Raw genomic sequence first — 280,352 nt, forward strand, 5'->3', positions numbered from 1 at the left:
TGTTGTTGTTGGATGATAAAGGTGTTGGTGCGGCCATGTTGATGCCTGCATGTTGTTTGTGTGTGTGTGTGTCTTCACCAGGCAGCACGGTGAAATGGCTGAAGAGGCCTTCCGTCATCTGGAGGGCCCCGGGCCCCTGTTAGCACATGACAGTGCCCTCATCCCCCCATCCCCCCCAGAAACCATGACTACACCAGAGGCTGCAGGAGAGTTAATTGGCAACACTTTTGATAAGTGATTAATTAGGACATTTAAAGGTTACAAAGCTACAGACTAGAATTGAAATGCAGACAATATTATGAACATTGCCACTGCTACTAGGCCTACTATTAATATCTCAATTCAATCAATTGATTAAGATAGCTAATAATTACAAAACATGTACTTTTCTCTATGGTATAATTCTATGTTTTTATTACTTGAAGCAGCAAACAATGAAGCTATTTGATTAAGACAACTTGAAAAGCTCAGTATAAACCAATATAGTTCAAAACAGGAAATGAAAAATATATAACTCCTGATTAAACATGTAAACCCAAAAGATAAGAACCAACAAGGGCCTAAGGCTCCTACACAGTTTCCAACCATTTTCTTTTCTGTGATAGTAAACTAAAGTTTAGCCAATAGGCTATAGTCAGTAGAGTCATTTTTCATCAAGTTGATCCATTGGATTTCATTGTAAATGTAACAAACATGTATTACTTCTTGCTATAAACCTGTTGGAATAACTGGGTGATACAGCAAAAATGATGCACAGGAAAATTCCATCAACAGGGATTTATAACCTGCTCACAGTTTCCTAACGCACCCCATTTTTAATTCTATGAACAAATTCACAAACTACGCACCCATCTCCCTCGCCTAGCCTATACAAAAAATGAGGAAATCTAAACCCCATTTAATTTACAGTGATAATAATACACCTCCTCCAACACACCATGCTCCTGTCCCATATGGAATTGCCCCCGAAACTACAGTAGCCTATAAGAAAAGGCCACCGTCCCCTGGGGAAGCCTTTGCCTGTACACCCTGAAGAAGACAGAGACCGGTGAGTATTTTATACACTGACTTTTGCATTAACTTTGCTCAATGCACAAACAAACACTTATGCCACAACATAGTACACATCGTTTCATATTTAGTTGCTTAACCCAGTGTTCCATCAATTCAAACCACATGGTTGCTCATCTAATCTAAAGTCCCTCTCTTCCAGGTGGAGCTGAGTGGCCACCACAGCACCTACCAGAAGACAACACAACTATGGTATAAAAAGCACAATAGATATGGATAAAATATTCAATAAATAAGTTAAATAATCCATACAAAATATTCAAAAATGCAATGTGCAAAAAATCTTGTGCAAATCAGATAAAGTGCCATAACTTCAACTAAAGTGCAGGTGCCATTAAGTGCACTAATTAAAAGTGTATAAAACCCTTGTTGCCATATTTACCGGACCAATTCCTAATGGAGAAGCCTACTCATTTTTACAAATCATACAAACCGCAAATCAAAAAGACTTCCTCTGCTCTCTGAAGCTTGAATCTTGTTTGATGCTGAGTAATACTTCTCCTTTTGTCCCACATGCATGTTGAGGCTTTGTCCACACGAGGGCAGACATTCTCTGTTCCACAGCCTGTTCAAAATGAAACCAGTTCCACCACCTCTTATTTACTGTAAATGTTTGAAAAGTGAGTTTTTTTTTACTGCATTGACAACAGACAGCTGACAGAACAGATGTGTAGCCAGCTGAAATGAAACTGACTGATACTCGTTTTATTTTGTTTTCATCATCATTGTATCAGACTCATTGACCCGGGTGGCTTTCCTTGAGCGTTTTAAAGTCCTTGTGCTCTATTCAAATGTAGGCAAATGCAGCTTTTTCGGAGATGTGCTGTAGTTTTGTTTTTCAGTGCCGGTCTGTCATTTGAATTGCAGGTGCTCTCCCATGTCTGTTTGTTTAGGGAAATCACTGCAGCTCCCCCACCTGTCCTCACATCCTCCAGCATCCAACGAACTTCAACCGACAAATTCCAGGTGAGAGTGTATGTCTGGGTCCTTTGCTGTGCCACCACTGATGGTTTTACAGTCTGGGAACAAATGTGTGTTGTGGATCTCAGCTCCATTCACGCATTTTTCTGGGATTATCCACTTGTTATGATTTTTTTTTTTTTTTTTTTAAGAGATTTTTGAATCTTGCCTCGAGCAACTCTTGTGACTTTTTTGCCGCTGCGATGCTTCTGGTGTGGAAAACAGTGGTGTGAAAGGAGCAGGCTGAGAGGAGATACACTTATAGAGTCACAAGGCGGGACAATGGACAACTGTGTGTAGGACTGCTTGAGGCGTAACAGTTTGCTGAATGACACTCTTCATTTACTTTGAACTTTTTCCTGCCAGACCACCATGGCTACTTACTTAATTTCTCCTCCAAGTATAAACTAAATTTCTGCTGCTGTTTGTTGTTGTCAGGTCATTTTTCATGGTTCTGAATTCTCATTGAAGATAAATGTTTTTCCAAATAAATGCGTAGAGTGCTTTTCCATGGCACATGCTCAGTGGAGTTTAAGCCCCCAGCCATATTTTGGTTTGTGTGACCCCCTTGTTTTGCTCTCTCTCACCCCTGAATGGAGAGCATTGTGACTTCTTCTCTTCCTGGATGCTCCAGTGGCAACAAAACCTCTCTGACAGCATTCTTTAAGAAAAGAGGAACTTTTTTTTTTTTACTGTGTTGTCCTGTCATCGTGGCTGCCTTCAGCTCTACACTTACTTTACAGTTACTAAGTTAGGAGAACATTTGGAGAATTAGAGTTGAAAGTATTTGGAAAAGCAAAAAGAGGAAAGGAGGTAAGTTTTTAGCATTTTGCAATAAAAACGATGAAATGCATTGGTATTTTATTTATTTATTTTCCACTTTGATGATTTTGAATGATGATGTATTTTACAGTGAAATGTAATTTGAATTGCCAAAAACATGACTTTGTTGTAAACAATAAAACAAAGTCATTTTCCTTTTCAGGCACATGGTGATGTACAGTCAAGTTCTTCATCACAAGGTCACCAGGTCATCGACAGCTATTCTCACATGTTCGGACTGTGACCAGGCCATGAAGGATTGTGAATTCTCAGAGAAAGGTAAGACTCTTGTGACAATGTGTGTGTGTGTGTGTGTGTGTGTTACTCCTCCTTCTTGTGACTTTCAGACTTTTATTAATCGCTGTTCTGTGGAACTATAAGTCTACGTACATGGATTATTCCCACATGTCATCTAGCACGTGGGGATATGTTGTTGTTTTCCCCTGTTTGTTGTCATGGGTAGCTAATAAGGTTTATTATAGTGACAGAAGACTGTCAGTTAAATCATCTTATTGGTCAGAAAAAAGACCAATTATGAAACTGAAAGAAAGAGCACAGATAAAATTCACTTCTTGATTTTTAAATTTTTTTTTACAGCGAGGCTGTGTTTGTATCTAGCAGACATGCTGTAGACATATTGGACCAGAATCATAGTTAAAAAAGGTGACTCACGGTGGGTCAGGATATTGCAATTCCCGAACAAAGAAAAGATATAAGTCATGCATTTGGTCATAGAAGTCTGCTGACGTAGCAACAGAGCATGGTGACCTGCTGTACTTGCAAACTAGCTGCTCATCATGTTTGCAGGATTGTACAAAATTAAATTCAACATGAGCTAATGAGGGTGGAAAAAACAAACTCTTGCAAACAGTAAGTTCACACTGTGACTTATTATTTTCTCATATCTGCCTTTCAACCTTGCTTTCATGTGAAGTAGTTGATACTTGATAGAGAGAGGGATTGTATAAAAGTGGATGGAGCAGCTAATAGGCTACAGTAGTGTCCTCCATTTGGGCTCTACAACACTTGATTATCTTTTAAGGTAGGCTACTGGCAATGGCAGTTTGCACTTACAAAGACATCATTTTTTATTGCCAGATGTCTTATGGATATCTGTAGAAAAGACCAACTGTCTCTTCAGCATAGCAGCTAACTGTTAGCATACTGACAGGTTCTGTCAGGAAAAGCCACCAAACAACCTAAACAACAACACATTGATTGGCTGGCACACATACAGACCAGTCAGTGTTGGATTCAAATGAGCCGTGAGACAATTTGGTTGTGATGAAAAGACCCTGGCCAAGGCGTCTGGTTATAGCCTATACTGTCAGATGATAGCCGGTGTTGGTTGTCTCATGTCATAAAGTTGAACTTGATTTGATCAATAATCAACTCAATACAGATTGTTCACAGCTTTGGATGTTGGTGTAACCACAAGATTTAAAAAAAATAAATCACAGCTGCATTTTCATATTGACGCATGCTACATGATCCCGGCATTGCTGCAAGCTCACACATGGCTGATGACCTTCTGAGTGTGTAGCAGCTGACCCCAGATCATATTGAGGTTAGCGACATTTTACACCCCGGTGCCTGCTTATGGCACATTAATCCTCTGATAGGATTTCGTAACGTGGTGTTTAAATCTGTGACGGGGAAGGCTGACCTACCCTCTCCTTGTGTTAGTGTTAGTCATGAAAAAACTAAAAAAGCAACATAGGTGCTCGGTCTTTGAGACGATTCTTTGATAACTTGGATTTTTTTTTTTAATGCTCCACGCTGCCAACGTGAAACCATATTTTAAGTAACTGTTTGCTAATTTATTTGAAACTCAAAAGCTGAAATCTCTCATTAAGCCTCACAGAGTATGTTGTAGTCGTCCCACCGGTTACAGTGTCTCCGTTAGAGGATCTGAACTGTCATCTTCAGGTCTCACATGTTCTGTTGGGTTTAAAACACGCCGTCAGTTGAAAGGTGAACCATCACGCCAGTCTTGGGTCTTGTGCACGCTGGATGAGATTTTCTTTATTTGGCTGCATTCATCTTTCCCTCCGTTCAGACCAGTCTCCATGCCCAACCCCCATCCCCACAGCATGATGCTGCCACCACTATGATTCTCTGTAGAGATGCTATTATCCAGGTGATGAGCAGTGACTGTTGTTCATCACATACAGTATTTGGAGCTCTGGCCAAAGGGGTTGAACTTTTATCTCATCAGACCAGAGCATCTTTCCCCTCATGCTGTCAGAGTCCTTTAAATACTGTTTGACAAACTCCAGCCGGCTGTTGTATTGTCTTGTACACAAAGAGGCTTGCATCCAGCCTGACTAACGGACGTCATCCTTCCGTCATCTCTGCCGAGGAGTCCTGAAGCTCTAGCGAGGCTGTGTAATGGTTTAATGGTTTAATACCTTGTTCTGATCACCACAAAATCATCACAAAGGTCCACAGAGAGTTCACTTGGCTTTGTAGTTTATCTTCCAACATGCAGCAGGAATAGTGAGTCCTTATATATACACAGGTGTGTGACTTTTCAGTTCTTGCCACAGGTGAAGTCTACTTAGATTTAGATACAAGCACAATTAAAGCAAACATGAAGGGGCTGACAACAGTTTGGAGTTTGGTTTAGTTTTTGATTTGATCTCTTTTTTTGTTTGTAAAACAATGTTTCACCTTATCTTATTAATACCACAATAAAAGGTAAAATGGTCGGAATACTTTTTGAACCCACTGTGTTAAATTATTCACGAATATTTAGCATTTCATGCTATGGGTGAATATTATCAGTGGATTCTACTTTAGCTTCTTGGTTTGACTTAATGACAGAGATATTGCCATAAGGTACATTATGACATTATATTTTCTAACATCTCTATGACATTGTGATATTTTCAGTGATATTGATGAGCTCTGGCTGTGATAAAGTGGAGAGGTTGCTGACTTAGCAGTGGCAGGACAAGTCAAGGTTGTGTATGAAAGCAACGAAACAAGAGTTCATATCTGAATTCTGCTGATTGCAAATGATTTGCATGAATCCTGTGTGTTTTGTGTTTTGTGTGCTATGTGTGCTGCACTGAGAGTGAGAAGAAGAAGACAAAGATGAAGAAAAAGAGGATACTGCAGTGTGAATGTTGTGTTGTGCACTTATCGTAAAACTACTCATAGACGAAGTGTGGCAGTGTTTACTGCTGCTGTGCTTTTAGCAAATATCCTTTACCTCTGTCATTATCACCCTACTTATTATAGATCCACACACCACACACACACACACACACAGACACAGGAAACCGTCCCCCACTCATTCCAATTGACACACTCGGTTTAGCTTTGTGAGCGATTGTGTGTTTGTATGTGTGAATGTGAGTGTGTGGATGTGCCTCTGTGTGTGTTAATGAGTGCAACTATGTGTGTGTGTGTGTGTGCCCAGTAGACTGAGTTATGAGCGTGAATGGAGTGAATGGTATTTGACCATGTGCATTGTGTTTTATGAGATGAGCAGGCTTTAATGACTCTGTCACCAGTAAATGGGCTCTGATTTGTAGCACAGCTGTCGCTCCACACTCTGATCAACTCAGGCCTTCTGGAGACACACACACACGCACACACACTCTCTCACACACACACACACAAACACACACACATGGGTGGAGAATTAGCAAATACTCAGTGCGCACCCCCTCACCTAAACATCCGTATTAAACCGTACATGCTCACAGCCCAGTCCATGTAGATTGGGATTCTGGCACAAACAGTCTCATTAACGTGTGTTGTCGATACAGAAAGTAATTGCAATCTGAAGTCTAATCAGAGAGAAATTACAGCTGTTCAGATGCAGGCAGCAGTCAGACATTAGATCTCATATCCAATCAATGCACCTATTCCTCAGAGATACCACTGATCCATTAACGGGGTATTGGTTTTGTGGCTTTGATCCCATTTTTTGTAGATACAATGCAGATGGAGTTATGTTATGTATTAACACACTGCGCAGATGTAGCAGGGAGGCTGTGGCCGGGGCAAACATCCTGCTGCTCTTATCCCCGCTGAGTTATCCTCCAAAGAGTCTGCTCTGTAGTTGAACACGTGCTCTCTTCCTGTTTGATAATTTGACTATAGGGATCAATAACATGCAATGTATCACTGCAGTGAAGTAAAGAGTGAGTGCAGGTCTGGTTTCTGAAACAGGAAGTGTTTGAAGAACATATTTGTAAATGCGGAAAGGTAAATTAGAGCTGTTATGATGATACGCTAAGTTCTGCTGTATTCTATGAAGTTCAAGTACAGGTGCAGTACCTACATCTCTTGTCTGTAGTTGCTTGTTAGATAATGGTGTGTTTGCAGCCAACCAACTTTGTGGTGGATTTAGAAAACTTTAAAACACACACAATTAAAAGTAGAGTGTTAGCTTTCCATTTTAAACTTTCTTGCCTTGCTCTTATCCTTCCGGTATATAGCCTACCTTCACACTTTATAATTTCTACACTTCAGCTACACGTGTTAGTGTTTTGTGCTCCAGTAAAGGTCAAAATGGAAACAACAGATGCCATAATGCTGCATTAAAATACCCACTGAGTTGCAATGAATTTCTGTGTCAAGCTAAATCTGCTATTTTGATCTCCAATTTTTTCCGCTTCACTGTAACTGATTTGTAGAAACACACTGTCACTGAGTAGTGTTCCTGAACTAACCTCCATGTGTAAATCTGGTGAAGTGGCCCTTCATGTTAGTTCATTATGTTTTTGAAAACCCACTAATTTTCACAGTTTTCATTTAGGTTAAAATAGCTCCACAGGTCCAGTTGATAATTAAGTGCTTCAGAAGGGGAATAGGAAATTTAAAAGGTTAAATCACTGAAGTATCATAAGTTAAGAAGCCCTTTCACAGGTGATCGGTTAACATGCAGAGTCTAGGCATCAGTGGAAGTTAATGGAAGTGAAACCTTGAGAGTTAATGTTATATCAATCATATCAAGTCTAAATCAAAACCTAAATCAAACCTTTTGTCCAGTTTTGTGTTAGTCTGTTCATTGTGGTCCCTGCTGGAGGCTGTGAGAGTCTTGTCATTGTAACTTCTTACCAGCAGATGTCGCTGTTGCAGAGTATTTCCTGAGCGTCTGGTTTGGAGTCCAGTCTCTTCACTTCTCTGAGCTGAGTTACAGCAGTTGGTCTTCTCTTCTCTTCTCTCCTCTTCACTTCACTGCCTCAACTTAGAGACATTTAAACGGCTGCATTGATCTGCCCGTCCGTCTTGTTTACGCTGCAGACTGAGTGTACTGACAGAGTAACAGGTGTGCCCTTTTGATTTCAGGGAAATGTCAACGCAATCTTATGCTGGTGTGTATGAAAAGTGTGTGTGTGTGTTTGCGTGCGTGTGTGTGTGGGGCCCTGTACATTATCAAGTTTGAAATGATTTCCCGTGTCTTGCCCTCTCTCAGCATCACGTCCTCTGTGTCTCTTACCTCTCTCTGTTCATTTAGTGCTGCAATTCCACTCATGTATGCTGCACCTTGTTGACTTTAGCCTCATTAGAAGGCCAAATGAATATGACGAGTTGTGACATTAGGCTACAGCTGGAACAAATGTGCCAGCCGCTCACTCTCTCCAGCCTGGCCAATATTTCTCTCTCTCTCTCCCTCTCTCTCTCTCTCTCTACAAACATGTGCGCACTTATTTTCGGGGAAGGGCTTGGTCGGGTTGATGGGTTTGCAACAATATTGGAAATGTAGATGGGCCCTGTGTTTTGAATTGGATTGCACGCTTTGATGCAGAGACAGATTGTAAACTGTGATTTTATTAAATCCTTCATTAGGATTCATCAGTGAGATTGGATCAGAAAAAGGTCACTGTGCAGATGCGCCCCCCACCTCTCTCCTCTTTGCTCCATCCCCCTTATATATACCCTCCTCCCCTTTCTCTCCTGTTTACCCCCTCATTCTCCCTCTCCCTCTCTCTCTCTCTCTCTGCCTCCACTTTACAAAGCATAGGGGACTCGCTCTCACCCACCACCTCTCCCTCATGCTCTCTTACTCCCTCTCTTCCCTTGCCTGAAACAAATTTGCGATGAAAATGGGGAAAAATGATCATCATGGGCCTGCTAGAGAAACACAAGGTGAAAGTGACATTATCCCCCCCACCCTGGACCCCCGCCCCCCCGCCCCCTCCCACATCTCCGCCTCCCCCCCCTTCCTCCTCTCCGCACAGCCATCTAGGCTGGCGCCAGTGGGACGCCTGTGCCACAAATCATTTGTATACTCTCATTTCTGCGAGCGGCCCGCGATGTTGCTTACTGCTTAGCGAGCAGATGACTTTCAGAAAGAAGAGTGAATTGGGAGGGAGGGATGAAGAGATGGGGAGATGAGGAAAGAGGAGCAGAGGGAGAGGGGAGGGGGAGGAGGAGGAGGAGGGGGGGTGTGGCAATTTGCCGACGTGCGAGGACGTCTGTGGGAGTTGGATCTGAAATTGAGAGGGAAATTGTGTGTGCCATATGTCAAGTTCTGCAAAGGAGGTTTTCATTGTGCACCTATGCTGTGTGTGTGTATGTGTGTGTACATGAATATGCCTGTGTGTTTTCTGTTTCAAAATGAAGCATCTGGGTTGTTTATTGAATCACCTTCGCCATTGTCTATATTCCCTGCTGTTATCACCAAAAGAGCTGCTGCCCCACTTAACAACAAGGAAATGGGAAATGTGCTGCACATATTGTCTGTAGCTAGTGTTTGGTCATCTTTGTCTCTATCACACACACACACACACACACACACACCCTTCCCCCACCCCTGCCCAGGGTGAGACATCATGATTCTTCTGGTACACTGAATAAATTCTCCATGCAGTCTAAGCATTGGTCCATGCAGGCAAACATATGACATTACCAGAAAAAGAGTATTATTTCATCTCCAGCACACACACACACACACACACACACACACACACACACACACACACACACACACACACACACACACACACACACACACACACACACACACACACACACACACACACACACACACACACACACACACACACGCATGCGCGCACACACACAAGTGAATCCCCAGGTTCATGAAACAACCACAAACACACCCATTAGGTCATGGATGCACTGATACACATTCACCTTCATGTGCACACACAAACACTCTGTATGCATGTGTGTGCCTCCATCCCCCCCAACACACACACACACACACATACATAAACACACACTCTCAGATTCTCACATTAACACATAAATATGCGCATTCACACACTCATGCACACAAACATCACCTTCCTGCATACAAACATAAGCGCTCTTTCACAATCTCTCTCATTCTGGTCCACCCAAACAAACTCTCTCTCTCTCCCACACACATACACACACACATACACACACACATACACACACACAGACGCTGTATGCACTCACAGTCGGGTTCATGTGGAGTAAATCTAGAGCGGAGACACTGTGGCACAGTGACCTGCAGAGGAACCCGTACACTTTTCCTGCTACTTCCACAGGACCCTGTGCTTCAGGAAAGCCATGCAGTATTCATGGCTCAGTCACGGGGATGGGAGAAACAGCAAACACTGTAGAAGTGCGCTGCAAGCAGCTGAACGGGGCGCCGCTGCTGTTACACAATATACACTATACACTCCGCTGTGAGTGTATGTGTGTTTTTTTTTTTTGTGTTTGATGCGCGATCTGTGAAGTGGAACTGCTTCTTTTCCCAAAGTGTGAACTGTTTTGATATTTGAGAATTAATTCTTTCTTTTTTTTTGTGTGTGTGTGTGTATGTGTGTGTGCCCTCTATACCGTGCACACATGAGCATCTGTGTGCGTTTGTAGGGGGCTGCCTGCTTCATGCACGTGCCGTGGTCGGGTGTGTGCATGTTTCATGTGTTTGTATGTGCCCTCTTTACGCTCCACTGCTCTGCTTTGAGAAATGGGTCCATTCCTCATTATTACCCCAAAGGCTGTCTGGGTGTGGACTGTCTCAAAAACACACACACGCACAGACACAGACGCAGACACACAGACTTACACTCACATGTGCGCACATACAGAGGGAGCTCCCTGTGACCCACATTCATCAGATCCAACGCCGTGGGGCCTCCGGGGAGCTGCGGGGAAGTCATGCCCCCAGCAGGGTGCACCGTGGCAGGGCCTTGACTCAGAGATATGAAGCCCCTGAACCAGGGACCCTCCATCCTGTCCAGGGGGACCAGCAGTTATCAATGCTGCCTGTTGCCACTGTCACAGATCCACCTTTGAGCGAGTTTTGCCATTGAGACGATGAGATTAGAGAAGTGGCGCGGCCGGTTGATTCATGCAGGCCTTCATCAGAGCCACAGTGATATGAATGGATACACCTTGTTGCTGTTTTCTGTTTATGAGAACAGGTGCACAATCAATACAGAAATACAGAAAGAAAAGCTTTAGATAAACTTCCACAGCCTCTTACTGAATTTATTCTGCTTGTGTTGGTTTTATTGATTAAATATTTTCCCTGATACTTGCGTCCATGAAGTCTCTCCTTTAAAGAATACTACCTTGTATTCAGTTAAATGCCTCCATCTTCTTCAACTAACATTAGTCTGTGTTAGCACAAAGTGAAGCCGGCAATATAACAACATGAGTGAACACACTGACCTTCAGTCTAGTATAAAATAATATCAGAGCCAAACAGTCCACATTAACACCCTTTGGCTTTAACTCACATTTACTCCTGGTCCCCACAAAAAGAGACATCTGGACCCGCTTTGGAAACTTTTGAAGACTCTGGGGTTGTATTGTTGTTGTGTGGTGGTCTGGACAGGTAAATGGTGACCATGATCAGGTCTTCACTGCAAAAACTCAAAATCTTTCCAAGAATATTTGTCATATTTCTTGTCAAAATGTCTCATTTCTAGTCAAAACCAATCTCTTTCTTTTAAAATAAGACTCATCACCTAACCTTCAGTCTAAAGTATAAAATAATATCAGAGCCAAACAGTCCACATTAACACCCTTTGCCTTTAACTAACATTTACTCCTGGTGCCCACTCCACTCAAAAAGAGACATGTGGACCCGCTTTGGAAACTTTTGAAGACTCTGGGGTTGTATTGTTGTTGTGTGGTGGTCTGGACAGGTAAATGGTGACCATGATCAGGTCTTATCAGTCCTGCACTGCAAAAACTCAAAATCTTTCCAAGAATATTTGTCATATTTCTTGTCAAAATGTCTCATTTCTAGTCAAAACTAATCTTTTTCTTTTAAAATAAGACTCATCACCTAAAAATTTACTTGTTTTTAGATAATTTCACTTGTTTCAAACACATTTTTTTACTTGAAATAAGTAGAAAAATCTGCCAGTGAAAGCAAGTTTTTTGTGCTTGTAATAAGAAAGAAAAACATTCAGATTTTTCTACTCATTTCAAGTAAAAATATGTTTGAAAGAAACTACTTTTTATGTGATTTTACATATAATGAGATTTTTTTTTTAGACTAGAAATGACATTTTGACTAGAAATAAGACAAATATTCTTGGTAAGATTTTGAGTTTTTGCAGTGTGACCACATGCAAGCTTTGAATGCAACATGGATAGTGATGTGAAAAGTAACACCAACAGTTTGTTTAATCACTCTTAGTTTAGTGTGTTTGCATGTTAAAGGTGGTTTCGCTGGTGACAAGTTTACATATTAAGTCAATGCAAATGGACAATTGAGCGAATATTTGCTCAGGCGAAAAATCGCTGCCACTCCGAGCAATAGAGTGAAAATTCGCTCCTCGCTCGAGATGAGAAATCCCATGTCGACATCATTTTGCTGGTCGTCAGTTGCTTGCCACTCAATGCTGATTGGCTGCCGTAATCCCAGTGGTGCCGTGTATACAGAGAGACATGGCAGTGAAGTTCTTGTGTCGTCCGAGTCTTTTGAATTGTGCCAAACTGACGAGCGATTGCAGCTGAGTGATATAGCATTAACAAAGGGGCGATACGAGCAACAGCGAAAAAAAAATAAAAGGCCCGGTGTGAACGCACTTTAATACTGGGTTAGCATGTGGAAAGTACAGCTGAGGATAATGGGAATGTTTTCAGTGCTGTTTGTGAATTGACACTTTCAACTGGGACCTGTTAATGGTGTTAAATGTGAAGTCATGGAATCACCAAAGTCAGTACAGTTCATCCTGAGGGAGAGGCGAATGTGTTGAGACAATTTCACAACAACCCACCTGCTTGTTCTGAAGACATGGGGGAGTTTGAAATCACATCTGACATGGTGTGTGAATGGTATATAATATTAAAAAAAAGTGAACTTATCCTTTAATAACGCTCAGTTTGCCTTGAAAGAATGAATGAATGTGTGCTGTGGTTCCTTCGGCCTCATCGGACCGTGACCCTCAGTGAGCAGTGGGGCGGTCTGCAGCTGAGCGTGAAGCTGTTGGAACAAGGGTCAGCACCTCCGAGTCTGAATCTGTGGTTCTCTGCCAGAAAAAAACGATGGATTTGCTCTCTTTGGGATTGGGATAGAGTTTCTGCCACGAACGCAGGAGTGCAAGCATCTCAGAGTGTTGTTCAGGGTAGGGCAGAGTGTGAGACTGACAGGCCTCAGAGCCTCAGAGATATGGGTGAGGAGCTGGGACATCCGTAGGGAGCTCAGACCAGGAGAGTAGCTGCTCTTTTGCGTCGAAAGCAGCCAGGTGAGGCGGTTCGTGCCTCACAATTAGGATGCCTCCTGGGCACCTTACATTGGAAGTATTCCAGTAGGAGGCCCGGGGGGTAGACCCAGTATGCTCTGAAGAGATTATATATCTCATCTGCCTAGGGAACACCTAAGGATCCCCCCGAAGGAGCTGGAAGATGCTGCTACAAAGAGCAATGTGGGGAAGACTTAGTGAGACCTTTTGCCACTGAAACCTAAACACGGATAACCAGCAGAAAATGGATGGACGGATATTTTTGGGGTGAAGCTTCTACTTTCATCAAACAGCTTACAGTTAAGTGTGTTAAGGGGATTTGAAATGAGTTTTCTTAACATTAACTTGCTGTGAAATAAAAAGAACAAAACAACAAAACTAATTTTCCTATGGTGTCAGCAACGAGGAGCCTGCCCCTACTGACTCCGCTGAGGCCTGTAGCTTTTTAAGGCCCAGTCAGCAAAACAAATAAACCACTGCAGCATAATGAGGGCAATAACAAGGCATCTAAACGCACTTTTACAATAAGGGAGTCACAGCTGTCTTTTAAAGATGAGTGATAATCGGTGCTTTTCATCGAAAGCACAGTCTGGTCTTTCAGAAACGCTGTTTCTGGGGAAAAGTATCGTTTCCGTTTCCTTTTTGCAAAGTCTCGCTGAGTCGAAAGTGACTTGAGACAAAGTTTGTTTATCTCCTCATTATGGATGTGGAACGTATCTCCCACCAGCACCAGTGCGCTTTAACAGCCGCTTTGTTCGCGCTCAGGTGTCACACAAAGTTGTCTCGTCTCGCAACAGAGCGCCACTTGTGACAAACTGCAAACTTTTCAAGCAAGTTAGAGAATAGGCACTTTGATACTTGAGCCTTTAGTTTGGCGCCTTCCTTTCTCAGACCAGGTGGGCGCCATTGAGAGGGAAATCTCTTCTTGGAGGGAGTAAGTTTGGGGTTGTAACTCATGAACGGGGCCGCTTTGAAAACACACAGGCTGCTGAGCGAGTGAGTTTTTCAGACACTGAGCTCTTTGCTGTTGCGTTCTTCAGCCCTCATGAATAATTCGGCAGCGCCGCTTGTCACTGTCGTTGTTGTTGTTGTTGTTGTCGGCTGTGGTGTCACTCCTGTCTGAGAGAGACGGAGGAGACAGAGGACTCTTTACACTTCAGTCTCCTCTGCACTTCCTCTTTCATTCACAGGCAGAGGAAGCGGCGGGGCTGTGTGCTGCGTGTTTGTATTGGAGGGAGAGACAGATAGAGAAGAAATCATGTCTGCCTGTCTGGAATAATGGCCTGTTTGTACCAGAGTGCTGGAGGAGAGGAGACAGGGAGGGAGCAGCAGAGGTCCAAAGTCAAGAATAACCTCTCACCTACCTGTCTTTGGATCTGCGTCTGTTCATTTTTTCAACTATTTAAATGCAGTGATTTGACATGCTGGGAAATAGACTTATCAGCACGCTGTGTCATAAAGAATTAGATGAGACGAGTTAGAGACTGTTCTCCTGTAGGAAATTACACATAGGTTGTTTGATTCCCATGTGAAACTCATGTCAAACTCAATGTTGCATCTCAGCAAGAAGGTCCTGGGTTAAATCACAAGGCCTGGGTTCAGTCTGGGTGGAGTTAACATGAACTCTCTGTGCCTGTGTGTGTTCTCACCAGGTTGTCCTGCTTCCATCCGAGTCTGAAGACATGCATACCGTACCTGAGATTGTCCTGTGAGTGGGTGTGCGGTTGTTTGTTTCTGTGTGATAGACTGGTAACCTGTCTGGTTGTCCCCCACCCCTCACCCTCTGTTTGCTGGGATTGGCTAGCCAATTGATGGATGGACCTAACCAAGCCATGACTGGTCTTACAGTAGCCTATAGTCACCACGGCAACTATCGGTACCCTGCTGTTGGTACAGTGGCATGTTTATTTTGGTAACCAGAGGTGCACAATTTCATGAGACACTCCTCTGGTTGAGAAACCTGTGTGGTTGTTAAAGGGATACTTCACCCAAAATCGATAATTCACCCATTTTCTACTCACCGTCATGCCAAGGAAGGGTTTGGAGAACTTTCAGAGTTATCAAAATGCTTTTGGAGTTCCAGGGGGGGTCCGGCTGGCATCGGATTTTCATACAATGGCGAGATGTTCGTTTGTCGTTGTGGATGTACGATGTAAACACGGAAGAACATCTTGCAGCAAATCTCACGCTTGCGCACAAACATAAACAGAGCCACTAATACACTTTTTCATGTGTTGGCTTCAGGACACTCGGGTCAGTACGGACGTTTCATAGTGTGTGTTTTGGACGATTCAAAAGTCAGCTCTATCCGCCACCGTTATATGAAAATCTGTTGCCAGCTGGACCCCCCCCCCCGGAACTCCAGAAGCGTTTTGATGACTCTGAAAGTTCTCCAAACCCTTCCATGACAATTGGTGAATTATCGATTTTGGGTGAAGTATCCCTTTAAGTTTGAGGGACAGACTTCTTGTCTGTTCTAGCTAGCTTAAACACTGAAAACTTATTCAGTAACAACCTCCACCTTCCTACCACATAGTCCACTACAGTGTAATTCTGTCATTTTGTAGTCGTCCGTAGTACTTTCAATTTCAGACTATAGAGAGAAGACTAGGCAGTGGCACATCAAAATGTAACCTAGCGTCCTAGCCTATAGAAACTGTACACATCGCTATTTGACTGACAGTGGCAAAGGGGTCAAACAGCGTTCATTAGCAGGTAGATTCAACTCATCTTACTCCTCATGAGGAAACAAGTGTGCTTCTCAAAATTCACATTGCCGTCTATTTGCCTTGTCTATGCTGATTCTCCTTTGGTTAGTAGCCTAATTGTTAAGATGAAACAATCGATCATAAATTAAACCACATGAATACTGATAATCAATCAGCTGAAGCTGTTTAAAAAAAATCAATCAAGCAAACAATAGGTTACTTTTGGCCAAGATTCAGGTCCTGTAAATTCTGATGGCACTAAATGTTTAATTGAAAAAACAAAAACAAAAATAACCCATTAATCAATAATTAGGAATCATGAATAAATAATATACAATACTAAAAATAGCTTTTTTTTTCATTTAAAAAACAACAACTTTTAAAGCACTTATCATACTGGAGTTGTGGCTCAGAGTGCTTGACACTAATTGTTGTAGCTCTGCTCATTTGTATTATGTGTAACAACTAAAAATATGTAGGACACTGCAGGCAAATATCTTTGCCTGGAAAACTAGATTTGCATCTGATTATTTTTTAGCAACTCAACAACAAATTCTTGGCCACGTTTTTACATCTTGTTTCCACACTATGACCTGCTGAAGTTTTCTAGTTGCATTGCAAATCTTCCGTCCAGTTCAAATCAAAATGCATTATTTGGCCTTCAAGGGCAATTGAAGGATATTGAGTTTACCAACACAAACATACACTAACAAGTGATTAGCATCAGCATTAGCATTAGCTTAGAGTGGTCACAGAGGGTATGTGGGTTCACTGATGCTATCCTGTGGGTCTGAGGACCTGCTCAGTACAACTCTTTCAAAAGTTTTGCCACTTATAAGCAAATTATACATTTAGTTAATTCTTGAAGTGAACAATGCCTGCAGCAATCAGACACTGACCTGATCATCTCTTCAAATGTTAGGCTACTACTGTACTCATGAAACTAAAACAACTAAACAGTGATTGTGGCCCATGCAGAAGAAAAGTTGGACATTTTAACATGGCAGCCTATGGGATTGACTCACTTTTAGAGCTAACCTCTTGTGGCAGTTTTAGGCATTACTGTATTGAGTTCACTTTTCAGGCCCAGAGGTAATGGCTTGGTTTACATCTGTGCCAAAATGTGGCCTCTGAGAGCCACATAATTACTCCTTGAGGGTCCCAAATTTTCCCGTCTTGACGATGTTCCTCTGCCCCAATCTTTGCCAACTGTTCAGGAGGTAGGGGTGGAGATATACTGAGTGAAGAAACTGATAATTTATCTGTTGAATTTAATGGAAACAAGAAACAAGCTTTTCTATAGCAACCACACTGCGTTTGCTACAGTGATGGAGGCCCGGTGAGAAATGAGCCCCTCTTTATGACACTGTAACAAGTTAGACTCTTCATCGTTATCGCTGAATACAAGCTGAGAGAAGCCATAAGTAACTTGAGTGCAGAGGATGTTAGGGGATAGATGCCAGAGGAGGATTTACACACACACACACACACACTTTCCTGCTGCGGCCGAGAGGGTGTGTTATGAGGCTGAGACTGGAGACTATTCTATAGAAGTTAACACCTGTGTGTGAATCATTGATGATTTCCACAAATGCAGCTTTCTGCCTTAGTCTTTTCTTAAATAAAAACTTTATTATTTTACTAAAGCCTTACTAAAATATATACTATATAATATGATGAACTAGTACGCGTCGCCTCCTGTTTAACATCCATGACTTGTGCATTAACAGTCAATAAATGACTGAGAAACGTACTTAATAATTGTGTGTTATCTCATTTGCAGCTTTTTGCTTCATCTCATGGTCTTCATCAGAAAATACAGTCCACTTAATAATGAAGAGAGGAAATGCAATTGTAAATATAATATTCGTATAGAATATGAAACAATCTGGTGACATATAATATATTCAGTCATTAATTAAGTTACAGATGCTTCAGTAGAGGGATAATAGTTATGGAGTTGTTAATAAACACACTAATGAATACTCCTCTCTTGCATGCAGCTGCATTAGGATGAGTATTCAACATAAACAGCTGAACCTTCTGACTCATTTATCTGTCTCTGGACTTCCTGTATCGTCTTTCATGCCTCACTGTTTCATGGTGCATGAAAATACCCAAGGACGTCAGCTTGCTCTGTTTGTCTGCATTTATGCTATAAAGCAAATCTACTAAACAATTTCAAGGATTTGAATCACAAACATTTAGCTGTTTATTCATCACTCTGTTGGCTGTTTCTATGACCTCACATTCACAGCCTATATTGTTATGTTGCTGCTGTTTTTGTCTGCGGCTGCTTGTTTATTGATAACGCATCACGCTGTCTGTACGATGGTATGTTGAACCACATATGAAAAAACCTTTATAAAGTACAAAATACAAGGTCTGAATATTCCTGCTTTTCTTTTTGATAATTTTGGGATTCTGAACCCGTTATTGGCTCGCCATAAAAATAAGTTTAATACATTTAAAACTAAACCCTTAACACATCACAAGTGTGCAGAGAGTGCAGGGGTCTGAATACTTTCTGAAACTACTCAGTATAATAACACACACATTACCATTTGTTGTGTGTATGTGTCTGTGTACTGTGCATGTGCAGTATAATGTGTGGCTGCAGTCAGAGGGAACCCCTTAATACTCTCTCCACAACACACACACACACACACACACACACACACACACACACACACACACACACACACACACACACACACACACACACACACACACACACACACACACACACACACACACACACTCCAGTAAGTACACCTCTGAAATAAAGTGAACACAATGCAGGACAAAATGAATAAGAGAGGAGAGAGGGCTGATAGAAGGTGTGTGTGTGTGTGTGTGTGTGTGTGTGTGTGTGTGTGTGTGTGTGTGCGTGTGTGCGCGTGTGCGTGCATGGGATAGAGGGGGGTGAGACTCTATTTGCATGTAAATAGCTAAACGCACCAGTCCTCCGCTGCGGGGATGACAAAGAGCATTCTGGGATTGCCTGGGCTTGTTTGTCATCCATCAGTGGAGAAGAGGAGAGGACGGCGGTCAGCGTGGTCAACAGACACACACAGGAGAGAGAGAGGGAGAGAGCAGACAGAAGAGAGAAGGAGAGAGAGACAGAGAAAGAGAGGGAGAGAGAACAGACAGAAGAGAGAAGGAGAGAGAGACAGAGTATAGAGAGAGAGAGCCAACAGAGGAGAGAAGGAGAGAGACTTGGCAAATGGATTCACCATAGTCAACAACAAAACACAAATCAAGGACACTTCCTGTTTACTAACCTCTCTCTCTCTCTCTCTCTCTCTCTCTCTCTCTCTCTCTCTCTCTCTCTCTCTCTCTCTCTCTTCCTCACATCTTAATTCAAATTTGAATTCTTCCCTTGACCCCTTGCCCTTCTTGACTCTCGCTGTTATTGCCCAATCTCACTCACTCACTCACTCACTCACTCACTCACTCACTCACTCACTCACTCACTCACTCACTCACTCACTCACTCACACTCATGCGTTCAATCATTCACCCCCCCACCGCTCTTGTCTTCCCACCATCCTACCGTCTCTATCTTTCCCATCTCTCTGTGTGCATACTTTGCCTTCCATCCTCTGCTATTTCCCATAACTCCCTTCTCCGTCCCCATCTCTCCATACCCCCGCCCCACCCTCCCCACCCTCCCTACCCCCACCTTTTCTCTTTCTGTCTCTTCTTCGATTTCCCTGGTGGACTCTTACAGTAAACTGCCTGCGTAATTTAAATGCAGTGCCTTCCTTTTCAAATGGATGGCGTGCAGGACAGGAACAGGAGAAAAAAAAATAGAGGGGACCACGGCGGTGGGGTGGTGGTGGTGGTGGTGGTGGGGGGCTAGCAATGAATCCCATTATTGCGTATATGGAAAAGGCTTAGAGCGGGAGCACTGTGCATGAGGCCTCAATAAACCAAATAAACCAACTCGGATCAGACTGTCAAACCTACAAAAGCATTTAAACAGGTCTGACTTGTTGTAAAGAGTTTCTTTTGTGCTGCAAACATTTGTTTACATGACAAGACGTCTCTGTGTGTGTGTCAGTGTGTGTGTGCATCCAGACCGGCTTTTTTTTTTTTTCAAAATTGGATGCCATGTCCTCTCACATACAAACCCAATCACACACATGAGCTCTAGTGAGTAGAAGTTCAGGACATGGATGAGTTTTCAAACTGAACTGAAGTGCTGTTGACCTCGAGGCTCCTCTCACTGGTGACTGAGAGCTGCTTTACCAACATGTCCCTGTTCAGAGGCTGCATGAAGACTGATGGTGTCACTGGCTATGGGATGAGGGGAAAATAGATACAGCATAGTATTGCAACATTTAGTTTTAATATTGTATTGATACATGGAGGCTAAGTATTGATTTTTTGTGATGTAAATTGCAAATATGAATGTAGGATTTTAGTACTAGAATACTGGAGTACTTTTTTTTTGACTGTGCTTGACAATCCCATTTTGTATGAATCAAAATGATTAAAGAGATAGTTCAACATTTTGGCAAATTGGCCCATTGTCATAGTCCATAGTCATAGCAGTTGGTTTATCACCTTTAATTGTCGGTGCAAGCTATTTTTACAACAGCGGAGCAGAGCTGTGAGCTGCTCAGAGCTACGCTACGGAGGCTCATGGGATTTCTTGGTTTCCCTTATCAAACTCATCAAATACACAATCCAACAACTCCAAGACACTCTCGTGGACAAGTTGTGACCTGCACATTCACCACGCTATGAGATAATAACGGAACATTAAGAAACAGAGTTGTTTTCGAGGTAAATGCAGAGACTGCTTGCCGTAAAAACCGCCCCCGACAGGAACGCGCATCAGTGGTTTTGCATGAATTTTCTTCAAAAACAACTCTGTCTCGTAACGTTCTGTTGTTATCTCATAGTGTGGTGAATGTGCAGGTCACAACTTGTCCACGAGAGCGTTTTGGAGTTGTTGGATTGTGTATTTGATGAGGGAAACCAAGAAATCCCATGAGCCTCCGTAGCTCTGAGCAACTCACGGCTCTGCTCCACTGTTCTAAAAATAGCTTGCACCAACAATTAAAGGTAACGAACCTACTGTACTCCTAAAACTATAGGGATTATGGCAATGCGCCAATTTGTCAAAATGTTGAACAATCCCTTTAACAAAGTTTTCCTCACAGAATGTAAGTTGCAGGTGGTAATAAATTGCTACAGTATGTATTGCAATACCAATACTCATGATGTCACAAAATGTTTAAAATAGCAATAATATCATATTGTGACTTGTATTCCCACCCCTAACAAGGCTGTCCCATTAGATGTTTCCTTGTCCTTCATAGTCCAATTTATCCTTAGATTCATTGTGGACTGATAGTACTGTGTGTTCAACTAATGGTACAATTGCTAAAATAACAGGAGACTATTTTGTTTCAGTACCATGAACATCACACATGTTTTAACAAATTGGTCCTAAAATGGGCCTAGTAGTGTACTCAACTCATCAGACTTAATTAATAACACGTGCTACAAACACAACCAGCTACAGAAGCATACTGCAGGTACCACAACTCACAGGGCTGCTGAACTGCACCTGACAGCTTCAACCAGCACCACACGCAACATCCTACTGAACTTCAAACAGTATGAACGGTGATGCATTCACTTATTGTTGTGTGCACTGAACTGCAGTTTGGAAGTGATGCATTCACTTACACTAGAGTGTAGTAGCATGCATTAAATTTGTATAGGCTTGTGTGACAGTCTTCACTTACGTGCCAGCATGAGCTGTCACCAGCATGATTTAGTATTCCTCTTCCCTGACATTATTTATGTGTGTATGTGTGTGTGTGTGTGCGTTGCATTCAGTGACCCCTCTCCCATTATTGATCTGGATTCTCTATCTTGTCTCTCTGCATCTGTTTTTCTTTTCCCGTCAATAACACACATCTAGCAAATGAAGTGGACTTTGCCATTTACTGTAAACGACTGGATTCCTTTGTTTTCCCACTACACTGCATTAGTTACTGTTGTGTCGGTCTGTAGCTGTTCAGTCATGTCGCTATACATTTTTTTTAATTGTATTCCTTCCTTGCATGGTTTGTGCATTCATGTGTTATTCTACTGCTCACCTGTTCCCCATCCCCTCATTAGCTCCTGCTATATAACATACAGTATAAATATATACCAGTCAGTTTCCACTTGCTGTCTGTCAGGTCGTCTTTATACCTTATTTCCAGTCTGCCTATGTTTTGGACCTTGTCTTATTTTGTTTGTTTTTCGAGTGAATTTTTTTCAGCTCGACCTCTTTGTACTTTGTTTGCCCACTTGGATTTTTGTATCCTTGTTTTTTTTTTCTCTAAGTAAAGACTCTTTACTTTTACATCTGCCTCCTGAGTCGTGCTCTTGGGTCCCCTCTCTGAGAACCATGACAGCATTGTATTAGTGCAGGATCATTCATTTTCTTCTCAAAATGTGTTTTTCTCCCTTAAGGACTAATTAGCCTCGTTGCAACTGCAGGGCTGAGCAGGCATAGCCAGGGTTTACTCATTATTTATGCCACTAACTTTTCCTGCAAAACAATGTTTCTGCCTTGCCATATCTTTTTGCCAAAGGAGATGATTAATCAGTTGGACTGTGGTTTCAAAATGAGCAAACTCTCGTTCTGTGCCGGTGCAGGTGTAAACACAGTCAGCAGCCGCTTGAGTGATTCGACCCTCTCTCTTTTCAGACACAGAATATGTAACGTTGCTCGGTTCACTCATCTGTCACAGTTCTGGCTTTTTGTCATTCAGACATGTCAAGACTGAAGGAGACGCAGTGCTCGTGTGACGTTCTGCACCTGGAGCAAAAAGTAATGACATGAAGGAAGAAGTGTGTTTCCTTCTCTCTCTCTCTCTCTCTCTGCATCAGTGATGGATTTGTGATGGATTTCTAAAACTTATTTTGGGGGTTGAAGGCTTAATTAATTTTCTAATTAATGCCCAACAGTTCACAAGCATGATGCCAAGATGTTTAAGGTACTCTGTGCAGCACAGAGGGTCTCCTATTTGTTTGCATTGTGTGCAGGTGCAAAGATGTAGCCTACATGCTGGTTTCATGTTGTTCTGCTGATCAACAAACAAAGGATTCTGTTGACTTTATGTGGATAAATGTTTTTCGCAGAGGTTTTATGAGGAAAGAAATGAATTTGGTTGATGTGTTAGATGAACACGTGTTTTGTGAGACATACAGAATGTAAACACAAATTCTACTTATGAGAGAATCCACATAACTCTTTTAAAGGTGGACACCCACTGAATGATTTCAGCCTGTTTCTGAATCAAATTGCTGCTTTATTGTTTCCTTTCCTATGCAGTGATCAGCTGCTCCTGTTTGGATGAATTTCTGACATGTCTAAAATTTAGATCAACCATCACCATCATCTAGTATAGTTGAAGCAAAGCTTTTTCTCTCTCTCTCTCTATCTCGCTTTTTTTTTTTTTTTTTTACCGCAAAGAGGCAGACTAACATCGAATTGATAGGAGGACATGGCAACAGCAATATGGACAGAAAATTTGGAGGCCAGGTTTAACTGCGACAACAGCAGACCTACCTGTTAACCCCCCAAGCCCCTCACTAGAGAGACAGGAGGTAGCCACCAAACCTGAGCTGGCCTTGGTAAAAAAAAAAAAAAGTATGATTCAGTTTGTTGGCTCTGATGATGATGAGTATGAGAGAGATAATATGAGTTTTATACTTGACCAGAGCAGTTTTCTGCCAGGACCAACAGGCCTGTTTCATATGTTCAGAGTTAGCAAACAGAAGACAGAGTCTGGGCTGTTTTCTAAAATCAGTGAATAAAAAATAGCTGATTTGAGGCAAACTCTCAGAGACACACAGTCATGTTGGATGATGGTCTCTTCTGATTGGCTAACTGTTTTCTGAATGATCAAATGAAAATGTAGTACATTTCAGGTAAACACTCAAAGAAACCAAATGTTACAAGGTTGGATGGTGGGATTGTGTGGGTGGCTCTTGGAGCATGGCTGAGAGTGGCAACTGTTTGATGTGACGTCACAAAGTTACAGAAGTGATGGTTGGTTTTAAGGCCCAGGGTCTGAATACAGGCTGTGTGCATTTCTCTGTGTGGACTTGATACTTTCATTGTATTAATATAGAAGCTTTATTATCAAAAAGACATGCAAAATTCTGCCTTTTAGTGCTATTTGTGTTTTCTATTATTCAAGACACTCATTTGAGATGTATTTCTGAAGCGCTGTGATAAATTGAAAGCGTGGATGCAGCCTTATAACAGAGCTTGTTGATATTTAACGTACTGAAAAGACTCATGTCTGATGTTTGATTAACATAAACTCTAATTTAAAAGTATGTCAGGTTAAAATGCTTCCTGGTGGCATCAATGCTTGGACATATTGGACTGATGGCATGAGATAAATCACAGCCCCTCATGTGGTTTAAGTAAGCCAAAGATCCTGTATGTGTGTGTGTATGTGTGCATGTGTGTGTGTGTGTGTCTTTAACTTCACCCCACAGTGCTATGGGTATAAGCCACAGTTGCCCCAACAAGCCATATGGCCTGGTCCTAATCTGAGCCTCATCCTGCTGATAGCACTGAGGTTGACTTCTGTAATTAGATCTGATCTCGGGCTACTGCTCACATCGACTGAGAGCAAATTGGGCTGGAGGTGCATTAAAAACACATCTCAGTCAAAGGAGCATTTTAAGATAATTGGCAAAAGCAAAAAAAAAAGAAAAGAAAGAAAAAGTAAAAAAAAAAAAAGACAAGAAAAGAAAACGCTAGTGCGATTGAATGAAGCAACAATTTTCAATTAAGCGCGTTGCAGTTTTGAGTGAAATTTGAAGACACTGTCAAATTGGTCCTTTTGTTTCAGCAGCGTCTCTCAAAGCTTCACTAGTGAGCGAGTATTGATGGATGAGGCCCATTGTTGAGCCTCAACAGCTCACAACCAGATCCAATATTCTAATGCCTAACTGCTCCGCAGCAGTAAACCTTTCCTCTCGCATGTCATGACCGCAGAGTGATCCCTCCCTGCCCTCCGGACATCTTTTCATTCCCTCCCCACCTTGATTGTCCCTCCATCTTTACAACCTCTGCAGAGAATAGATAGGGTTATAGCTGCATAGCTTGTTGGGGTGGGGGGGGGTCGCCTCTTCTCCCTCTCTCTGTTTCAGATTCATTCTTCCTTCGACTATCTTGCAGCTCAACTCTGCTGCCACTCTTTGTCGCTCCTTTTTACATCTGCCTCCCCCCTCCCCTCCTCTCCCCCCCTCCGTCCTGTACTCTCTGCTCACCCCTCACCCTCCTCCTTTTCTTCCCAGTATTTCTTCCAGAAGGGAAGTGCCTTCCTAATTACTCTGAACCTATTGTTGTAAACTTTAGCCGCAGCCTCTCTGAGGGGGGTCTGTTGTCCCTGGATGGAGTGGCTTTCAGGGGCCATAATGGCTTTTACCTCTGTGTGTATGTGTGTGTGTGTGTGTGTGCGTCACAGATTGATCAGACAACACACTACTTGGCAGAGGCTCTCTACACAGGGGCAGACATACAGGGAAGTGGAGGGGTGGGTGGGTGGGTGGGTGCAGAATTGAATGAAGAGGAGAAAGATGGTGGATGGTGGGGCGGGGGGTAAAGGCAGGGGTGTCAGTGCTTATCTCCCCTGCCTGCCTCTTTCTCTGTCCCCCAGGGGTGGGTGAGGAGGGTGAGAGTGACGCTTGAGCTTTATGTGTGTTTGGGGAGGGGGGGTCGGTATGATATGTTGCTGTCCATGTCAAAAGTCACACCTCACCCCTGGGGGGCTTCCTCCCAGCGATCCCCTGTGTCCTTCTGGAAGTTTTTTTTGCGCGTGCGGCGGTGCGTGCGCATGTGCATTGTTTGAAGTCGACTCTCGGCTTCTCCCTGTGTTTCTGAGATAACGACCCACGGGCCATAAAACCACAGCTAGAGAAGAAAAAAAAAGAAAACACACAGAGAGACACAAAAAAAGTACCCACACAACATAAAAAAAAACTTTGCTTCTCGTTTTTCAGGGCTAGCCCTAACAAGAGCAGACCCACAGAGAGTTGTGGGCCCTGCCACTTGTCTTTATTGTGTTTTAGGGCTCTGTGAGTGTCCCACTCTCAATCTCTGGGGTTTTGTCCAGAAAGACATCACTGATTCTCTAATACAATCAGCAGGACCACAGCTGCACCACCATGATGGCTAATTGCATCATGGAGTCAGTGATAAAGTCTGGAGTGGCCTGCTGTTTCTTTCTGGGAAGATGAGGCACTTTTTTGTGGCTTTTTTTTTTTTTTTTTTTTTACATCTTAAACTTTGGCAGGAAACCCAGTGATGGGTTTACAGTCAGTGTGCAGTGTGTTCAGTAAGTATTCAGACCCCTGCCATTTATCATAATTTTGTTTTTTCAAGCAGCCTTGTGGTGAAACTGTTTAAATAATTTCCTCCCTGACCAATCTATAATCAACATCCCATAATGACAGTGAAAACAAGACCATTTGAATGTTTTGACAATTGAATTAAAACGGTAAAACTGAAAAATCACATTGATTAAAGGGATAGTAGCATTTTTTGAAAGTGGGGTTGTATGATCTACAAATAGCCCCAAAGTACTTTAATTGCAGTAGAAGACTCTCTGCACTCCTCCCGTTAGCAACGCCAGCCCATAGCCCTGCAGAGATTTACAACATACAGTATTGTGAACAGACCCAAAGAAACGGCCTATTTTCGCGGCAAAAAATTGGAAAAAATTATATTACAGCGAACAATGGAACTGTGTTTTTTTTTTCAGATAAAACATCTTTTAGGCCGCGAAAATAGGCCGTTTCTTTGGGTCTGTTCACAACATATTGTAAATCTCTGGGCAGGGCTATGATATATTTATCAAAAATGGACACATTAACAAGTGTGGGTAATGCAGATTCATCCACATTAATATGAGACTCTTTTATAACCAAAAGTAAACTACTCGGGGTCTCTTTAAATTTAGCTTAGGTTCCTCCAGTTTCCACACCTTGACTGAGGTCCACCTGAGGTAAATCCAGCTGATTGGACGTGATATAAAACGTCATACAGTAACATTTCACAGCTAACGATGAATATCAGAGCAAAAAGCATGAGGAGGAAGAAGCTGCCTGCAGAGCTCAGAGGCAGGATTGTGTCAGAGTTCACATCTGTTGATACAAAAACATTCCTGCTGTATTCAAGGTTCCCTGAGCGCAGTGACCTCCATCATTCTCAAAACCAGGACATTTCCCAGAGCAAACCGCTGACAAACCGAGTAATCAGAGGAGAAGGGTCTTGGTCAGTGGGGTGACCGAGAACCTGACGGTCACTCCGGCTGAGCTGCAGCTCCTGTGTGGAGATGTGTCTCATCAGTTTGCAGAAAGAGACTGTGAGAAACAAGTTGTAAATGTCATATTTGGAGGAAAACCTGACATGAGATTGAACTGCTCGTCCCTCTGGAAGTTTCTCCATCTCCAAATAAGATTTTTTTTTAAATTTCATTTCAACCCGAGGCTTCACAATAACAAAATATAACAAGATTGATACACTTGTGCTGTAGGTTTAAGGTCTCACTTGCAGATATCTACTTGTACATGGATGTATTCTGTTTTGAGCTGTAGAGGTGAAAGCAGCCTCTTCTTCAACCTCAGTATCCATGTTTTCTAGTTTGTGTACAGTGAGCACAGTGAAGTGGAACAAATTGGCGGCCATGTCACTGTCCTCACCAGAGCCTCATTTACACTTTATGATGACAAAATTCACAACATGTGTGGAGGCAGAAATTCAGTCCCGTATCCTCTCCTGTGTGATTTAAAGTCATTTTGAAGCTAAAGGTTGTTTTTTTCTGTGTAACACATAATATTAAAGTGAATATCTTTGGGTTTTGGACAAAAAAATGACATCACTGTGGAGTCTAATTTAGTCTAGTAATTCACAATACAGGAAATAATCATTAGTTGTGGCTTCATTCGATTGATCGTAATCATGACCTTTACCTTAATCATCGCCCACGTTAACATAGTCAAACGTCCAAAGAAAACTGTCAGGATGAAAGAAGAGTCTGAATCCTGTTTCTGTATTTTATTTGTCTCTTGAGATTGAAGTCAAACATCCCCCACTTCAAAACTCTCGCCTCAGAAACGTATGTTTCAACAGAGAGTCGACACTGACAGGTTTCATGCTGTACACTGAATACCAATGTCCCGCTGCAACAGTTTAATGTTAGTTAGGGACTGTAGTAAAAAGTACTGACTGTTTATGATGTATTTTTCATCTTATAGTTTTCCACACAACACACAGATCTTTTTGCCATGATGCAACCATGGCCAACATGTGTCGTCTTCACAGGCAGCGAGTCGACTGTGCTGCATTATTACTGATGCACTGATGTGTAGGCAGCATGGTGCTGCTGTAGATGGTGGAGGTGGGGCTAATTATAACCACTCTATATACTGTTGGTTAGTAGAATTTATAACTATACTATGTATCGCATAAGATCATGATGTGTTTTGTATGCAAAACCTTTAGGGACACATATTATGCGAAGTGAGATTTTTTTTGTAAATCACGTCTGGGCTTTTTTGTAAATACAATGAAAGCATCCAAGCCTCAGTCCACAGAGAAATGCACACAGACTATATTCAGAAACTGAGCCTTAAAATGAGCTGTCGGGGCTTCTGTAACTTTGTCACTGCTCCTGTACTCCAAGCCCCGCCCACCTGCACCACCATCCAACCTTAAGGATTTGCTTTCTCTGGGTGTTTAACATGAAATCTGCTGTATTTTCATTTGATCGCATTAGGGGCCATGCCCATGAATATGGGTTAAGGAATATCTGCAAGAGTTTTTGGCGTTTCGCCCACATGGATACAGCGTTTTGGGAGCCCTGTAGCTGTATTTTTTGGAAACAGACAGTGTCCCAGAGTGGGTAAATCTCAAAATGCCGCCCCAGCGTTTTCGCGTGGACCATGCGTCCATTAAATCGGCATTGATGGACATGTTTGGACTGGCACGACTCCAGGTCAAAATTCTTGTGTTTAGTCGACCTATCGAGTTTGTTTCTTCTTCTTCTTCTTCTTCTTCTTCTTCTTCTTCTTCTTCTTCTTCTTCTTCTTCTTCTTCTTCTTCTTCTTCTTCTTCTCTTCTATTGGTCGATTTGTGTAGCAGAGTTACAGCGCCACATGCGTATATGCCTGGAAGTGGATTTGTGTGTTTGTGGAAACGATGCTGTGTTTACAAAAAACTTTTTGAGAACGTAGCGTGTGGACAAGGCCTTACAAATCAGTCAGCCAATCAGAGCCTCGTCTCTTCTGTTTGACTCACTAAACTGTTGTTAGGAGAGAGCTCAAGGGAGAAGCCTGAGAAAGAACATGTAAAGATATACTGAGATGGTTTTTGGTTTTTAAAACAACAATGAATCAACACTTAAACTAAAACACAGGGAAAATAAGGGACTTTTAATTTGAAAAGCAACTAATTGCTGCAGATCACATGAGTGGATTTTGGATTTCTTACTTAGATTAGGGAAAATTAATTAACTAATTAACATACGAATGTGGCTTAGGATCGCACTTTTATGAAACCAATAACAACATGATAACAATCTATTTTAGTACAGGATATCATGTAGAAATAGAGATATAGTGTATTATAAAAATGGTGATGAATACTTGATGTAAAACATCCTCTATCGTCTGAATATGAAATTGTAATTGTCGGTGGAGGGGGGCAGGGGGTGGGGGGGCTTTTCAGCGAACCTTACAAATGAACAGTGAAGATGAGTGGCATTGGAGTTGGTGATATTCCATCCTGAGCTGACTTTCCTCTGAGCAACTGGAGGCTAAAAGGCAGGATCAGATCAGGAGATGTATTGATTTGGTCAGGAGGGACAGGATCTGGTCTCCTTCTAATCATTGAGAAAGGAGAGCTCTTTGGGCTATAGCATTTCTAATAGGGAGAAGGGCCAATCGAACGGAGCGCAGCCTCATATGAAATTCATCTTTAATCTTTATGAATTATGAATCGAATTCTGTGGTCGAGGAAAAAAAATGCATTTACATAACCCCTCTGACCAGTATTTCATGTTTTATGTGTGCTTTTTTTTCTAAATCTGTCTTCACCACATTTTACAACAGAAATCATTTTTCGAGTGTTCATTTAAATTTCTCTCCTTATGCATACAGAATCAATACAATGCATACAAGTGTGCACGATTAGTGTTATATACATATATATATTCAGATATACGGTACAGTAAATACACAAACTTGCCTGTATGATTGATTTATTCATTTATATATATGGACTGTGAATGGAATTCCCTCTATATAATTTATGTGAGTTGTTATGTACTGAGTGTGCACACATCCACTATGCATGCACGTATGTCTTACATTATAGTTGCTCATCCCTGTTGAATCATGCAAGGCAGCGGGGGGAACTGAAGCCTTCTACCTCTGGGCAGTATTTATGGCAGCGCGTGTAAAGGTATTTTCAGACACAAAAAAGGTGCTTTAAATTTCAAATGGGATTCAAGAGTGGGGTTGAAAAGGAGAAGAAGCAAATCTGTGGAGGGCTTCACTCCACTCTCCACCCCCTCCTCCTCCTCCTCTCTTCTTCATCTCTTCCACCCCCCCTCCCCTCTCTCTTGTCAACCTTTTCAAAAAGCATCTATATTCTCACACTAGGCTGTAGGGGCATGTTGTCATGTTGCTATGCTACCTGAATGTCAAACAGAATGTCAGAGTGATGGCAGAGTGTGAATGTACAATAAAGATGGAGCTTCTTCTGACCACAGAGCGCGCTGGAGGAAGCACACAGTAATTAGGATTCTTATAAGCACTACAGGCCTAACTATCACTGTCCACCTAATTATAAAAATTAGATACTACTGAATCTATCCCGATAGTCCGTAATGAACAGTATAAGGCTTTCTTAAAGGCCCTCTCTGATGAAATTCAAGTTGTTAGCCTTGTTCATAATTTGATTCTTTGATATGAATCATGAGTGAAATAATCAGTCATGACTGAGTATTTCTGCTCTGAATCAGTGGCAGTTTCGTCTAAAGTTTTGTCAATGAGTGAGAGTTTGCATTAGTAACTTCTCTAGTGTCAGCCACAAGCTAACAAATAACTGGCCTAACTTCCTCCTCTGATACATCTTTTAGTTGCAGGTTTTGGTCACAACAAACTCCTCACATTTCTCAACAACCATGAGTCTGGTGCTCAAACATGTTGCTGGTCTTCTCTGATGTTTCCTCCTCTAACCATCTTGATATGCTCTAATTTCACCTGTCAAACAAGCACAAGCAGAACTGGTGGGCAGGGCACAAGGTCTGATCCAGAACGTCTTGATCAGGGAGTAAGCTGGATTTGCCTCCAGCTCCAATTTATTTATTTTATTTGTAGAAAATGATTTTAAAGAATGCATTAATTGTGGTATTTAGTTATTTATTTATATAGTTTAAAACATCACAAACCCAGGCTCCTGAAGACTGAGCCCAGTCCAGACACAAGCTCTGTGCAGCCTGTCGGACAGAAGGTCAGAAAAGAGAGAGATAGGGATTGTAAACACTTTGTGGATTCCCTCCCCTTCTGTTTCATGCAAATCTACAATAGAATCCTGGCTGGTGTGTTTGTGGGAGAGTCAGGAGAAACGCATAAGCAAACGCAGCATGAAAACATTTCTAGATCTTCACTTTGCAGACTTTGACTTTGGTTTATGATATGTTCACTGTCTGCTTTATATTGCAGGTGTTGAGATTTTGTTCTATGTATGTGCTATGTTATTTTTCTTACTCATCCATCTCTCAGGATCTTATCTTAAAAGTAGTTTTCTTGCGTTTATGGCTGATTTTTTTTTATGATTGTTTATTCATGTAGCTTACTCATATAGGTAAGATTTTTTGTTTATTGTTAGGTGTTTCTGTGATGTCATCTCGGGGTGTGTTCTGATTGGCCCATGTGGCCCTACAGTAAATCTATTTAAGATGCTCCTCCAGATGAAGGTCTTCTCCACTTAAACGTTGTAACCCCAGTAAACCTGATGCAAGACACTGTGCAAGAGTTTTCTCTGGAGAACAGAAATGCAAAATACAGACAATACATGGGGGACACTGACAATGAGGCCAGTACAAAATCATGTTCATGGCCTCAGTAATCAACATATTGTAAAAAATAATAACACAATTGAACATTATTAACTTCTAGGGAGACCACTGAATGTATTTCATGGCAATGAGTTCAATTAAATCATTAAAATCTGAACTGTAAGACAGTTGTTTTGGTTCAATTATGAGAAATGATTATAATTTATTTCTGGCATTTCTCTGCTTCCATAACAGTAGAGGTGAGAACTGGAGCTTCGGCAGCTCTGCTCAGTTACACTTCACTCTAAAAAGACAACAGTGGTCGACTGAAAGAAAGGTATGTGGCTCCTGGGATAATGGTTAAATATGTTAAAATTACATTTCAGCTTTCCATCAAAATACCCAGTGACTGGAGATAATTTGACGGCAGCGAGGATGATACCGATTACGCTGAAATTAAAGCTGATGATTATCACCATTACTGTTATTTATATCTGATTTATCTATCTGATTCATTCTCCTTTACAAGTCCAGTGAGCTCCTCGCTGTAGAAGGCCCATAGCTCCTGTGACGGTACCCACCGCATTTCATTCGGATTAATTGAAAAATTACCATAACCCACAGCCATTTACACTTATTACAGTTTGGTGAAATGGCACCCTGAGAGATTTGGGGATTTTGCACCATTCCTCCCATCTCGACCATGCAGCTTCTGTAACTGCCCAGCCTGACCACAGCAGAGCAAGAGCAGAGGAGGGAGTGGGTGGGGGTGGGGTGGGGTTCACATGGAGATGTAGAAATGTGGTACATGAACGGCTACATGACAAGATGGCTCGAAAGGTTCACTGATGGAGATACAGACTGATGGAGATAGAGATAGAGAGAGGTGGGTTGATGGAGAGAAGGATTGACAGTTAAAATGATAGAGTGAGAGATAGAGGAGATATTGGAGGGTGGGGGTGGGGGGGGGGTGGATGGGTGGAAGGGGGATTGTCCGTGGAGTCAGTGATGGAGTGGTGAGATGAGATGGCGGTTGTTGATTTCCGCGGACGTCTGGAGCGCCCACCGCTCGTCCACGTCCACGGCAAAGAAGAAGGAGAGGAGGAATAGGTTCTATCAGAGCACACGTCACGTGACAAGCGTGGACGACACAACATTTACAGAGAGACAGATTTATAGAGACTCTTGACACCGGTTGTGGATCTAAGATGGCCTCCTTTGTCACAGGAAGCTGCATGAATTGTATCGTAATAATGCATGGCGCCGTGGAGCCGGGCCCTAAATCCCCAAAGCAAAGTGTAGAAACCTGCAAAATGGATTCATGACACCATTTTTCACACCCGTGTATCCTGGAGTTACATAAGCCCATACAGTAGCGCTTGGCACTATAGGCCCTGGCAGCTGCGTTAAATTGGACGGGTGGAGGAATGGATTGAAAACCGATTGTGCTCCGTGCGTCTGTAACATCTCCTCTTTCACTTCATGGACAAAATTAGAAATTTGTTTTTCAATCTTGTCTCGGCGATCGCAGCTTTGTTTTTCCTTTTATTTTTTTGTGGGGAGGGGAATGTGAAGGGGGGGCAGGGATGTGTTTTTCTGTAGCATCAAGGATCTCAATCTCATTTTCTGCTCTGAATTACTGTCTAATGAATGTAAGGTTTTGGATTTGGAGACAGGCAGACTAGCTAATGGGTTTGTTAGTTTGTTGAGTAGCATGCCACACTCATTATTGCTTTCAATGCTGTGATTAACTTGATTTGCAGGGCAAATGCATCGGAGAGAAGATGATGTGCTCACATATATAAATGCACGCATGCCCGTAATGTAATTATCCGATTTAATAAGTTATTAATATAGTTTGAGTCTCAGTTGGAAATAGAAAAGTGGACAGCTGAAAACACTAAGGCAACCGATGATCATGTTGTGATTGATTTAATTTCATTTAGTAAGGGAACATGATGTTACAACAGTGACTAACAGGATAAGAAAGTCACTCAGGGGCACCTCTGGTAAAAAATGAGTTATATTATTGCCTTGCTCTTTCCTTTTTTAAAAAGGCTCCATACGATTTCTCATTTTCTTCTTTTTTTTTAAAGATTATTTTTTACGGCATTGCTGTTTTACAAGACTGCCTATAAAAGAGGAAGGTAGGAATGATGAAGGGAGGTTTTTTTTTTTTTTTGCATAGGATTTCAGCTCACACAGTCGGAGGAGCCTCAAGGACATTGCATGCTGTATCATTATTCTAGGACACAATTGTGCTTTTTAGAGTTTTGAAAGTGAGAATGCCACATAACAACAGCTCTTGAGAGACTCATGCAGCACGCATCCACAATAAGTCTATTCTGGGATGATGCTTTGTGGGTGAAGGGAAACATCTGAAGTGAGTAAAGATATGAGTAAAGGAGACGATGAAGTCACTCAAGAGTGAGAAAAGGCGATGGCTCACAATGACAATCACAAGTGTTAGTCAGGGTTGTGTTTGGGAAAGACAGTGATGCTACTGTTACCAGCGCAGTTGTCAGTGGCCGCGGAGAAGGCGGCTCAGCGATGACAGTTAGCTGCAGAGATGAAACGATGGTGTGGGTTTTCACTCATCTCTTTCATCTCCAGATATGTACGTCTGAGGGAGGTCCCTAAACGTCGCCTTAATGGTGTCACCGTGGCGATTATCAAGCATCTCCGCGTCTTCTTCAAGCTCCGGGCTGTCACCAGAAATGTCAGGCGTGTCCTGCGTTACTAGTCATCAAGAGAGTTACGGTGCAGAGCCAGCTGTGGAGGACTGTCTTTAAGGTTGGCCATCTGGACAGAGACAGAGTTGCTGTCACTGCTCCTGCATCAGCGCCAGTGTCAGATGACGACTCGCCATCATCAACCAGATGAGATCAACCAACTCGGCTGACATTGGGGGGGCACCACTCAGATATCAGCTACTGTATAAACTTCTAAAACCATCAAAGTCCTGTTCACTCCTAGACATTTTTACTTGTTAGGCCAAACCCCCCAAAAAAGCAAAAGAAAAGAAAAGATCCCTTACCTTTCTCCCTGGGTTCATTAACATGAGTGTCTGAGGCCTCTTACCTCGTCCCAGTCTGCCAGAAATGTGTTGCGACTCATTTTAGGGACAAGAAAGGTAAAATACTACACCAGACTTTCTTTGGGATGGCTTTGAAAAATCTCAGTTTTTCCTCTTTAATGGGTGGGTAGTGTCAGACAACTGGATGAACTGGAGAAAGTGATATCTTTAATGTTATCTTCCAAAATCATCTTCGCACTCACTGGGTTCCCATGCGGTTCATCAAGCTTCTACTGCTTCTATACTTACAGTAATAGTATGTAGTTACGTCTACTAACTAGACTCTATTAAACATTATTTACCTAAAGGGGAACTATGCAAGATTGTTACGTTAACTTGTAAATTTTTACCTTAATGAAAACTTTTCATGATTAGTGCGGCCGCCCCAGCTCTCGTTTTGGCGGCACCATGACACAAGCACGCCTCGTAACCCGTAATCTCTTGTTTATCACAGATAAAACTACACAAATATACACATTGTAACACGTATATGATAAATAATGTAATTCACTGCTCTATGGATTACTTTCTCTCCGGCTTTGTTGAAAACAAATGCACATGGCCAGGAGGAGGGTTAGCAAAACAGTGGAAAAGCGTCTGGACTTTATAGTTCCCCTTTAATTCTTCATTGATGAAGCATTCTTCCCGCATTTATATAAAGGCTTTTTCGCCTTTAAAGGGATATTCCAGCGTAAATTTAACCCATGGTCCACTGAATTAGACCCCCCCTCAAGAGATGAAGTCTGCTAACCGCTAGCTTCTCTAGTTGTAGCAACTTTAGCAAAGACCGCACCATAACAAGCAGCGCAGTCTATTTCTCCACGCGCAAACCGCGATCAAAAAGCCACTCATAGCCACAAATAATGCTCACAACAGCACCAAACGTCATCAACAGTACAAACGGTCCCAGCACATAATACGAGGCATCAAACATCTGTTAGCTTTGCCTAGTTTCTATTGAAAAGAGACCGAAACACAACTCACCCCACTCTCCTCCAGTTATACGTTATGCAGCAATTTTCTGCGTCCAGGCACTGACAAAACACGTCTGAGTCCGACTGGCAGCACAAACATTAAGTTTCAGTGGCCAGCAGTGACCTCACATGACCACTCGGACCCCCCAGGCCCAGCACATAGACTCCACCGGCAGATCTCCCTCTTTCACTTTTCTCTTTACCGAGTGAAGTAGAGTCCCGCAGCTCAAGGATGAAAATGTGTGATTATTACTCCATGCAATGCAGTCAAAGTTCCCATGTATCTTGCCTATCAGTTTATAGAAGTTATTATCGACTGCTCACAGGGAAATTAACGGAATTGGGCATTTCTAACTTTAGATATTTGAAGAGACTGTCTCTAACACAGTGAAGCAGACATAACAGAAGTAACAACACGGCTGAGTTGATGCAGTTTGAGAACAACGACTGCTGGTTTCATTTCGATGAATTTCGCCATCAGTTTGAGACCGAGTTTACCGAAGACGAGCTGAAGGAAATGGAGGAGAAAAGTGAAAGAGGGAGATCTGCCGGTGGAGTCTATGTTGGGGGTTAGAGTGGTCAATCATGTGTGTCTGGTGTCTGGTGAAACTGAATGTTTGTGCTGCCAGTCGGACAGTCCGACGTGTGTTGTCAGTGCCTGGACGCTATACCGGATGCGGAAAGTAGCTGCATAGAGTGGGTGAGTTGTTTTCGTCTCTTTTCAATAGAAACCAGGCAAAGCTAACAGATGTTTGATGCCTCGTATTATGTGCTGGGACCCTGTTTGTACTGTTGGTGACGTTTGGTGCTGTTCTGAGCATTATTTGTGGCTATGAGTGGCTTTTTGATCATGGTTTGCGCGTGGAGAAATAGACTGCGCTGCTTGTTATGGTGCGGTCTTTGCTAAAGTTGCTACAACTAGAGAAGCTAGCGGTTAGCAGACTTCATCTCTCGAGGGGGGATTCGAACCGGGGCCACCTGCGGTGAGGACTTCTATAGCCTCAACAGTTAGAAATATTTAACTGTTGTAAAACATTTATTAACACACTCACTAACCATTACTAACCAGTACATGTCTTAATTACTAATCGAGAGTTGATTGATATACTGTAAAACTTGATTGAGAAATGCTGAATCCACCATTTATGTATCAAAATACATAATGATCTCTATGAATGCAAGGATCGTCTATGTGTCTGTCTTCACACTTGGCCTGTGTCTTGTTTTTAGTATCTTTTGATTTCGTATTGACAGTGAACCTTGTTAGACACCTTGAAGAGGCTGGTAGGGGCCTTAGATGTCTTCTTAGGCATCTTGTAATGTGACATTACTAGTAGGACCTACCTTGGCTCTCCCGCTGGAGGCTCCCTCTTATCTGACTTAAAAACATGGACAAACGTCTCAGCCGGCACCTCAGCTTGTTGATTGAGTCAAAAACAAACATGTACAAGGGAAGTGTGACCTGCTAATGTCAGGCCAGTTTGTTTATGGTGGTCAGCCTGTCAGCTGTCAGTCAAACCAGGACGACCACACGCCTGCAGGGATAGAAAGTCCAAAAACAAACATTTGTGATGGTTCGCCACAGATCATTATTCCTTCTATTTAATAATGTAAGACTATTAGACACAGTTAGACTTGATTGTATGACTAATCACAACACATGGCGTATACTACCACTAACAGTCTGTACTGGAAACATAGCAAGAGCTGCAACAGTGTGTGTGCTCAGTCACCTGCAGTGAACAGAGTCATTCATCATGCCTGGACATGCTGATAAATAACGCAGCACCATCTCCTGTTGGCCACTCAACTCAGCCCCTACAGCCTTAACACCTGCCTGCCAGGAAGTACATGAAGGTCACAGGGAGGGCATTTTGTGTGTGTGTGTGTATGTGTGTGTCCATATAGTATCTCTTATGTTTGTATTTGGTTATGATTCAGGAACAGATGTGGGCACACACAGAAACACACAAACACTCCCCAAAAATTTAAGTTTAATGGGTAAAGTCTGTAGTGTCTCTTCTCACCTGTCACCTCTCATTAGACTGCGGCATGGCGACTGACCTTGTTCGTCTTTCCTGAGGCCGCGGAGCGGTGTGTGTATGAGTGTGTGTTCATTCAGGGACTGGGGCCGCCTCACCCTAATGATGTGGCTGTGAAATCAGGCCGGAGCCCAGCGCCGTCTCTCATTACGCCCCTCCAAATTCATTTGCTACGTCGGTTCTGCCTGCTCATGCATGCACCGCACGCCACTCAGCCCATGTGGCTTTACTTGTACCTGCTGTTAGTCAACATCTAATGCATGAGCCAAAACGGTTAGTTTGACACAGATAATACACATTAAATCACACTTATTAGACTCTGTAATGATGAACCTTATTTAAATGAAAAACCCCAACAACCAAACACATCTGTTTGGCCTGTATGACCAGCTCATATGTGTTACCTGCACATAAACTTTTGTTTGTCTGCTTTGTGGTACCCCAGGTTTTGTGTACAGGCAGTTACACCATTGTTGGTGTCCCATTATAAAGGCTTAACTCAGAGCTGATTCCCAGTGAAAAATACCTACATTGTGTACCTGTTACCTACTATTTCTACTAACAGAGACTCCAGGAAGTTACTAGTACTGACGATTAAGCTTTTGAACTGTTTCCAGTCTCAATGCTAAGCTAAATTAGCAGGCTGCTGGTAGCTTCATACTATATAAGGTGTGCTGACATAAGAGAGGTACAAATCTCTCTTGGCAAGAAAACAAATTTAGTTTAAAAGGAAAATAATTTAAAAAAATCGAATAATAATTAACAGTTGATGGAGGGATCGATTAAATCAAGGATCAAATCAAGTATAAAACTTATTTTTTGCCTAAAACATTTTGGTAACACTTTACTTGAATACATGTTCATAAGACTAACATAACACTGTCATAACTATAACATGACACCTGTCATAAACATAAATTAATACTTCTGACAGCTCGTTAAGTGTCATTCGGTAAATTATGTCACTTTTAATCCAAGTTGACATTGTTTGAGATGTCCTTGTTATGACAACTTGACATCATTTTTAAAGTTTGGCAATTAGGTCTGCTATGACAGGTTATGTTGTCTTTATGTCAAGTTGTCATAACAAGGACATCTGGCGCAGTGGTTAAAGCGGCCGCCCCATGTAGAGGCTACAGTCCTCAACGCAGGCGTCCCCGGTTCAAATCCCGCGTCGGGCAGACCTTTCCTGCATGTCATTCCCCCTCTCTCTGCCTCCCCCTTTCCTGTCTATCTCACTATGTACTATCAAGTAAAGGCAAAAAAGCCCAAAAAATATACTGAAAAAAAAGGAAAAAAAAGAAGAGGGATTCAGAGCCTCCTCTCTTCTGATTGGCTCACTGACCCTTTGTTACTAGAGAGAGAGAGAGATAGAGACCCTGAGATGTAAAACTTACAAAAATAATATCTTATTAATATCAACACTTCAAATAAAATGTCATTATTTGTATTGAAGTAAAAGATCTATATCTTTACCCACCTCTGTATGAGTAATACTAAGATGTAAAGAAAGTGTTTTATGTGTCATGACATAGAGAGACAGCACAAAGGCCGCCACTACAGCCTTGTGTGTAACCATGTTGTGTTGTAAACTGAGCAGAGGCCACGTCCTCCACTCTTCACCGACAGGTTTTAGTTTTCATTCTCCTCTGTCGTATATTGGATCAAGCCCAAGCTGGCCTCAACAATAAATGATAAAGGTGTAAAAATTGTAGTGGTGGGGGGAGGCAGTGTCCTTGTCTGGATGGGGGATGGGATTGACAGACATCCGCATCAAGCATCTCCCCTTGTGACCTTGACAGGCGTGGTATTATGGTATGGTAGTTACAGCGTGTAGTCAAAGGAAGCTGCTCTGTCCTCTGACTGCACAGACAGAGACAGCGGGAGTCTGGACTCATCCTCCACTTGGATCTGAGATACAAAGCTGCCTGTAGTGTGTCAACAGTCACCTTTCCACCGTTACCATAAGCCCACATTAAACATGCAGCAGGAATCAAGACGCGTGTACGGCGAATATACGGTGCACTGTGCAAATGTCATAGGTTCTCTCTCCCTCTACGTGTTATCTGATCCGCGGCGATCTCGTGCACGTGTGTGAGTGTGCGTGTGCGTGCAAACGTGTGTGTGGACGTTGCATCTGCCATTGCAGCAAACAGATGGTATCATAATGACATCATTGCACACTGGGGTTATGTTCTCGGAGGCTCGGAGCAGGAGGAAGAAATTAGGAGGAGGCATCAGATGAGTGTTTGTCAATTAATCTGAAAAGAGACACAAAAAGCAAAAGCAAAAAGAGCAAAAAAAAAAAAAAACCTGGAGAGATTTTCAAAACATTTAGCTCCAGTTTGCCCTACTGAACGCCAACCTGCTTTTCACCTCGCCTGCTCGGCTGTTACAAATGTCAGCGCTCCCAGTTAACTGGACTTGAAATGATCTGCTGCCCCCCCCCCCCCCCCCCCCCCCTCATCTTCTTCTTCCTCTTCTTCTCTGCCTCTCTCTGTCATGTTCTCCTTCATTTGTTAAGGGTGCCCTGAGCACCCGAGTTTCTTTTTAAGAGCATCTTTTTTCTCCTCCTTTTTTCTTCCTCCTCTGTTCTCGAGCTCTCTCATCTCACAGAGCAGGGAGAAACCTGTCACCACAGCATTAGTATGCTCTTTTCATATCTGTACCCCCCCCCCCCCACACACACACACACACACACCCTTTCCCCTCTTTTTCCTCTCCTTTTTCCTCCCCCTCTTTCTTTTCTCCCCCTGCAAACATAAAAATAGTTTATGCCTCTGACAAGAAAATGCCTCTAATCCTGAGGTTTGTTGGAGAGCAAACAGACGCAATTGGCCACTTATTATTCTGTGTAGAATTTTCTATGTGGGGTGTTTGTGGTATCCATGGCAACAAAGTAGGGTGCACATATCCCCCCTGTCACCGAGCAGAATGGGAGGGGAGAGGATGAAAAGAGGCGATAAAATAACACTCTTACTGAGATGCACGGGGCAAGCTATAACCTAGTTTAGTAACTGGTGTGTGTGTGTGTGTGTGTGTGTGTGTGTGTGTGTGTGTGTGTGTGTGTGTGTGTGTGTGTGTATGTGGTGAGTGTGTGCTCCAGCGCGAGTCACCGTTTGTCAAGTATATGATGGTATTTGCGCACCTGCATATGGCTGTTAGCATTCACACAATCAGATTTGCATTTCCCTGATTGCATACTTGTTTGAGTGCGTGTGTGTATGTATGTATGTGTGTGTGTGTGTGTTGGTGGGCGGAGCTTGTGAGAAGTGGAATTAGTGCAGAGACACACAGGTGTACATTTACGTCTTAATGCCTGTGCATCCACACAACATGGATTCAGGTGCCATTATAAGCGGAGATGCTCTCCATCTGCGGTTGGCCGGTGTGTGTCTGCGTGTCACGGGGAGATAATCTTTGCCATAACGAGTCTTTCACATGCGCACCTTCTTCTCATTGGCCCACACAGGCCCTGCTGCTCCATCTCACACACCATGGAAATCAATGAGAGCCAGTTGGAGTGGTGTGAAGATTGAGCCGCAGTCAAAATAGTTTACAATGCAAAAAAAAAAAGTGAGAGGAAAGGGGAGGGGAGGAGAGAGGAGAGAGAGAGAGAGGGCATGGGGGACAGGACATTGTTGTGTTGCTGGGGAGGATCTGCATCACGGTTTTCATGTGAGTATGATGTGTCCAGATGCAACATACAACTTCTCTTCTCTTCTCTTCTCTTCTCTTCTCTTCTCTTCTCTTCTCTTCTCTTCTCTTTATCCTAAAGGGAGTGACAGAAAACATCAGACACACAAAACAGAATAATTTGTATTTGTATTTGTATTTTGTATTAGCACATGAAAGATATATAAAACAGCATATTAAAAAGTGGAACAACAACAAAAAAAACATACAAAGTATACAGTAGATATAGCAAATGTGCAGGAGAAACCAAAAAAGAAAAACCGGGGGCTTGTCAAGTGGTCCTCCTAAAGATAAACATTCAACATAAACTTAAATTACAGTAATGTGAAGAACAACATAAAACAATTAGAAAAGAGAGAGAGAGAGAGAAAAGCAATATTGTGTGGTGATGTAAAGAAAATATGTGGATTATGCATTGGGCCAATAGAAAGTGAATTTCTTGTTTCTTACTGTAAATTAATTTATGCTTGTGCAGTTTCTAAGGTGGATTGGTAATGAATTCCAAAAGTGCGGACCTCTAAATCTAATTGAGAACTGAGAGAAAGAAAGTGGGATGAAGATTATTTGCCTAGTGTTGAAATTATGAATCTGGGAATTGAACTGAAATACAGTTTGGAAACAGATTTGAAGTAACTTGTGAATAGATTGATAAACAAAAATACATATTTGAAAAGTATTTACAGCAAAAATAGGAAGAATACTTTAAACTGAAACAGCCATAGCCTTCCCAACATCTCAAACATCTATTCTGCTCTGATCGATTCTTTTCCATTCTCCTCCTATACTCTGACTTTTCACTACATGCTTGATCAATAATCTGGTGACTGTTGAAAGGTTGGACTCGGGGGGAGAGCACAGGGTTCAGAGGTCATGAGGTGTGTGTGTGTGTGTGAGCGCTGAGTGTCCAGGCCGTGACCTCACCCTGCTGTGACGCCGACCTACCTTTATTTAAGGCCTCCACACAGACAGTATCATTAAAGTCATCACAGTGTGTGTGGGGGGTGGGTGGGTGGGTGGTTGTGGGGAGTGGGGGGGGGGGGGGGGGGGGGGGGGTCACTTAATCTGAGATCATGTTACTAAGTAGGAGGAAATCTCATTTGTTCCCAGTCTAGACAAATTGTGTTTTGGCAGTTATGCTTCTTTGTGTGTAGAATCTCATTTGCCGTTCTTTTTTTTTATTGAAGTTCTTGAAGTTATAACATATCCATCGATGCTCCTTTTTACTACAGTAAAAAACTTTATTCACCTCTTGACGAACATTTGTTTTCCTGCAGAATATCTAGAACCAGTCGGCCTGTGTGTTGAATATTTAAACGGCGTGTTAGACAAATTGCATCAAATTCTAGATTTTTTACTTTCACATTAAGGGAAAAATATTTGTGTTTATTTTCCAAACACCTCTTTCCAAGTGGGAATAGACTGAAATCAGTGAAGAGAAGCCGGGGAGGTTGTGTGAGCAGGGAGTGTGTTTTTCTTCTTTTGATGAATGTGGATTTAATTTCACTGGTCTTAATAACCATACCCAATACCCCAACCTGTTCATTTCCAAGCATAATTATACAGCCAGAAACCTGTAGGTAAAGTTGGATCAAATATGAAAAAAAAAAAAAAAATAGAGATCTAGGTTTTGGCTCTTCTCTGATCTCCGCGCTGCGATTAGAGAGCACATCACATAGCCTTTGAATGTGGAGTGTGACATGGTGAAAAATCATACGGCAGTGTCGTGTTGATGTTCCCAGGTGATTTCCCCAGCTGTGCCTCTCATCCAGTAGCTGCACAGCATGTTCCTCTCTGTTTCCTGCTCTTCTTTTTCTCTGTCATCCTCTCAGCATTGTAATTGAAGATTAATAGAACCACGAGTCCTGCACAGAGTGAATAGTAAATAGCTTAGATTATTCAGCACTGACTTGTAATCTCTGACACTGGTCTCAGTCTACTATCCACATCAGTGGACTGTAACCTGGGCCTGAGGTGAATACATTTAGTGATATGTTTTTATTTTTATCATTAGTGATGTATCTTATCCCTCTGTGCCATAGAACGCCATTGTTGTCCAAACACTATTAAAACACATGAGTGAGCCTTGCTATTGAACACTGACATGTTCCTTCATTACCATGAACACACACACACGCACACACACAGTAGTTTATTTTGATTCAGTCCCTCAAACACCATCCTGCTGCTGTAATTAGTCACTGGTGTGTATAAATCTGTGGTTGAAAACAGTCCCCTGCTAATGCACTATTTCCTCCTGTTTAAATTAGCCATTTGTAAGTTTTGCTATCATTATATAGCCAACGTTAGCATTGACTGCTGTTTCTTTAGTTTTTCCAAAAGCTTCAGCCACTATTTACAGCACATGATGAGGTTATAATACTCTTTCTGAGCAGCGCTACTTCTTCATGGCAGCCTGGATGCTAGTGACTCGGTATCGGAAAATGACGAGGCAGGCCATGCTAAAAACAAAGTAGCCTAAGCGAAACAAAGGTTACCATTGGAGTATCATTTGGTGCTGAATTCACAACATTTTTCCTAATTTAGTAACTGTGGTAAACAATAATCCTTATGTTGGCTACATGGAAATAGCAAAACTTTACAAATAGTTTGGTTAAGCCATGTTTATTTGACACTAGCTAACTTGCTTTACAACATTGCATCCATTCTACCACAACCTTTGTTTATTCTTTTCTTTGTGTTAAATGCCAGTGCAAGCTATTACTGAAAAAGAAAAACATTAAAAAAATGTTTTCTCTTTTGTCACAAATAATCGCCAACTCTTGACATAGCGATCCATTTCAGTCTTAGAAGCACTGTGGTATGAAACACAAAAAGTGAGTACTTAAAGCACAGGGCTCAGAGAAAGCAATGCAAACGCGTTTTGACCCACCTGCGAACACTGCATCTGGTGGCCCCATACCCTATTTTTCACCCCATCCTCAGCCCCAAACAACCCACTGATTAAAGCTGTGAAGTATCCTGCAACACAGGACAGAAATCAATAAGTGAATTAGACTCTACTTTCAGCTTCCTCTCCAGCCAGCCGGCCCCAAAACCAGCTGCCTGGGATAATGGGCCTGGACATGGGGGAGTGTGGGTGTGAGTAGAAGAGGCTAAGGGGGGGGAGGACGACAAAGAAGCTTTAAGGTAGTAGATATACTGCTGTGATGCATTATCAACACACACCAGTGTATATCCAACAGTATGTGACAGTGGCAGGGACGAGTGAGTCTGAAAGCTCATACACGTTTCACATTTCCTTTAAAATAAAGGAGGCCACCACAGATACACGCTCCCCATCAGACTCCCAGCAGGGTGCTGCTTACTCACCATGTAAGAGGATCACTTTGTCCTGATGTGGTCATTACTTTTATTTGTTTTTGTATTTTTCTTCTTCTTCTTCTTTTTTTTTTTTTTTTTTTTACTGTGGTGACATCTTTGCCGCGAAGCACTTAATACCGCAGATCTTCCCAGAAATCATTTGTCAAGCTGCGTCATAACCAATATGATGTCACTGTGCTACTCTGTTCTCTGTCCCATCACCACTGGAGCTGATGATGCCACTCTTTTTCTTCTGTCTGATCCAAAATGTCTGGAAAAACAATTACAGATTACTTACCGAATGCTGTAGAACGCCTTCCAGAAAATGTTCAAATATAATTAAAAAAAAAAAAAAGAAAAAAAGTTTGCATGATGGTTAACATCCAAAACTTGAAAGGAGGGTCAGTGATTCTATTGTCTCCCTGATGTTTCAACTAAACTTTGTCTTTATCAAGGCAAGTTTAACCCAACAACAGGCAGTGACAAATTTATATACAGTAGACCTACCTGAAATTATTGTAACATTGTTAACAGAGGGCTACTTAACATTTTAAAAACAAATTACCAACCTACCCAAGGAATATAGCAAATAGAAGAAGATAGAGACCACAAGTACAAATAAAATGTATTATTATTATTAAGTGAACTGTAGCCTCTGCATATGGGGCGCCTGCTTTACCCACTGAGCTAAACAGCATTCTGAAATGATAAAATGATCTCTGCCCAGGAAGTATTTTAGTTGAATTGTAAGCAAATAAAAAATTGATTAGTAGCTCAAATTTGATTAGAAGCTCAAAATACTACAAAAGCACAGTTGTCGCATTGCAGAATTAAGCTAAACAACAGCTACTAGCAAAAAAAACAAGGCCAATAACAACTGTGATTCATTATTCATGTTGCTAATGCCTCTGATAAGACCCAGTCAGCAGGCGACCATGAGTGTTTACATCACAGTTTCCAAATATCTCCATCCAGGCTATCTACAACACAACCCTGGGTTTTCAGAATAAAACTTCACTGGTATGGCAGCTTTTCCAAAAGTCTCAGTTTTCTGTGTTTGGGACAGGAGGAGACATTTAAAAACACAGAGATAGGCTAGTATGGTCTTACTGTAGATTGTCGGCTTATAAGCCTAGACATTTTTTCCGCAGCACAAGCACCTGGAAACACATTTTGTAGTGCAAAATCAGTGGAGTTCCCCTTTAATGTTTTCAGCCTGTATATTCAGTCTAATTTCCTGTGAAGTAGCAGAATATCTAAATCACTATGTCTTTAAGTAATTCTTCCACTAATTCTGAAATAGAGACAACTAGGAAAATTAAAATGATTAAAATCAAGTTGATGTTTTGGACTTATTAATTAGAGATAGTGTCTGGCTCTTCCCTGCAACTTAATTTATCTTTCTACTTAATCTCACAGTTTTGCCCACATTTAAATATCAGGAAATTAAATATTTGTTGAGACAATGACTCGTCTCGACACAGAGACCCTGAATCCTGAGATCTGTTCTCGACCCGCTCTCGTGACGCCAGGGACACTCATTACTCATTACTTTGTGTTTGTGTTCGTGCAATGTTTCTCCCTCTGTTTGGCAGCGGACCGGTTGTGTTTGTGCCATGCTCTTAGCGGGGGTGTGATGTCATATCACAGTGCCATGTTCTGCTGCCACGATGATGCATCTGCTGTTGATCTTGGTTTAACTAAGGAGCGCCTTGCCAAGTCAGGCCTGAGTTAACGGCATCATCACCGGCAACCATTGTGTGGATGGCACATTTTGCACAGCACTGTTGTCAGGTACTTTCAGCCTTGTTTGGAGCTTGACCACAGCACATATCGAAAGCTTTTCATCAACTGTGAGAGGATGTAATTTATTTGATGTTTTTAGTCTGAGCGTATGAGATGCATCAACCCAAATCTATACATCCCATTCAATCGCTGGGTTGTACGCTTTCGAGTTTCGGTGAACTCATAGCACCCTCGCACCTCCGTTGTCTTTCATCCTGTCACTCACTTTATTCAGTCAATTCTTTTCGTTCAATTCTGACTTCACAGTGATTAGATATAAAAGCTTCAGCTGGGCTGACATTTTGCAACACGCAAAAACCGCTGATGATATTCTTGTGATCTCTCCAGCAACAAATGCAAAACATGGAGATGAGGCTGTGAATGAAAGTGGATCAGCCTGCAGCTAGCGAACAGGTTACTCTGCAGTGTGCTGGTTAGTGTCGAGCGTTTCTTGACTGCTCAAAGCCTGATGTTTTTGAATGCATGAATTATATATGAAGTGAGATTTTTAAAGGCAAACACTCGGTGGAAAATGATCTGACATCTCTCCCCTATCACACCTGTCAGACTTCACTTCGACTACAACTTCAGCTTCCTTTGGTTTTATTTTTCTACAAACAAGAATACAGCAGGAGTGTCACTCATTAAACAATCATACTGTACTTCAGTAAACCTTAGAGTGAGAATATGTTTCAATCACTGCACTGTATTTTTATTTTTTGGGGAATTTGACACATAGGTTTCTGATTAGACTCTGCTGCAGGTTATATAGGAACAATATGACTATCTCACACAACTCCATGTTAAGAAAAACCCTGAACTAATGGATCAGAGTGGACACATACACCTCTCTCATGTTGCAGTTATGCAGAGATTTGGCCTTTTGTCTGTTTGTTTCTGTGCCTGCTCCAGCAGAAATAGATCTGATGTCATATTAACATCATAGTAGAAACATTAAATGACATTGAAGCCTCACTATGGTTATCTAGGTCTAGGCTGACTCTGAATAGACATGGAAATACTGGCTGTCAATGGATGAAATGATTGTAGCGAACGTGTCCTATAGTTTAGCGTGATTAATCATAAATGAATCACACATTTCGTATTCAAATGTACTTCAAAGGGATATATGGATAAGTGTTGGCTGAATGAAACTCATTTAAGTGCAAATAACCTTGGTTTGTCAACAGACCTGTTTGGTAACTGTTAGCACAGATCTTCAACTTTTCACTGAGAGATGATTTATTTGCGCCAAGTGATTTAATTCAATTTCCTTTATTTGATTAAGAGGGACAATGCACATCAACAACACTCCAAGTGTGTATGTACTCAACTCTAGCTACACGGCTAATTTCCATTGATAGTCCCCCTATACTGAAATAAAAGCAACAAATTAAAGGAGACACAATATACCATTAAGTACAATTTTTAAAACCATGGGGCATGTACCCTTTTTTTAAAATAAAAACAAAAGAAAACAAAGAAAGTAATACAACATAATACAATTGTGGTTTTCAGTAGACACCATGAAGTTGGGTAGTAAAGTGCTGGAGTAGGTAATTAAAGTGCTGGAGTTGATAAGTGCTAGATTTGGAGGACGACGGAGGCTCCTCAAACTATTTTGAGGAGATTTAAAGCAGAAGTGAGTGATATATTTGTGTTAATATAAGTCTTAAATAGTTATATCTTCCAACAGCAATCACTTACATAGAGTGTTTGGACTGAAACACGGGTCTCTCAGTCCCTCTGCTCTGCTCTGAGCCGAAGAGAAAACATTTATCGTATCCTACAGTTTTTATCCAATGAGGAGAGAGAACGGCATGCAGGGCTGTGTGTGCAGCCAAGGGACGCCGTGAATGTGGTGACGTAGCGACGAGGACTGTTATGGTGCGTTCAAGGAAACTCGTATTTTTCCGACCGTGAAGTGGTACCAGTTCGATCTGGTACGAGTTCACCGGTCGGAAGTTACGAGTGGCTGTTATAGTGACTTTCACCGGTAAAACAGGTCGGAAAAACACGAGTGGGTTGCCTGGAACGCTACAAAGTCGTAAGTTGTGACTTGAAGCTGTAATTTACGATTTCAAAAGCCTGCCTGGAACGCAGCATTAGCGAAAACGACCGGATCACTCACTTCTGCTTTAACTAATAGGTCTGACCAAAGGACAGTATAACAGAACATGTGTCAAAAATAGTTGTGTTAGGAATTTGCATTAATGCATTATTATTAACTTTAACATTTTTAACCATTGTAACAGCTGCATGTGGAGACAGCAAGATGTTACTAGTTTCCTGTAAAAAATAAATAAGAAATTCCAGTATTCCGGTGGCCTGCTGGGTCTGTCACCTTTTTGTGTCCCCAGAAACACTTTTGTTGGGAGTTTTTGCAGCATGGCTCTATTTGTATTTTGAATTTGAATTTGAATGAGACAATGCACATTAATAAACATTTCTGTAAACATGCCGGTTTAGCCAAGTTGGCTAATTTTCAACCGTAGTCTCTGGGGCAGGTGACTTGAGCACTACAATAATTAAAAATGCATAAAAAAATAAACAAACACAAACAGTACTATGCCTACTTATAAAGTACAGTATACAATACAATATATGACAGTGCATACAATAAAATACCTTCATTACAGTGTCAGAACAGATGGTCACATACTTGACCGTCTCTCAACCATAGTTTTACATTTCTTTTAAAAGAAAGATAAGTGTCATACTCCCTGAGCTGCACTGGAAGAGTATTCCAGGTGTGAATGTCCACCTTATGGCCTTACGTCATATCACTCCACCAATCTCCACCATCACTAATTATACAGGCAAGGAGAATAATGTAGTTCCAAATTACATCAGCGATCAGAATGTATTATATAAACATTGTCTCTATACTGCATTCACAATACTTCAGTTTTCCCAATGATCTTAAATCTGTGGAAAGTAATGTAAGGGGAAAAAAACAACAGCTAACTAACTAAAACTAAAATGTTCTTCTGTCAAACATGTGTATAAAATATATCTCATCTTACACTAGAATTGAAAATATAGAATATTTACCATTATGAAGATTGTGCATACAGTATGTATTGTATTTTTCTACTGTATAACAGCAGAAGGATGATAGAGGAAGACACTTCCTGCTCACAGAACAGGTGTGTGTTCCTGCACCACTTCAAGTTGTGTGTGAAACTGAAACATGTTGCTATACGGTGAAAAAAACAAAACACATCCATCCTTACCTGGATGATGGAGGCCACAGACTGATTCATACAGCCATTTAGAGTGTGTAATGTGTGTAATGCCTACACACAAACACACCTAATTTTCCCTTTAAACTTATTTTTTCTCACAAGGCTATTTTCCTTTCCTTTCCTCCGTCCTCTGTTGTGCCCTGTGTGGTTGTATAAATATTGGCATGCATCATATGTTTGATCTGCACGTGTTTGCTTTGGATGCGTGCACACACAAGATTGTGAAAACATGTCAATCTCTTGTGTTGTTATAGGATGCAGTTTCTCAATAAGTCTCTCACATATCTGTGTTTGTGTGCATCAGTGCTGCATGTAGCCTACCGTGTTGTTTTGTGTGTGAAAGCCACAAGTGCGCTGTGATATTGTTTTGTTTTTTTTGCCTCTCCCTGGGGTGTATGTTTGTGTTTATATATATGCTTTGTGTGTGTTTGTGTGCACATTATGTATAAGTGACTCTCCGCAGCTGCAATTTGTATGTGTCCATGAAATTTAAATCCGTGTGCGTGTTTTTCATCTTCACCCTCCGTGTGTGTTCTTGATTTATTTGTGATTGCGGCATCGCTGATGTGTGTTTTGCATCGACGTGCACACGCTATATACATGTGTGTATGTGCGTCATACATATACATGCACTAAAACTCTTTGTGCACATGCATGTTGTAAGTGTTGTGGGCATTTGTGCGTTTGCCTTGATCCATATCTGCATTCTGTGAGGTTGTTTATCTTGCGAGTGGTGTAGATAGTTCAGGAGGAGGATCCAGTGCTGCTGGCTGTTTCTCTGTCAGTTCTTTCCACATGCAGCCGCCACCCCTATTAACACTTCCATTAATACTAGATCACAGATGGAAATCATCCTCTCACCCCGCAGATGCTTTTAGATTTTGATGAGCGTTTTTATTCAACTCCTAGGGAGAGAGAAGCTGCACAACTGGTTTTTTATTGACGGCTGAGAAAAATCTGCTTTCTACTTTTTCTCTCCATTGTTGCCCCCCCCCTTCTTACTTTTTTTTCTTCAGCGCACATGTTCAGTTTTGCAGCGAGGTTCCAGTTTGGAAACCTGCTCGGGAGGAAAATAGGGTTGAAGGGAAAGAAAGAGGGCAGAAGGAAAAAAAGAAAAGATGATGGTTGGGTTGACAATGAAGGGAGAAACTGTGGGGGGTTTAGGAGGAGAAAACAAGTATATTTGTCTCATTTGCATTCAGGCCTTTCAGCTCCTCAAACTTTCAATCTCTCCAGTTGCGATCCCCGCGCGCGTACTTGACAGACAAGAGACGAGCCGCGCGGAATACCAAGTGGCTCTGCATGTTCATATTAGCACGCAACGTATAGCCATGTATACACTTGCACAAACACACGAGTGCGCACGCACAAATCACCCACAAGCACACAAGCACTTAGACGCAATCACACACTTACGCGCACATACATCCTGATTCCATTACCCAACTGCTTGTCACTCACAAACGCACGTATTAACATTCATGCTCACACATACCTCCCCTCTCAGATAATCACTGGAATGCACAAACATACATGCGTTCGCACATAAACAGATGCAAATTCCCCTTCAATCTCACAAAGGCACACAGATATCACAAACATAAACTATTCAAACATGAGGCAAAGAAGCCATTCTCACAGACACACACAAATGCACATATTTAAAGGCTGTGCTGTGCAATAGGGGACACACACGGTGTTACTGTACCGGATGGTTCAAACACATTTTACACAAACAGAAACACACATTGTGCTAAATGATTTGTTTCCTCCTCCTCTTTCTCGGTGCTTATGAATAATACAAGATTCTCAGGGGAACTTTTTGCTTCACATAAATAAGAATTTAGATAGAAAATTGCATTATTAATCGGTGGCTTCTGGCCCGGCTTCTTCTGTAAAGAATTCATACACAAGTCGCAAGTTTGCAGCCCCCGCAGAAATGGAGGCCTTAAAGGGCCAAAGAGTTACGAGGCGGTGCAGGTTTTCAGTGCGGGGGGCTGGATCTAGAGGGGGATTATCAGCTGACTGGTTTTGTGGGGGGGGGGGACCGCTGGCCCCAGATACAGGAAGTTTTGTGGTATTGGATTCTTGATCTGACTCGAGCTGAGAGGGTTACACTGCATGTGGACTGTGACTAAAATGCATCACAATATGCAAATGAAAGTATACATTATTGCTATGATAATATATATTCTATTATACACACACATACACATACACACACTCACATAGACAAATTTACATCTATATAAGAGGATTATTGCAGACTTTTATAACTATTATCTCAAGATAAACTAATAATCACTAATAATCTATATATTTACTGTATTTTTTTCATCATATTCAAAATTACAGATAGCTGTAAGGTGAGACAGGTGAGGCTGTTGTTTTATCATGTGTGTTTAAAACTGCTGAGCCTTTAAAAAACTACTGTGCTGGAACGCGTCTTGTGTCACCATGACAACCACCAGCCAGAAGTTGTGACATCATTAGCTGAACCACAACTGCAAATTAAACAAAGTTTATATCTCCTGATTACTAGTATATTTTTTGGCTTTTGTGCCTTTGAAGTAGAGAGAGACAGGAAATGGAGAGGCAGAGGGAGGGGGGATGGCATCCAGGAGAGGGCCGCCAGATGCGAGATTCGAACAGGGGCTGCCTGCAGTGAGGACTGTAGCCTCTACACATGTGACGCCTGCTCAACCTACTGTGCCACTTAATCCCCTGAGTGATTTTATGATATGTTTGAAAAGACAACATAAAACAAAGTTGATGTATATTTCCATTCAGTTAAATGCAGTGAAAGTAAATTGAGACTCAATAAACAACAGGATCTGCTTTGGATGATAATATGTTTTTAAAAGAATCTCTTCCTGAACATAAAATGTTCATGTCCAAAGTCCCATGTTGTATAAATTGTGATGTCCATGTCTTTTTTTTTCCATTGCAAAACATCAATCCTGTGAAAGTATCAAAGCCTCAGTCCAGAGAGAAATACACACAACCTTTATTCAGAAAATGAACCTTATAAAGGTGTCATCAGGACTTCTGTAACTCTGTGATGTCACAGAGCTCTAAGCCCCGCCCACCTTGTCCCACTACCCAACTGTGCAGTATTTATTTTCTCTGTGTGTTTACCTGAAATCTAATATATAGGTCTATATATGTATATATAGTATATGTCTTTTTTTTTTTTAATTGCTGCACTGCTGCCACATGATTGGCTGTTTGACTAATGAGGTGCACAGGTGTTGTTAATAAAGCGCTCACTGACTGTTCACCCACTCTCCTCCTCTGTTCTGTTGCTTCTGAGCAAAATTTCTCATTCTTTTGGCTCCTTTGTTTGTTTGGACCTTTGTGTGTAAGATCAGATGTAGAGAGACCTTCCTCCTCTGCAGGTTTGCGTGGCCTTGGCCCTCAGGGGCCTCTATAAAGAACATGTCAGAGAAGGAAACCATCTCCATTTATATGTCTCACGTGTGTGCTGCCACACTTTTACGACTGACTGTCACATTCAGCCATAAAACTATACAGCCTTCATATGTGTGGAAACACACACATACACACTTGTGTAGCCAGTGTGTCTCTTTTTGTTGTCTGCTGCTGCATCTAAAAAACAATAAACGTAATGAAGCTCACAACACCATGAAGAAGGAAAAGCTTTTTTTCTTCATCTCCATTTTCCCTGCATCTTTTTAACGCTTGATGCACTGAACAGTTTTTCCGTCATTGTTTACATGCATAAGTGACACGAACGTCGAAACCGTTTATATTTGCAAAACAGCTAATATGTGTGTTCAAATCCCACCACACACACACACACACACATGTCACTGGTGTCTTAAGTTTACAGTGCGTTGAGCTCTCAGGGCCACCGTTCTTTACGTATCCCCTCTTCTCTGTTCCGTTGGAGAAGTGTGAAATCCACTCTGCAGTGCTCTGAAGTTAACATGAAAGTCAAAGAAAAGTGAGCAGTGATCCTCCAAACTTTCATCCGTCTTGTGTAAACTTGTGTCTTTGTGTCACTGTGACTCCAGCTGTAGCTGTTGGCCCCTGAAAGTTTTCTCCTGCGCTCATATCTCCTCCCTGTGCCCAGTGTCTATTTCAATAGTGCGCTGTATAAGTGTTGAACATGTGTGTGTGTGTGTTTACATATCTGCAGATCCACACAGTGTGCTGCTGGAAGGAGTGGAGGGAGTGTGTATGTATGTGTGTGTGCGGGGGGGTGCGTTCACAGACAGTAGTGTGCCTTGTTAAGAGACACAAAGCCCCCGGCAGGTGCTCCCTCCCTGGCTTTGTCTCTCCTGCTCTCTGCTGTTTATTTGTTCAACTCGTAGAGAAGTCCCCACTCTCTCTCTCTCTCTCTCTCTCTCTTTTCCCCCTCGGGGGAAAACAAAGAGCAGACGCACAAAGACCGTCCTGCCTCTGCATCCTGGCAGCAACAAAGCCACGCTACACATGTCAGGGACGGCCTGGCATGGAATGGCAGGTGTTCCATGGACGGGAAAAGTGGAAGCCAACTTTTTTTTCCTTCTTTTTCTTCTTCTCCTGAAGTCAAAGGACAGAGGGCGTCAGTGCAGAGGTGTAACCATTAACTCACACTGACAAGATAAGGCAAAGAATGTGCAAGCATGTCACTGTGCATATTTGGGCACCTGTCGGGTTGAGAGGTCCGACTTTTTCTTTAATAAACTGTAACCTGGAGCCACATTTGACTTTCCCCCTTGTTCAAGATTCAAGATTTATTGTCATACAGACTGTACGGCAAAAGACGCACTACAAAAACAGGACACACAGAAACTATAAGGAACCGTGAGAGTATATATATAAATTCAAATGCATTGGATAAATAATATAACTATTAGACAAGATCATTGAGTATTGCACATAGAATTGCTCAAATTTCTGTGGGTGCGTACTGCGTAGTGGCGATTTTAATCTGCTGAGGTCAGACGATTTACAAAAAGACTTAACTACAGGAGACATTTTGAGTCCAGTCGTCAATCCGCTGAAAAAGAAAAAATATTTCTGGATTCTTCACTGTGGGAGAAAGTCTAAATGTGATTTTAAGACTTCTAGGCTGTGTCCCAGTTCAGGGGCTGCATCTTTCAGGCTGCATTTGTCAACCAGTTGTATGATAGCACAGTGACTAGGTTGTCCCATTTCCAAGGCTCCTTCTTGAGTTGGATCCTTTGTTGCCCAGAAAAAAATAGGTTGAAGAACCTATCCCAATATGACAGCAAAACACCGACACAGCTTCAAGTGTAAAAACACAAAACATACAGCTGTTTAAACCATTGTGCGACTACGCTGTCTCATTTCAAAAGCTCCTTCAAATGCAGCTGAAAAATTTCCCGAGCAACAAAGGAAGGGGTTGATCCTTCATGGTCCGACATATCCCAAAATTCATTGCGTGCTGGTAGTAAAAGCAAACAGAGCCACGTTGAAATTCAAGTATTATGATTCAGGTCAATTCAACAGCCAAAGGTACACCTGTTAAAAGCGAGAGCCTTGAAACCTAGTCGTTGCGTGAATAAATATTGTTGTTGTGTCATCAAGGTTGCTAGGTGATGGGAGCCGCACTTTGTGACGCAATTGTAACAAAGGAGACAACCGGTGACGCACAGCAAAAATACAATTTCAGTTCTACCTTCATGGTTAATGGGCCCATCTCCTGAGTTGGGAAACATCTCTACAGATAATCCTCGTCACTCATCCCCACTTATATACAGTCATAATAAATAGATGCATTGCAGTTGATTTCACACAAGTGGTGTGTTGTGTATGATAAGTTAAGGTATAGTTCAACATTTTGGCAAATTGGTTCATTGCCATAATCCCTATAGTTATAGGAGTGGGTTTGTTACCTTTAATTGTCAGTGCAAGCTATTTTTAGAACGGCGGAGCAGAGCTGCGAGCTGCTCAGAGCTACGCTAGTTGTTTTCGAGGTAAATGTAGAGACTGCTTGCCAAAAAACTGCCCACGACAGGAACGCGCATCAGTGGTTTTGCATGAATTTACCTCTAAAACAACTCCGTCTGGTAACGTTCCGTTATTATCTCATAGCGTGGTGAATGTGCAGGTCACAACTTGTCCACGAGAGCGTTTTGGAGTTGTTGGATTGTGTATTTGATGAGTTTGATGAGGGAAACAAAGAAATCCCATTAACCTCCGTAGCGTAGCTCTGAGCAGCTGGCGGCTCTGCTCCGCCGATCTAAAACTAGCTTGCACGGACAATTAAAGATAATGAACCTACTCCTAAAACTATAGGGATTATGGCAATGGGCCAATTTGCCAAAATTTAGCTATCCCTTTAAAATATGTTTGCACGTGCATGTACATTTGTTTTTAAGAGACTGAACAATGGGGCAGGTGCTGGGTCAATCCCTGCCTCTGATTGGCTGCTCCTGCTGTGAGCGAACACCTGCTTAATGATATGATCACTTCAGAGTTTGCTCTACATGTGGGGGAGTTGCGTGATGAATGTGTTTTTAGCTTCACTTGGAGCAACATGAGTCCTTCTAACCAGACTCGACCGGTCTAAAGTTTGTGGTTTGATTTGAACCGTGGAATTTGCTTTGTTACTAATAAACCTCGGTTAATTAGAGAGTTTGACCCCTTGTGATTTAACACATGGACCAGAATGATATTCCTGGCATTAGTACCTTGTCAATATGGACCAATACACCCAGGATCAATACTTTGTCAATATTTGTTTTTCTGGCTTTGCATTTGTGTGTGTGTGTGTGTGTGCGTCTGTTAATGTGTGTGCGTGGAGAGAGAGAGGGCTGCTTGCCAGCTGTGCAATCTGTTCAGTAATCTCAGGTCTGGTCTGAACACACACTCCACAATCTGCTCTGGTACAACTGGCCCTACCCACACCCACGCCCACGCACACACACACACACACACACACACACACATACTCCTATTCTACTCCTATTCTCCAACTTTATAATATAGAAGTTCAAACCCCAAATTGAACTTTGAAAAATAAATTAAGATTTAACCAAACGAAAAGTCAAAATGTGTGTTTAGACTCTTTAGGTTGGAGGTGAGGGAGAGCACGTGAACGCCCGTGTTTCATGTTTCAGGTTCTGATTCGGTGCGTCGGTGCAGCCTGAGAGCCACTGTCTCCTCGGCCTCACTCGGTTGTGAGTGCTGTCTCTCTCAAAGTATTCCTCAAGAATATTAAAATCACTGCTCGCCACGCACTGCTACTTCCCAGCAGCTAACCCACTCTCTTCCTGATTCACAATAACCCTTATCAGCCCAATTTCCCTTCTCTCTTCCCCTCGCCCATTTTAACACGACGCCCTGTTTGTTGTTTAAATGGAAGGGAGAGAAAATTGGCCACTTTTGCCGTTCAGAAACTCCCGCAGCTGTCGGTAATCGCTACGTGTGTGTGAGTGTGTCTGTGTGTGAGTGTGTGTGTGCCCTGGTAATGTGCAGTTGCCACAGTAGGGGTGCGTGGGGCGGGGGCGTGGAGAGAGGGGTCATGGCGTGCGGCGGAGAAAGCACTATTAGGAGAAAATGATAGGCCTGTCCCTGAAACTCCATTACACACCAAACACTTAAAAGACTGGACCAGCTTCATTACAGGGCAACATGAATCATGCAGCACTCACACAAGCAACTGGCCTCTCTCCCTCTCTCTCTCTCTCTCTCTCTCTCTCTCTCTCTCCCTCCCTCTCTCCGAATCCCACTCTCTCCCCCAGCACAGCCTTCTGTTTAAACTGGAGGATTGCCAGGATGGAGGGATGGAGAGAGGGAGGGAGGGAGCAGCATAAAGAGGAGCAGAGGAGGCTTCAGAGTTGCCTAGGGCCAGGCCTGTTTGCCTCAGGTCTGACAAATGAGAGGAGAGAAGGAGACAGGAGGGGAGGAAGTGGGAGGAAAGGGAGAGGTAAAATGGAGAGGGAGGGAGAGGAAACAAGGGGAGAGAAGTGACTTGCTGGGGCATGCTGTAGTCTGTGATTGAAAAAAGGATGGAAGTGTGACTTCAAGTGATCCGTGTGTGTGTGTGTGTGTTCTTGTACTTAATACGTTGTGAGGACCTGGAAAGAGTTTTTAACCAACAGAGTGAGGACATTTTTGGGAAGTGAGGACATTTTGACCGGTCCTCACTTTTTCCAAGGGCTGTTTGAGGGTTAAGACTGTAGGTTATAATTAGGTTTAAATTAGGTTAAGAGTAATGGTTAAGGTTAGGCATTTGTTTTGGATGGTTAAGGTTAGGGTAAGGGGCTAGGGAATACATGTCAATGAGTGTCCTCACAAAGATAGCATTACAAGTGTGTGTGTGTGTGTGTGTGTGTGTGTGTGTGTGTGTGTGTGTGTGTGTGTGTGTGTGTGTGTGTGTGCGCCCGTGCTTCTGTCTTTGTGTGCCTGTGTGACTGTACACACTTGTGAGAGGACAGCTTGTTAGCATTTGTGTATGTTGGTAATGGGCGTTTGTGAAGTGGGAGTGTGTGTCTGTGAAGTGTGCATGTGTCGCTGTGTGCGTGGGCGTAGTGAGCATGTGTTTTTATTTGTGTGAGTGTGTGTGTGTGTGTGTGTGTGTGAAGCAACCATTTGTCTTTTTGTTCTCTGTGTGTGTGAGTGTGTGTTGCAGCATGCTGCCAGAGGGCCGGGGCAGCGAGCCAGACCCAGGGCACAGCATGACGCTGCGTCCCGATCTGTGTTGTGACTGCCTCAATTACCCATCAGCCCCGACAGAGGGACGGGGACGGAGCGGATCCGCGCATGCTCCTGGTTTTTGTGTCTTTTATCTCCCGCAAACCGATGTCGTCCGACTCTGCTCATCTTCCTGAGTGTGTGCTTATGTTCTCATTTCACAGGCACTTAAATCCAGGAGTGTGTGTGTCAACATGGCATCATTAAACCTTCTATATCCAGCGCTCTTCTTTTCATATTATCCTTCGCTGTAAAGTGGCACGACACAGATTCATTTAATTCATTAAAGCTTTTATACCCGTAAGGTGTGTGATGATACAGTGCTGACGGCAACAACAAAACTTTATTGGAACGGGCAGGAGAAAAAGTTACACAAGTTACACACTTTCTCTCCAAACCTTTGACTGGTTTGACCTTTGACCTTGATATAAAGCAATGATTTAATGAGACTCAATCAATCAATCAATCAATCAATCAATCAATCAATCAATCAATCAATCAATCAATCAATCAATCAATCAATCAATCAATCAATCAATCAATCAATCAATCAATCAATCAATCAATCAAACAAACAAACTTAATTTGTAAAGCACTTTTCATACGGGTTAGTGCCTCTCATAGGCCCAAAAAGCTCACATCAAATGAGAGAATTGACATTGAGATAAAATAAAATAAAAATAAAATTCAATACAAAAGCTAAAGACATTAACATTTACCGTCATAAATCAAAAGTAAGTTTTAAGTTTTGAGTTGATATTTAAAGATTTCAACACTTCCTCCAAACATTTTACAATAAGAGTGAAATACACTGCACAAAATAAGAAGCATAAGACTATGAAATGAAAAAAAAAAAAGAAATTATAAAACACTATACTCTATAAAAGGGGGATTTATGTGGAGCAGTGTAGTGTAATATGAACATTTTCAGCTCAGTGCACATAACGTCTGACAGCAGCATGAATCATCATGAATCAACCAATAAGCAAATAAATGTGTAGCCACATAATTAAATTTACATGTAGGAAATAAATGCACATATAAAAAATTAAAGTCAAACATACATGAAACCTATCAAAACTGAAAACCATTTGGTATTTTGCCATATATGTTTGACCTGTACAAATATGCTTATACAGTATATATAATAGATACATGTTATGTAAATTTACAGTATATCCATCCCAAAGCCTGTCCATGGTGATAATATATACAGTAGGGTTGAAAAGTCTGAGGCCTCTATACCAGAATGTAAAAATGGATGAGAAATTAATAAGAACATACAAAAAACATATGATTTTTTTTAAAGTAATGTTTCCATTTATTACAGCTGCAGGGAGAGAGAGAGTGACAGGAATCGAACCCACGCCACTGCAAAGAGAGCTGCAGCCTTCATGGTATGAATATGGTAACAAATATTTCTAGCCTTTGTAAATATAAAGATTTAACTATAGACATTACGTTTTTGTTACACACACCATATCACTCTTGACAGAAGAACATACACATCATATCTCTTAGGAAAGTCGAGCAGGTGTAAGATGACGTACTGTCATATAAACCGGTAGAATAATTTTAAAATGAACACTGAACAGGGAACCAGTGTAAAGACCGAACCTGACCTACTGAACAACTCAAGAGCAGAAAGGCTCTTATTCTGAATATTAGATATATGCAAATGTCTTTGAGCAGAAACATCCAACAGTAGGTGTGTGTAGAGGTGAAGCTTAACTCTTGAGAAAGTGTGTCAATACAGGATTTAATAGGTGTTATTTATCAGCTGCAGGGGATCATGAAAACACCTGCCTGTGATTCTTTTCCTTCACAATATTACGAGCGTAACAATGCAATTACTTTTCCATCTAAAGTCATCAGTCTGCACCTCTATCAGCCGTCAGCGAGTCACGCACTGAAACACATCAGCTCGACTCATCAGTAAAACACTGATCACGGAGCCTGACAAAACTTTGCACTTTTCATTAAACGCCCGTAAACAATAGGAGTGTGAGCTCGGTGTTTAACCTTAGAACAGGTGTTAGTTTTATCGCCATTCATTTCTTTGTCTGAGTCTGAACAGCGCCTTATTAAAATCCGGGCCTCTGACCAGATCATTGGATGTTAGCGGCTAATTCTGCACTCTGATGGTAGATGTCCTTCTCCAGATATTCAACATTTTCTAACAATTACCTTTGTGACTCGTGCAGCTCATTGCACAAACATAACTCATTACGTTGATCTTGTTGCAAACTCTCCGTGTCCATAGCAGTAAAAGAGGAAAAGGAGACTCTCTAAGCATGAACTTTAATCTGAAACAACCTTTTGGCTTTATACCAACGTGATTTGATTCCTTTTTGTGAGAGCAGTGCTTCCCCCCTCTGTTCCCATGTGCAGTTGTGATGTTGAGATTAGACGGTGGCAGGAGATCCATCCTCTCAGCGTGATGCATTGAAATTAATCCTTTTATCAACACGAGATAAAACGGCTAAGAGTGACTTGGTTGAGTGTAAACTGCCAGTGCAGTTCTCCCACTTCCATGTTTGCTGTCTAATGATGTCTGTATGAAGTAACTGTGTCAGTGCAGTGATGCTTGTTAGCTGACTTGGACTCCAAACAACTCCTCCAACCTGAAACATCACATGTTTTTTTTTTCTTTCCCCCCCAACCCTTTAATACGACCTTAGGAGTGGTAACTGAAATACTGACCCTGTGGCGGCAGGCGTACTGGACCGCAGTTGTGATGGTAACAATAATAAAAACATGGACTGAGAGTGGCTCACCTATACCTTTGTCACCATGGTTACTATGAAAACAGTAATGGCTTTCAGAAAAGATCATGATTGATGTTAAAAGAAAAAGCTTCCTTAAAGGGATATGTCACCCAAAATCGATAATTCACCAATTAGGGTTTGGAGAACTTTCGGAGTTATCAAAACGCTTTTGGAGTACCGGGGGGGGGGAGAGACAGGAAATGGGGAGGCAGAGAGAGGAGGAATAACATGCAGGAATGGGCCGTCCGATGCGGGATTCGAACCGGGGACCAAGGACTATAGCCTCAACACATGGGGCGCCTTAACCTACTGCGCCACTCGGTGCCCCTTGACCTCTGTTTTTAGCCTTATTGTAGCAGTAGCTCCCAGTGGCTCTGTTAATGTTTGTGTGCATGCGCGAGATTTGCTGCAAGATGTTCTCCTGTGTTTGCATCATACATCCAATGGTTTACAACGACGAACATGTGACGAACATCTCGCAGCAAATCTTGTGCATGTGCACAAACGGGACACTTGGGTCAGTACGGACGAGCAGTATAAAGGTATTTGGATGTTTCATAGTGTGTGTTTTGGATGATTCAAAAGTGAACTCTATCCGCCGCCTTTATATGAAAATCCGTTGCCAACTGGACCTCCCCTGGAACTCCAAAAGCGTTTTGATAACTATGAAAGTTCTCCAAACCCTTCCTTAGCATGACGGTGAGTAGAATATTGGTGAATTATCGATTTTGAGTGAAGTATCCCTTTAAATTGAGATGATCTTATCTTTTTTGTTATGGTTACAGCAGCAACAACGTGGTTAACTTTGTCAAATGTTCTAAGATTATTGAAACCATATACATTGCTACTTTCAGTTGGGAATCGAACATTGCTCTCCTATAGCTTCCTCTAGACGTGGACCTTGTTGCTCTTTATTCTACATCACTACACTTTTTTCTTTACTTCGGTCATAAGAACAAAGGCCGCGAGATGTCAGATGACAACAAAACGTAACTATGGGTCATAATAACCTCTCTCGTGTTGAGATAATTGATTTGGGATATTATGCGGGTCCCAAATTTTAATAGCACAACCCAATCCATCCCAATTTAATATTTTCATGCATAAGAGTAAATAATAGTATGATAATATATCATATGAAACACAATTTAATGATTTTTCTTATACCCACAAGGGAATAACCAGCAGACAGTGACGGACTGGCACCAAAAAGAGGCCACACATTACACAACCACATAAACTCATTGCATTGATGACAAAAACATTCTATACTGGAAATGAACTCGGGGCTTCTGCAAAATGGGTACCTGCTTTACCATGGGAGCTTTATAACACCACCTATTACATATTATTGAGTTTTTGCCTGTTTTCAGAGCCGTTAACCATCATTAAACGGCCGTCGTGGCGTTTGCCCCTATTGCCCTATGGCCAGTCCGTAACTGCTGGCAGATCAATCAGTTAGGAAAATAATGACGAGTTGCAGTCCTAGTTTTAATGGTCTTCTCCGAGTGCCTGTCATTCATTCATGTTCCAGGACATTCAGCTGCCTGTCACATGACCCCCAACCCCAGTTGAAGGCTCTTTGTTTGTTCAGTTTTAAGGTTGTACACCAAATCAGTTTCTGTTTTCTCAGTCTCTTCTTGTCTCCAAAGTGTCTCTGCATGTGCAACTCCTGGTCATCATCAATCCTCCTCCTCCTCCTCCTCCTCCTCCTCCTCCTCCTCCTCCTCCTCCTCCTCCTCCTCCTCCTCCTTATCATCAATCTCAGCTTCACCTCGTTTTGCAGAAATCCCTGATTTCAGTCGTCTTCCAGTACTTCCTCTTGTTAGTGTGGCTCTTTTCAAATCCAAGACATGAGGCTTGGAGACTGTGGCATATCAAGTGTTAGCCTAATTCTGCCTTACATGATCCATTACAAGTCCTCAAACTCTTATCCAAAAACACTCCCAAGCTTCTCTCAGTCAAATCAACAGAAACAGTTGTCTATTTTCTGTTCCATTTTTTCACATTGAGATAAAGTTTTATTTTTTACATCATAGGCAAATGATTTACTTTAAATGAATTCTGAAGCTGTATTACTATAATTATTTCACAAAGATTCAAATATAAAACACAAATTTGACCTTTTTTTGACTTTGTAATTTTCACGTTCACAGTAAAATGCAACAGAAGAGGAAGCTGTTAAACTGTTTTGTAAAAATGTTTTACAGGTGTGTGTGTCAAGTGTATGTGCAATGCTGAAAAAGAATATAGTGTGTTGTTTGGTTTGTCATCAGTGTGTCTTTAGAGTCATGACGGCTCAGGAGCATTTTCGCTTTTTCCTCCCTCTCCATCACTTCTCATTCCATCTCGCCTCTTTCCCTCTCATCACCATGGACATTTGAGGCGGTGCCATTAGGACGAGATGGTTTGACACTGAAGTGCTCGCTACATACCACACAGTCACTCAGAAAAATAAGAAAACTGAGGAGATGGCCACACATGCAGTCAGTCATTCAGATGAACTACATTTTTGAGATACTTGAGAGGCGGTAGATGCAGCTCGCTGCGCAACATGTGAGATTATTAACATTTTTTTATCTTGCCATGGAGCTGCACTATCTCAATGAGGGATTTGATGTTTTATTAATCTGTCTGAAACATGGCCACGCGTGTGTGTTTTCTGTGCTGCATTATCAATGTGAGGAGATGAGCTATGTGAGCGGGTGAAATAAGTGTGCGCTGCATGCGCGAGGCTGGAGAACCAGATAAAAGATGACAGCATCAGGGAGCCATCTTGAGTTGGGTTAGTTGGTTACTATGGATACCATACATATGTGCTCCAGCTCTTGACACACACACTCCTTCAGAGCCCGACCTTTTTCAGTCCCTCCTTCACTGTCATAACATCACTCACGCCCGGCCCATTCTGAGCCACCTTCCCACCAACATAATGACATTTGCATACAGATGTCTCACTTGCGCTGATAATGCATGCGACGTGTGTGTGTGTGTTTGTGTGTGTGTGTGTGCGACTGTAATCAACTGACATCGGAGTGCAGGTTAGGGCTTGAAGGCAGAGCAGCATGTGCAACCTTGTGAAAGAAAAAAACCTCATTACAGTCATTATCGCCACCATTATCACAAGTACGACAACTTCTTTGGCCTGGAAAAAATAAGTCACACACATGCTGTAGAGTAGGCTAAGCACTCTGAAAAGCAAGCGGTTGGGGGAGGGAATGAAAAAAAAAAGAGAAAAAAAAAGATGGAGTGATGGATGAATTGAGAAAAAAAAAAAAAACTTCTGCCAGTTTGCTGGAACAACTGTGCCTGGCAGACAGAAGTAAAAAGGGGATTGAGTTGAACTCGTCAGGGCCCCGTTCCAAATCTGCGGCCCTGCCCCCACCCTCCCTCTTTTCACTTCTTCTTCTCCTTCTTGTAGCGTTTTCTTCTCTTGCCTCATGAAACAAGCCACCTACACTTTAGGACATCTGCTAAGCTGATTTTCTGGAGCTTAGCAGCACCACAGTGGTATCAAAGAGATTAGGTGAAACAACATCCAACTCTGGCTTTGTGCTGTGTTTCAATAATGCAGCGCCGTGCGACCGTGTGCATGTGTTTGTGCCTGTTCAGCCTCCAGTGCTCCAGCTTTGCTCTGTGTGTGTGCGCGCAAGCTCTTTTTTTTTTTTTGCCGTGCGTGAGCGTGGGTGTGTGTATTATGCTCAGTGTTACAGTGCCATAAGTCACAGAGCTGGTGTAATACAGTTGGATCTGGAGTGTGAGCGCTTGCTTTGCGTACAAGGATTGAGGAAGCGTAACCGGAGAGCTGCTTCAGAGGATCTCTTAGTCTTTGTTTTCGAGCCAAGCCCATTATCACTGGAGAAAAATCATTTCCAGAAAATAAACTGTCGCTTGGCACTGCTGGAAATCCACTAAATGTTGTTGGAGTTATTTTTTGCCATGCGATGCCTTACAATCATATATTTGCACTTAATGTGTGTTTATTCTTCTCCCTTACTGTGCCTGCTTTTTTTTTTTTTTTCCTCCACAGAGCACATGTGTTAATTTGTTTTTTTTCTGCCATACATTTGGTAATGAAAGGGTGCTTTATGAAGCGAAGTGACTATATCTTACTGCATTATGCATGCATGATGGCTAACGCTTAGTAACTATCCACACACGTAATTAAGTAGTGAAATGTAATAATGTCATTTATCCCTCTGGGTTTAGGGTTTGAATAATTGCTGCAGAGTCAGCCTACTGTGCATTATATTTGTGTGTGTGTGTGTGTGTGTGTGACCACGGGTGCACGCTTGCTTTTTTCTCCTTGTGTGTGTGTGTGTGTGAGAATGAGAGATCAAGAGAGGGAGTTCGCATTCAGTTTCTTTCTTTCTCTCCAACAGCTTTCACTTTTTTGTGCTCACTAACTAGGGAAAAAAAGAGTGGAGAGAGTAGAGGGGAGAGGAGAGGAGAGGAGAGGGAGGCTGGATGGGGGGGACAGGGGGTGGGTGGGTGTAGGGGTGAGGTTTTGGGATGGGGGGGGGTTGAAAGAAGAAAAGAGAGCAAGCCAAAGAGCGTCGGGTGCTGTGTCAGTCTGATATTTTCCATAGTGACAGCTGGGCCCAGAAGCTCAGACCCTTTTCTTCTGGCACACAAAGCCCATTAAGTATGCCACTCGCTCAATGGCCCCCGCAGCCTCCAAATTGCTCCAAGCTCCTCCCTAAAGTGTGGCAGCCTTTGTCATTGTAATCAGGCCTTGTTTGTGAAGTGCTGCCTGTATTTACCGCTGCTCAGGGCACATATTTGCCCAGCCTGCTGCTGCCGGGTGAGCGCAGGAGGGAGAAAGAGAGGAGAAGAGAGAGATAGAGAGAGAGGGGGCTAAGAGAGAGAGAGAGAGAGGTGGAGAGTGGAGAGAAAAAAGAAAAGAGGGAAGACAGGAGATGGGAATAGTGTGCAGGGAAAAGATTGGGACTGTCAAGTGTGGAGAGAAGAAGCAGGGGAGTGAAGAAATCAGCGAAAGGAAACGCCTCGAAGAATTTGACTCAGTGACTTTGGAGGGTGACAGGGGGTCAGGCGGTCGACCCCAGCGGGGGGGGCGAGGGGTGGGGGCACACTGTGGGACACAGGAGGAGGAGGAGTGGGTGAGCATCGCAAGGCTCGTCTGGACTGTAGGGCGTGTAGTGATGGAGAAGGCTTATTTACAACGTGGCTGGCGGCGTGTGCGTTACGAGAGTGGCGCTCTGTGAAAAGTTATAAGAGAGGATGAAGAGTGGGGGGGGGGGGGGGGGGGGGGGGGTCCACTCCACTCCACTCCAGACTCACCCCACTGACGGGCAGAGTGACGGAGAGGTACAGCAGACAGACACAGCAGCAGGCGGTGCAGAGGAGTGGAGCGATGTGATGCCTTTTGGCAGAGCTGACCCCATTCCACGTGTCCCCCCCCCACACACACACACACACACACACACTCTCCCTCCCCACTTCCTGCCCATGGGGAGGCCCAAGCTGTGGATCGGGTTGGTAAGCAGCAGCAGAGTGGGTGGGTGTGTGGGTAGTGGGTGGGTGGGGGGGGGGTCGGTCCCTGGAGATGACGGTCATCCAAAGTGGCACCCAGACCAAACTTTGTCTGTCTCTTGGCCTTTTCCTTTTCCTTGCACACGCCTGTTAAAAATTCATAACTCCCACAAAGGAGAAGAGGGGAAGGAGAAGTGTAATAAGACAGTCATGGAGGGCCAGAGGCCGCCTGTGTCTTCATCATGTCGAGAGGCAGACTCACAGCTGATTATGTTAAAGGGGAAGTTCACAAGTTTTCTAATCCGTCTCTAAACAATGGTCAGTTGCTTCGTTTGCTTTCCTTCCATGTAATCACTCTTTCAGTACGTACTCATTTATTATTGTTAGGACCAATACATGTTATGTTTTACTTTATGTATCATTTTGAGCAGCTATACGCATAATGGATTGCTGTCAAACTCAGTTTCATTGTATTCTAATGACAACAAAGAATCAGTTTGTTTGTCTACTGCACATGAAGACAGTTCAGTGCAAACACAGTTGAAGTTGACAAGTCCCCAAACTGCAGTCTTTTCCACCCAAACAAGGAAAATAAGATGAAACACCGCTGGGGAAATATAAATTGTTAACTTTATAGAAAACACAGAGAGTTTGGAGACAGCACTGAAACAAAGCTTTGTTTAAATGGGCCGTTTGTATAACTTTTGCTGTGGCTGATGTCAGCATGAACCCAGTGTAGAAAAATCCAGTATCTAGAATACCAAGAACTGACAGCAATGGTGGATAACAACTGTCTTGCTTTGCCTTTATTTCTATCACGTTTCCTCTACTGGTGTTAGCATGCTAACCAGCTACATGTAGCCATGGCTTGTCTTTTCCCACTGTTGTCCAATCAGAAGATGTAGCGCTGCTGAGAGGTTGTGTTATAACTTTTTTACAAATTCCAAAGAAAACTTTGAGGTATCTTTTCTTTTTTTTTTGGGGGGGGGGGGGGGGGGGGGGGGTGAATGTAAGCAGACAAACATTTGCAGAGATCATCTTGAGCAGTTTCTTTTGGCAAATAATTGTTGACTAGATATTAACAGACTGATGAGTCATGAAAAGAAAAAGAAACTATAGCCCAGTTTCTCTTTCTTTGTTTCTCACCATTCATAAGATTTTGTTAATGTATCCTTAATATTACTGCTAGCCTAAGACCGTTATTTTATTCTCCTAATTATCGTATCTGTATTTTTATTCTATTCTATTGGAGCTGCTGTGACACAATAATTTCCTGTAAAGGATTAATAAAGTTTTATTCTTCTATTCTATTCTATTCTATTCTATTCTATTCTATTCTATTCTATTCTATTCTATTCTATAACTTGGCTGAAGTTTCAAGTTAACTTCACTTATACTTTGTGCTTTCAACAAAGAGGTGACCAGTCCCTCTTCACTTCCACTAGATTGATCAGATCGTTGAATGGGCTGATCACAGCATTGGTCCATATGGACGTATGGGTGTTGCTTCACCAGCTTGAACCAGTGTGAATTGATCCTTTTAACAAACATGTTGGATTGGGGATTGATGTTTGAATGAACTATGAGGAGATATTTGGAAAAAGAAATCCCATCCCTGTGTCCTGGTGGTGGCACTGCTCTGCTGTGTCTAATGGAAGCTGACAGATATGAGTATGATCATGGTGCATGGATGTTAGAGAGAAAGAGAGAGCGAGGTTGGGGGTGTGAAAGTGAGTGAGAGGGAGGGGGGATGTAGGGGAGGTGGGGGGGAGTGGAGAGGGGCAGGGCAATAAAGCCATAGCATTATGAACCTGATTGTTATCATGAGACCGGGAGCAGGACTCTGATGTCCATCTGTGCAGGAACCCAGGGTGTGTGTGTGTGTGTGTGTGTGTGTGTGTGTGTGTGTGTGTGTGTGTGTGTGTGTGTGTGTGTGTGTGTGTGTGTGTGTGTGTGCATGCGAGAGTGTGTCCATACTGAGCTAAGTTACAATAAAGGAGGAAAAAAAAACTGTGCTCCTCTCTCACCCTCTCGCACTACTGTGTACACTACTTCCACTTTCTCTGTTACTTCAAACACGAATGTGAAAAATGTATTAGAGGCAGAAACGTTTCCCTTCCAGCGGAGTGGTGACCCTTTCTGTTTCTGCACCAGCTCAGTCCAAAGTTGTTGCTGTCTGAGATGCTGAATAATGATAATGAAAGCGTAGGAGGGAACATTTAAAAGTACTTTTGAATAATGATGATGATGAAGATGGAGTGAAATTTCCATTAATTAGCTCACACGGGTCATTTTCTGAACAAGGTCCTGTTTCCTGCTCTTCACTAGTGTGTATGTGTGTGTATGAGTGTGTGTGTTTGTTTAAACTTTATTGTCACCACCATCTCCAGGACAGCTGGAGGCTATGTCAGAGTTCAGCTGCTTGTTATACAGAGCAGAGAATAAGAGGAGAGGGGGGGTGGTGTGTGTGTGTGTGTGTGTGTGTGTGTGTGTGCGTGCGTGCGTGCGTGCGTGCGTGCATGTGTGTGTGCGTGCATTCATTTCTGTGTGTTTGCATATGCTTGTGAAAGTGCAGTACGTATGTGTGTGGGTGTGAATGTGTTAGTGTGTTTTTGGGCCTATCTGGATAGGCGAACAGAAGGGTGGGGGGTGCACAGTGAAGTTAATAGGCTAATGAGTGCACCGTGCTCAAGAAGAATACAAGAGGCTGTCTGGCATCCTCAGATAAAAAAAAGGGGAAAAAAAACTTGCCATGGCATCAGTGGAGACCCAGCACTTTTCCTCAACAGCGACACCTTCTTTGTCCACACTCCTAAAGCCAGTTTGATAATCAGTGAATTCATCACATATGTGCGTTTCCCTTTCACATGTCTGTGCCATAGAAGCAGCGACGAGGCAGTCGCCAAGAAAGAGATGTGACATGTGCACACTGGCATCTGGTAGCGTAAACTAATGCAGGCTAGTTTAGTTTAGTTTAATCTAGTTTAGTTTAGTTTAGTTTAGTTTAGTCCAAAGTCTAGTTTATGTAGTTTAGTTTAGTATAGTTTGGTTTGGTTTATTTTAGTTTAGTTTAGTTTAGTATAAAGTCTAGTTTATGTAGTTTGGTTTGATTTAGTTTAGTTTAGTTTGGTTTAGTTTAGTTTAGTTTAGTTTAGTTTAGTTTGGTTTAGTTTAGTTTAGTCTGAGTTAATTAAGTTAAGTCAGTTGGAAAAGACATTTAGTTCTAATTTAGTTAAGTCAATGGCATCAATATGGGCAAAATAAAGTTTTGTTTGATTTGCATGTGATAGTTCAGATTTAGGTGAGTGGATTTTGACTTCTGTCCTCCAGTTCTATTCATTGACAAGACTTGTCAACAGCAGCCAAGTGAATTTTGGTCTGATTCATTTTGTTCTTCTTATATTTTAGTTTTTGTTTAAGAGTAGTGAAACAATGATGTCAGTGTATATAATGAGGAATGACTGATCTTAGGTTTAGTTTAATTGGACACAGTAATCCAGGTTTTCAAATACTTTGAGTTGAGTTGAGTTTAATTTGTACTGTGATGTTTAGTAGCTGATAGTTGTTCAACCTTTAAACGAAGAGTCATTTTAGTTAAGTTCACTTTATTCATACAAAGGGTCAAGGAATTAGAGTTTAGTTGTGTGTCACAGTTTGAAGTTGTGTGCAACGTTTCAGGATTATAAAAGTGAGTTAAGCCTTGTTTTAGTCACATATTAAGCTTATAATGGATCAGTGAAGTTGAGTTTAGCTGCTTTTTTTAGTAACAATAGCTCACGCTTGTAGTGGGTCAGTGGGTCAACTGTAACTCAGTCTTACAGGATAAAAGTGTGCATGAGTAATAAGCCAGTTTAGTTTAGACTTGAGTATTTTTCCAGTTTAAATTTTGATTATTTTATTTAGTTTAATTTTACGGCCTGTAACTGGTCAGGTGTTTGTTAAATTAAACTTAAATGGGCATCAATAGGCTACACCTTGCTGGGAACAGGGAAAATTGTCTGGTAATGTGTCTGTTGAACAGACAATATGAAAAACAATCATGTCATTAAACGTGTGTGAAATAAAATGAAATGAAGAAGAAAAGCAGTAGAATGTGTTGGGGTTGCTTTACCCCCCATTACATCTTGGAGAGATGGGGATGGGGGTAATGGGAGCAAGCAATTGGAGAGCTCATTATCTGGCAGACCATCTGCTATTGGGAGGGAGGAACTGTCTGTCTGCTCCAGACACAGACTCTCTGAATAGGCCCGGAGTTCCAGTGAAAATGTTCCTCTAACTTATCTAAATTAGCCGTACATCTGGTATATCTGCAGTCACATGATGGAGGAGGGGGGCTCAGACCTACACCACGCACCTGATGAGATGCTCTTAACTTTAGCAGAAGTTTGGAAAACTGAAAAGAGTAATATTGGTTTAAGAGAATAAAAGCCATAAAAACTTTCTTTTATATAAATAAGATAACATTAAATTGTTTCTGGAAAGATTTAATTCTTATTATGGTGCTTTCTTTCTTTCAAACTCTTATTTTATATATATTATGTTTATATTTTGGTTATTTGGTTATGAGTTTTATTTATGACATGAATATTGATGTAAGTGACTAAAAGCTCTTAAAACATATAATGTTCTCATTTGGTCTTAAAACTGAGTGTTTCATATGGATAATTTTTGTATTATTTTTCTTCAGTTTTTAAAAAAATTCTAGTTTCAAAAACCTGTTTGTATTTGTATTGTACATTTTTGATTCCTTGTGGAGTTTGATATAGCCTATTGGGTTAAGAGAATAAAAGCTCTTAAAACATGGCCTATAATATGCTAATGTGGTCTTAAGTCATTTTTATAGTATTATTGTGCCTCCTCTCTTTGAAACTCCAGTTTAGATATTCATATTTTGGATTTTTGTCTTATACTCATGCAACATTTTATGTTTTTTTTTTTCAGAGTTTGCTGAGGTTGAGGTAAAGTGTCCCTGCTCTAAAAATAGAGCATGAATGAAGCAGTCAGATGAGACGGAGTGAAGTGTTTGTATGGTTTAAATCAGATTGCCGGGGGAGCTTAGTGAGTGTGAGAAGTTGCCGGGCGCAGCAGATGCTCTTTGTTGCTGTTCAGTCTATTGTTGTTGAAAGCTGAGACTGGGTTGGGGTGGGGGGACTTGGGAGGGAGGGAGGGGGGCTGGGATTGGGTCCAGCTCCCGGCAGCAGGGAAGGGGGCTGACCAACCCTCCCTCCTATTGGTTCCCTGGGTGTGTCAGTCAGCTGCTTGCCCCCGCCCCCTCCCCTCCTCTGCCCGGGGCCGCAGAAGTTGAACTAAAGTTTGAGCAACTTTGTCTCGGCACAAGTAAAGTTGGCTGCGGCACTCGGCGGCGGTCGCTACGGGACAGAAGAGAGACTGAGAGAGACAGGAGGAGGACCGCAAACATGAAGCTGTGCCGCACTTTCCTAGGTTCGTATCACTGGCTTTGTTTATGACTAAAACTACGGCAACTTTTAAACCTAACTTTGTGTTTCGGCATGTGCGTCAGTGTGTAAACCGACACAGAGAGTAACGTAGAGCGAGTATCTGCGCCACTAAGTATTTAGACGCTTTACAGATGAATATAAGACCTTTTTTTTTTTTTTTTTTTTTTTTAATTTTACGTTTTTTAAAGTTGTGTTTAGAGCAGTTCTACTTCTGTTCAAAATAAAAGCCCTGCTACAGACACTGTATCCGTCGCTGCGCAGGATTATCTGAGGCTTATAGACACACCAGCTGTAACTTTAAAACTTCACCACAACAACAAGCTGCAAACTCATCACACACAAACACTTTAGAGTAGGCTAATACTCTTATAAAATAAACTTCTCCTCAGCTAACAACTAAAACTTAACTTAGACTTAAGTGTTAAAAGAAATCTAACAAAACACAAAAAACTATCCAGACAAAGGACAGTTGGTCCCCTAGGGGACCGTGTGGCCCCGGTACCGTGGGGACAATGCCAAGCTGCGGGCTTATTAAAAACTTTTTTTCTTGTGTTAGTCTGTCGGCTTGTTCCATCTGTCGAGGGACTATAGGGGCCTCCCCCGGTCCCAACCTAAGCGCTCAGTCAGCTGCTGCCCCATGTAATATTTATACTGGCTGCCTCCACAATATAGCCACCATACAACCGCTATAGTCTGGAGTGACGTGAGCATTAAGGAGCAGCAGGCCCCTGTACCATCTGCATCTGCACTCACTTTGTAACAGCAGTGGAGAAAAGTTTTCCCACATGAGCCACAGCTGCTGGCCTTCAAAAGGAAATGTCTCACTTTATTCCACTATTAATACTCCACTTGTTCACAGGAGTAAGTTGTGTTTGGTTTTAGTTCAGTGCCACACAATACACACTTTATTATCTTTTATTATCTTTTATCTCTTTATATAACAGAAGACAAACTTTTTTCTTCTTCCATCCTACTAGTAACTAGAGCTTTATCTTTCAAAATAAAAGAAAAACTTACTCAAGTGAAACGACCTGAAATAATGAGGCAGGCTCATTCAGATACTTAAGTTCAACTTAGTTTTTTCTTTCTTTCTTTTTTTCTTATATAATCATAAAAGATCAATGAGCTTACAATAACTTCAGTTTAGTTTTGGTTATTTTACTTTACTTTAGTTTCAAACAATCTCATCTTTCACAGTAAGAGTGAAAATACTTGAAGTAAAGTTGTTTTTCACATAAATAAGGATATAAACAAATATTTACATTAAATCAAACTAGTTTTGTTTAATACCAATAAATGCAGTCCGAAGTGACACTTAATGAGGTAGAGAGTCAGAGCAGCGCGCAGACAAAAGCTTTTGTTGCTTCAACAATGAGCTTATGTAAGTTATTGTAGGGGCCTGAGAGGCAGCAGGCCGGAGCTGTCCACGGTCCTGAACTCACCCATCAGCACACTCCCGCTGCACTTTGGAGCTGAGCTGTCCGTAGTCCTGACTTCAAACTGCTGGAAAAGTTCAAAACGACTACTACTGCTTGGCTGAATTAGAAAAGAATGCACTTTTTTATTTTATTTTAATCCGTCCACCGTGCTGCCACTGTTGGCTTCTCAGCTCACACCTGACTTGCAGGCCTTTAACTACACACACGCTCCCCTCTGCTGGATCAGGGCCCGGGATATGTAAATATATAATATATATATTTATATTAATATTTTCCCTCTTTTGTTTATTCGATTGTCGGTGCTGTTGTTGTGTGAGTCTCCTCTCTTTCCGCGCCCACGGTCTGAAATCATACTGATGCGGCGTGCACGGCCGGTGATTGATTTCAGCTCCAATGCATAACAATGGGATTGCACAAAAAGAGCCTGCTGCAAAGAGATAAGAATTTAATAGAATTTCTGAAAGCTGAAGGTTGGGCTTTTTGAATATTCCCTGCGTACGCGGCGTGGAGACAGCAGATAAAGGATGGCATTTGTGGGGACTATTCTCAAATGGCTTGTAATGAATGGTTGTCATTTCCACTAATGGTTTCAAAACAGCAAAGCAAAAACCACGGTGTGAGCAACATTTGGGAGTGACTCCAAGTTGCACTATTAAGACTGGCTGTTTGTTGTTTCAGAGCCGCACTGACAGCCTCAATGATCCTTTAAAACTATCAGCAGATCTGTAACTGACAGCGATCACTCTTCTTAAAAACTCCTGCGAACCTCAACCTCATGTTTGTTCAACACATTTTCTCTGTTACTGTCCCCCCCCCCCCCCCCCCCCCCTTTTTTTTTTTTTTTACTTTACTCCAGCGATAATTCAAATTGATATCCATCCCCTGCCCTCCCCAGAGCATAAATAATTTTTAGTTAAGCTCCCTCAGAGACTCGCCTCTCTGCCTATATGTCGTTAAAACCCCCTCTTCCCTATACGGAGGAATTATCAGATGCTGTCAGAGCAGCGTGCATATACTAACTCTGCATACAACTACTACATCAATTCCCAATCCGAGGGAGAGAGAAGGAAAAAAAATGTCCCCTGAATGAATTATTGGACGGTACCACTTTCCAGGATGTGTGGGGTGGTGGTGGTGGTGGTGGTGGTGGGTGGGTGTGTGTGTGTGTGTGGGGGGGGGGTGAAGGATTACAGCAGCTATAACCTCCATAATGCATTTGCGGAACATCAAGAACTTGTCAGCGCGGTGAAATGTATAAAATATGAGCTCATTCTGGTGCGTAATATTGTGTTGGCTGCGGAGCCCAGAGGCGCAGGGATGCAGCAGTCTCCTCCAGACTGTGCGTAAAGACTGTAACCCCCATGTTTTTGAGAAAAGGAGAGAAAACAGCAGCGGGAACTTATTTCTTTTTTTTTTTTCTTCTAATATTTGGATTAAGGTTTGTGCTGCTGCTGCTGCTGCTGCCTGTGGAGAGGCTGCTGAAATCTAGTTTGTAGTTTAAAGTTGTCAGTTTTCTCGGCTCAGATGATGTATGTGTTTGAAAGCGAGAGAGGGGAGGAGGGATGGAGAGAGAGAGAGAAAGTCAGAGAGGGAGTGTATGTGTATATATGCCCATTGAGTTAGTGTGTAGTAGAAGGAGGAGGAGGTGGAGGAAGAGGAGGAGGAGGGGAGGGGAGGGGGGGCTCAAGCCCTGCCCATCTGATGCTGGAGGTTTTACTACAGCTTCCGTGATGTCATGGCAAAGGGCGGAGGGAGGAGATCGGGGGGTGTGTGTGTGTATGTGGGGGAGATGGGGAGGGGGGGGCGCGTGGAGAGGAGGAGGAGGGGGGGATACAATGGCTCATGAGGGAAAGGTAAGTCAATATTACGTTTTTTCTCGCTGACAAAGGCAAATGAAGCCATGTTTTTTTGCTTACAAACAAGTAACATCTTAACGCCGCGACACGGAGCCGTGCGCCGCCGCGCTGTGTAGGACGGGCCGCTGGACACCTTCCCCTCCGCGCTTCTATTTATCACATCTGGACGTTTGTAAACAGGATAGAAGATCGTTTTTTAAAAAACCTTTTACTCGGGATATATATTTTGTTTTTGAAGCAAACTACTTGACAGCGACCTGCAACTCTTTTTTTTTTTTTTTTTTTTACAACCTGGCGAGGACGAAGCTCAGAGGAAATATTTGTTGAATCCAGGTAAAGAGAAACCATCGCTGGTTATGTTTTGAATGTGAACCGCACATATTATTATTTATCTCCGTATTCGAGGCTATTTTGGTGCCTAACTTTGGTGCGTCTCCGCATCCTCAGCATCACACAGCGCGATGTTTGACCGAGATTAGAGCAGTTTTTCCATCTTTTCATAATTTCCTATTCCTCCCCGATTATAATTTAAAACTTAAACTCACCCGCGAGCTCTCAACACTTTGACCTTTTTCTTTTTTTTCTCCCCTATTTATTTACATTTTCAACACCCATCCTCGGTGATGGAAACCTCTGTGACACTAGTTTTAGAGCGGATGCTGCTTTTGCTTTCAGATGTTCATATTTACACCGATGCCTTTATAATAAGTGGGAATAAACCAACTATGGCGCTCTCTCACGAGCTCAGTGATGCGCGTTTACCCACTTCCCTGTCACTCTGCCTGTGTTGGGCAGTTTATCAGCGTGTGTGTGTGTTTGCAGAGGGTGCTGAGAAAATACACACTCGCTCTGTATTTCTATTCCTCTGAATGCTCTTTCCGACCTGAGTCATAGCTGAAGTGTATATTCTCCACGCTGTCCTCTAGTTTCACCTTCTCTACGAGCGCGTTCACTGTATACGCTCACACGAGTCGTTCCTGTTTCTGGATTTGTGACAGTAAAGTGTGTGTGCGAGTGTGTGCAAGTGTGTGTGTGTGTGTGTCTTAGAGTTCAGTACCGAATTGTGTTATTACGATGTTACACTGGGCGTTGAGCAGGGCTCCCGTGGATGCACGGACAGATGGATGGATGGATGGATGGATGGACGGATGGAGTGAGTGTGTGTTTGAGGGAGAGAGGGAGGGAGAGGGAGGGGTTGGCCATTTGATCCTCTGCAGCAAAAAAAAAAAAAAAAAAAAAATACAGAGATGCTCTCTTCAAATGTCAGCCGCCTTTAGTGGTGCGAAGAAAAAAAAAAAAAAAAAAAAAAAAAAAAAGTCCTCAGAAGCGGCGCTGGAAATAAACAGCGGCCGCCGGGGAGGCAGGGGGCTCGGGCTGCACATTTCACCGGATTTTGAAGTGTTCATCTGGTCGGATTCACCCCGACACCGTGGTGCGGTGCAGAATGTGAGCCTGTGCGTTGTGTATTTTTCCCCCCCTGTACCCCCACCCCCTCTTTCTTGTTTTTGCTTAGATGGCCACGTAATGTGCTCTGTGTGTGTGTGTATGTGTGCGTGCGTGTGCGCCTCACGGTCTGTCAAAGCACCTGCGTCCTAAGATGGAGGAAAAGAGATGAGGGATGATGATACACAGTGTTATGTCACCCGCTCTTTAAGTTGCTCTCCATCCTGCAGCTGTGGAACACACCGCTCCTCTCTGCTGCTGCTCTTTAGGAGAAACTTCAGCTGCTGGTTCACATGTTAGAGGCTATGGATCCATCCGAACTTACTTTACTCCCCACCGGTGTCTGTGTTTGAAAAGCTTCCATCCTTTACAGGCAGCATGATGATGATGATGAGGATGATAGTGTGTGTCTCCTTTCAAGGGGCGACGTGTTTTGATGGCAGTGATATTGTTCATGCTGTATATGAGAATGTTTCTCTGACCTAGTTTTAAAAGGTAAAGATCAGACATCTGTTTATACCACTCAGAAATACACAGGACTAACCTTTACTGAGAAAGCAAAGCTTTACGTGTGTTGTATAGTTTCATTCTGACTAAATACAGTGCTCCATTGAATTCATCACAGGCAGAAATGATAAAACACCTATTGTTTTTCTTCTGTATACTTTTCCTGTGAAATGTAGCCCAGTTTCAGGGGATTACAGAATTAGGTTATCGGTGCCTTATGCTGTTAGTAGAGGCTATAACAGCAGAGTATAGAGCTTCATGTAGCACAGGCTACATCTGAAGTTGCTTTTGTGTGTCTTTTTTTTCTTTCTGTGGTCTTAGTTACAGTGATAGGGAGGAAACCTCCCTATTTATGAAGGGCTGAATAGCCCATGGTGAGGACAGCAGGTGCCGGAGGAGGGAGCGCAATAAACATGTTGGAGGAGCAGCTGGGGCCAAATTGCACCCTCGTCATTCAAAGCCTATCAGAAATCTAAGCAATACAAGCAAAGGTCAGGGTTGGCCAGGCTTTCAATGGAGAGGAGGCATTTAAAATGAAAGCCTGGAAATAATGAATTTCATGCCCTGCATTAGAGAGGAAGTACATTACAAAATAAAAAAAGAAGAAAAAATTAATTAAAAAGTAAGCAAATGTGCAGAGGGACAGAGAAGGAGAGTATAAGATGCAGAAAGTGTTTTGAAAATAACAAACTGCAGCTGCAGACTGAGTTGGCTCTCAGGTGCAAACATCCCTGCAGTTTTACTGATGTGGCACATGTGTGTGTGTGTGTGTGTGTGTGTTGGTCCTCAGATGCTGAGGTCAGGGAGGCTCCTCCAAAATGCTGGTTACACTTTGAGTTGGCGCTGCCTTCCCCTTCCCCTCAACACCCCCATCCCATCAGCGACAGCAGCCAGCACCTGCCTCACACTCACTTAATGACTCTTCTGCTCGCCTCTCTTGTCTCCCAGTGCTCTGTTGTGTTTGACCTTGAAGGGGCGACGTGAAAACTCTAAACCTCAAATGAAGGTTTTTGACAGAATATTTTTTTTTTTTTTTCACTAATCTAATTCTCACATCTGGATACTCCGTTTTTTTAAAAATATTTATTTGTGTGCAGCGAAACAAAGAAGGAAACCATTGAGTGATATAAGACTGTCCAGCTCCACAACTTTTGATTTCTCTGTCTCTTCAGGGCCGGCTCGCTGTAATCACACTAAGTTGTCTCTAAATCCTGCTTAACAGGACCAGGGGTGTACAGCTGGCCGCGGCCCTGTACGTACACTAATACTGTTACAGACAGTTCACCCTGGTATTTAATCTAACTATGGATTTAGGCCTCTTTGCTCCATTGTCCCAGTACAGTAAGCTGCAGGCCTGTAATGGTATTACTTCAGCCTAAACTTTGTTTCCTGGTGGGATGAGTTTTTTTTCTTTTTCTTTGCAGGATAAATGTGTTGATTTGTTTTTCATTGAAGGAAAAAAAAAAAACTTAACTTTGCCACTCAAAGATTCACACTTTGATAAAAAAAAGAAAGAAAAAACATAATCCTGGCAGTAAAATACTATTTTTTAAATCCCCTCTCCTCCCTCCCACTCCCTCTACTCCATCCCCTCGCTTCTGATTAGCCAAACCTCCCCGGTGAACGGCTAATTGTCTCGTACTCCTCCAATTTTCGCTGCAAAATAACGAGCTGCGAGTCTTTTAGGTGGGAATGAGCAGCATCTGATCAAAGAATAAGAGAGTAGCTACATATCCACAGCAGGCGAGGCTCAACGAGTTTTGTTTTTCATCAGTGGAAGGATGCAGATGTTCATTTCTTTCTCTTTTTTTTGTTGTGAGAATGAAACAAACAGATGAAAGTACACAAAGGTCAATTATTCCACCTTTTCTCTGATTAATTACCTGATTTTTTTTATTTTTATTAACCCCCGGTTATCAAACACGTCAGGCAGGTTCAAACTGTCCAGATGTGTTTTCTCTGTATCTGCAGCAGGAACAGCAGCTCAGGACTAAACAAAGTGAGCAGGGACGCTGACACATGGCCCGAGGCAACGTGTCCTAATAGAGCGCTGTTATATATTTGGCATTTAGGAAGGGCTCTCAGCTCCTTGGCTCCCAAACTGACAATACAGGATGGATGCTCACTTCGCCTCACTTTAAAAGAAGGAAGAAAAGTCGCAGGAACATACTGTATATAGAGACTGGGGGGGAAAAAAAGAGACATGAGTGAGTTTTGCGTGCTTGTGCGCACAGGGACCGAGAAAGCTGAGACAGAGAGACGGAGATAGAGATGCAGACGAACAGTATTGCTGCTGTAATCACTTTTTTGCTGAGGTGGGGGGTGGGGGGGGTGAAAGTTGATAAACAAGCATTTTGCAAAGAGTGCTTGCTGGGCTTTGGCAAGGTTTGCATGTAATGGGCAAAGTAGGGATGGGCGTGGAGGAGGAGGAGGAGGAGGAGGAGGAGGAGGAGGAGGGAGTGGGGGTTTGATGGAGGAGGGGGCGTTGGGAGGGATGGATGGATGGAAGGGGTAGGGGCTGGTCTGCTTCGGGACCCCTCGCATACGGACACGCCAGCCTTTTGTTGTCTCTCCTCCGACTGTTTGCTTTCAGGTTGGCGTTGCTTTTAGCGTGCACTCTGCTCCGCTCTGTGGGTTCACGCACAGGACAGGAGTGTACGTGCACGGAGAGAACCACTCACTGACAAGGTAGAGATAATAGACGGGAGGGAAAGAAGATGGACAGATGCATCTTGCACTCTTCAAAGGCCAGGGATTTAAAATGAAAAACAGCTTTATGTTGTTGCAGGATGTTTGAAAGCGGCTATATCTCGGCGGCCACTTTAAATTTGGAGCTTTCATTTAGTTTTTATGTCAAAATTCAAATAATTACAGCGTTTTGCCTTGAATATCCTCGGTTTTGAATTGTGGATTGTGAAAGATTACTCTTCCACATTATTGCGGCTTGATATTTCATTTTCAATAGCGAGGATTCAGAGTGAGCTGACCCAAACCTTGGTCCGTTGGATAGATGGATAGTAGCCCCGCACGGAGGAGGAGTCACTATAAACTCAAGGGCACTTCCTCTTTCACAGCGTTCTGCTGCCTCGCACAATCCATAGAAAGGTGAAAGCTAAAGGTTATAGGTGCGTATATATATCCGAAAAAAGAATCACATTTCACTGTACCAGCTTGGTGGTGCAAAAAAAACAAAAAAAAAACAACAACAACAGAAAAAAAAAAAAAACGCACATAGCAAAATGAGAGCAAGAGAGGGAGCAGCTGAAGTGTCTTAAAGCTACACTAGTTGAAAAGTTCAGCCTTGGGCGTTCATAGAAATATACTCCGCACTCTCCCTGAACTTGAAACTGACGGGGAGCGAGAAAAGAAAAAAAAAACGACCACCACACGAGTCTGTTTTGTGTTTAACAACTCCACCAACAGCATCTCAGAAAGTAGGAAGAGAGTGGAAGAAAAAGGATTTGTAACAGATTTGAATCTGTTTCTTGTTCTTCTTTTTTTTCTGGGTAACTGGGAAGATGAAGCGAGGCGCTATTACCTTGATGGAAAAGAAAGGGGGAGGAAAAAAAAGGGGGTTTGATTTATGTATGATTCATTATTTACTGACCGTTCTTCACCCCGTCTCCCTTTGCATCACCCATCCCCCCCTTGTGCTTATATATGCAACCTGAAAAGCTCAATAAAAATGTGCAAATTTGATTGATTCTAATAGCAGACTGACAGGGACCCCAGCTGGGGCACTTAACCATGCCTCTATGTGTGTGTGTGTGTGTGTGTGTGTGTGTGTATGTGTGTGTGTGAGGCATACACACTGTTAGTTAATAAAGGAGCGTCTGCAGTATGCTCGAGTGCCCCGACCTTCCTTCAAAGTAGCCCCCCCCTCCCCAGCCCCCCCTCCCCTTCGTTCCTTTATCCAAACCACTGCCCCGTCCATTGGTGCTGATGCTGATGATTTCATATGACAACAGTTTTTTTCGCTCCTCTTTTTTTTTTTTTTTTTTTTTTTATTCCCCCCCCCCAAAAAACCCTCACTCTCACCCCCTCCTCCCCCCTTTCTCTTTGACTCACCTCCTTGTTTCTCCTCTCTCTGGTTGCTAGAAAATGAGTTTCGGGGCGAGCTGGTGAACCAGCGGTGGACACGAGGCGAGAGGACCAGCAGCCGCTGTCAGGCCTCCCAGAGACTGCAGAGCCGTCGACCAATCATGGTGAGTGACAAGGCCCTCCCCTCCCCTCCCCTCCCCTCCCCTCCCCTCCATCCTCCCCCACCACCTCTCTTCACCACTCACCACACCCCTACACCCCTTCCAACCTGATTCTGCTTCCTGGGCATTTCCCCAATCCCTAACTCAGCGGGGAAAGTAGAAAAAAAAAAAAAAAAGGGTGGAGGCAGAGGAAGGGGGAGGATGGAGAAAAGAGGCAAGCTGTGTGTGTGTGTGTGTGTGTTGGGGGGAGAAAGGGGAGGGGGGGAGGGGTTGGGGGTTTGATGGCCAAGCTGGACAGAAAAACATGAATCAAACAGCACATCAAATCTCCCGCTTGGCCCTGCCCATCCTTTGCTTCAGCCGCGCTCAGCTTAGTTCAGTTTAGTTAAGCTCAGCATGGCACAGCTCAGCGTTTTCCCACTGCTGAGTTCACTCCACTTCACAGGACTTTTTTTTTTTCCTATTGAAACACAATAAAAAAAAGAAACTCAAAAAGGATGTCCTTGAGCTGCTCATACTTTTTTTTGTCCATGATATTCCTCCTTATCAGCGCAGCAGAAATTCACTCCTCTCCTCTCCTCTTCTCTCTTTTAACCCTCTCTGCCTCTCCAAACCCCGGCTCCCCTCTTTTATTTCCTGTACTTGATCCTAAAAACTTCTGACCAACACTGTCACCTTTTCAAGGATATTTCTCCATTCTGCACACATCTGCTGCTTTTTTTTTTTTTTTTTTTTTTCATTTTGGAGATTGTGACACTCAACAAAGAGATGGAGGGATTGAGGGGAGATTGAAAGAGAGACGAAGGGAGTGGAGTGGGGGTGGGGGTGGGGGTAGGTTGAGGTAGTGGAGGAGGGAGGGGGGGGCTGTTTTTCCCCTGGGCCCAGTAAAAGTAGTTTTGCTTCCCCCTGATGGCTCGGGTTCATCTGAAGAGATGACTTTTATTGATTTGGTTTGATTTCTGCCGCTGAAGGAGCTGAGGAGAGAGAGGGCGCTGGTTTCAAACACTACATCATGTGAAGCGGCTCCAGTCTGTTGGGCCCTGACACTTTACCATACCTGCCACACAACCTCCTCATTATCCTGTTAGACTCGTGGGCCAACTGAGATGAATGAGACGACGGCCTGAGAGGGAGAAGAGCTGGAATCCATGTTTACTTTTTGTTTTAAGAACCCGCAAAAATCACGTCAGGGTCGACGCGGAGTCTCTTTGCATATGAAGTGAGAGCCACCTCTCCTCCTCCTCCTCCTCCTCCTCCTCCTCGCTGCTCCGCTTTGCCTCGTGTGAATTATTAAAGTGAAACTGAGGGGCTCGCTGTGTGGTGATCCAACATGGAGGCTGCGCAGCGTGGTCGGCCTGTCGAGGTTGGAACTGTGCGGCGTGCCTCTAATTGGCAGCTGCTGTCCGCAGGTAATATTTAGAGATGTCAGTCTTCGGTCGGCACCCCCCCCACCCCAAACCCTCCCAGTGTCTCCACCCCACCTTAACCCCCTCCTTTCTTCATCTGCTCTTGTAAACCTGAAAATGAATAAAAGAGTCATTTATGTGCACCAAGGGACGAAGGGTGACCTTCTCTCTGAAGTCATTGCCCCCAGCCAGCCATTTACATAGAACTGTCAGAATGCAGAGCAGAGCCGAGGCCCTCCTGCTCCGACCGCTGCACACAAAGAAGGACATAATTGATAATGTACAACACAGCCTGTAGGGATGAGCCGCGTCTTCCTCCTCCTCTTCCTCCTCCTCCTTCTTCTTCTCTTTCTTTTTTTCCGTCTGCTACTGCTCCACATCACATTTCACACTAGTTAAACCCCAGGACACACACACACTCACACACTCACACACACACACACTGTACCTTCTTTTCTCATTTTCCTCTCTCTCCCGCTTTCTTTCACTGCTTTTCTCTGTTCTGCATGAGACTGTAATGTGTAGGCCCACCTACCTGCACCGTTCAAGGAGTTTAATTAAAAGACAACAAGGTAAAGGACAAGTTTTTGAGCATACATTAAAAAGAAAAGGGGGGAGCCGTTTGAAAGAGATAATGGAAATCAGGTGAATGCCTGCCTGGCTGCATCTGGATTCACTGGCTGTGACTTTGTGTTCATAAAAATTTAATGAGCTGGAATTGAGAAAAAGGACAGGAAAAAGAGAACTCAGATGTGCTTACCTATTTAAATGTGCGTAACTATGGTTACACAAACATGAAAGCAATAGGGGCCCCTTTCAGTCCAGGTTTCGATTCATCTGATGACTATCAATGTAAGGAAGGAAGGCGAAAAGGAAGGAGGACCAGAAAGTAACAGAGCAGTAACAGATTAGTATGGGATGTTTTTCATGAAGGGGGGGAACATGTGCAATCTTCACATGCACGTGCACATTTCTCTCACACACATGTATTCATAAACACACACACCCTTCCTCCTCAGTCACAGTGAAAATGGGGCTTTTACAGAAAGGGGGATGCAGATGAAAAGACCCCATCCACTCGTGTTGTGGCCACTTAAATCCCCTCTTAACTCTTTTCTAACACCGTCACGCTGCGGGGCCATACTGTTACAATAGCCTAAAATAGCTTTAAAAAGTAATGCAAAAACAGCTCTCCATTGAAAACATATTATTACTTCAAGCTTCAACATTTTATAAAATGTTTTTCAGCTAGCCTCGCCACCTGTTTAGTTGTTTGCTTCAGCTATCCATTGCATTTTAGTGAGTTTTCTCTAACCATCGCATTTGACAGCTATTTATCTGTTAATGTTAGCTAATCATTGCACTTATTTATCCACTAATTTGATCTTACTCTTGCACTTCTTTTTACCCATTACCAAACTGTTTTATCCATCCATGCAATCTTTTGCACCATAAGTTATTGAACTGTAAATAAGATTAGTTGTTAACCGTCAGTGTTAGTTAACTGAGTGCCTTCATACATTCTCAATATGCACCATTCAAATGGAACAGCTGACTCAACATGGGAATAATTCTTCAGCGTACTCAAGAAGACCTACTTATTGTGCAGAGAAACTCTGGATGATTATTATGATTAAATTTCTGAGCAGCATTTTAATGGGAATGGAGCTATTTTAACTGCTTTCGTATGTTGAGCAGTTTAATTTTTTATATATGCATAGTATCTCTTAAAGTAGAGATAGGCTTTGTTATCCAATAAATGTAGTGAGGTGGGAAAAAAAAGTACAATATTTCCCTCTGAAAGGTAATGGAGTTGTATGAAATAAGTACAAAGTATGGCATAAAACACTCAAGTAGAGCACAGGCAGCTCAAAATTGTACTTAATTACAGCACTTACTCCACCGCTGTTCCTTTTACACATGCATAGAAACAAGTGCACACTCCCAAGTGTAAGGAAATGGACTTTGAACTAAATGCACCCGTGTAAAACGGAGTGCGCTCACACATGCACACACACACACACGCACACAGAGACAGAAAACTTCTCAGTGCGCACTCATCCGCTCCTCTTCCCACACAGTGCTGTGAGTGGAGCACAGAAGGAGTCAACTGCTCCCTTCAGGCAGGGCACAAAGCTGCTACTTGTTGCTCGACTTCTACATTAGCAGCTCCCGATCAAAAGAGTCGGAGGCCCAGAGTGGTGGGAGACAGAGAGGACGGGGGCCAAGACGGTGGAGACCCACACAGGAAGGGAGGGGCCCGCGCCTTGCACCTGTACCTCCGGCCCAACACTAGACTCTAATGAATGAAGCGTACCCTCCTTAGGGGCGAGGAGGGGAGGGGAAGGGAAAAAAAGGAAAAAAGAAAAAGAAAAGCTCTTAACAACAACAACAACAGCGTGCTTCATCTTCCTCTCATCCCTCTTTCCCTCCTTCTTTTCATAAGTAGTCTATTAGCAGGAAAGGGGCATTGCCAAATAGAGAGGGAGAGAGGGGAAAAAAGGAGAAGAGAAACAGAGACCCCATGTTTGAATCCCACTGTGGCGGTGCCAACTTGACTATAGAGAAGCAACAAAAGCAGCTAAGTGCCAGTGCATGGAGAGAGTGTGTGTGTGTGGGGGGGTGACGGCAACTATGGGGATAAAGGGTGTAGTTTTTGGGGCAGTGAGGGAAGTGGAGGGGTGGTACATGAGGGAGGAAGTGTGAGACAGAAAGAGAGACAGAGGGGAGACCTGGAATACAAAAAAAAAACCAACAACCCAGAGTCCAGTAATCAAAGCTAATGGCTCCATTGTGTCTAAAAAGCATCTGATAGTTTTAGAGTGCACCGAGAGCAGCACTGAGCACGGAGAGGTAGTGCTGAAGAGGTGTGGCCGAGGGTCAATATGCGCGTGTGTGTGTGTACATGTGTGTATGTGTGTGTGTGAGGCAGCAGGGTTAACACCTGCTCCTTTGTGGCTTAAAAGCCGAGCCAGGAGTAAGCAGCGGGCATGACAACACACGCACACGCGTGTGTGCTCTTCTTTAAAAGGGTTATTATAGCGGCTTTTTAGCGGACTGTGTATTTTTTTTTTTTTTTTTTTTGCTTTATTATTATTTTCAGCATAGTTATGATTGTCGGCCCCCTCTGCTTACAGGGGCCGTGGCCCCTGCGCGGCTACTGCCTTTTGCCTGTTCGCAGCGTACAATCATGTGTACCACTCAGGTGCAGGAAATTACAGGGAGAGTGATAGGAGGTGTGCGCGGGGTGAGAGTGGGGAGGGCGTTTGAAAGAAGCTCAAACAACAGGGTTTGTTTTCCCCCTCTCTGCTTCCACATTCGCCTTTTATTCCTGTCTTTATTCTGATGAAGTTAGCAGGGCGGAAGCAGCCGGGTGTTTTTATTCTGTGGTGACAGACAAACGGTGGGCGAGGGGGGGGCGAGGGATGATGGGGGGGGCTGTCTTTTTTAGGGGGGGCGGGGAATTACAGATATGATCATCTCTTTGTGTCAGTGTTGCCTTTTCTTGTGTTTCAATGGGAACAGTCAGATGAGGGTTATTTCAGCTGAGGAGGTCAAGGACGATTAACTGTAGAGAAATCACCACTGATGGTCTCTCTCTCTCTCTCTCCTCACGAACATCCTCCTTTTCTCTCCCACTCTGTCTTTTCTGTTTCTCTCTCCTCCTCCTCCTCCTCCTCCTCCTGTGCTTTCCATTTTTCCCTCCTCTCTCCATCCCAGATGAGTATAGAAGGTGATGATAAGCGGACTCGCACTCGGTCCAAGGGAATCAGAGGTGAGTGTCATGTCTTGCACACGCACACACATGAAGTTTAATCCACAGTCACACTCGCAGGAGTTTGTGTCTCCATAATGTGTGTATGAGCGATCCTGCATGTTTGTGTGCGTTTGTGCAGGTCCTATGTGTGTGTATGTATGGAGGGGACGCGTCACATGCGAGCGTGAGCATGTAGGGGAGGTAAACAAACACAGGATGTCACACTGAATGATAATAGAAACAGACGCTCCTTCAGACTTTTTTTTTTTTCACTAATTAAAGTCATTGTTTTCTGTGTATCTGTGAGCGCTTGCACCAGTTACTCACATGGAGCTGCAGATAGTTTTCAGCTCAACACTCGCAGACTTTCTGCAAAGTTCATCCTGAATAACATTTCATCAGTTTGCATCAGATTTGTTGTGCTCTTGTGTTATTTTGACCTCATGCTCTTATTTTGAAGGCTGCCAGTTAGGGACCGTCTCGAAGGTGCACGAGGGCTTTTTAAAGATCGTTGTCAATACATCCAGACCTCCTCCTCCTCCCCGTTTCATTCAATTATGCAGCACAGCACAATGAGTTCTCTCTTTTGTCAATAGTTTTACAACATTTCTTTTCCACCAGTCGACACTTCACATCCAGCTTTTTATGCATAACCTCCAGTTTCCGAAGAGAAATTATGCAACATTGAGACATTTGGTTTTTTCTTCAACCTTCACTTCAGTTTTCGCCAGGACCATTAGTAATTTTATAGTTTTAATGTAGACTTTTTTCGAAGATGACATTCCAATACAGTTACTGATTGATTTTAGTTACAATACATGTTTTAAATATTTATTAGCAGCCAAACCTGTACGTATACGTACACATCCGGAGAAAAAGGCAGCGGGTCTTGATGATCTCACACTGGTTGAATCCCAGCACAGATATTTTTGATACATGTTTGTCCGTGTGTTTTTATGTGTACAAGTGTGTGTGTGTGTGTGTGTGTGTGTGTGTTTGATGTTTGGAAGCAAGACAGCAGAGCTACAGTTCACAGGGCGTTCAGGAAGGCGTCCAGTCATTCCAACTGCATGATGAAAGACTGAGAAACTGAGATGCAGCACACACACACACACACACACACATACACATCAACTGTGTGTGTGTGTGTATTAGTGTGTAATTCATGTGCTCTTAGTGTATCTTGATACCCGGGGTCTTTCTGACATGTGATTAATGCATGTGATATCGGAGCCCAAACTGAATTCTCCAGGATCGTATTGTTTTCTCGTTTGCTCCAAATGAAAATAGGATATTTCTCCAAACTCATTCTATCGCTCAACTCCCAATCGATGCCTATAGCCAGCCGAGAGCATTGTGTGTGTGTGTGTGTGTGTGTGCGCGCGTTGTTTGTGAGTGGAGCTTGATTTATGTTTTGAAGGCAATTACTATAAGTTGTCCCTGAAAGAAGTGCTGTTTTCTACTGATGAAGGCAGTTTTCCTTTTAATTTCATTTTCCCAATTATGATAACTAAAGTGCAACAATTAATCATGTTTTATTGCTGGAGTCTGCATATAATTGTCAGTTTTTCTGAACAGCACTATGCAATTTGGCTGATTTAGGTTTTCTCCTCTGTGCATATGGTCTCTCCATTGTGTATATGTGTGTTATTCCTGCCGCCGCATGTTTGCGGAGGCCAGCGCTCGCACTCGCACTGTTTGTTTTGCGCTCTGCCTCCGCGAACATGTGTTTGTATGTGCGCAATGTTTGCATGTAGATGCGTGTGTGTGTGTGTTTGTGTGCGAACCCTGGAGTGTGTAGGTGTTTTTTTCCCCCTCTCCTGATCATGCAATCTGCGGTGCGTAAGCTGCTATGAGGAAGCCTCATGGGATTCATATGCATTTGTGATTTATTGATCTGAGTTTCTTTTAGCAGCACAGCTTTCTGAGCAGTCGTTCACCTTTGTTCTCTCCCTGCCTGTGTCTTTCTTCTCCTCCCCCCTCTTTCTCTCCCCTGTTTCTCTCAGTTCCTATTGAGCTCGTAGGACAAGAGCTGAGGTAAGGAAACACCTTCATCTTTGTGCAAACCCCTTTCATAAAGTTCTTTTATGTGCACCGCTGAACACCCCACCGCCCCCCCACCCCGAGCACTCGTACACTCACTATCAGTGCTCCTTTAGATGATGCCGTATATTTTTATTTTTTATTTCTTATCATCAGCACTTCTCAACTCGTGGTCAGTGCCTCCAACAGGCTGCTATTGATTCCTCGCAGCCTTTTGCTATTTCCTGCCATGAACACATACAGTAGATGCAATCAAAGGGGGGGGGGTGTATGATCTTTTTGCAGTCCGATCGAAGGATACAGAGTGAGGAGAGAGGATGGTGAAAGGTGATTATTTAGTTTTTCTCCCCCCCTCCTCCCCAGGTCTCCTCTTCCTCTTCCTTCTCCCCTTTTCTTTCCCAGTCGGACGAGCGCATTCAGGGCCCCTCCGGCCGTGAACCCCATTGTCCTCTCTCCTCTGCCTCCTTGGAAATTATTTTTTTCATCCTCTCTCATTTTGTCACACTTCACCTTTCAGCATTGATCTGAGCTCAGCACTCAAAAAAGAAAGAAAAAAAATCTTTCGCTTTCTGGATTAAGGAGGAGAGAGAGAGGGAGAGAGAAAAAAAAACAGTAGGGAGGCCAGAGAGCATCTCATTTAAAATGCAAATGCAGCATTTTTTAATAAGCGAAATTAATAATTAGGATAATTGGAGTAATAAAGGGCAATTGCTGGGGGAAGTTAATGAGAATTGAAATGAGCCGTCCTGAGGGGTCATAGCAACCTGAATCAGAGGGGGAGAGAGAGGGAGAGGAGAGAAAGAGGGAGCCAGCGAGACCTGATGATGATGACTGGTGAGGAGAGCAGAGAAGGGGAAATTACAGCAGGTCTCGGCTGATCCTTATCGCTCATAGTAACAGGATATAGGCCAGGGTTGATGAACGACACACAATATTATGTTCTCCCCGGCTTGATGCCACCTGCATTCATGCGTTATGTGTGTCTGCCCAAAAGATGCGTGGTGGTGGTGGCGGCGGCGAGGGGGGGGTTACATATCTTTGTGCATGTGCATTTTGTGTGACATGTGTGCTCAGTTTGCATGTCTTTGCTTTGCTTTATTTTGTTGTTGATCTTAATTTACCCCCCCCTTTTTTTATTGCCTGTGGTTATCATTGCCTCTGCATAGGGACTAAAATGCACCGTGTCTTAAACATATCTCTAACCTCCATCCATCTCATCCAGCTGCCCCACCCCTGGATGCAATGGCTCCGGCCATATCAGTGGGAGATACTCACGACACAGAAGGTAGGGCAGATTAAAAACCCACCCTCTGTCTGTCCTTCCTCTCTGTCTGTCTGTCCTCTTCTCACACCATCTGCTTGGTGGAAAACACCATGTTTCACTACAGTCTTTTAAGAGTATAGTAGCTCTATACCCATTTATTTACATCAGTTACATGAGATTAATACCGCTCTCATGGCTGTACACACTAAATTATGAAGCAACACCCGACTGCCTGTTTAGCATGTGAGTCTTCGGTTCTGTCCATAAGTAACAACATCCACCGACCAGCATCTCTAAACTTCACATCATAATTTAAACTAATTTGTTTAATAAAGTGCTGAAATGTAGCCTTATGGGGGATTTTGTACTGGATTTCCTCATAAATACTTATAACCCTGTGTACCGCCAGTCTTTCTGCTAAGCAAACCGCTGGTATGATTGCTATTAAGGATGTAGCACATAACAGATTATTTGAATTTGAGTCAAGACTCGTTGCAGAGTCGAGTAGAGCACTATTCATGAAAAAGGTTAAAGATCCTTCAGAACGTCAAAATAGATGAATAACAAATGGGTGCACCAGCGAAGTGGTTTATCAACTTATTGGCTTTTGGCTCCTAAAAAGACAAGAATCTCCACTTCTAAGTTGAGTTAACAGTTGGAATCTGCTCAACAGGACTCCGTTCTATTGTTTTAATAGACTAAAATTCCCAAATAAGAGAAATAGACATATATCGATTTAGATATAACTTTCTGCTGACCTTGCAAACCCTCCAGTAGATCTTACTCTTTATAGGAGTCTTTTAGGTTATTGAAATAAACAGGACATTAGATAAAGAAATACTGCTCAATATGAATCCTTATCCATAATGTAAATATCCTGTGAATATAGTTTCAAGGACACAGACCGACCCTAAAGGCTAATCATTTCGAATGCTGGTCAGAGAAGGTGTTTTTGCGATTACACTTAACTCTAAACCTGAACCTTAGAAATAAAGTTTTCAGTGGACAACAGTGAAATGTGATTTCTCCAGGTTGTTATTCCAGCTTCATTCCCTCTCCCTCCCTCGCGCCCTCCCTCCCTTCATTCCTCGTCTGTGTCGCTTGCCCTCAGAGACCCTGTGGGACTCGGGGCAGCTCACTGGTTTGTGACTCCGCTTTTATTGAGGGGCAGATATTAGCTATCTGTTTACATGTGTATTCGTTCAGCAGGCAATTTCAGATGCACTTTGTTTATAGATCGTCCCTCAATCTCCCTCGGCATCTCCCAGGTGAGAGTAAGAGGGAGTTTATTGGATTTCACCCTCCACTGCCTTGCCTGCCCGCCTCTCCATACAAGTTGTTCATTAAACGTTCCAGTCAATTGGCTGAAATTGGTTGTGATGTCTGAGCGAGCGAGCATTGCGCCACCCTCAGGCCACACGCGTTGCTGAAAGAGCAGTGGCATTCTTCGCCACGTCTAAACACAAACACACGCTCTCCGTCATGCTGCTTAAACTCGCTCATGGATGTGATCTGGTGCATGAGGTTTCATTGGACGTGTTTGTGTGTTTGTGATTTCTGATCACAGCTCTGATTGGTATTCATTAATCTGCTCCTTCTTATTTACTTCTCCCCATCAGCGTTCTGGGTTGTCCCGTAGCCAGAAAGCGCCGTCTAGAGGAAGCAGAGGCCGAGCAGGACCAAGAGCAGGAATCGGAGCGGCCCGCCTCCAAGAGGAAGTCCCACCCCCTGAAACTGGCCATGGACGAGGGCTTCAGCGGCGCAGAAAGCGACGCCAGCAGTGAGGCTGAGGGCGAGGCAGAAAAGGATGGAGAAAAAGCAGGAGACACCAAGGAGGAGGAGGAGGAGGAGAAGGAGAGCGAGGCAGCTGTAGAGGAGGAGAAGGAGGAGATGACAGAAGAACTGACGCAGGACGGACTGACAAATGGACAGGAGGTGGAAACGCAGAGTCAACAGAAGGAAGAGGAGGAGAAGACGGAAGAGGAAGACACATATCAGAACGAGGAGAACAAGTTTGCAGCCGATGAAGGTGATTAATAGTCTGACTTACACCACCAGTTAATTCCCAACTTTTAAAATAAAAGATGCAAACTTGTTTAAATTAAAGGGATAGTTCAACATTTTGGCAAATTGGCCCATTGCCAAGGTTTGTTATCTTTAATTGTCAGTGCAAGCTATTTTTAGAATGTCGGAGCAGAGCCGTGAGCTGCTCAGGGCTACGCTACGGAGGCTAATGGGATTTCTTGGTTTCCCTCTCATTCACCACACTATGAGATAATATTGGAATGTTACGAGACAGAGTTGTTTCCGAGGCAAATGCAGAGACTGCTTGCCAAAAAACTGCCCCCAACGGGAACGCGCATCAGCGGTTTTGCATGAATTTACTTCGAAAACAACTCTGTCTTGTATTGTTCTGTTATTATCTCATAGTGTGGTGAATGTGCAGGTCACAACTTGTCCACCAGAGCGTTTTGGAGTTGTTGGATTGTGTATTTGATGAGTTTCATGAGGGAAACCAAGAAATCCCACTAGCCTCCGTAGTGTAGCTCTGAGCAGCTCACGGCTCTGCTCCTCCGTTCTAAAAATAGCTTGCACTGACAATTAAAGGTAACGAACCTACTGCTATGACTATAGGGATTATGGCAATGGGCCAATTTGCCAAAATGTTGAACTATCCCTTTAATCTTAATTTAACCCTTTTCACTGCTTGAAAAGGCTTCACCTAGTGCACAAAAAAAATCCCTCAATCACACCATTTAATATACAGCTAACAGTTGAGGAGTGTGCAGTACTATAGGCAGTGATTGGCAATGTGAAGTCCACAGAGTTAGAGTGATATTGCAGGAAGTGAGTAACCACGCCTCCTAATGGCCACTAAGAGCATTTGGCCTCGTCCTGCACGTACAAGCTGCTTTTCCGGGCGACCCTGTCACAACAGGTGTTTTTATGTCATTATGAGTTCACTGTGAATGAGTTGGCGGGTTGAAAGTCAGTGATGATAAAGATATTGCTGACAACAGCTTTAGCTCACTGCATGACTCACTCTTGTTTCTGTGTCATCGCTCTGACCTCTTCATCTTCGTCTCCACAGAGGAGGAGTGTGTGATCATCGAGCCCGAGCTCCGAGCAGCGCCACCTGCTCCCGAGGAGTGCCGGTCTCCCTCTCGGTGCGCCGAGGAGGCGGGCGACTCTCTCCTCCACCTGGGCCGAGTTTCCGACAACAATGATGTGACGGTGGCCATTCAGCAGCCTGTTGCTATGGAGACTGAGGAGGGTGTCAGCGTGGCAGCCGAATGGGGTGAAGAAGTAAAGGACAAGCAGGAGGGGGACGTGAATGAGGGGGGAGAGGAAGAGGAGAAGGCGGCACACAGAGTTCAAGTATCAGAAGAGTCATCTGCTCTGCAGAAGGAGGCAGCTGAAGTGGAGGAAGTGGAGTTGGAGGATGAGCAACAGGAGTGCGAAGACAGGAGCAACTACGTGAGCCAGGAGACCCACCAGTACCTGACCACGGACGTCCACCGCGAACAAATCAAAGATGAAGGGGAGGAGGAAGCGATGGCAGTGCCAGCACAGCAGAGGCAGGACACTTCAGCAGCGCTAGAGGAGGACGAGGAGGACGAGGAGGGAGATGAAGAGGACCACAGGGACCACGTTCTGCCCATTTCTGATGTGCCAACTGCCATCCGCACTATCACCAGCACCGCAGCAGCTCAGGGAACACACATCAAGACTGAAGACCACAGGGCCGCGGCTCTGGAGGACTACAGCTCACACAGGGCAAGTCCCCTTGACAAATGTGACTCTCATAAACCTAGCCCACTTCAGAACTACAAGGCCAGCCCGCCTTTAAGCTACAGCTCCCACAGGGCCAGTCCGCTGGAGGACTACTTCCCCATCCCCAGAGGCGAGAACTATAAAATCCACAAAGCCTCATCCTCGGCCTCTCCCGACATCATCGAGGTTCGATCGGACAGGTCGGAGGACAAAGACTTCGACGATGTGGACGGGGACGACGAGCGCGACGACGAAGACAGCCTGTCGCAGCGCTCCACGGTGACGGACGAGTCGGAGATGTTCGACATGACCCGAGGGAATCTGGGCCTGCTGGAGCAAGCCATCGCCCTGAAGGCAGAGCAGGTGAAGCCGGCCGGGCCCAGAGAGCTGCTCCGCGCCCCAGATATCCACCACCAGCGATACTTCACCATGGACGACAGGCCCAAGCACCTGGACATCATCCGCAAGAGCTACTTCAGCAAAGGTAAGACAGAATGAGGAAGCAGAGAGCAGAAGGCTGAGCCAACACCTACTCAGATGTGGACGTTGCTCGAAGTAGGCAACATTAATCTACTTTATTTTTAAAGCCACGTTACTATCACATGGGTAGAGCTGCTAAAGTCTGAGTTGTCACCTTGGTGGTCAGTTCAAGGACACTCCAACAACCTCTCATAGTGGAATTATTTCACTTTGTGTTGTGGAAATACCAGAAGACAACAGTTATAAACACAACAGTTATGTTGTCATAAGGATGGGTTGGGGAATTGGCTTGCCTGGCCTTGTACAGAGGTATTTAGTCATTTTCACTCTTTTCAAGAGATACTGTGACAGATACTGTTAATTTGTTAGCTTTAAAAGTATGGAGTAAATGAAATTAGCAGTTTTTTCTTCTTTATAAATTAAGCTAACTGTCTTCTGTATTTAAAGTCACATTTAGCATGAAGATTAAAGGATCATTCCCCTTTTTAGCGAAGGCTAAGATGTGAGGAGAGATACCTGTCTTATATCTATAAATCAATTATCTTAGCTTAGTGTCAAGATTCAGCATTTATTTGTCATTGTACAAAGTGCAACGAGAATTACAATAACCCTCCATAAAAGTGCATTTCAATCAATCAAGACACTAGGAAATAATAAAACAATAATAATGCACAAAAATAAAAATATTGCATTAAATTGACTGACAGAGGCGGGGACTATTGCATGTTTGTGTTTAGTTTAGCTTAGCCTAACTTAGCCTAGCTTGGCATTAGGACTGGATAGGTTGCCTGGCTCTGTCCAAATATATCAAGTCATTTTTAATCTTTGAAAAAAAAAGCATAATATATATGTTGATTTGTTAGCTTTAAAAGTGCTCATCAAGCTAGGTGTTTCTCTGTGGCTCCTAAATGAAGCTGGTTACTATAAAGGGTGTTTTTGTCTTATGAGCAAACTTCTGGTGAGAAAGCCAATATAAAAAATGTTGAATTCTTTATTCAGAAATTTCACTGGCAAAGTGAACTCACTAACACAGATTGTTCAAAGCCACAACATGTCAATACTTTGTTAAAGGTCCAAAATGGCCCCAAACATGCAAAACCACCCGTATTGTATGAAATGATTGGACTGCAAATGTGGTCACGTGTAGGTGGACGTACAGAAAATGTATTATCAAACCAGCACAAAGTGTCATGTGCTTAACTTAATGCCGGAGTGTGCAAATAAACACGGCGTACCAAATAAACAGCAATGAGTCACAGAGCTCCGCGTCGTAGATCCTCCCTCCTCCATTGTAGGGGATGAAGTGGTTCCAGCTGAATAGACTTCCATGAAGAGCAGAGAGGAAGTGCTTGAAGGGAGAGCGAGGAGGGACAACAGGGAGAGAGGGAACACAAGAGAGATGACAACAAGTTGGAGTGACAGGAAAAAAAAAAAACAGAGAGAGGGAGGGAGGGAGAGCAGAGGAGTGCAGGTTGTTCCACCGTCAGCCGTGGAGTGTTTGTTTACCTGCTGCATGTGTTGGGCCTTGTATTTCACAGCTGGCACACTGCCCACTTGTCATGCTCCTCACAGTATAGCAGTAGTGTGATTACATGCCTGGTAGTGCTGCCCTCTCCTTGGCCTCAACTCCCTCCTGTGGTGACGTTCCTGTTCTGCTCAACACTAATTAGGAGATGCATGTCTCGTTAACATTCAATTTGAAGGCCAATAGAGCATCACACCATCCTCTTGCTCCTTTTCCCTCTCTCCAGTGCCACTGATACTGGCTGGCCTACCTCCAATAAGCAGTAGGGAGCAGTAGGTACCTTTAATTATGTGTAAATTATAGTGGTGCGATCTCTTCCTTCCTGATGCGTTTGCAGGTGTTGTTTTGTCCGAGATCTGAATGAGATCCCTAAAAATATCAGACAAGTGTAGCGCTGGGGTGGAAATGATGAAACCATGTGGGATAAGTAGGTCGTTTTTTTTTTTTTTTTTTTGTCTGGGTTAACTTCGGAAAAAGCTGTAACATTTCGTACATTTGATAGTATTTCATCCTTGAAAGCATTTACAGAAACACACAAATCGCATTTAGAGTGATGCATAAAACACCTTGTGCATTTACAGAGATACATAAGACATGAGGAGCAGATACAGATGGTGTTGCCTTTGTACAGTTGTCTGAAATATGTCTGGATTTCATGCTCAGCCAAGCAGACTGTCTGATGGCATTAACCACTTGCTTTTGTCCTCCTTTTCCATCCCACATTCCCCTCTCCTCTGATCTCTCCTTCCTTCTCTCTGTCCCTCATCACTTTGTACCTCCTCTCCTCTCCTCTCCTCTCCTCTCCTCTCCTCTCCTCTCCTCTCCTCTCCTCTCCTCTCCTCTCCTCTCCTCTCCTCTCCTCTCATCCTCTCCTCATCCTCATCCTCATCCTCATCCTCCTCTCCTGCTACTGTCCTCTCCTCCTTCATCCAGAGAGCAGCAGGCCAGAGAAGAGGGAGATCAAGTGTCCCACTCCAGGGTGTGATGGGACAGGTCACGTGACCGGCCTTTACCCCCACCACCGCAGCCTGTCAGGCTGTCCGCACAAGGACAGGATTCCCCCGGAGAGTGAGTTTCTTTTTTCTTTTTCTTTTTTTCCAGCTGCTTAGAAGATGAAAATAAGAAAAATGACAACAAAGGGCACTCTGAAATTGACAGAAGCCCACCACCTCTCCTGGCTGCAGAGCCTCACATCATTTAAGTGCCGTAATGCCAGTTTAGTCAGGGTTTCTTAAGGGTTATCCGGTCTTACCGAGTCAAGGTCACTTTGGCCTCTTATGCATCAGATGCTCCGATCAGCCATGCACTAACAGCTCTGACTCTAGCTTCTCTGCTGAAAGCGGATGCATTCAAACATTTACAGGTCAGAAAAGTCAAAATGACTGGGTTCGGTCCCCGGTTGTGTTAAAAATATGCGGAGAGGAATCTGCGGTGGTCGTATGTTTTTCCTGCTTGACCCCGTAGCTCCATGTGATTGTACAGATGCTTGCTACATATATATCAGAGACCATCTTTCTGTAGCCATGACTACAGGTCCATTAGATGTAGTCCAGTTCCCTGCTATTCTCTCATTAAGATTCACTTCATAGTCCTGCTGGTATTTATACTTAGAGTCTGTCCTAAAACTATTAGGAGGAGCAGGGGAGGTCAGAAATGATTGTATTTTTTCTTTTCGCTAATGGCAGGGTAGACTAATTTCATGTGAGTAGGGGATGCTCTTTATATTTGCTCTCGTCTATGCTCATTTAAATTTATTGCAAACAAAAAACAAAGAGAAGCGTATCAACAACATAAGTGTATCCGGCATACTCCTCTGTTTCTGTTTCCTCTGGACTTTAACCCTTTACCATAGCTGTGTTTTTAACATTTCACACTGTGTTGTTGTTTGACATGGCTGTGTGGAGGAAACAGTCTCTGTCTGCTTAGGCAGTAATAACCGTTTATTTAGCAGCTCTTTGTTCAAAAATAGAAATGAGCTGAAATATTCAACATTTTATTATGCTGTCATACAGTCAAGAGGAGGGAAGGGTCCAAAGAAAATATGTATAATTTTGGAGATGAGCTAGCTTTTTCTTTTTTTTTTTAAATAAAAAGAAATATAAGATTCAGCACCACATCCACAGCCGTTGTGTTTATACATTATATATGTATGAAACAAGAATGTTGAGTTGTTGAATTTAGTGTATTTTCTCTGATTGTTGTTTCCTGTGTGTGTATTTTGTCTCCTTCTCAGTTCTGGCCATGCATGAGAATGTGCTGAAGTGTCCAACTCCTGGCTGCACCGGTCAGGGCCACGTTAACAGCAACCGCAACACACACCGCAGGTATTCACACATGACTGTATATAGAACCTGTGTGGATCTGTATTTGGGTTTGAGTGTGTGTATTTCTTGCACTTGAGTGTCATACAGGGTGTACATTTCCCTTTGTGCGTCTGCCAGCTCAGATATTCATGTATGCAAGACAGTGAAGATGTCAGTCGAGATCAGCGTGATGCAGATCTACGTGGTCAGCAACATGCTCTCCGTTTAATATTTATCTTTTCTCTCCTCCTCTGCTCCCCCAGTCTTTCTGGGTGCCCCATCGCTGCCGCAGAGAAGCTGTCCAAGGGCCACGATAGGCCGCAACTCTCTCAGCCAGGCGTAGAGCACCTGAAAGGAAGTCCCAACGACAGAGTGTTAAGGTGGGTGACGAATAAGCGTCATGTTCTTACAGGAAGCTCAAACCCAAACTCTCACTTTTCCACCTGGTGACATTAGACATGTACAGTATTACAATTCTGTTAAAAGTCAATACAAATTCATATAAGTCAAAAATGTAAATATAAGAGTGAGTTGTAATAGAAATAAAGTTTTATAATCAATCCCTTTTCCCTTAAAATAAAATCCCCACTATGCTAAATAGCTGTTAACAACCACTACTTTATTGACCGTGTTCCCTTATGTGTTAGTCCCATAACAACCCAGCTTAATGCTGCATGAACAGATGAGGACTCAAATTTTTATATGATATTTTATATTATATTTAATGCCTCCTTGCTCATAATGACAAATGATTTAAAAATATCTCATTTGCATTAAGCTATCTTGGTTAACGTAATATTTTACGGCTGAAAAACTTTGTACATTACAATGTAGAGCAGTACATTAGACTATATATGGATGATTAACATCAACAACAAGTGATAATGTACCTAAATGCTAAGTTAACTCAGTTGTAGCCTACTTGAGCTTGCTAACCACCCTGTCATTGTTTCGCCCAAAACACAAACAAGCTGAAGATTGTAAATATTTGATGAAAATAGGGAATAAAATGAATAAATAAAAACACTTAATTTTAATTATGTAAATGGTAGTATAAATAAATGATATATTATAGTTATGTTTTTGACTTGTGATTCCTGGTTAGTGCTTTTTGTCAGCCGTGGCACTCCATAGATCAAAATGGTGAATGACAACAACTAATAGGCACAGGTGAACCTTTCACCTATATAAAAGCTGTGTCCTCCGGTCCAAGCCACACACAGCTGAGTCCTCCTCAAGGTTAGCTACTTTACCACTGAGCCACATAGAAACGGCACAGACAATCCTGACCTTGGTTACAGCGGCCCCCTCGCGAAGGCACCGTGCCGACCCCCGTGAATGGCTCAATATAACGCCAAAGTCTTGAAGCATTCAGTCTGGCAGTCTAATCATTACTGTCACCTCAAACACTGAGATCTCTCCATCTCTCCATTCATCTCCCCAACAGCCCAGGCATCGTGATCACAGCCAAAAGAATGATAATTAACAAAAACCAGACGCTGGTATTATGCTAAGTCTGTGCTCTTCGACATTGGTATTTTAATTAGTAATGCAGCCGATAAGCTAATTATGCAAGTTATAGGGGCAATGCGGGGGATAGAAAAAAATAATTGCTTTCCTTGAGGAAAACCTCATCAGTGGTCAGACAAAGCATCGTGGATTAAAACACAATAAGGCCTGCTTTGTTTTCCCTCTCACATTGTTATTAAAATTAACTTGGTTGTCTGTTATGTATGGGAGAGAAGAATTCCTCATGCGGTCCGCGGTCTCATGGATTCCACGTTGAATTAATAAAAAATCTGCTGTGATCAGTGGTAGAAAGTTTTTTTTTCTTTCTTTTTTTCTACTGTTGTGGAAAAAAAGATCCTCCTCTACAAGCGGCTCTGTTGTGAACATGTATTATTAGTGTGCCAGTGTGTGAAGGCCGCCCCACAGCACAGTGGCTACAGGCCGGGTCATGTAGCTTATTAATGAGCGTATGGTTTGGATACCAGAGACTGTGATATGAGCTCCACTGGTACCGGATGCAAAGGAGGTTGAGGTGGGGGTGGTGGTGGGAGGGGGTGCTTGGCCAAAGGGGGCGGAGGGCTCGGAGATAAGGAGTGGCGGTGGCGGTGGTGGGTGAGGAAGGTGACTCCCCACCCCAATCCCTCCTCCCTTCCTATCTCTTTCACCACTCCCTTCTCTGTCTTTCCTCCACTCTTCTCTCCGCCTCCTGCCCCCCCCCCCCCCCCCCCCTCTTTCTATTTCTCTCTTGTCCCCCCACCTTTCCGCCTCTCCCCGGTCTATCAGTGGATTTACGCCAACAGGTCTGACAAAAGCCCAGGCTCTCCAGGAAAACGAGAGGGCTTAAAGCTCATAAATTCCATGCTGTACATCATGCAAATGTGCCCTCTGCTGATAAGAGAGCTTTTAATCCTGCCGCACTCCTGCTAAGTACACCGTTGCCCCTATCTTTACTCTTTCTGTGTCACTCTACCTCTCTCTCTCTCTCTCTTATCCTCCTTTTCTCCTCTCTGTTTTTCCCTTTTCGATTGTGTGACTCTTTATTGCATCAATCCTTTTATTTCCCCGTCTCTCCTTGTCTGTTCTGTTTCATTCTCCTCTTTTCTTCCTCCTTTTGTCCTTAACCTCCGGCCTCGCTGTGACACCCTGTCGCCCCTTTCTCTCTCCCACCCCGCAGGCCCATGTGCTTCGTGAAGCAGCTGGAGGTGCCCCAGTACGGCAGCTACAGGCCCAACATGGGACCTGCCACTCCCCGCGCCAACCTGGCCAAGGAGCTGGAGAAGTACTCCAAGGTGTCCTTTGATTACGCAAGCTTCGACGCTCAAGTGTTTGGGAATCGCATGCTTGCTCCAAAGATGCTCACCAGTGAAACCTCACCCAAAGCCTTCAAAAGTAAGAGAGGTTTCTGGTTCATCCGTTTTATATCAGGAATATTTTTTTATTTTATTCTTACAGCATACTCTATTGATGGTGTTTTAATGAAGAATAGCCTTTGGGAACACTTTGGTGTATTCCTGTTTAGCTTGGAGTCATATGAGAAGATTAGCCAGTTAGCTTAGCTTAGCACAAAGACTGGAGACAGAGGGAATCGATAACAAAAAAGATAACAAAACTCACCAACCAGCACCTCTAAAACTCCCATGTTAACATCTCAGTTATTTTATCTGTTTGAACAACAAGTTGTGGGTTTGTAGCGGGTCATACACTGGATTATTTCTTACCTGGTTGCAGTTCTCCCAGAATAAATGAAGCAAGATGCGACTTGTTAATTACTGACCTTTAGAGGTGCTGGTGCCGGATTTTGTTATCTCTGTTCAGAGTCGGGCCAGTTGTTTTCCCTCGTTTCCAGTCTTTATGCTGAGCTAAATTAATCAGTTGCCGGCTGTAGTTTCATATTTACCGTATAGCCATGAGCGTGTTGTCTACGCTCCTCTCATCTAACTCCAAGCAAGAAAGCAAATAAGTATATTATCCAAAATGTCAAATGATTCCTTCAGAGTTCAGCGAAGCTCTTTTACACCAAATATCACCTCCACCTCTTTGCCTCAGTATTTTCTAGACCTTTTCTTTTAAATCTTAGTATTAACTATTGAACATAGCAAACAGATGTAGGAAACATGCATTAATTCATCCTGTTTCTCCACTCTGTATCCTCTCTGTCCTCCTGCAGCAAAGCCCTCGTTCCCCAAGTCACCATCGCCCAGCCTCAGTCTCCACGGTTACGGAAAGAGCTCCACCTTGGCCTATGACTACTCCCACGACGCCGAGGCTGCTCACATGGCCGCCACTGCCATCCTCAACCTGTCCACACGTTGCTGGGAGAAACCAGAGAACCTCAGCACCAAACCCCCGACCAAGGTAAAAACAGCCACACAAATCCACATATATATGTATATGTTTGTCATATTAATACGGCTTTATGAAGGATTGTAATTAAAGATTAACAGTGCAGGGAATAAATCCATCACCACCCAAAAAATCTGCTTGCGGATGATATGAATCAGTCATATGTATCTGCAATTTTATTAAGGTAAAGTGATGCTCTGCTCTTCTCTCCGTAGCACTCAGAGAAAGAGATTATTAGCTGATTGTAGTGCAGATTGAAACATTGCAGGCCACAGCTGGTGAGATGAGAGGGGAAAAGCAGTGGGTGTGCCTCTCCTCCTTTCTCCTCTCTTCTCCTCTCCCCTCTTGTCTTTGCTCTTCTCTCTCTCTCTCTCTCTCCCTCTCCCCATCAACTCTGCATGAATATATCATCAGGAGGCATTGGCTTACAGCAACAGGATGGTGTTGAGATGCAGTTGCATCACCTCTCCCTTCCTCCTTTCATCCTTTCATCCCTCCATCCCACACACTTTTCATGTTGTTATTGAATTTGGCTAGCTGCCAGTTCCCTGGATTACTTTTCCACCAGGTAGCCCTTTTTCATTATCTGCCGGACGGATCTCTCACTCTCTTCCTCCGCCCCCACCACTCTTTCTTTCATTTTCTTTTCACATCTCTCCTTATTTTCTTTTATCTTCCACTCTTCCTCCCCATGCAAGTGTCGCTGTGTCTCTCTGCTTCTCTGTCTATACCTCTCTATCTCTCACTCACTCCCTCTTTTCCCTCTCTGTGCACAGGAGGTGTAATTGGAGCACCACTTTCCCCCATATTGTGATTTTTAAAAGCCTTTTTGCCTCACAGAGGAGAGAAAGTGACTGCTTCATCATTTTTCGATTTCCTGACATGGTTTTAGGGAGATAAAAAGTGAAGATTAATGTCTCTGGCAGCACAGCAGAGCAAGGTGTTGTTCAGCAAGGCACCGATCCAAGAGCAGGCCTTAGCAGCACAGTATTACAGTGCAGCGCAACTGGGGACTGATCTGGAATCAGAATCAGAGCCAGTTGAAATCCAATATTGAAACATTGGAACACTGAGCTCATCAACCAGGGACATTTCTGGGAACTGTTCCCGTCTCCTCTCCTCCTCTTCTAACCCTTTGATTTTTCTGGCCCTTGACCAGCCCATACGAGTGCCATTTTAAATGAATGCTGAAAACATGGCTCATCTCACCCCTCTGTTTCTGTTCATCTGCCAGCACTATCACAGAACGCGGAGAGATCAACCGTGGCGCTGGTGCCGCTGGCAAAGTTTTACCGGAGTACATTAGATATCATTACTAACATGCTTAAGCTGTGAAGGTGGTGCTGAACTCAAACATGGTAGCACACCGGAAACAGTGCCTCACACTGCTCTGTAGCTCTTGGTTCAGAACAAGCTTGAGGGCAGGTGAAGGTATGCGAGTCGAAACAGGAGGAAATCCGCCATTTCATCGAACGAAACTTTAGTTTAATCTGAATCTAAATCCATCTCTGAGTACAGCAGTGAAGTTATTATTCAGAAGAAAAGTGTAGCTATGTTAATACATGTATAGCACTGCAACAGAAGCTCAAGAGCTTCTGTTGCAGTGTGATTAAATTAATCACACTCATCATCATCACCATCGTCAACATCATCAGTGATGATATAGGCTACAGCGTACAGAGTTCTTCAGAAGTGTACCAGAGGAATCTGCATTAGTTATTTATATGTGAGAATAGTTGATTACATGCACATGCATTTATTAGTTGTATGTCTGTGTACCATCTTCCTCCTTTTTTTGCCTATATGTTTGGAGACCTACAGTAATGTAAAAATAAATAGTCTACATTTACAATTATAATTGTGTATCCTACAGTAAAAACATAAAAACAAAAAATAAAAATAAGTTATTATATTAAATATGGTAAGTTTTAGTTTGGATTGGCACAAGTCTAAATTCTTCAACCTCTCAGCCAACCCTCACCTGACTCTCGTAGCATAATGCTAACAAGTTTAGCAAGCAGACTTGTTTAGCTGGCTACCCAGCGTTAGCAGCAAGCTGGTTCATTTAGAGTGATACTTCAGATCTTCTTTAGAAAGTGACACAAATCTAAAAAGAAAATAAGACTCTCATGATCTTTGACTTCCTGTCCTTAGCTGCATGAGCTGGTTAATTAGCAATAGCCTGTCAGCCTATCAGGACTCGGGTGAGGACCTTATTATGAAGAAAAATCTGATATCCTAATATAAACCTTTATAATAGATTTTATATACATTTTTTGTTTTTCATTAATTTCATAATGCCTTTCTTAACATAGAGCACTCTCTTTCAGCCCAAGGAGATTAGTTGTATGAGAAGTTGTGGTGTTGTTGCTTCAGTCACAAACTCCCTGCGTTTTCTCTCCAGGAAATGGACATCGAAGTGGATGAGAACGGCACCCTGGACCTGAGCATGAAGAAGCCTTGTAAACGGGAGGGCAGTCTCTCCGCCACCAGTCCCGGAGTCCGCTCCCCAGACCCTTCCTCCTCCTCCTCTTCCTCGCTGCATCACGGCGGAAGTAGCGGGATGACGTCACCCAACCTGCCAGGCTACAAGCAGGAGGACCTGGAGGGACCCCTGGACTACACCAAACCCAACCGCCAAAGGGAGGAGGACATGGACATGGACGAGGTCAGTACAACCATACTGAGCAAAAGTAGCAGCTCCAAGAAGGCAGTGTCTCCTGTGATACGAGCCAGAGAGGAAGTATTGCAACATAAATAACAACACACTTAATTCCCCTTGAGCTTTTTGAATAAAAAAAAACTCTTAATTGTTTACCTCACTTTGTCTTTGTCTAATACCCTTGCCTTATTTCCTGTCCCCCTTTCCTCTTTCTATTATTCATTTATTTCACCGAAATGTGAGAGTTACTGTACAGTTAAAACATTGCACTGTGTAACAGAGGTGGTGTGTCAGGTGCATTGCACCATCCGGGCTTTGGCATATGCTAATTTTGTACTCCTTTGAACTTTTTCAAAAGAAATATAAAGGGCCTTGAATGTAAATTTTTTATGAGGACATTCTGCATTTGGAAACATCACTTGTCTACAAAAGAAGAAAAGGGGATCAGATCAGAGACTCGTGTGCACATTGTGGTTTTATAAAGTTTCCATGCTTGTAAACAAATTTGCAAACTGTTGCGAGAGAGCCATCACCCGAAAGAAAAAAAAAAGTAAATACAACCCAGACAACAACACAGCGACACATGACACATGAACAGTATTTAGATAAGAAAACTGGTGGATTCATGTTTTTGGACATGTATTTCTCTGCGTTGTCCAGATGGAGCACACCGGCCAGTCGTTTGTCTCGTCCGACATGGAGGACTGTGACATGATGCAGGATATGGAGGACAGGAAGTACCCGGGAGAGGTCACAACCCCGAGCTTCAAGGTCAAGTTCCAACCCAAGGACGCCAAGAAAGAGCTGCTCGCGTAAGTAACAAGACCACAGAGCCACAACAACTGCTGAAGTTAATCAGGTTTAATGTTAACTTAACAGTAGCTAATTAGTGGCTTAATAGATTTTGCTGGGAATTTGGGCAATTATGTCTTAACACCCTCTGACCTTTCTAACTCAAACTCTGTGTCTCTCTCTCACCACCTCCAGATGCCCGACACCTGGCTGCGACGGCAGCGGCCACATCACCGGAAACTACGCCTCCCATCGCAGGTATACACCGCTGCCCACTTATTCAGGGTGATGCACTCTCTCTGTATAAACTCTAATATGAAATGTTAGCTCTGCCCGAGACTCCCGGGTCCACCTGCGTCCCACCACGACTAATTCAAATATTTTTTTTTGATCCTGACATGCCAGAGGCAATAACGTAGCGTGAGCCCGGGAAGCAAAGACGGTCATTGACTTTGATATGCATCAGTAATTTACTTCTTGCCGTCTGTCCTCTTCTTCCTAAATGACCTTGGTATGCCTTGCATTCTTGATTTCCCTTCACTCATGTCCTTTTTTTCCCTCTCTCCTTTTCAATCTGCTCACACTGGCTTTCCTCGGCCCCCCTCCCCGATTTTCATCCTTCTCTCTCTCTCTCGGCCCGTTCTCCTCCGCTCCTCCTCTTCTTCTTCTTCTTCTTCTTCTTCTTCCTCTCTTTCTCTCAGTCTGTCTGGGTGTCCTCTCGCTGATAAGAGCCTTCGGTCCCTCATGGCGGCCCACACCCCTGAACTCAAGTATGTCTGCTCTTACACCTTCACTGCCTTTTCACTGCCACTTCACTGCACTGCTACTGACACCGTCCAACGCCACAATGCTCCATTCTGCTGACGTTAACTTATCTTTTGTCGCTTGCTGCTGCCTCTGCTGCTGCCGCTGCATCTGTCATGGTGTGTTTTCCTGCAGCTGGCTCGGACTATGCTCGCTCTCACTTCAATCAGTTCATGTAAATGTGAAATGGAACCGTAATTCCATAGTAGATATAGCTCTTTATACCAGAAACGAGGCCCTTTTTTCACGGCTCACTGTAGACAGTTACAATAAACTGCAGAAGAGCCTTTAAAAAGATTGGAAACAAACTTGCAGGAGAGTGAATGAAAAATAAGCCGAATAAAGAAGCGGGCCATTGCTCTCATCTGCATATCGCCATGTCAACAAGACACTCCGCCATGAAATATCTGATTATTTTTCCTATTAAATGCTTAACGTGCACTGTTCTCTTTCCCCAGATGCCCCACTCCGGGATGTGACGGCTCAGGTCACATCACAGGAAACTACGCCTCCCACAGAAGGTAACAAGCAGAAAACACACATGCACAGTGCACACGCACCAGAAACACACACGCACACACAGACAAACATGCACACATGTCAGTCAGAGAGGCCTAGTGACAGTTCATGGTAGATTTAGACAGGGACTCACACATTTCCACACACATTTCCATGATCCTACTTTCGGCCATACTAGGCGTTTTTGAGTTGATTTGGTTTGTAATTTGGTGAAATTATTCTTCCTTTTATAATGTTCTCTCCCTTTATCAAGCAATCACTTCACCAGACCTTTTTTCAGCCCTATGTTATCAACTCCATACTTTCTGTTTTCAGTCTCTCTGGGTGCCCGCGTGCCAAGAAAAGTGGAATTAAAACTCCTACCAAGGACAACCAGGAGGACTCCGAGCTTTTAAAGTTCGTACCGCTCAGAAAGCCATAATGTCTGCTTTTAGTGAGACTGACGGTAAAACGTAAAATGCAATAAAAAAAAAAGGAAAAAGAGAGAGAGAGAAGAAAGTCACTATGAATCATATGCACAGGTAGTGACCTGCCCCCATAACTGAATCAAACAATCAGGCCCTTACTGATGGGAAAATACACTTATTGCAGATACTGACTCTAAATGTAGTTCATGGTAGAGTATCGTAGAAGACATGAACAATACATGAGAAATACAGTACATGGGCTTCATTTTGCATTTGCACACAAAACAGTTAATTGTTGTTAACACTATGTGCTAAATCTGAATAGCTTTTGCATTAGTAATATTATTTTTTTGCATAAATAATATGTCAAACGTAGATGTGAGAAAATGAATTTGGCCCAGTAGAGAAAGTGTATAACTTTTATCTTTACTATAATATTCTGAACTTTCTCTACAGTTTACATTTTTGGATTCTCCTTCGTCTAACCCTCGTGCCTTCTCGCTCTCTTTCTTTCCTCACTGCCTGGCTTCAACACTTCCTCTCTCCTTCTTCCGCTGCACGACTCTCCTCCCTCTCGTCTTTTTCCTCTGTTTCCCTCCTTTCCTCTGCTCCCTGCAGATGCCCCGTGCCCGGCTGCGACAGCCTGGGCCACATCAGTGGGAAGTACGCCACGCACCGCAGCGCCTACGGCTGTCCGCTGGCGGCCCGCAGACAGAAAGAGGGTCTCCTGAACGGCACGCCCTTCAACTGGAAGGCCTTCAAGACAGAGGGGCCGACCTGCCCCACCCCCGGCTGCGACGGCTCCGGACACGCCAACGGGAGCTTCCTCACACACCGCAGGTAAGTCACCGACTGAGTCAGGATGAGTCAGAAAATGGGCGGAGTCAGACACTGCTAGAGTGACAAAGGTGGAGCAGCCCACTCCGAACTTTAAAACCACTCTTCAGAAAATATGATATAAATATGATGCAAAACATGAAATTATTTTTGTTTCATGTACATGTTCTTTTTATTGAGAACAACATACGGAAAGACAGTAATATAAAAAGACAATACAAATTTTTCACCGAACATATATACAAATACACCCCAACCATATCCATCCCCCCACCCTACAACATCAGTGCATACCAATCTAAGGAGATTAAATGAGTAAATAAATAAAGGTCATGATCTTAATAGGTAAAGGTATCATTCAACAGGCATGAAGAATTAAACAAAAAGAAAAAAGAGAAAAAATAAAATAAAATTAAGATAAAAAAGTGGAAGTGTTTTATGTACATTTTTACAAGATATATTTCATATCATGTTAAAATCTTATTGCCATCTTATCCACCATTCTCATCTGCCTTCAGTCAAACATAATTTAATGTTATAAACTAGTGTTGGCCTGGTGGCCTGTGGCTCCAACGAGCTGATCAGTGTCTCAAATAACTTGCTTGCTAGCATGTAGCATGCTACTGCACTTTTGCATTAGATTTGCTTTAGATATTGTCAGGAAGTACTGAAAAGAGGTCCCTTACCAGAAGCTAATGCTATACAGGGGGCCTTGCCATTGAAAAGTTTAGTACCCCCTTGTATAAACATAGAAAGCATCTTCAGTCCGACTGTGCCTGAACGCCTCCTGAGTTGACAAACATGGAGCATCAGAGCTGCAGCTGCTCACACTGATCCTACATGTAATCAGATGTAATGTCAAAGGCCTCAGCGTAATCAATGCAGTGACACCCCCTCCCCCTCAATGTCTGCAGCCTTTCAGGATGCCCCAGAGCCTTGTTTGCCAAGAAGAAGGCCAAGTTCCCCTCAGAGGACTACCTGAGCACCAAGTTCAGAGCCAGTGATGGTGAGATGAACAAGTCAATATGTATAAGAATCACAACCAGACCAGATGCTGTTGTTTTGTTTTGTTTTCTTATTTTAACTGTTACGACTTCTCCTTTAGTTTTGGACAATGACGAGGACATCAAGCAACTCAACAAAGAGATTAACGACCTCAACGAGTCCAACAATGAAATGGAAGCTGACATGGTCAACCTGCAGACTCAGGTGAGTGTCTCCACTTGTGTAGTAAAAGCCGATGTAAAATGAGACTTTAAGTCACTGTGAAGGGAGGTTCATATACGGTATTATGAAGACAAAGCTTTAAAACATTCTGAATTTAAAGATACAAAAGGCAAAATAACTTTGAAATGGCAAGTTTCTCATAAGGATAAGTATCAGTAATGCTTGTAATTTATGTGTGTATGTGTTCACCATTGGTAGTTATCACTGATAAGACCCAATCAGGGACTGGACAGGGATGTCCAAGTCTTACCCTACATGTTTTCAAATTAAAGCAGGACCTGCAGCATCTCCAAAAATCTCAACCACAGCAAAAGAAACGTGTTTAAAACATGTAGCAGTGTGTCTGTAGGAACAAGTTGTCAACTTCACTTTACATGAAGGAAACATTTGTAGAAAACATTCATAATTGATTCTTTTCTTTTCATGGAAGCTGAACCAGAACTGTCTTCAAACTTTAATTTGTAGTTAGAGATGAAATCTTTATGCCTAAAGTTGTAGCGCTGGTAGAAACCATGTGGCTGTGTGTTGTAGATCTCCTCCATGGAGAAGAACCTGAAGAGCATCGAGCACGAGAACAAGATGATCGAGGAGCAGAACGAGGCTCTCTTCATGGAGCTGTCTGGTCTCAGCCGCGCCTTGATCCGCAGCCTGGCCAACATCCGCCTACCACACATGGTGAGTTGCTCTAACACACACACACACACACACACAACACAGACAGACACCGGACCCGCTTTGACACACACACGCACAGCTTCTTTAATGTATTTGTTTTTGAGGTGAATCTCGCGTGTAGGCGTTTGTTTCCCTGCTCTTCTCAGTTGCGATTGGTTGTCGTTTGCACCACAGCAGGAGCCAATCACCGAGCAGAACTTCGACAGCTACGTGAGCACCCTGACCGACATGTACACCAACAAGGACTGCTTCCAGAGCCCCGAGAACAAGGCTCTGCTGGAGAGCATCAACAAAGCTGTGAAGGGCATCAAAGTCTGAGGCTCCACGCGCACGTACACACATATACGTACACGCACACACACATACATACACACACACACACACACACACACATACACACGGAGAAAACGAAACCTGTCCTGAAGCGCAGGAGTGTGAAGGAGGTGAAGTCAGAGGGACGGAGTGATGAAAGAGATGTTGAAATACTCTACAATATATTGAAATATGATTCAAAAACAAAAAGGGAATTCAGGTTATTTAAATAAACGGCAACTTAAAAAAAAAAAAATCAACCCAGGGAGCACTCTGTGAGAAGAAAAGTGACGCGGACCAAAATCCACACCATGCTGCTGCTGGGACGAGGAGGAGGAAACGGATCCTTCAGTCAGGATGGATGGAAAAGAAGAATAAATGTTTCCAGAAACTGTATCTGGAGTTGGGGGGGGGGAGGGGTTAATATGCTGTATGTTTACCTGTTGTCTCTTTTGTGTCCTTAACTGGTTTTGGAGGTGTTTCGCTGTTGCGCGGTTTGATCGTTTTTTTATTTTATTTTTTATTTTTTTCCAACACTTTCGACTAAAAACGTGCTCGCTCACAGGAGCTTTGGCGACTTGGAAGAGAAGGACACGGACGAGCCAAACACGAAGACTCTCAGTTCTTGTCCCACGTTAAGCCCTCACTGTGGCGAGTGTGTGTGTGTGCGTGCGTTTGCCCGCTCCCCACCCCACCCCGTCCTATTACACACACACACACACACACCCCAGCAATATGAAGCATGCACTAAACTGAATCTGTGTTTGCTTTATGGCAAAGACGTCAACGACGCAAGGTTGACTCTGTTTAGCGGGAAAATACTTTTTCTTCAAGTTAAGGTCATGAGACAGATCCAGGAAGCGGATATCATGTTTTAAAAAGCAGCAGATGAATCCTTTTTCTTTATTGTTCTGTTTTTTGGTTTTTTTTGTAAACTGAAATAATAGTAATAGTGTGCACACATTTCAAATTCAGTTAGTCATATCAATAGTATTTATCAACATAGGAATTGCACTTCATTTGAATTAATAGTTTTGTGGTACAATAATTATTGTTATATATGAATTATTTAAATTTGAACATTTAAATTGTAACTTATTGCCATTTATGTTATTGAGGTTTATTTATTTGAAGCAATCTATTTATTATTAACTTGGTTTTGTAACACAAAAAAAATGCATCTTTACTGATTATCATGGTCAAAGCGATTTGCAGATGTCTTACGTCAATATTTTAAGAATCTATATAGATGAGTGACAAGGCATATTTTGTTTTGAGTACTTTTTAAAAAAACCTTTTTAAGTGCAGATGTTTTATAACTGATACAATTTTTTGATAATTTTACAAAAGCAAAAGTTATTTTTTTGGGTTGTTCTTGTTTTTTCTCCCTTTTTGTTTCGTTTATGTTCCTTCTGTTACTGCTACGTTCTGAAACTCACTGCTGAGAAAAAAATGAAAGTATGTATTTATTATTTATTTAAAATGAAAGAAATTGACTGATATGGCTGTATATTTATTTTGTTATTTATGTGCGTGATGATGTGACGGTTGAGTCCGAGTAGTCTTAAAGATCCACTGCTAATATTTAAATAAAGAAGCAAACTCAATACAAATACTGTTTGATTACTTAGGCTTATACCTAGACATACCAGCAGCTGATTGTAAAGACAAAAAATACCCCAACAAAAGCAATCACTGTTCTGTCGCTATCTGGTCTCTGTGTGTTTGCTTTTGTCAGGTGAATGAAAACCAAGAAATGTTAAAAAAAAACGACAAAAAGAACAAAATCGAAAACAACAAAAAAAAAACATAGAGTTCAGAAATGTTACCTCTCCCAAGCGCTTTGTAGCGGCCACCACTGGCTCACCCAAAACCTCTGTGATGTACCAGAGATGCTTAAGTAATGCTTTGTTTTATTATTTATTATTTTCATCAGAACAATGGTACATATATAGAGCTCTCTTCCAGCAGTGTTTTAGGCTGGATGTATGAGTCTAAAACACACACACACACATACACACACACACAGAGCAACATATCCAACCCTAGAGGATACTTTAGGATGGCCTCCTTTGACAAACTTCTATCAGATAAACATACACACCCTTGTAGCCTTACTCTAGATTTTAATTTTTTGATGCACAAAGTGCCACTGAGACAAAAAGAAAAAAAAAAAAAGAAGAGAACTCACTTTCTTTCCTGATTCTTCGCATTTCTGCAATGTAACAATGTCTGGTCCCGGGAAGACCACGGCATCAAGAGAGTGGTGATTGTTTCAGATGCCTTTATTTCTCTGCCAAGATGGCCATAAGTACACTATATATACATTCTGTATAAATAGATTTTAAAGATGCTATATATATGAATATAAACATACATATATTTTTCCAGTGTAATTGTTGACTTGCTCTTCTTCTCTCTTTACCTTATCGGAGGATCACTAGCTGTCTAGAAGAGATGCGAGGGGCGTTATCAATGGGAGGCAGTTACACCTTATTTAATATCACTAAGACCTGCTCAACTGTGGCTTTAAACATAACCATTCAGTCAAGCTGAAGGCAAAGTAGGCGTTGTTGATGAAACAGTACAATACTTTGGAAGTGTTTTCATAGGTTTCCTTTGTTTTTCCTTTCCTATATTCGTCTGTCCTTGATCCAGAAGTGTCAGAAACATCTACTGTATGTTGTACTACTGAATCTGAGAAATGACTGTCAAATTTGAAACTTTAGATGGTTGGCTCTTTGTTCCTAAGTGTCATGTGAGTTCATGTATATTAAAAAAAAAAAGATGACGATGCCTCTGAATAATGTTCTGCACATAGTGTTTGACCACATTGTGCAGTTATTGTATTGTTAATGGTTAAGGCCTGCTCGCCATGAGCCCATTCTCTCTGATGTTAAAACAAGCAAGTAGGAGACTGTAGAGTAACCTGCCTTTGAGTGACCCGTCGCAGCTACTGTGGTGTACAGTATGATACCCTTGTGTAACGCTGATGTCAAAGGCATGTTGTAAATGTGCTTTTAGCCAATGTAGAATGAAAAACTCCTTTTGTGCACTTTCTAACTGTTGAAAATGCCAGCATTTGAGTCTTGACTTTGGGAGAACCCCAGTAGATCACAGGCAATAGCAAGTACTCACCCCCCCACCAGCCGGAGGGGGCGCATTACAAAGCATTGTCACACCTGTTTGTTGCTGTTCATATAGAGAAACAACCTGTATGTTATGTCAGATAGAGACATGTCTTTGATGATTCAGGGGGTTCAAAAAAAATGTATTTAAAAAAAGAAAAAAGGAAGTGGTACTTTCTTTTCTTTTTTTCCAAACAAAAACCAAAAGAGACTGACAGGAAGCAGAGTTTGGTTCTCAGGTGACCGGGGGAGAGCTGCTAAAGCAGAACAGAACAATGCCATAGGTCAGCCAGTCAGCTGAGGCTAGAGGCGATAGCAGCGGCTGGATCAAGGCCACGTGTGAAATGAGATGAGTGTGTGGGAGTGGGAAATTGATTTGCCAGGCTACACAATCTCCCCCCCCCCTCCTCCTCTTCCCCCCTCCCTTGTTTTTCGGGAGGAGGTTGTTTGTTGCATAAATATGTGTCTATCACTCAAAAAGAATGTCAAAGCTTTTTAGGACTTTTAAACCTTCCATCCAACCCCGACCCCCCCCCCCCCCCCCACCCCCCCATCCCAACACCCCCCTTCTTCATGTCTTGTGTAACCTTTCCTCAGGAAAGATAGTTTTGACGCATTTGGTTAACAAAGTAGCGTATCCTTCCTCTCTTGAAATGCACGAGAATCCTACCAGAGAGTGTTAAGACTGAATATTCTCCTAAGTTATTTGATATGGCATGACCCCTTTTAAACTGCTTGATGAAATTGTCTACTGAGGTATGTAAATGAATAACACTGAGGCCATGAAAGCATAGCGTTTTCACAAAAAAAAGAGAAAAAAAATGTCAGCTGAGAAAGCAAATGCAGCCTACGGTTGGTTCTGCGCCCACACACTGTATGTTTTCTTATTTACATAAAAGTACCGAGTGATGGATTGAGGAGCTTTATTATTCTAAATAGCAAAGAAAATTAAAAAAAAAAAAAAAAAGAGAGAGAGAGAGAGAGGGAGAGAGACAGAAAGAAAGAAGCAGGGCCCAGTTTCCCTGAAGCACCTGGAATGAAAAAAAAAAAAAAGAATTTAACATGATGACACTTTTCAGGGAAACAAGTCCAGACCAAAATCCAGCTGTGCATTTAAAGAGGGGCAGGGGGAGGCACACCTCTGCATCTATGGCTTTCACTTTAGGTTCAGATGTGAGGAGCAGAAAGCGGGGCGCGCGTCAAACTCGCCAGAAAGAAATGTCAAGTTGAGTGGCACTTTTCATCAAGCTGAACAAAACCAAAAGCCCCCCTCCCCTCCCACAACCCCCACCCCCCCACCACCACCACCACCATCTCTCCTCCTTCTTCTCCCTGCTGTAGTTATGAGCTGTGTGGTCTTATCATGTGTGCCTTTCTCACTCCACTCATTTCAAGATACGGTATGTTTACACTTGGCAAACCTGGTTCAAATACTGCTGAAAACATTTGGTCTGGATCTAGATCTCTTAGCCAATCCTTTTTTTTTTTTTTTGTGGGAACGGGGGGGTTATTATGTATAGGGGAGGGGTATTATTATGTATAGGGAAATGAAATAAATGTGTCTTTTACATGCAGGTAGAGGCCATTTCTTTTTGACAGAGATACAAAAACAACAAGCTTCTGTTAGGCTACAGAAAAAACTGTGATCTCGCTCTGTCGATTCAGGTGCCAAACTGCATGGACTGTTTCTGTGAAGGAATCTGAAGAACACCATCACCATCACCCCTAGATAATGCATCAGTGTGCAGGGCATTATTTTGAAACAAGTGGAAGTCTCTGTACATATTTGTATTAAGAAGAAACAGTGTTATTGTTGTTGTATTGAAGACAAGTTAAAAATGGTTTTAAAATAAAAAAGAAGAAAAAAAAAAGAATAGTTTGTGACAAAGAAAAAAAAAATCCACAGCCAAGGGTTGTCCTGCTAGCACATTTTTACAGAGATGAGCTATTTTTACTGGTGATTTTCTAGGCATTGATATTGATATCCTTTTAAGAAAGTACAAAACTTCCAAAATTACAAGCACTTCCACAAGGATAGATTGTAAGGTAATTTTTGTTACTTTTGTAGATGTGGCTGTTCCTTTGCTACTGCACCATTTTGTAAAGTGGGACAGGCCTTGGCTGTGTGTCCTCGGGGTCTCATGTTTTTGTTTTGTTTTTTTGTTTTGTTATGGGTTTGTTTTTTTTATCACAATTATAATTTTTTTTTGTTGGGAAAGTAAAACACTGTAGATGGGCTGAATTTGTGACTGTGTGTTTGTGTACTTGTGTACATGTTCCCCTGTTCCTGTGTCAGTGTTATAAACCAGAGAAGTGATGTCAGTTATTGTGGGGGTATGAACCATTTTAAATGTTCTCTATGAAAAACACAAATAAAGAATCCTAGACAAGATCGACTCTCATGTATCTGCCTGTGTATGTGTGTGTGTGTGTTTGTGTATTAACAATTATGCCCATTTTTGTAAAGTGGGGATATTTTTTTTTATAGTCCCCACTTTGCCTATTTATAGGTTTTAGCGTAGGGGTAAGATTAGGTTTACATTGGGGTTAGAATTAATCGTGATGGGTAAGGTTAAGGCAAGAGACTAGGGAATGCATTATTTTATACAATGTCCCCACAAGTACAGCCAGACAAACGTGTGTGTGAAAGAGGGAGAAATTATTAATGAGCACTGGTGTAACACCAGGGCCTGTGAATAAGTGAGGTATAGGTTATATGATATGCACTGACACACCGTATGCATGGCTGGGCAGTCTGATCACACACACACTGCTCTCATGACTGCTGAACAAAATGGGGGACTCCACTGTTTTGTTAATACATAGTTACATGTAGTTGTTAGGCTGAGCTGCACTGACATCTGGTGGACCATGTGGTGAACATACATGTTTGTGTGGTTGTGACCCCTGTGACCCAGCAGGCAGGTGTCCTTTGGGATTTACATGCTGTTTTTCATTTGTTCCTATTTTTGCATGAGTTCACTGTGTCATTTTTACTCCCCCTTCATTTCTGAATAGTCTGCAGCCGTAATCAGTGATATTTGTTGTGACTTTTGACTTTTCTCAGTTTTCTGTAATAGCGGGTTCAATGAGAAATAACATTTAGTCCTCTGTCAAACTGTCAAACTGACACAGTTATACATCTGACTGTCCCAACAAGGGAAGACTTTGCAGGATAAATGACGAGTTGATGAGAACAAACTGAGTTTTATAACATTCTTACAAATACAATGTACTACCATTGTTTCCATGCTTTTAATGAGAGGTGTGTTTACTCCTTGCCTCAAAAGAGACACTGTCATCTTCACCCTGAGGCCACATGTCAAAATATACTTTTCTACCTTTTTTTTTTTAGACCTTTGATTTAATTTTGCTCTTTAATGTAACATATCCCTATATCCATGTGTTTTGGTGAGTGAAGTGCACAGTAAACCAATGCCAGGTGTTCACAAGGAAGCTCAGCCCTGCCCCCACATGGTGTCTCTGCAGGTAAATCCAGCCCTGCTAAGCAGGGCCATATCTCTTGTGACCCCTTTGTCACCAGTCACATACAGTATGTCTACGAATCGTGACCAGTTCAGATAAAGGCCCCAAACCATAGACTGTATATAAAAAAGCCCCAAACACTAAAACTTAAAGCAGAAGTAAGCGATCCGGTCGTTTTGGCTATCTTCTTGTCCGCCGATGGAGTTAGCAGCCCCCGCCCTCGTCATGGATCTATTGGTCCTCGTCCCTACGTCACCACATTCACGCGCATCCCTTGGCTGCACACACAGCCCTTCATGCCGTTCTCTCTCCTCATTGGATAAAGCTTGTAGGATACAAGGAAGTATACAAGAAGTTTTCTCCTCAGCTTACAGTAGAGCAGAGTGACTGACAGACCCGTGTTTCGGACCAAACACTCTATATAAGTGATTGCCGTCGGAAGATAGAACTATTTAGGACTTATTTTAACACAAATATTCCGCTTACTTCTGCTTTAATTACCTGACAAAATATTCAAATCTGATTATTTATTATAGTTAATAATTCATATAACTTCCACTCATTAATTAACATTATATAAAGTTAAATAAACATACAAACTGATCAGTGTACTGTGACATCTTTGTCTACTTGGCAGGTAAGTTCTAAACATCTTGGAGAACCTAACACTGTTCTTCTTTAGTGTCTTTTGTCTCTTCATGTGACCCCAGATCCACAGGGCTCTGTGAGAACAAGACCATCTGCTGTGGGACTGTTCTTCTTGTCTCTGAGGACAGTTCTTTATGAGCCTGGCTGTGTGTCTGGGCTCCTGCGCCTGCTTTAGAGTAAAAACTGGACCAATCAGATGCCTCTCTGGTGTTTAATGTGTGATTTATTCATTGAGAGTCCCACAATGGGCTTTATGCACAGCTCCACTACTTCCTGAAATAAGACAGCTCCTTTATTTCCTGTCTTACATTATTGGACCAACTGATTAACCCAGGTGTGTCTGACCTCACAACAATGGACAGGCACACCTGGATTAATCAGTTGGTCCAATAATGTAAGACAGGAAATAAAGGAGCTGGCTTATTTCAGGAAGTAGTGGAGCTGTGCATAAAACCCATTAAATTAAACATTATAGTTACAAGTGAAAAACAATAATATAAATTCAAAATCCATAGCAAACAAGAAAACAACAGAAACCAACAACAGTAAAAATAAAAATAAAATAAAAACTATAACAACAATAACAGATACTCAGTGGTCCAACAGCAACTTCAAAAACACTAAGACACAAACTCCATCAATTTGACAAAGCACTGCAAAAACTCACAACACAAGTGTTCACAGGGAGGGACACAAAAAATTGACAGATGGTGGGGCACATTGCTTCAGACTATCTACCTGCTGCTGGTGGTGCTTGAAAATGAATTTAGTTAGTTTGGCCTAATTATAGGGTTAACTAGGCCTATTAGGTCTTTGGCTAGGTCAGTCAGTTTTTTGTCATGTTTTTTCAAATCGTCATTACCTGCTATTATTTTTTGTTGGGAAAGTAAAATACTGTAGATGGGCTGAATTTGTGACTGTGTGTTTGTGTTCCCCTGTTTCCTGTGTCAGTGTTATAAACCAGAGGGGAAAAACACAACTTCTGTTGTGTTGTGAGTTGCAGTGTTCACCGTCTCAATTGATCAAGTTGTTGCAGCGTTTTAGGTTTTTATGTGCACTGCGCTCCGGAGCCAACTGTCTAAAGACCCACCGGTGCAACACACACAAGCTTATTCAATTACATTATTACATAAAGACCGTTTAAAGGTCCAGTTAGTTTCTTAAGCTACTTAGAGCAGAGGCTGAGCTGACTCGGTGAGGTCACGTGGCCCAGATAACTCCATAACCTGACTCCAGACGTCAGTAACGTGGTGTTGTTGGTGAAGCTTCAGTCAAACACTGAGCACGTCGCTCTCTCCCTACGTGTTCGTTCAGGGCCACATGTGGACCGACCCCGCTCCACAGCTGCCGAATGTAGGCCATCCTCCTCCGGCCGTTATTTTGCGTGCATTACGTCTGACGTCAGCGCGTCAGCTGGCCGAATGTTTACATCCAGCAGTTGTGTCTCTTGACTGGAGCCCCGTAACAACAAACGGCGGAGCGCGAGGGAAAAGCCCCGATAAAACGGAGAGAAACCCCGTCGTCGTCTACAGCAGGTACAGCAATGGCGGCTCCGCCCGGGCTCGGTGCGCAGCTGCTAAGGCTTTTTGGTTTGTTGTTATTGTTGTTGTATCAATTCTTCTCCTCCCCCAGGCGAAGACGACCAATGCGGGTTTTATTTCTGCTCGTGTTGACCTTGCCGCCGCGGGACAGCGTATTAACGGTGTAATGTATTTGTCTCTCGTGTTTACGTGAAGCGTCGGTCGGTTTCACGAGTGTCGGTTGCGGTGTTTGTGTGTTCACTCGGGAGAAAAGTGGAGCACCTGAGTGGCGCAAACAACGACCGCAGCCAGCCAGCCAGCCAGCCAGCACGCAGGCTGCGGTGAACCGAGTTAACGAGTTAGAGTCACTGGTGCTTAGGAAACCGTGTGGATAAAAAACAAAAAAACAGGAGCACCCTTGTGGGTTTACTCCGTGAATCAGCAGATGAACCTTGAAGCTGAAACGGTGCTGTGTTTTTGCAGGAAGTGTGTACCCTACTAGCCTACTAAACCACTTAGTGTGCGACAGAGTGGCTCACAGCGCCATCCCCAGGTCACTGATCTTCCTCCCCACTTGGAGGGTGAAACTAGGGGAATCATTTGATCCCACTACCTACCTGTCAAATTCCTCTTCAGCTCACGTAGGTGCCATCACAAGCAGGAGGTCCAGCGGGTATTGACATGCAATGCAACACACCTCTTTGTTCTTTAATGGCCCCCATGGCTCCCGGACAGCATTTGGCAGGGCAGTGCTTCCCTGTGATCTCTGTCCTCTGGCTTTTGTGTCCCCTGGTGTTGTTTTCGGCACGGCTCTGAAGCTCAGCCACGGCAGAGTTCACACCTACAGCTGCACTCTGCTGCCAAAAACCTTCACTCAGTTTGTTTTCATGTGTGTAGCTACACAACAACATCGCTGGGTATATTTTGAATCAGCAAACCACTGACCGGTGCTGTCAGATTCACAGGCTCGGACTGTCCAGGTTCATCTGAGGTGTTCACAAAGGAAGTTATTACTATAGTTCAGCAGGAATTTGACAGTTGAAGGAGTTACATATAATATAATAGAGATGTTGGTTGATCACTTTTTCAAAGAACTGATTCACTGCTTTTGTCTTGACGTAAAAAATACAATTACAATTTCTCTGCCCAAGGCGACATTGAATGCTTTGTAGAGTCAAAAAATGAATGTTTTCTAGAGGAACTAAAGCCTTGAAACTTGAGACAGCACAACCAATGTCTAGTTAATTAAATGGATGATTGAACAAAAATATAACATGGCAACATTTTTTGTTTGTATGATAGGATACTCTGACAACAGTGAAAACTGTCTACATAACAGCAGCATCTGCTTTTCAGAGGATGTTTTTTTTTTGACTTACTGGTAAATTGATGAATTGTTTCAAATCTTTTTCTTGGCAGTTGCAATACTGACATGAGGATTCAACTTTTTTCAGACCTTCATTCTTAAGTCTTGTACCTCTTAACCCTGAAATCTAGCAGCATTAATTAAAATGTGTGAGATTCTCTTCCATCTCACAAAGGCACAGAAATACACAAACATACGTTTAACCTGTGGATGGTTTGTGTCTGCTTCAGTCAGGATGGGTGGAGCTGTGAGTGCCGGTGAGGACAATGATGACCTGATTGACAACCTGAAGGAGGCTTACTACATCCGCTCTGACCTAGTGGAGCGAGCTTTTCGAGCCATCGACCGGGCTGATTATTACCTGGATGAATACCGGGATAACGCCTACAAGGTGAGCAGCATACAACTGGGTCCAGACTGGTAAAACACTGGTTAGTGACAAGTAAGGGTAGGCAAGATGAGCACTTTCGAAATATCTTTAAAAATTGTTGTAAAGCATGAATCAGATTTGTTAAAATGTACATTTTGTATTCATGTTGGTTTTATGCCATTTGAAACGACATTTACTGCCCTGGAAAATGTCAAATGGTGAAACCACAAAAGAATGATAAGTATTAAATATTTTATCCACCTACAGTAGATTTTACTGTTCTTATAAAGAATATACTTTCTTCTGAAAACAGATTTTTTTTTTTTGCTGTATTTCTTTACTTAAATTTTAATGCATTTTGACAACAATGAGCAGGACATACCCTAAAATGACCTCTTTTTTCTAAATAATGTGACAAATTAAAGCAGATATCAGCTTCACGGCCGTTTCGGCTAATGCTGCGTTCAAGGCAGGCTTTTGAAACCGTAAGTTACAGCTTCAAGTCACAACTACGACTTGGTAGCGTTCCAGGTAACCCGTAGCTCGTGTTTTTACCATCCTGTTGTCTGTGAAAGTTCCCTATAACGGCCACTCGTAACTTCCGACCCGTGAACTCGTACCAGATCGAACTGGTATGACTTCACAGGAAGGAAAAACACAAAGTACGAGTTTCTTTGAACGCACCATGAGTTAGCAGCCCCCGCCCTTGTCAGGCATCAATTGGTCCTCGTGCTACGTCACCACATTCACGCGCATCCTTGGCTGCACACACAGCCCTTCATGCCGTTCTCTCTCCTCATTGGATAACACTTGTATCCCACAAGGAAAATTTTCTCCTCGGGTTACAGCAGAGCAGAGTGACGGAGAGACTCGTGTTTAGGCTGAAATACTTCATGTAAGTGATTGCTGACGGAAAATAGGACTATTTAGGACTTATATTAACAAAAACATTCCACTGATATCTGCTTTAAGTAAAATGTGTCAAGAAAAACAGTGTTGCATTGCAAAAGTGAATAACATTTATTCCACATTTGAGTCCAGCTTTATTTTCCTGTATATAGTCCAATTCTTATGATAAAAAAACCTAAACAATCACACCACTTGACACTGGTTTGCTTCACGTCATTGACCCATCAGTTCATGTACTCGGTTTTAAGGAACAAAGCCGTAGCAAGTTTAAATTGAAAGATGCTTAAATACTATCTGTCTTGTTAGGACTTGGCTTGGCGGCATGGAAACATCCACCTGTCTGCGCCGTGCATCTACTCAGAGGTGATGGAGGCTCTGGACCTCCACCCCGGCCTCTCCTTCCTCAACCTCGGCAGTGGGACTGGCTACCTCAGCACCATGGTCGGCCTTATACTGGGTACGTTGGCTGAATACACGCCCCATGGTTATTTACTGAGATAAGTGCATCCATACTGGTCGGTATGCTCAGCTAATCAACATTTTAAATTCAATCTTAAATCACTAGTCGGTGTGAGTCCATCTTGCTTCAGTCCAGGTTCGTTACTGCACGTGAATAAATAATCACTGTAATTCACACTTGTGATGTTTTCCCCTCTTATGACAACCTGAAGGGTAGCTCCGCCTCATCCCTCGTCACATTCGTAAACACTGACACCCACTTTGACATGAGGGGGAGGAAGGGTCCTTGCATCATTTGCAGAGCTCTACCTAAATTCCGTAAGCATACAGGCTCGCCAAGCTTTGAAAGAAAATTATGGCCTCAAGTTTGTATAGCCCATTTTTACAAACAGTTTGTCTCAAAGGGCTTTACACAGCATCATAACAACATCCTCTGACCTCTGACCATCACATCGACTGATGAAAAACTCCTAAGAAAACCCTTAACAGGGAAAAAAGCGGAAAGAAACCTCAGGGTTAGGATGGGCAGACGACATGTAATAGATGTTGTCGGACAAGAAAACAGATTACAACATGGAATATGGAAAAACATGGGAATGGGATTGGTCAGTTAACAAGATCTGATGAAGGCGGCTTCTGGTGGGCAGGCTGGGCCGTATACAGGAACAGCAGGGCAGGGGGAACAGGCCATCTTAAAGGGAGTACTGGATGGCAGACTGGTTTGTCAGAAGGGAGTGCAGGCCAATTTTAACAGCGGGAGAAAGGAGGCGATGTTGGTGCAGACTGCAGAGGGATGGAGCTCTGGAGAGATCTGTGGAAACACAGAGAGAGTGTGAGACACCAAGGCCAAACTACAAGAGAGGAATTTATAACCTGGGGGGAGAATGATTGCGATGGATCAGACAATTTAGAGCATTCAGAGCTATTGATAGCCTTGGTTATGCTTGTCAGTAATACATAGTGCTAAATAAGATAAATGAAAGGAAAAAACTTACCAAGTCATGTTTCCTTTGAGCATTAAGTTAACTGACAGGGATGCAGAGCTGTTCCCAGAGCTGGGCCCTTAAACGCAGTAACTCTTTTTCTTAACTCTGCTTTCTGTGCCTACCCTTTCACATCTGTTGAGAGACGAAGAGCATAATGATGCTCTGATCTCACTCTATGTCCATGTCACTGTGCGTCATGTTGTGTGGAACAGGACCATTCGGGGTGAATCACGGCATAGAGCTGCATGCCGACGTGATCGAGTACGCCTACCAGAAGCTCGACTCCTTCATCAAAACCAGCGACAGCTTCGACAAGTAGGTCTCCAGACGTCTCATGTTTTTCTGTTGCTTCCTTGTGGGCACGGCGTGTCAACCCCTGTGTTTCCTGCTCAGGTTTGAGTTCTGTGAGCCGTCCTTCGTTGTGGGCAACTGCCTGGAGATTCCTCCAGAGAGCCGCCAGTACGACAGGGTTTACTGTGGGGCCGGGGTGCAGAAGGAGCATGAGGATTACATGAAGAACCTGCTCAAGGTGGGGGGCATCTTGGTGATGCCTCTCGAGGAAAAGGTTGGTGTTTTCAATATATATTTATCACAGTTTGCCTGTTGTCCTCGTACCTGTAACCTGCGTGGGTCTGAGATTCAGAGTCTTCTCTCTTCTGATTGGCTCACAGACCTTTTGTTTCCAGGGCTCAGTAAAATCACATACATCTTATGAATTCACACCTTCATATAAGACACCAGTAGTGATGTCACAATTACAGATTTTCTTGGTACGATTACTGTCAGAAATAATCACGGTATTACGATTATTATGCAATTAATTTCCCAACACTATGAATGTGTAAGATCAAATACATTCAAAATATATAAATATGAAATATCCAAGTCATAATTTGTCATGCACAACAAATGTTTAAGTTTATTTTAATCGTTTTTTTTTTAAATTACAAATGACACGCTAACATTCAAATTCCTACCAATTGAGTGTTACGTTTATGGACCAGTATCTGTGCATTTACCTTTACTTGGGTGCACATCTGTCGATATGGTTCTGACATAATCTTTTTTGGAAAGTGACGGTATTTAGGAATCTTTACGATAAATTAATTGTGGTGTTTAACACCGCGATTGTGAAAACAAGTAATCGTGACATCCCTAGACCGGAAAACTTTCATATATGGGACAGTAAAGGTGTGTGTAAGATCTACTCCTCTTGTAGCTGTGTTTTTATTGGCTTTGTGGTTGTTTGTAGCTCATCAGCTCATTATTATTAGCTTTCATAGTCCATGTTAAATAAGTATTGTATTTTGTGGAAAAATCAGCAACTTTATGGGAAGCTGACTTGCTTCCCATGATTTCGGATATTTCTGAAGCAAAGCTCAAGGCTGGACAAGAACGGAAAGACCATGCAAGAGTTATGATTTAAAATATTTTAATTGTACATAACTGAAACAGAAATTAATCTAAAGACAAACACAACAAAACTGTCTGACAGCAGATGAGCTGCAACTCTCTGACAGCCGAACTCCACCCATCAGGCTCCTGCTTAGAGAGACATCCTCTTGTCATGGTCAGAAAAAGCTTTTCTACTGCTGAATATCTCAAAGCAGCTCCTGTGCTATTAATTGACATAACACTGGGCACTGTACACACGCTGATAATATAAATTACGCATTTTCTTTAGTTGACCAAGATCACCCGCACGGGGATGAACAGCTGGGAGACCAAGAAGATCATCTCTGTGTCTTTTGCTCCTCTGGTGCTGCCCAAACACAGCACCAACGGAAAACCCAAGACTGTTCCACTACGTGAGTCTGATGTCAAGCTCAATTCAGATTCAAACCTCCATCTGAACATGAATATTAAAGGAATAGTTCAACATTTTGGCAAATTCGCCTATTGCTGTAATCCCTATAGTCATAGGAGTAGGTTCATTACCTTTAATTATCGGTGCATGTTGTTTTGAAATCAGCGGGGCAGAGACGCTAGCTGCTCAGCGCAACACAATGGAGGTTAACGGTACAGGTCCCCTGTCCCTCATCAAACTCATCTAATACACAATCCAACAACTCTGAAACGCTCTCATGGACAAGTTGTGACCTGCACATTCACCACGCTATGAAATAATTGTTATGTTGTAGTCCCAGCTATGCATTTGCCTCGAAAATAATTCTGTCTCATAATGTAACATTATTATTCTATAGTGTGGTGAATGTGCAGGTCACAACTTGTCCATGCGTGCGTTTTGGAGTTGTTGGATTGTGTATTTGATGAGTTTGAGGGACAGGAGATCTGTACCATTCACCTCCATTGTGTTCACCTACCCTTATGACTATAGGGATTATGGCAAAATGTTGAACTATCCCTTTAATATGTGTTGTTTTTAATGTCTATGTATTTACAACTCTGTTTTTGTGTGTGTGTGTGTGTTTTTTTTCAATTTTGCAGCCAAGTATGAGGTCCGGACGTTACAGGAACTGGCTCGTATCTGCATCCGCCACACCCTCAGAGTGACCACAGACGGAGGAGACAGCCAGTCGCGCGGCCGAGGGTCTTCCTTCAGCGTGGGCCGAGGTCTGGCGGTGGCCGGGCTCCACAAGTACGGCCCCCGCTTCAAACGCCGGCGCGTCCACCGCCGCCACTGCAACGCCCTGGTCCTGGCCACCCACCAGGTGGTGGCCAGCAGCGGCATCGGCTCGGCCTCTCTGGACAGCAACAACAACCAGGGAGGCAGAGTGGTGGACGAGGAGGAAGGGGCCGGGGACCGGGAGGTGAGGCGGCAGATGAGGGGGAGCAGGCGGTCGGTGAGAGGAGGAGGAGGAGGAGGAGGCGGAGTGGTGGAGGAGGAGGAGACCGTCGAGGAAGAGGACGAAGAGGAGGAGCAGGAGGAGGAGGAGGAGAAGGAGACCGGGGAGCTGCTGCGACCCCAGCCGGCCGTCAACATCCTCAGAGAGAGGATACTGGGCCTGCCGCTGCCCGAGCCCCTCAAGATGTACCTGCTGTTCTACAGGGAGAAATGAGCCTGACGGAGCAGGAGCTGAAGCCTCCGCTACAACCCCCACCTCCACCTGCACAAGGCAGGACTACATGCCCCTGACTCCCAACCCCCCACCCCCATCCCCCACCCAGCTCCACCATTGGTCTCTTTCTCTCTCTCTCTCACCTCTCTCCATCTTCCTCTCTGTTTCCTTCTCCCTGCCTCTGCTCTGCCTCCACATCGTTCTTTACTTGATTTGTTTCTGACACTGTGAAGTCAGCTCAGTTCAGAGGAAGGAGGGAGTGAGGGAGGAGGAGTAGGAGGAGGAGGAGGGGGGCAGTTCACACCAATGTTTCAAAACAACCAAACAGCCACTGATGTAAACTCTGTGTCTCCTTCGAGGTGCAGAGAAGTAGAAATCGATAAAAAAAAAAACCTAACTGGTTATTAATGTGCTCCGCGGATCTAACTTACTAATCGAACATTTGCCTAACGAGCAGCTTAAATGGCCCTGCGGTGTCCATATTTAGCGGACCAGACATCAACCACATAGTTCAAACACTGTAGCAACAAATAGAGACCAGGAGAAACGGGGCTCCACCAGCTCCGTCCTCTGTTTACAGCGGGGGGGGGGGGGGGGGGGCCACAGGTTAGAGAGCATGTGTTCCACCGTGAGGAGATGCTTTGTCCGCGCGAGGTGAAGGCAGCTGATATCACCCAGACGAAGGGAGCGGAAGACGCAGAGTCGGCTCAGAGTGTGTGAATTCAAACGTTCAGTGACGTGAGGAGGAGTTTTTGTTTTCCTATGTGATGATTTCATGATATCGTAGCTGCAGGTAGTGAGCGAGGTGGCGCGGCGGTCGTGATTCTTTCCACTGATTTTCCAAATGAAAAGGAGGAGCTCTGCCCCGAGCCCTCAGTCTATTAGATAATTATACACTTTAATTATCTGCTTTCCCGAGGCCGTTGTTTCGCAGAAGGTTGAGTTTTTCCCTTTTTCTATGCATACGTTTCATTTGTAAAAGTCGACGTCTCGGAGGTGAAGCTGCTTCACTGTTTCTCTCTACATCCCATCGTGTTCTCTGCTCCAACAGAGAGCGACCGTAAACTATTTCATACTTACTAATATTCCAACTTACATAAATAAACCAGCATGATTAAGACACAATAACTGTTTTTTTTGATGATTTGATAGTGTGGAGGTTTTCTCTCACCTTTTTTTCTTGTAATATCTTGACTTTATTTTGAATTTTCTGAGACTTGAAGTGGTGTGTACATATGAAAAGTGTTGTATGTTTTGTTCTGTGAATCACAAAAAACATGAAGATACTTTGATAAGTAAGTGGAGTATCTCGGAATAGATTTTTCTCTTGTAGTTTCCGGTTTGATGGGGCGTTCTTCTTCATCCTCGTCTTCTTTTTCTATTTTTTTGCTTTTGTACCAAACTCCCTCCTGCTCCCCTCTGTGCCAAACTTAAGTTGCATGGACTAAATTCTCGAGGAAGCAGCAGATCGACAGACAATTCAGAAGCCTACAGATTTGCTTTATTGTTTCTAAAACAGCTCCACTACCACTGAAATGACGCTTGTGGTTGTTTATGTATCAGTTTTCATCATGTAAAGCCTTAGATTTCTCCCTTTTGAAAGTTTGTATCAGGAGAATGTGTGTGATCTTTGCACAAGGCGATGCAGAAGCACGCTGAATCAGTGAACACGGTTGATTAGATAAATCGTGACTACGCAGATATTGGCAGCATATCGGTTATATATCCAACACCGAATGGGAGGACCGAGTCCAAAAAGCAGGACCTGATCAGACCAGCAGCCTCAGGTCCGTCTCCGATTTCCTGCAGTGTAACGTCTGGCTTCACTACTGTTCTACTATTTCCACTGCTGCTGGATCTGCCTTCGAGTCCTGTGTAGGTCATTCCTTTATTCAACATGGGTACCATTCACGTTTGGTTGTTGTGCAGTTGTGATTCTTTGCTGAATGTAAATGATCATGGGTTTTTTTTTCATCTTTTTTTGCACTTAACATGAAGTTTTGGTGAGAATGACTTGTTTTTAAACTTGAGCTGTATTATTGATGCTGTTAATAAAGTCCATTATATAAAAGAAATGTCAGGTAGTAATGAAATCATTTCAGGAGAATACTTTTAACCCTTAAGGCCTCTGCGGATTTAAAGGCCCCAAACTGTATCAAGTGATGTCACCTGATGTGACCTGATAAACCTGAGCGGTATGGCTGATGAATGACAATCAACATTTAAGATGCTTTTTAAAGGTCCCACAATGTAATAAGTAAGACTTGCGTCTTTTTTCAATGCAAAGCAGGTCTAGGTTCTATATTAATACTGTGGCCTCAGTCAATTACAAAACTGAGCCTTACAACAAGCCATTACCACTTCTGTAACTTTGTGATGTCACAACAAAGCAGTCACCACTCTTCGCCATGTCCCAAGCCTGGCTCACCTGAACCATCATCCATTCTTGAAGGGTTTCGTTTCTCTGTTAACCTGAAATTAACTATATTTTTATAGTACACTCAGATAACTCTCGACCAATCAGATGAAAGATTCAGTACACCAAGTTCCTAAAACCACGACTAATATCTTTCAGTCAACACTTCGGATGAAACACCAGCAGTAGAATAAGACATGGGACCTTTAAAGCTCTTCTTGCATCTTCCAGTCCAGTTAACTCTCTCACTGGGATATCATATGAAGCGTAATCAATGAGCACTCAAAACTAATAAGCCCTCTCCTCTGGGGGATGGGTATGGAGAGGATATCTTCCTCGGGACGTAGCTGCTTGAGCCTGAGCACGAATTGGCCATCACCCATTACCCAGAGGCCTCGGGGAACATCCTGAGCTCCTATAGCTTGAGACCAAGAGTCAAAGGCACTGACCCTGGGAGTTTTCTGCCTAAAACTAAGGGTTAAATGTGCCACATCATTCTTACATACCAGGAAAGAGACGGGACTTGCCAGCATCTTTGTTATCGTTCATATCATGAATTGTCTTTAATAATCAAAAGAAACTAAAAAGACTCAGCCAGCCACAGACAGAAGTGCACCAGCATAATCGTCATTTGGCTATCAAAACAATACCAGCACATAGAAGTTGGTCACAAAGTCTTAAGATAAGGAGTTTGGATCCAGTGATGTAGCTGTGGGATGCAGATGCAAAGCTATTCAATTAAATTAAGACATTCACATTTTGCTTACCAAAGTCCTATGACTGATGAATACTCACAAACGTGTTTACTTGAGCGTGCTAAGATCATGCGGCAGGTATACAGCATTGCAGTGTTAAGATACAACAATCAGGCCTTACTCTAAACGATTAATGTTCTGTGTTTATGTAGATAACTCAACAGCTAATGTGTAAAATACTCAACAGTGATGTGAACCAACAGGCGACTCATCTGTGACATCGACTGACCGACAGAGAGAGAGAGAAAAAAGCCTGTACCTTGCTGAATACAAAAAGGACACAAAGTACGTGTAGCACGCAAAAAAAATAAAATCTCAACGTTAAATTACAAAGCTCAAAAAATAAAACAAGAATCTATTTTAAAGAAAAAACTGAATAAAAAATTATATCTACATCTGTATAAAAAAAATGAAAGATTATAAGTTAGATTTTTTTCAATATGGAAACCCATGTTGTAATTATCTTTTTTTTTTTTTTTTTACACAAAAAGTGACTGAAGATTGCCTATCAACAAGTCTATATTCACCGTTACATATCTAACTACATCATATTACAGGCCCGGGCCAAACAGCAACAGAGCGCCTTTAGGTGTAAGCACTTATAACGACTGACGATGACGACATATCAAGTATCAAGTGAGGATTTAAATTTGCCCTTTGACCCGGGCCCGTGGAAAAGTCACAGTGGGCTGTAAAAACCCTACACAGTAGCAGCGAGTTGACAGCACCCCCACCCCACCCTCCCCTCACAGTTAGAGCGTGGGGAACAGAGAGCAGCAGAGAGGCCGGCTGAACCATGGAGGTTAAAAACTGCATATTATTCATCCGCAGGCGTTCACATGGAATGGTTTAGTTTGTTCAAGATCCGTCGGGGTCCGTAGTGTATCGACCGAGGTCTGTGAGGAGCTCCACACTCCCTGGGGTTAAAGTGTCCTGTTAAACCGATCAGTTGTTTTCCGCTCAGAACGAAAAGTAGATGAGGTAAAGAATAAGAAATAGACAGGGGTAAAAAAAACAAAAAACAAAAAAAACAGAATCTAACATGTTGCCTTTCCTTCCTGTGGCCTCACCATTCAATTCAATGAGTGCACCCTGCTTTGACAGGAACGGCAGGAGCATGCTAGAAATGATTCCCTGATGCTGGGATGAATGTGTAGTAGACGATGCTTTAGAAGCATCCCAGAGCAGTGTGACGTGAGCACACTTCCAAATGAGGGCGCAGAGATTAAGGGCACAGGTTAAGGCACCTTGGAACCCTGATGAATCTGAGGCACAGAATCAGAGGACAGTAACTTTGAAGTGACCCAGGGTGTGCAAAGTAATTGATCTCCTGCCAGGAGGACGTCTGGTGGCCGCCTGCTGTGCCGTTCGGCCTGGAGCGTTTCCATGGCAGGTGTTCCATAGCGCGTCAATGTGTTGAGCTCTCTCTCGTCGTTCCCCACCTCCGCCTCATGTGCCCCAGGAAGAACAGCATCTACTGATTACAGCAACGTGTAGGCCAGTCTGTCGTGTGCTTTACCATCTGGCCTGTACATTTACAATCATACACAGTTAAAGGAATACTTTGACATTTTGGGAAATACCCTTTTTTTTGTGTTTCCTTACTGTGTCAGCAGGTGATTGGCTTAGCTTAGCATAAAGGCTTCGTGGAGGAGCCTAACCGGCACAATGACGTCACCAGGAAACCAGTATCACCTCTAGCTTCATGTTTAGTGTAAAGATGAGTGGTACTGATGTCAGCTACCTCTCTGAAACTAAGTATATTTCCCAAAATGCACCTTTAAGACACAAACAACCATGCACAGGAGGTTACAGCTTCGCGCCAACGTTATCAAAAGTCCAACCGTGAAAGAAGACAGCGCAGTTTGACATTAACTGAAAAATTCAACATACGTTAATAGACAATAAGACACATAAACAGATATGTGTCCAGACATACAACACACTGACACACAGTCTGTTAGCGAGAAGTACAGCGGGTCTACCCAACCATACCCCCACTACACCCACAGTTATATAGTAAGAGAGAGGACGACAACACCCAACAGACAACACACATCTGGAAGATATGAAGAATTAGTGCATTGAAGATGCTGTGGTCCATTAAGGTGGGGGCTCTGAGCCCACCTTTCTTGTTTTACCCCCTGTACATTAAGAACATTGTGATGTGAATATAAGACATTGACTGGCATTCTGCCAAATACAGGGTCAGAGAATAGCAGAGCAGAGTGACGTGAGGCTTCATGCGTGGCTGCTGCGCCTGGTGTCAGGATGAGGGGGCCTTAAATCTCCGAATGAAAAGCTCGTGACAACAGTTATTAGTGGTGTGGTTACAGTTAAAACCTACAAAGCAGCATTAGTATAAAAGTTTCTCTATCATTTCTGTAGTTTGGACAAAAAAAACAAAACAACTTTGACAAAAGCAAACCCATTCTCTCAAAGTTGGGTCCCAAAGTGGAAAAGGTGCACAAGAGAGGTTGGTGGTGGTGGGACTGGAGGCTGGGGCTGTCACTTCGGCACCAGGCCGCGGGATTGTGGATAAAGAGGAGATCCTGGACTGGAGGGGCTGAACGGAGACGTTGGAGTGCTCGATTTCTTTCCTGTTCTTGGTCGACTGAGGGACAGATAGAAATGACAGAGGGTTAAACACACATTTCACAGGTCATAAATGTACACTTTCTGAGCTCAATTAAAGGGATAGTTCAACATTATGGCAAATTCGCCTATTGGCATAATTCCTATAGTAGGTTCATTACCTTCAATTATCAGTGCATGTTGTTTTTAGATCCGCGGGGCAGAGACACGAGCTGCTCAGCTAACACAATGGAGGTGAACGGTACAGGTCCCCTGTCCCTCATCAAACTCATCAAATACACAATCCAACAACTTCAAAATGCTCTCGTGGACAAAGTGTGACCTGCACATTCACCACGCTATGAGATAATCATGTATAATCATGTAACATTACGACACATGAAACAAATACTCGGAACTACTTGCGCTTTTGAAATCAGTCCACCAGCAGGCATGTCTGGAATGTAGTCCCGGCTCCATTTGCCTCGAAAACAACTCTGTCTTGTAATGTTACATTATTATTTCATAGCGTGGTGAATGTGCAGGTCACAACTTGTCCACCAGAGCGTTTTGGAGTGTGCTGTATCACTCCGCCTATCAGCTGTTTGGATCAGCAGCGCGTGGAAGAGGTGGAGTGATAAGCGGCTTTTTTCCGACCAGTTGATGAACTGAAAATAATGTGTAGAGGAACTAAGCAGGATTTTTCCCGTGGCTATGCTACGTTTTTAATTTTTTTTTTTATTAATTAAAAAGCTCCAGAGTAATTGTGATAGTTAACTACATGACTTGTGATTTGTTACGAGTGAGAACCAAGGCTCTCTGCCTTCCACCGGGCGTCTCATGGCTGAAAGCCAACCTTGCAACATCAGTGTAGTAGTGTAGTGTTTGTCTCTGTGCACTGCGACACAAATGCGCTGCGTAACACGCAATCTTTTGTTTATGACAGTTACGTCATCCACTGCTCCATGTATTGATTTTTCGCCGGCTTCGTTGTAAACAAATGCACATGGCCAGGTGGAGGGTTAGCAACACAGAGGAAAAGCCACCAGACTTACATACAGTAGTTCCTCTCTAAACAGGTGTATTATTTTCTGATGGTACTTCTTGAGTCAAGTAACACTGAGTAACGGCGCATCTTATTGTCAGTAACGGTAACAGCGTTGTAACGGGGGAAACACTTTTTTAATTACCCATCACTGCCGATAATTAAAGGTAATGAACCTACTCCATGACTATAGGGATTATGTGTAGTATATGTGTGTCAAACTATTGAACTATCCCTTTAACATTATGTGGTTTGTTTGCCTAAATGCAGGATTAGCCATTTCAAAATGATCTACAGGTGACAGGGGGCTTTACCCAGACTTTGGTTTCTTGAGACTGCCACTGGCGCTGGTTGGTGGGGTCGGACCAAAACTGCTGTGAAAGCCTGAGGCGTCCACCTGGATCTCGTCCTCATCCCGAAGAGCGTCCTCCAGAGCTGCCGCCACCTTTGGGGCGATAACTGGCTCTTGATACTCTTTAGTGGTCCGTGCTGGCATGTCCATGTCGAGTATCAGGATGTTTTCAGCCTGGAGGGGCCGGACAGAGGGACACTCATGTGAGACAAACAAATCAATCGAGGCACATCTTCACAATCTTACACAGGATTAAATCAACTACATAAATCTCCTAAACTGCAGCTTTTGGTTTCGTAATTGTCAGTTCCTTTAAGCTCGAAGCTTTGTGAAACAGGAAGTCTGGTGTTTGGTGCTCAGAGCACTAACTCCCTGGTGTTCACATGTAAATACAAGATACAACACAAAAAGGTGAAGAGAAAGTGCGGCTTACTTTGTATCTCATGTCGTGCTTCATGATCATGGCCCTGCGAGCGTGTTGGGACAGAGGCCTCCTGTAGCCGACCGCAGACAGAGGCCTGGTCATCATCTGGTGCTCGCTGCAGCAGACACAGAGTGAGACAGTGGATAGAGCATCATGTGTCCGCACAGACACTGAGATTATTGTTCTAAAAACCTGGCACTCAAGTTAAAAGCTTTCTTCTGGCCTCAAAATGTAATGTAGCTGCAACAAAACTGTTGAAATTTTGAACTATGGGTTCATATGTCCATACACAAACAGCTGTCCCTATGTTACCCATTTTCCTTAAAACCAAAAACCAACAGTCCCTATCTAGCATTTATATGCTTATTATTATCTACTGTGATTATATTATTGTGAGCTATATACACACACTTCAGGTTTCACACTGAACTATGTTTATTGTGAAGCACTTTGCTAAGAAGGAAGTATGCTATGCTCTGAATATTGCGGCACTTACTCCTCTATGCGCGTGATGGGTTTCATTTTCCAGTACTCGTCCTCCTCATCCAAGAAAGCTCTGTTGACTATTTTGTTCTTCTCCTCTAAGGGAATGAAGTTCTCAATGATCAGATGCCTGAAAGACAAACAGACAGTTAGACAGAAGGGAAAATATAGCAACAACCAAATTATATAATACATACAATAAATGAGGTCTGGCTACTTGAAAATGGTTTTCTCCCTCCGATCAAATAATTAAGCATCATTATGTCAGTTTGGAGATGTTACAGTATTGTGTTTGTTCCCTCCTCAACAAGGACAGATGTGTTTACAGGTATGTAGTTAACAAAAATTTCACACAGTATCACAACAACATTTATTTATTTACCCACCACCCCACCCCACCCCACCCCTTCTTTCCCCTAAACTCCATACTTGAGTTTGAGGTCTCTGGTGAGCTCATTCTGGGTCTGTTCCAGCTCCTGGCGCTCCTTGATGTGGGCCTCCTGGAGGTCTTGGATTTCTGCCTTTACTGCCTGCAGCTTGGCAAAGAGCTGGAGGACAGAGGGGGAGAGAGGAAACCAGGGTTACTGGGATGAAAAGCCTTCCAAGTTGGGCTTTCACACCTTGACTGTCATGATGAATAAAAGGAATAAACACATCCACCAACGGAGCCAGTGGCATATTCTTACCTGGTCTAAAATAGTATCTGACCTACTTACTTAAAAAGGCTTTCTATTACCAGGTACATAAATTCTTACGAGAAGAGAACATCGGACTTCCAAAATTAAACAGCCGCAGCCGACCTGAATAGATATGTCAACTGTGGATAGCTGCAAGCAGCAGACCAGTTAGGTTTGGGGCTGCTACCTTTTTCAGCTTCTTGGTTTTGATGTCGACCTCCTGCTGCAGGGAGGTGTAGGTCTCCTTCAGCTCCAGGGTCTCCTCGTCACGACACTCCATCTGCTGCTGCATCTCTCGCTCACGCCGTTTCTGGGGACAGTCACACAGACAGACGTGACCACGCGCAAACCACAGTGCTGTGTGTGTGTGTGAGATCAGGCTGCACAGAGGTCACTGATGGAAAGGGGTGACTGTCATGTAGTGTAATCTCACAGACAATCAAATTAGGGATAGTAAACATGGAGACTAATGGGTTTCTCTCCATAATATTGTAATGTCTTGACTCTGTACAGTGTGTAGTGTTTGTTATCACTCCACTGATAAAATGTAACTTAATTGACCTAAACAGCAAAATAGACAAAACCACAATCACTTTCAATCAAAATGCCACTAAAGTCAAACACATCTGAAGACTCTGAAACTTCAACTGGTTGAACCTGATGAAATGACATTTTTGTTGACGTCTGACCCTCAATTTGTGTAACTGAGAGACGTGTCAGTTTTTCTGAGGTTTGGTTTACCTGCTCGGCTATTTCCTGCCTCCTCAGCTCCAGCATTCTCTGTTGCTCGTTGGTGTGGTCCACTATGTTTTTCCCCCCGACCAAAAGCTTACTCTCCATTTCCTGGGAGAAGAAGAGGGAAAAACAGGATGAAAACACATGTCAAATCACATGAGTCGGACAATCCTCTGAGTTGTGTGCACATTTTAGGGATGACGAATCATTTAGTTGAATCTAACAGTCAGAGTCGTGGAGTTCGGACGGTCGCAGATACCATATGCGTGTTACCAAAACAGGGTTGCCTACCTTAACTTTAGCTGAAAGCATCTCTCCGGCCTCCTGCTCTCTCCTCAAGTCCACCATTTTCTTCTCCTTCTCTTTAAGCAGCCGCACTTTGTCGTCGGCCACCAGACTGTGATCCTCCATGATTGCTCTCCTCTCTCTCTCCAGCTTCTCCTGCTGCTCCCGCCAGTAATCCCCTTTGTCTTCTCCATCTTCCTCGTCGTCCTCCGTTTCTCCGTCTTCCAGGTCCTCGCCGTCGCTCCCTTCTCCAGCTCTCTTCCTCTGCCTCCTCTTTTTTTTCTTCCCGGAGCGCTTCTGCAGCTGTTCCTTCAGCCTCGCTATCTCCTCCTGAAACTCCCTGAGCAGGGCGTCCTTCGGGTCCTCGTTGATGCGCGGTTTGTTCTTGATGTTCTTTGCCCTGTTAGAGTAGCGCAGCGTCGTCAAGGTCTCCTCCACGTTGTAGGACGCTGGGCCGATGTTGGCGACCATGACGGTGCGGGCGTTGCCCCCCAGAGAGTCCTGCAGCAGACGGGTGAGCTTTGAATCTCTGTATGGGATGTGGCTGCTCCGACCATCCACCAGAGCTGATATGACATTCCCCAAAGCAGAAAGCGACAGATTGATTTTTGTGGCTTCTTTGAGCCTCTCCCCCTGAGCACCAGTCTTGGCCTGCCTTTCGCTGCCCGCTAAATCCACGAGGTTCAGTTTGCCGACTCTGATATGGTTCTCCTCATCCACACCCATCTCGCTGCACTCCACAGTGATGACGAATATGGCGTGAGATCGGGAGCTGTGCTCGTTCATGTTAGTGGAACCCACCGAACGGTTCTGGTTGCCAAAGTTCATGACCTGCTCGATCTCCCGCACGCTCTTGGTGACAAACGACGAAAGGTCTTTGACGTACACGCCGGTGTCGCGCCTTTCCCTGAGCTCAAGACGACGTGATTGGTCCTTGGACAGCAAGTCTCTGATCTCCTCTTGGTAAATTTCAAGATACGACGCCCTCACCAGGTACTGCTGATTCTGGGAGCGTGAAATGTGTGTGAAAATGTGTTCGAACGAGTTGGGTATGACCCCTCTCCTCTCCGGATCGTTTCTCACTCCCTCCATTGTGTACGTCTTCCCTGTGCCCGTCTGCCCATAGGCAAATATGGTCCCGTTGAAACCGAGAAGGACCGAATCCACCAGCGGCCTGAAGGTTTCATCGTACAGATCTATCTGTTTGGAGTTCCAGTCGTACACCGAATCAAAAGTGAAGACTTTGGGGAGCTCGCTGGCCGAAGCTTCCCTGGGGTTCCTGACCATAATTTGGCCCAGTTTCACGTCGACAGAGACCATCCTTTCAAACTTGGCAGCCCGTTCTTTTTCGTTCATGGGGCGACAACGCACCACCACCTTGACCGACTCAGAGCTCTTGCTCTTGGACATGGTGAGGAGCAGCTGCCGGCCCACACTGCTTGGCACTATTTATCCTCTGCCTTCCAAGTGCAGTGTCAGGGAGAGTCCACCAGCAGAGAAGCCCACATCAGAACCTGCTGGAGAAGTAATTCAGTGATCAATACCATCCTGCAAATGGAGACCTGGACAATACATTTAACACTTGTACAGCTCAATAACACACAGCTATAGACTTATGCAATGACAAATGTATCCTGATGGGAACACCTGTGCTGCAGTTCAGCGTTTCCTAAAAGACATCTCCAATTACAAACCTCAAAATGCATTAGACCTGATGAGGTTAAATTTAGTCGGGTCGAAATAATTTATCTCCACGTACTTGTCAGCGGCGAGCAGCATCATTTGCAACCCTGCTCTGATGGTTAGGTAACAACACCGGTGCCTCTACCCCAATTTAGCTAACTAAATTTAGCCCGTTCACCGGCACATTATAAGACCGGTCGATACATCAGGATTATCAGGTAGTAAAGTGACAGCCGTGGGGAGCACTCTGTCAGTCAAAACAGGTCGGTAAACCCCCTCACATCTGACCGTACCTGCTCAAAAGTGATGATTCGGCAAAGTAGCGGATCGAGCTAATCAACGCTGGGCGATACAAAACGCACCCCGAGAGGAGGAGCGCGACACCGGCCTAGCGATAGCCAAACACACTGGTAACCTTAGCTACAAGTCCGGTTAGCATTACCTGGCTAAAGCTGGCACAGAGCTGACATGTACGTGAATTCCACGGGTCGCCACGCAAAACAAACAAAACAAAAAGCACATTGGACTCACGGAACGAAGGCAACACAAACACAGCTCACCGCCCACACACGCAGAAAATGTAGTTCAACATTTACAAGTGGCGAACGCTAGCTAATCCATAACTCCCAGTCAGCCATTAGCAACTGCTCATCCCCGCAACGAACCCGTGTTGAAGGTTGCCAGGTTGTCTCACTACATCCCCCAAATGAGCAAATGTGAACACACGATAAGGCGTACAGATATTATGTTTAAGAAACAAAGCAGTAAGTACGATAAGGTTATAAATATACGACATGAACTTAATTTAACTGTGTTTTCAAGCCTTCACCCATGCGTCTAGAAGAATCGATTTTCAAGTATTCTGACATATCTGGCAACCAAGCTTTTCCAACATAGCTTAGTATATCAGCTGATTCAACTGTACTCACAGCTAAGCTTCCAGTAAAAGAGGGGGGAACAGACTGAGACTGTGGGTTCTTTGAAAACTACTGTGCATACTTTATTGGTGAAAATTACTGTAGAAAATGTGACCTCGACATCGTCTCCTTCACATGAATACCTTGCGACACATCCCCAGTTCCATTTAATCAATTCAACCAGTGCAAATAAACCTCAAAACATTTGTTCCCATTCAACAACCATGTTCAAGCAGCATTCAGACATTTCATCAGTTTTTTGGTCCTGGTAAAGTGAGAGGTGGAAAGACTTGTCTCCCTTTTCCCTCCCTATAATTAGTATGTACAGGAGGATCAGTTACTGTGCTCTCCTTGGAATGGAGGGCAGAGCGGAAAGGAAAGAGTGAGCTGCAAAGAGATGGAGGGGACGGGAAGGTGGTAAAAAAGAGAAGAGGAAGAGGGCAAAAGAGAGAGGGATGACTGCTGACGCTGCAATCAGTCTTTCCCAGGGTTCACTGAGGTCATCAGAGGTCCTGTTAGCATGTCGGGAATGGGATTGCAAAACATGATTGCAGCAAAAGAATACAGCTGTAGCTAAAGGAAACGTTGGGGAAACCGTGTGTTTCCCTGATGGAGAGGAAAGCTGGCTTTACTGTAGTGAACAACAGCAGGTAGAAGCCAAATCTTGAGAAGGAACATACAAATACTGAATTCTCGAGCAGGGAACAGACACAAAATAGTTTTTTGGTAGCAGCAGCATGTCAAAACATTTCACAAACTTTAATACGAACCGCAGGCTACATCCTGTTTTTAAAACCCCCGGGTCTCTGCCTTCATGTCTTACTTTGCTTTACCTATTAAGAACCACCCCCAAAAATGTAAATATTCTCTGCTTTTCTCATGGGTTCTAGCCCCCTTACAGCAGTCATCCAGCATTAGCATCCAGAAGGCAACCACATGACACTTGGTACTCAGAGTTCCTCTCTCTGATTTGATTTTCCAGGCTTGTCCATGCCAAAGAAGGAGGACGGAAGGCCACGCACGTCCCGCTCCCTCTTTACGAAGGCGGAAAAGGAGGAGACGCAGTTGCCGATGAAGTGGTCAGCCTGGCCTAAAATGTATAGGTCGACCTGGGCCGAGTCTGGCTGGAGATTTACCACTTTCACCTGTACAGGCGAGAATAAAAAAAGCACAAATTAAGAGCCAGATGGGCAAAACGAATACACCAAACGAGAATATGCAAAAGATGATGTAAAAAGTAAAAGAAACACGAGTCCAATTTGCAATGGAGTTGCTTATGACACATTCAAGAGAGGCTTTATACACCCACCTTGCCTTTGAAGAGCTTTTCAATGTCCCTGCTGTGGGATTCAGAGTCGGTGGCAATGAAGATAGAGCGGGCGGAGGTCTTCTTCACCCACAGCTTCAGAGCCCTGCGAATCTCTGCCAGGTCAGGAAGGCACATGGTCATGGTGAGAGGTAGGGCTGTCTGGCGGTTGTAGCCGACACACTGAGGAGAGGCCATGAAGTGAGGCCCTGTATCGCCGTCCTTCAGCATCTTGCATGCATTTTGCTGTCAAAGGTAGATGAAGAGAAACGTTTAGATGTGACTAAGTTCTGACGTGGTAAGAACCAATTTTAAAGAATAAAAATCAGGTTATCAATGTCAATAAATCCCATTCAAAGACTAAAAATAAACAACAAATCTATTACTATCCTAGTGACAAGTATTGCAGATATATCCAAATCCTGGCACTTGCTATGACAAAGAGATTATAACTTTCTAAAAGTTGCTCAACACAAAAATAAGTCACCATAGCTGTGAACAGGTGTGGTATGTGAGTGAGACAATTCAAAATACATGCCTTAAACCCAAGCTCATATGTCGGGAAACTCAGCTTACCCAGTCGATACCTATCCTCAGGTGAATGCCAACATATGGCCTGGTCAGCAAGTTGGTAATGTGCTCCTCTCCATCTTTCACCATGCTGTCTGACCACACTACATATCGCTGCAGACCCACATGCTCTTCTACCACTGGGAACTGGGCAGGAGCTCCAGGCAGCGCCAGGACAGGATGCTCCGAGGGGGGGAACCTGTTCCAGCACAGGAAGCAGGGAGAGAATCTGCCTTTACACAACTTTAATTCAAACTTCATAGAAAATGGAAACTGGCAAGACATGTTTGAGGCTTTTCCATATTGAGATGTGGTATTTTAAATGTTTTATGTCAGCTTTAATAATAGTCCTAAACATGTACTCACTTTTTCATCCACTGAGGTTGGTGGTAGGCACTAAAAGAAATCCCACCGAACAATACTGACTTGTCAAATTCCACCCCGACGTACTCCCAGAATGGACCAAATGGGTTCCCGTCCTGAAAATGAATTGGACCCAATGGTCCATGTCAGTGCAATGAAAGAGTATCACTAGCTTCATAAGTGGTGGTGTATCGGCCTCCAGAGGGCAGCATTTCCCCCTCATGGACGCCATCAAATGATGGTGACTGCAACTGAAAAGAAGTGAAATTACTCTCACTCTCTCCTTCTTTACTTTCACCTTCACTTACTGTTTCAAATCTCTCCAGTGAGAAAATCACAAACAATATGAAACAGTATCATCAGATGATAACTTACTAGCTGGCAGCAGTCATCAACGACTAATCTCCTCCCTGGACTCTTACCTTCATAGGGCAGCTTTTCTTGTCTGCACTACGCTGTGCAGCACTCTCAAAGCAGTAGGCATTCCTCTGCCCTAAAGGCCAGTATTTGGGGGCCAGCTTCTCCATGAAGTCCTCCAAACTGACAACTCGGTGGTAGGCGGATAAGGCCTCTAACTGGAAGAACTCACTATAGGGAACATGGACCTGAGAAGAATGGATAGGAATGGGATTATCCTCAGGACAGCACTGTCCACTTGGAGTTTAAAGTAAATGGGCATGATATTGTAAATGTTGTTATTGTAACAGTCTACCTCTTAATAAAAAGTTTTAAAAAACCCCAAAACAAACTACTAGTATCAGCTACACTCGCACATTGCCAGTTGCTTCACTCAGTTTAGGTTCACCAGGGTCTTGGTACTGTCAGAGACGTTCTATATTGTACTGTGCATGCAGGCTCACTATAGTGTTATTATTGCTGATAACTTCAATTATTCCAGTAGTTAAAACGGAAGTTAGAGGAAGTTATTTCTGACATCTGGACTGTTTGTATGAATAACAATGTCCAGAGACTTCTCTGACCACCTATGTTTATATATTTCATAATAACATTAATTCATCTGTAGCACAATCTCTCAAATACTATCTGGTGCACTATAGATACACAGCACCAATGAATCATGCAATGTAGTACAGACTGCACCATTTCTTGTCTACATCCACACTTTCTATTTCATATTTGAATATTAAGTTTATTGATTATTTATTGACCCGTCCACTTTGTTTTTGTTATTTCCCCATGAGATTAATCAAAGTTTGCACCTATCCATCTATGTCCTCTCACATTACAAACAGAGTTGTGTGACAATGGCTCATACCTCACCAGCTGTACTTACATTGGTGTAGGGGGGTGTGTGGTGGCGGTACACTATCCAGGGAGGGACTGCCAGTGTTCGGTTCAACATCTTTGCAAAGGCCAGAGATCCCAGGAAGTGGTCTGCCTGGTTCCCAAAGCGACCTGAACGACAGGATAGACCACCTGAGTTTAAAGGTCTCACTTCCCGCTGTTACAGTCTTAATGACAAGAGGAAACTTCAAGAACTGAAAGGAAACGTGGGTTATCACGGTTTGTTATGCAATGCATTATAGATAGTTAGTTGAATAGCTGTCCTAGTATATTAACAACCGTTGTTTTTCCACCTGTTAAAGTTTGTACTAAGATTAGCCAAGTTAGCTGCTAGCTAGCTACTGTAGCGTCTCCACTAGCTTTGTTGTTAAATGTTCCCGCCGTTGATTTCATTTTAACCTTAACAGTATTTCGAGCTGGAAACTGACTCCCGACAGAGTTTAACACAGGTATGGGTTCATATTTAGGGCACTTGCTAAGTGTACATTTTGAACTTATGAATGAGTGAAGTTTTGGGGTCGCTAACTCTGCTGCTACAGATCTACGTCAGGAGCCACAGGAGGAGAGTTACCCATGCACGGGCAGTACAGCACGTAGCCTTTCTCATCCCACTTCAGTTCCTCGGCGAAAGTCCGATAGCTTTGGAATAGCAGTGATGAAAGTATAGTAGTCAGTGTGAGAGCATGAACTGCTTGTTGCTTAACCGCCATTGTGCTTCATTTCATATCCCGGCATGCACCGGCTTCTCGTCAGCTGCTACCCAATGACAAAATCATCATACACGACGTCACCGCACGGCCGCCATCTTGCGTCGGTCCGTCGCTGCCTCAGAGCACCTATGCATGTTCTAATCATTCAGTTTTTGACCGATTTGCAAACGGTATGGTTTATTATGAACGTCAGAAATTAAGTTATGATGCCGCATACTTAAAAAAAATAATTTTAATTAGGTAGCCTCTTTTTCTATGAACGAAACACTAAAGTAGCTTAACGTTATGCAAATACCGTAGCTAAAGTAGGCCTAACAGCTACGGTATCTACGGACAAAATTTCACAGAGTTATAAATGTTTTTTTTATTGCAGATGACTGGATCACCCATCTACTGCGGCCAGAGTCAGACGGAGTGGACCGACGCAATATGGCCGCCTGTGAGTTGCGTCTGCGCGCAGTCCAATCCACGCCCTTGTGCTGCGCCGTCGTCTTCTTCAGGTTTGTGAAAGCATTCACACACCCGCGTGTACATCCACCTGCTGCATCGGGGGTGCTTTGCCCATATTTTACTCTCAGTAGGCTATTAACAGTATTGGTCTCTCACCAGACAGAAACGCACAGCCTAGTCTAAGTAGAGTGGAGTTATGTGAGGCATTTGGTGGGGACATGCTTTTCTAGTTGTTTCTCATCTGTTGCTGTTGTTACTTGTTTCTGAGAGCAAGGTACGCGTGAGTGTGGGCTACTATATAGTCTAGGTAAACATGAAGCAAACATATAAGAAGTTATGAAATTGATCACCTGCTGTAGGCGTGGCTCAGTCTGATTTTACTGACTGTGCTGCCACCCCCCAATCAATTGTTTTTCAGTCTCTGTAATGGATGCAACACTGCACCTCAATCAATCACTGACAAATCTGAGAAACTGGAATTAATCAATAGAAACAGAGCAGGCTGATTTTGCAAGACTGATTTTGAATTTAACTAAATTCATTTTTTTTGTGCTGAAATTTGTGATAACACATTTTTCTCTCTCTTTAAAGCATAATACAGGAAGTTTCAAATACCCAGAAAAAAAAAATCAATTTTAAGGATGTCTAAACTTTCAGTTACTCTGCTGTAAATAACTCAAAATATGACTAATATTTTTACAGTTAGGGATGCCAAGGAAACATTGCAGCTAAATCCTGAACCTGCTAGAATAAAACTAATAAAAACAATGAAAAATACTAATTACTACAAAAAATCTTATACAATCGTAACAGTATGTGAGTATTTTTGTGATTTTTCATGAGGGTGGATGAAGTGTGAAAAGCTTGACTCCAAACCGAGACCTGAACTGTTGAAAACTCGACACAACTCTTGCAGAATGAGGATCTGAGAGCACACGTCAGTTTTTACTGACATAAAGTGTTAATCTATTTTCTGCTACCAGACAGAAGAAAAACAACACTTTACTTTTCGTCTTATTAGCATTCCTTACAACTGAGACATCTGAAAGCATTTAATTAAAGCATTGAAAGCCATGTGTCTACTTTAATACTCATTCACTGGACTTGACAGCTCAAAGTGTAGAAAAAAATGTGCCAGTGCCACCCAAACATAGCTGAAGCTCAGGTTACAGGAGCAGCATTCACTTGAAATGTTGAGCTAACTCAGAGACTTTAAAGGTCCCATGTTGTAAAAAAAAAAAAAAGTAAGATATGCTTGTCCTTTTTGATTATATAAAAGCATGGATGCAAACAGCGCGCCGAAAAGCGAAACTCGCTTTTTTCATGACCAATTAGGTGACTTGTGTGAATCGTTCAGATCCGAAGAGTTTTTTTTTTAGGGAGGAGGGGGGGGGGGTCTCAGCGTCTCAGCTGGGGTCAGTAAAATGTTTTTCTAACAGGCTGACAGTGACAATCACGTGAAACTGAGGCGAACTCATTCATGGTTGTCTCTGATTATACTGGTAACAGCCGACCTCCAATGTAGACGCGCGACATGCGCGCTCATTAAAGCGGCGCGTATCCGTGTGCAGTCAGTGCGACGGCGACGCCGTTTTTCCCCCCGTGCATGTGGAGCTGTGCGCCGCGGACATGCACGGTTCCCTACGTTGCTGTGTCAGGCAGATGTTCCCACGGAGCTCTGCCCCGTTTCAGAGGTGAAGGAAGCCCTGAGTGGAAAGACGTCGCCTCCGCGATGTAGAATGTGTTCAATTAAAGTGAAACTAACACATTATATAGGCCTATATGTCCATTACACACTGAATGACACATCCCATGTCTTTATTTATTCAGTTTATTTTAATAGTAATAATTATGACTAACATTCAGTGAAGACCTAAAAATCAGTATCTCCAAAATGGAAATATGCAAAGTTTTTTTTTTTTTTTTTAAGCATTTTTAATATAGAAATGTTGGCCTTCTGAAAACTGTCTATCTATATGCACTCGATACTTGGTTGGGGTTGAACTACTGGAAATTGCCTTTCCGTGATATTGTAATGTACTTAGCCTATTTGTTAATGGTGAGCACCCCCCCCCCCGGGAAATTCCTCTCTTTTTTGGTCCTGACCCGTTTGCATCCCTGTAAAAGGTAAAAGTTCTATATTCATACTGTTAGAGGGCCACAGATGAAGTCCTGAAGAGAACTGAGCCTTAAAATGAGCCGTCAGGACTGTTGTATCATTGTGACATCACAGTCACATGCCATGCCCTAAGCCCCGCCCATCAGGACCCACCATCCTACCTGGCAGGATTTGATTTCTCTTAGTGTTTTACCTAAAATCTGCTGTATATTCTTTAGTTCACTCAGAACACAGTCAACCAATCAGAAGAGAGATGTTTATCCTCCTCTCTTCTGATTGGCTTGCTTGGCTGTTGTCAATGGAGCAAAGGGGAGGAGCCAAAGAGAGGAGATGTAAAAATACATTAAGATGGTTTTTGGTTCTTAAAACCACAAATATCTTGGATGGATCACCATTTCAAAATAAACTAACACAAAAGTATTGAACGTAGCAACTTTAAAAAAACAAATAACAGTCGCCACCAGCACATGGTGCCGACATATTTAAAGTTTAGGAATTGCATTATCTGACTGACAACCAAAGCGGTCACACAAAGTTCACATTGCAAAGAGAAAAAAAATCAGAGTGTCCCACTTTGCCTCGGATTCCCTGCTGGAAATCAGATGGAGCCAATCAGTGCTACATCCAATGATAAAGACTCTCGGCGTTTCCAGAGCTCTGTCATTATAGTTTCTGCATAAGATGTTCACATGTGCGCTCAACATGCCCAAAGCCAGTGTGCTGGGTAGGCATGGCAACATGTGGCCTGGGTGCGGTCTCAAACCTTTTGTTACTTTTGTTGAAATGTGCAGAGTCTCTGCCAGCCTGCCCTGTTTGACTGAATCTGCTGATAATTGCTTAAATATGTTGCATTAAAGGGTTCATTATCTGCTGTTGAGAGGCTGAAGTGACACCGCTGATATGATCTGTATGCACGAGATAACTGCATGTGTGCAAATCAATCATGGTAACAGGTTATTAGTATCTAACAAACACCATAAAGACATTTCATTCATGTAGCCTAACACCAACCCAAAAATACACGTCTTCTTTTTTTTCTTTTCCAAATTCTTTACAATGAAGAGTTTAGAAAAGTTTTCTGGTCGGGCCTTTGCTTTGAAAGATACTTAATCCCTCCTCATCCTCCAGCTCAGCCAACCCAGTCCAACGTATTCTCTCTTTGTGATCACTCTCGTTTTTCTTTTCTCTGATGCTCGACAGCTGGCTGTTCTTTCCCTCTTTTCCTGTGTCGTTCTCTGTGTCTGCTCCTCCCCCATCCCTTGAACACACACTGTTTTTCATTGTTAGAGATGACAGCAATGATAACAATGCAAAGAACCACAACTCACAGCCAGAGCATGAGAGAGAGAGCGAAAGAGAGAGAGAGAGAGAGAGAGAGAGAGAGAGAGAGACTTCCCTCAGGTGAATAACTGACATTCATCACAACACCAACAACAGCAGCACACCTCACTCTTATTAAATGTTTTTATCAGATATCTACCGAGTCTGACCTGGTATTCATAAATCATTGTGTATGGCCGTTAACATACAGACTGTGGTTGCACATCTTGTTTTTTTTTTATGTATCTCTGACTCACTGCCCTGTGTTCTCGCAATTTCAATTCCCCATTTGAATCTATAAGTTCCTCTGAAATGTAACGCTTCACGTTGCATTTCATACAAACATGTAAAGATGCATGACACCCCCCACCCCCCCCCTGTCTATGTCTTAACTTTTCCGCCTGTCTCTTACTCAGTGCAACAGGCCTACAGCTCTCTGCCAGTGGCCTTTTTAGAGGAGGGAAATGAGGTAGTCAGCCTCAAACAACCCACCTCCTGTTGACCTTTCTGCGTTGTTACTGACAACCTGGCTTTCAGTTCAGCTGGAGGCTGTGACTGTAGCAAGTGTGGTGTGATTTCCCAATTTTTTAGCAGGCAAAAACCAAATACATAAACATCTTGGTTAATGTTAAATCTTCTCAATCTACAGCTTTTCTACCAAAAAGACATCACAACACAAATCTTAAGTTGAAAAAAAACAAACAAACAATGAAAAGTTGTAGACAATTTATTAAAAAACATCCCAAAACTAACCAAACTCTGTTAAGAAAAGAAATTCACTTTAAGGTTTCCCAGGAGTTGTTTGTGTGATTTGGATATTTCCATCTAACAAAAAGTGAATAAAAAAAACAAACAACAAAATTAACTCTGCTTGTTAAGTTATTTATTTGCATTTGAGTTTTTCCAAAAAGCTAGCCAAAACTCTGTTAACAAAATACCTGTTCTTTGTTTTAGTTTGTCTCTGCAGTGACTTGCTGAAGATTACATCTGTTATTGGACATGGAAAATGTAGCCTATTTGGATCTAGAAGTTTAAAAAATAAACTAAAATGCCTTCTTTTTTATTTTTTTATTTGTCTCTCATCTTTATGATCTAGTAAGTGAATAAAGAAAAATCCAACATTAAAGCAACATAATTCGTTTTGTCTCCAAAGATTTATGTCGATTTAAATCTGCTAACACAGATGCAAAACTGTCCGTGAGTTGACAAAAACTTTCTTTTTTAGTTTGAGTTTTCTTCACAGTTGCAATCCCCAGCGTTACTGGTGTGTTTTTGTGGTGTGCATACAAATTAAATCTACCAAAAAATTGTTTTACAAAGCATCTAAATTCATTTGGGCTTCGTTTAAAAGCAGCAAAACTCTGTTGACAAAATGCGTGTTTGTTTTCAGTTTCACTTTTCTTTTCAGCAAGGATCCTCTGTCTGACAGCACAGTTCCTTCCTGATGTAGCCTTTATATTAAACCAAGAAGCTGCAACTAAAAGGCCACAAAACTAGTTTGGGCAGGGATCATTTATTGAAGTTAAAAAAAGAACAGAAAAGAAACAATCTATTAACAAAATGTTTGTTTCATTTTTAAAATTTCTACTCAGCTCTAACTTTGACAGTGACCTGGTTGGAAATTGAATTTGACACAAAACTAAGACACAACTTTTCAGCCTTAAACATTTATTTAAATTTAGTCATACCGAGAAAACTGGCAGAACCACTGACAAACGGAAATGGGAAATTAAAAATAAATGTTTTTATTTCTCACTTTCATGTCCCTCTTTTTCAAAACATGCTTTCATGATTCATAAAAACTGTCAATAACATAAAAGACAAAACAAATGTAAAAACCTTATTATGAACATTTGGTTTTAGTTAAATTCGGAAGTTTCCAGAAAAAAACTAGGCCTATACAAAACTAACAAAACTATGTTTACAAAATAGCTGTTTTAATGTTTAGTCCCCACCTGTCGGCAGTGGGCCTTAGTGATGTGATTAAACAAAATGTAACATGAAGTTAAACTGACATGAGTTGTTGTGAAAACCAGCTAAAACAATACAAAACTATTACTAATACTGCTGCTTTCGAAAACTAAAAAAAAATGAATGCAAGTTAAGAAACTTGGGCTGTAAAGGTTTAATTAGATTTAGCGTAACTGTATCAAATGAACAAAAGTTTGTTGGGGGAAAAAAAAGGAGCCTCTTTTGTGTTTGGCCTGACCTCTCAGCTCAGATCATGTGTGTGAATAAACTTAAACATATTTTGGCTAGAAAAACTCCTCTACTTCAGCTTTTATTTGTCAGGATCCACTTTCAGCCTTAACATGAATAAACACACAGCAAACAAACAAAAAAGCAACTCATTTTTGTTTCTAAAGATTTATTGAGATGAAAACTCATTAAGAAAGTTTGCCAAAACTCTGCTGACAGATGTGTATTTCTACAGGATCCTGCCTTAGTGACTATACTGTATAAATAACCAATTTTTTTTGTTTCATGTTAAGAAAATGAACCCGAACCCTTCATCATTATTTTTAGGTCTCTCTCAGCTCAGATCTCCTTTGGCCTTGGTGACGTGGACAGTGGATGTGGACAGGACACTCCACCCCATCCACCTTATCAACCTGCTGCAGGCCAGCGCTGCGGGCCGCCTGCGACCCGATACCCCCCCACCTCGTGGCAGAGGAGCTGGACCCAGCTGAGATAGACTTCCCCACCTCTTTCGCTGCATGTGCCCGAAGTTATCACGCAGCAGATGCTCAACCGGTTACGTAACGCACACAGGATGTGATCGCCGTGCTATCTCTGAGTGCAGCACCGTCATCTTTGAACAGGTATTACAGGCTGTTGTGTAACAGTTTGTCAATAATAACCCAAAAATATATCCTCACCCCCTCTCAGCCTGTGAACCGAACAGAATGAATTTAGCCTCAACCAGCCTCATTAAAATACACTTTAGACCTAAAGACCTATTTTTACACTGCTGTAATTAAGGAAAAGCCGACAGCCAAAAAAAACTGAGTGAGAAAATAATGTCATGTCCACAACACACGCCTCAGTGCTGTGTGTGTATGTGTGTGTCTCTCTCCTCTCCTCTCCAGACCCCCCCCCCTCTCCATCCTTTCTAAGCTGTTTATCGCCCATCTCCACTAATGTAAACCGCCCATCTGTTTTAAACAAAACACATAAAAAGACACACATAGTCATTTCCCACCACGCCAGAGCCTGAAAGAAAGGATTGCTGGGTATTTCTGGTGGCAAGGAAATCCACTCCAGATGTGAACAAATTGTCCCTCTTACTAATTGCCATTGTGTTTCGCTGATGCTGATTTTGGATCTCTTGTAGGTTTTGTGTGGATGGGGCCGAGAGCGCTTGCCAGAATTTAATAATTGCATGTGTGTGTGTATACGGAGGTTCGGGTGTGTGTGATGTGATTATGAGGCTGGCGGTGTTCGGAGAAGAGCTGCGGAGGGCGTTAAGGGGATAGGGAGGTAAATTTGGGATGACACCAGAGGAATAAGTCGGGAGATGTGACTACTGTTATACCCAGCAGGCATAAACACACACAGATGTTTCTGCTCAATGCGCTGATGAAGGCTTTATTTAAGGGAGCCCATTTGCTTTTTCTTCTGTCCTGTCATCATAACTTCTGAAAAGCCTGGCGTCCTCGTCCCCCTTACAGTGCATCTAATCAGGACTGATTAGGTGTGTGGTAGCCAGAGACATGCAGGGGAGTGGTCGCCAGGCGGGTTTTTATGGCACGTGAGAGACGGTCTGGAGAAAGGCAGGCAGAGGAGGGAGGGGGGTATCGGGGTGGGGGGGGTATGGGGTATAGGAGGGGGGTAAATCAGAGTCAGTCCGAGCCGCGGCACGACGTGGCGTTTCATAAGACAGTTAAAAATCACTCCACAGCCTCGAAATAACAGACCACCATGCAGACTGCAATCAACCTGACTGTGGTCGCAGCAACCACACTCCCATCCAAATAAACAAACAGTGGCATAATGAAGGAAGTCTCTCCCTCTTCGTGCTGGGAAATGGCATCACCTCATCCATCTTCAACATCCCCTGCTTCCTCGCTCGTCTGTTCCGTGGTCCACGTCTCATCTTTAACACGAGGAGCTGCTGCAGCTGCATCAGACTGAGGATCTCCCTGTAAAACTTTGCTCCTGCATTCTTTACGTGGCGTTAAAGCATCATTGACACTGTAACAACCCGGGCTGCAGACCAAAGCCTCTAACTGACTTAACACAGGTGGATCCTCTTTTATTTGCAGTTATTTCATAAAATTCATCCTATGTGAGTCACCTCCTCCACCATGTGTCCAGGTTACTGTGAAAAGTTATCCACTGCATTTCTCAATTAATTCCAGCTCTCATTGTTTTTGTTTTTTATAAAACACTGTGTGACACTTTCAACCTGTTAATTTGCTCACCTCTATGTCAGAGCCACAGGAGTTTAAATATGTTAAATAAAAATAGATTCTTTAATTAACAGGGAAGATAACTTACAGTTATAATAAACTGTACAATAAAGAATAACCGTCAGCCTAAAGCTGAAAGAGTTGCATCAAATTCATCACATTTGAGTTTGTTCATGTAATTTATATTAAGTCTCATATCTGGATGTAATTGATTTAAATGTGCTGCATTATTTTAATATTTCCACTTCATAATTTAGTTTGAAGTTTTGATATGTTATTTTTTTCAAAATGTTATTTAATCTTTAATTGTTTTAATGATAAATGATAAACCTTAAGAATGTGCCTTTAAGATTCACTATACTATTTGCAAATCTGTGATTTCATACTGAGGTTTCACTTCTTTTAAAGATCTATGTATTTGAGAAAGAAAAACCTGCTTAGAGCTTTTGTTAAATGTACAATGTTAAATGTTTTATATATGTATGTGTGTGTGAATATGTATATATAATTTTTCACTCAGGATGCTTTAAAAAAAAGAAATGAATGAAATTGTATCTGTGTCCCAACATGGATCTGCTGTGATTTTGATTTCATGCACCTTTAATTCCCCAGAGCTGCAGCTCTTGCAGGGTGTCAGCAGCAGGATGACAGCCGCTCCTCCTCACATTAACTAATTCACATAATTCATTCACAGCTCCGACCTCTGGAGGATCAGAGGAGTCCAGTCTGGAGCTGCGGACTGAAGCTGCAGCCTCATCATGTCCACACAACGTCCATCCTCCTCTGCAGCTGCAGCTCCTCTGAGGGGAAAACATCTCCACATCATGTTGCAGCTACAGGTAGGCCTGCTGTGGCTCTGTAGGCAGCCCCCCCTCCAACACACACGCATACCCTCCGCCCCCCCTCCCTCCTCTGAACAACAGGCATTTTCTACCCCGCTCCTCTGTATTGAACACGCCAAAAGGCTTTTGGTGCATTCAAGTTCAGTCGGAAATGTGGCCACTATGAGAGCGCGATTAATTACCAAATACAAATTATGAATACATGGGCCTTTAAGTAAAGTTGTACAGTTTTGATTATTTTGTGGATAAGCAGAAGCTCATACAGGGTAATAGCCTACTGTTTTTTTTGTTTAAACTTTATCAAATCATCAGCACTGACACAACTAACAAAAAGTAGCCATCATATAGCCTAATCATGTAGCCATGGGTAATTAATTTTATATTATTTTCACTATAAAGATATGTATTTTTTATGAGTGTTTATTAAAGTGTTATCTCCACCATGTGCGGATAAATACACAGACAAAAAAAAAGTTTATTTTTTAATTTTTTTTTAAAATGTTAAATATGAGCCGACGGGTTGCACTTGAAGGCAGCATTATTGAAGACTCTTGCTCCCCCACCCCCCATACTCACTCTGCACAAACACATTCACCCTGCGGGCTTGGTGGGGCTGTTGGGAGCCTGTGTAGGGGCTGGGAAGAGGTGCTGGGGGGTGAGGAGGGGAGGGGAGGGGAGAGGGGTGGTTAGGGTGATGAGGAAACGAGTTGATGTGCCCTGGAAGTAATTCTTCCACCCCCCACGGGGAGGAAAAAAACCAAAAACAAGGTGGGAGTAAAAGGACCACCACCACCACCACCTTTTACACGTGGGGACCGGCGTCGCCCATCCACTTTCCTGCTGATGGATTCAAAGTCCGACTCGTTTTATTCCCGTGTGTTGACACTAAGAAATAAATATATAAATGAATGGCATGAAATTACAGAAGTCACGATTCAATCATTATGTTGTCTGATTATTATTTTAAAGAAGTTTATCATATTTTTTGTTCATTTTGCTTCCATGAAAATAACTTTATGATTAATGGAAACATGTCTTAAATAATCTTAAATAAATGAGAAATCTGAATATTTAGCTAATGATAGTGATGAGGGATGTAAGTGTGTAAAGATGACGTGATTCATTACTGGTGTTTTTTTTTTTTTTCCATTGTTGGATTAAAAAGGAGTGAAGTAAAAGTAGTTAAAACACTTCAATATTTTTTTCCCCCTACATAGCCTGTTAATTGCTTCATATTGCCGGAATGGGCGATATGAATTAATTATCTCTCATTTCCTATTCGGTTTTATAAGGTGACAAACCAAACAAATAAATATGATCCAATTTTATCATTATTACGTATTTTTTTTTATATTTTTCTTACATTAAACTTCTGAAATAAACCCCAAAAAAAATCATTAATAACATTAAAAATATTAAACACAACTGCAGGTTACATATAGCCTACCGTATTATAATGTAGACTAATATATTGTGAGTTAATATCCTCTGTCATGTATCAAGCTTTGGCTCCGTTAGAGGCAAATTTATCATATTTGTTTTTACAATTTCTTTTTAAATGGCCGAAAAATGTTAATCGATGAGTTCAAAATAGCTGCAGGTGTATGAGCAGAATCTGCTGCTGGGGGACTGGGAGAACTGGGTGCAGGCTGCTGAAAAACCAGTAGGCTGCTGTCCCTGCTTGAAAAAAAAAAAAAAAAAAAAAAAAAAAAAGTTTGTGAAAGTGGCCTGACGTCACACTCCCACAATGCTTACCGCCCCATAACTCCGCTGCAGCCTGAGGAGAGCCAGACACACTCTCAGGCCCCGAATATAGAAAAAAATATTGAAAAAAATCGGAAAAAATAATAAAAGGACAGATCGAGCGGAGAAAGCAGCGGGGAGCGACGGCGTGGGTTCTCCCACGGCGAGTTTCTGGTCCAGTCCGGGATGGAAGGTTACCGGGGCTCCATGTGAAATTGACTAATGCGGTGCTGGAAACTTTTAGGTGGGTTAACTGCTCGTTTTTTTTTCTCTCTCTCTCTCTCTCCTGCAAGAGCTCATAATGTGGCTGCACGTCCTGATGTGTGCATGTGTGTCCTTTAAACAACTTTTAACCAACTTTACAGCAACTCTCGGCTCGCGCTCACTGACAGATCGATGTGCGCGACACTTGAATTGTTGTGAATGTGTCGTTACCGTCGCGCGATCGGGACTTTTTTTTTTTGCGTTCGTTTTTTTTTCTTCTTTTTTTTTTTGCCCATTTTCTGCGGCAGCGTGGAGCGACCCGGGTATTTAATTTTTAATTACGCGATCGCCCTCCTCGGATCCTCGAGGCTGTTTTTCTGCGGTAAATATGTTGCAAACGCGGATGAGTGAGGCTGCGAAACGCGGCGCACTCCGTCCAGCGGCCCAGCGCTGTTGACGTTTGATGTTCTTTGCAAGTTTTCGGCCGATGCGGTGAGTTTTCAGCAATTTCCGAAATATTTATCAAGTGTGGCATGAAGCTGCAAGAGGAGAGAGTAGAGGAGGGGGAGAAAGGGAGAAGAGGGGTGGGGGGAGCAGAGGGGTCGTCCCACGGTGTGTGTTTGTTTGCGGGAGGAGAAAACTCCGGTGAAAGTTGCTGTAATGTGGAGGCTGTTTTCTGTTTGTGCATCACACACGGTTTCCTTATTGAAATGATGAGTTTTTTTTCCGGGGGGAATGGGGGGAATGGGGAGGGGGGGGAGGCAGGAGGGGAAGGGGTTTGATATCCAGGCGACCGTGAAGCCGTCGCTGTTGGCTCCATGTGTGTTGTTTGGCCTCTTCACTGAGTTATCTACAAGGCTTATGTCATGTTTGTCGCTGATCGGATGTTGTGTGTCTGCATAAAAGAGGGATAGAGTGTGTGTGTGTGTGTGTGTGTGTGTGTGTGTGTGTGTAAGAGAAAGAGAGAGAAAGTGTGTGTGTGTGTGTCCTTTTCTTTGGAAGCGGGCAAATAACAACCAAGACCCCCACCAACAGAAGAAGGAGAAGAAGGAGGAGGAGAGGAGGAGGAGGAGGGGTAGTGGTGGTGGTGGTGGTGGTTGGGGTCAGAATGTGGGGGTTCAGTTTATGCACTTGTTATTGATAGCTGACTTGGCTGAAGGTTTTCCACTCTTCACACATTTGTTCTCAATCAGGTTTGTGGAGAAGGAGCGAAAACAAAAACAGTGGGGCTGACTAACTAACACCGTGCAGCAGAGGAGCTGTTCACCCCGACACTGCTCCTCTGTGCTCCCAACAGAAAGTTCATTACTGTAAAAAAAAAAAAAAAAAAAAAACTGCAGTAACGACACACCGAGTACTAATTTACTACAGGGTGGCTGTGCTTTGTTTTCCTGTCGAACGTGGAGGCTGCTCTCTCACAACAGCAGCTTGTGATATTTAGATGTTTTTATTACAGCGGCTGTGACCTATAAGCTACTAGACTGACATCCTGTGCTCTGTAGGAGTTTACATCCATCGCTAAAACAGAGAGTTCACCAAGGCTGGAGGAGCTCACTTTTACCTTACTATCAGTTCTCCTCTGCGTTAATCCTCGTCTCGTGGTCTTTGAACCAAAGTTGACAACTTCAGATCATTCGTTTTGGTCCAATCCAAAACACACAAACCCACAGTGTCAAACAAGTTCTCAAAACTGACAAGTTGACATTTCTGTCCACTGGCTCTTTTTTTTTAAATGACTTTTTATTCCCAAAGATACATCAGCTGGTTTATTTCTTTGTTGATTACCTCATCGATCAATCAAATCAACTGTTTCAGCTCTAACTAGCTGTAAGAGTTTTATAGGTTCCATACCTTTCTGTAATAGTGAATTTATCATTAGCATTACTGTTATTTCTCAGATAGATAGATAGATAGATAGATAGATAGATAGATAGATAGATAGATAGATAGATAGATAGATAGATACTCTATTTGATTTATCTCCGTAGGGAAATTGTTGTGTCCAGCAGCTCATACATATGAGGTCATTATATGAGATATTGGGTAAGATGTTCTGTAATTAAACAGATATTTGTGTAGAGAAGGAGGTTAATAATCATAAAAGCTAATGAAGAACTAACTAATGACATATCTGAGTACTGACAGGTCTAAATAACCTTAAACATTCCCCAATACCTGCAAAAGATCAGTGATCAGGCTGCAGATGTGTAAGTCCACTTGAAGTGGGAGTTTTCACCCCTGCACATTTTCTGCCGCAGCATTTTCTCATACGAGCGCGCTCCATCCAGGCCTCCAGCTACATAATAAGGAAATGGAAGTGAGTTTGTCACGAGACAATGCCTTTGTTGCTGCCAGTCGAAGTGCAAGTCGAGACCCATGTGTTGATGTTTGCCACCCGCTCGCTACAACAGCGCTGTTGGCGACGCAGTTTGCGGCTTTAGGCCTCAGAAGATTTGATTTCTTCCAGAGAGTTTTCTCACTTGTTATTGCAGTGCACCTGTTTTCAGACGCAGCAACAGATGTGACGCAAGTCGGTTGGAAGTGGCACCGATAGTTTTTTAAAGATCAGAGGAGGGATTTCTGAAAATAAAATATCAGTGAGGAAAAATTAAAGGAGTCGGGATTTAGCTCACAAACTTGTTTATGCTACATAGTAAAAAAAATCAGAAAGAGTCCCTCCCACTTTTAGTATCCCCCCCCTTTTTTTTTTCTCTAAGTCATAAAGTCCTGATGATTCGTGTTATTCTGGTGCTTGAGCATTCTTAGCTGCTCTGCTCTCCAGAATATTTTTTTTCGCCAGCGTCCTTGCGCCAGCTTCTTCTCATTAACTTCCATGCATTTCCTTACATTACTTCCATGCCCCTGTGGTTGGAGGCAGCACGTTTCATGTTTGCCTTTGTGATTGAGTGAATGTGTCTGCCTGTGAGAGCTCGCACACATGCCTGTTCCTGAGACGGTGGATGTGTATGTGTGTGTGTGTGTGTGTGTGTGTGTGTGTGTGTGTGTGTGTGTGTGTGTGTGTGTGTGCGTGCATGTGTGTTTTCGAGGCTAGAAAGAGAGTATAGGGAGAGAGAGAGAGAGTTGTTTTTGAGCTGGAGGGAGGTCTTCTCCACTGAAAATCCCCCACAATTCCTTGCACCTCTGCGGGCAGCGGCAGCGGTGGTGGTGGTAGTAGTGGCAGCAGAGACGGTGGCGGCGGCAGCAACAGCAGGCTGATTTCCATGAGAAAAGAGCATCAGTTGGGTTAATGGGAGGGACAGCCCCTCTGAGGGGACAAATGGTAGTTAATAACCAGGGAAGAATCGGAAAAGCTCTGATCCCTTTCTTTGTACTTCTTCACCTTCTAGAGGCAGGGATGGAGTGGGGTGGGTGGGGGTGCGGAGGAGATGAGTGAGGGAACAAGGGACATTGGGTTCATGCTAGAATGGATGTTGTTCACTAAAGGGCTGCAAGAAGATTGTACTATTTGTTATTTTCTCAAGACGGCAGGAGGAAAAAAGAAAGAAAGAAAGAAAAAGAAAAACGGGCAAGCCGAGAGCCTGAGAACCTGAATGAAAAAAAAAGGGGGGGGGGGGGGGGGGGGGGGTGATGCTGAAATTGTGAGCTTTACGTGCGTGTGCATATGCGGAAGGGTTGCAGTTTGTGTATTTGAACTCTTTGTGTACTCACATGGACACTGGAGTGTTTACATGTATGTGTGTGTCCAGTGTCATGGGACAAGAGCGAGGGGAAGGATTTATTTATTTATTTATTTGCGATATGTGAGGTTTCACACACAGTGGCTGCCGGTCATTCAGGTCACTGAGAGGAGGAGGATGGATTGATGGATGGGAGGAGAGATGCAGGAGATACTGTAGGCTACTGTAGAAGAGTGGGAGTCAGGATTATAGCAACAGCTGGAAGAAATTTCAGCATCTCACATTCATTGAAAATGAGCATCACCTAAGAAGTGATGCGTCTGAATGCACAGTCAGGTTCATTGTCTATCTCCTGTTTCAACTTTATTTCATATTTTGTAGGGATTTACTATTGTTAATATTGCAGTTTTAGGGTTTATTTCATTATGGCAAGTTGTTGCATAGCTGCTTGTTTGATATTTAAGAATGTGTTAAAAAAGGTGAATATCAACAAAATCTCAAAGGAAATATCAGTTTTTTGTTTTGATATCGGCGCTGAACCTAAGGTATTGAATATAGGTGAAATAAATCCATGTTATACTTAAAGCTACAGATCTGCAACTTGTATGTAAGGCAAAAAACTTTGCCTGAGTGAGATATTAAAACAGGAATATCTGAAAAACACGTCAGTTCAGTTCACACAGGGAATCTGTCACCACTGACTTACATGATCTGAACAGTTGCTGACGGTGACTCATATATGTTAGGCTAACGTCAGCAAACCTCATATAGGCCTAGATGTTGTCATGTAACTGACATTACAGTCGGTTAGCCTACAGTGCTTTTGGAGGATAGCCTACTTTGTTTAGATTGAACTCTGTCCCAATATGGACAAACCAAAAGTTGAAATTGATTTGACATTTCTGTGTAATCCATCTGCTGGTTTATTAATTCATCTTATAGTGTTTGTTACACCATGTTTTATCATCGTACCAACATTGAGATTTGTTGCGGTGGTCAGGTAGGCCTATGGTCTGCTACCATGCAGGCTAAATGCTAACTAATGTGGTCCTGAAGAAAGTCCTGGTTGACTGGTTGTTGTCAGCTTAAGCTGCTATCAACTAGTCGTCACACACTTATGATTTAGGTTTAATATGCTAAATATATGTTGTTGTTTTCAGGAAACGGTGTGAGATCAGGGCTGAGGCAGAGTGTTCAAAAATGGCATTGCTAACATTGCGCAACAGGGAAATGCAAAACTCAATCATTTAGCCGTTCCTATACATTTTACAAGCATGGCGGTCAAAGCTGTGGTGATTCCTAAGGTGTTGGAACAAGCAGCAGGGAGAATGTTAGCTAAATGGCTAACGTTAGACTGTGTGCATGTTGCGCATCAACCATGTTGGAGGTAGATGAATGAGAAGTTAAAGGGAATGTCCCTTTTTCTCATAATGCTCCCACACTTTAGATTTCCTGCCTGACACATAGACGCTTTAACTAACTGTAACACACTGTCCTGTGTTTACAAGTTGTTCGATATTTCAGGTAATGTGTCCCTTCAGAACTGCCAGTTGTTGCTGCGTTCACAGCCCTGTGTCTCTAAGTCCTGTTTATTTTTTCATTACTAAATATGCCCAGTCAGTTGAACCCAAGACGCCTGGTTACATCTCTGTCTCATAACCACAGGGACTGAGCGTGTAAATGATGAATGTCTGTGACTGAGTAACTGAGTCTCGCCACTTCCTGTGGAGTTTGATTTTCTTCCCCCCGTGACCAACCGACCAATCAAAACATGGCCGACTGAGACTCTTCTCATCAACTAGCTACGTTCTGGTCGCCTGTTTTGGGGGCAGCCATAGTTTAGTTACCGAATGAGTCGCTGAGTTTATGACTGAGTGTGAAAGCTCATTCATGAGCATTGAAGGTGAGGTTTGACTAAACTCAAGGTCCACTTACAGGTGGAGCTTTTCGTACTGCAAGTCATGGTCTTCATCAGCGCATCGTATATATGGAGTATGGAGGGAATTTGCCGAATTGTTACTTATAGAGGCAAAACAGCTTTTAGTTAGATGAAAGTCAGTCCTTGTTCTGATTCATGAGATAAACTTCTAATAATAAACATTTCTCATGTCTCTCATTTACATCAACGTTTTTTTTTTAAATTATTTCTTTAATTTGAGATAAAATGTGCAGTGTTCACGAAAACATCTGAACCTCCTTTATTGTAAATATACGGCACTCTATACATTTACTACATTCAGTTGGCAACCGTGACAGAGAGAAGAATGATGCTTTGCTGTGTAATAGACTGATTGAAAACAGACATACGAGTGTGTAGCGCAGCACCATGCGCACACACACACACACGCAGATATTTACAAGGCTAATTAAAGTCAAAACGAACCCTCACATTTTCATTTTTATTATTCGTTAATAATACAGACCCACATTCTCGCATTTACCCGCGCTCTGGCTGAGGCTTTTTGGACCCGCGCACATTCTGACGGGTCCTGCAGTATGCTGGTCAGAAATAGTAAGAGGATGCTAGATGCTTGAACCACATACTGCCACTTTTCCTTGTGGATCTTTTTCTAGGAAGAGCGGGGCAGCTGTGGCTTTTCAGAACCTAGATCCATCCATCAACCAGCACCCATGGTTTACACCACACAACACACACACATACACACACACCCTCTTTCCTCTCCCTCTTTTCCCTTCCCTCCTCCCTCCTTTCTCCATTTCCATGTATCTTCATTTCTTGCCGTCCCGTCTTTTCTTTTTCTCTCTCGCGCACTCGCTCTATTCATCCATCCCCTCTCTGTTTTGCCCTTCGTCCATCGTTCTCTCCCAGACTGAGTTTACAGCCCCCAGGCCACTTCCGCCAGGCTGTCTGCTACAGATTTATTAATAGGCTTTTCTCTCTCTGCAGTAAACACAGCGTTGGTTTAGGGAGCTGTCTCTCAGACACTGATAGACTTGTACTTAACCTTAGGCACTGACTGACTTGCGAATAGAGGACAGTCTGTTGGTTTCAAAGATGATCTGCTGCAGATTGAGTCCAAGAGGGGCGGCTGGAAATAAACACAAGCTGGAAACAGACTTGACTTGCAAGTAAAAAAAAAAAGAGCCAAATACATTTGCGAACTTTGAGATTATTTAACAGCAGTTTTAAGGTGGAGTTTGGCGAGGCCAGGGGACAGGGTGCAGGCGGAAGCAATGTCATGTCACAGAGGTCATTTGGTGGATTTTATTACATGTGTTGAAGACATGTGGTGTGTGTGCACCTCAGCCGGTGCTCCACTGTGACACACAACACAAAAAGTCTCACTGCAAAACATGTGGATGTTTGATTACCTTACAGTTTTCCCTGTTGCCCTGAATTTGTAGATGTTGAATGTTTAAAAAAAAAAAAAATTCTGAGCAAGAGTTATGGTCTGTGTTGATCGGAAAAAACATTATAAATAAAATAACGGTGAGTGGTGAAATTCAAATCTTCTCTAAGACGGTTGTGACTCACTGATTATTATCAGCGGTAGCTCGCTAGCAAAATAAGCTAACATGAGCTAGTTGGAACTGCAGTCGTCCGGTGACTTTTAAATTCTTAAAGCTAAATTGTGTTAATCTAGAACTTTACAAAAAATATCTTAAATGAATTAACTAGATGGCTACATGACTAAAAGACTGAGGGTAAAGCAACATGTCCAAGTCAAACAGCCTGATCCATGAAGAAAACATGGAAATAACCTATGACAAAACAACTGTGCTTTTCACTTTCACTTTGATTTTCACTTTTAATGTTACAAAGAAAGGAAAATGGTTGTAGGATGAGGATATTGAACAGAACAGTGGCACAGGTTTAGTCAAAGTTACTCAGATCTAATGTAATCAGCACAGAACTTAGCTAAACTGTGTTATAGCAGCATCCAGCACAGAGGGAAATACAAAGATGTGCTTCTCCTGAGGGGAAGAGAGACCCACAAAATGATTTAGATTTAAATGCAAGTATAATGGTTGCTACAGTCAGTAGTTAAATAGTTAGTCCGACTTAGTAAGGAGGTAAACACACAACAGGTCAACAACTGGGAGTTAATTTTAAAGGCAGATATGAGCCGCAAAAAGCACAAGGCCTAACTCTGATGTTAGAATACTGTGTTGCTGTCTTCTTTGTGAAGTAGAGAAACTTGAAGTGTGTTGTGCTTCCTGCCTACCCAGGTGTCACGAGGTACAAGTGAATCCAGAGTTAAAAGAGAATAATATAAGACACAGTGCTAACACAGAGCTGCATCATGATTATGAGTCTTTTACATGCAAATCTTCTGTCAGTGATCCTGAATGTGTCGGAACAACCAGCAAGGAGAGTGATGAGTCAGTTGCAGGCTATCAGTTCTTCATATAGACTACTAGTATGTTTCTAATAATGTTTGAGGTAGATGAATGACAGGTGAGCGTGTGTCTGTTGTTATTATCAGGTCACTTTCTTGGGATCATCCTGGAAATGATCTTACAATGTGGATTTGTTCACTCGCTGTTAATACTTAATGCTTTATAAAGGCTAAATAGAAAGTGCCATGCCTCGTTATGGTCGCTAAATTATGACTGGACGTTTCACTTTTGGGGAGAGGGGTTAGTGAACATTTGATTTCTGTGACAAGTGGGCAAACCTGATCTGTTGTCCTGTGGTCAAACACCATTTGATTGGATCAAAAGCTGCAGAATCACGACTGAATGAACTGTTTCACAGGTCACGAGTGAACATTAAAACTGTTTGTTATAGTAATAGGTAAAAAAACAAAACAAAAAGTGGGATATCTGCACTGTCTCCTCTTGTCCACAGGAATCTCTGATTCAGGTCAGAAACACTTTGAGTTGAGTTGAAAATCAGTTTGAAGTGACTCTGAACTGTTTGACATGTTAAATTTGTCTGAGCTGTTTAAGACATAGTGGAGTGGCACTGGACCAGCGATCAGGTATCTGCAGACCCACCAAATGAAACCTGACCCGCTGCTCTGCCGGCCTGTCATCCTGCTGGATTCAAGACTTGGAAAAAACACAAGCTGAAATCCTCTTGGTTGTTACAGATGTAGCCCAGTGTTGAAGGGGTTTCTGATCAGTTTTGAACAACATTTTATGCTAAATGTATTTATTTATTTTTATTCATATATAATTTGCTGTGTTTGTAACAGTTGTGTGAAGGTTGGATGCTCTATGTCAGAATGATGTGTTGCCTAGAGCTGCTGCTGCTGCTGCTGAAGTTATGAGGCCAGAAACCTGCTCTGATAAATTCACCTTTATCTTTTCACTGTTGTTTTGTGTCATTTCGAGTCCCTTTTTATGCTTTAGAGTGCTGTGGTGTCAGTGCTTTGATTCTTTGATAGATGATTTGAATCATCATTTAATCTGTTGATGTTTTTCAATTATTTAAATAACTATCCTAAATCATATTTTGGTCTTTGAATTGTTAGAAAGTATTGAAAAAATACTGAAAAACTAATATCTTTCTACTGTGACATTCAGATTGCTTATTTGTCTGATTAACAGTCCAGAACCTAAGGTTTATAGATTATAGGTAATCAATCTATTAATCAATCACATTGACTGGAATCAGCAAAAATATTTAGCTTGCTTGAGAAATGAATTCAACATTCAATTAATTATTGAAATTGTTGATAGGTTGATTTCTGTAAATTGTTCCAGTTCATGTGTATTTCTCTTTTAATGTTGTGGATATTCATTTAATTGATTATGTATTTATTAACTAATTCAGTGGCTCATGGTCAGAGCCACTGTAAGGCTCCAACAATTATTTTCGTTATGGTTTAATCTGCAGATTCTTTTCCTGATAAATGTTTCAGTGTTTGGGCCTTTAACATGTCAGAGAACAGGCAGACATTTCTGTTTTTGTTCAGATATTTTGTTAACTGTCATTAAAATAGAAGAAATCCACTCAACAACCTGTTGCAGAATATTTAGCATTTTAATTGGATAATAACAAATGATCATCAAAATAGTTTCCAATTTATTTTCTGATGATCGACTGATTGATTAATCATTTCAGTTCCAAAAGGCTGTTTGTAGCTGAAATATCTAATTATTTATATCTAATATAATTTTTTTTATGTTTAGGGCTGAACTAGAAAATAGTTAATAGTTAAGGTTTTACAGATTATTTTTTACAGTGTTAATTGAATACTTTAAATATGTTCACAGGTTTAAACTATAATATGACAACAGAACACCATATAAAATAATTATTTTTGACATTTTGGGCATGTAATAATTAAAAAAAATAACTCCTATGGATGAGAAATAATCATCAATCACTAATAATCCTCATCAGAAACAGCATGAGTGACAGATTTTTCTGCTACGTATGAGTCTTAGCGACATTTGAAGCTCAAATGACAACGCTGGACTTTATTTCTAATGTTAGAGAAATCAAGAACATGTGTCCCAGCTCTGACAGAGGTGCATTTATGGACCTCAACCATCGGGTTTACCTGTTGCTTTAACCAGAGTCCTTCCAGTCCGTCCCCTGTGACCACCGCGCTGTGTCCAGATTTAGTTTTTAGGTTTTTGTGGAGTGTAAGTCTGAAAATACAAATGTATTCGCGGTCAGCAGCATGCCCAGTATTTGTCTGTCCGCATGTTAAGATGTGACTGGAGCCAAAGTGGAAGTACTGCGGTGCACTGGTATCAAGTGCTGCAGCCGAGGAATGCACCACCACTAGCCGGTCTAGTATGTACATGCAGGGAGAGGACGGATGCATGTCAAAATGCTGTTGAGATTCATGAAGCACGTGACTCAGCGCAGAGTTATGTATGTGTGTGTGTGTGTGTGTGTGTGTGTGTGTGTGTGGTTTACCGGCACAGTAATATCTGGAATATGGACCCGGTCTGTTCAGCAGCACAGTCTAGAGATGCCGATTTGTGAGTCAGCGAATGGCCCGAAACCTGATCCATGTGGATAGAGAGAGAGAGAGAGAGAGAGAGAGAGAGAGAGAGGGAGAGCGTTAACTCCTGACTCACACACTCTCTGACACAGTCACACACACACACACAGCTACAGTAGTATAGTGACAGATGATTGTGCTGCTCCTGATTCATAATAAGGAGGGAGGAGATCAGGGGTCTGGGAGAAAAAAAACGGGAGAAAGCAGAATGTAGCCACACTGTCTGATGACACATCACATCCCCTCTTACTTCCTCTGAAGTGATTTTTAATAACGCCTCCCTCCACCACCCCGCCCTGCTCAACAATCCCCTTCTCTCTAAATAATGCCAAGCAAAACCTCAGACTCCCTCGGTGGACAAAAGAAAATCCTCCAAAGCTCCAGACGGAAAAGCTGCAGTGAAAATGATCATTTCTCTTGATATTTGAGCTCGAATCTTGATAAACGAGTTGATCAGTATATTTATTGAGTGATCGGCTGATTGATTGATTGGCTGCCACCTTTGCCTTGAAGTAGAAAGTAGCGGAAGTAATGTGAGGAGTGGTGGGAAGACGGTTGCATCGTCGGTGGCCTGAGAGGTTTTTGTGGCTTCAATTTTAAATGTACAGGAGAGCGTGATTGACACTGATGCACTTAGGTCTGTACATGCAAATACTCAGAGACTGTTAAATATTCATGTCAGCCATTACTGTATGCATGGTTGGTTTCTTGTTACAGTCCGGCTACACAGTGTAGCATGAACCGACAGATTGTCTGTAATGGAAACCATGGAAGTTTCTGAATTTAGCTATATATAGATCAGGTCATTTTAAAGTCCTGTGTCTGTTAGATTTAATTTGATTATAGATTATTCATAAGTTCAGTTGCGTAGAGCAGGTTGATGATTTGATTGGTCAGCCCCTGATCCCAGGTTGCATCAGGAAAGGCGTTTGGTTTAAAACCTACGTCAAATCAAATATGTAGATGGATGATATGATGACTAATCTACATCTGAATGATTTCCAACTTTTACCATTATAATAATATAATAGTTATATAGTAATATAATATAATAATTTATTTGAAACATTGATCCATAATAATATACTGTATAATTGTGGTTTTAATCACTAAAATAACAGTCTCAGTTTAGTTTTCCTCTGGAGCTCTGGTAACAACAGATCAGTGAGCCAATCAGAAGAGAGAAGAGTCGTTAGTATCTATTCTGAGTCTCTCTTCTGATTGGCTCACTGTTTTCTGAGTAGAATAGAAATATAGTAAATTTCAGTTAAGCACTGGTTGTGTGGTAGGTCCAGGTGGACAGGGCTTGGGACATGACTGAGAGTGGTGACTGCTTTGTGACATCACAAAGTTACACAAGTCCTGACAGCTGGTTTTCAGGCTCAGGGTCTTAATACAGGCAGTGTGTATTTCTCTGTGGCCTGAGGCTTTGATAGTCTCACTTTTTGTTCAAATAAAACCTAGGGCTGATTTATAATGGAATCTCACTTTATTCAAGATGGGACCTTTAACGCTTGTATATTTCTGTGTAATTCTAAATCATTTTAAGCAATATATTGGTTTTTAATTGATATTTGGCTGTGTTAACTTCGCTTAAATTATCTTAAGTACTTTAGTGTTTGCATTTTACTTTATTTGTCTCTTACATGAAACTAAAATGTGTCCAGCCAATGAATGTGACATTTTGGATTTGAGCTGCTCAGGTTGAGGCTCAGTGTTTGCGCTGGTGTCGCCCACATAACCAGCTTCACTTTGAAGGAACGATCGGACCAACATCAGTCAAAGTGGAGCTGATTTTATAACTTATTTGGTAGTTTAATTAATAATATTGGTCGATCCTATGTTATGACTGATCACATGTTTTATATCCAGCTATAATCATTACGGGACATTTTGGTTTCATTTGTCCTTGTAAATGATTTGTTGTTTGTTCAGACAAGTGTATACAACTCTTAAGAGACTCTGCAACCAATCCAGACACCAGCTCATTACAACACACGTGTGTCACCGTTACTTGCAACAACAAACATGACTTTGGTGTTTAGCAGCTGAATGCAGGTGTTTCTGTGTTGTTAACAGAGTTCAGTCCTTTCAGCCAGTGACCCTGAAGCCATGTTGTATTTCAAACTTGAGCCTGCTGTGCCCCAAAAAGTGCGCTATGAGCCATGTGCTCAAGTTTTTGTACAAGGAGTTATAGGGTTGGTCATGAGTTATTATCATTTACATTGTTGACCAGTTTTCACATACAGTTATTATTCTGTCAACTAAAAATCCAGTTGTAAAATATACCAAATGTACTGTATATCATACATATTACATCTATTAAAGGGACAACGAGGAGTTTCTATTTGGTTATAAAAAAGTCTCACGTTAATGTGGATGAATCTCCGCTACCCACACTTGTTAATGGCTCCATTTTCGATAAATATATCGTTTTGTCTCTATCGTTATTTTGTTATTTTAATTAATGGTGGAAATGCTGGGACCAGCGTTTCCTTACTTTCGGTTTCGCGGACGCTCATGAGAATAACGCTGCCATATTGCCGTTTATGGTCGGGACTACGACGGTAACCGAACCTCTTTGAACCTCTGACTTTAATTCTTGATGAATGAAAACATGAGTCCGTCTTGCGCCGGTCGAAGAATTCTACGGTGCGCACAGAGGCTCATAAATGTAGTGTGTCTCGTTGTCCCTTTAATGTAAACTCACTCAGTTCTGATTGACTCCTTTACTTCCATATATATAATGATTGTAATCAGTTATTTTTAGATAGAACAGGAGAAGTTCCAGCTGCTTTTGTTCTAATCAACCTTGGTCTATAAGTCAAGTCAGAAAGTTTGACCTGAAATTAACAATTGATGAAAACAGTAGTGTGTGCACTGCAGGTATGATCCAGTGTGTGTTTGTTAACATGCAGGTATCTCTGGAAAGTGCAGGCCAATTACAAGATCATTTTTAGTGAATGAATTGATGATATAACTGGGCACAAACAACACATAAAGAACAACTGCCCCCTTTATTACGTGTAATTCACATGTACTGATTATTGACAGGCAGGTGTTAAAGTGTAAATATGTGTTGTGGTTCAGGCCTGGACCACATGACTGCACACAGCATCCACCACTCAGTGCCAGTCCATGTCTCTCTGCCTGTGTTTCCTGTCGGTGCCGCTTCCCACTGACGACTGTCAAAATAAAGGCAGGATGCCAAACAAAACAGAAGAAAATAAAAGCACACAGACACACACACACACACACACACACACACAAAACAAACAGCTTTCATCTCCGTTTTATGACTTTCTTGTCCACAAGGAGTGATTTGTTTTGTGGTCTCTAAGATTTTAATGTAAATATAGTATATTCAGAATTATTATACTTTATATAATCAGGACAATTACTACATAAATATATAATATAAAATATAATAATGCAAGAAAGAAGCAGAAACTTAGGAGTTCCAGATGTTAATGAATGCTTTATACATTACAGTGCACCGTAATGAGTTATTCATTGTTAATGTACTAATTACAGATCCTCAGTGACTCATTTTCTCATCTGATCCCAGTACAGCTTTATGTGCATCACTTCAGTCTCCTATGCCGCTGTGCTCGTCTTTCTCTCGTTCTTCTTCACCTGTCGGCTTCTTCTCCTCCTCCTCCTCCTCCTCCTCTAAACTTGTTGATCAGCCTTTGCGTCCTCCTCCTCCTCCTCCTCCTCCTCCTCCTCCTCCTCCTCCTCCTCCTCCTCCTCCTCCTCCCCTCCTTAGCCCCTCCGTGTTTTGATCAGTTGCCGTGCTGCCTCTCTTCTCCCCATCGCGGCGCATTTCCCCGTCTCCCTCCTCCTTTCTCAAGCGTACTTCTCCCTCTCATTATTTCCTTCGAGTGTACTCCTCCGTGTCATTCTCCTCTCAGCTTTGAATTTTCCCCCTCTTCCTCTCTCTCTTTTTCTCTCTCTCTTTTCTTACTACTCCCCCCCCACCCTTCCCGACGACCACTTACCAAATTTAACCCCTCACCCACTCATATGCATTCCACCAGCTTCATAAACACACACATGCTACCAAACATGTAACGGTACTCAAGAGGGATTTCCTCCTCCTCCTCCTCCTCCTCCTCCTCCTCCTCCTCCTCCTCCTCCTCCTCCTCCTCCTCCTCCTCCTCCTCCTCCTTCTCTCTCCTCACATCTCTCCATCTATTCTCTCCCCCTCTTTCTCTCTCCTCTCCTCTCTCTCTCTTTTCCGCTCAAAGTCTTGGTGAACAACAACAACAAGTAGGAAAAATGAAAGTGGGGTGACAACTGCGAGTCCCCTTTCTGCGTCCCCTCCAGGGCCAGTGTGAAGTTTTCAGTTTGATTGAAGGCCTCTTTTCTGTGGTGTGCGGTGTGAAAGCTGTCCTAATTGAATGATAAAGTGCCCCGAGATGGAGTCCAGTGAATAGCCAACAATGGCCAGCCTGTGTGTGGTAGAGGGATTTTGGTTCACATCCAGCCTCTGCCTCTCTACTCCGAGAGGGGGCCTATTATAACACTCTCTGCTGGACTCGGTCACGTGACGCTGCCTCGCTCTCTGCTGCTCCCTCCCCCCCTTGCCCCATCTCCTCCCCTGCCCTCCCTGTTCGTCCTCCCTCCTCCCCGCTCTCCTCCTCTCTCTTGCCCCCCCCTCCACCCCCCACCTCTACCCCTACCCCCTCCGCTCCAATCCGGTCACATCATTGGCCTCCTCTTCTCTCTGCCGGTTTGGTTGGATGGTCTCATTTTGCCAGCAAGTGACTTTCAGTAGCAGTTGTGTATGTGTGAGTGTGTGTGTGTGTGTGTGTGTGTTAAGTCACAGTGCTCTGTAAGTCCATCCACTGCTCCTATAGGACACTAGTGTGACAAAGAGGGAAACTGTAAGAAAATGAAGTTTAGTGAAGTTCCACAAGTGAAGGGAATGCCCAGAAATCCTAATCAAATTTCAAGTTTCTCTTTGACTTTTCATCATGTGACCTGTTTAAAAAAAAAAAAGGAAATATCCTCTCACAGACCCCGGTTACGACTAATGGCCAGTCTGTGAACACGAGTTGTTGTGTTTCTTTTTTTCTAAGTTTGTTTTTGGGCCAAAGGAAGTGAGGATTTTGCAAAGAAAAACAAAAACATGACAAAAATTAGAGAAGAAAACATAAGAGGATATTTACTCTTCTAGGGACTAGGGATGCTTTAGTCAGTGAGCTGTCAAAATGTGTTGGCACAGAGAGGCTTTGTGCCAGTCATTTAGAAGGAAGGTGACACTGCTGATCACTGGAGTCATGCAAAGTTCATCAGTTCTTGTTGCGTTTGTTTCTCTTCCTACGTGCAACAACAGGGAAGAAGAGCAGCTACTGTATCTGCTGCATCTGATTAATTCAGTTCTCTTATTCAAGACATCAGAAATGACAGCACATAAAAGTGTCAGGAAACAAAAACACTATGGAATAAAAAAAAAAAAAAGCCTAAAGAAATAGAACAGAAATAAAAGCCACGCAACATGACAAATAAATAAAAACATTCACAATAATTAATAATTTAAAATATTAAAGAAAAGTTGGACGCATCAGCTTCGACAGGAACATCTGGAAGTAAAGTGTGATATCATTAAAGATTTGAGGTGTCCTAAGAATAAAAGTGAATCAAGTTTTAGACCATTCTCCAAGTAGTTTTTATGTTGCAGCGGCACAATTAGACTATAAGAAGGAAAAATGCCAATAAGAACTTTATAATACATAAACATTTCCTAGCTTGCTACTAGCTACAAGCTTTTCCACCGAGCTGGTTCCAGTGCTGGTTCTGAGCCAGAGCCTTGATTAGTATCGGAGCAGTGGGACGTTATCGATACCGTATTAAATGTGTTTATCATGTTTATTATGTAATCAATACAAACACATTTGAAGCTAAGTATAGAGCTTCTTGGCTAACAACAGCTAATGCTAATATCAAAGCATATCGCAGTTAAAACGTAGTTGCTTTTTTTTTTTTTTCCAGCCAGGTTTAGGCTGAGAATTATCGCCAATTAGACGGACCACGTCAGGTCCGGGTTTTAATTCTCTTGTCCGTTTATAACTGTAGATGAAGCAGCTCCTGTATGTGGAGCGTGGCTCTGACGTAGCTTCTGTCCAGCTGAACAGCGGAAGTCCCAGTGCTGTTATACTGTATATCAGCACTCATGGAATGTCTCTTGTCCAATCAAATTACTTGAGTCGGAACTAACTGTTCTAAGGCTGTAAGGCTTTCACCAAACCGTGGCCGAGTGATGTCTGCTGTAATACATCAGCACTTCAGACTGAGAGGGAAAGCGTATCTGTGTGAAAAGCAGGTGTAAACATTGCCAAAGGAGGACAGACACACAAAGTAAAAGATGCATTACAAAGTTATTTTACTGAAGCGCTCTGTGTTCTGTTAATTAAATAAATTAATATGTTAAATGTTTTTGCTGCATCACTTCCCAGAGAGTGACACATGCTGCTCACTGTCACATCCTATGCAGCTGCTTCTTATGCAGGTCACATGAGCTTCGACTGGGCTCATTCACTTCTTTTCAGCCTCTGACCATGACTTGTAAAAGGTTTAGTAACATAAAGAGACATGTAGGCGACTGTATGGTTTTTCTTTCATATCCCTTAGTCAGTCATATGACCCCTTAATCATGTCTCAGGACCCCTTGACAGGGAAACCCACCACTGTAATGAAGTTATGTAAACTTTACATTAGATAGTTAAGTCCTGATGTTGCAAATTTAGACATTAAAGGGATAGTTCAACATTTTGGCAGATTGGCCCATTGCCATAATCCCTATAGTTTTAGCAGTATAGGTTCGTTACCTTTAATTGTCGGTGCAAGCTATTTTTAGCTATTTTGAGCTACACTAGAGGCTAATGGGATTTCTTGGTTTCCCTCATCAAACTTATCAAATACACAATCCAATAACTCCAAAACGCTCTGGTGGACAAGTTGTGACCTGCACATTCACCACGCTATGAGATAATAATGGAACGTTACGAGACAGAGTTGTTTTTGAGGCAAATCAGAGACTGCTTGCTGAAAAACTGCCCCCGACAGGAACGCGCATCAGCGGTTTTGCATGAATTTACCTCAAAAACAACTCCATCTTGTAACGTTTGTATTGTGTATATTTGATGAGCTTGATGAGGGAAACCAAGAAATCCCATTAACCTCCGTAGCGTAGCTCTGAGCAGCTCACGGCTCTGCTCCGCCGTTCTAAAAATAGCTTGCACCGACAATTAAAGGTAACGAACCTACTCCTAAAACTATAGGGATTATGGCAATGGGCCAATTTGTCAAAATGTTGAACTATCCCTTTAATACATAAAGATTCATTAAACATTGATTAGCAGGAAAAGTAAAGTGAGATTCAGATTATGTTTTGCTGTCTCAGTTATCCAGGCCTGTTTGAGGTGTTTCACCTGTGTGTGTGTGGCTGTGACGGCTGCTGCTTCATCTCCCTTCATCCTCAGTTAGATGGCAGCATGGCTACCAAGAACCCAATCAATACCTGTGCCGATCTGATCAGTTTGATCTGATATTTAGATGTAGCAGTGAGCGGCCGACAGTGAGAGGTGGCAGCCGGCACAGAGGGGCTGAGGATGGGCGTGTGCACCAAAGAGCCATGGTGCGGATGCTGGGCAATCTGTTAACTATTTTACTCTCCCATCTGAAACCTAAACCTTTCTCAGAGAAAGACAGAGCTTCTCAGAGCTCCTTACATCCCCCACACTCACTCACTCACTCACTCACACACACACACACACACACACACACACACACACACACACACACGAAAAGTGTTAGAGAGGTAGTGAGGTGGAAGACCACCCTCTGGCATCCCAGTCATTCAAATGAAGGAGAAGGAAAGTGCCGTGTTAAAAAGTGTAAATGAAAAGCTCCGTGCGCTCAGAGATCTCACTAAAGGACCCTCGTTACGCCGCCTTCACTTGTTTACACTTAACGAATCAAAGCCGTCATGAAGTTGTTCAGACATGAGGCAGAGGTGACGAGTAGCGCCGTCCTGTACGGAGAGATTCAGCTCTCCGTCTAAAGTTAGAACAACAACAACAACAACCCCCTCCTTCCATGTTCATACCGTTTATACACAACCATGAGGTGGAATAAAGGAGCAACATTCCTGCTGTGAAAAGGGGCTACGCAGACCCCCTGTCAGCTTTCTTTCTTTTCTTTCTTTCTTTCTTTCTTTCTTTCTTTCTTTCTTTCTTTCTTTCTTTCTTTCTTTCTTTCTTTCTTTCTTTCTTTCTTTCTTTCTTTCCCTCTAAAGTAAACCCCAATCAGTTCGATGGTGCTGTCAAATGTTTAACAACTTACAACCACATTCAGCTCTGGATTAGACTTCACTTATGTGTGTTAGTGTGTCAGTGTGTGTAGTTGTGTATATCAGAAGGTGTAGTTGTGTGAATTCAGTATATGTGGTTGTGTATATACTATATCCGTATTTGTTTGTATTGGTATATGTAGCTGTTTGCAATAATATGTATAGTCATGTGTAGTTGTGTGTAGTACCATGTTGTGTGTAGAAGTATGTGCACTTATGTGTCGTGGTTGTGTGTAGTAGTGATGTGTAGCTGTCCTCCTGCTGACATCACGGTGACATCATGAGTGCAGAGTGTAAAGCAGCTCCTCCACCATGTTTGACAGCTTCAGCTTCATCTTCTCCTCTCTGTGGTTCAGGCCGATCTTTGTCTAATCTGACGTTTGCCACTTTGTCCACAGAGCTGCAGGTTCTGACATGCAGCCTTTGACAGACTTGACTCCTGGTGCTGTGTGTTTGCTCATTGTGGAGATTAAAGAACCCACGGAGCTGCTCAGGTTCTTCATCAGTCCCTGAAGGGACCGTTGTCAGCTTTAGTCTTTACAGTTTGCACTATACAACTCCATCAGCACAATGCTGCTCCCCACAGTGTCTCAGTGTGTACAATTGATAAGCCACCACCAGAAACCAACACACCATTTTCTAAACTCCAACTTAGGGTGAGACATTACAGACAAAAACACTGCTTTTTCATGCACTGATCAATTTTGAGATTTTGTTTTTGTTTTACTTCATTTTGTCTCTTTCGTCCGTAGATTTATCCTAAATTCACCAAAAGTGAGCATGCTCCTGTGACATACTGTGCTGTGTCCTCCGTATCCACAACCAATCGTAAAAAAGTACGATTAGCATTAACAATCTATGGAATTTTACAGTCCTTAAAGGCCGTTTTCTCAAAATGAGTTTTTCCTCATACTCTGGGTGCGAAATCTCCACTTCAGCAGCACCTACAGACACCAAACCTTCCAGTTTGATTTCTGTCTATATTCTGAAGGTTTTTACAGAGGGGATTGTTGATATATCATTCAAAGACTGATTTATACAACATTTTATTCCTAAAAACAGGGCGAAATTTGATTTAGGGCTGGTGACAGTATTTTCTCATTTACAGAGTGATGAAAAGAGATATCCAAAATCCCCTCTGTAAAAACGTCTGTCAACAAAATAAATCAAGAAGAATTTTGAAAGGGGCTTTATCCATTGTTCAGATTTCAGTTCTGGAAATGTATGCAAATTAGCGCATATTTCATTAGATATTGCCTCTTTTACATATTTAAACATACAATTTGATTTGAATTAATGTAAGTGATAAACTTGGGAAGTTTCATGGTGATATCTGATTTTTACCCTAATCACCCCTTAGATGTTGCAAAGTTGTAGTTGATGTATAAGTTCTAACCCGACTGCGCTCCTCTGGTACCTCAGCTGTGTGGACCACGGTCTTCAAGATCACTTTTTATAATAAGGTCACATGAGGTCAGAGCTTCTGTGGCCTGTAACCGTGCAGGGCAAGGCTTGACAAAATCTTGAAGTTTAACATTGTTGAAGTGACTGACTTTGTTTTTGGCTGCTGCAGCAGATGCTTTTGCGCAGGTGGTTAGGAGTTATGAACTGTTCTGAGAACTGCAGTAAGAGCGGTGAGAATGATGCGTCTGATGTGTGAATCGCATCGAAGTGAGTGGAGGCAGAAATGTCAAACATGCTGCTTTTTGTTTTTCATGAACTCTATTCAAGATTTGAATCTGCATCTTGAGCTCTGCAGTGTATTTACACCAATGCCGCTTTCTGACATTTTACGGAGAAAAAAAACAAAACAACAAATCACAAAGAAAATTCACATATGTGTCGACGGCGGCAACAAGTCATCATGTGGATAGTTAGTCGCAGCTCTGACAGACACCTGGAGAGCTGCTTCACCGGTTTGCAGTATGTGCTGCTGTAGCCTCCTCTGCCCCTGTGTCCCAGCCTGACTCTGATCGGTTACCCAATAGCTGCTGTTGTGTTTCAACACAAACACTCCTCTGTGAGAGCAGACTCACTCCTCATGTCTGCAGAGCAGCAGCAGATGAAGGTGGATATGGGTGGATATGTGTCGTGTGAATCTAGGGTTGATAGTGTAATGAGTTACTGTAAATTTAAAAAAAAAAAGAAAGAAAGAAAAAAAGCAGATTTCTGTCTCACAAAATGTCAGGCTGCTGTTTGGAAGTGCAACACCCCCACAGCAGCTGCTGTTTTCAACATCTACATCTATGTTATCTGCTCTTGTTTTCCTTCACTCCGGCATCTTTCTCATGTCTTTTCATCTCATTCTTGTTTTGTTGTTATCTTCTCCCCCCTCTCTCTCTCTCTCTCTCTCTCTCTCTCTCTCTCTCTCTCTCGCCTGTGTGTGTGTGTGTGTCTCTCTCTCTCTCTCCACCCCTCTCTCTCCCCCTTCCCTCCTGCTTGCTTGTCGCATGGCTGTCATCTGCTGAAGGTGCCTGCGGCCTCCGATCCTTCGGAACGTGATCAAGTTTCAAAAAAAAAAATGCCAGGAATGCGAGCTGCCCACTGCCCATTTTTCAAGGCCCTGTTTATGCAAGAATGTTATTTTTACAAGTCTCTACCTTTAAACCCCCACCCCCCCCACCACCCCTAACCGCAACACCTCACACACACACTACTTTTCTGCTTTTCCCTCCCATAACCCTGAACACATCCTTTAAAAATACACATGCAGAGTGGGTGAAAGAGGAGTGGGCTTAGACATGTGTGTGAGTTGGTTTGGAGAGGGGGGGGGGGGGGGGGGGGGGGGTGGAGGTCGGGTGGGTGGCAATCAGCAAATAAGAAGCCAAACAGAGGAGAATTAGCAGCAGAACGGGAACGATAAGGAAAGCAAAAGAGTGGGAAAAGCTGCAGGGTCCATTGAAACCTGTAGATTTCTGTAAACAAAAGCCAGCTGAACAATGCCTGTTGTTTTAAGCTGAGCTGACGTTGCCAAACTTAGAGATTGTTTGTTGCTGACCCCATCTGAATCAGAGAGAGCCAGTGGCAGCCCAGGGAAACAAAAGTGTCAGAGTCCCATGCAGCGGCTGGATGGAGCGGCTCAGACCACAGGCTCCATGCGTTTCAATCACAGCTACTAAAATCATCAGTGTGTGCAAGTCTGTGTGTTTGTTGTCTGTGTGTGTGAGCATAGGAGTGTTTGTTAAATATGATGGTACTTCACCTCAGTATACAATATCTCTGTTTGAGTGTAGCAACTGTAGAAAATGTTAAAGATGTTCAGCAATTACCTAGTGAATACTATAAAATGACTGATTGACTGTGTTCAAACGTGTGTCAAATACATAAAAAAAACATTTCCTAAATGAATTTGCATTAGTCTCAGTGTAGGAAATAACAAATAATGTAATCTAATATTTCTGCTCATGAGGAAACTTTCCCGAGGTCAAGAACAAATTACACACTAATCACTGCAAAACAGTCACATGTACTTTGTAAACATATTTATAATATGCGCAACAGAAAACTAGATTCACAAAAACAAAAACTTTTTTTTTTTTTTTTTACTTTAGAAATAAAATATTTAGCCTATTCACAGTGAGATAAGGCAGCAGCCTTAACAGGAGAATCACAGGAGCAATCCACATAATCTAAAATTGCTCATCTCTGTTGGTAAAAAACTAAGATGGTAAAACTAAGTTAGAGCAGGTGAGAGTCATGCATATGGACTCTTGTGTAGATACTTAAAGGGATAGTTCAACATTTTGGCAAATTGGCCCATTGCCATAATCCCTATAGTTTTAGAAGTAGGTTCGTTACCTTCAATTGTCAGTGCAAGCTGTTTTTAAAACGGCGGAGCAGAGCCACGAGCTGCTCAGAGCTACGCTACGGAGGCTAATGGGATTTCTTGATTTCCCTACTGTTATGACTATAGGGATTATGACAATTGGCCAATTTTCCAAAATGTTGAACTATCCCTTTAAATATTGACAGCAGACGGACGCACAGTAAAGCATTTAGCAGCAACAACAGCCAGATATTCCCCTCAGGAGCCGGAGGAGACCAAACACAGAGCTAAAACAGAGCGAATATTGGACAATGTACAAGCCTCTGTTTGCTAATATGTTCGGCCATCAATTTAATAAGGTGATAATATCATGTCTGATGTGCCATCTAAATATTGTTAAAGTGTTTGTTCATGCCACATATAATTTTGTTTTCTGGTGAATGGATTGATTAGATGTTAAAAAAAATGCTTTTCTGATTTCACACAGTGCTGCGTATTGAAATATGTGCTGTTTTTACAGTAGGTGGGAAAGTGGAAAAGCAGTGCATGTTTGTAGTGTCCGTAAAAAACCTCTGCTCTTTAAATATGACGGAGGGAGAAAGAGAGAGAGAGAGTGAGGGAGAGAGAGAGGAGGGAGGGAGGGCGATTGGCGTGACGCCCACTGGCACCGTGCCCACATCTCCGGCTGCTGTGGAGCTCCGTGTCACGGTCAGGACTCCCTGCCAGAAGGGCTTTCCCCAGAATCACCTCTGCACACACACACACACACACACACACACACACACACACACACACACACACACACACACACACACACACACACACACACACACACACACACACACACACACACACACACACACACACACACACAGTCCTTCACACACATGCACGCACATGCCTTATACTCAGTCATGCTGCCCATGTGTTTAGTGTCAACATTTTGATAAAGCTTTCCCAAGCAAACAGTGTATTCTGTGCTAATGGTCAGGCTTTTTTTTTTTTTTTTTTTTACTGCTTACCAATAAAGAGGACAACGTTTGCTTAAACTGGTGTCAATGTAAACAACATAAATATCATCTGTTATTTTTGTCTACATGAAAAGGCTATGGAACCATATTTGTACAAGTGTCGTTTCAAATGTTAGACTTCACTGTATTTTTCTTTTTTACATTTTGAATAGAGGAGTATTTTACATGGTGGTTTCACTTCTTAAACTTAGGTAAAGAATCTCACAACTTTGCATAGAGTAAAAAAACATATTACACGTGGCCTGAAACACTGGCTGAAAAATGCAGTATTGGTGAAATAAAAAACATTACCAATGCCACTGAAATCATGATATTCTCAATATCTTATATAGTTCAGCTGTAGCCGCTACTGCACATTCATTCAAAAGATCATTTTACAAATGGGCTGAAACAGACTCATTAATAGCTGGGTCCTTACTGACCTTACTCAGGTACTACTATTTATCAATATTAAAGATCCTATATTGTATATAGTGAGATTTCTATGCCTATTTTCATTATAAAACAAGTCTAGGCTCTATATTAATACTGTGAAAGTATCAAATCCTCAGCCCACAAAGAAATGCACACAGTCTGTATTCAGAAACTGAGCATTAAAACCAGCAATCAGGGTTTCTGTAACGTTGTGATGTCACAACAAAGCAGCTCCCAGCATTGCCCCAAGCCCCGCCCACCTGGACCCACAATCCAACCTTGCAGGATTTAGTATAATTTCCTCAAGTCCTCTATACTTGTATTTAGTCAATCAGAAAACAGACAATCAGAGTATATTCTCCTCTCTACTGATTGGCTCACTGACCTGTTGTTACTATAGCGCTCCAGAGAGAAGCCTGAGAGAGGGGATGGAAAATTACATTATATGGTTTTTGTTGTTTAAAATTGCAAATATATCTAATGTATCAAAATTTCAGATACATAAAAAAAACACAGGCTTAGCTGATTGTTGCCTACTTATCAACAGTTTTATTTGAATAAAGTTCTTGAAGGCTTTTGAGTTTCATATTTGGTTTTTATATGTTAAAATCAACACATTATAACACGTTGTAACAATCTCAATTTTGAAGCCCCTCGCACAGAAGAACCAGTGAATATACTGGATGTGTAGCGTATGAGATAATGATACAAGATTTAGCGTGGTAACACACTTGCACACACACACACATACACACACTGTATAATTTGTGTCCACAGCCTCAACATGTTGATGATGATAGCGGTCGGTTAGAGATTTATCTGAAAACAAGCACCCCCAACAATTAGCCTCAGGAGAAAAAGAGACGCCCTGTTGATCTTTGTTTGCGGAGCCAGTAAATTTTCTAATTAGTCTCCGCCAAACCCCAACCATCGTTAAAGGAAGGACGTGTGTTCCCCAGATGTGTCTGTCCCAAACCGATGGTACAAGGGAGAAGACGAAAGACAGAGCCGAGGATGATACTGAGGATAATAAAGTCAGCCATGGTGATGATGATGATGAAACTATTTTGCCTCCATGCTAACATGACATGACACTTTGATGTGGTTCATGTTTGTGGGAGATGTCCCACAGTGTGTGCCAGCGTTTACACACACACACACACACACACATATATATACACACTGGAAGACTTGAAACTCGACTGCTTATTTTGATAGGTGCCTCCCAAACGCGTGCCGTCTGTGGCGACCACAGTAGGAGAGTGAGGAAGGGAAGCAGCCAGAGAAAAAGAGGGAAAGATGAGGCTTCCTAATGAGCACAGGCTGATTTCTCAGTGTTTGAACTGGCACATGGGACGAGAGAAGAAAAAGGAGAAGGAGAAGGGGTGAGAAGATGAGAGAGGCAGCAGAAGCGCTGGAAGGGAGGAGCAGGGTGATGGATGGAAGAAGAAGCAGAGGAATAAAAAGAGTGAAAGAGCCTGTGAAGCAAAGGGAAGATGAAGGTGTGTGTATGTTTGGGTGGCTGTCCCAGTTGACCTCATGTTCTGAGCTTATTTAAACAGCAATTAATGGGCCCTGAGGCAATTTGTTGAATCAGCGTTTCATCTTTGATCAACTGAACTTTGAATTTTTCCAATTTTGTATGCGTAAAACTGCAGTTATGACTAATATTCTTCAATATCTGTGTTGGACAGCAACAGCAGCCTTGTTATGACTGACTGACTGATCATAGTTCCACCACTGGTTGGCCGAACCTCACGTCGTTGATCCTGGTGTAAAGAAAGTGTTATCATTTTAGATTTTGAACTGCTGCTGGATTTAGAGACTTGGAGACTCAGAAGAACCAGCAGTCCTGCCCTCTCTCTCTCTGTGTGAACAACAAAGACTTTCTGTCTCTTCTAACTCTAAGTGATGAAATAATGAAGTATATCTGAAATCACAGCGCAGTCTTTGTCTCTAACTGGTGTGTTTGGTCATTTTATTGTGGTTACTAAAAAAAAATCTGGATTTTAGCAGCAGCTTTGAAATGGTTTGAAAGTTAACATGAAGTCTAAGGTCTCATATCGGTCACAACTTCATATTGTTCTGTTTGTTTCTGTTTCTGTTTCTGTTGTGAGGCTACATAAATAGAAAAACGTGTGAATTTAACAGCTTTACTACAGCACTGCAAGTACATGTGTATTCTATAAAGAAGAGGGGTCTAGCTAGATACCTGTTACCCTGTGATTTTAAGTCATCAAATGAGTAACACTGGGGCTGGCAAACTTATTCTGGCTATAACAACAGACTGTGGTTAAGGTTATGCAATGTTACATGTGTGTATGTTCTTATATATTAAATATTTCATTTGATTGGAGTGGAGATTTGCAGGCCTGTGGATCATGTGGGAAAGTAAAGGCTAGGTCTTATTTACACGTGTATGTTTGTGTGTGTGTGTGTGGCCTGCAGTCTCACTAACAAGAGTCATCCAGTTTCCCAGTGTCAAATAGGCAGAGTGGACTCAGTGTCACCTCCAACAACCTGACTGACCCTGCTTCCTTCTCAGCAGCTCAACACACACATAACATAACATAACACACACAAGTAATGCTTGTTGTAATGTATTTGTAGTGTTACTTAATCTCTTACCGTCATACTGTGTGTTTTTGTCTTACAGAACAAACATTTGTGTGTTGACAGTTTTACAAGATTAACTAGTGATACCATGGCGGATGCCTTTGGCTACACCATCAATGTGTTCCTCTGTTGTGCTGCAGATGGATGACTGATGCTTATTGGCTGTGATTGTAGAACCTCAGTAGATGGTTTTGTTTGTCTGTAGACGGCCCTTAAGCATATTGCGGATGTGTCTCTCTTTCTAGTTGAGCTGTTGTGTCATAGGTTAATTTTAATGTATTTGAATGATGTTGTTGGTTAGAGATCAGCATCTGTTACTCTGGATTCTTTTGACTTCTCTTCATGAAATTCACTCGGTGAGGCTGGTTTTATTTTTTCTGCGGTCAAATGCATTTTTGACATCATGTCAGGTTCTCAGTGGACGTTGTTATACATAACGTCATGTCCAGGCCCAAGGTTTTAAATCCCAAAACATGATTGCAGTAGTCAAACATTTATGTAAGTGACATCAGGTCATTTTTCAGTTTGTAAACCTGTGATTGATAAATGTTGGATTATTTGAAGATGTGTATTCTTCAGCCTGGACCTCCATCCAGTTGCTCTCTGGATTGAGAGACGTATTCAATGTAACACTTGTAAACCCTGTCTGTGTTTGGAGAAGATTTGACTGAGCCGATTGGCTGTCATTAGTAAAATATTATGCAGACTCTGCTTTTACTCTACCATAAAGACTTTTTTTTCTGTTATTGGCTTTTGGAAATGCAGGGATGTGTCCATGAAAATTTGTACAAATGCAGAGACTGCTTGCCGAAAAACTGCCCCTGAAGGCAGCGCGCATCAGTGGTTTCACATGAATTTACCTTGAAAACAACTCTGTCTCATAACGTTGTGTTATTATCTCATAGCGTGGTGAATGTGCAGGTCACAACTTGTCCACCAGAGTGTTTTGGAGTTGTTGGATTGTGTATTTGATGAGTTTGATGAGGGAAACCAAGAAATCCCATTAGCCTCCGTAGCATAGCTCTGAGCAGCTCGCGGCTCTGCTCCGCCGTTCTAAAAATAGCTTGCACCGACAATTAAAGGTAATGAACCTACTCCTAAAACTATAGGCATTATGGCAATAGGCCAATTTGCCAAAATATTGAACTATCCCTTTAATGTCACCTCTCATCATCTGGTGAGAATTGTAATTTGTTCATTAATAATAATACTTGCAGAATGAATTCCCATCAGCCTCAGCTGTACTTTGTGTGTAATGCTCAGCAATGGGCAGATGTTAGCATGCTAACAAGCTACAGATAGTGAACCTGGTAAATGTTACCTATTGACAATTGACATGTAAGCATTGTCATTTTAACATGTTTTTATGTGCATTTACAATTCGCACATGTAGACCTGTGTTTATGTTTATAGACCTGTGATGAAAAAGGTTCAGAAATATTGCTTAAAGTGTCTCAGAGAAAATCTTGGTGGAATCTGAACAAAGGTGGAGTTATATGGGCCATTTGGGAGAGAGTCGCTCTGCTCATATCATCTCGTCTCATATTTATATCTGATGTTTGGAGGTTCCAGTCCCATTTTAACATAACATTGTTTCTCTTTCTGGAAATGTCAGAAATTCTTATCGTGCTGTGTGCGTTTTGATCAAACCTTTTGAGTATGTGGTTGTTAAGTCGAATTGCGGTCCTGCGTAATCGGCTGGAAAATGTACATTTTAGATTTGTAAAACAGTGGCCGTTAAAGGAAACGTGGAGGAAATTCTTCTCAGGGTGTTCGCAGCAGGACAGAGTCAGGAGAAGTATAGGCAGTGCAGTGGTGAAGGTGTTCCTCGGTGACAGTTAGATGAGCCCTGCCTTCTTCCCCCACAGACAGACCACAGCCTGGGCTATCTTTAGCCAGGACACCAGGGCAGCGGTGCTGGGTTTTTGGCCACATCCCGGCCCCGATGTGCCTGGGACTAACTGCCGGGATGGGTGATGGTTTGGCATGGCAGAGCTCGACAGGCTGGGGGGAGGGGGAGGGTGGCGGTGGCGGTGTGGACTCTTCCTCTCTTCCTCCACCCCCCCTTTCTATGCATTGAGCTTCACCCTGGGTCAGAAAATACAAGCAGGAGAGGAACTGAAACCTGGGGGGAGGAGGAGGAGGAGGAGGGAGGAAGGATGGAGTGAATGAGAGAGAGAGAGAGGGTACTGTTGAAATAGAGGAGGGCTTTGAGCTGTGTTGGTACTACAGACTCAGGGGCTGATTTACTAAAGGTTTGCGTGTGTAAAAAACATGTGCAAACTCGACTGCACGCACAAACACATGTTGAAGCTGATCTACTAACCTGCTGCACCGAGGATTGCGTCTCTCAAACGGGCAAAATAACACGCGCAATCCATTTAGCACGTTTGTCTTGATAAACATGCAGACACGGGCGTTTGAGCCAGGACTAGGGGTGTAACAGTACACAAAAGTCACGGTTCGGTACATACCTCGGTTCGGGGGTCACGGTTCGGTACGGTTTCGGTACAACAGACACTAATTGAATGTAAAACTAAAATCTGTCTTGTGTTATAAAAGTAGGAAAAAAAATAGAATATAAAATAAAACAAGTGCATTAGAAGTGTTATAATACCATTCATTCATTCTAAAGTAAAAAAAACTTGCACTTGACAACTGGCAACTATTATGAAAAAAAAAACACAAAAAAAAACAAGAAACTAACATCAATGTTAGTTTACACAGTTAATTTACATGCCAGTTGCTTTGGTGATGTTTTTGGTCCTGTCATGTCAAGAGGTTTAAAAGCAGCAGGATAAGTTACACACAACTTGTCTTCTTCCTCGCACCAGTGATTGACATATCACGGTGATGCCGTCTTATATGTGTTAACGCGTTTGATGCGTGCTACAGTGTATGGTTGCGAGCCGTCGCCATCGCCATCGCCGTTATGTTTCACTGAGAAACCACACAGGGACATAAATGAAGCAGCAGCTCCTCTAACTTCACACTCTCATCACTTCTCTTCTTCGTCTGTTATGACGGTTGTGGCAGCTTTGAGGCTCATTACCGCCACCTAGATTGGAGTAGATGCAAATAGATTTATTTAGCGCACACAATGTGATTTACCAAGTTTCTGTGACTTTATTTAGCACGTTTGAAAGGCAAGTCTTAACTGGCACAGCTTTGCGCAAATGTTTGCAGTTATTGATTTAATACCTGCCAGGGCAAAAGTTCTTATATCTCTATTCCTCATGTCTGGGTCATTCTAGCAAACTGTAGCAGTTTTTCAGGTGTGTTAAAAGTTCTTTAAGCGCTGTTATGCACGATTCTTCTCCAGTGCGCTCCTCTGCTCTCCTCTCCTCCCTCTCCAGTACCTGCTCAGCTCTGGGATCAGGACTGAGGGACGTCACCGCTGCCTACGTTTAGATCCGAGTGTGGCCTGAGTGTCCCACCTGAGTTCTCTATTAATCCATCTGGTCAAATTTCATTCTGTCTTTGCGGCCATCCAGCTACTAGTCCACATACTCCATGGTGGAAACGATTACCATGCGCAAAACTCTAATTTAAATACTGCGGTTTGTGCGTGCTGTCATTTAGTGGTAAAGGCAGGTTTATAGTATTGCATCATGTCGACAGCGTTGACCATTCGAAGTTCAATGCATTGCTCTGCAATTCACCGCCATGCCGCTATAGGGGGGTGTGGCTGTGTATTTTTGTGGTTCTTGCATTCAGCGACCTCCAGCCCCGTGTTCTTGGAGATTTCTTGCCAGGAGTTATTTGCCATTTGCCAGTCTTTGTAGTGCTTCGAGTTGTACAGATGGTCGTACTTCCTGACCTTTTTGATAATTCGCTCTTCTACTTGGTCCATTGTTGTCCAAAAACGCTCGTACCGCTCCAAAAAAAAAACTTTAAAAATGGCAATGTGGCAGGAAGAAGGACCGGAGAAAGCAACTGCCGGAAATTATGTTCTGAGCAGACCAATCACAGCCCTTGCGGTTCGTGTCACTGCGACGCGTAGTTAGGATGTTTTGGAGGTGCACGTACAGCGTAGGGGTCCATGTCCACGGCGTAGGTACACCATCAACATGACACGAAACCATAAACTACCCTTTACTCTTAGTAGATCACCTGTTTTGCCAGCGCTAACCAGACACGCAAAGTTTTACCAAAATGCAAATTTTTTTACTAAAATGCTAAATGTAGTGCCCCTTATCTGAGATCTTAGTAAATCAGGCCCTCAGAGCACAACTGTCTGTCAGCCTGCTGCATTTCCTACGTTAAAGATAATGAAATCATCCTGTCACTTTAAACATGGAGCCTTCGTTCCTTCACCCTGTTGCTCCTGTTTACCAGCTCCTAAAAATGTGTCACTGCACACTGCTAAGATCAGATTATTGCACCTGGACATATTTGCGTTGAGTTTGTAAAGATAGTCTGCTTTAATAAAATGAAGTTCTATAATTGAACCTAGGATTTTGAAACTATATGCGTACAGACTAGTACAAACAGTTCTAATTCATTGATTAGTTGTTTGTTTGGCGTAAAATGATGTTTAAAAACGCTTAATATTCTTCTTTCCTTCGTCTCTTTTTTTCTATGTAGCACCATTAGTTTATTTGGCATCGGGTTTAGATCTGTTGATTGAACAAAACAAGAAATGCAAAGGGCCTTTTTTTCCCTTAGTCTTTTAGTATTTGATTTATCATTTACCACAAAGAGTTGCATCCCTATTTGACAGTTAATAATAAGAGCATGCAACCAATTAAAAAGCTCCTTTAATGGACAATCCTGTTTATTTGCAGGTTGGTCTTTCCTGCAGTCACATCTGAGTTTTCCAGACCCATAATTTTGAAATAAGAAGGAAAACAGAGAAAAGCATGAAATCCTCACATTTGAGAAACAACATTTTTCATTTGAACAATCAAACTTGTAGTTTTAAACAATAACTTATTTTAACTTTCCTGTAAATGCTCTGTGTGTATTTTGTTTTTGTTTAAAAAGATGATTCATAGTTAATTTAACTAGTTTTCCATCAAAAATACGAACAAACATTTGAGGAAATTTTGATTTAGCGTTTTCTAGCGGATAACTAATGTTCATTATTCATCGATAAGGAAAACATGTCAGCTGCAGCCCTTTTTAGAAAATGTATTCATTATTTTTGTTTCATTGTTTTTTATTTAATGTTATTATTTGTACTCTCCAGGTCATATTTTGTCTTTGTTGCCATAGTGACCTGGTATAAGATGTAATGTCCTCAGTCCGACTGAAAACACCAAAGAAGTTGATGAAATTAGTTGGAGATGTTTTTGGACTCTGAAGTCAGTTGATGGCGGCCATGCTGCCTTCATCTGCCACGGCTTCCAGTTCTGGTCAATGTGTTTAGTAAAGCATGACCTGCCCCTCCTCACCCCCACCCCCACCCCCAGCCGCCCTCATCTCTCTCTGGAGTCACTTGACTGGTGCAGAGACCCCAGACTCCACCACTGAAAATGACTCCTCTTTTCCCTCCCTTTTCCCCCCTCTTCCCTTTATCCTTCTCTCGTTTGTTTTGCCTCTTCTTTTGCCCTTGAGGTTGAAAAAAGGTGGAAATCTGAGCAGCTTTTATACAGACAATGTGTTTCATCATCAACCTTGATTCAACCTGTATTGTAAATCTCTGTTTCAAGATAGGCTGCAATAACAGTGAATCACAGATACAAGACATAAATCCAAACTAAGCCGAAAAAAATGTATAAAATCAAAAATATAAGTTCTTAAGAACAATTTAAATGTCACATGAAAGCAGCCCCAAAAGGGTCTACAACTATAAGAACACCATTGATGAAAAAAAGGATTCAGTACAGTGATATAATTTAATAAAACCAAGAAATAATAGCCATATGTTGTATACCAACATGTAGTTACATGTGCACTACAGGAAAATCTGGACCCACAAATGTGTTTACATTAAAAAATGTATCAGGATTTTGACATTAATGATCCAGGTTGTTTGTTGTTCACACACTACACTACTGCACATGTGTCGTGTCATCAATAATCACTTTTTATGGTTTAGTTCAAATGTTTATGCGACATGTTTGTGCGCCTCCCCACACTGCTTCACCCCACTCCCCCGTGACTGCGGCTGTTGTCACCTAAGCTCCGGACGATGAACTCACCGTCTATATTTAGTTTGTTCATATAGTTAAAGTCAAGAAGCTTTTGTAGCCTCAGCGTGCTGCCATGCGGTCGCGCAGAGTCGACCTGCAGCCGCTTTCGGCCCAGCAGCGTCGTGCCGTCAGCCGCCAACGGAGAATCTGACAAACCCCGAAAAAAAAACAACAACCCCTTTTCACATGTTCCTGTGTGTGTGTGTGTGTGTGTGTGTGTGTGGCTGCGGCAGAGGCAGTGAAGGGGTTAATACCAGTCACTCAGCATGCGGGAGCCGTGGCGGGCGGGCAGGCAGGCAGTGCAGAGGCTGACCTCTGACCTCTCAGGAAAGGAATGTGGAAGCTCTTTCATCCAGGACAGAAACCAAAGACACCCGGGCGGTTGGAAAGTGGCGGTTCAATTCTGCTTTCAACGTTTTTGATTAGGGGAAGTAAGCAGAGGTTCCATGTGAATGTGCTGTGGAGTTGTTTGTGTCGTATAGCGGCATCTGCCATTTTGGAGCGAAGTTCCATCCTGCAGCAGAGTGTTTGGTACTTTGTGATCACTGCAGTGAGGGTGAAGTGTGATTAGTGGTTGGAAATGGCTGCAGTTGTGCTGTTTGTGCTGGCGGAAAACCTCGGTTATGAGGGCGCACTGTGTGCTCCGACCCGCAGCCTAACTACCTGTACGATGTGTTTGTAGTTAAGATGGTCATTACATATTTACATTATTATTTTCATTAGCAATTTCTAGATAACTTAATCCTTCAAAATAGCGGAAAACACCTCCAAAGTTCCCAGAGTTGCTTTATTTCCAGATAAACTATTAAACAGACAGAATTATCACATCTGTCACATCAGACAAAGTTGTTTATTCTCACTTTGTAGGTCAAAGGCTGAGATGTTAAACTCGTCGGACCGACCACCGATCAATTAATCACAATTGTTTCACATCTACTGACATTACTTTCCCCATAATCAGATCATAATTGAACAAAGTGCACAACTCCATTACCTGAGTCACACCGTAGATACTCCAGTACAGGTAAAAGTCCAATTTTTGCTTTTTAAAAGCTGAAGTACTGCACTTGCTTTAAAAAAAAAAAAAGTTAATAATTCGTTTTATGTTTCAGAATTGTTGTATTGGGCCACATACAGAATCAAATAATTGAATTAATTGGCTTTTTAATCTAGACAACCGGCAGATTAAACAACTTGTACAATATAATACCAAGACTAGAGACAGCCATAAAAATAACAAGCAAATCAACAAAAGGAGCCAAAGTACTATAAGTATTTTTTTAAGCAATGATTAAGTTAAGTTGTGATGAACAAAATGTAATTTCTTTATTTCTAAAATACTGAAAAAAATATACTAAAGTGTACAACTCTGTTAATCGTTAGATAATATTTAGTATGTTTACATGATCTCTAGCACTGACATTCTTACTTGTGTCATTAGTGCATTTTCTTATTGAAGTTTTGAGCTAATCTGAACGGAGCTATCTGTCATTGTTCGCTTCTGTCTTATATGTTAAATCTCAAAATGAGGAAACTGTGGCTTTGTTTAATGCCTAGAGTTGGACAGTTAAACAAATAGAGGTCTATGATCTAACAGGATTATGTGTGATGACTTTGATGATGTGTTTGTCTTCTTGTTTAAAAAAAAAAATCTTGTGCATCCTCTCGGCTTTTACAGGACAAAACCTGGCTCATAACCTGACACATAAATGCAACATTTTCAGGAAACAGGAAGCACTGATTGTCCTGTATCACCTGATTGGCACAGAAATTCCAAGTGTGCGTCGCTGTCATCTGATCGCTGTTCTTCCTCTGCTGCTTCTGCTTGTTACAGAGCAACAGACAGTGGCTCCCCTTGGTCTATTCAAAAAACAAGAAAATGATCTAAACGAGTATTATTCTAAATATCATTATTGTTGTTGTTATTACTATTATTATCTACATGTTCCCTTGTTTGCTGCTGTGACACCAGTGTTTACATCTGGAGAAGTTCCTACTCCAACTAATGGTAGCTGCAGACTGATGGTGATGGAATAACTGTACAAACAGTTGGGGGAACTGAGGGGTTTGTGTGTGTGTGTGTGTGTGTGTGTGTGGGGGGGGGGGGGGGGTCATTTATACATAATAAGGGACACAGTAGCGTGTGAAGTGAACTGCAGTGACACATGCAAAAAAGATGCTGGAAAGACATGTAATGATGAGATGTGTAAGTTGTAGCTGATAGAATATCAAGACCTTCCTGGCTGGATCGATGAACACTTTTAATGTTTTGTTTTTTTGGTTTAGCCTCTGTCTTAGTGTCTGTCTGTTGTGTCTGTCCCACATTCATCACCTTTGTGTGTTTATCTGAGGTGTTTAAAAGCTTAAGAAGATATATTTGTGTGTGCATTTGAGCTCCGATTGGCTGGAAGTCTGAGTGATTGATTACATATAGATGTCAGGTGAACACTTACACCTGACTAAATACATGCTCTTTGATTAGATGGTGGGTCCATGTATGGCTGAGAGTGTCAACTGCTTTGTTGTGACATCACAAAGTTACAGAAGTCCTGACGGCTCGTTTTAAGGCTCAGTTTCTGAATATAGGCTGTGTGCAGTTCTCTGTGGGCTGAAGCTTTGATACTTTCACAGTGGTAATATACAACTTAGACCTGTTTTATAATTAAAAAAAAGACACGAAAATCTCACTTTGTAGGCTACGTTATGGGATCTTTAATATACTTCTTTTTTTAGAATAACTATACGGCACTTTATCTGTTATCTGTGTACGTTGTAGCCCTGTGTAGCCCTGATGAAAACATACTGATGTCGCATTGGTCAGAAAGAGTCACATGGGTCAGTTCAGGCCTGTGTGAAGTTGCCGCTCCACATGGTCTGTCATGTCTCCTTTGTGTTCAACCTCCATTTGGTTTATTTCTGTAACTTGACTGTGTTGATTCTTTTCATTGTACTGTATCTGCCTGTCTGTGTGCGTGCCTTTGTGTGTGTGTTTGAGCATGCCGGCTTGGGGGGGTGGGTGGACGGGGGTGTGTGTGTGTGTGTGTGTGTGTGTAAATGATGTTGCATTCGGCGTGACCAGAACTCTGTGTGTTGTATGTGCTGTTGTGTGCGGAGGAGAGAGGCAGGGGCAACACGGCATGGTTCAGGCCAGGAATGTGCGATGTGGGTAGGCTGTACAATAGAGCCGGGCTCCCTGAGGGTGGTCAATGGGACGGGTGTCACCCCCCTGTACCCTCCCCGCTGGGTGATGACCACCACACAACGCTACAGCTGTCAGGTCCTCTTAACCACCACTAAATACACATACATTATGAGAACAAAGACACACGCATGCACATGTACACACCGAGACGTACGTGAGCTCGGAGGCGCACATGTGATAGAGCGGAGAAGAAATTACATGACCACACACACACACACACACACAAACTCTCATACTTTAGCCATTTTCACCTGTTGATCCTGCGTGTGTGCGTTAGGGGTGGGAATCTTTTACTATCTAACGATTGGATTTGATTCAGATTTTTGGGGCTTCGATTCAATTCAAAATCAATTTCCGATTCAAAATGATTTGATTCATAATGATTTCTGCTTCAGTCTGTCGGTGTGCAACGGATCCTCATAATCTACTCCAGTCTGCTTTGCAAGACAGAATGACTAAAGCGTCTTTTTCACATTTATTGAGTTTTAAACATTTATCCATGCTTAGACGGAATTATTGAAACTGTTGCATAAAAGCAATATCACATATTGCTTAAGGAACAAAATTAAAAGTGCCTCTTTTATAAAAAAAAAAATAGTGCAGTTAAACATGCTGCCTTTTCATTTCTAAGGAAATGGAGGCCGACAGCCAGCAGATTTGTTTCATTTTTTTCTTTTTTTTAAATCGATTTTGGGACATTGTATATCGATTCTGAATCGTATTAAACGAGAATTGTGATTCTTGTGTGAATCGATTTTTTGGCACACCCCTAGTGTGCGTGTGTGTGTGCACCTACCGTACCTCTACGCAAACATGTAAAAATTAGAAGCATCTGCAAAAACAATCAGAGCAGATTCCGGCATGTTTGCTGTTTCTCTTAACTCATTGACCTCTCACACAGAAAGGATGCCATTACATTTGGTGAGTGTATGTATGTGCGTGTGTGTCCGTGTGTGTCCGTGTGTGTGTGTGCGTGTGTGTGTGTGCATTCTGTCACATATGCCCACATGTGTTTACGGTGCTCATTTCACGTGACCGATGCTCTGAGTGCGGCTGACATTGCGATCAGTGTTGTGTCCGCTCAACCTTGGACTTAGCTGGTATGTTAGCCTGCAGGGGTCACGGGGGTCACTGAGGGTAAATAAGGGAATGCAGAGGGAGTTCAGCCGCTCTCCCAGAAACACAAGTTCAAATGGGTTGTGGTGGTTGATTTGAAATAAACAACTGCAAGCCACCAACTCTTGTGGTGAAGTTGCGTCTCCTTTTCCCTGCGTTTGTCACAGTTTTCACAGTTGTTGTCATTATTGTTATTGTTGAAATGTGTGCAGTTGGGGTTGACGGGTGTAACTGGTTCTTGGAAGTGCGAGTTTTTGGCATCAAACTGCCCACCCCCGTCACCCCACACCCACCCACCCCTCTCTCTCTCTCTCTCTCTCTCCCCTGGGGGTTGTGTGTGTTTCTGTGTTTTCCCAAGGATTACAGGAGCCTTATCCAGTTTCATAACAAGTACATACATGTACACAACGTACACACACACATAGACAGACACAAAGCTGGCTTTGTGCACCGCACTGTCATCTGAAGACACACATGATGAGAGATCAGCCTGTGTAATTACGTTCAGCCCTCACGTCTGGTTGTACAAGTAAAGGTATTGTGCGGCGACTGTGATTAAAAGAATCATCATTCACAAAACAGTTTTTTTGCTAATCCCCTGTAGTTCCTGTCACGTCGTCCGTCAGACTTGTCATTCAGCTCCCCCTAGTGAGCTCAGAGGAAACGGGCCTTTCAGGTTAACTTTGCAAATGGATCATTACCATTCAAGTCAAGCTTGTTGCATTCTGTGAAGGGAGACGTTTCACTTTTTGCTTTGAATTTAGAGTTCAAAGTATCTTTATTCATTCTTAAAGATAGACTGATTTGCAGTAGAATATAGAAAAAAGGTGATATCAAATATTAAAACATGGGAATTGATTCAAGGGCACATAAAGACAAAAACAAAATGTCTCTGTTGAACTTTTTTGTTGTTGTTGTGCAAGCATCATGAGAGTCAAGCTGCTCAGAGCTACGCTATGTGCAGGTCACAACTTGTCCACGAGAGCGTTTTGGAGTTGTTGGATTGTGTATGTGATGAGTTTTGAGGGAAACCAAGAAATCCCATTAGCCTCTGTCGCATAGCTCTGAGCAGCTTGGCTCAGCCGTTCTAAAAATAGCTTGCACCGACAAATAAACGTAACAAACCTACTGCTTTGACTATAGGGATGTTGGCAATGGGCCAATTTGACAACATGTTGAACTATCCCTTTAACATTAATATATTTTCTCAGAGCTTTTTCAATAAGAGACTGGAATTGCGTTTTAACAGTGTGTTTGTCGTGTTTGCTCTCTCCTTACAGGACAGTAAAGATGCAGAGCAGTATTTCCCACTCACCGCCAACCATAGCTGTTGGGACTGGGTGAGGAGGAGAGACCATAAGAGAGAAGGAGAGGAGAGACCGAAGCAGAGAGAGAGAGAGAGAGAGTTGGAGAGGGAGAAGGAAAGTGAAGAGACAAAAGAAGTTCTAGTAGGATTTTAACAGGTAAAAACGAGGCTGTTGAGCACCAGTGTGATCAATATGTTGGCCACAAACTTTAAAACAGTCTGTGTTAAAGTGTGTGCCTTCTACCACTACAGATTTTGGCGTACTTCCATGTCAGTGCTGGATCATCGGCCCTTCCTGTGAACCCCTCAGTTGCCTTCTTTCTCCATAAACCAAACCCTGCAACTTCCCACGTTGAGCCTGCAAGGCAGGGGAGCCACAAGTGAATTTTCATGGCAGCGGCACTCTAGGGCTGCCATGGCAGCTACTGCCGCCGATGCCTCACACCGTATTACCGCACTGACGCCGGAGGAAGAGGGACGACGGACTGCCGCCAAGCTGTTTGGGAGCGCCGCCCCGCTGCCACGGACAGAGAGAGAGAGAGAGCGAGAGAGGGGGAAAGAGAGAGAGAGAGAGAGGGAGGAGGAAGGAGGGGAGGTAGGGAGAGCGAGCGGGAACGAGTGTTTGGTGTGCGGGGCTCTTTTCGCCTCTCAGGAGAAGCTGCGGGTCCACGCCTTGAGTCACACAGGAGAGAAACCCTTCCACTGCTCACAGCCACACTGCCCCAAGGCCTTCAGCTCCAAATACAAGCTCTTCAGGTAGAAAGACGTGATAACTGTCACATCCTTTACATAAGCTGTGATGCAAGGTTAATATAGCTTTCTCAGATTCTCCAATGAGCCACTTTAGAAAGAATTTTAGGAAAAGGAAAGGATCTTAAGAAAGCAATAACTGATTGAATCTGTCTTTAAAGGTCATATGCTGTATGAAGGTAGATGTCCATGTCTTTTTTATATAAAGCAGGTCTGAGTTCTTTATTAATACTGTGAAAGTATCAAAACTCCCAGTCCACTTGGGCTGATTATCATATTTTGATAATCGAAGCTTCGCGATTGTAGTGGAAATAATGAAAGTAATGGCAAACAAACACTGCATATCTACAAAATCAGGCAGGTGCCAAGTAGCCTACTCATTTTAATGTAACAATTGCCGATGAGAACCGGTGTCAAAAAGGAAAAAAAACAAAAAAACAATCGATCACGGACTTCACGATCGATTACCATGGCAACGAACGAAGCTTCGAAGCCTCGATTTTTTTGGGTCAGCCCTACAGTCCACATATAAATGCACACAGCCTGTATTCAGAAATGTTCTTTAAAATGAGCCTGCAGCACTTCTGTAACTTTGTGATGTCATAGTGAAATACCCCAGGCCCGAGCTCGCTGAGAGTCTCTTTTCTTCTGATTGGCTTACTGAAGCCTTAAAGTGACAGATGTTTTTTGGCTCCTAAAATCAGATATTTAACTTTGATATATATCTTCTTTTTCCTTTCCAGGCTTACACTTAACAAGGGTCCGAGAACACGGCTCCAAATGAACAATGATAATGTTGTTCAGTAGCTCCCCGCTGTGCAAATTAGCCAGTGTAGCTTGTTTACATTTGTCATATCAGATTTATCTTGTGAAAAGATATAAGTGTTCCCAGCTAGTTTGCTCTAAGTGGCTCTAAATTCAATCAGTGCAGGTCGTAAACTCATCAACATACAAGGATGTCTGGAATCTGGTGAGTCATAGGAAGTGGTTTCGAAATCCATTTTGGGTCCTGACCACTGTGACTCATTTATGTATATGGACACAAAGGAATTCATGCCTCACTTTAGCATACACACTTCTGGCAGACTGAATAACGAACGTGCCAAAAACACAGGGAATGTCACTCCCCTAAATCGCGCCTACAGTACTATTCATAATCTGTCTTTTTCCGTCTTCTCTTTCTCCCTGCAGGCATATGGCCACACACTCTCCACAGAAGACCCATCAGTGCTCATTCTGTGAGAAAATGTTCCACCGCAAAGATCACCTAAAAAACCACCTGCAGACCCATGACCCAAACAAGGAGGCCTTCAAGTGTGAAGAGTGTGGGAAGCACTACAACACCAAGCTGGGATACAAGCGTCATGTGGCCATGCACTCTGCCACGGCCGGCGATCTCACCTGTAAAGTGTGCATGCAGAGCTACGAGAGCACACCCATTCTCCTGGAGCACCTCAAGAGCCACTCCGGGAAGTCTTCGGGCGGCACCAAGGAGAAGAAGCACCCGTGCGACCACTGTGACCGACGTTTCTACACGCGGAAGGATGTGAGACGACACATGGTGGTCCACACGGGCCGAAAGGACTTCCTGTGCCAGTACTGCGCCCAGCGCTTCGGCAGGAAGGACCACCTGACGCGCCACGTGAAGAAGAGCCACTCCCAGGAGCTGCTGAAGATCAAGACGGAGCCTCCGGACATGTTGGGTCTTCTCGCCTCAGGATCCCCGCCTTGCTCTGTGAAGGAGGAGCTCAGCCCCATGATGTGCGGCATGGGTCCCAACAAAGACCCTATGATGGGCAAACCGTTCCCCAGTGGGGCCCCCTTTCCAATGGGCATGTACAACCCCCACCATCTCCAGGCCATGTCCAATACTGGGGTGGGTCACCCGCACCCGTCCCTAATGCCCAGTCCCTTGTCTGCAGCTATGGGCATGGGCTGTCACATGGAAACCCCTGGACCTCTTCACCCACACTCCCACCACCACCACCATCATCACCACCATCACCACCACCACCATTCCCCTCCACTGCCCCCCCACCACCAGCCACCGGCTCCCCAGCAGCAGCACCAGCCCCAGCCAGCCCCCAAATACCAGCTGGGATCTACCTCATACCTGCTGGACAAGCCCTTGAAAGTGGAGATGGAGAGCTTCCTCATGGATCTGCAGAGCGGCTTGCCAGGCCCGCTTCCCTCTGCAGAGCCCCACGCTGCTGCCTCGCCCCCCAAGGACGGACTGGAGCCCACCTCGGGCTTGACGGACGAGCTTTGCGGGGATCCCCTCCTGTCCAAGAGCCCTGCGGTGATCGCGGAGTCTCTGTGCGCTGCTAACATGGACTTCTCCCACCTGCTGGGCTTCCTGCCCCTCAACCTGCCCCCCTACAGCGCCCCCATGAGCACGGGAGGGCTGGTGATGGGCTACACCTCATCCGCAACCTCCTCCTCTTCCTCCTCTTCCTCCTCATCTCTGCACGCTGCCGAGCCCCACGCCGCAGCAGCTGCGGTCGCCACGGCACCTCTTACCTCTTTGCAACCGCAACCTCAGGAGCAGCAGTGCTCCGGCGGGGGTCTGGGCCTCGGACCCCTGCACCCCCTCCCCCCGGTGTTCAGCTCCAGCCTTAGTACCACCACACTGCCTCGCTTCCACCAGGCCTTCCAGTGAGAGGGCCGGCCCCGGGCCCCGGGCCCCAGGCCAGCCCAGCCAAGACGGCCTCCAAGCCAGCCTCAGCTCAGCATGGATACTTTTCGGGCTGTGGTTCTTTACAGAGCCTGATCAAAAAGAAAAAAAGTTGGAGAATTTAAAATAAATAAACACTTAGAAGCCTTAAATGAAAGCGCACAAAAGCTTTTGATTGAGCCTTAAAAGGAAATTAAACCCCTTTGAGCTAAAAGGAAAAGGTGAGAAAAGAAGTTGAAGCAGCTTTTATTTGGGCTTTTTCCTATCCTATAGTTATAATGATGTATTAACCCTTTTTTTTAAATTTCCATTTACTTCCCCTTTTATCCCCCTTCCATCCCCTATTTAGTAGTATAGAGGGCAGGATCAGTAGGCCAAAAGGCGTGGTACTGCGTACTTTCTAATGTAATAATTTAAAAAAGAAAAAAAATCAAATATAATTTTTAGTGAAGATTGTCTGTCTTGTTGTGACCCAGAAAAAAATATAGTTTGAAGTGGATATTTTGTTTTTACTTTATTTTTATTTTCCAAATGTAAGAACATGGTAGAACGTGTCTCATCTTGAGTTTTGAACCACCCAACCGAATAACCTAAACTGCTATGAGTAGTCTGGAGAGGCGAGAGATCAGTGAAGGAACAAAGAGAGATGAACCTTAACTCTAAATACCTCCTCATTAACAGCAAGGCTAGAGCCACAAAAGCGACCCTGCCTTAAAAAAAAGTGCTTTTGATTAAGAAAAACAAAAATAGATATAAGTCCCAGTTATTTTCTTTCAAGTGTAACTGATTTGCTCCTAGAGTTTTAATGAAAATGGCTCACTTAATGAAAAAAACAAACAAACAGAGGCCTACGTCACCTCCGTTTACTGCCAAACACAAAGACCAGTCACACACAATGGCCACATATATTTTTAAAGAAAAGAAACATAAGTGAAAGTGTATGAGTTGGTTGACAATTATGTATTAACATGCTGGCTTTTTTTTTATTTTACTTTTCCTCAAGAGAAGCACTTTTTTGTAGCAGAAGGCACTTCATCTGTAGGAATCTCCTTCCTCGTGACTTCTAGAGGTTTTTACTGCCTGAGAAAGAGGCGTCCCAATTCAAGGGCAGCGACCTTCAGCGGATTTGGTCTACGAAGGCGTGGCCCAGCCTGAAACAAGAACGTCTGAGCCACACAGGATTTTCGCTTTGCGTTATTAGTTGTTCTCGTCCTTACCACTGCGTCGCAAAGTGTAGCTTCTGTCACCTAGCAGCCTTGACAACACATAACTTTCAGTCCTACGGCCCGTGGTTGTAACAGTTGTGCTGTTAGCTGAAACCAATACTTACATCTAAGAAGTGTAGGTATTCATCCTGTTGTTTGCTTTTGTTACTGGATCTTGGGATAAGTTGATCCCGATCCTTTGAAACGGAACGGCCCAGTTGCCCCGCTGTGACGCGGCCTTTCGAAGGGCACCGCCCCTGAATTGGGACGCAGCTAGAGAGACTTTCTCCTCACTTGTAGTTCCTCACAAGTCCCAGAATCCACCTGGCTTCTCTTGTGGGGGACTCATCCTCTTCCTTGCTAACAGTTACCTTTAAAAGTGCCCATGATATTGACGTATCGCGGCTGTTACGTCAGCTGCCCGACATATCTAAAACATAGGCTCTATTTTTGGAATATAATACAGACACATCATCATTATGGTAATGGTGAACCCCTGACATATGTGAATGGCAAAAAACAAAACAAAAAAATAACAAAAAAAAACAAGAATTACAGTGACAGATGAGGAAAAATGTGTTAAAGAATGTTATTGCAGTGTACGAAATATCTCAAAAATGAATATTATAATTGCTTTTATCTCAGTAAGGTGTATTTTAGGTAGATGTATTAAAACTAAGTGATGATGTTTTTGATGTCTGGCAGGTTTACATTTGTGTGTATCTTGCATTTTTTTTTTTTTTTTTTTTTGATCAAACAAATGGATGAAGTATTAGCTTTTTCCCTTAAGCTTTCTCTGTCATATCCAATCTTTACCTTACATGTACTTGAGTTAGTATAGTGGAATCAGAACTGTGGATGGGAAATATCTATAGAAGGCTGTTTAGTGGCTTAATAATCACGTAGGATTTGAACTAGATAGATTGTGTCATAGGGGATGCTGACATGGATAGCTTATGAATTTATGACAGTCTTCATCCAATGGAGTATGTACAGTAACCCCTTCGCTAGCCGGTTTCACTCCGAGCTCAGTGATTTTGGATGCCTTGGAGTGTAGAGCCTTTCTAACCATTCACCACCAGCCTATAAAAACCTGAGCCCAAAGTTAACCTAAGCCTCAAAGTGAAATAGGTGCTCGTTATCTAATGTTGTCTGTGGCATGACCAACAAACCTGGCAAAAATCCGTAACTCCACACGGGGCTGAGCTCGAGCATCGCACATCTGCGATAAGTTTGTGCGTAAATGTCGTTCCAGTCGTACAAGAAGACCTGTTCAACTTGGGGTTTTTAGCGATTATCATGTCACGAGCGAGCCCTTACCCACCGTAAAATGTTGTGTAAAAAAAAAAAAAAAAAAATCGAACAAAGAAAAGAAAAGAAAAAACAGGAAAAACACAGCACATAAAAAATAAAAATAAAATACATATTGCTGCTTTTAGCTACGGTTGCTGATGGACGACAACTGTAGACCACTAGAACATTTCTTCTTTTTTTTTTTTGTGTTTGTTTTGCAAGATGGACAGCGAGCTGAAAACATGCACAAACCGAACCGACAAAGTGTTCATCACCCCCCCACCCCCCACCGGCCCCAAACCCCCACCTGTACTCCCAGCTGCTTTTGTAGAGTCAAAGGAAAAGGGTCTGAAAATATGGCGATATCTGGAAGAACGCAGTCGCTGAATTCCCAGGCTTTGACATTCAAAGCACAGGGGGACACATGACTGACTGCACGACTTGGGGTATTGCTTTTAGTCATATATTTGTTTTGTTTGTTGTCATATGATATATTATTTTCTGTTTGTATAAAACAGGACCTCGAAAAACAACACAACACATCACCTCATTTTTATTTGTTTTATTTTTCTTACCAAAACCTGGGGAGAAGAAACTACATTTTTGCACAATGGCTTGTTACAAAATGCTACAAGTGTAATCCGATTTTATTTTATTTTATACTGTATGAATCCCCGATGATGAGCAGCTGTTAGCCCCTGTGTAAGACAGGTGAATACTCCCTTTGGAAGGCAGGAGCAGCTGAATATTCAGAATCAGCTAGCACTGATGTTGATGAAAAAGCTTCCCCACAGTCTGACTGTTTAATCACAACCTCATAGCTAAAATCGTAGATTTTCTATTCTAAGTTCTGAACTAATTTGAAAGTTAATTTACACGTATTAGTCTGCCCCCTGGAAGGTCATTATTTTGATGATGACTCTTGGAAAATGATCAAAAGTTTCATTGATCCTAAACAAATTAGCTTTTTGGCACCTTTCTGACAAGATATATTAAAAAAAAAGAAACAAGAAACATGATTCAAATTTGATTTTTATTATGAACTTAAAAGAGTAGTTTTTAAGAAAAATCTCTTGGCTTAAGCCAGATTTGTAGCAATCAAATTGAGCATTTATATTTTTGTAACAAATATTCATTTAGCCCTAAAGAGAAAAAAAAGAGTTAAGAAAAAGCTTTTGGCGTGTATTAAGTTTGTCCTCCCTGGGTTTCTGTGAGCTAATCTGAATTCTAGCACTTTCAACCTTTAAAAAAAGAGTATTTTTTCTTTTAAAATTTCAGCTTATATGTCATGTTTTTAATTTTGTATTGATCCTGTACATGTATGTGCCATTAGTTTGATGTGTAGACTTTATCAACCTTTGTGTATTTCTCTTCTCCAAAAGAATAACAGTATTTTTGATAGACTTTTCACTAATATCCTTAAGAGCCCTCTGCCCCTTCTCCTTTGAAACTTTTTTTTTTGTTTTTGGGTAACCAGCTTTGCCTTCTTTCTCATAAATTTATCTAATCAAACTCTACAGCCAAGTGCTTGAAGGGAACAGCAACAACATATCTGTTCCTCAAAGACAAGGGAAACAAATGTCAGCAGAGTATCAAGGCCACAATGGGCCAAAACTCAAGAATCCAGAGATGTTGTTGCAAGAATCACAATCATATCTTGATATTTTTTGGAGCTTGGAACATGTCCAATCCAGATTTCATAATATATGGTGATTGTAGTTTGAAATATCTTGGCAACTTCATCTCTGGGTCCTGGGGTACTTTGCGCTGTGCAACCTGACCACAACCTGCCAATGAGATGTAGTCGCAACAAAGATCCACCTCCAGACCATTTTTAGACGATGTAACCGAACAAAAATGAAGCCAGGAGTGACTAAAATATAGCACTTAGAGCAGATTACAGCCGTTGTCACTGGTTGTTTCTGCTAACAAGAGCCATTTCCAGCTATGATCACTGTGTGGATAATTCTGATGTGAGCAGGCACAGCTTTAAATTCATGTGGTGAAACGTAAATGCATCAAGTAGGCCCAAAATAAATAAATAAAATAAGAATATTTAAATGATGTGAAGATGTGAAAACTGGGGTATATCCATACCTGAAAAACACATACCCCTTTATTATGGAAGCCCATTACAGGAAAGAAGAAAAAAAAAAAAAAGGTTTGGCTTACGTAATCGTGATTAAAGAAAAATCAGATATCTAATCAAAATTATCACTCGTTAAGGCAATATTGTGAAATTCAACTAGCTTTGATGAAAAGCTGAATCAGTGCGACTCCTAACACTTGATGTAAGACGGATCCTCCTCTCTGACCTCTGACAGTGATGTTGTTCTGTTCCTCGACTTGGCTGTAGATCCATTACCTCGACCTGCACCTACTAGGGATGCACTTATCCTCACCTTTTCCTCTTTACTAGTAGGTGCAGAACACAAAAAATTTAAGGGAATTTGTTCATCAGTTTAAGCCTGAAAAAACTGATTTGATGCTCTCTTTCTCCCTCTTTTTTTTTTTTTTGCTTTTAGTAAAAGAAAAACTGGGTACTGTCTGATGCAGGCAACATCCACATGTAGTTTTATATATTTCTAGCTTAATGTAAGTCTTGCATTCCAACCTCTTTGTGTATCTCGTTTAGTGACATAGCCCTTTATTTTTTATCACTTGCTATTACAGCCACCTCTGGAATAAAAAAGGTGAAAAAAGGTGAAAGAAAATAGAATATTTGCATTCACTTACACTATTTTATATAGCATGGAGTTTATCAACTACAGGGAGAATTATATAAATGATGTGCTTCGGGAGAAAGAAAGAAAATGAGAAGTCTTGCTTTTTTTTGTTACATATCTCACATGCAATCAGTTGCTGCAATGTAAAAGTGACAGATTTGTATATTGGTTGATCCAAAGAGATGATGAACACAACAACAGAACTATTGACTTATTGTACAGTACAGTGTATCTTTGAGTTGTCATGTGTTATGTTGAAATGATTAAAAGACAAACCAGCGGTTTCATACCCTCTTTTGTTCTTTTTCTTTTTATGTTTAGGACCTCAAAAATGTCAAATTCCTCTATAAAAGAACAGTTTAGAAACAAAAGTCATTCAGCCAACATCATTTAAACTATTAAAACAACATACATGGCCTATTTTCAATAGAATTTACAAACAATCTGTTTATATAACTGCAGTTGACACTTAGCATTCAGAGATTGTAAATTCCCGTCTTATAGTAGGAAGGCCAATGTATTTCCGTAATTTTGGAGTGTTACACTTTGGAGAGTGGTTGGATTGTTTTCTGGTATGATTTAACTTGTTTTATTTTTCCAGACAATTTTTTTCCCCTACTTCTCTCTCAAATTTGGCATTTTGAACCTAATTTGCACCATTGAATTCGGCCACAATGGTTACAATCAGTAGTTTTATGAAATACAGTTCACAGAAAGTCCTCTTTTTAGTTGTGATTATGATTAAAAAAAAATTTTTTTTAAAGGATTTTACAAATGTATTTACACCCTTTTACAAGAAATCTTACAAACAAACTTTTCAATATAGAATGTAATAGCTTTTGATTTTGCTGGTAAAAAGAACAAAATTTCAATTTCAAATGTACCGGTATATACTTTTTGGCCTTGACATTTGCAAAATTTCACTATTTTCTTTCAAAATGCAAATTAGCACCGATGCAGGCTGATGTGATCAGGTTATGGGATTAAGGAAGTAGCCTACGTACGGTAATCATTTAGTTAGCATTACCAGTAGGTTACTTTCTAGTATATAGTTTGGCATCAAACGTCCTGCCCTTCCTCGTCAAGAGGTGGAAACCACCAAAAATGTTAACTCTTGTTTTCTATCTCCCTGGTCTGAGCATCTTGTCACTTTTCAATACTGAGTCACTTTAGCATCCAGTTAGTGGTGAAGATATAACTGCTCAGAGAAAGTATTTCAACCTCTTGTAAATGCAACAATGGCTGAATTCAGCTGCACATGCTTACGTTGGCTATGTAGCAATGGCAAAACTTACGGATGGCCCCTTTTTCAGCCATGCTAATCAGATGAAGAATCAAAGGATAATGACAAACATAAATGTTGTTACAAAATTTCACAGCGCTCATTGAGATATTTCACCAAAAACCAAATCACTCCTGACTTTGTAATATCTTAGCCCTGTTAAATTAAGTGTTGGTGATTTGCTTCAAATTGCAATAACCAGTTAATCCAAAATTGATGTAATTGGGGAATGATAGCTGAAGTAGTGGACAGGAGGGATGTTTTTCCTTCATACATCTTATTCAGTTTAGGAAATGTTTGTTCCTTCTAGAGTTTAACTGTTGAGCAGACGTGAGATCAGATATACTCTCTTTATGAGCGGTCACCACATGACAGGACGAATGATTATAAATGTGCTCTGAATGACACCCAGTGATAAAATGAGTAGGTTACTATTCTATACATCAGTATGTCTGAATGACCAAATCTCTGCAATTGTCATTATTTGAAAAAAAAAAAAAAAAAGTTTACAATGCCATCCCAGAATATCTCAGGCCTATCTGACTAGTGGCTTGTGTCCCACAATGTGTCTAACCCTCATGTTGAACCAGGGTCTGGATTATGTCTCAGAGCTGCACCAGTAAGCCTGCATGCATAGCTGAGTGTCAAGACTACCCTAATTATAGTACTATGGAGCAAAACCTATACTTACATCAACTGAGCTGACTCTCACATATACACTTATGGGATGCCAACTGTGCCATAACTCAAGAATAGAAACTCTTATGGTTTAGTAGAATTTTCTCAGGAGGAACCTGGAGTGCTCGTAAAAAAGGATTTGAAAGGACCGAAACACCACAACACAGACGTTGTAATCTGATCATGGCTTTTCTTACGCTGAACATTTCAGAAACACAGATGGACAAACCAGGAATTAACACCTCAACACACACACACGCAGACGGACATCTCATTTTGAGGAGCGCTTCAGTGTCGTACTGCATGTCCACAAAGTTGGAGAAGTTTCATCAGACACTTTAACTGAAATGTCAGTCAGCAGATCTTGAGATTTCTGCTCAACTAGCATCTTTACTCAACTATGAATTTACGCCGAGATTTTTTGGCGCTCCTTTTATGTGCTAGCTTGATATACAATATACAATACAGTATCTACTTAATATGGAAAATGCAAAAAGACCATGCCACAGTGACATAATATCATGAAAGTATCATGGCATTTAAGTAGAACTATGGAATGGTAATTTTTTGTCAATAAGTTATCATGTAACCAAAGGACGTCCACTTCTCTGTCTCTCTGACAACATCCCATCATCTGAAAGACATGTCCAGGTGCTGCTGATGGATTGTTAGGTGTGGTCTTGTGATGCGTCATGATGTCAGAATGTGAACAGCACGATGAAGACAACTGTTTCTTTTCTCTCTTTCTTTAACCTTAGATCTCGAGGGCCGCTGAGGGTAAACCCTCGTCTCCAGTGACCTCGAGAACACATCAAATCCAAACAGCAGTCAAATAACAGTCGCATAAAACACAATCATACACATCAAAACAGCATTCACATGAGAGCACACACTGTAGTGTGCAGTGATGGGTGGAATAACTGGACTCGCTGATAAATCTGAGAGCAGAGTGGTATATTGAGTCAATACAAACTGTCATTGAACCAGAACATTTCGTGGTCGATTCATGGATCAGACACTTGTTGTGATGTGTATAGTTAATCACCTTGTTAGAGAACAGCATGTTATGTGAACTGAAACATTGAACAGTTGGACATGTGCATTCAAAAGTTTAGAGAGTCAAATTAAGTTAGTATAGTGCATTTTAGGTACATTCTGAAATTTCAACAATGTCAGCTCATCCAATAGTTGTTGAGATATTTCAGGTTGGACCAAATTAAGATGTTGTCTCTCATTAAAAAAAGAAGAAAAAGCTCTGCATATGTCAAATAATGAAATAGACTTGTTTATACTGTAGCATGAGCAAAATTTAGGTCCGAGACTGACGTGCATGTGTGTAATAATTGAAGCACCCTGAAGAGTATTTCAGAAACCACAATGGAGGTTGATTCTCATATTCAACTTATCATCACTTTATTGTTTTGTCATTGTACATTTTTGTAATTGGACATTCTGTAAAAGAAACCAAAGAGAGGAAAATAAAACAGAAACAAGTTCCTTTGAAAGTCATCATGAGCGTCATGCTTCTGGCTAAAACGATGACGGGAATCATAGAGAGCGCCACAAACAGCGAAACGCAACAAATACAAAGCTGTTTTCTTTTATTTACATTGTAAACCCCTCCATCATACATACACATGCATGACTCGGGCCAATTAAAAGTCCATCTGTAAAAAATCTCTCCCTGGCGTGTGCACGTCGACAGCAGGAGAGGAGTGTCTCTGTCTCTATGTGAGACAGCAGCCGAGTGTCAGAGCTCAGTAACTCTTCGACATAATACCGAGGGCAGAGGGTGGTGCAGTGAGTTGGAATGGAAATAAATGAAATGATGTAACGATTACTACAGGAGTACACTCGTTTGGACTGAGGCTGCCTCTGATGCTCTGCTGAGCAAGTCGTGTCCCATAGCAGGGGTGGGGGGAGGGGGGGCACAGGGGGGCAAGTCGTTCATTCATTTGTTTTTTGCCCCTGGAGAATCAGGGTTGATCGAGGCACCTGTCCCTTCCCCACCTGTCCAGCCATGCACTGACAAATCACATCAAATAAAAATTTTAAAAAAGCCTTCTGCTACCGTTGGTTAAAAAAAAGAAGAAGAGAGAAGCACTTTAATTATTTACTAGCATCAGTTTCATGGTAACCACAACGACTGCGATAAATACACCTCCAATAAATGTTGTTGATCTTGGTCACCCTTCCATTTAAATATGTTTTTATTAAGGAGCTTTGCAATTTTTTGATATAAATGTGTATTTTTCAGGTCTTTCAATCTTCAATCAGTAACAACCACCATTACCTACAGTAGCAGCAGAGACACAGTAGAATTTGCCTGTATTATCTCAATAGGATTAAAGACATTCTCAGAAATGCACTTATTTGTGTTCTTGCCAAAGGCCAGACGAAGACGGACACAGTTCTTATGACTGAATGCTAAATATCGAGCTAGCACATAGCTTGACATAAAGACTGAAAATAGGAGAAGGAGCTAGCCTAGCCCCATACACAGTGTCATAAAAAATGTGACTAGTAGCGCCTTAACATCTGTCTAACTAGTCCAAACACATCAGTCAAGACATGGTGGTATATGGTGAGCTTAATCAAATGAGATACCGTGATAATTAGTGAGTTTTAAAGGTGCTAGTAGGTGGATATTTTGACCCATGGACGCTGCGGTCAGTTGTTTTCATCCATTTCCAGTCTTTAGGGCTAAGCTAACTGACTACTGATGGTAGTTTCATATCAAACACAAGCTTAGAAAGACCAGTCATCTCATCTGACTCTTGACAAGACAGTGAACTAGCGCCATTTCACAAAATATTTCTCTACCGTAGTGACTGTGGTGGAATTTAGCTACAGTGAGACATTGGTTTTCAAAAGGAAGTTCCTCGCTTGAGTCGCTCCACGAGTCCCATTTTGGAGTCTTTTAGCTAAAAAATACCCTCAAAGTGAAACTTCATTTTTGCATCTACAAAGATGAACAGGAAAAAACAAAACAAAAACAATTACATGAGTTGTAATGCAAGGGCATAGGCATCAGTCTACACAAAAGCATCGACCGTACACCTGTACCAACACAAACACTGTGGTTTACATTTCAATGCTCTTCCCCTCACGCTTGAGCACTGTAAGACTGATGTCTACCACTGCTGGTAGAAACACACAGAGCTGGTCTTGCTGGCTTTAAAAAAAAAATCTTCTTTTTTTTTTAACGCATTGTACACAAACTGTATCATACATCAGATTCAGACTGCGCAAGGAACTAGTTGATATTTCACAACAGAAATGGTCCTTTGAAATAACCTTCAAAAAAACAGCAACTTTGCACTTGTTTCCATTACTGCATAGGTCAGCAGGCATCCAGCGCTGCTAAGGCTACACTGACGGCATGGTACATGTGTACTTCTTCTTATATAAGTTACCACTGGAAAAGCTTCAAACGCATACTTGTGTCACAGACTTTCAAATCGAAAAGGTTCCTCCTCCTCCTCGTCCTCGTTTCTGTGTTGAATGTAGCGTTTCCTTTTCTCCAGCGGCTTCACTCAACAGTCCTACTGCTTCAGGGCATCGGGTTCACAGTCCCATTCAGAGCTGTTCTGTGTCATGTAGAACAAATGTACCAACATTTTGACATTAATAAAAGACCCATTGTTTTGGAAGGAGAAGCTAATATTTTGATTACAGTTGTGGTTAACATGGTCACACCAGGACATGGAAACTGAAGTAAAAAATAATAGAACATTTAATTTATCCTTTCTTGTGTTACAATGCAGAACCTCCCATCATAATTTCCATCCGTATCAGTTCAACACGACAAAGTTAACACCATAACCACAGTTCGACGCTCCAATCCTTCCCTGATCTGTAAAGTCTCTGACAAGAAACCAAAGTCACATTTGAAAACAGAGACAATGGAAAACAAACTAAAGACAGATTTATGTAAGAAAATTAGATGAACAAACGCCTCCCAGGAGGTGATTGGAAGAAATTTAGACAGAGATGAATCCTGGGATGACAAAAAAGTAAAAACTTGGATAAATTAGATTCGTAACACAAAATGAGAAGACAAAACAAACATGTGCAGAAACCATAGTTTGACAAGCTTTGGCCCACTGTGTTGTGTGCAAGGTGAAACAGCAGAAGACATTAACTGTCCCATCAGCGGGGAATTCCCTCTGAGTCTCTGTCCTAGAGAGAGGAGGGGAAAGAAGCGAGGGGGAGAGAGAGAGAGAAAGAGAGAGAAACAGCTGGTTTAGCTCTGCCACCTTGCTGTTCTTCCCCCACGAAGCCAGTGGGTGGGGCTGTTGCGCCGTAAAAACACCCCTCTCGTTCCCTCTACACACAAGTCAGTGCTTGTTGGACATGAAGAATAAAAAATATATATAAAAAAACAAAATGTGACGAAAAAACAAACAAACAAACGAACAAAAAAAACACCCCCAAAAATCAGCAGCGATGGTCGATCAATCAGTCGATCTTGACTGCAGCGTAGATTTTCCTGATGAACATGTAGGCGGCGTAGAAGCCGATTGTGCCCGTTAGCAGCCAGAACGACAGCACCATCAGGGTCGTGTAGCCGAAGTACAAGAGGGAGGGGATGAACTCCACGATGTCCAGCTGGGGAGGGAGAAACACGGTTGGTGGATTTGAAACAGCTGGATCTAGGGCTGTCACAATCCTGACATTTTAGTTGATGATTAATTGCCATACAAATAACTGCAATTAACGATTTAATTGACTTTTTCTGATAATTTCATGCCACTAACAGTATACGCCTAAACATAGTTTAATAATACACATACACCTTATGAGGATAGGAAAGGGATAGTTCAACATTTTGGCAAATTGGCCCATTGCCATAATCCCTATAGTTTTAGGAGTAGGTTCGTTACCTTTGATTGTCGGTGCAAGCTATTTTTAGAACGGCGGAGCAGAGCCGTGAGCTGCTCAGAGCTACGCTACGGAGGCTAATGGGATTTCTTGGTTTACCTCATCAAACTCATCAAATACACAATCCAACAACTCCAAAACGCTCTCGTGGACAAGTTGTGACCTGCACATTCACCACGCTATGAGATAATAACGGAATGTTACGAGACGGAGTTGTTTTCAAGGTAAATTCATGCAAAACCGCTGATGCTTGTTTTTCAGCAAGTAGTCTCTGCATTTGCCTTGAAAACATTAAACCACGGCAGAAGAAGGGAACACAACATGATGATCTCTTTATAGGAGCACCAATCAAACCTCAAATGGTGAAAAGACGATGAGGAAATTGTGATGGAAATATGATATTTCTGTTGGTTTCATCCAGCTGTTTTTATACAGATGAATGGAAACGATTTTAACATGAATGCCAGATAAATGCGGTCAGCTCAAATAATTGTGATGTGGGCAGTTATGTAAAATTGTGACACACCTAGCTGGATTTAAAGAACAATCAAAAATTGAAACAATGGAGCCCAATATTTTTTGACTGTTAGCTCCCTCTGTCTGCCCTTTTCCTGAGAAAATTTAACATTACAAGCTTCAGTGAGCTGTCAAAGAGCTCTACTATGCTTGTGTGTGTTACAGCTTTATTCTTGTCTCTGTTTCCTCTGCTCTCTGTTTATTTTTCCCTCTGTTTTTTCAGCCTCGATGTTGAGCTGAAGTGGAATTACTCCTCCTGTTAGGCTCATTTTTCTGCTCACTGATAATCACCGTTTTACCGAGTCCACAGTGGGTTAGCGGTGGTTTTGCCTATCAGAGGTGATGCCCCATGAAGGAACATAAGAAAAGAGATGTGAATCTAATTGAGATCATTTTTGATACTTAAATACAGTAGCAATTTAAATGTAGGCCTATCCAAAAAAAAGCACTAATGACATACTCATAATATTAACAAATTACTTCACCATCCAAGTCCTATTAAGACACTGATGTCTGAAGCTGCTGAACAATCAAAAGTGGCTTTTACCTTGTTGACAAAGTAGAAGACAGCATAAATGAGGACGTAGAACGCTGAGCCTCCTGAAACCAGGAAAGTCCTCCACCACCACCGGTAGTCCTGATTGTGAGGAGAGACAGACGCAACACAGTGCAAGGGTGTGTTTATGGAGGATGCAGGTGAGGTTCAGGCAGGTTAATGTTTGTAACGCAAACTGTTGGTTAACACCGCTGAGCCTCAGTGAGCTTACCTCTGCACAGAGCTGGAAATAAACCATGACGATGCTGATCTGAGAGCAGGAGACCACCAAGATGATAAACACCAGAAACAGGAAGCCGAAGAGGTAATAGAACTGATTCTCCCAGATGGCCTGTAGGTGGTGACACACACATACTTAGGTTTATGTCTTAGCCGTTAAAACACAACTTATATTGAAGTAAGTTTGTATGTATTTATATTGCAGAGTAAATATGATCTTTGAACTGATGGCAACATTAGAGCAGAGCAGCTGTACTCACACTGAAGATGAAGAAGAGCTCGATGAACATGGCACCGAACGGCAGGATCCCAGCCATCAGGATTCTAGTGGAAGGAAAATAAATTGTTAAATCACAGAGAGATCACGCCTCAAGTTCAACAACAGTCCTGGTAACTGGTCACAGGCTATTGGTCGAGAGCTTCAACACTCACCCTACAAACTTGTTCATGTACCAGCGCTGCTCTGGGACCTGCCGAGGGATCTGGTTGGTGCGCACTGGGTTATCATACGGCTGTTTGCGGAAGCCAAAGTAGTAGCCCAGGTAGACTAAGGGCATGGAGATACCAAACCACATACACAGCAGGGCCAGCATCGTGGTGAAGGGAACCTGGGTGGAGTCAGAGAAGAGAGCAGAGGACAAAGTCAAACTAGTTTTCTTGCTTTTTTGTGCTTGTGCTACTGTTGTTACTTTTTCATCATGTCACAGGTGAATGTTTCAATAACAGCGTGTTTACTTCCTGGTTTCATTTTAGGCTAAAGCCATTCAAAAATATTAATCTGAGTCAAGTTTCTAACACAGAATGGCAACAACACAAGGAAAGACATATTGTGAAATCTCCATCAAATGACTCAGTATCATTTACACAGCAATGCCTAATAATAACCATTAGTCATACCAGAAGTCTGTAGCAACAACTAGCGAGTGTGTTTTAAGAATTTTTTATTTATTTTTTATTTGTAAGGAGATAATACCTTGTGGGTGTGAGGTTGTGAAATCCCTGTTTATCCAGAATTATATAAATTATAGTGTTGCACCGATACCATTTTTTGGCCCCCGATACCGATTCCGATACCTGGCTGTGCAGTATCGGCCGATACCGATACCGTACCGATACCACACCGTTTGAAAAAAAATATATACTGTATATAAGAGCTTTTTTTCTTCTAATACTATAATCCAGTAGAACTTTTTTATTGCCTACCGGGTAAAAATGTTTAAGTAACACGTTATTTAACCTTTAAATAATGTTGAGGGTCCAATGTAACCCATTTTTACATTTAGGAACAATTAAAACACCCCAAACATTTTTCCTCTGACTTGACCAACACACTCTTGTGATCACACAGCAGTGAGTGTCGGGTGAGAGAAGACACAAGGCGCTGCGTTCATATTAGTTATCAGTAAATGGCATCGGTGCGTCATTTGTTAGTACTCGCCGATACCGATGCCAGCATTTTTGTGCGGTATCGGGCCCCCTACCGATACTAGTATCGGTATCGGTGCAACACTAATAAATTATGAACTGTTTCTGTGAAATGTGGTCAGTATTTCTGTATGAAGTCTTAAGTTATGGTTAAAAAGTGTTGGTAACACTTTATAATAAGTACACACAATTAAGTATTAGTTAAGCATTAAAAAATACTGAATTCTATACTCATTAGCAGCATGTAGTTTATAAATACAGTTAGTGCTTATCAATGATGAGTAAAACATTTTTAACTGTGTTTATAAACTACATACTAATGAGTATTCATGTGTTATAAATGAATTCAGTATTTAAAGCTTAACTAATGCTTAATAGTGTGTACTTATTATAAAGTGTTACCAAAGTGTTTTCTCAGGTCACTATGACTTTTGAGCAGCCAAATTTGTCCAAGCAGTTACACACATCTGAACATCCTTGAATTTTATTGAATGTTTGTGCCAAATTTCTGTCAAGGGGTTTTTCAGATGTGTTGTCCATGAATAAGAGACGGACGGACAAATCACAAGTGATGCATTACAACTCCTATATCAATATCACAATATTACAGCAAAGTAATTAACCTACTAGCTTTTCATTTCCCAATCTGTCATACAGTTTAGGTGTGTGTTTCAGAGTCAGGACACTCACCGCCCCAGAGGAGTGCTCTCCCCAGATGAAACAGTTGAGGACAAAGCAAATTCCAAAGACCACTGCAGGATACAGAGTTGCCGTCTGGAGGGGAGACGGAACAAAAACAAGTTCAACCTTGTCGTTTACTGCAACACGATTTTTAAAATGCATAAAAAATGAACAGCCGTGTTTGCAAAACAAACAGTGGGTTTGGGCAGAAAATGAGTGAATACACAAACTCAGGAGTGGTGAAATTATTTATAATATGTTATTGACTCACGCAAAATGCTCCTTTCTTCCACCTGTGGCCCTTCAGTGTGCGGTACAGTCTACCAGCAAAGTAGCCACCAAACACACTGTAGGAAACACATCAAGTGATTCAAAAAAAATTAACACACATGAAAATAAGCATCTTTAGATTTTTGGGGAATTCAGACATGAACAAGGTTCTTACCCCATGAACATGAAAAGGAAGCAAGAAGTGGTCATCAAGGCTCCTCTACTGGACGGAGACAACATACCCAACATGGCGACAACTACACACACAGGAAACATTAAAGTTAATTCACAATGATGTGATATAGATGTTTTTATAACATATTTTATTTTATATTCATTTTGACTAAAATCAAAGTGATTAGAGAAAACTTCTCACATTTACTGGAACGACACAAAACACCCAGACCACTCTGATATCACGGTGTCAGTTCGCTTCAGGTGATCACATCTCACTTCCTTGTTTTATATGCAAATAAACAGGTGTGCCTTGTTCTAAGCCAATCAGGCAATTGTTAGTGTGTTTGTGCATCAGAGTGAGTGAGTGAGAAACAAAGACACAGAGGAGAGGTTGAGTGAATTATCTCACTAAGCTCAACTCCACAGTGAATATTCCAGACCCTAATTTCCAGACTAACTGGTAAAAAAATTCAAATAAATTGTGACATTTGAGTAATTAGATGTGTATCATGTAAATAAATGGTGCAATTAATTTTATTTATAAATTTTCATTATTCTGAATTTGTATGCCATTATGTCACTAAATAATTCCCAGGAGATTGTAGCTAAGTACAATAGTGCATACAAGATAATTAACCCAAATAACTTATTCACTTAAGATAAATATATTTCCATACAACAGTTTCCATTTTCCATACTTTTCCAGACCTTGAAATGTATAAAATCCAATTCCATACTTTTCCATACTTGAGTAGGAACCCTGTTAACAGCATGGAAGCAGTTACAGCTACGTTAAGCTAACGTAGCTGTTGACAGCCGTGGCGCCACAACGACAACCCTCTGACCTAATTTAAACTCAACGTGAAATAAGATGTAGGGGAAAAAGAAAACTTGTGGATTGAGCAGAGATGTTAGCTGACATTACAGAACTGATGATAGAAGAGAAAACACACTCACAGATGACGATGAGGATCATGCAGAAGAGCTGGATCCCTGAGCCCAGCAGTGAGCTGAGGATCATGGGATACTGAGGCGGCCTGAACACGTCACCGTGGACGTTCTTCCATCCCGACTCCTCCATGGTGTCCTCCTGGTTAGGGAGAGGAAACACATGGTCAAGTGCCTGGACTGTATTGACATCCCATCTATACATCCTGTCACACACATGATTAATGTTCTTTCTGTCTGACACAATGCAACTGTCTTTATTTTCTTACAATGTCATCCTCTCTGTTGTAGTTAGCAATGTCCTTCCTCAATGTCCTGATAATGATCATACTCAGAATTCCTAAAGAGAGAAAACACAGGTTTCAGTCAAATACGAAGGCTGAAATCTCAACAGTTCACATCCTGATATATCTTTTGAATATATGACACGACACATATTTAATAGACTTCATCAGATTCACAAGCCTATGGGCCTTATGACTTAGAGTGGCTTATTGCCTTTGGGCATGATGACAGTTGAACTAAACAGAAATTTGTGAACAACTGGACATACCAGACAGGAAGAAGACGACTACCACGGAGTTGACGATGGAGAACCAGTGGATCTGGACGTCGCTCATGGTCAGGTACGTGTCCCATCGAGACGCCCACTTCACCTCACTCTCCTGCACAGACAGACAGAGGGGACAGGGGGCTCAGATGTCGTTCCTTCACACTTTTCTAGCTGAACTTGACTTGGTTTCCTGGTAAACTCACTTTTTTCTATTATTTTGACTTTGTAGTGCTCTAGTAGACTTGATTCGAAATGAACAAAAAGGATAATTGAAATCAAAGAGCACCAGAGAAAAATCAATAAAAACACATGCACACACACAAGTTTCAAAGCAGGGGAGTTGATATAACTGAGAATTCTGTTACTGACCTTCCACTCGACAGAGTAGGTGAAGAGGACCTCGTTCTCCTTGTTCGCGTCAATCTCCTGGGGGGCGGAGCCACTGGCCTCAGGCAACGTGCAAGTCTTGGCACTTTCTACAGCCTTCAGGTCTGAGAATAAATAGATTGATAGTGAATGCCCCAAGGACTCAGTTATGACACATAGCTCGTGTGTCTTCCTGCTACGCAGATAATTTTTTTATAACTAACGTTTACACAAACTGCTTAAGTATGTTGACACCTACCGTCTACTTTTACACTTTGGGGTACAACCTCAAATCGCACCACCCTGTAGTCGTGGATTTCTCCCTCTTCCAGCTTCTCCCTGTGGAAGTACAGGATGAAGGACAGGTGGTTGTGCAGATAGAACTGTGAGGGAGAAAAGAGAAAGATCAAGGCGAACATTAGTACCCTCAAACAAACAAAAACTCCTGATGCTTCCTGCTGCTGGTGACAGAGAGTCAACATTTTCAACATGTTTCAGGACTGAGTCCGTACAATTTGACTTTTAGTTTGACACTGAGCACAGATTGTTAAAATGACAAGCAAAAGAATGTCACAATTCATTTCAAGGGAGAAAACATCACCCAAGACATCTGACATTTCTTTCATTTTCATGATTTGATCACCAGTGAATGAAATATCTCAAAGTCCCCAGAGTTTTCAATACATTTGTTTACTTTAAGCCCCTGAAAACATGGCATCAACATGTTTCTCTAAAAAATATCCAGATAAATTAAAACAATATCAAATATGCAACAATTAAAGTTTATGGTTCAGTCATATTCATCAATCCAATCAAATCCAATCCAATATGAAAAACAACCCCTTTAAAAGTAATATCCACCTTGTTGTTGTCGACGAAGCCAAGTCTGTAGCCGTGTTCAAACTGGACATCCTTCGACACGTCCTTCTTCTGCTGCTCGTCCTCGCCTCCTGCATCTCTGTTGGGGTAAAACTCTAACCTGGTGGCAACTGGCAGGTTGTCTGCAATACTGAAAGACATAGAGAGGTGTTTGCTTAGTTTTGGTTTTTACAACATGCATATAGAAACTCCAGATAACCACTAATATAAGGCCTAGAGAGAATCCCCCACTTATGTTATTGGCTGCATTTGTTCCTTTTACGTTTTACATAATAACTTAACTTATGAAGTTTGTCGTCATTAAAAAAAAAGTATCATTTTAAAATAAACAAAGGCTGCGTGCACATATCAATAGGTGAAACTGAGAACAGATTTCCACATAAGTGAACAGACGCTCACAGGTGAACATAATACTCCTCCTGGATTCGCTCCGCCACCAGCTTGCTCTCCTCTATGTTGAGCTTTTTCTTGCTGCACATCATCTCACATTTCTTGTCTTTGTTCATCTGGACACCGTAAAGGGTATTCACAATACGGTCCCCACGCAACACCTCACCTAAAAAAGAGAAAAGTCATTTACTGTATTTAAACATATACAAAAACACTTTGATGTTTATGATTAAAGCTAAATAGGTGCGGGGCAAATAAGGTGATCCATGTGTCTGTGGGGACAACACTTACCCAGGTTCTCTCCCTTGTAGAAAACAGAGTCTGGCTTACAGAAAGGGAGGGAGTAGTATTCATAAGGGAGCTGAGTGCGGGAGCTGGTCAGCTTCACTGCCTGGAAAACAAATGGTCGGTCTGACTGACTGGCTGACTGGGCATAACTATATTCACAATGACAACATATGAATGACTTTTTGGTTGGACTTGGGTTGTGGGATTTTTCTAATAAACAACTTATACTGGTACCTTCCCAATCACAGTGTGGAAAGTAGGAGCAGAACTTAGCCATTTCCGGCAAAGGCAATAACACGATGTAAGCCTCTAAGGCGCTTTCCCACATAAGCTGTCAGGAGTTTGGATCAAACCATCTCTGATATATTTAACCCTTTGTTTTGGTTTGTTTCGATAACATTCACTGATGAACAGCCATATCATAATGTTTCTCTGAATCTCTTTATGTATTGTATGTTAGACTTACCTTAATATCTACTACCTCCCCCTCACGGAAGTCCCGGGGAGCAACTCCGGGAACATAAAAGGGCCGGACCATGGGCAGACAGGTCAACAGCAGCAAGGCCCACCACGTCTCCTGTAGCAACGACACCACCGCATGTTTCAACCACACACATATACACACAAAGACACAAAAGCTACACGATACGTCTTTAATAGGTAACATAACATCATCTGACAAGTAAAAAGTAATGTCAGTGCATGCGCAACAAAAGTTCCCTCATGCCATAAAAAGAACAAAATAATACAAACACTGGGGCTGTGTTACAAACACACACTCCATTTTAAAAGGCAAAGAGAAGAAGGACAGTTACTTGACACTAACAGTCTGTGTCTTATCTCTTTCAACAAATGCCTTCATGCCGAATACCTCAAACTGCTTTCTAATCATGAGACACCCGCATACACAGAAACATGTTACATTTCACTTGAAAAAGTGTTGTTTCTGTTTATGTAGAAGACAATGTAACATGAAAATGCATGCGATGCCCGCATTCCCTGAGCCAAAACTAACATCTCCGTGACTCTCCAAGTTTATCCAGAAACATAAACACGGCTGTCTTTTACACCCAGCAAAGTCAATCCTACAGTAACCCAGTAGAATTTATTCTATTGTACTTTTAAGTCTTTAAAAAAACTTGACAAGTCCTGGGAAGAAGCTGATGGATATTTTTATGGCACTGTCTGAATATACAAGAGTATGGTTTTATTTCTTAGATGAAAAGAGAAGACTATAGCTGACAGCTGGTTCCTGTGAAGACAAAGCTGTTAAGATTCATACAGGTCATGGCCTGTGGACACAGCAACCCGTTTCCCAAGGCGAGAGAGAGGACACTAAGTATACAACTGTCGCCTTGGTGATTCAGCGATGGCAGCTTCATGGCAGAGTGCTAAAAGAGCGTAACTTCACATGACATCTATGCTCGTGTTTGCCAGAAGGCGTTAGAGAAACAGACTCCACAACGTGCCCAGAAGAAACCAGCTGTAGGCAGCTTGGGGGATGATAATTTGGATACTAGATGACTTCAAGGCCAGACAAATAGCCATCGCAGGAGAAAAATGGTTTGGCATGTAAAGCCCTCCAGTTGCAGCTCTCTTTTACCCCTTCACACACAGCATCCGTGCAAAGCAGTGGCCTAACCTTTGGTGTTTGATGTCTGAATACTTGCAATGTCAAACTTAGTGCATGATATCAGCTGGACTACATGCACACAACGTTGTGACAGAAATGCTACTCTTCACACAAATGACATCATGCAACATAAAGCCAGATTAAACCGCTTTACAAGTATGGAATCAATGATCTAGAATCAATGTGCTGGGTCGATACTAAGATACTTGTGCTAAGGTAAAGGGGGAGTGGGGACTGGGGAGGTTTCCTGTTTGAACGTACTATAATTTAGCCAATTAAAGACATGTTTTCTAAATCATTTTCTATTTTTCCATGTTAAAACAGTTTAATTATGACAATGTCACACTGAAATACAACATGCACAAAGGGAAGAAGTCCGAGGGGAGCACATGTTAATTAAAAAGCACTGTGAGTTATGATGTAGCACTGTAGGAAGTTAGCAAACACTGATTAACACCTACAAGACGTTTACAGTATGTTATAACAAAGTACCAGCACAGCTGCATATCAGAGACCGTCTCAGATTGAGTTGGGGTTGTGTTTTGTGGCTGAACCGGTGCCGTGGACAATACATTTCAATACTTTAAACTTGCTAAACCGGCAGCACCATCACACGGACGCTGCCCGGACACAGCCGCTACCAGCTAACGTTGAGCCAAAGTTCAGCTCGTTGGTTTCTCTTAACTGTGCGGCAAGTGACAGCCCGAAAACCACGTACGTGTTCATTTAAACTCCGTCAGCGTTGTGTGATATTACGGATAAAATACACAAATGCATCCTCTGGGGCACAGCTAACGTTACACTGACAGCCGAGCTCGTTGACGTTAGCTAACTTAGCTAACTACAGCAAGCAGTTAGCATCCTCCACATTAAAACAGCAGCTAACTCCAGTGAATCCGCACACAGTTGCCATTTGAACGCCATCCCCAGACGACAGTAGACCCAATACTCTGCAACAACTATAACACTGTGTCGGGGGGTCAGGCGGGAGGACGGTGTCAATTATGTGTATTTTTCAGAAAGAGTTCGCTTTTCCACTCACCATAGCCGCGGCCGCCATTTTGAATACGTGTCATAAGTGACGTTGCGGAAGCTGCTGAGTTTCGGTTCTTTTCGTTTGAGTAGCCTAACCCATAAAAATAGTAGCCTACTGAACAGCAGGTAGCCTATTTGTCACCTCTCCTGAACTGATATAACTAGGCCTACTGTAATTAATTATATGTGGTGTGAAACTATGGAACAGCCTAAAGAATTAATAAAAGCAATGTCCAAACATGGAACATTTCAAAATAAAGTACAAAAACATAACTCTTCTTGAGAGGTAGGCTACAGGGAAGATGATGTTCACACAAAAAACTAAACAAATAGCCTACTTTTTTTTAATTCACCTTCTTTTTTCCCCCCCTCCATTTCTTAACAATGGAATGAAGGGCAATAAAGGAAGTGGGACAAGTGATTGATTGATTTTATGATTTGTGGAAAAGGGGTGGGATTTAATAAGCTTCATCTCACTCCTTTTCAAGTAGCCTAGGGTATGATTATGTTTTAGTGTTTTTGTTTCCAAATTTTGTTTTTCAACTTGTTTATGAAATTGTGCCTTATTTTGTTTTACATGTTAGAAATAGGCTATACAACAACAACTATTAAGAACTATAATTTCTTTAGCCTACCTGTTTTCTTTTGTAGTAGACTAGTCTGTCTTAACATTTTTATTTAACTGGTTAGAATTTCCCTCTACTTTTATTACACACACATTGAAATAGAATAGAGTAGAAAATGCTTTACCTACTCCCTAGGAGGAGAATTCAGATCAACCAGCAGAATACATATGATATAATTTATATAGGAAATTATATTTAAAAAAAGTGAACATGTAGCCTATAACCTAACAAAAGGCATTGTGCATTTTGATTGCAGCAGGAATGAAGGATTTCCTGAATCTTTCTGTTCTGCAGACCAGGGTGATGAGCCTGTTGCAGCTGCTCCTCTGACCTGTGAGAGTCTTGTGTAGAGGGTGTTTGGGATCACCCAGGATGGCATTCAGCTTACACCCTATCCTCTATTTAACCACAGCCTCCTATACATAAAATGCAGATTAATCTAACTAGCATAGTGCTGAACAAATGATCAACTGTTGTTTGTAAAACAATTTATTTAAAAAATTCCCATCACAGTTACAATGAACCAAGCAAAATATGCAAAGGTTTTTATATTGATAAGGAAAAACACACCTTATGAATATACAATGCTGGCCATTGATTCAATAATGTGCCATAGCAAAAGTCTCTCTAGTATTGTTGCTCAAACTTTTTAAATAGATAATCAAAAATAAAATCATTCACTGAAAGAAAAAAGGAAAAGGAGGATAGAAAAAGCCGTCGCTTTTAGAGAACATACATTCAAGTAACAACGATGGTCAGAGCAGGACTATTTGCACAAATAAATTATTTTATTTAGACACAGAAAAAAAGGCAAAAAGATGTGAAATATATGAATTAAGAATGTAAATATTGCGAGACTGTGATTTCCACAATCTCTTAAGATACCAGCTTCCGCCACCCTAACTGATTCAGGTACAACCTGTTGAAGTCTTATTACATTCACAGTAAACCAAAAACTGTTTTTGAACTTAAAATTCACTATGTCATGAAATCAGTTTCTGTTATTTTGTAAAAAAAAAAAAAAAAATCTGTTAAATTGTAAAATTTGTTGTCGCATTGATATTACACATTAATCCTATTTTATTGTCATCTAACTACTGTACATGTGTCAAATGAATTGCCATCCAATAATAATGGAGTGACCACATCTGCAGAAAAGATTAGTTAATTAGTTGAAAATGGACAACAACCCTGGGACTGCACATAACCTTGACACATTGCAGTCGACAATATGGGGAACACCCCCGTCCCAAAGCAAAAACCCTCCGAAAAAAAAGACAAAGTCTGAAAAAAAGTGGATTTGGAGTCATTATTCATGTCATACATAAGCATGAACATTGAATGGGTGAAAAGAATCAACAAGCATTATTAGTTAATGTGGCTCCACATTAAAGACCCTATTACTAAAAACCTATTTTATGTGCATATCAGTGTATATACAAAGCACAAGGACTATATAAATGTTTGGTCTGAAAAAACAACCACTGTAAAAGGCACTTTAAAGGAGTAATGCAGAAAAAACCTACAGCATAATGGAAAAAATATCAGTCGAATATAAATAGGATTTGAGCATTTAAGCCTAATCAGCCCTCTATCTTGTAATTTCACCCACCTTCTCTTTACAATGTGAAACACTGTACATCTAACAGCTTTGCTGCTTGCTTAAACATTAATATCAACACAGTATTATCAGAGCTGAACATGGCAGATACTTCACAGTGAACATACGTTCTTCCTCCCTTCCCTTCAGGTTCATATTTGTATTGTGTAAAATTATATTTTGTTTTTGAGATTTTCATGCTTTTACAAAGGTTTGTAAAGGGCAGAATTGCCTTCTACATACTGTAAAAGTTATAGAGATATCTACAAAGATATTGAAAAGTTAGGGACTGTACAAAAATTTTAAGGCTGGTGAGAGCAGAAATGTTTTCTTCTTCTTCTTCAGGAATAAGTAGTTAAACTTTTATACAGCATAGACTGCTTTTTCCCCACGGTCTGTTTTATTTCAGCTTTGCCTTCAAAAGTACTGCATCTCAGTTATGCTTTCCTTGCCTGTGCACTGGCCTCTCCAAGCACATTTGCTATTTTCACTTATACATGTATACATGTGCAGAGTCCTGCAACCAACCCCTCATTTGCAAAGCTCAGTAATTCATCTACACCTGTTACCAGCACATACATCTGGATAGAGATGTGTACTAAATGTCAGGCCACATGTTGTCTGTGCATAATGATGTGCATCACATCTTGCAATACAGTGATCCACACTATTTTATGTGTGCAATGTGAAATAAAACAAAATCAATGCAACAAAAGTAGAAATAAATTAAGTGAAGCATTGTTTTGTGGATCACTTTTTGTATTTGAAACTGCATTGTAACAAATGGACACATCTGTCTGTACAAATCATGCACCAATCACAACTACGATTTACAAAACTTTCAAATGATTAATGGTCAGTTTTGTGAAGATGGTGCAGCTTTAATCCCAGAGACCAAACCTTCTGAACATCATCTTACAATATATATTGTGCTGTGCAACCAACCTTAAAATGAGGTAGGATTGTGCTGTCATAAAATCAATAATACCAATAATAATATTTGATGTATGAATTGTATTTATATTTTGCTTGGAGAGGGGCCTAATGGAGATATTTAAAATGTTAAGTATGGCCTAGCTTCATTAAAAAACAGACAATTTCATCATTCTCAAGTAATTTTTGTACAGTCCCTTGTTAGTATATCGTGTGTACAGTAAAAGAGAAAGAGAGACCATAGCAGTGAAGTTCACAGCACTCTCTGAACTGCACTGCTGTATAGAAAATGGACTCGCTACAGTATGAATGGAACAGTATTGTAACAGAAAACATGTTTGTGGACGTTCAGTCTCAGGGCTGCTGCTGGTACTGGCTCTCTGTGGCTGTGTAGAAATCCTCCAGGACGCTCTGCAGGTACTCAAAGGTGGGACGGTCCTCAGGCTTGTTCTTCCAACACTCCAGCATGATTTCAAAGAGTTCGGTGGGACAGCTTTCCAGGCGCTGCATTCGGTACCCCTTCTCCAAGGAACGAATCACCTCTGGGTTGGTCATCCCTGAAATCAAAAGTATGTGGTTGTGTTAAGAGTAGCAGCAGAGCCACAAGCTCTGTGGTGCATAACACAGGTTGTCTTTAGGCAACTTTGGCTGGAATGCAACCTGTTTGGCTATGAGGATGGCAATGACAGTTGGTTCAGTGGTTGTGACCAAACTTAAATATCTAAACTAATGTTGAATGGACTAGGTTGTTAAACTGACTAATCCTGCTCTGCTTTGTGTTCAGTGCTAATTAGCCAATGTTGCCTGGTAATGGCGTGTTAGCTTCAACACTGTGAGCATATTATCATGCTTATCAGGGCCGGTTCTAGGCAGGCATATATGAGGGGGCAGTCAGAAATGTGAAGGGGGCATCATGTGAACACATCATGCTCCAGCACTTTTTTTCTTTGTGCTTATAGTAACTTTATTGATTTTTTTGTGATTTTAAAATGTGAGTGAAGCATTCTGGTGTACTCTGAGAAGAGGATGTGGTCTACTATGGTCAAGATTTACAAAACTGAAAGGTAGTCAGTAGGTGGATTTTTGTGCTACTGCAGATAATTTTGTCAACTTGTAATATACACATTTTTTGAGTATATTAAAATGTGCTTTCTCAACTTCTAAAATTTGGATTTGAGGGGGCAAGACATTTATTTGAGGGGCGCTGCCCCCTCTTGCCCCTGCGTAGAGCCGGCCCTGATGCTTATGTCTGCATTTAGGCCTCTGTCTGTCTTGTTACAGCTTTGTAGAGCTGTTAGCATAGCTGTTTGTTTCAACTCCACCTGGCATTTAAGACTATAAACCTGAGAAAAAGCTCAAATAAAAAAAAAAGACTTGACCTTTGAATACTAAGGTGATATTAAAGGGACAACGAGGAGTTTGTATTTGGTTATAAAAAAAAGTCTCACCTTAATCTGGATGAATCTATGTTACCCACACTTGTTAATGGGTCCATTTTCGATAAATATATCGTTTTGTCTCTATCGTTATTTTGTTATTATTATTAGTGGTGGAAATGCTGGGCGAGCCGACCAGCGTTTCCTACTTTTGGTTTCGCGGACGCTGCCCGGCGGGTTATAGGAATAACGTCACCGAATCGCCGTTTATTGTTGGAACTACGACAGTATCTGATCGTCTTCGAACCTCTGACTTTCATTCTTGATGAAAACATTCTTGGCAAGCCGTCCGTCTTGCGCCGGTCCAAGAATTTCACCGTGCGCGTGGAGGCTCATGGGAAATGTAATGTGAAAACACTTTGCTTTCCAAAACTCCTCATTGTCCCGTAAGAAAACCACAAATGGCTCATCCATAGCCACACAGCCACAAAGGCCTCCTTGTGTTTCACTTTTGTCTTGACAAAATCAAAATCCAGAGCTGGTATCCCAGTCCAACATGGACTTGTATGTGACCACAAAATTTAGGCACAAAACAAAACAAAAATCAAGTGTCAGTATATGCAAACGATGTATCAAAGCTGAAATTAGATGATTCACTCACCTGGGTATGGTGTGCGTCCATAGCTGATTATCTCAGTCAGCAAGATGCCAAAGGACCAGACGTCAGATTTGATGGTGAAAGAGCCGTAGTTGATGGCCTCAGGGGCTGTCCATTTGATGGGGAATTTGGCTCCTGGTTAATGGGGAAAAAATTGCAAAATTTGAACTAGTGTTGACTTTGTTATTGAGACATTGCTGAGAAGTTTCCTGTTGCTACCACATGCTCTCAAACACTTCCATCCTCTGCTCATTCAGCCAGCCGCCCAGCAACACCCTCTCATCTTCACTCACTATTTTTGTGTTGAAATCCAACCTCTGTCTGACACAAAGTAATCCCCCCCCCCCCCCCCCCCCAACTGATGAAACTGTGACTGCTCCCATTTCAGCAGTTCCCCAGTTTCTCAATCACTTCCGCTGCTGTGTAGCCGCTTCACCTGGCTGAACAACATGTGACAGTGTCGTACCTTCCCTGGCCGTGTACTCGTTATCTTCGATGATACGAGCGAGGCCGAAGTCAGCGATTTTGCAGACCAAAGCCTTGTTGACGAGGATGTTGGCAGCTCTCAGGTCTCTGTGGATGTAGTTCCTCTGCTCGATGTAGGCCATGCCCTCTGCAATCTAGAGACAGATAAGTCAAAGAGACAGCATTGTCAGCATTTCCTCGTTGAAAACAAACAGCTCAATGCTTTCAGACATATCGTGCAGACTGTCTCTAAGCTGCTACGATGTATATGTTATAGCAAATACCTGTTGCCAACAACAACAGGCATTTACTATAACATGCGTGAGGTGAGGACTTATTCACACGTGTACTCTCTCCCTTTAGCTCCTTTGTGTTAGCGCTAGATAAGACCAATATCTCTGACTATCTGATGAATAATTGAACATGACCAAATCAGTCATGGTAGGATTGAATCAAAATAGGCAAATCTAGCCCTCTTCCTCTTCCCTTCTCTCTCTGTTGTATGGGACATGATGCAACAGGGTGTTAAATCCTTCATTAATTCACTCACTCATTGACGTTTGGAGATTAACTGTTATGTTGTTGTCAGTGTAACTCCATGCACACCAAACCACCCACACACTGTATGTAACGTCAATGTCTTTGGTAATGCTCTGACTTGTCATTTAGAGCCATCGTCACGTCAAACATTCAATTTTCCCAATACTTTGGTTGAGCAAATGTTAGAGTTTTAATTGCAGTGAACATGGTGGACATCATAGCTGTTTCCTAGATCAGCGACCACATCCTTTTCAGGTTGCATTTAAGGACAAATTGCGTCACAATGGCACAAGCAGGCGTTCCCATTTCGAAGGCTCCTTCAAATGCTTTTTTCCCCCCTGGCTGGACAACAAAGGCTCCAGCAGGTGTACCCTTCGCCGTCCGGCCTATCCCACAATTCATTGTGCGCAGGTAATGTCAATAATATGGCAGTGAATCACACGGACAGAAAGCCTGATGTTTTTTGTTGTTTCTGTTGTCTTGATTGCTAGGCAACAGGAGGTCAGGGCAGACGAGGATGGTGGTACGAAGCGAAGGCTAGACTCTCTAAATTTGGTTCGACCTTAGAGGTATACAACGACTACAAAAACTACAGCTTCGCAAACTGCGTCCTCTGAATGATTCCACTCCTGAGTTGGAACCAAAGCTCTGAAGACAAAATAACCTGCAGCCTAACTACCTATTTCCATTGACCTCTTTGACCACTGTATCCCACCTTTCTTTTTTCTGTGAATTAATTAAGTCTGTTTGGACCTCCTTCATCCTTGGACCCTACTATATTTTGCAGGTCTAATACACACACTGAGAGTGGCCACACATGGGTGTGTCTATAACTGCATCTATCATGTGTTGTCACTTTTCCAGGAGTGGTGCAGGCGCTAGGCATCTACCAGTTGGATCACAGTGGCTGGACGTGATCTACCAGTGTTTCAGCATCATTTCACCTTGGAGTATTGTTGGTGCAAGCATATCCTTTTATATATACATATATAAATATACATTTTCAGACACAAAATAATTAAATTCACTTGAGACACATTATGCTGTATACAGTGTACATACATCTTATAGGGATATTTCAACATGTTGGCAAATTCGCCTATTGCCATAATCCCTAGTTTCTCCCCCGCCGATCTCAAAGCACATGTTGCTTGACAGTTAAAGGTAATGAACCTACTGCTATGACTATAGTGATTATGGCAATAGGCGAATTTGCCAAAATGTTGAAATATCCCTTTAAAGGGGCCAAACAACCTGGTTTGGCAGGCTGACTGTGTGGAGTGACGGACTGATGGTGAGTCTCACCTGAGCTGAGAAGTCAATCAGCTTGGGGAGCTGGACACGGTTGCCTTCATCACTCTTCAAGAAGTCTAATAAACTACCTGTAAGAGCAAACACAAACACATCAGTGAGCAGTAGCACGCATTTCAGTCACAAAATAACTGTGCCCTGGTGAGAAACCCCCACCACCAAAATTATCTACAGATATCTTTAACAGATTGTCCATTTAGTTCAGCCCAAGAACTTATCTACCCCACGACATCATCATTTACACCACCCTCCAGTTCACTTAAACTATTACTATAATTAATTATTACTATAATACATGCAAAAGTTATAATTTATGTGTTTTTATACCCTTCTCCATGTATTCTGTGATGATGTAGATTGGCTCCTCCTTGGAGACTACAGCATTGAGTCGGACCAGTTTGTCGTGCTGCAGCGTCTTCATCAGGTTGGCCTCCATCATGAAGGCTTCAACAGACATGCTGCCAGGCTTCATGGTCTTCACCGCTACCTTGGTGTGCTTATTGTACGTAGCTTAAAACAGAACAATAGTTAAGTGTTAGATGATGAATTGCTCGCTTATTTCTCCATCAAAAATGGGATATAAAGATGATTCAGTTCTATCTCACCCATCCAGACTTCTCCAAACTGGCCAGCACCGAGCCTCCTTTCCAGTTTGAGGGATGATCGGGGGATTTCCCAGGCGTCCTTCTCCCAGGGCTTCTCAGGTTTGGGGCTCAGGCACGGGTTGGTAAGGCTTTGGCAGAGGCCATCTCCCTGCTCTGGAGCAAACAAGAAAAAAGTGATGACATTAGCCAGAAGCCTCATTTTTATTAGGCTTTGTCTAAATGTTTGATTTTGTAATAATCATTGTGGCCACATGAGTCACCTAATCTTTCTTTTTCTTTTTTAGCAAGAGGTAAACCTTTTCCCAGATCATCTCAAAGGAATTTAAATCGAAAGCAACTGGACTTGGTTATTTGCCTAGGAAGACGTTTCACCTCTCATCCAAGAGGCTTCATTGAGATACTATGACCTGGACAAATGAGAATATGCACAGGCCTTTTCCCAGATCATTTTGAATTCCCTCATGTTCTCTAAACCCAAGACACCCATGTTGTGTGTTAGCAAACTGTGTAACATTACTAACACATCTCTTTTTTTGGGTAGAAATACAATCTGGGTTTTTCTTATTTAAATTTTTTTTTTAATGTACAGTAAGATGAAAAGCTACAAATCTATTCAGACTGGGATACTCGTAGAAAAAACGAGCTTAGGTAATTTCTAGTGGTCAAAATATGTTTGAATGATTTAACCTAATCATTTTTACGCATTGTTATAAATATACATGAATAATCATTTTCTTATTTTTACATAAAAATAACATTCATTCAAACACAATTCATGTCAATGTAAGTTTAGAACTGATGCTACTGCTAATCACACACCACTTCCTGACTCTGATAATGTTTATTAGAGGATGACCAGCAGAGTGTGCTGTGCATCAGGCATCATGTTTAATGGTGGAGCACAGATAGAATTGACTCTTTTCTAGGACTATTAAACAATTTAAGGGGAGAAAACTAGCCTCTTAAATGGACTTTTGGATGACTTTGGTTTGCTCCTTATTATTTTTAATATTTTGGTGAAGATAGGCAAAATAACCCAAAAGCTGTGAGGAGCTAAGATGATTCAGGGGACAAAGGCCTGTGTGAAATCTGAACTTACTTTTGTAATGGCCGACCAGCTCCTGCAGGGTAGTGAAGGTGATGCGAGGAGAGATGTAGAATCCTCCATTGTCCAGCGTTCGGATCTTATAATGTTTAACGGTGTCTGCGGAATGGGCATCGCTGTCCCTGACGGACAGAGAGTAGCTGCCTGTGGTGAAATAGAAAGAACAGTTACTCAGTTAGTGACCCATCAGGGACTTCTGCAATCCTGATGTCACTGACACTGTTGTATTTTTAGATGAGTCAGCATTTTAATGTTTTTATGTGAGCAACATAAAGGTGTCCACTATTTCCAACAGATGTTTTTTCTGGCCTGTAGACCAGCATGGGGCAATAAAGGGGCACTCTGGTGATTTAATGTTGCACTTCATAAATATTATGGGACACACTAAAGACAGATCAAACTCAAATACTCTGAGTTTCAGTCTCCATCGTGGGCTAAGCTCTGAAAAACACTACATCTTATGCAGTTCAGGCCTTCTGTAATAACAATGTAAAGTCACAATTCCATACACAGGCTCTCTCCATTTCTGGTACATTAATATAATGTGTCAAAATGGTGCTTTATACTGATCACATCTATTCATTGGAGGATTCCTGTGTACAACATATATAATAAGAATTTGTTGATTAAAAAAAATAAATATTTTTAGGCCTCTGAGGGGCATCTGAAACAAGCTGTAAAGACAACATTGTCATATTACATATATACAGCTGACATGTTAGCAAACTGTATTATAGTAAACACTCCCTTCTGTTGCTCTAGTTTGGTCTCCGTCAATTTCTTATGGGTTGTCTGGAAACAATGCTGCTGCTGATGGTGAGAGTTCCCTAAAACCAAAAACAGATGCTAAAAAGCTCTTAGTAAAGTTGCAATTCTCTTTGTCACTACAGACCACTCCCATTACAATATACATAAAACTGTGAGAACATCACCAGTCATTAAAGTTATTAGTCTGATAACCAATGTACTGTATGTAGCACTAATTCCTCTATATGACAACTCAGATGGCTCCACCTAAGGACAAATGCTCTGTCTATGTGTTTCACTCACCCTTGGTGGTCTCACTGTCTCGGATCATGAAGGATCCCATTTTGTTCCCAGGGGCCAGCAGCTGCCTCTCGGCATCTTTTCTGCTCACACCCTTGAAGAACCACCTCAACAACAGGAAACAGATTGGTTAGTACTGAAACCTCTTAACGTCTCTCCCCGCTTATGCCTTTATTTTCCATAGCATACTGCCTGTTTTGTTTCCTTGTGCATTTTCAGTTTGTGAATGACTATATGAAGTGCCAACACACAACACAACACAATGCTGCTATTGTGTGTGCAGAGTAACAATAATACTATGATTTCAATTGACAGCCTCTCAAGACAAACGGTGATCAATCATTTCACATTTCTAATCAGATTTTTTTTTATGTGGATGAATAAGCTTTATGTTGATAATTATTGTTTGTTGTCGGTGTGTTTTTTTTCACTTACTCCTCTGCCTCCAGAGTATCTTTGGCCACATAATTACTGGGGATAAACCCTTCCTGACCGGTGCTGATTAACATAGCTCTCCACCACTCCCCTGATCTGCAGAGAAACAGAAATGTGAATATTTGTCAGCAGAAACATGATAAACAACATATTTCACAAGTCCAGAAACCAAATGGTCTTCTGTCACGTACAACTGAAGCAACAAAGAATAAATAATAGTCTACTTACTCCTCTAAGATTCTGATCTTATCGCCCTTCTTGAAGCCGAGGTCTCCATCATGAATGGCCTCATAGTCGTACAGTGCCATGGCAATAGAATCTCCTGCAACAAGAAAAGCAGACGACCTCTTGTTTATATACAGTAGATGTTGTCCTTGCACCTTGTTAAATGTGTATGCTTTGTGTTAACTTGTGAAAGCTGTTTACTTCCTGCATGTGAAATGAATGATTGGCTTGAGAGATGTCAACATTTAAAAAGTAAGTTTCTCATGAAGTTAAGTCATGATATGTGAGAGGGTGTACACGATCTGTGGATATTGTTTTTTTCATACACAAGTATGAACTGCCATCTCTGTTTGTTACTAACACTGGGTTTTCTGTAGCTTGACTATGTAACTGACTTCCGCGTAAGCTTGATAATAATAGCAGTAGGGCTTCTGTACACTGCAGGCCTGTGTGAGCGGGGGCTATCGCTCTATACCCACACACTGACTCTCCTTCCTCTCTTCGCCACATGTTGAGTTGAGCTTCAGACAGCGTCTAACCAACACTGACCTACATCAAACTGTTCACGTGCTCATGGTTCCAATGATAGAACTAGATGGGAGGTTCGCAATAAACCTGACTTAAGTTTGATGTTTGATGTGAGTTGAAGTATAGTAGTATGTAAAAGAAAAGATTGCGACTCACCCTCCGATGCGTTTGCATTCGATGGCATTTTGGTCTGTAGAGAGATAGACAGAGACACATGTTGGTCAAAGGTAGAGAAGATATAGAGTAGGCTATCTGTATCCATTTTTATTATTTTTTAATACAGCTGTGAATAAATTGTGAGCAAAGTACACAATTGTCCTAAAAGTCCCACATTTTACTCTCACATATTTGTGTTTTTAAGAACCAAAAACCATCACAATGTGGTTTTATATCTCCTCTCTCAGGCTTCTCTCTGGGCCTCTAGCAACAATGGGTCATGAGCCAATCAGAAGAGAGGATGCTCTGAGCGTTGGTTCTCATTGGGTTCGAGCTTTCTGGGTGGTTGAATTAAAAAATACAACAGATTTCAGGTAAATCCAAAAGGTTGGATGGAGGGTGCAGGTGGGCTGAGCTTGGCGGCATGACTGAGAGCAGTGACTGTTTTGTTGTGACATCACAACGTTAGAGAAGTCCTGACAGCTCGTTATAAGGCTTAGTTATGCCTGAATACAGGCTGTGTTCTCTGTGGACTAATACTTTGACAGTATTAATAAAGAACCTAGACCTGATTTATTATCAAACACATGGACAATACAGTATGGGACCTTTAAATTCTACACATTCAAGACGACTGTCAGAAATATTATTTTCTTAAGTCAAGTAAATCAATATTATATATTAATCAATTAATAGTATTTCAATTTCTGCAAAGCACATTGTTTGCTAAAATTAATACAGCTGGCGCAGCTGCATAGAAAACACACACTTACAGTAAAAACAACACAGGAAGCAATGGCTTATATTATCTTTAATTATTGGCAGTTACGTGTTGTTTAGATTTTTACTTCTGTTTTCTCTGCATCGGAAAATTATTATTTTGAACAAAGTGCAATGTAAGTCAAAGTCAAGATACAATAAGTTGAGCTGTGTATACAGTGGACAGACAGAACGCCTGACTTCAGATCTGTGAGATAACACACATCTTAGGTGTTGCCTAATACTTCTGATGGTGTGTCCCCTGCCTGAACGCTCTTGTTCTGCTTCTGTCACTTCCTCTTTCTTCATTGAGGGTGAAAGAGGTGTTACAGTCAGCACACAGGAAGCAGTAGCCAGAGGAACCGCACTTAACAGGCAGCAGTACTGCTACTTTGTACATGTCACAGATCAAAGTCTGACCAGTATGCAAACTCACAACTAGCCACAGGAATGTGTCCAGAGTGTTTTACAGTGCACATCTCTCCCCTTTGAAAAGCACAGGAAAACTGGCTCCTACTGTATCACCTTAACCAGCGGAACTGTTTTCTCTTTTGTACCTTGTCACACTTTCGCTGTTTCTATATTTGAGTGTATCAACCTTCCTCATTCTATTGGGGCACTTCTGCAGGTGTACTGTAAGTGTGTGGTTTTTAATGCAAAAAATATGCACAAATGCGTTTATATCTAAAACCATGTTCAGTTACGGAAATTCACTACGTGAATCAGCCTGTTATAGTTACAACACATTTTTACAGTTGAAACTTTGAGAACCACTGAAAAAAAACAGTCTTTAGTTTGTACAGTGATATTTTTAGGCTAATTTTTAAGTAAGTTATTTTTCGCCTTTATTCTGATAGCTGCAGTGACAAAGACAGGGAAGTCAGGGAGAGCGACAAATGGCCACAAAGAAAAGTGTCACTTCATAATCTGTGATTATAATACGATTTGAATTTCTTTTTTTTACCATATGATGAGCACCAACAAGTTACTTTTCAACATTTTTATCTCTCATGAACTGCTTACTGCTTTGTTTCCAGAGCTTCCTGTGGTGGGGTCTTTGACATAATGGGCTGTCTGTGCGCGGTTCTGATGCTCGTCATTCCCCGTCCCTTTGCTGAGAGGCTCCTGTTCCTTCTTTGAGCCCACACAGCCCATGGTGCCTTCTGCATGAGAACAACAAACAGCAAGATGATGATGTTACAGGTAAGATTCAGACTGATTTGTCAAAACGTTATAGTGATGAAATTATTCAGGGAATATTGGGATGCACTGGAGGTCACATGCATTTAATAGTGAACATAAACACAAGATCAAGGCCAAGGCAGTGAACAGGTTATAAACTATCAAATGACCTTTGAATAACATAAAGGTCATAAAGTATTGTGCAGCACAACTGGGAGTGAATATAAAACTAGTGATTTCATGGTACTGTTGCTATTACTTGAAATTATCATTGATTTTCATTAGACGATGTGTTACCAGATGAAAGGACTGGACTGTATTAAAGTTCTCATATTTATATCATAACCATAATACATGATGGGAATGACTCAAACAAGCTCAAGGCTACATTAGCTGCTATGAGGAAAACAAGCTTAAAGTTAAGTTGCATTGTGGGTAATATGGTGGCAGGTATTGACAAGGAACAAAACAGTATTGTTCCTGCCACATCAATTGTTTCTTTTTTTACAGAGAAAAAAAAAGTTAATCATTAATCTCACAATGTTTGGCATGTATTGCAATGCAAAACTATGGGGTTGCTATTTTCAGCTACTTAAAGCAGAAGTAAGCGATCCGGTCGTTTTGGCTAATGCTGCGTTCCAGGCAGGCTTTTGAAACCGTAAATTACAGCTTCAAGTCACGACTTATGACTTTGTAGCGTTTCAGGCAACCCACTCGTGTTTTTCCGACCTGTTTTACCTGTGAAAGTCACTATAACGGCCACTCGTAACTTCCGACCCGTGAACTCGTACCAGATCGAACTGGTACGACTTCACAGGTCGGAAAAACAGGAGTTACGGGTTGCCTTGAACGCACCATAACAGTCCTCGTCCCTACGTCACCACATTCACGCGCATCCCTTGGCTGCACACACAGCCCTGCATGCCGTTCTCTCTCCTCATTGGATAAAAATTGTAGGATACGAGAAAAGTTTTCTCCTCGGCTCAGAGCAGAGCAGAGTGACTGACAGACCCGTGTTTCGGTCCAAACACTCCATGTAAGTGATTGCTGTCAGAAGATATAACTATTTAAGACTTATATTAACACAAATATTCCGCTTACTTCTGCTTTAAATTAAATTAAAGTACCAATATCATGTTTAATATACTGTAGGAAAACTTGGTACCTTTAAGTATCTAGTATCTAGTAGCTAGTATCGTTTATCATGGTGTATAATAGATTTCCCTGTATTTTATTATATTTGCTAATTGTTGGGCCTTTGTCATATCTTATATTGCTGTTTACACAAGTAACTGTGTTCATACACCCACTTGAGGGATGGAATAAAGAAGTCGGTTACATCATCAGTCTTTCATGTTACACCCTGTATTGTTGTGACATTGTGTCTGGATTAATCCCATGGTTATTTAGAACATGTAGAGGACATGATGACGTGGTTGCCCCCTGTGTCTGGCATTGCAGATTGTGACACTTTAAAACTCAGAACTCAGACATCATCTCTTTTCTGCTGGCAAAAATGCCACAGATCTTAATTAGATTGATGATCTTTGCAGTGCTGGGTGCTTTGTATTTATTCTTTATAGATTAGATTTAGATTTTTACAGATGTCAGCAACACACAACTGCTGAAAAACTAGTACCATCTAGGTTACTAGATGGTTATACTTTGTTTTCTCTTTGTATCGTTTTGTAGCTGCATGTAAATGTGCATGCAGTTATGTGGAACAAGGTCTAACAGAGTGAGAACAAAGAGGGAACTGTGAGTGCAGATAGAAGTTGTGTTTTATGAGGCGTTGACTCACATAGGTGCAGAGGACAGAGGAAAGTTTGAAAACTGATCTCTCTTCAGTGCAAAGAAGCAACTTATGGCACTGAACCAAGGAAGTAATGGTTGATGATGAGCATTAAATAGAACACCCTGTTACAATACCACATGACTTGCTGCTATAAATTTAAAAGGCGCATGCACATCACCACAGAATGACCAGAGCTACCACCAATATACTCCGCAGACGTCACATCACAAACAACAGGAAACGCACACACTGACAGAACGTTAAGTGTTTCTGCTCTTGATATTCCATAATAAATAGTTCATTCGGTAGGTCCCATGCTATCCTATGTTGTTCTATTCAACTTGAACATATTTCTATCCATTTGGATCCCCCCTGTTCTTTCTGTGGACCTCTACCAGCCACACATGGGCAGAAGTCCTGCCCCCCTGTTTTCTCTGTGCACAAGATGGCACTGATCTACCTCCGGGTAAGCAAAAAGAAGACAAAAAGTTCATAAGCAAACGCCTAACTGGCTGAGATGTGATTCGATTTGCTGGAAGACTCAGTAAACTTGGCTGCAGCACTGCAAAGATCCTAAATGTGGATCATAATATATCAGTACAGTTCCATTCAAAGGTTATACTGTGTGTTTTGAGTTACCAACACAAGTTTGTTTACACCGTCACAGCCTCCAATAAACAAGGTATATTATCATAGATTTTATTTCACCAGAGATTGTGAAAAACTAAACTGAAACCAATTTTCACACTGTGGGCCCTTTATCATGCAGCGGTATAAGCAATGGAAAATGTCTCATTTGAGCGTCTAGACACAGGAAGTTCCAGCACTCTTGAGGTCAAAACCAGTGTTGCTGATGTTATTTGCTTCCTTTTTCTCTCTGCCCTGACCCTTGTTCCTCTTCGTCAATCAAAGGAAGGCCAGGTTTCTCTGGACAGTTCTGATTTCTATTTTAAGCTCTTCAGAACAATTCCGCTTTCATGGAATGAACAGATGTAGGCCTACTGTATAGGGTTACAATTTTAATATGAAGCTGGCAGTAACACATCATGTAAATCGCAGCTGTCATTGACTTGTCTCAGTCAGTGCATAAACGTTATTTGTCAAAGGCAAATTAAAAATCCAAATCAGCTGTTAGTGAGCAGGAAAAAGGTGGGGCTGCACAAATGCTTTTTAAAGCTGCAGAATAAGGTATTAGTAGGTGTTGATACTAGGACCTACTAGGCCTGACACATCTCATTTTTGTATCATTTAACAGGATAATAATCAAAAATTATATCTTAGCTGGTAAGAGTTGAATGTATGAGACTATAGATTAATTCTGTGTCATCACAGTGAATGTTAGTGAAATGGTTCTGGCGTGGGGCGTTACTGTGGTTTTTTTTTTTTTTTAGTTTTGATGCTTCAACTGAGCCAGATTTGGAAATTCTCAAATTTAACTCATTCTGACTTTAACCACAGGCTAAACTTGGTTTCAAAGACTTAAAATATCATGCAAATAAGAACTTGCGATTACTAATATAGTGTTGTACATTTTGTACATCAACATATGACAATACGAATTTTGAACAGCTGTTTAGTGGCAGCGTCACTTATGCCTGAAAGTTTAAAATATAAAGATGGTATGTTGGAATACTTTAGACCTGCACTATACTGACATGAAAAACTTTGGTTATCACCCAAAATATATATTTAATAGCATCTTTCAATCTGTAAATGTAATTTGCTGATAAATTGATATCAGTATAGAGCTCACACAGCCAGTATTGATCATGCTACATGATTGTGGATGCTGACCTTTTTTAAGGACAGTGTTATCTCCACTCCAATGGCCTGGAGAGGATGATTCACAGGATAACGCCTCCTCTCTTGGTAGGATGTAACATGGAATTCACCTGCTCATGGGTGCAAGAGGGAAAATCCAAACTGGGAAATATTTGACGATTTGTTGGTGTCAAGCTTGGTCGGGCTGTGTTCAAAGGTTAAAAACCAAATTTACCTTCCAACACCTCTAAAGCTCACGGATTAACTTATCTGATTTTGGAAATACTCCAGGAAATAGCCACTCCCAGAAAGACAGAACCGGGCTTGCTGCTTCCCCCTTGCTTCCACACTTCATGCTATGATAATTGCCTGCTGGCTCCAGGTTCATATTCTCTGTAACTATCAGGAAGAAAGCAAACTGACACACAGCGGGGATTAAAAGTCTGAAAACACTTGGCCGCATTGGTCTCAAAAGCTGAGACGAGAGCGAGCTACTTCCTCAGCAACCAATTTAAGGACCTTGCACGTCATAAAGCAGTTTGCTGCTCTGCAGACGGTGGTGTGGTGGTGACCATTCAATGCTGAGTCCTCACCGGTTCCCACACACCCACACACACAGGCTCAGACTCGATAAGAGTGATGCGTACCGCACCTGTCCTTTCATCCCTTGTCAACTGCAGGTTGAAGTATAGTAAGCCTCAAACACAATCACCCTCACACCTACAGCTTTCTACAGCATATACAGCACAGACCAACGTGGAAACATAGTCACTGCACAGACATGTGTTAGACTGTTAGCTTCACACATTGGTTTCTCTGGTGCTTCATACCCGAAACATCACTGCAGAATGAAGCTGCTCTTTAACTGAGACAGTGAGTGAGAATGAATAGTGTCATTCTCAAACACAATAGGGTTTAAGTTTTTTTATCCACAGTTAGTTCAAGTTTCAAAGGGAAACTCCATTAGGCTACTTGATTAGAAAATGCATTGGAGTTGGTGAAAAAATATTTCTATGCCAACCTCAGCAGGTTCTGCCCTGTGTTGAGGATTTGAAAGATAAATCTCTGAGAAATTGCTTATGCTTTGACTATGCAAGCAGTTTCATTTCTGTGCTTCTGTTTCTCTCATATTTGTTCTCCTCCCCTCTTTGACGTGTGTGTTCCTGTCCAGACCACATCAGGCTTAAAAATAGACCTTTTGACAACCAGGCTTCATGTTGTCTGTGTGGAATCAAGTATCTGTTCATTTCACAACAATGTCTGAAAAGAAAGACGAAAGATCTAATGGAGGAAATCCTAAATCTATATAATTACAATCAGCTACACTGATCCTAAGAAGAAAAAAATCAACAGGTCCATCAACAGGTGAATTATGCAACGTAATTGAAGTCCCTTGAAAATAATCATCAGGATTTCAGTTGCACACAGGAATATTTATCTGTCAATAACGATCTACACTGCGTTCAGATCATTGATCAGGTCAAACAACAACATAAGCTTCAATAGGCCATAATTCAAACTGTGGCACACTTAAAGGTCCAATGTCATACACAGTGAGATCTCCAGGTCTTAAAAAAACAAAAAAATAAAGTCTGTTTAGATTTTAAATAGCCTATATTACACTGAAAATATCAAAGGTTCAGAGACACAGGCGAAAAACGTAAAACTACACTGAGATAGTTTGGTTTCCTATGAATATCTTCTAGATAAACACTTCAAATAAAACACAGGAAAGTGTAAAACATGTGATCTTTAAAACAATACTGCTGCATTTTGGTAAGTGCTTCACTTTCTTGCAAAGAAATAGACAAGAAACAGGTCAACACTACTTTCCTGTCAGTAGCCTATGCTAAATGTTACGGCCAGCTAGCCTAGCAAAAGGACTGGGAACCGCCAAACTGACTAAATGTAACATAGCCTGCACCTCTGAAGCTCTTTACTGACACATTGTGTCATGCGTTTGATTGATAATTGCCTAGCAACCTCATAGTGGTGACAAGATTTCCTGAGATAGCCTAATATGAGCTATAACATTTTGATTCTCATCTAACACATAAGCAGAGAACATAAGTGACAGTTATGAGATGACGGTCTTAGCGCTTAGCTGTGCTGTGACATACAAAAATACAATCTGACAGTAGCACAAGTAGAAAAAGAGGCAAAAAAAAGAGAACATTTTGAGATGAGCCAGAAGCTACTTGGTTACTTATGAAAACTTTTCATTTCAAAGAGGAAGAACCGGCTGTATCTTCTTTGAGAAGTTACACAGTCACACATTGAACTAAGCATTGTGCTATTAAAGAGCACAGTCAGCTAATGTCCAAAACAGGACGGCAGTTAGTCAACCCCATTTAAAGACACGACACACTCATCGCACCTTCCAGAAAGAGCAGCGCTATCGCCGCCTTGGTCTCTATTTTAATAACTGTGAGCACACAATTAACCCTTTGGCCTCCATAAGTAATTCATCTCGATTAATAAATAATTTTGAGGGGAAGTGTCACCGTGTACAGTTGTGGAAAGTTTTCAGGTGGACTTACTGACCACTTCCTGATAGACATACGTGCTATAAAAGAGCTTCGGTTGAATGACTTGCTGTTCAGAGTTCAGCTCAAAATTTTGAGTCCACCTTCACCACTCCAAAATATGTGCCTCATGTGTCATACTGAGGTTAGCATCACATCAAGGCTCAATTCAGTGTTATCAAATGTATAATAACATGCAAATCTGCAATCGGCCGTGTGTGGTCATAAATCTACTAAGACAGAAGATGACATTCAGCGCAGGCTTTCAGGGCGTGTGGGTAACAGTTGTGCAGTGATGCTCTGCTGATTTAAAACATAAATGACGTCAAAATATGCACTTTTACTTTATAGACTTTCACATCACTTCTTTATCCCGTGAAAGTTGCAGTTTCCGTTCATTTGCATTAGTAAGCAGGTACAAAGCTGATTCCAGTTCTTCTCCACTACACCGTGGCCTCATTTACGTAGAAAAAAAAACAAAACAACAACTCCCATTAGACAGTAACCCAAAGTGTCACAGAGGGACCGATTGTCTCTCAACGGACAGAAGACAGGAATAATTAATGTGTGTTCTGTTATGACTGAGTGATGATTTTTTTTCTACTTCAGATGTAAATTTTGCGGTGCCGCCAAGCTGAGTGTGTACCTGTTCTTTGGACCGCCTCAGGCCATAACAACATCACCTGCTAGTCTGGCATGCAGCCGACAGGAGGTTAGACAGAAAAGAAAGAAGGAAAGAAACTTCACTTGCATTATTACTAAGTTACTTATCAACAGGAGGACACGGAGGACCGTCTCAGACACGTCTTCCTTTCTCTGAGTGACACAGTTGCATTATACATCATGGAGCTCCGTCTGCGTGCCTGATTGTTTCTGCTGTTGGCACCATGGATTGAGAGTGTAAAAGCTAAAACTCAACAGATAATCCTTTCATATTTTTTACTAAGAGAACATTTATACAGTCAAAGCAAATCAGTGTATTTACTATGTGTTGTGTGTGCAGGAATGTCACAGATGACCTCAGGAAAGTGGGTTTAAATGTGGGTTGTGTGACGTATATGCAGTTAATCGAAGGGAAATTGCTCAGCAACTATTCTGATAGAGCCAACTGATTTATCATTACATCATCCACCCATAGAAAGAAAAAATGCCCCCAAAATCCTTTGCTCCTCTTCTCGGGCCGAAGGTGACATTTGAAAATGTCACCTTCGGCCTTCAGAATTCGTGACGGGCAGTTTTGTCAATATTTCCTGACATTTTATTGAGCGAACGATGAATCCATTAATGGCTATTCTCTGTATCACGCTAAGGGGAAGGGTATTTTGAGTCAAATATTCAAATTTTGCTGAAGAAACACTCCGGCAACCAACCGTGGATGTTGCGTCTTTGGTAAATCTGTGGTTGCAATGCACCTTCTCTGCTGCGTTGACAACATCTGGGGAAATCGATGCTACAGTAGCTGGGGATTTCAACCCCCCAGGTGTTATGTAATATTGGCATTTCTGCAGTGCACATTTCACACTCATGTAAAGCTTTAATGTAAAAAGCACTTCTCTTACAGCAAAGAGGCACACACACACACACAAACGCCTTCATACAGCACATTCATACACCTGCTAAACTCTACACTGACTGTTAATGGTGAGTGAAACTAAACTAGTTTCTGGTTTGGGGCAGTCTAAAAATAATTCACACACACACACACACACACACACACACACACACACACACACACATAGAGAAGCCCTAGATCGAGATAGCAAACACTTCACACTTTGTCACTCCTCAAACTTCATGTGTGACAGTCACAGCACTGAGATGTAATTTTTGTTCATCTGAGCATCGACCACTTTCACACTCAGTGTTGGTGTAGCCAACTCGGCGGCGACAGTAGGCGGTGGTTGTTTCAAACTCAAAGACTTGAAGTTCCTCTTTTTGGAAAAACGAGCATCCTCAAAGTGTTCAAGTTCACCAAAACCCGAGTTTTCTCTTCTATAAATTACACTAACATCCTCCATAGTCCGTGTTTTTCTTTCTTTCTTCTAATTTATTCCTACATTCATCTTTCAGACAGTTTGCCCCCCCCCCCCCCCACACACACACACCCTCTCTCTTCCTCTCTCTCTCTCTCTGGACACACCGGCAAACCCAGACAAAAACAGGACACTTACCTCGCTTCAACCAAACCAATCACTCGGACTCTTGAACTCCTCTGGTTGTGTGTGTGTGTGTGTGTGTTTGTTTGTTTGTGATCCTCTAGATTCGTTTGACTGTTGCGGGATTATTCCTCATTTCTTTATAGCTTCCATCCCCCGGCACGTCTCTCTTCGGGGTCGAGGCAGTTGAAGATGTGGCAGGGGCGGCGGAGCGCAGCGCAGTGGAGCGGTAGGAGGAAGTTTGAGCTGTGCGCATCTGAAAAGAGGAACAAGACGCGCACCAATCGCGCTCTTAGTTTCACTCGCTCCCTCCCCCCTCCCCCCAGCCAGCTGCCCAGGGCTCGAAGATGTTGATGGTCCAACTGGCTTTTAAAACATATTATCTATTCGTTTTAATTAGATAGAAAGACTGTATTTACCAGCGTGTCCACAGTTGTGTTTAATTATTGTGGATCGTTCTTCCTTAATCCAAAAGTGTACCGGCGACGCCTCTTTTACGTCTCTGCCGGAGGAAGAAGGGAGGGATAATATAGGGAAGATTGGAGAAATGGATGGATGGCCAGGACGGGTGGGTGGACAGATGAGTGGGACTCATTTGCATGGTGTGCGGGACAGATCTAACATGTATTCAAATGATGGTTTGACAGCTATCAAGCTCGGTGCATCCTCTGGGTGGAGGCAGGGAGGCTGAAGGGAGGGGAGGAGGGATGGCTGTGGAGGGGGGGCGTGGGCGGTTCATCAGAATCCCAGCAATAACACAGCTCTTCAGCCATAATCCTTAATCAACAGTCGGGATTAGAAACCAAGTTCCCTCTGAAACCCCGGCCATGGTGGTGGTGGATGAGGGAGGGAGGGAGGGATGGAGGGAGAAGGGGGTGTGTGGGGGTGAGGATAACAGTGAAATGAAGGAGATGAAGGGGGGGAGGAAACAGAGAAAGGTAGAATGTCAGAGTTGAAACACTGGTGAAGGATAATACAAGATTTAAAAAAAATCATAGCAGGAGGAATAAAGAGAGAGAATTTGTGTTTAGCAGCTGTTGACAGCTGCAGATGACCTGACGGTGCCCGGTGGAGTTAGGGGTGTAGTGGTGGAGGTGGGAGGGGGGAGTATATGCAGGCACAAGGACAGCCTCAGTTTGTGGCTCTCAATATTCAAACCTAGGGGGTAATGTGTTCTTTATTAACCAGGCTGTGGACCCACACACAGTTTAAACATTACAAGGGAACTGCAACACACTTGTGGACGTCATACAAATCCACTGACAGGTGTATTCATCACACTCTCACAGCTGTTTGTGATTCTTTTGACAAACAACATGGAGAGAGGCAACTGATTAAATATTTGCGGATGGAGCAGCAGCTCAGTCCCGTCCATAAACATGTTGCATGAAGTTTTTTTTTTCTTCCATGGAACTATTTTTAAACTATAAATGTCTTGATCTTGTATTAGTTCCTCTTTGTGTGAATTATTTGCAACATCAGAAACAGTAGATTTTCCATTTCTGTTTTTTTTTCTTTTCAAACCAATGGACGATAGAGCAGTTTGGAGAAGAGGTGCATAATGTAGTCCTGCGTCATAAATGTGAAGACTTTTAATTTAACTTGAGACTTAATAAAGACTGTTGTGATTCCACTTTGAAAGACTTTGTTCTTCACCCTGTCTTGATTTGGGACCTTTTACTTTTGACTCAGGACTTGAGACTTGACCTTGTCTCATTTCTGGATAGAAGGATCTTGCTTGTTGACTTGTATTGACTTACATACATACATATGTATTGACTACACAGTTTAATCAGCAAGATACTTGCCCCAAGTGTTGTGATAGAATTAAAGCAGAAGTAAGCAATATTTTTGTGTTAATATAAGTTAGATCTTCCGACAGCAGTCACTTACATAGAGTGTTTGGACCGAAACACGGGTCTCTCAGTCCCTCTGCTCTGCTCTGAGCCGAGGAGAAAACTTTTCTCGTATCCTACAAGTTTTATCCAATGAGGAGAGAGAACGGCATGCAGGGCTGTGTGTGCAGCCAAGGGATGCGCGTGAATGTGGTGACGTAGGGACGAGGACTGTTATGGTGCGTTCAAGGTAACTCGTAACTCCTGTTTTTCCGACCTGTGAAGTGGTACCAGTTCGATCTGGTACGAGTTCACAGGTCAGAAGTTACGAGTGGCCGTTATAGTGACTTTCACAGGTAAAACAGGTTGGAAAAACACGAGTGGGTTGCCTGGAACGCTACAAAGTCGTAAGTCGTGACTTGAAGCTGTAATTTACGGTTTCAAAAGCCTGCCTGGAACGCAGCATTAGCCAAAACGACCGGATCGCTTACTTCTGCTTTAATATTTGTAAGAAAATTATACTTCAAGTGTTGTTTACAAACTTAGCCTCATAACCCTCAACCCTGACCGTGCAACCAACCTTTATCTCTGATCAGCTTGGTAATGGTGACTAGTGTTTTTTTGGTAAACCATTAATTATTTTCTTCTTCTTCGTAAAACGATAATAACAACAGTAATTATAATAATCATAATTTTCTTTCCACATCTTTTTGTGTTTTTAACGTGAACATGTTAACATATTTTCATGTAGGCTACATTGTTTCCTATAGTGCATTGTTCAGCATTTTGAAAGGTGCTATACAGACAAGTTTCTTACTATCATCATCATTATTATAATTGTCTGGGTTTTGGTGGAACTTATTTGAAACCATCTGTATTTTTAGTCTGTACTGGTACAAACTGTTTAAAATGAGTTCTTATGTAAAAGAGGAAAAGAAAGAAAGAATGTAGTTAACACTGAAATAGTTTAAATTTCCATCTTTCACTTCCTGTGGGTGGGGAAGTGACAATAAAGCAACCAGATCTACAGTATCTTCAACAGAGCCGATCAATGCTCTGCTGCACTGCAAACATTTTTTTTTTGACATCACAGGATCATTTAGCCTTTAAATGTCTTTTCCATGTAATCTGGAAATAGGATGGTTTCACAGGACACTGGCTATGGAGCTGATTTCCTGTTACAGTAAACTCGTCACTTCACACTATTACATTATACACTTTAAATGGTTTCCCCTTGTTTCTACACCCTCCACCATCACACCACAAATTCTGCATAATGTCCTTTCCAAAAAAGAAAAGAAAAGAAGAAGATACGTTTCATCTGTTTCCGTGACCATCAGAGCTGTTGGTAAATACTGTACTGTATGTCTAATGCTTAACCACAACGCCAGAAGCAACATTCAAGAGCGAACATTTATTTCAGTATCAGGACTAGTGCATTCACACAAAAACGGTTTAATTCTAGAAAACAATGCATCTGTTAAGACACAACAGTACAACAGTATTGAGCTTGAGAGAAGAGCAAACTGTAAAAGCCCAAACAGTACACTTATAGTATCACAGTCAATACATAATAATAATTAAGAGAGAGATGCAAATGGCAGAGGGAGGCTATTTAGTCCACTGACCATTGACCAATTGTGTACTTAATGGACTCTAATGGCATTAGAGAGACATGATAGAAACAGTAGAAATCAATATAACTGCATTATGGACTGCACTTGTTAGGGTTGTTACACACAGGGGTTGTAAAAAAGTGCACACAAAAGAGGGGGAAAATAACAATTTAAAGTAAATATTGGCCGATTCTGCCTGTTGATTTGGTGTCTCCATTAAAAATATGGGAAATTATATCACAAACCGGACACATTGACCTCACAGTGCTCCACCACACCAGTATAGGTTATTCAACTCACTCTTATTTTTATCTCCTCTATCCACCCAGCTTAACACAAGCTGCCGCAGCTGTGAGTGGAAAGTTAATACTTGCAAAATATGTGCATTCTGAAAATGAAAAAGAGGAAGAGGAACATGTTTTTTTCTCCTTTTTTTTTTCTCTTTGTGGGTCACTTAGAGACAGGCTGAGGGGAAGGGGGGGTGGGGTACTCAGTGGCAAAAATAGCCCGGCAGTGATAGCAATGCCAGGAAAGTGAAAAAACTATAAATACTAGATTAGGGTGTGAATTGTGTTTGATGAGTATTTATGAGGGTTTCAGGACACCTTAACACTGACATCCAAGATTAAACATTATTGTCACATTGACACTTTTCAGTGATGAGGATGATGGTGCTGTTTACTACAGAGGAGTCACTTCAGTGATGGTTGTATTGAACTGCCAGCCATGATGGTGATCAGTTAAACCCGTCTATTTACATAAGTAATCGCTTGATTATTGCACTTGTCGTCAGTCTGCTGTAGTCGAGTCGGCTGGGTGTTGTGAAAAGTGGGCTGGCAATGTGTTGCAAGAGGTGCAATTTCTCAGCATCAGCTGTGTATTAGTTCTTCACCAAGCTGAATATGAGAACATGCACGTTCACATTCATCATTACACATGAGCTTAGGTTCAAGGCTTTACCTGGGTAATCAAGTGGAGAAGTGTTTTCTTAAGATGGATGACTTTCTCTGTCAAACATTTCAAATCTAGTTCATTTGGATTTACTTTGACTCATGGAAACAGAGTTTGTTTTCGTAATATATAATATTTACAGGACATAATAGATGATGTGACATGTTTATGGCTCTAAGTTTAGCAACTACACCATAAAGGTGCCATGTCTGGAATTTCAGCATAAATAAAAACTAACATTTATTCCATGTCATTGTATTATTATTTGACCTCGGCAGACAAACAAAACCACCACTGGAAGTTTCCACTGACTCCTGTAGTTGTTATGTTGCAGTAGTATACTGTAAGTAGAGAATTCATCTCTCTAGGAGAGTTCCCTCTGGCATCCGGTAGAGGGCGCTCTGCTATTGCTTTTCAGTGTCAAAAAGAGGAATGAGTGAGAAACTAATAGAAGTACAATGACTGCCAACTTATAAGAAGTAATTATTGTCTCAATCATGTTTTAACTTGTTTACCGCCCTTCGTCTTTTATATTCACTCACTCCTGGTGAGGAAGGTGGATCTTGTTACAGAGCTCACTGGAGCAAATGCAGGGAAAAACCCAGATGTTTATCAATGCCAAGAGGAAACTTCAAAGCTGCTCGGATACTTTTAATACTAAATCCGCTATACTCAAAAATATTATCTGAACAAAGGATCAAATCAAATGACTACTACTCCAGATGATGAAACAAATTGCCCTGACGTTTCAGGGCTGTTTTGATTTCATGGCCAACAACTTTAGTGTGTATCACCACTGTACACTAGACAGTCATTGTTAACTACCAGCAGGCAGCATAGCCTACTGGTGTGTGTGGCATTTTTAAGCTGAAGAGCAACATATTTCCCTCAGTGGTTGGGCTAAAGGGTCAAGAGTCATTATTGAACTTACATTCATCAGGTGGCCAGACACGTGACTCCCAGTTAAGGCTAAGGTTCCTCCATATCCACTGGATGTGCACATTTTCCACTGGTTGCTAATTTGTTAGCTGTATCACCTTTATAAGCTGATACGTCTGCGCTGTCTCTCAGTTCTGCCCCCCAGTGGCCAAAAACGTCAGTTACTGAAGGTCAAGGTGGCAGCATCCCCTTTAGGGGCTCGTCTCCTCTTTTTTCACCGTGATCTTGATTTTCCTTTCATGCTGGATGTCTGTGAGAAAGAGAAGGGAATTATTTCAAATGATTTCTTTATGTGACAGCACCAAGGAGGAAGTAGGCACCTGTTAAAGAGGAACTACGCAGGATTTTCCCCGTAGCTTTGCTACATTTTTTACCTTAATTAAAAAGCTCTGGAGTAATTGTGATAGTTAACTACATGACTTGTGACTTGTTACGAGTGAGAACCGAGACTCTCTGCCTTCCCCTGGCCTCTCATGGCTGAAAACCCAACATCAGTGTAGTACTTCACCACTGCCCCGGTGTCCCAGCTCTTGTCTCTGCACACCACGACACAAACACGTTCTGTAACCCATAATCTTTGGTTTATGACAGTTAAGACTACACAGATATACACGTGTAGCCGATGTCATATCTGGCCCTCTGCGTTGTGTTTCTCACGGCCTGCCCTAGGTGGGGTTCGATCCTACGACCCCCCGCACCAGAGGCGACGATGCTAACCTCTTCGCCAAGAGGTTGACAACCGCTTGGCAAGTTGGTTAGCACGTGCTTTATGGGTGGAGTGAGTGCACATCCGTTACACACGGACGTCCTAACATCTTATATGTTATTTAACGTTATCCACCGCTCCATGTATTGATTTTACGCCGGCTTCGTTGTAAACAAATGCGCATGGCCAGGAGGAAGGTTAGCAAGAGAAAAAGTGACTGGATGTATATACAGTAGACTTTTATAGTCCCTCTTTAAGTCCAGACTGGAACCCAGTTGTGATTTATAGTAGTTATGGACAGGACTTTTGACTTCCCATTTTACACTTTGATTGTTACACTTAAACAAACAAGCTAGAACATTTTAAATGATGCTGTTGGATGTGTTTTGTTGTATTTTGACAGAGCAGAACCAGAAGTGAAATCAATGTGGATCACATGAAAACAAAAACCACAAAGCTTCAGAAATGAGATTTGCTTTGCAGACAGCACCCAAAATGGAATGAGTGAAAGGAAGAAGAGAAGGAAGACACGCAAAGCAGAGGAATGAGAACTGGTGCTTACTGTCTGCGTCTGAGTCTTGGTCGGTCTCTGTCTCCACAGCCAGCCTCTTCCTCTTGCTACCCTGGTTGCTTTCTTGGCCCGACGCACTGCTGTCCTCTACCTGGTTGTCTGAGTCGCTCTCTGGCTCAACTGCCAGTGAAGACGACTGTGAAGGAGCACAGGAAACATGGAAACAAGGATTCGCAATAAAAATCAACCTTTTAAAATGCTGAAACACATAATGTTAACACAGTCTCCTCTGTATATGAACTTACCTTGCCATTTGACGATAAGGCTTCTTGCTTTTGCAGAGCAGAATTCAGCGTCTCCAGCACTACTACTGTCACAGAAACACAACTGAGTATTATTCACCTGTGACCAGTAAATATATGAATGCCAACACACATGTGAATCTAAGGTTTATACCTGGTCGTAACGATATGGTGAGGACGGGCACCTTCTTTTTATTATTTTGGTCTGCCTTTCCATTCACCTCCTCTTTCTGCTCCTGATCTTCAGTTACCTGCTGCGATGAGAAATCATTCTGTAAACTCTGACTGTCTCCTTCTCCTTCATGTCTTTGTCTTTTACTGTTATTGCCAGATGCTGTAAATTTACCTTGTGGTTATGATCGTTCGTGGGCTCTTCCTCTTGTTGGTTGACCGATGGCGTAGAGGAGGATGAAGATGAGAGCATAACAGGTGAAGGTGATGATACCAGAATGCGTCCGTAGGTATTTGTATTCACATCCTTGTCAGGGCTCCTCTGAACTCTTTCTCCACCTTGTAAAGCTGAGGGTGAGTCATTTCTTAGTGTTTCGCTGGATTTGGACTTTCCTCGATCCGATAGGTCCAGAGGCCCATCGTATATCTCCCTGGGACCTTCTCCAGCGACCCTCTCAGGCTTAGGCATCTGAATTTCCTTTTTGTCCTGGGGCTTAATCTGACTGTCCACATGCTCTGGCAGACTCCGCAGCCTGAACACCACAGTTTGTTCTTTTACCGGGAGCTGAGGGTTGCTGGGTTTTGACCAGGTAGGCCCAAAAACCTGCTTCCTAGGGTTGGCATGTTGGTTAATTGGGACCAAGTTGGGGAAGCGTGGCAGATTCAGTTTGGAGGAAGGTTGCATTAGCTGTCCGGTGCCTGCAGCAGCTACAGAAACCCAGTCGGAGGATTCAGGCATGGGCCAGGCAGGAAGGCTGTTCTTGAATGGTTGAGGACGACAGGGAACTGGGGTGTGGAGCACATGTCTGCTGGGGTTCACTTCTCCACTGGCCGAGGAGGAGGAATTCTTAAGAAGGATGGCTTGATGGGGCATGGAGGATCGTTGCTCGAGCCGCTCAATACTCTGACCTCTAAATGAGCCAAACAGAGGTCAGACAGGGAGAGGTTAAAGTCTCCACCGAAGTCACTAGACCATAGTGTTAAGCAATAGACAAAAGAACATATGTCTTCTGCTCTCTAGGTTTAGATTACACACACCAATGACTAAGTAGACCTGTCCCAGACTGTCTGAAAGGTCTGGATGTGTCAGAATGAAGAAGCAAATCAGAAATGTATTTTGTCCCTGTGATTAACAAACCAGTGGTAGTTGACATGTAAAAACACATTAATGCAGTACAGCCTACTAAAGATGAACCCAGTGATAAGTGAGATAGTCCTCTGATCTTTGACAGGTTTTTCAAGTGACACTGATTTTGTAACTGTCCATGAATAATGGCTATCTGTCTTGGTATGTCCAAAATAAACTTTAATGACTTGCTTTTGTGTTTTGAATATGAACACTTATTATTTACATATGGTTTGGTCTGTCTCACCTCCTCTCTCGTGTTACACCATGTTCTGTCCTCCAGGAAGGTAATGTGAGAGTCGACGGTGGTAGAGACTTGTAGGTCTCCTGAGAGAACAGAGGAGAAAGTTAAATAAATGACTACACTTGTGGGTATACGAAATAAAACTTAATAGTTTGACATCTTGATAATCGAGTTGTGTACCCCAAATTATGAAGCTACAGCCAAAGCAGTTAGCTTAGCTTAGTTTAAGGAACAGAAACATGGGAAACCCTTAGCTTTTTCTGTCTTTGTTCAGGATTAAACAAAAATGAGATACAACATGTTAATGACTGAACCCTGCCTTTCCCAACTATGCAAACATGGCAAGGTGAAGAGGGGCCAGGCGGGCTTCAAACCCCAGACTCCTAGGGAACAGTCATGCGCGCTAACCACTTGGCCAAAGGGACATCCTCTTCGCCAAGTAGCCAGGGCGCATGATCAATTGGAGGCATAGTGACAGGACCCTCAACTGTCACACAAAGCTAGGGTTACATGCTGTCATTCCGACATCCCACCATTTGGACATCCCACCATTCCGACATGCCATCGTCCCACCATTCAGACAAGGCTTTCAATATAAGGAAATGTGCGTTACTCAACAGGTGACTCCCTCCTACTTATCTGGACTCTCTACAGTACTTCTGGACTCTCTCCATCTATCTGGCCTGTCTAGCCTCTACCTGGTCTTTTTACTAAACTTAACCAATTCCTTTAATCATTGCCTAAGCCCAACCAGTGTAAAATATTTTGGGGAAAAAATAGGCTATGCTATTAAAGGAATTGTCAGAAAGGCAGGATGTTAAAAAAAAGAAAAAGAAAATACCGTGATTCGGACCATTTTCGGAATGATGGGACATTTAATGGAAAATTAAGTGTTGCCATTTAGACAAGGCCTATTGGTGAGATGTCAGAATGGCGGTTGCCCACCCTAAATAAAACCTTCACAGTTATGAGATGAGATGTTGATCTTCTTATTTTCCAAAATGTGAAACTAGTTAAACACTTATGAGAGTGAGGTGATGTGGAAACTTACATAGTGGCTCCTGCTAACCCCTCTCAGCTGTCTGTGTTCAGTTTCTGTTTGATAAGAATTCAGAGAGCATGAATTCAAACGTAGAACCACCACCACGATCAACAAACAAGCCAGCACCAGGTTGCCCTCCTCACAGCTGTTCCTCATCCTCACCCGCACTTCTTTGGTCTTTCTCGGCCTTCACTGCGTCGCTGCCCGATGACTGGCTGCTGGCCCTGTTGGTTGTGGCAGAGACGAGGGCCACAGGTCCAGGGCAGGTTGAAATGTCAGGGCAGTTGTTTGGTTTGATTTCCGTGACACTGCTGCTGTTTGAGGAGTGGTCATTGTGACTTCTGCCAAACCACACACATATATGGTCACATATTTGCTTTGAACATTACAGTGAGAAGAACATTAAAAAATAATGCTAATAAAAATAATAAAAGACAAGAAATTAAAGATATGAAAATGTAAAATTGAAGTTACCTCCATCTAGAACTTTGTAACTGAAGACTTTATACTCACTCAATTGCTGCTCTTAAGTTCCTGATTTCATCTTTAAGATTCTTGTTTTCCTTCTTCAGGTTGTTCATTTCTCCAGCTACAACACACACACCACAATACACGATTAGAGGACCTCACAACAAAGATTCCTTCGAGGGAGAGGGGAATTCAAAGGAAGTTAAAAAACAAAACAAATACCATGTCTTAGAAATACAAATAGGGGATAGGAAAAGTGACTAAAAATATGAAAGTTTTACAGGGAATGTGACACAAGAGACAAGAGGTGGGTGATGGACAAATGGATGGACGAATGGATAGTTGGGTGGATGATTAGAGAGACATGAACAGAATACCCATTAGAGAGATGTGCTGGAGGCTCTGTAGCTGTGAGGCTTCAAACTCCTGCTGTCTTCTGTTTGCCACATCCTGAGTCACTGTACATCTGTCACACAGACCTGCTCTCAGCCTGCACAGACAGCAAAATAACGCTCATCACAAACACAACTCAGACACACTGACACGCACTTAATGTTCATGCTTTGTAAATTTAAACTCATTTTTGACAGTCCAAGAAAAACTAAAAAATAACACTGCATTGTGATGGAATATATAACAAATAATCTGTATTCTGCAGTAAACAAGAGCACTGTAATACAATACAACATCAGACCGTTGCACCAGTACCTGTTCTCCAGTGTCTTGATGTTCTCTGTGAGTAATTTCTGTTGCTCTTTCATCTGCTGGTTCCTGGCGAACAGTTCTTCCATTCGCTTTATATCACTGATGGTAAGCCATGCACACACACACACGTAAACACATGCACACAAGAATAGGTTTGTGAAAACATGATGCCAATCAGTCTTTCCGCAGAATAATACAACTTCTCTGTTGAATTTCCAAGGCAGTGAACAATCATCGGGACGTCAGGAAAGCTGCTTCAGAGGTGTCCTATTTCCTTTCCATTTCAAGTGCAGTACTTGATGAGCCAAGATATAAGTGGTGAAATGCATACAAAATGATTTTATGAAAGTAACCACAAACCCACACCTTCATTTCTTTTTACAATCGAAAATAGAAGTATATTCCTACATTGAGGTTAATTTTACAGTGGCAAGTGTTTGTTTGATGTTCTTTTCAATGATCTTCGTCCTATTCAGTTCTCCTGACAAGTGAAGCAGCATGCATAAACAAGCAGGCAATCTACCCACAAGCTACAGTGGTAAAAGTAGACCCAGAAAACAAATTGTAAATAAACATACGTTATCATGAAAAGAATGGTGTGAATTTCTTGCATGTAAAAAATGTTGCTGTTTGCAGCCACACCTGAAATGTCACGTCCTGCACTTTGTCATTGCTAATTAAACACAGCAACAGTTTGAGTTTTCTAGGCCTACTGTACTTGCAATAATCTACTGTTGGAATGTGTGCAATTACATTTTGTTGCTTGTTGTTAGAGAAAATACAACATTTACCAAACCAGACTGACTCATTGGTTATTGGCAAAGTCAGACTATGAAGGAATATTATCTTATTTTAGATATATATCTATACATGCGTATATGCTGTATGTGAGTAGATTGTTAAATTTTAAAATATTAACTTGTCCCATTATCATACAATGAAAAAATCTAGCTGAATTAGCAAAATGTAAGCATGCTAACATATGACTCTATTAGTCTATTATTCATGCTCCATGCCAGCAAACATTTGGCATAATATTATGAGACTGTTAACATGCTAATATTAGAAATTACCTCAAAGCAAACAGCTCACAGAGCAGTTATCATGGCTGCAACCTTTTACCTGTTTGATTAATAGTCCTGTTCGAACATTTGAATATTAACATCAGTATGAAAGCAACCAGGCTCTAACTAACTGTGCCTAAGCCGAAAACACGGGGAAATGTGAAAAATCTGACTGATGTGCGACACAATGCACATCTTACCTATGTGACCTTCAATAAAAAGGTAATGAACATTAATACATTGTATGTAGAATGATCCTCTGACTTTACATGTTCCTTTGCATGTTGTTTTTTAATACCAGCTCTATCGAGAAACAAAACTAAGATTTGTGACTCAGCACCACGCTGAATGACTTGTTACAACATGAGCTTCCTAACTTGCTCATCATGACGTGAACAAACATTTGGCCTGGTGCAGGACCAGCCTCGTCCACAAAGACTTTCAGGCCTGAGCAGAGCTCTCTCAGTGGCTGCACTTTAATGTGTACGGAAAAACTTGAATATCTTGTCTAAACATCCAGATAAATCTGGAGAGGTGTAGGATCCACTCACCAGCCCTTCTTGTTGGACAGCTCTTGGACTTTCACCTGCCAACCTGGAAATAAAAGACACATCTTGTTGGTTGGAAGAGTGAAAAAGGAACTCATGCTCACACATTTCCCTCAGCGGCTGCTGCTCTCCACTTACCCTCCACCTCTCGCTCGTGGACCTCCCGCAGCTTAAAGAGCAGGTCGTTGAAGCACTCCATGGCCTTTCACCTGGAGTCTGGCTGTAGAAGAAAGAGATACAGATCAATCTGACATTTTTGATGGACAGAATAAAATAGTAGCAGACTTTTCTGAACTGCATTTTACTTTAAGATGGCGATAGATGTGACATTGCACTCCTTTAATCCACCATTTTTGCAAAACAATAAAACTTCAAACCACTGATGGAAGTAAAAACATAGTAAATCAGTCAGAGTTATTAAGTTCATGGGCGTTATAGCCTGAGGTCTGTCGTGCATCTGTGCACACACACACACACACAGTGGCACAGCGCAGCACACTTTGCTGGTGCTGCACTTTCCCAAGCTGCCCCTGCTGCTCAAATGTGGGAGCAAATTTCGTTGTTATATTGAGGACGATCGAAAACCAGCTGGACTGGTTGCGCCAGGTGTGTAAAGACTGTGTTTTCAAGTGTGTGAAGCAACAGCTCCTATATGTGCATGTGTGTGCATATGTGTGAATCATGTGTGCTTGCATCACATGTGTCTCTTTGTTTACTACAAAGTGACACAATTAAATCATTTGTTAATTGAAAGTGTCTGTGCAAACATTGTGCCATTGTTGTCCTGCCGACTGATGTGTTTACTGTAATGTGTCACCCCCCCCTCTCTCTCTTTTCCCCACTCTCTCTCTCTCTCTCTCTCTCTCTCTCTCTCACACACACACGCACGCACACGTCACATCACTTAAACGCACAAACACATTGACAACTATTTTGCATTTTGATCAGTGGAGTTATAATTCTCTCGACATGTCAGGATATGTCAGACGAGTGGTTCAGATCACTTCAGCGGAGCAAGAAAAGACCTGTCTGCCTTTATATGTGGCTGCTCTGCTATCTCCAGATCATTATTCACACAGACACACACACACACACACATGCGCACACACGTACACACACACTGCATTATTTCTACCTGGTTTCACCATATTTCCAATATACTCACCCTCAAACTCTTCCCCCCCCCTGCATCACACTCTTCACAGAGACATTATATGACATTATTTGAAAAATGTGGTCTTGGATGCCACACACCTATAGATACAGGCAGTGGAGATAACACATTGGCAGCATACCTCAAGTCATTCGCTGCAGCTCGAATGTAAGCCCTTCACAAACAGAGACGGGCTTGTTGTTTGAAACCAAACTTGAGTGGATAAGAGGAAGTTTTCGTTTTCAATCCTCATTAACACACGTTAAAAAAAGGCTCTGAAAAAGGAAGCTATTCTTATGGTGGGTCTGTGACCATCATTGACGACAAGTGATGCTGAGTAAACGATCTGGTCACTTGTTTAACTGTGACCATGACGGGAACAATGTGTTGTGAAGATGGTTACTGCGCTATTTTAATATGAAAACCTGTCTGCTGCACTTCACCTCCCTACAGACACACACACACACACACCTATCCAGTCTAATGTTATCAAAATAAACCCTGAGAATATGCAAATGAGTTGCTCTATTGTGTGTTAGGTCTGTTTGATTACATGTATGGTATTATTCCCATCTTAAAGTTTATTTATATACATTTGCTGTATAGAAAATATAGGCATAGGTACACATGATGTGAGCAAAATATGATACGTGACCCCAAACCTGCCACACAAGTCCATTCCCACACACACACACACACACACATGCACTAAAACGACCGCGCAAAGGCCGTGACTGTTTCCTGTGTGTCAGCTCAGGCCTGGCCCTCACTCCCAGCCACACATACCTGTGCTCACTCTGCCCACCTGTCAGACAATCTATCCTGGCCCTCAGGTTAATAAGTCAGAGCTTAATCTGTGGTATATAACTCACCTCACGCGGCTGAAGATCTGTCCCAGACGCTCAGTGCCGGCGTTCGCCACTCACACTTCAGAGATGGGCTGAGTGATACACAGACAGAGGGAGAGAGAGAGAGAGAATGAGAAAGAGGAGAAAGAGTTGAGGGAGAACGCCCCACACCCTCCCTCCTCTCATCTCTCCACCCCAGAAAACCGGTTGGGGCGGTTGTCCCCTTGAGCAACACAAACATCGAGGCCTGGGCAAGTTCTCCCTTGATATTCCTGTTCTGCTGAAATCCCACATAACCGGCTAAACCGGCCCCATAAAGCCCTGAGGCGATAGAGAGACGAACCCGACTGGAGAAAAGACATGTCCCGTACAGGCGTCTGCTGTCGAGCATTTGAATCATGTCACATTTTCATTTTAGTTGAAGAACAACACATTTTATATGGGCTTTTCATTACAAGCAGAGCATGAGGGTGTAAAATACAGTGTAGAAGACTCCCAGACTTTACACCACCCACTCAGGTGGAGTATTTTAGCTACTGTAAGTGTCCATTGTTATAATTCTCAACAAAGAGGTCATACATTGAACACTGTACATACAGCACATAGATGTCGGCTGTCATGCATCTGAAATGAGCCATAAAAGAAGGACAGGGTGTGGTGGATCTTATGACTGGGATACTGCTATGTAAATTCACAGAACAACACACAATAGCAATAGTGCACGCTTTGTCTAAAACGAGGTATGATAAGTGTTCGATGTGAAAAAACGCCGTTTCCTGATTCCTGAACCAGATTCCTCATGACCGGCCTGAGCGAGGTCAGGCAGCATCTTGGTGTTGAATCACCTATTAGGCTGCCACCTCCTGCTCTCGTACAGGTACTTATACCTGAAGTAAAGCAGGGGACATACAGTATGGTTACATGTTTTTGTCATGTGTGTTCACTAACATTTAAATTAGCACAAATCCAGCTGTGAACCATCTAAATGTGCTGGCAGGCTGGATTGTTTCATCAGCACGAGAGGAATTTGAGAACCATGACTTTCCTGATCCCTGAACCAGATTCTTACGTTTTTGAATCCTGAATCATGTCACGTTGCTATGGACTCGAACATTATTTTTTCAAACACCCCACCTTTTTCAATTCAATTCACACCATGATTAAGCATTTTTTAGACAGGTGCCTCTGTCCGTGTTCCTATAGAGATGTAAAACATCCACACAGAGATGCAAAATGACCATAAAGACAATACGTACGACCAACAAGCAACCAACAGACATACATACAGTACAACTACAGATTTATGAAGTCACCACAAACAGACATAAAATGACGACAAAGAGCGACTAATTGATGACGAAGAGATGCCTAACGACCACATAGATATGCAAAACAAGTGTGGAATTCATGACAAATGTGAAGTGACAAAAAAACAAAAGGAAAGGGATTGAAAATAATCACAATGAGACAAATTTATGGGCAAGTCAACCACAAAGAGAAGACAAATGACCACATCGAGATGGAAAACAACGACAGAAATGGACAGAAATGTACCATTAAGTCATGTAAAACAAGAAAGGAATTTAAAAAATGCCTCAAAGAGATTAAACAAACCTACAAAGAGTAGTAAAAGGACCACAAAGACATAAAAAACAACTACAGTGGGCCATTGTCTCAGTTTAGGCATGACAAATGGCAAATCAAATCAAATCCAGGGGTACTTTGGTGGGAGAGTTGTTGGAGAGCATAATCCAATATGGGCTCTGGCCCTTGCAGGAAATTGCAGGTTTGACTCCCAAACAGGAAGATTGTGTGCCATTGCGTGTTACCCCCATTCTCTCTCCCCATTTCCTGACAGATCTCCATTGTCTTGTCCAGTGAAGGCAACCTTTTAAAAAAATACAAATCAAATGATTGACAAATAAGTGAAAAGGTGGAAGGGGGCATGAAAGGAGAAGGTCCGCATGCCACCTGCTGACGTCTCTGAAGAAATGACAGTCCTGTTTTCTGAGAGCACCTGGGACCAAACATCAATAAAACATTCATGTCTGATGTAATGACAGTTGGTTTCTGAAATTATCTAGTCTCAAATGTCTAGTTCTGGTTTATATTACAACAGTGGCACCTTTTGACCTTTTTCTCGTCTTCCACTGATTCCTTTAAATAAAGTTGACTTGAATTGATATACATGAGTGTAATGTTCATATTTTTCCACAAGAGGGCGCAGTTGAACCTTGAAGAAGAGAGACGATCGGCGTAGCTGCTGAGGGACTAGAGTAGTTTTTGAGGCCTTTCATCTGAAAGTTCCCCTCACTCCACCTGGACAGGTGTCCTGATGAATGACTCCCCACTGAAACAGGAAGTCACATTCAGACAGGTGTGGCTATTTGGGTGGTTTGCAAAGCTGAGCAGGGAGTGTGTGTAGAGTGACCCAAGGGTGAAAGGTCAAGCCGGCAATTTATCGGTGTCCAGGTTTTCTCCTCTCCTTGAATTGTCAATATGATAGAATTATAACAAAAGCTGGTGTGAGTGTTTATTTCCCGCAAATTATTATGGACACTGGGAGGTTGATTGTGTCACATCGTGTGCACACTTCAACCTCCAAGCGAAGTGGAGAGTGAAATATTTCTCTTCCATCCAGTTTTAGGCTGTGCAGTTATAAACTGATATGGAGTAGAAGTGCAGCTCAGTTCAGCTGGTCCTCGGTCCCACACGGCCAATCCAAGCCGAACATGAGTAACATGAACAAACAGAAAGCTGCAACAAGACAATCCTATCAGAATATGTGTGTATTTTACAGGGTGAGTCTGTCTCAAGGGCTTTTGGGTACAACAACACAGACACAGAGTGTGTGAATGTGGGTGTGAGAGTGTGTTTGCCTGTCTGGCTCAAGGAATTCAATGAGAAACTTCGCATAAAGATCATTTCAATATCTATAATGCCATAAGCAAGATTGAACTGGATCAGCCACCTGTGGTGAATCCATCACTTATCACTAATCTGTCCATTTTAAACTCTTACTTATTGCTGCTAAACTAAAAATCTGAGATTTACTTAATTAAAAAAACAAATCAATTTGCATTAGCATATCAAATCAAAGGGATCAACAGGAACTTTCTGTGGCTTCACATGCATGTTGTAATATCATTTGAAAAACAATTCAATTCTCAAAATGAGTGAATCGCTTCATATAACATTAATGTTTTGAATTTGACTTTGAATAATTCATTTATGATATATTTCAGGTCTTTGCTTTGGTATTAAGGCCCTCAACTGAACTTCTCCACGCTCTGCTATCTTTATGTACCATATGTTTTTCTTGCTGGGTCAGGTTGTGTCTCTAGCTTATGGATATTTTTAAATGCTAATGAATGAAGCAGGCCTATAGTTTGGGGTCCTTTTTTTTGTAAGAAAATTGAGTTACAAGAGACAAGAGAAGAGAATACGCCCTCTAAGCAGCTATGGAGAGATCAGAGGCTACAGTGGGTCGGAAAATGAGCATGCTGAGTTCAGCAGAAGTAAATACATGATAGAGAAGAGAGTTAAAATTAACTGACTAAAGCATGGTCAAATGTCTTCAACATCACCACCCCAAAATTCATCTGATTTAGCTCCTACCTTTTCAAAAGCCCTTGAGTTAGAGTTAGAAACAGTTTAAATAGCTCAAGTATCAACACATCAAAGCTGTAAAGGTGGTTTCGTAGGTAGATAGATAGAAGCACCAGTTAAGCATTAATAAATACTAAATTCTTCATTTATAACGCATGAATACTCATTAGTATGTAGTTTAATACAGTTAGTGCTTATCAATGAGTAAAACATTTTTAACTGTGTTTATATGAGTATTCATGTTATAAATGATGAATTCAGTATTTAATGCTTAACTAATGCTTAATAGTGTGTAGCCTATATTGTTACTGCATTAGCTTGTTTTCCTTCAGTGATGTGTTAATATTCAGTCAAGTAACCACCTGTGTGTGTGTGTTACCTTTTCTTTGATGCTGAATGCATGAGCAGCTGCAGAGAACAAGTGCTTCAGATTCAGTCACAATGTCACTTAGAGCTGGTGCTGTGTGAGTGTTTGCAGATGTTTCCGATGCCAAATTGCCATTAGACCCAACAAAAACTTTCACAGCTCTTCCTCTGGGTCAACACAGGGGGCCGTAAGTTACGACACCCGTGAGCCGCAGGAATTTGAACCCATCCTCAGACTTGTTATGATGTTCATCCACCCTCTCTCACTTGTTCCTTCTTCTCCCACCCTCCTCCACCTCCTTCTCCTCTCCTGCTGCAACTCTTATTTATGATCATTACCTTGACCTGCACCAGCCATCACTAAAACACTCACAGGCTTGTAAATCACGGGACTCTCTCTCCCTCCGTTACATAAACAGCATTTAACAAATCTGTTGAGAAGGCAGTAGACCTGAGGGGCGCTAATCAGAAAGCCATTGTCTCTGTCTCGCTGGGAATATTAAGGAAACGTTTGGATGCTGTGTTTAGTTTCAGTACTTTCAATTTATTGAATCGTTTCAACCAAGCGGAGGAGAACTGTAAGAGCGAAGTTTGACTTATTGGTGTTTTTTTCAGATCAAACACTCCCAGGGCAGGAGAATGTGTCTTGGTAAAAAAATTCACCTAATGTATTGACTCTGGGCCTCTGGCTTGTTCTAACTCTGTGGACCAAAAAGTAAATCACAGTTAAGCTTATCCAAAACACTGTGACCGCTCAAAGATGAAGTGAATAATGTTGATTCCCTTGTAAGAAGGTCTGCAGTATATTAAACAGTGCGTAAACAGTGGTAGTAGTCAATGTTATGGATGCAGGTGGAAAGACTAAAGCGACTTCGGGGGACATGGCTGGATGACTGGGCTGGAGCATGGCAGGGCTTGTGCACCTATTGACAATGGTCCAAGGTGGAACACACCATGATCTGGTGTGTTATCAAGGTGCAAGACAAACACAATTCATCCTGTCCACTCAAATTGACAGAACGATCTCTGTCTCAAGTTACAGAAAATGTAAATGATTGTGAGAAAAATGCATCTGCTCTTGTGAACACTGGATGTTTTGTTTAAAGGGATAGTTCAACATTTTGGCAAATTGGCCCATTGCCATAATCCCTATAGTTTTAGGAGTAGGTTTGTTACCTTTAATTGTCGGTGCAAGCTATTTTTAGAACGGCGGAGCAGAGCCGCGAGCTGCTCAGAGCTACGCTACGGAGGCTCATGGGATTTCTTGGTTTCTCTCATCAAACTAATCAAATACACAATCCAACAACTCCAAAACGCTCTGGTGGACAAGTTGTGACCTGCACATTCACCACGTTATGAGATAATAACGGAATGTTACGAGGTAGAGTTGTTTTCTAGGTAAATTCATGTAAAACCGCTGATGCATGTTCCCATCGGTGGCAGTTTTTCAGCAAGCAGACTCTGCATTTGCCTTGAAAACAACTCCGTCTTGTAACCCGGATTATGGCAATGGGCCAATTTGCCAAAATGTTGAACTATCCCTTTAACATATAAACTATCTAATTGTGGTTTAACATCCATTTCTTCACCGCTTTGTTTTTTTATTCTGCGCATATATCTCCTACAAAGTCTGTGCTGGAAATATGCTCAACTATTAAAGCTTGGTTTTGTTTTTCTGATTAGTGTTACCATATTTGTGATTTAAAAAAATACTTTAAAGAACACACAGAGATGAACTACTTTTGGTTATTATGGCAAAGGTTGGGTACACCAAGGTTGCCAGTCTATCACATGACGAATATATAGAGATACTCACACCTAGGGACAATAATAGAGCTGCCAAACATCCTAACCCTTATGTCTTTGGACTGTGGGAGGAAACTGGAGGAAGCCAGTGCTGGTATGCAGGGGGGAAACTATGTATGGGTTCTATAATGATTTTAATTTCAAGATACATTTTTGTATTTTTAGTTAACTTCCACAGAGCAGTAAGACATGATATTACAACTGTGGTAAATGCTAGATGTTGCCCTTGTGTAGTTGCCATTTAGTTTGAGAAGTAAAATAATTTTATCAGCTCACAAGGGAAGAGGGCATTCTTTACAGTAGTCTGTTTAAAAATGTTTAAAAATATCAAATTCCTCAGGGTTTCACAGGACAGGAAACATGTAACATTTCTTTGTCAAAATTCTGTTCCTGCTACTTTAAAGGATTTAAAGTCATCAGCTTAATTATAGGTATAAGAGATATTCATGCAATGTGTCCTGCAGACACACACACACACACGCACGCACAGAGCAGATAAGACATCAAAGCGGTGGGCAGATTTACAAGGCACTGCAGAGGGCTTTAAAAAATAGTGCTGCATAAATGTTTATGCAGTTCTCTCCATGTCAGGCACTAGGGGGAGGAGAGCATGGCCGAGCAGCGCGAGAGCAGACACTTTGCAAATTAATGGCCGCCTATGAATCTGACTGGCCGATTGCATCTCTGCGAGGGAGGCGTCATAATAGCTTTAAATGGCTGACGGCGTAAATCTGTCCTGCTTAAGACAGCCCAGCGGCTTTGACAGGTGCGCTCTGGAAGTCTTTGACTCTGAAGCTGTGGTGGGCAAGTGTGGTGCTCAGGTTCAGAGGAGAAAACACATGCACTGGTGCTATTAGACACACAGCTCAGTGTCAGCGCAGGTGGCTTTTGAAGGAGTGGCTGTGAAGTAACTTCCATGATTCAATGGTGGCGCTCAAGAGACTTATTACATTGACTGTCCATACGCTGTGTATTTCTGAAACTGAATCAGATTTATTATCACTTCCATAGAATATTGTACACACATGTTAGAAAAAACACAGAGACACATATTGTAAAGTAGAGACATGTTTATGAGTCTATAACAGTCAAATGTGCAGTAGCTGTTTGAACACAGTCAACACCAGAGCCCAGAAATGAGCTAAATACATGATCCTTGAATATAAATGACCAACATGAGTGAGCTCCATCTCTGACTGGAGTGAATGACCTCATCAAACAAGGGTGCGAAGAGTAACTCTGCCAACCAGTCAGCCAGTCCTCCTGTTGATCTCCTGATAAGGTTGTGTGTGTGTATATAAATGTGTGTGTGTGCACGCACATGGAAATTCTTACAGGGCTGACATCGCTCCACCACCACCACCACCACCACCACCCTCATAGTTCCCTGTGTGTGCCCGTACGTACATGGTGCATGTGTCTGAGTCGGTGGTTTTGATTTGCACGTGTCACCAAACATCGGTCAGTGGACTCAGACATGACATGGGCGTGGGAGACTTTGAGAAGAGGGTGGAGCATCAGCACTGTGTGTATATGTGCTGGACTCATGCCAGTGTTTAAATACATGCACTAGGGTAGCCCAGGAGACACACGCACGCACACACACACACAGGCACGCACACATACTTTGGTACACTCTAAGAAACAAAGGTGCAATATTTTACCTTTGAACACAGTAATAGAAACTTTCACAGTAGAACAAAACTGTGAACAGGTGCAGAAATAAAAAAAAAACTTTAATTTCCTCACATTTTGTGCCTTACTGTAATAAACCTTTTTTTTTTTTTTTTTTTTTTAATTTTGCACATGTGCTCACATGTGTTACCATGTAGAGCACTTGTGTAAAACATGTGGGATGTCCACATGGGAATTCACATGTGATTCACATAAAATTGGGCCAAAACCACATGTTTCCCATGTGAAAATAACAAAATTTTTCACATGTGATTTTTCACAGTTTATGTGTTTTTTCTCTAAGGGTGTGATCCGAGATAGTAGTCAATTCTGCCCCAGAAGGCAAACTGTAGCTACACATTAATTGCAAACAACCCTGTAATATTGACATTAGTTCTAGTACAAATACATGACTGCACATAATGCCTGACTGACATTTTTATATGAAAGAAAATTAGCTGTGCAAGAACAACAAAAAACATTACAAAATGAACAGTAAAGGTGCATAATGTGGTATGAAAATAGGTAAAAGGCCAATAGCAGCAAGAAATATTGACATGTATCTCCTAAAGTCTTTAACCCACAAACAGAAAGCATCATTATCACTGATTTAGCTGTATAAATCTAATATTCACTCTCCTTCTCTTCACCTCGTCCACAGACCTTTTTCACCCATATGACATTGTTGCTGATAAACCACATCAGCAATAGATGATAATTAGAATAAAATTGTCACATACTATATGAAGGTGAGACTTTCTGGCCAATTGGCTGAAAGGGACAGGTACAACAGTACAACAGGAAATTGGTTATTGAGACTTGACCATAAAATCATCAGGAGCTCTTTGAGTATATTAAATTATTATATAACTCAACTACTGTACAACTACTTGTCTTAGAAAATTCATAACTCTGTTAAATCTGTACACTCATTTATGATACCAGTATATTTCAATGTCCATTTCAACTTGCAAGAGCCCATAAACTCAAACTTATATGACAATACATTTATTATTCAAATTTCAACTGAGGGTGCAAAATATTAAACTAAAATATTTGCATTACTACAGAACCAGCCCTGATTCACTGTGTGTGTGTGTGCGTGTGTATTTGAAATCAGTCCTTTACATTCTGCAGCCACTGCACCTCTTTGTCCTCTATTCGAGGAACAGGGAACATCCACCACACTGACCATGTAAGTGCACTTCATTTATGGACAAAATACAAATGTCCCAAACAATTTCAATCCCCTTGTATTTGCTCGCTGAACTGTAAAAAGCACTGATGTAGGTGTACATATTAGTGTGACTGAGAATAATGTGGTGACCTCTCTATAGCTGAGCCAGAGAACATCGGGAGCTGCAGTGTGATCGGGGCCACCCAGAGCGATGAATAAACCTGGGACGTCAAACAAGCAGAGAGGTAGGATAAATATTTCAAACCCCAGCGGGACAGAAGAGAATAGAGACAGAGCAGGCTGCGGAGAGAGGGACAGTGTGTGATAATAAGACAGACGAATAAAGAGAAAAAGAGGAATGAAGGAGTTTGTGTTTGGCAAGTGTGTACACAGATGTATGTGTGTGTAGGCATATTTTCAAGGTGAGGATATAGTATACCACAATTATTGACATGCTGTTTAGCATTAAGGTGTGTGTGTGTGTGTGTGTGTGTGTGTGTGTGTGTGTGTGTGTGTGTGGGTTGGTGGGTGGTTGATTTCTGTCTTTATCAAGTGTAGCTATCAAATTAGAGACAGTGTGTACAGTATCAACACAGGAAAGAACCCAGGAGTTTGAGGACATCCCAACTCCTTGTGTGCCCTCTGTGCAGTGTACACACACACACACACACACACACACACACAGTCACACACTTGTGAGTTTAAGGCATATCGTGTCCTTACTGTGACATACTGTCCAAGCGCTTGCCCTCTGTCATCTGCACGTCTCTTGTTTCCTTCTCCATATTCAAGGAACCAATGTGTCAGTAGTCCAGTTGGCTACAGATATTTCTTAAATATATGGATAGATTCATGTTCCAGTGTGGTTTCCTTCTGCTGTCACCTATTGCAGAGGTTAGTCTAACAGTTAAACTAACCTAAAATGATATAAATGTTAATACATTACTAGAGTTTAGTATTATTAGTTAGTAACAAAGGAAAGAAGCTCCAATGGAAACTCACCTTTCTTCCTCTCACTATTTCACCTGGGAAACTACTGTGTAATCAATAACATTGAAGATCTATTTAAGGATCATTGCATGCTAATGAGCTAGCTTGCAGCTTGGATGGCACATTAGTTCTGTCACGTCCTTGTTAGGCAGAGTTTTCCTGTAGTTTGCTTCAGTTAAGAGTTGGAAATCACTTATGTCTTCTTTCTGCCCAGTAGTGTCCAGCTTCGTCAGTGTCTCTCACACCTGTGTGTTGTTTGGTAGGCTAATCAACCCCTGTCTTTTGAGGCCTTGTCCACATGGAAACGGAGCTTTCCCAAATCAAACTATTTCGTGTTCATTTTTTAAAAAGGTTTTCTGTAAAAACAAAGAAGATGTGGAACGCTTGCTCGCTGTAAATAAACTGAAACTCAAGAATTGCGTCACCCCAAATAAGCCCATTTAATGGACCTGTTTCTTGCGCAATATCCGAGGGACCCCCCTCGCTGTTGTTGTCGTTACGTTATCTCTAGCGGTGTGACTCAGATTATAGGTTAGCATGGTGGGGCTATGACATCATCATTTTGGTTGTCTACACGAAAACGATGGGGTGGCATTTTGAGATTTAGGGCTCCAAAATTGCTGTTTTCATGTGGACGAAGTGCAGAAATGGTGAAAAACTTTAGTGGATAGGCTACTCCTACACCCGTATCAGATGGGCCCTTGTTTGTGTTTTCCCTCCTGTATTTGTTTGTCTCTGTCTGGTTTCAGCTGCTTACCTTCCAGTGTGCTCCTCCTTCACAATCTGATTGTTGTGAGTCCTTGAGTTTTCTCATCTTTTGGAATTTTTCTTTTTTTTTTCCTGATTTTTTTTCCACTTTGGATTGGAGACCCATTTTTGTCCCTTTTTCTGATGTCAAGGATTTGTATCCTTTGACAAATTGTTGGAAATTTCAGTTTGGACTGCTAAAAAAAACCTCTATGTTTTTTGCCTTTTCCCAATAAATGACTGTCTACCTGCTCACCTGTGGTTGTGTCTGCAGTTGGGTCCTGTGTTTCTGCCCATACACAGAATGCATTGATTAGTCTGTGTCACTGTGGCACAACAACCTCGTCTGGACTTGCTCTAGCCTCGCATCACCAGGCTCTTCAGACAAGCGAAGAGCCTGGTGTCCGTTACCTTCGAATTTCGTCTGCATTCTGGTTCCTGTCTGTAGCGGATACCGAAATCACCAAATTCACCAAAATAAAAGTGTTCATCAACATAAAACTTATAAAATAAACATTAACTTGTAATACAATAAAAGCAAAATGTTAACTTAATGGCTCGGGGACTTTCTTGTAAATTATATTCCTTAAATTAAAGAGTTTTACCGCATTTTATTAGCTCGGTGCTTTTATTTTGACGGAAAGGTCTGTCTCTCTCGCCCTGGATCCGTTTCCTACCAAAACAGCAAGTCAACGGCCCCAGACTAGGACTTGTTCAGGCCCCTCAACATGCCCAGGAACTGTCAAACCGATGATATTGAATATAATTTCTTAATGGTGTCACTATATTTCAAATTGAATATACTTTATTGTCCCATAGGGCAAATTTGTCATGGAATTAAGTGCATGGTAGTAGCTGCCTTGCAGTCAGTAAAGTAAATACACATGACAGCTAGAGATGTACACAAACGTACACACTCATGACACATATTTAGTAGATCTATGAAGTGAATTGAAGCTTTCTGGACTAAAACTGTTGAAACGCTCTTGTCTTCACTCTGACCTCTGACCTGAGAAAAAGATTTACCTCTGCACTTCTACTGTTATCACACTTTAGCGCCCAGGCATCAGACCTGTTACCTTTGTGCTGTGCACACACACACACACAGTCAGGCAGACATTTACACACACACACGCAAGCCTGTCTTTTAGTTGATTTGTTTGTTTGTGTACCAGTAGTTTACAATAAGCAAGGATTTTTTTGTGGGGGTTCAGTGTGAGCCGTGTTGCTTCCTGTCTGTACCAGCCTGTTTCCTGTACGCCTCCGTGACAGGACGCCAGGCTTCCTCCCCTGGATTAGTGTGTGGCTCCGCTGATAAAAGCACAGCGGTCCTGTGTTTCTCTCTCCCTCGATCTATTTCTGTTTTTCATTCTCTCCTCTTCGTCACAACCTGACTCCATTTTTAGTCCTGTGCTCCGCTGCCACCGGTGGATTGACTTATAAGTGATGGCCGTGTGAACATTTACTACATCCACATCTATCTTCATTCAGCCTAATAGAGATGGACAGAGGACAGAGGGTCTGAGAGAGACAGACAGTATCTATCACATGGGGCTTTCCAACCAGACGTATGGACTGGAGACAAACTGAGAGAGGGTGTGGGGTGTGTGTGTGTGTGATAGTGTGGGGGGTGGTGTAAATGATGGTTTTGAGATGGCCGGTATTAGGCATTCTTCTCTCAAATTTTTCTTCCTCTTGATACGGCGAGGAGCTCCTCTCTCACTCAGCCCTCTGCGCCCCGGCAGACGGATGGCTTGGCCTCGGATGGAGTGAGTGTGCTCGAGGAGAGGGAGTGTTGGAGGAGGGAGACAGAGAGAAGCAGAGACTTTGCCCTGATTTATGCCCTGTTTCTAGGCCACGGCCTTCATGTAACACCCTACAACTTCCAATCTCCCTGTCTTCTGCAAAGTTCAAGGAGTAATTATTACTTAAAAAGCACTAAAACATATAACTCTTGTGCATGAGTGAACCAGCCTCAGATGCTGAGATCTCGCTGTTGTCACCATTAGTGGTTTAAATATTCTATTGTTTAGGTCTATTACGAACTCCTTGTGGTCTCCTGGGAACCAACAACTGGAAACATAACTTGGAATTCCCAACAAAGAAACCCCATGCATGTCCCTGACTCCAGAAAAATGCTGTTTACTCTCTCGCTCACCCTTCTTACCCTGCTGTGGCCCCATTGGCTGTCAGCGGGGCCATTCATCCTGGGAGGAGCCAATGAGCGATAGGCCCTGGCTATGAGTTAAACCAATCAAAGCGCACAAAACAGTGACATTGAGGGAGATGCTGGGAATAGCTGGCCGATGTTTATGGGCTCCTGCCTGCCTGACAGAAAGCAGAACTCCTTGATGGGAGAAAAAAAGCAATTAGGCAATTACACAATCTCGTCCTATAAGGATCCCACATCGCGCTGTTTTCTTAGCCTCTTCGAGGGCCGATAAGGGACAGCTGCCGCCGAGGCTGAAAAATGATCAGTGGAGGGACCTGTGGAAGGATGGCAGAGAAGGGAAAAGGGATGGGGCGAGGCTGGACCGGAGAGAGGGTGAAGAGGGGGAACAAAAGGAAGAGAAGGGCGGTATAGGCAAAAGAGGAGGGAAGAGGTATATAAAGCAGAGGGGAAAGTGAGGGATAGAGTTCAGAGAGGGGTTGACAGGAGAAAGTCAAGGAAGAAGGATGTTCAGGGGAGAAGTAAGAGGTTACATGCTCCAGACCTGATGGAGATTTGTTTCCTCTGAGCAATTAGCATCAACTCAACTTTGAACGATGGAGCAAGCAGGAAGGGAAAGAAAAAATAAAACTGCAAAATTTATTTTATTTTCACACCAAACCAGATCTTGAGGCCTGTTTTTCTCTTTGTGTAAAATTAGATGAAGTTCTCCCAGTGATGTTACATCTTGTTTTCACTGCATTTCTCTGCATGATGGGAGTTGATACCATCATATGGACACAATGTACATGTTAACCCTCTGATCCAGGTTGATATGCAGAGTCATGGTGCTTAGTTAGAGGATCAAACCTGAAGCTGGCCGTGGACCAACCAGAAACCATCCATCTACCAGCGGTGAGGAGCAGGACACCTGGGTGGTCCAGCATCTCTCTCACTCCTTGTATGTCGTTCTTTTCCTCCTCTGATGGTTATTGCTCCTTCTCTCTTTCACACTCTTAACGCTGCCTTCTCTTCACTCCCTCGTGCCTCCCGTTCAGCCAGGGATGCCTAACCAGCAACCCTCGCCATAATAACCCAGATAAAAGTCATAAACAGTCCTCTACAGTGCTACTCCTTCATCTTTCTTTTACCTCTCCTCCACTTCTTATCGTTTGACTGTCTCTTTGTTTCAAAGCCAGTTATTCCCTCTTTAAGTATGTCATTGAGAGGCACATAAGATCCTCTAAGACCATTTCAAAACTAATAAACAATTGTCAAGTCGGAGGGAAAGCAGAGAGAGCACGGGCCACTTTAAAAGCACATCAAAGGACAGAAGAAGGAGAGGCAGGAGGATGGGAAATGTGGACAGATGAGGGGACACACACACACACACACACTCGGAAAACACTGAAACATTATTTTTTGATTCTATCTTTAATAGCTATTCAGTGTATATATACAGTATGTAAACATTACCTCATATATTAGTACACATTGGTAATGGTACAATTGACCATTCCCATGCTGGATATAATACAGCTAAGTATATATCTCTAATCCAAGGTGTTAAAGAGATATTTCAACATTTTGGCAAATTCGCCTATTGCCATAATCCCTATAGTGTTAGGAGTAGGTTCATTACCTTTAATTGTTGGTGCAAGCTGTTTTTAGATCGGTGGGGCTGCTCAACTAACGCAACAGAGTGTGTCCATAAGTGGAAACAATGTCTGTACAAAGGACTTTTCTACTCCGCATGAACAAATGTTCATGCATGGGACTGTGATAAGTCCGAGGTTGATGCTCACAATATGTTCCCAACTGTTCATCACCAATTCGCTTGTCAAGTTGACATTTGAAGCGGGGACAGTGGCTGATGTCTCAGCTCCTTTGATCACCTTAAATACACTCAGTCCCTGGCCTGTCTCTTAACCTCTGAACCCTCTTTGGTGACAGAATCATCAAGAAGAAGATGCCAGAGAAAAAAAAAAGGATCAGCTGCTTTGCTGAGCTGCCTTCACATGTAAATTGTGCATTTCCAAAATCTATCTGAGGCTATTTGTGATAACAGTAGCAGCTTTTACAATCCACGTAAATTTCGTTTAGTTTAGTTGCTACAAGCAAGATACAGCAACAACAATACTGAAGACACCTCAGCCTTCTACAGGAGCCCACATTACATTGTATCCTGGCTCTTTATCCTGTGATCTGACAGCTATCTTCTCTTACTTAAAGCAGAAGTAAGCGATCCGGTCGTTTTGGAGTTAGCAGTCCCCGCCCTCGTCCCTACGTCACCACATTCACGCGCATCCCTTGGCTGCACAGACAGAGAGGACCGCCCCTTTATGCCGTTCTCTCTCCTCATTGGATAAAGGTTGTAGGATACAAGGAAAGTTTTCTCCTCGGCTTACAGCAGAGCAGAGTGACTGACAGACCCGTGTTTCAGACCAAACACTCTATGTAAGTGTGACAGTGGTGGTCCTGTCACTATGCCTCCAATTGATCATGTGCCCTGGCTACTTGGCCAAAGGGATGTCCCTTTGGGTGACTGGCAAGCGCGCGTGACTCTTACCCGGGAGGTGTGGGTTCAATCCCCGCCCGGGCCCTCTTCACCTTGCCACATTCTGGCGTTGTTGACAGGATCCATGTAGCACTAGGGGTGGGTCCATGGATTCCTAATGTGTGGCAGCCTGCGCGGAAGCACGAGGACGTGCTTGTGAAAAAGAGGGGGAGAGATGTGACAGTGGTGGTCCTGTCACTATGCCTCCAATTGATCATGTGCCCTGGCTACTTGGCCAAAGGGATGTCCCTTTGGGTGACTGGCAAGCGCGCGTGACTCTTACCCGGGAGGTGTGGGTTCAATCCCCGCCCGGGCCCTCTTCACCTTGCCACATTCGTGATTGCTGTTGGAAGATATAACTATTTAAGACTTATATTAACACAAACATTCTGCTTACTTCTGCTTTAATCATTTCAAGTTGCTTTGGTGATCCACTGTGTGTTGAAGGAAATCCAGTTGTTCACAGCTGTGTTCGGTGGGACTATATTTTTATTACTATTTGTTTACATGGTAGTCTTGCATGGCCCAATATGGTGGGGATGTTGATGTATTGCAGCAATGGGCAGACACCTCCGATGTGACGTTTATGTATGTCTATTTGTGTGTGAACATACAGTACGGAGCTTTACAGTAGTAGTGTGGGTAATTGTGTAGTTTTCATGCACGCAGAAGTAAGTGGAATGTTTGTGTTAGAGTGTTTGGTCCGAAACACGGGTCTGTCAGTCACTCTGCTCTGCTGTAAGCCGAGGAGAAAACTTTCCTTGTATCCTACAACCTTTATCCAATGAGGAGAGAGAACGGCATAAAGGGGCGGTCCTCTCTGTGTGTGCAGCCAAGGGATACGCGTGAATGTGGTGACGTAGGGACGAGGTCAGGGACTGCTAACTCCATCAGCTGACTAGAAGTTAGCCAAAACGACCGGATCGCTTACTTCTGCTTTAACTTTGCTGTTTGAACTCAAATTTTCACAAAAACATACATTTCTTTTCAAAGCTTCATCATTTCAGAGTCTTCCTCTGTACATGCATACAGAGAGCTAAAACCGAGGGGTGGTAAAATGCCTATATTATTTCTACAGGACAGGTGGATGTCTCGAAAAGGAATTTACCTCTAATGTCTCACACTTCCCCACCCAAACCTTTTCTCCCTGTCCCTGCTGGAGGAGCCAGGCTGGCTGAGACAGAGAAAGCCAAACCTCAGTAGGGTGGTGGAGGCGCTGGGGGACGGTGGTAGGCGGAGTGGTGGGGAGAAAATTGGGAGAGGAGGGAGATAAGTCAACTTCACAGCCAGTGACATAAATCACATCAAGACATGACAGTAGGACATTGACCAGGACCACTGATAAAGCCCAGCAGGGAGGGAGAGAGAGAGGGAAAGACAGACAGAAAGAGGGAGAGAGAGCAAAGTAAAAGGCAGAGGAGGAGAAAGAGGAGGAGGAGAGGCCCTTTCAGGTTATTATTACCCCAACAAACTCCCAATCTCCAGTTATCAGTGGTCACTAATGAGCGAGCTCATATGGGTTTCGCAGAGAGTGGGTGGCATTGTTTAATACAGCTGTCTGCTTCTGCTGCCCTCCATTGTAACTAGAGGGCTGGCTGTGTTATTGTGATGGGGGTGGGGGGTGGGGGAAACCCTCATGAGCTCATATTCTGGGAAGAAAGATCATCTGTGATGTGATGAGCTGGTCTGAGGGAGCGGGTGTTGATTGATGCAGATGCCTTGTGTAATTGGGTTGGACAAGTGAGGGTGCTTCTGCAGCAGTTTGATGAGTTATCTGAGCTCACATGTTTGGCACACTTCATTTTCAGAAAGACCTTTATCAGGTTCCAGTAAGTAAGTTGAAACCAATTCACACATGCTTGTGAAATACCCAGTATCAAGACTGTGATGTAGCAACTACTTGTAGAGCAAGTTAGTGAAGCACGTGTGGGGACTCGCTAAAGGCTAACAAGATACCTGGAGGGAAAAAATACCAACACTAAACAGTTAACAGCTTCTTTCTATGTACCATAAATTCTCAAATAGAAGTCCAGGCTTTTGTTTGCTTCAACTGCCGAACTGAACCAGCTTATATTTGAAACAGGCGTCTATATGGGACAGGCTTTTGTTTAATTTTTAACGAATATTGTGCTCAGCAAAGATGGAAAATACTCTCAAATCATTCTGTTCTTACTGTTTAAAGTAGGAATAGAAGGAAAGAGCTGGATCTAGAGCAGCATTCCAAATATATGCGTTTTCACCGGCCATGTAATCTGGTCTGGCTCCTCCCTTGGGTCAGTCGGAGTTCTCAACAGGCCGGGCCGGCCCAGCTCGAACCACATGATCAGAGGCGTTGGGTTAGGGTCGAAAGTTTAAACGAACAACTCAGTTCGGTTCGGACCAAAGTCTTACTTTACTTACCTTATTTTACCTTATCGTTATAACAGGGTCAAAACCGACCCTAACAACACAAATGTCATAATTTTAACCAGAGCATTTTTGAATTTTGTGATTTTTTTTTGTTTGTTTGTTTTATTTTGTTTAAATACAGGTTCCTGACAAAGTCAAAAAGCCTTGATGCAATAAACAAATTTATGTGGTACTTTTATGCATTAAAAACCTAAAAACAAGAGGAAGGCTAAATATGTTGTGGTTAAAAACCTTTGGGGACATTCATCTTCATTTCATGTCTCCATGGGAAACACCAATGTATTTTGTTTTTGTTACAGCTTTCTGTCCACTAATGTTTGCATGCTGCCTCGACCCATCTTGTCACATTTCCACAGTGACACATTTTCCCCCAAAGCCACTGGGCAGATGGAACCTTTTTGTAATACAAAGGCAATTGGCTGATGCTGTCGCCAAACCACAATCTCCACCAGCAGTAAGAAATCACCTGCCACTCTATAATAACATGACATGACTTCCTCCTTCCCTCCTGTCATAATAACTATTAATAAGTGTCACTAGCCACATTAAATGGTTGGACTAGACTAACAAAGCCTAAACCTAGGCTATACATGATGGTATACATGATAACTAAATGTTTATTTTGTGATCAATAACTTGCTAAATGTATTGATAACTCCAGCAATTAGCATGATCAAACCTTAAAAATTATTTTCAGATTCTGTTAAGAAATTTATCAAACTGACAAACAACTCATTTTTCATTGTTGACTGTGCCTACAGGGATTTTCTCCCCTCAGCTTCTGTTCTCTCACTCATATGGGCACAGTGGAAGAATGGGGATTTGTAAACTGTTTGACGGCTCCACATTTTTGCAGCAGGGCTTAAATTAACTGTTTATCCGAACGGCTAATTTGTTACAAATGTAAAACATCTCTCTGTATACCAAAATGCCCTCCTTGGTTGCACAAGTCCTGTACATCACCGCGACAGCCACTAAAAGCCAAGCACAGTGTGACAATTATAAATGGACAGTCCATCACTCGGAGGCCTTGCGCCTCATACATGCAGGCGGTGATTTCATAGTTTAGGTTTCCAATTCTCTGGCAGCACATTTCCTCTGAGAATAGAAAAGACCTGAAAAATATTAAAATATAATGGTAAGTCAAAACTCTTACGTGGTATTTCAGAGTTTCAACTCAAAGTCTCATAATTTTTGGGGTTTGTTGCACAAATTTCACATTCTGTGACCACAGTCTTGAGAACATCTGAACCTTGAATCCTCTGGTATTCAGTAGTGAGTCACAAACCTGTATCTAAGCCAGTGGTTCCCAACCTTTTTTGACCCGTGACCCCATTTTGACATCACAAATTTCTGGTGACCCTGGGCCGCCAGCTCAGATATTTTTATATGCTTCATTTTATTTTAACTCGATTTATATTCGAGAAAGTGAAAGTATATAGTACAGTAAGTTGTTTAAGATTGCCTGTGGTGTTTTTTCATAATTTTAAAAAGAATAATTTCAAAGGAGGTTAAATCGAAAGCAACTGGACTTAGTTATTTGTCTAGCTTCCTTCCTAGACAAATAACTAAGTCCAGTTGCTTTCGATTTAACCTCCTTTGAAATACTATGACCTGGGCAAATGAGAATATGCACCGGCTTAAAAAGAATAATAATCAGTTAAATATATTTTTATCAGTAATTTTTTTTTTCAATGACTAGACATTTCAAGCGACCCCATTTGAATTCCAGGCGACCCCAAGGTTGAAAAACACTGATCTAAGCAATCACAGCAAACCTTTTATATTTTCAACATCTAACATCCACATCTTCAAATTAATAGCTAGATGTAATTAATAAATGTTAACTGATCTGTTATTTGTTTCAACTCAGTGATTTTGATGTTTGGTCATTTCAAGGCTCCCTCAACATCCAATTCTTGGTTAAAAAAGAAGAAGAAGAAGAAGAAGAAGAAGAAGAAGAAGAAGAAGAAGAAGAAGAAGAAGAAGAAGAAGAAGAAGAAGAAGAAAAAAGGTGTTTCTTATCTTAGTTCAATTTTTTGGGGGGTCAGAGGCCATAGGGTGGTAGCCTGCTTTAGTCACAATACTGCATTTTGCACACAAATGAGAACATTTGGTCTTCCTTACAGTGCAGGCATTAAGTAATATAATAAATAGTAATAATACATTTTATTTAGAAAGCGCCTTTCACGCCACTCAAGTACACTTTACAGCAGTTAAAATCATCAAGCAGTTAAAATCGTCAAAGTGGCCACCTGTATTAGACATAGGCATGGACATTTGCAAAGTAAAGCAATACAGAAAATGAAGGTTATTTAATAAAAAGTTAAGCTCCTGCAGAGTGGCCAAGATACGTGTAATCATACATGTCTCTTTGATTGAAAGTCATTCTTTCTCTCCTTGATCGGCTTCTTTTCTTATCAATAGTGATGTAATATGATCTACATATAGTATAAACTGCCTACAACATCAACATTATCATTCAAAGGGCAGATGGCATCTGGACTCATCAAGTCCCTGTTGTCTTCATCTGAAGAACACAGAAGGCAGACACAGAGGAGATACAGCAGCTTTGTTATTTGTTATTTATAGTGTCAGCTCGGGACAATCCTGAGCCAGACTAAGGCTAAACTGGTTCACGACATCAAAGTTCAAGAATTCATGATCCTCCACTACACTGTAAACCCACAACCCCTCGTAGACCTTATCACAGAGCTGTGATGTAAAGCTGAGCTCCGACCACTAAAACCCTCACAGTGGGACATGAAAAGCAGGAATGAGCACGCTGTGTTTGCCAAGACAAGCTGCTTAAGAAGGAAACTAACTGGCTCCTACCCACCAAACACTTTCACCAAGTTCAAACCTGGAGCTGCTGGCTCGCACAGCGCTACACGTCAGACATCAAACACTCAGCGGGTGATTCATTGGGTGAAGAGAAAAAGGTAAATCCAGCAGTGAAATATAAAGGTGTGTCTATTAAAGATACAGAGAAGGAAAGACAGATGAGTGTATGTGTATGTGTGTGTGTGTGTGTGTGTGTGTGTGTGTGTGTGTGTGTGTGTGTGTGTGTGTGTGTGATGTATTTGGGGCTGCGTCCCCCTGGGCAGTGGGGCCTGCTGCCTGTCAGGGTGAGTGGCCTTATCTTCCCCAAACATTTACTTAACCCTTTGTCTTACAGGGCCCAGGACAATGAGACAGGCGTGAGGAATCCCAGCATGCGCATACACACACACTTACACACACTGTTCCCTCCACCCAGCCTTGCACACGTTCTGGTCATACTTCATCCAGTTATTTACATTAATACCAACCAGTCATCACGTACTGTATCAGTATGAGCTCAACTACAGTCACACTCACACTCACACTCACTCAGGAAAACAATTTCCCTGTGTTTTTTCTTCACTATAAAACAATTGAGAATTAAATGAATTAAAACTTTCCATCTTACTGGTTTGACGAAAGGAGAATAAAAGAGGGGCCTGAGTTGAGCGACATGATTAATGAGAAAGGAAATGAAGGGTCACTGAAAGACTTGATGAGCATGGAAATGATGTGAATGATTGGCTCAGCTCAAAAGGTCAACCCCTTAAACAACTCTTCACCACAATCACCAGGGGTGCCCAAGTTTTTTGTTGCTATTTTAAGTCTGTATTACAGGCAGGGGATCTATGGAGAGAGTATAGGGGAACAACTTGAGGCACATGGTCTAGACAACTGAGAATCGACCCAGGGACTCACTGGGTAGAACTGCACAGTTCATCAAAAAATATATATATATTGTTGATATCCCAAAATGGCCAAGTGCAATATCCAAATTGCAGGAGCTACAATTCCTTAAAGGGATAGTTCACCCAGAATTGAAATTTCACTCATTATCTACTCACCCTCATGTCGACTAAGGGCTGGGAGAAGTTTCAGAGTCCTCCGTGCCTTCTCTGAGTTACAGGGGGTCTCGGCGTAGCATTGCATGTCCATATAACGGTTGCAATGTCTTCATAACAAAAAGACACACCAAAAAACATCCAAATACCTCCATGCTGCTCGTATGTAATGTCCGTCTTGTATTGAAGCCCCGAAATGCGAAATTGTCCCGAAAAAAATTAAATAAGTCTATATTTCAAGCTTGTTTTGTAGCGGAAGCTTCTCGAAGCTCCTCTTCCTGGTCCGTCAAATTTGGACGAACTGGGAAGAGGTCAGACCCTGGTTCGTCCAAATTTGATGAACCGGGAAGAGGAGCTTCCGCTACAAAACAAGCTTGAAATATAGACTTACTTAATTTTTTTCGGGGCAATTATGCATTTCGGGGCTTCAATACAAGACGGACATTACATACGAGCAGCATGGAGGTATTTGGATGTCTTTTGGTGTGTCTTTTTGTTACGAAGACAGTTGCAACCGTTATATGGACATGCACTGCTACGCCGAGACCCCCTGTAACTCAGAGAAGCCACGGAGGACTCTGAAAGAGTCCCAGCCCTTAGTCGACATGAGGGTGAGTAGATAATGAGTGAAATTTAAATTTTGGGTGAACTATCCCTTTAATAAAGTGCCAAAACAGACCTTAAGTGGAGGATCATGGTGCTACGGAGAGAGATAAAATTCTCTAATATGATGGAAGAAGTTGGTTTGGTCCAAACCCAGCAACAAAATATCATTGTGATTTTTTGTATATATTTTTATATGTAAAAAAGAAAAAAAACAGAAGCAAAAATGACCTTTCAGCCCCATGTGATACACACCTTAGTTATTTAGTCACATCAGGTACTTGAGAATCTGTTTCCATCATCAGAGCTGATGCTACATGAGAGACAAATTAAGTATCTTCTCTACATCCAATAATAACCAGGTCTGTGGGGCAGTGTCATTAAAACAGAAAAACATGACAAACTCAAATGGTCCCAAGTTGGAAATGAATATGTGCTGAGCTGAAGTGCCCGTATTCACCATTAGAGTTAGAAACCTGACCTGATGTGTCTTCCTCTTGTTTTCCTTCTCATATGTGAAGTCAAAGCTTTTTCAGCCACGTCATCCATTTGAAGAATGTAAGACGCCGTTTGACATAATTAGGCCTGTTCCTCTGATTGCCCCGCCGTCTCCCGTTCTGGCCGAGCTGGCTGCAACTATTTATTCCTTCTTTTTGTACGAGCCTCCTCTCTTTGCTGCTGTAAAGACGGTTATCTGTACGTTTAGCTGATGTATGAGAAGAATGCAGCAATCAGCCTTTGTTTCTATGTCAGCTGAGACGATGACTGGCTTCAAAACCTGTGTGTGTATGTGTCCATGTGTGCACTGTCTGCATTGGTTTCCTGGTATAAAAAAGATTCACCAAAAGAAGAGATGGAAGACGAAGCAGGAGGAGGAGGAGGAGGAGGAGGAGGAGGAGGAGGAGTGAGTAACAAAGTGAAACTCATGTTGGTTGCTTTGAGTTCATTTCTGATCTTTGCCACGTCTTCACCACTGAGCAGCTCATCATCATCCTCTGTGAGGTTTACATTGAATGTGCTGATAACTGCGTGGCTGTGCTGTACTGGTCACACATGATTTATTCAGCTTAGGGATATTATGGTATAGCGAACACTTGACTGTGTAACTACTGTGTTTTGAGAAGATTCACTACAAGTGTCACTGGAGAGCAGGAGACAATTGAGCTTCTTCACTGTACTGAACACTGTCTTCACTACAAGACTGATTTCTCTACAAGCTGAATTACACCATATTCTGTATTTTATGTTAAAAGCATTGACACTACGTCCACACAACTACGTTTTTGTTTTGAATCCCATCTCTTTTGCTATGTCTGTCTGTCCACACACAGTCCTGAAAATTGAAACACTGCTAATCCTGTTCAGTTCGACAACTCTAGGTGAAAAATTAGACCTATGGAAACGATGACACTAGTGGCTGTCTTTACACTGCATGGTTCAAGTGGCCCAATTCCGAATTTTCCCTCTCAAATGGCACAAATCGGATCTGAAACATGAACGTGTAAACGGGACAAATACGCATGGAATCGGATATTGTCAGATCGGATTCAGGCCCCTATCATATGTGGAAATAAATCAGATACAAATCCGATATCTGCCGTCTAAACAGACTGATTGGATCTTTCCTGGCAACGCGTGTCGTACGTCAACAATATAATATTTATTTCCGTCCCCACACGTTTCTCTGAACATATAGCCTGTGACTGACACGTGGGTCTGACCTGGACTTCCATGGCCAACCACTGTTACAGGAATTATTACAGTGGTTTCAGCACATCTGTTTTTTTTTCCTCACTAGTTCTTGTTTTCATATAACATTCATTTATATGCGAGCCGATTAGAAATCAAGAGAGAAAAAACAATATACACACATGCGTCCAAGAGGCTGCTGGGACAGTGCACTACTGTCACAACCAGGGGCGTGCACAGACTTTTTGAAGGGCAGGGGCGAAAACAGAAAAAAGGGCACATACAGCACTCACCACTGAAGCGGGCACGCACATGTTTTTCAACAATTGGGCCACGAGGGGGGGCATCAAGGCCCGCTGATCGCTACCTGATTGGGTCTCGTCAGCCGGGACTGGTTTCACTGTCTGGACTTGGATCATTTTCTGTTTTTAAACATTTTTGAATTGAAAATATAGAGCAGTATGAATGTAGCCTTAGTTGCAGAATGAAAATCCCTGAAGAGAGATTCTGAAATCTTAATTGTACCCAAGAACAACACATTTGATAGAGTTGATCAAAATGCATTGAACATGGTGAAGTTGATGTGCCCTTGTTGGAAATAAGGTGTTGACAAAAATTACACGCACAAATTATTCTTTATTTTTCCAATGGTAGACACTTTCTCTCATTGTGAACTTGGTTTGTAAAGGCCTGAACGCTCTTCCTCTACAAACGTCATGGCCAACGATAAATTGTCACTGGTCATGGTCATTTTTCAGGTTCTCACACACCCACCACCCCCACCCCCACCCCCACCTCTCGACCCCCGACCATTACATTTTTTTTTTTTTTAAATGTGAGACTGAAGACCCACTAAAGGATTTCTCTGAACTCTTGATCCCAAATGGAGCATTAGCGTGCTGAGAAAAGGAGCAGAGGCACAAAGAAAAGACACGGAATCCAGCATAAAATACTCTCCAACTAATCAAATAAATCATGGTTAAAAACGCGTCACAAAGGAGAAGGTGGATCTGTTCCATTATCTTTTTGCTTCTCAGACAATGACTTCAACTACAAAAACATTGACAACATGCAAATGTTGTAGCAGCTCTGAGCAGTCACTGTGTAGCTTCAGTCCAAATTCAAACTGTCTCCCTCTCCCTCCCTGCGTAACCCAAGGGCTCGACTTGGCTAAACCCTCCGCAGCCAGTCAGTCTTTGGCCTGCGCATTCTTTCCCCCGCGAAAATCAATGAAATAAATAGGGTGCATCTCAGTGCAGGAAACAGAGGGGAGGCTGCTCGGCGGGTTATCCAGAGTGCACATTCAGAAGCTCAGACAGAAACAGATGAGCCAGAAAGACAGATGAAGGCAGAGACCAAGAAGCTAAAGCGAAAAGGGAGAGACGGAGGAAACGAGGGAGCCGGCAACAGGCGGGGGAGAGAGACAGAGAGAGTGAAACAGATGAAGGGAAAAGGAACGGAGAAGGAGAGACCAGGGGATGAACTTAAAAAAAAAAAAAGACAAAAGGGAGGCTCACTTTGGTCCAAAGTGGGGAAAAATGCAGATCAGAAGACGAGCAAATACAGACAGAGAAACAGAGGCGTGTGCAGCGTGAGAGCAACTCAGGAGATGAAACCGGTGAAATGACACAGAGAAAAAAACGAGAGGGGGGCAGACGGAAAGAAAGAAAAGAAAAGAGAACAGGGGGGTTGAAGGGAGAGATAATGCAGAGGGATGAGAGAGAACTCCACATGCAGTGCTTTTTTACGATGGCTATAATGATCATTATTTAGTGCAGTGCTTAGGTGCAGGGGCGGCGGCAGCAGGGATGACTTCACCAACTGGAGCTTCATCAGAAGATCAAACGCTGCGCCTGTCGGGGCCGCTGGCAGCTCAGCACGAAGCTTAACTCCACTGATGTATCTTCAAAGTGGAGGACGGAGCAGAGAATGTACACAAGGTAATACCACGGCCCTGTGTATTCTGCAGCAGACCTGGACTTAGGGCTGCGCTCGATGGAAACAAAAACTACAGTGATTGCAGCTCGGTAAGAGTCATGGCAATCCATCCTCCACCAGTCTTACGAAACCGTCTTCACTTGGCTACCACGGGCCTTAAAGCCTCTAGTCATAAAACCTCCCTCCCATGAGACATTCATAATGCTAATTCTCTTTCTGCTGTCAAATCCCTCTACAGAACACACCTGTGCAAACTCACATAATCTGCCTGATTTT

At 42.3% G+C, this 280,352-nt stretch overlaps 8 protein-coding genes across 10 annotated transcripts; 3 read left to right on the forward strand and 5 right to left on the reverse strand.

Moving 5' to 3' along the window:
• Positions 1 to 3,026: 3,026 nt before the first annotated feature.
• Positions 3,027 to 110,946, forward strand: myt1b (myelin transcription factor 1b; the record flags this gene model as incomplete). The annotated part of the gene is made up of 23 exons (XM_083974782.1): positions 3,027 to 3,132; positions 82,198 to 82,304; positions 87,428 to 87,482; positions 89,471 to 89,501; positions 90,730 to 90,792; positions 92,391 to 92,800; positions 93,863 to 95,029; positions 97,484 to 97,618; positions 98,784 to 98,874; positions 99,117 to 99,233; positions 101,537 to 101,751; positions 102,530 to 102,717; positions 105,110 to 105,373; positions 106,028 to 106,179; positions 106,355 to 106,417; positions 106,861 to 106,929; positions 107,422 to 107,484; positions 107,798 to 107,878; positions 108,508 to 108,729; positions 109,641 to 109,732; positions 109,832 to 109,935; positions 110,485 to 110,628; positions 110,803 to 110,946. The coding sequence occupies 23 exons, from the start codon at positions 3,027 to 3,029 to the stop codon at positions 110,944 to 110,946; spliced, it is 4,083 nt and encodes a 1,360-aa protein (XP_083830908.1).
• An 8,553-nt stretch (positions 110,947 to 119,499) lies between these two features.
• On the forward strand, positions 119,500 to 128,898 carry pcmtd2b (protein-L-isoaspartate (D-aspartate) O-methyltransferase domain containing 2b). The gene is made up of 7 exons (XM_083975443.1): positions 119,500 to 119,737; positions 121,319 to 121,479; positions 122,674 to 122,824; positions 124,025 to 124,127; positions 124,206 to 124,377; positions 125,497 to 125,620; positions 126,261 to 128,898. Exons 2-7 carry the CDS (start codon positions 121,324 to 121,326, stop codon positions 126,830 to 126,832), a joined length of 1,278 nt encoding a protein of 425 aa, XP_083831569.1. The 5' UTR covers positions 119,500 to 119,737; positions 121,319 to 121,323; the 3' UTR covers positions 126,833 to 128,898.
• A 969-nt stretch (positions 128,899 to 129,867) lies between these two features.
• On the reverse strand, positions 129,868 to 138,918 carry kif3b (kinesin family member 3B). 3 transcript variants are annotated; one of them, XM_083975749.1, is made up of 9 exons: positions 138,822 to 138,918; positions 136,585 to 138,092; positions 136,300 to 136,401; positions 135,746 to 135,868; positions 135,311 to 135,429; positions 134,895 to 135,011; positions 134,408 to 134,513; positions 133,937 to 134,148; positions 129,868 to 132,617 (listed from the first exon to the last, which is right to left on the reverse strand). In XM_083975749.1, exons 2-9 carry the CDS (start codon positions 137,986 to 137,988, stop codon positions 132,512 to 132,514), a joined length of 2,289 nt encoding a protein of 762 aa, XP_083831875.1. In that variant the 5' UTR covers positions 137,989 to 138,092; positions 138,822 to 138,918; the 3' UTR covers positions 129,868 to 132,511. The 3 variants fall into 3 exon arrangements, with proteins under 3 accessions (XP_083831875.1, XP_083831873.1, XP_083831874.1); XM_083975747.1 differs by having other exon boundaries at positions 138,793 to 138,918; XM_083975748.1 differs by having other exon boundaries at positions 138,704 to 138,909.
• A 328-nt stretch (positions 138,919 to 139,246) lies between these two features.
• pofut1 (protein O-fucosyltransferase 1) lies at positions 139,247 to 143,442 on the reverse strand. The gene is made up of 7 exons (XM_083974878.1): positions 143,294 to 143,442; positions 142,712 to 142,833; positions 141,840 to 142,022; positions 141,421 to 141,533; positions 141,061 to 141,253; positions 140,488 to 140,730; positions 139,247 to 140,323 (listed from the first exon to the last, which is right to left on the reverse strand). The coding sequence occupies exons 1-7, from the start codon at positions 143,430 to 143,432 to the stop codon at positions 140,129 to 140,131; spliced, it is 1,188 nt and encodes a 395-aa protein (XP_083831004.1). The 5' UTR covers positions 143,433 to 143,442; the 3' UTR covers positions 139,247 to 140,128.
• Positions 143,443 to 154,365: 10,923 nt separating this feature from the next.
• Positions 154,366 to 196,442, forward strand: plagl2 (pleiomorphic adenoma gene-like 2; the record flags this gene model as incomplete). Its single annotated transcript, XM_083975979.1, has 4 exons — positions 154,366 to 154,562; positions 193,008 to 193,190; positions 193,286 to 193,789; positions 194,975 to 196,442. The coding sequence occupies exons 3-4, from the start codon at positions 193,449 to 193,451 to the stop codon at positions 196,440 to 196,442; spliced, it is 1,809 nt and encodes a 602-aa protein (XP_083832105.1). The 5' UTR covers positions 154,366 to 154,562; positions 193,008 to 193,190; positions 193,286 to 193,448.
• An 8,595-nt stretch (positions 196,443 to 205,037) lies between these two features.
• tm9sf4 (transmembrane 9 superfamily protein member 4) lies at positions 205,038 to 218,484 on the reverse strand. Its single transcript, XM_083976197.1, has 18 exons — positions 218,469 to 218,484; positions 216,260 to 216,370; positions 215,797 to 215,896; positions 215,515 to 215,671; positions 215,098 to 215,245; positions 214,496 to 214,619; positions 214,240 to 214,361; positions 213,871 to 213,982; positions 213,587 to 213,657; positions 213,327 to 213,459; positions 212,368 to 212,449; positions 212,194 to 212,269; positions 211,932 to 212,015; positions 210,249 to 210,424; positions 210,077 to 210,140; positions 209,809 to 209,928; positions 209,589 to 209,678; positions 205,038 to 208,252 (listed from the first exon to the last, which is right to left on the reverse strand). Exons 1-18 carry the CDS (start codon positions 218,469 to 218,471, stop codon positions 208,103 to 208,105), a joined length of 1,923 nt encoding a protein of 640 aa, XP_083832323.1. The 5' UTR covers positions 218,472 to 218,484; the 3' UTR covers positions 205,038 to 208,102.
• Positions 218,485 to 220,101: 1,617 nt separating this feature from the next.
• hck (HCK proto-oncogene, Src family tyrosine kinase) lies at positions 220,102 to 240,462 on the reverse strand. The gene is made up of 13 exons (XM_083976071.1): positions 240,265 to 240,462; positions 231,854 to 231,993; positions 230,072 to 230,105; positions 229,391 to 229,484; positions 229,163 to 229,258; positions 228,731 to 228,834; positions 227,675 to 227,824; positions 226,576 to 226,728; positions 226,298 to 226,480; positions 225,965 to 226,041; positions 224,121 to 224,274; positions 223,658 to 223,789; positions 220,102 to 222,177 (listed from the first exon to the last, which is right to left on the reverse strand). The coding sequence occupies exons 2-13, from the start codon at positions 231,983 to 231,985 to the stop codon at positions 221,975 to 221,977; spliced, it is 1,512 nt and encodes a 503-aa protein (XP_083832197.1). The 5' UTR covers positions 231,986 to 231,993; positions 240,265 to 240,462; the 3' UTR covers positions 220,102 to 221,974.
• A 5,319-nt stretch (positions 240,463 to 245,781) lies between these two features.
• On the reverse strand, positions 245,782 to 252,676 carry rbbp8l (retinoblastoma binding protein 8-like; the record flags this gene model as incomplete). Its single annotated transcript, XM_083975756.1, has 11 exons — positions 245,782 to 245,840; positions 246,859 to 247,003; positions 247,113 to 247,177; positions 247,264 to 247,360; positions 247,456 to 248,191; positions 249,836 to 250,033; positions 250,206 to 250,281; positions 250,538 to 250,650; positions 250,869 to 250,964; positions 252,481 to 252,523; positions 252,616 to 252,676. The coding sequence occupies 11 exons, from the start codon at positions 252,674 to 252,676 to the stop codon at positions 245,782 to 245,784; spliced, it is 1,689 nt and encodes a 562-aa protein (XP_083831882.1).
• Between the last annotated feature and the right edge of the window lie 27,676 nt (positions 252,677 to 280,352).

This window comes from Trachurus trachurus (genome assembly GCF_905171665.1).
Source record: "Trachurus trachurus genome assembly, chromosome: 7".
Taxonomy (NCBI): Eukaryota; Metazoa; Chordata; class Actinopteri; order Carangiformes; family Carangidae; genus Trachurus; species Trachurus trachurus.

What these genes read in the sequence shown, in the direction of transcription:
- pcmtd2b (XM_083975443.1), top strand. Translation starts at nt 121,324, where the DNA reads ATGGGTGGAGCTGTGAGTGCCGGTGAGGACAATGATGACCTGATTGAC. An exon ending in CATGGTCGGCCTTATACTGG is followed by an intron (nt 122,825 to 124,024) that starts GTACGTTGGCTG and finishes TGTGTGGAACAG; the next exon opens with GACCATTCGGGGTGAATCAC. An exon ending in ACCCAAGACTGTTCCACTAC is followed by an intron (nt 125,621 to 126,260) that starts GTGAGTCTGATG and finishes TCAATTTTGCAG; the next exon opens with CCAAGTATGAGGTCCGGACG.
- hck (XM_083976071.1), bottom strand. Translation starts at nt 231,985, where the DNA reads ATGGGCTGTGTGGGCTCAAAGAAGGAACAGGAGCCTCTCAGCAAAGGG. An exon ending in GAAGCTCTGGAAACAAAGCA is followed by an intron (nt 230,106 to 231,853) that starts GTAAGCAGTTCA and finishes ATCTCTCTACAG; the next exon opens with ACCAAAATGCCATCGAATGC. An exon ending in CACAGAATACATGGAGAAGG is followed by an intron (nt 226,042 to 226,297) that starts GTATAAAAACAC and finishes TTGCTCTTACAG; the next exon opens with GTAGTTTATTAGACTTCTTG.
- kif3b (XM_083975749.1), bottom strand. Translation starts at nt 137,988, where the DNA reads ATGTCCAAGAGCAAGAGCTCTGAGTCGGTCAAGGTGGTGGTGCGTTGT. An exon ending in ACCAGAGACCTCAAACTCAA is followed by an intron (nt 135,012 to 135,310) that starts GTATGGAGTTTA and finishes TTTGTCTTTCAG; the next exon opens with GCATCTGATCATTGAGAACT. An exon ending in CTCAAGAAACCAAAGTCTGG is followed by an intron (nt 132,618 to 133,936) that starts GTAAAGCCCCCT and finishes TCTGTCCCTCAG; the next exon opens with TCGACCAAGAACAGGAAAGA.
- pofut1 (XM_083974878.1), bottom strand. Translation starts at nt 143,432, where the DNA reads ATGGCGGTTAAGCAACAAGCAGTTCATGCTCTCACACTGACTACTATA. An exon ending in CAACCTCAGTGGATGAAAAA is followed by an intron (nt 141,254 to 141,420) that starts GTGAGTACATGT and finishes GTGCTGGAACAG; the next exon opens with GTTCCCCCCCTCGGAGCATC. An exon ending in AAAAGCTCTTCAAAGGCAAG is followed by an intron (nt 140,324 to 140,487) that starts GTGGGTGTATAA and finishes TCGCCTGTACAG; the next exon opens with GTGAAAGTGGTAAATCTCCA.
- tm9sf4 (XM_083976197.1), bottom strand. An exon ending in ACAACAGAGAGGATGACATT is followed by an intron (nt 213,460 to 213,586) that starts GTAAGAAAATAA and finishes CTCCCTAACCAG; the next exon opens with GAGGACACCATGGAGGAGTC. An exon ending in GAGAGCACTCCTCTGGGGCG is followed by an intron (nt 210,425 to 211,931) that starts GTGAGTGTCCTG and finishes GACTCCACCCAG; the next exon opens with GTTCCCTTCACCACGATGCT.